This window comes from Schistocerca serialis, chromosome 10, assembly GCF_023864345.2.
Source record: "Schistocerca serialis cubense isolate TAMUIC-IGC-003099 chromosome 10, iqSchSeri2.2, whole genome shotgun sequence".
NCBI classification, from domain to species: Eukaryota; Metazoa; Arthropoda; class Insecta; order Orthoptera; family Acrididae; genus Schistocerca; species Schistocerca serialis.
In genome coordinates, this window is record NC_064647.1 from 89,607,566 (window position 1) to 89,873,825 (window position 266,260).

Below are 266,260 nucleotides of genomic sequence, written 5' to 3' on the forward strand. Positions count from 1 at the left end.
GGGGTGATGGTGAGCACTAAGGGCGAAGAGATTGTCAAAACCATAGGAGATTGTATCACAACATTACGATAAGACAGTGGACCACATATCCTAATTCATAACTGCAATTTTTATAGCAGTGTATTACACGAATTAATAGCAACCCCAGGTTCATCTGGTAATTTGTTAGATAGCCAATACATATATTACATAGTATCTCAAAGAATGCAAACATTATAAACAATCTGATGCTTGGCTGAATATGCATCACATACATAATTTCAGTAATACTCCATGAAAATAAAAAACAAGTCATTAACTATACAAAACAGTAAACAATTTCCAAACACGAGGAGAGAAAGAAAGCCTCCACCCGACTGCAAAATGATGGGCCAGACAGGTTTCACAAAGACTGTAATACTGCACCCAGAACCTAATGACTGTCAATACCAGTCATTATAAGTTAACATCTACTTTACCTGTTAGTCTTGGCATCTGCAGTCACCAGTATCAGAAACAGTGAAATGATATCTGTTTGGCCTCTGGTTCCACAATCAGATGAGGGTACCATTCCCTTCTGCCATTGATTCGTATGCCTCCTTGCCCCAACCTCACCCTTCCACCCATAGCTTTAGTTTATTTCCTGTTTACATTTTCCTTTGATCATAAAATATGTATTAATGATGAACTTTTGTTTGAATATGATCTTTTGCACTTTTATGATTCTTATTTTCATAAAGGAAAAAATCCATTACCATGGTTTACAGTTATTTTATGGTTTTATAGTAGAGTTTGTTAACAACTGTCCATCAAAATTTAACACAAGATCTCAGCACCCCTACAATCATGCTACCTAGTTGTATGTTGTGGTAGTTAATTTTGTAATGGCATAGCATTGTCAACAGAGCACCAGTGTTACAGTAGATAATATTTGATATGATATTCTGAAATAAAGTTTTTCTGTGGTACGTAAAATTGTTTGTTGTTGAATCCATATATTTGCTCTTAATATGTCATACATATTTTGTGCTTATGTGGCATCTGTGATGGTTTTTGATAGATATTCTGAAGATGGGCATTGACTAAAATGCATGAATAAGAATATTTCAATAACAATTGGACTCTTTATTATTAGCAATGTAAAACGATAATAGGAACATGTCCAGTTACTCCTATAATCGTTGTGGATCTCTTGTGTCACTTCAGTTTAAAAATTTAACCAAACAGGCCTTAGAAACTGTATATCAGTATAATTAAATATCTTGCATTTCAAAAAAATTTGTGTGTTCCATTTACAATATTTAGTCATCAGTTGCATGTTATTCTTGTTTAACATTTAGTCAAGTATCTACACCAATGCTGGTGATTTCCCCATTAAAATTTTACATTCCATCCCATTTCCTTGTGAGATTATTAAAAAAAGAAATAATTAAAATACTCCCAACTCAGAAACAATGGTACCTTGCTGTTAGAAAACCTATCTTTATTTGTTCTGTTTCATGATCCTGCCATTGTTTCAGTTTTTACCTTTTTTAATTCAATCACTTTAAAATTTTTTGCTATCTTTAGTGTATTTAAAAATACATAGTAGATGATTCACACAAGCCATTGAAATACTGACAAGGGTTTAGTTACAGCACTCTCAGAAATTCTGTGGAATGAGTTAATGCTGCGGTTAAGATCACTCTCAAAATAGTCATTTAAATTCTCACATTGCAGTTTATCACTGTATTTAGTGAGGTGGAAGGACTTTTATAAGATTCTGGTATCCAGAACATTTTTATTGACAATGTATGTGCAATATTATGCCAGTGTTTACTTAGACAAATATATTATCGACTTAACCTGAAAGTTCAGTTGTTTCTAGAATACATGAGATTTTAGAATATATTCCAATTATTAGACAAAATTTATTTCCTGTATAAATGCATCTTTATGCCAATTATACTTACTCTTTACTTTTACTTGGTTCTTTTATTTCACTGCCCCAATTAACTTCTTATATTTTATTGTTTTGACAAATGCCTGCCATGTTTGATTGATTTATTGATCCATTTTCATCTACAGCTGCACAATGTGCAAGAGATATTTTGATTTTTTTGTGCATATTAACAGTTCTACATATAATATATCTTTGTACATAATAACACACATTAATATATCAGTTAATGGTGAATACTTAAATAAATGTTATTACGCTATATACAGAGAGATAAAATACAAATGTTCTTCTGAATGAGACTACATTGGGTAAACACTCCAAAATTTAGTTTTGTAGGTATTCATTTACTGTGTAAAAGCAGTGATCAACCAAGTATGACTTCAGTTTAGATTTGAAGTGACCAATGTTTTGTATGTGTTTAATGGTATCTGGTAAGGCATTGTATAGTTTGATACTAGGATGGATAAGTCTGTTTTGAAATAACTTCGTGTTGGCACTTTGAACATGTACATCCAATTTTTGTCTTGTATCATAGCTGTGTATTGTGTGATTTTGAGTGATGAGTGGTCTTTTTGTATGTAAGTTTTGCTTTAAATAAATTATATTTTCAAGTATATATATGCAAGGAAGTGGCAGGATCATCCTTTTTTAAAACAATGGTCTACATGATTTGCGATTATCTACCCCTTCCATTATTCTTATAGTCATCAGGCCTAAGCTATTTTATCTCAGACTGGTACAGTGGGGCCTTGTGGGAAACAGGGAATTTTCAGAATGAGATTTTCACTCTGCAGCGGAGTGTGCGCTGATAGTTTCAAGTTTCAACAGGGAATTTTGTTTTCCATTTAGTTTGATGTTTGTAACACTGTGGCACTGCAATCTCAGTATCTTTCAGTCAATTTGCTCCAATGTCAAACAGGTTGGTCATGTTTACAGCCTACTGTTTCAGAGATTTCTCTCCTAGACTGAAATGGTGTTACATTCTCATAAAGAAACGAAAGTAAGTGAACAGATATGTTAATGTATGAGGATACAAAAGTACTCATTCAGTTGTTACATGAATTTATGAGGACCAGGAAGCTTACTGTTAGTAATGTTTCTACATACAAAAGCTGCTGTATCAGTGTCCACATAGCATGAAACTGGTTACAGATTGTGACACACACATCACCAACCTCATATACTTGAAACTGGCAAAAGACTGAAATTGGCCGGTAATGCAATAAAGGCATCTTGCATAATAAAATAGACAATCTACAGTGGTTCTTCAAAATGGTTTCATCACTTATAAATGTGATAGTGTAATTGGTTTTCTTCAATAACAATAATTATTATTATAATGACAAATCTTTATTCAACATCATATGTTACAAGGATCATTTTTCTGAATTCATCAGTTCATAACAAATGGCTACACATACGTACATTTTTACAACAAACTGTGATACAGTAAGGCACAGGTCTACAAGTAGGCTTGATCTGAAGGAAGATCTGTATCAGCAATATAAGGAAAAGAAAGATTACTGATCATTGTAAATATGACACGTTGAGTTACAGACAGGCCAGGCATAATGAAAAGACACTCTGCACCAAAGAATTCTTTTTAAAAAAATTAAAAAATTAAAAAAAATTGTTGTGTCTGTCTGCAATAGAATGTGTCGTCCTTATGGTGAGCAGCAGTCTACCTTTTCCTTACATTGTTGATATTCCAACTTGGAGTTTCCATTGTTTGATTTCAACTAAGATCTATTTTAGATTAATTATTTAAGAAATAACTTAAAACTGGATGATATAGCATTTACATTAAATAATGCTAAACATACATAATGAAGCCTATGCGAATTTGCCTAGTGGTTAATGTGGATTGGCGATCAACATTCTTTCTAGTTTGGTTTTACATTTTGCAGTGGGAAGTGATGTGACTGAAGTCTGTAATGAATTGACAAGCTTTAATCTTACATGTAGTAGGTTCCTCTCATAAAGTGCAGTTCAGTGGCTTATAAGACGAAACTGATCTAAGTTTCTGGTATTGTGTTTGTTCAGGTCACAGTATACATTTAGATTAAGTACTCGGGGCAACATAATCGGTTTAAAAATATACACTGATCAGCCAGAACATTATGATCACTGACCTACTATTGATATAAACCCATCCAGGCAATACCATCGTCACCTGGTGGGGAATGACTACTAGTCAGTAGTCAGATGCACACACGGTGCATTGTAGTGTCAGTGAGTGTGCTGTGTGTGCTGTCCACGTGTGGAATGGGGAAGGCACATGGTCTGTCTGAGTTTTACTAAGGGCAGATTGTGATGACCTCGAGATTCAACATGACCATTTCAGAAACTGCACGACTTGTTGGGTGTTCGAGGAGTGCTGTGGTGAGTGTCTTCAACACATGGAATACCAAATCCAGATGTCGTGGGGTGGGACAGCCAGCCCTCAGTACAGATGTCAGACGTTGTAGGCCGGGCAGACTAGAAAAACAGGCTGTGGTGGAATGAACATCAGACTTTAATGCTGGGCAGAGTGTCTGAACACACAGTGCATCGAATATGCCTAATGGTGGACGTCTGCAGCTAATGATCCGTGCATATGCCAATGTTGACAACACAACATTTGCAACTGCAACTGAAATGGGCACGTGACCATCGGCATCGGACAATGGTGCACTGGCAGAGCAATACATGTTCTGATGAATCCCAACACCTTCTTCATCATGCTGATGGGAGCAGGAACGGGGGGGGGGATGGGGGTGTGAATCTGTCGTACTCCAGGGGAACAGCTGCTTGATACCTGTACTGCAGGATGCAGACAAGCTGGTGGCAGCTCCATTATGCTCTGGGGTACATTCACATGGACATCCATGGGTCCAGCGGAGCTCGCACAAGGCACTTTAATGACCTAGGTGAATCGTACACTGGTTGCACATGTACACCCCTTCATGACAATTGTGTTTCCCGATGCCAAAGGCATTTTTCAGCAAGATAATGCGTCACAACACCAGGACTGTGACGGAGTTGTTTGAGGAACACAGTGGTGAGTTACAATTGATGTGCTGGCTACCTAGCTAGCCAAATCTGAACTTGATCGAACAGATTTGGGAAGTAAGTGAATGTGGCATCAGAGCTCATCACCCTTCTCCCTGGAATTACATTGTGGTTGATGTTATGCCTGATCAATGTCCATGTTTATACCAGTTAATATCCCAACTTTGTGGAATAGAACGCAGCATGAGAGTTTTGCACCACAAATTATTCTTACAGCCTTCTTCTGTAACTTTAAAATCTTATGAAGATTTGCTTGTGTTTGGCATCCCATACTTCTGTTCTACACTTTATACTAGAATACATTGTCATAGTATAAGCAAACCGCAAAACATGGGTATTGTTTCAGTATTTTCTCTGCATATTTATCGCAAACATATTTAAGCCAGTTCTCTTGCCGGAGAGTGAAAGTACATATCCCAGTACAGTTATTCCCAGGATTTTTATATACTATTCTTTGATTGCAATATCAGTTCCACAGCACATCTCAATTTCAAAATCTGTCTTGTGGGATTAAAATCCATTATTGCTGTTATCTTGTGCTGACAGTGAGATGATTTTCATTGAAATACTGAATTATTTCACTTTTAATACAGTTTAATTGTGTTTGTAATTGCTCTAGATCTTTATGCTTGCATGCAATGGATGTAGCATCAGCATACAGAACTGTCTTTGAATTTGGGAAGCAGTATTTTGTCATTTACATAAATCAACAAAAGAAGGCATCTAAGTACACAGCCCTGTGTACCCTGTATGACATTTTTGCTTCACATCCCTACAATGTCTGATTGATTGATTGATTGATTTCTTTATTAATCCATGTAACAATTTACATTGCGTGGATTTCGTCAGCAGAATCATATACAATACAATATACCTACAATTATACACATAAAATTAGTATTTACACACATTTTTGAGGTATCTTAAATTAGTTTTATATCCTTATGTAATTTGTAATTTTCTTATAGAACTGTACAATTCTGGATTTTATATTATAATTATTTCCTCATGTATTACAATGCATGCTACTTTAATTACACTAATTCAGATAGTCCGTTACTGTGTAATAACTTTTATTTAATAAAAAAGTTTTTAGTTTTGTTTTGAACTGTCCGATTGTGTCAATATCTTTTATTTTTTGGGGTAATTTATTATATAATTTAACGGCATTGTACAACAAGCTCTGCTGAGTTTTATTTTTTTTACATACATAATACTTTGAAAAAGAAAACTATTTGAATATTTTTACTGTTGACTCCCCAAAATATTATTCCATATGTAATAACAGAGTGGATATAACAAAAATATACAGATCTGACACACGTAGTATCACACATATCTGCAGATTTAACTCTAATCTGTGTATTAACTAAGTTTGCAGCCTGCAGTGTAACCATTTTTTTAAGCTATAAATATCCTTATTGAGCAAAGCAGATGTACTTGTCAGACTGATAAGGGCATACAAAAAGACCACTAATGTAAAACGTAATAATAAAAAGGAAGATTCCAAAGGAGTTCCTGGCAGCTAAATATAAAACTGCTTTGTTTTTGGCGATATTGCTCACCTACATCTTTCAGCCAAAAACTGAAAAAGGCTTTTAGTTTAGTGTCTTCAAGGCATAATACTGCTTCATTGAGCATCACAACAAACAAACCTGAGATAATAGAGTACTTTGATACTACCTAAGAAGAAATTGATGCACTGGATGTAATGTGCACAACTTACTTCACCCGGCAGGGGTTCCAGAAGATGGTCTCAAATACTATCATGAATATTTCTGTGGTAAATACATTCATCACTGACAGAAAATTGAAGAACCACATTTTTGCTTCACATCCCTACAATGGCAGTTGATTAGACCATATCTGAAGAGAGAGCAATCAACCCACACTTTCCACAGGAGGTAGGACTACGATTTACAAGAATTCTGAAACGTGGATCTTGTAAACCTAGAGATGATCTAGCGAAACAAGTACGATGTGACATGTGCCCCAGATCAAAGAAGAGAAAACAAAAGGTTGCTGTATAAGTTATAGCACACAAAGCAGTGACTAAGAAGTGTGTGTAACGACTGTCTTCAAAGCTATGTAGATTTGTTCAATTCCTGGTTTAAGTAATTTAGATTATTTCATTGCTGTGGTTCCTACTGTTATCCATTAATATCAGAATTTCAACAAGTACTTTGTTACTTTAAGATCTTCCACATGTTCACTGTGGGTGACACTTATAAGTGTCAACACAAGCCACTAATCATGTGCTTTTAAGTGTCAGTCATAGCAAATGTGTGAAACCAGAAAATTTTTGCAATTTATTTGAAAGTCCTAATTCAGCTTCCTTTTTCAGGCATGATTATTTTTAAATATTAAAACTGATAAGAGTTTCATTTCTAGGCCTCTCATTTTTAAATCAGGATGACGTCATCCCAGCACTGCAACAAAATGTGCGCCATACACATCACAGGTTCAATGTAATCTCTCCTCTCCCTCAAATTTCAGGCTCAGACATCTTGGGATAACAGAAAACTGCACTAAATATGCCACTGTAATGCTAAAGGTCATTTTCCATATGTCTGAGCGAAACCAGTTCTTGCCTGCCAAAGTTTATCTCATCTATGCACTGTGTCTTTCCCTTAATTTTGTGTGCATTACAATAAAGTTTGTATGGCAAGTTTTCTGAGTAAATTACCTTCTCTATAGCTACAACCACAGGCGCCGACTCCGTGGGGCCTGATGGGGCCCAAGCTCCCTCAAAAATTCGTTTGGGAGGGGTGGGGGGGTGGGGGGGGGGTGGACCTCCCCCCTTCCCGTAATTTAAGAAAATTATTAGTTATATTATGCTTTGAAAAAATTACGTTGGAATTTTTTATTTTTCTTGTGTGACGATAGTTACCTTTTAAAATACATTCAGTAATGAGTGAAAACAAATAATTATTACAGTGGTAAGCAGGTTAACTGAAAACAAGTGGTGTGAATCATGATAGTGTCACGGTGCTGCAGGCACACTTACAATTTGTTCCAGTGTGCAAACCTTTGGGTAAACATCAAAAGGACTGGAGCAGAAGCGCATGGAACCCTTCACCTCATGTCACCTTGATGCTTCGAGACATTACGACGCTGCGGCTATATAAAGCTCACCCTGCTGTCAACGTCATTCAGTGTGGATAGTTTCGTTCAGTGCATGCTGCAGATGTGTATAGTGTTCCGACTTTAGTGTCTAGTGGACTGTTTTATATGACTATATTTTATTCATTTACTTTAGTCCCTTAGTGTATTGCAATGGATAAATTTGTTACCAAAAAGGCATGCTTGGTAGTTGATGATACTGCTAGTCAACCTCCAACAATTATTGTGTTGTCAATTGCTTCATCGTTTTCAGGCGAGAACCATTCACAGCCGAAACCTGGACAATCCGGCAAGGGAAGATCATTTCAGAAGTCTTGGTTGATCAAACATACATGGCTAGAATATGAAGCATATAACAAAAAAGGTTTTTTCGAAACCTACAAAGATGCAGATGCTAAAAATCTATTACAGATTTCCTCCCAAAAAAAAAAGTGCATTTACTTCCGAAGGGTTTTCTAATTGGAAAAAAGTGTTCGGAAAAATTCAGTCTTCATGAAAATAAGTTTACACATAAAGAAGGTGTTCTGAAAGAAAATTATGTCACTAACCGAAGTGTGGCCTCCCAATTGAATAAACAGTTAGTTAGTGATATGAAGACAGGCCGTTTAGCCATTGAGACAATTTTTACTACTGTGCAGTTTCTGTGCCAACAAGGACCAGCAATTAGACGGCAAAAAGATGTAAACTCAATATTTTTTCAATGGTTGGAACTCCGAAAGAATGACATACCTGAATTTAAAGATTGGTTAGGGGTTTGGGGTATAAGTGGACGTCCCACGATATTCAAAATGAGATCATTGATCTACTAGGAAAGTCTGTGTTGAGAAAGGTATTGGCTTCAATCAAGAAGACTGAACATTTTCCTATTATAGTTGACGAAACAAGTGATTCTTCGATTCATGAACAAATGTCATTTCGCATTCACACTGTCAATGATTCCTCAATCATCAATGAAGATTTCATTGACTTATATGAGACCCCCAACACTAAATCACAAATCTGTTTGTTATTTTAAAAGACGTTTTTGCCCTTCTTGATTTGTCAGTGGATAACTTAAGTGCCTCAAATATGAGAGGTAAGTTCAAAGGACTAAAAAAAAGTTAGTTTTGAATATACAACCAAAAGCACGTTATGTGCACTGCACTGCTCACAGTTTAGACTTGGCAGTTGTAGACAGTCTCCGCCATCTTACGTCTGAGGAATATTATGGCTTTGGCCAAGGACTTAATAAACACCATAAGGGAATCCAACAAAAGGATGGAACTTTCCAGAAGCATACGCTGTGAGAGTGCCAACGACCAAGCTGGTCTATGACCCCTTTGCCCAACTCGATGGACTATGCGAGTTTCTAGTAATCTGAGAATACTGAAAAACTTTGAAGCATGTCTAAAGTTTTTGAAACGCTTTCTGCAGAGGACAAAACAAATGCAGGTTACAAATGTGCAGGCTACCTTGAGTCAATGTTAAGATTCAAGACTTATTTCTTTTTACGTCTTTATTGCCATGCAATGAACCCAGTACAGGATGTGAATGAAAAACTTCAATGCCCTCATCTAAGTATTGCTAATCTGGAAAAAAATATAAGGGGGCTTGATTTATATATTCATGACGGGCATGACAGTTTTGAACATTTTAGGGAATTGTGTTTAAAAGAAAAACCTTCACAAGTTGATGATACTTCGCTTTCTCGGAATCGAAGTATACCAAAATAAGTATGAAAACAGTAAACCAGGTCACCGCACACTTTCAAAACCCCCAAAGGAATACTACAAAGCTATTTGCACTGAAGATTGTGAAACTGTGAAATCTTGCATTACTGAGCAGTTTGCTTCAACTGGACTCACACAGGTCATTGCAATTGAACAATAGTGCTTGCTTTTAGTAAACAAAAAAAATTGGAAAAATCAACTGAGATTTTCAAAAGTGATCTAGACATTGAGAGACTGCGCTTACACTTGAATATGTTAGCTGATAGCGCTAATAAAAAACCACTGCTCTTAAAAAAGACGCATGGTGTAAGAAAGTACATTACACAAGAGCCTGCAGTTGGAGAAATGTTACGTGAAGCAATGAAGTGCATTAAGCTTCTCCAAGTAGTTCCAATCACGACAGCAACAGCAGAACTGTCATTTAGCGCCCTTACACGCCGGAAGTCATATTTCCGATCAACAATGGGACAGAAGCGATTGAACAACTTGGCTGTTCTTCATGCTCACCAAGATGTTTTGGATGAATTGGATATCCTACCAGTCATCAACAACTTCAAATTCAGTAATCCACTCAGATGTTGTCAGTAGCACTACCATGACTCGTGCATATGATGTTATTTATATATATTTGACGATGCTGGTGCTGATTCTACATTTAACATTTGACGATGCCACTATGGCTGCAGTACATTAGGACTCTGTTTTTATAAAACAGACCTGATGATGGTCATCATAGACCGAAACCTGTAATCTGTTAACAAAAAGTTTGTGACCATAGACGTAAATTAAATGAAACTTATTGTATATACGGGTCATTTTTTTATTCGCAAGTGTCGCAGCTTGTGAAAACTGGACAGGTCAGTTCACAGAAATTCCTTCTTATCCGATAGTTATAAGCAAAGAGCAAAAAATTAAGGATTTGGAAAAAGAATTGGTTATTGAGAAGAGCAAGAACGCTTTACTGAAGCAAAAAATTGCAGCTATGAAGAAAGCTAAGAAACAATGTGTACCTCTGCAAACATCTGTTCCTTCTGTTAAGAATACGAGAAGAGTAAGTAAATGAGGTCAAAACTATACTGTTACAGTGTTTCACCAAGGATAAATTCGGCGCCAGCTCGCTTTTCTTTGACTTTTCATAGATGTGAAAACTCCTGGGGCAAGTTAGATCGTGACTGGCAGACTGAATCAAGATTGTCTTGAAACTTTCGTTTCTGGAATTCGTGGCCTTCGTGCATTTTATAATAATCTAATGGCCTCCGACGTTAAAAATAGAATTAGCCTACTAATACTGACTGGCAATGCGACAAATATAACTTTGACCCTTGAGTCTTCCATTGCAGAGCGTATTGCAGAAGAAATAATGGACGTATTCGAGAAATTTATTTCTAGTGAGTTGCGCAACAAAGTAGCTGACACGTCACCTTACGATACTTCAGACAGATTTGCTTCTAGACTGCGATCTTCGTGATTCAGCGAAGTCCTATGACTACTTTAAGCGCGATGCCTTAAAATGCTTGACAGGACACATCGCATTCAGATGTAAAAACATCGACAGTTTGTTAGGAATCACAACATAACGCCGTATCGATGCAAAATTAGCAATTAAACAAGAATCGATTTGTGTACTGTCGTAACATGGGCTAGCTTCTCCATCACATGAGTGATTTTCTACACCATCACTGTATATAGTAACATCAAGATTTTCCGCAATCGAAAAAAGATAATTGATTTGTATGGGGGAACGCATTACGTTAATGAATAAAAGAGGCAAATGAGATGCAACGAAAATAACTTTTCTCTGGACTGCGTCTTCTACAGCAACTTTGAGTTAAATTTTCCGCGTCAACATTATGAAATAAGTTTCGTCATCTCTATCACAATATTCTCTAAATATGTCTGAACTAAAGTGAACGTAAAACTATAAAATAATCAGCGCAGTCTCGTTCTTAAGCAGTAAGTTTTAGTGATTAACATCTACAGTTAGCTTTACACACGGACGTGACGTAACACGTCGCTGAGCAATCAGTGCGTACTCGGGGTAATGGTGTATCTTTCTCGTGTGGAACCATGCTGCCATCTACCTGTGACGCCGAGGTGTGCTGATTGTATGGCGCTCCGAGTGGTGGCAGCACCTACACTAGCTGACTTATACGTGTCAGTTATAAGTTTCACAGGAAAATAATAAAAGGGAAAAACATCTTATCAACCATATTAATTATCTACTTACATTTTGTTAATAAAATTGCTATAAGCGCCCGCGTTTCGCAATCTTTTATGAAAAGATTACTTTCCACCCAATGACATTTGTCGTAATAATGATGGTTTATTTGACAATTCACCAAAGCACACGATTTTCTTTCAGGAGCGTTGCAATTTGTTGATTCTGAAACTGAAACAATTTTTGAAGGGCTAATTGCGTACGCGCGATTTGCCTAATTAAACTGAGAATTAATGCAGATTGTTGAAGAGTTGAGTTCGGCGCTAAATTGAAATCAATGGAAAGGAACCGATAATGATATACGGTGAGACAAATCCTAAACCACTTACCATATGACCTTTCAAATTAATGACTGATCGCATATACAAGTTCTTAACTGCCGCTCCTTTCAGCTTCGTATGACAATAAAGCTATTTTTTTTTTAAATATCAGTTCTTTCCTTGCAGCAAATTTATTTTACTCCTTCATTTTTCCTTTCTGGGCCTGTGAACTAATTCATCTTTAGTTCCAACAGAAACAGCTGTTATTGAACACTGCGGGAGTTTCACGGTATGCATTATTCATACTTTCACCCGTAGGCGTTACTTTAAATGAAGCCAGTGTGCTGCTTAAATTTAATCTACACTAATATTATAAAACGGAAAGTTGCTACTCAGCATACGGCGGAGATGCTGAGTCGCATACAGGCACAACAAAAAGACTGTTCCAAATAAAGCTTTGGGCCCACAAGGCCCTCGCCAAAAACACACACACACGACTGCAGTCTAAATTAACTGTAGCCACAATGCGAGCAGCGTGCCCAGTGCATGATGGGAGTGGTGACTGGGTGGTCAGGGGGAGGAATAGTAGGACAGGGATCTGTACCGTGCAGTGCTGCAATGGAGCACTCATTTCTGTACACATCTCAACATGTTTTTAAAGATAACAGTCTCACTTAACTTGACGATACATTTCCTTGCCCCACAGTCACCAAACCTTTTGCATGCTTAGTCAAAGAACAATCTACATGTTGCTCAGGAAAACATATTTTGCATTGGATTTCAGTGCCTTTACGCAATTTATAATTTTCTGCTACCTTGGAATATTCTGGTTTCCCAACTGATTTTTATTTAACTTCGGGTTATCATCCATATTCTGTTCTCGCCTTAGATCTTACAAACCCTCTTCATTCGACCTTCCTCATTTACTTTGATCATTGTAGCAAAAATATAAACAGCCTCTTTGAACAACAATAGTATCTCATTCTCACCTCCTTCTTCGACAATTCTAGATAGTGTTTCATCAACTACATTTTCAGATCCTTTAAGTAGTTAATGACAATATCATACTCCCGAATGTATAAAGCCCACTTAGTTATTTGTGGGTGCTTCATTTTACAAGTTTTCAAAAACGTCAATGCTCTATGATCACTATACACAATCACTTCATGAAATTTTTGCAAACCAGATATAATAACCAAAGCCTCCAGTTCTGAAATACAATAATTCCTCTCTGATTGCTGTAGAGATCTACTAACGAAAGCTTTACTTTTGTGAGGCCCCCCCTTCCCTATTCACTTGAAACAATTCTACAGAAATTCCATAATCACATGCGTCTGTCACTAAGAAAGAGATTTAGTGAAGTCTGGATGTTGAAGTATTTCATGTTACATAAAGCTTTACTCAGTTCCTCGAATGTTGTTTGACACTCTTCAGTTGACATCTTTCTTTAACAGATTTTCTTTAACAGATTTCTGAAACATAGAGCATTAAACAACTTTCCCAGTGCAAAACGACAATAACATCTGAATAGACCATATATTCCAATTCTTTTCTGTTGGTGGGAGCTTTAAATTCCCATATATCCTCAGTTTTCTCCTCACAGACATGTCCCAAAAATTTCAGTTCACTTTTTACAAAGTGTTATCCAACCTTAATTTCATCCCCTCATTCTCAATTGCACCCAAACCCTTGTCTAATAGCACATGATATTCCCCCCAGGTTACAGCCGAAATCAAAACATTGTGAACATAAACAGTTATTTTTCTCAATATTTCGTCCCCCATAACTTTTGACATAGCTCTCACAAAAGCACAATAATTTGTATTTAGTCCAAATGGTACAGACTTATTTTTATAACAATTACTGTATCTGCGAATAAAAATGTTGTATACTTCCTTTGCCAGTGGCAAATTTCAAAAGCAAACATGTCACGTCCATTGAAGTGAAGAATTTATCCCCTTTAAATTTGTGTAACAGTTCATCGAAGTTTTCAGGCCTAACACTTTCTGGAGTAACTATTTTATTTAAAAGCTTAGCATCCAACACAAATCTCACAGACCCATCTCGCTCAATAACTACAGTTAATGCGTTGTTGTACACACACACAGCATTCTCAGTAACCCACATTTAGAATTTTTTTTTTTTAATTAATCCCTTAGTGCTTCCCTATGCTTTTCTGCATTTGGCATAGTTATTTTCAAAAATTGTACATCTTCTTTCACAGGCAAATAACATTCGCAGTCCCTTACTAATCTTGGCTGATCTGAGAAAACATTTATATACTTAAGCAAAACCTCTTTTAACTGTTCCTGCTGATGTTCATTTAATCCACGTATTTCTTCTACTTTCCCTTCTATCTTGTCCTGTACAATCAGCAACACCTCTGGATCAATCCCCATTTCCACTGTGCTATATCCATTACACTATTCCATACATTCCCATTTTCTGTAGTACCTAATAGGAAAACTGTCATTCTCTTCAGCAATTAAAAACTTTCTCCTCAAAAATGGTAAAATTACATTTCTTTACTGTATTTCCAACATCATAGAAACCTGACTGAAATCTAGTTTATCATTATATTTAATGATGAAATCCATCCTTGTCAACATGCCCACACTTAATCCTTGAATTATCAGAAAGGTATGATACAACTTACGCCATTTATTTTAAGAGGCAGCATCACTTCATATTTAACAGGTTTCTTAACTTTTCCTGTGGCTACAATTATTTGAATCCCAAAACAGTGATTATTACTAATTCCTCCTTGTTTGGCAAAGCAGCTAACAAATTTTGACAAACACCACAAAGATCACTGACACTGTCAGCTAAACACTGCACTTCTCTCCCTTGTACCATTAACTTAAGTACAGATTATCATGTATTCTACCCATTATTACTGACTTCATTCTCTCAAAACTTTCCTCATGCCTAAGCATTACACAGATATTTGTAGGATTATTTTCGCTATTTATCCTCTTAGTAGCAGTAAGTCTGTCCACTAATGACAAACTAAAACACCTTGACACATCAACTTTTTCTTCCTGATACACTTCCAATCCGTTACTTAACTTATCCCCACTACGGTTGTCCTAAGCATGCATCTCTGCCCTTACTACAAACAAATTCTCATCAATCACCACCAAAATGTTTCTCTCATATAAATTCTGCAATTCTTTACCATCTGTGCTCTCCCCTTCTTCATGGAAAGATTCTTCATCTGTTACATTGCACACGTTTCCCTGTTGCTTTAAACCTGTGCCATCATCTGTACACACACATTATTGCAGTTTTCACTTCAGCTGTTCCTACTCAAAAAGTCACCTAAGACATTATTAAAAACACATATTTTGATGCTATTAGCCTCACTTGTACTGCCCACATGATTACTCCCTAATTCAGTCACTTCTTCATTGTTGTTGTTGTGGTCTTCAGTCCTGAGACTGGTTTGATGCAGCTCTCCATGCTACTCTATCCTGTGCAAGCTTCTTCATCTCCCAGTACCTACTGCAACCTACATCCTTCTGAATCTGCTTAGTGTATTGATCTCTTGGTCTCCCTCTACGATTTTTACCCTCCACGCTGCCCTCCAATGCTAAATTTGTGATCCCTTGATGCCTCAAAACATGTCCTACCAACCGATCCCTTCTTCTAGTCAAGTTGTGCCACAAACTTCTCTTCTCCCCAATCCTATTCAATACCTCCTCGTTAGTTACGTGATCTACCCACCTTATCTTCAGCATTCTTCTGTAGCACCACATTTCGAAAGCTTCTATTCTCTTCTTTTCCAAACTGGTTATCGTCCATGTTTCACTTCCATACATGGCTACACTCCATACAAATACTTTCAGAAACGACTTCCTGACGCTTAAATCTATATTCGATGTTAACAAATTTCTCTTCTTCAGAAACGATTTCCTTGCCATTGCCAGTCTACATTTTATATCCTCTCTACTTCGACCATCATCAGTTATTTTACTCCCTAAATAGCAAAACTCCTTTACTACTTTAAGTGTCTCATTTCCTAATCTAATCCCCTCAGCATCACCCGATTTAATATGACTACATTCCATTATCCTCGTTTTGCTTTTGTTGATGTTCATCTTATATCCTCCTTTCAAGACACTGTCCATTCCGTTCAACTGCTCTTCCAAGTCCTTTGCTGTCTCTGACAGAATTACAATGTCATCGGCGAACCTCAAAGTTTTTATTTCTTCTCCATGGATTTTAATACCTACTCCGAATTTTTCTTTTGTTTCCTTTACTGCTTGCTCAATATACAGATTGAATAACATCGGGGAGAGGCTACAACCCTGTCTCACTCCTTTCCCAACCACTGCTTCCCTTTCATGCCCCTCGACTCTTATAACTGCCATCTGGTTTCTGTACAAATTGTAAATAGCCTTTCGCTTCCTGTATTTTACCCCTTCCGCCTTCAGAATTTGAAAGAGAGTATTCCAGTTAACGTTGTCAAAAGCTTTCTCTAAGTCTACAAATGCTAGAAACGTAGGTTTGCCGTTCCTTAATCTTTCTTCTAAGATAAGTTGTAAGGTTAGTATTGCCTCACGTGTTCCAACATTTCTACGGAATCCAAACTGATCTTCCCCGAGGTCCGCCTCTACCAGTTTTTCCATTCGTCTGTAAAGAATTTGCGTTAGTATTTTGCAGCTGTGACTTATTAAACTGATAGTTCGGTAATTTTCACATCTGTCAACATCTGCTTTCTTTGGGATTGGAATTATTATATTCTTCTTGAAGTCTGTGGGTATTTCGCCTGTCTCATACATCTTGCTCACCAGATGGTAGAGTTTTGTCATGACTGGCTCTCCCAAGGCCATCAGTAGTTCTAATGGAATGTTGTCTACTCCCGGGGCCTTGTTTCGACTCAGGTCTTTCAGTGCTCTGTCAAACTCTTCACGCAGTATCTTATCTCCCATTTCATCTTCATCTACATCCTCTTCCATTTCCATAATATTGTCCTCAAGTACATCGCCCTTGTATAAACCCTCTATATACTCCTTCCACCTTTCTGCCTTCCCTTCTTTGCTTAGAACTGGGTTGCCATCTGAGCTCTTGATATTCATACAAGTGCTTCTCTTTCCTCCAAAGGTCTCTTTAATTTTCCTGTAGGCATTATCTATCTTACCCCTAGTGAGACAAGCCTCTACATCCTTACATTTGTCCTCTAGCCGTCCCTGCTTAGCCATTTTGCACTTCCTGTCGATCTCATTTTTGAGACGTTTGTATTCCTGTTTGCCTGCTTCATTTACTGCATTTTTATATTTTCTCCTTTCATCAATTAAATTCAATATTTCTTCTGTTACCCAAGGATTTCTATTAGCCCTCGTCTTTTTACCTACTTGATCCTCTGCTGCCTTCACTACTTCATCCCTCAGAGCTACCCATTCTTCTTCTACTGTATTTCTTTCCCCCATTCCTGTCAATTGTTCCCTTATGCTCTCCCTGAAACTCTGTACAACCTCTGGTGCTTTCAGTTTATCCAGGTCCCATTTCCTTAAATTCCCGCCTTTTTGCAGTTTCTTCAGTTTCAATCTGCAGTTCATAACCAATAGATTGTGGTCAGAATCCACATCTGACCCTGGAAATGTCTTACAATTTAAAACCTTGTTCCTAAATCTCTGTCTTACCATTATGTAATCTATCTGATACCTTTTAGTATCTCCAGGATTCTTCCAGGTATACAACCTTCTTTCATGATTCTTGAACCAAGTGTTAGCTATGATTAAGTTATGCTCTGTGCAAAATTCTACAAGGCGGCTTCCTCTTTCATTTCTTCCCCCCAATCCATATTCACCTACTATGTTTCCTTCTCTCCCTTTTCCTACTGACGAATTCCAGTCACCCATGATTATTAAATTTTCGTCTCCCTTCACTACCTGAATAATTTCTTTTATCTCGTCATACATTGCATCAATATCTTCATCATCTGCAGAGCTAGTTGGCATATAAACTTGTACTACTGTAGTAGGCATGGGCTTTGTGTCTATCTTGGCCACAATAATGCGTTCACTATGCTGTTTGTAGTAGCTAACCCGCACTCTTATTTTTTTATTCATTATTAAACCTACTCCTGCATTACCCCTATTTGATTTTGTATTTATAACCCTGTAATCACCTGACCAAAAGTCTTGTTCCTCCTGCCACCGAACTTCACTAATTCCCACTATATCTAACAACTGTAGCCTCGCCTAGTTCCTCCCTCCCCTCTCCAGGGCCCCCCTTTCCCCCCCCCCCCCTCCATCCTTCAGAGCGATTTTTCCCCTTTCCCCACCAGAGTCTCTGCACTCCCTCCATGGCTGTTTTCCTGTCACATCCTTCCCTCCCCGGCTCCCTTCAGTGCACCCTTCATTACACATCACAAAAGGATTTGCTAGCGATTTTAAAGTACCATTTCCCATCCTGCACACAGATGGGGTCTAGTTTCCCATTCTCAGTGATTCTGTGCCCTCTTACACTCGCACTCCCCTCTGTTGTCTGTTTTCAACATCACTATTGTCATATACTGGAGATTGCGATCTATTAGCACGCCCTTGCTCGGAGTTAGTTTGCCTATCTGCCATAGCATGGCGCCAGCATCTTGCCCTTCCATTAACTCGTAGCACCTCCTGAATTTGTCTCTCTATTCTTTCCAGATAACGAATAAATTTATTAATATTGTCCCTGGGAGCAGAAATTATTGACTGTCTCCACGATTTCTACATTTATGGTCGACACAGCTCACCCCCACCCTGAGATACGTTGGCCTTACTCTCGACCATCACCTCACCTGAACCCCTCATCTCCCGACCATCCAGTAGAAAGCCCATACCCGCCTCCTGAAACTGCTGTTCAGCTTGACATGGAAATTGCATCCTTCCACCATCCTCCACAAATCCCTCATCCATCCTGTCCTCTGTTATGCCAGCATTGCCTGGATCTCCACCCATCCCCCCCCCCCCCCAATCCGCTTTTATAAGGCCATCAAATCCTTGAATGCCACGTGCTCCACATTGCCTTCCATATCCACCTTCTGTCCCCCCACGACCTCATCCCCTTCCCCCACCTCCACCTTATCCTCCAACATATCTGCATCCTGTCCACAGGCATGATTTCCCCCCTCCCCTTGTATCCTCCTTCCTCTCCACTCCCCTCCCATTGCCACACCTATGTCACTGTACCCCCCCCCCCCCCCTCACAATCTCCACACCCCCATATCCTTCCTAAGGGCAATTTCCAGCACCTCTCCCTCCCTGCCATGATTTCTACCATTCCTACCAACTGTAGCCTGGCCTAGTTCCTCCCTCCCCCCTCCAGGGCCCCCCTTTCCCCACCCCTCCATCCTTCAGAGCGATTTTTCCCCTTTCCCCACCAGAGTCTCTGCACTCCCTCCATGGCTGTTTTCCTCTCACATCCTTCCCTTCCCAGCTCCCTTCAGTGCACCTTCACCCCATCTCTCCCCCCTGTAGCACCGCTCCTCCCCCCTTTCTTTCCTTCTCCCTTGTACCCCCACCACTAGCAGATCCTCCGAGTTTGTGCTTTGTCATCAGTGTGATACATCAGTATTGTGTTTGGTGCTGTTCTACAGTGATGTCAAATGCTGTGGTTTTAATCGTGTGCTTGACTTGTACATATTTTTGCTGTCCATGATTGTTCTGTGCTATGCTGTCCTGGCTGTTTTAATCATTATGAAACTTTTATGCTCCAGACATACTTCGCCTTGTGTTCTTTTAATCTTTACAGTGTGTGGATTTTTGTGTGAAATACTTTCTTAGATTTTTATCTTTATTTTTACAGTCACCCACTTTTGTATGCTCTCTTACATTATGTTCCCCATTGTTATATCTACATTCCGCCATGTTTTCTCCTCTATGTTGTTTTAAATGTCTTCCTGTTACATACTTAATGTCTCTCAATTGAAGAGCAGCGCCTATGCTGCTGCCAGGTAGCCCCTGATGGAAAATTGAAATACAATAAAGAAAAAAAGCAGTGACTTTGTTATGCTAGTTACAGGCAGCTTCCCATCTAACTTCATAATGATCTGCTCTGGCTCTCATTTGTTAGTGAGATATGATAAATTGGCAACCCACTTTAAAGAAAATCTTTTCACACTCTCCTTTCTGGAATTTAACTTTTCCCCAGCCCAAGAAATATTTTGCAGTTCCATGTGCCTTTGTTTGCCCTATGAAAAATGCATCATTAAACTTTTCCGGAGTATCGTAGCATGCAGTAACATTCATTCACTCTCCTGGTCCTAGCTTTCTCCATAAATGTTGACGAAATAAAACCGATCTTTTGCCTAACACTCCACAATCTTGGTAACACATTTCCAAAATCATTTAAAAATTCCTTTAGATGCACATGTCCAGCAGGATCAAAACGTAAGAACTGTCCATTAGTAATGTATGATACTTCAGCTGACTCTTATCAAACTACCACCCCCATTGTTAGTACTGCACCAATTTGTACATTACGTTCTACTTTAGCTGGTCTCTTGCTACGATCACGCAGCTGATCTGCTACCACCACCACCACCTGACAAGTCAAATGACTCACGTTAGTTTCTACTTCCTCCACGCTGTCAGACACAACCTTTACAGCTTTTAAACAATTTTCGTCTTCTTCATTGATTTTCCTATTAAAAATTGTATGCTCTCTTTCATATACACCTAGAACTTTTGCTATTTTATGCTGTACTTTATGGACGTTTTCTTGTATCTGACCCATTCTGTGCTTGTTTTCGTTAGCTACCTTTTGTAAAGTCTCTGTTAATTCCTTTCTTACACTATCTCAGGGTTTCTTGTGACTTTTCTCAACTTGAAAAACTTTAAATTCGACTTTTTCATCAAAGGCGTTTAATTCTTTTCGCCACATTTCCTTTAGATCAGAAGCCTCGTATTTTAACTTAACCAATTTCAACTTTGAACTGATTAAGTTTACCAGCTAAATCACAAATAATACCTGACTGCTGTTTAAGCCGACTAGCTAAACCATTTATAGCACCAGACTGATAATGAAGCTCACTGGTTAATCATTTATAGTACTGGACTGCTGATCAATTTTCCTATTAAAATTATGCTTAAGATCTCTAGCTACATTTTGTATTTGCTTCACCGATGCTAAGCATTAATGCTGTGAACATCTCCTTTACATGCTCCTGTTCAGTTTGTTTTACTTGCAACATATCAAGTTTGGCCTCTGCCTCTTTCGTCTCCTATTCATTTAGGTCACCCTGACTCATGTCAAATAAATCAGCATCACCAAATCCCTCAATCTATTATTAAAAGAGCTGGTTTCCTCTCCCCTAGTTACATCTGGTAAACCATTTTTTTCCTGTTCCTCTCCCAGTGTTGTAGATAACTGCCAAAAATTAGGAACTGAAACGTCCTTAATTTCTAATTCACCCACACATCCCCACCTTGTAGTGCTTGTCTGACTGGCATTTCCATGTAACTGAATCACGTCCTCTTCCTTTACAACTATAGAATTATCATTCCCTTCCATTTTCAACAGTCTTTTGTAACAAGAAGCAACAGAAACCTATATTTGTCAGCTGTAGTCTTGGCACGCTGAAACTGTGGGTTCGTCCTGCACCTATAGTATACCAATTCGTGGGCTCCCATCTACTGCCAACAGTGCAGCTGTTGAGATAGTGGTTGTCACTGCATCCGCTATTCCATCTGCTAACTCCACGCTGCTTCTTCTGTAGTATCTACAATGTCCTTCTTCTTCCCACCGTAGGATCACAGTTCTCCTTACGGTGTCCTGCCTTTCCACCTTGTCACACACATTCTATCCTACTTCTTGATCAATGTTCAATACTGCTCATTTTCACATTTATTCTCTACCGCAGATCTCTTCTCTACAGCTTTTTATACTTTCCCGGCTGATGCGCCATTTATGGCAGTGGTGACGAATCTCTTCTCACACACTCGCCTCCTTGAAGTTACAGAAATTGAGTTCTCATCTGGAAAAATCTATAGCAAAAACAGCTGTACACCTCGTAACCACAAGTCGCACTAATAGTTGTTCTGTCAGTAGGAGGAATAGTTAAATGAAAGTATTTATGTGCGTCAAATATCACTCTATTACTGTAAGCATGCATACACCCACTCACTATCAAGCCTTACCCTAAGCTGTACAAAGTCGGAAAAGTTCACACGCACACATCAATCATAACCATAATCAGTTTATGGTAAAGTTCACCGACAGTTTACAAACGGGTTGTTTCCTTCAGAATAGCTCGGTCAAATGCTACTATAATCATTCTCACGTAAGAAAATGTTCGCGTTTGCGAGTAAGCAACTCGCCACGCGGAATTTAGTTATTTAAAATGTGACCAAAAGTTCTGAATTTCACTCCGTGCATCAAACTGAACTCACTTCCACACTTTGCGGCACTTCTCCCACATTTTGGTACCGAAATATCACAATATTATTCATTTTCACCGGAGCACCTATCAACAGGTCTAATTACGATGAGATCCAAGCCCCGACTCTACTCATCTCTCTACGCAAAAGAAGTTTCTAGTTCTCAAAACAGCGCGAATATGGTAATTTCTGATTGGCAGAGAAACATCACAGCCAATCGGAAAGCAGTATCAAACCTATTCAGTCCCGCACATGTGTAGGTACTGAACCAATCAAAATTTCTCACTAAATTAGAACAGTAAATTACCATAAATAAATTTTGAAAACCCGCAAATATAAAATTAATTCCCCCTCAACTAAACTACTTTACCAAAATCATAATCTAATTAACCCAGTATAATAAACTGACGAAATAGTTCGTAAGAAATTCCCCAGTACGAATAATTAGCACACAAGTCATTCTCGAACATTTATCGCGAGACCAGCTACTTCAATGTATATTATAAAAACTTTATACAAATCATTATTTCACATGCACTTCTTCATTCACTCTCATAACTAAGCACAACCATAGCAGTAATTAATAAACAATTAGAAAATTAGACAAACAGAACTGCTCCTATGAACGGGAACGCGTTATGCAGATCTTGGTGCTTCTAGCGTCCATCTAGAAAAGATAACCAGAAGATGCCTAAATAAGGCGAAACGCGTCGTTGAAAAACAAAAAAACTAAAATTGCAACCAAGACTGTTTTTAACCAATACTAATAAAGGGGCCATTATTTTGACTGCAGCTCAGTGTCCGTGAGCTAGTGATATCTGCCAGATCGCATAGAAACTACTTAGACTCGGGCATCTGACGCCACTTGTCCTGTATGCACGTCTGGTAACCCCTGTTGTGATCTCAATAGGCACAATGTAAGGCGCAGCGCCTCAACCTTTACCGAAAAACTAACCACAGGAGGTGATGTAGCTTCATTTACATACAGTATTTATTACAGTGTAAGGGCTTTTCTGTGCCGTCTTTTCTTTTACAACTGCTAATTATATGTATCTAATTTCCACAGTAAATCAAACAGTTGTTAACTTGTAGGTAAGCCCAGCATCTGAAATGAACAATTACAAAATAAACAAAACATATCCGTTCGCCTTTGGCTCCAAACACATAAGTTTACTCGGTTTCAGTATGACAAGACTCGCGCATGCGCACAAAATTTTGGCTCACGTAGTTCAGCTGAATGTCCATTGTGTATACTCTATATTCTGTGTCCATACCTCGCGAACCACTGACAGAGAGTACATACCATACTACAATTTATTATGGTTTCTTCTTGTTCCGTTCACTTGCCCGCGAAAGGCAAAGGTCCCGAGTTCGAGTCTCGGTCCAGCACACAGTTTTAATCTGCCAGGATGTTTTACTGTATAATTTGTTGCTTTATTGTAGCAGAAAACTGACACTTGGCTCTGAATAATGAAAAGTGTGAAATCAACCACATGAGTACGAAAAGGAATCCGCCAAATTGCACTACTCTAATGGCTGTAAATTCAACTAAATACTTAGGTATTACAGTTACAAATAACTTAAATTGGAACGATCACATAACTTTGCGAGACTGTTATCTGAAATACTCATCTGTGATACCAACAAGGGGGAGATGAGTCAATAATTAAATCACTAAGGACTCTCATTGATATGACGGGATATGTAGCAGAATGCTAAAGTACTGTTCTGCATATGTTAGCCCAGTACTTAGCCATATCTGTAACATTTCCTTTCGGAATGGTCAGTTCCTGACAGATTAGAGTGCTTTATGAAAAAGAAGGAAGGATGATATCGACAATTTTAGACCTATTTCTGTGCCATCTCTGTTTGCTAGAGTTACTGAAAAGTCTTCATATTCAAGAATAATTGATCATTGTAATTCACATAATTTGCTGTAAAATGTAGAGTTTGGTTATAGGAAAGGTTTAACAACGGAAAAGACTTATTCTCTTTTCTCTGTGAGGCTCTGGACGGATTAAATAAATGGTTGCGAAGGTGGGGCGTCTTCTTTGATCTGACTAAAGCGTTTGATGTGTTGATCACAAAATATTACTGCATAAGTTGGTCTACTATGGAATAAGTGAAAAATTAGTTTACCTCTTACTCTAAGAACTGACAGCAGAAGATCATTTTCCGCAGGACTGAGAACAGCTGCTTTGTGCAATACCAACAGAGCGCATTTAAGTGAGGCGTGCCCCAGGGGTCTGTGCTGGTGCGCCACTGTTTCTTGTTTACGTAAATTTTTCTGTTTGCTGATGACACCAGCTTGGTAGCGAAGGATGCTGTGTGCAATAGTGACACAGTATCAAATAATGCAGTTAAGGACATAACTTAATGGCTCGTAGAAAATAAATTGATGCTAAATCACAGAAAGACTCAGCTTTTACAGTTTCTAACGCACAATTCTATAAAAATGGCGTTTTGATTAGACACAATGGACATACGAATAGTGAGAGCGAACAATTCAAATTTCTGGGGCTTCAGATGGATGGTAAACTGTCGTGGTAAGCCCATGTTCAGGATCTAAATGGTGCTTTATTACTCGTTAGACCAGTATCTCAAATAAGTGACAGTTCAACACGAAAAATAGTTTACTTTGCTTATTTTCATTCGCTTATGACGCATGGTACTACTTTTTGGGGTAACTCCTCCAATTCAAAAAGGGTATTTTTGACTCGTAAACGAACGGTTCTAACTGTAGGTGGTGTCGACCCCTGTTCACTACTCTCGGAATTCTAACTCTGGCCTCTCAATACATAATTTGTTTCACGTAATTTGTTGTTGACAATATCAGCTTATTCCAACGAGCTTAATACTAGGCTGAAATTCAATATGTTTTGGAACGCAGCTCCTTGACTCTTGCTCACAAAAGCGTGCAACATTCTGCTGCATCCATTTTCAGTAAGCTGCCAAAAGAATTCAAAAATCTTAACAGTAATCCACGCACTTTCAAGTCTAAACTGAAGACCTTCCTCACGACCTTTTATTCTGTCCAGGAACACCTGAAAAAATTAAAAATTAAGCTAATTCCTGTGTTATGTTGTAAATTATGTTTATTTAGACTTATGGGTTGTCATCTGCATATGACTGATATAAGTTTCATTTTATCTCTTATTACTCCTCTGTTATAATTTCAGGTACTGACTAGTACCATGAACATGTAGACCTGTTCCTCAATTTGGTGCTATGGAACATGATATATGAAATAAAAATAAATAAATGAAAATAAATAATGTTGTGGGGAAAACGAAGCAAATGCTTGCTGGCAACACTTAGAAAATGCAACAGGTCTACTAAAGGACTGCTTACACTGCGCTTGTCCACCTCCTTCTGGAATGTTGCTGTGTGTTGTGGGATCCGCATCACATAGGATTGACGGAGGACATCGAAAAAATTCAAAGAAGAGAAGCTCGTTTTGTGTCATCGGGGAATAGGGGGCAGGGTTCCACGGATATGATACGCGAATTGGGGTGACAGCCACTAAAACGAAGATGTCTTTTGTTGCGGTGGGTCAAATCTTGAAATTTCAATCAACAACTTTCTCCTCCAAACGAGAAAATATTTTTTGGACGTCCACATACATAGGGGGAAATCACCATAATAATAAAATAAGAGGAAATATAGCTCGCACGGGAAGACTGAACTGTTCGTTTTTCCCGTGCGCTGTTTGAGAGTGGAATGGTAGAGAAATAGCTTGAAGGTGTTTTGATGAACCCTTTGCCAGGCACTTAATTGCGAAATACAGAGTAGCCTTGTGGAAGTAGAAGAAGCACATGTACTTACTTCCAGAACACACTTCGAATGCTTGCAGGGCAGTGTTACTTAAAGTGTAATTTTCTCTCCTCAGCACATGTATCTCAGTTTCGAAATTGTCGATGATCTAATTTAACTTCCGTCGGAGATAAAACTTCTGAAGCAGACAGCGTACTTCTCTCTTTTCCACATCGGCGATCTCTTACTCATGTTAGTTATTAACAAAAGCAAATCTATTTTAGAATAGCATTATCGTTGCTGTTGTAGAAATGAAACTTTTGTAAATGCTATGAAAAGCAATCCCTGAGTAATTCCAAGCCGATAACACATCGATACGTGAAACTTCCTGGCAGATTAAAACTGTGTGCCCGACCGAGACTCGAACTCGGGACCTTTGCCTTTCGCGGGCAGCTAAAGCTGTGAGGACCGGGCGTGAGTCGTGCTTCGGTAGCTCAGATGGTAGAGTACTTGCCCGCGAAAAGCAAAGGTCCCGAGTTCGAGTCTCGGTCGGACACACAGTTTTAATCTGCCAGGAAGTTTCATATCACCGCACACTTCGCTGCAGAGTGAAAATCGCATTCTGGAAACATCGAAACGTGTTTCTACAGATAATGAATATCTGGCAGTATATGTAGGTTGTCCTTGCTGGTGCTTGCAACATCCTCGGATACATCTACATGCCAATTAGGATTTTTTTTCTAGATTATCACACACATACACACAGCCGCACACACAAGACTGCAAAAAAATGTTCAAATGTGTGTGAAATCTTATCGGACTTAACAGCTAAGGTCATCAGTCCCTAAGCTTACACACTACTTAACCTAAATTATCCTAAGGACAAACACGCACACCCATGCCCGAGGGAGGACTCGAACCTCCGCCGGGACCAGTCGCACAGTCCATGCCTGCAGCGCCCTGGACCACTCGGCTATTCCCGCGCGGCAAAAGACTGCATGATACAGTTAGAAATAAGTGTGTCATAAAATCTGTATCACACATACAAGCACACACACACAACTTACAGCTGGAATTTTCTCTTTTATTTTTAGGATTCTTCAGTTGTTATAGTTCGAAATTTTTCATAAAGGAGAAATGGGATGGAATAATTGAAAAATATGGCATTTATTATTTTTTTTACTGAAAACTGTATTAAAATATTCATAAAATACAGGGCTGTTCGAAAGGAAGCAACACGTTTCAAGCATTTATTGCTTCCAAACTACAAAAGGTACAAACGCAACTCCAACCTGCCCGAAAACAGAAAAGTTCAATTTTTTATGTATTCAGTGTGAGCGCCATGTGTTATACGACAAGTATCAAAGCGATGGCTCATTTCCGCCCACACACGAAGCAGCTGGTCTCTCGTTATCGAATTCACAGCTTCAACAATGCGATGTTGCAGACTTTCAAGTGTGTCAGGCATAGGAGGGATACAACCGCGGTCTTTTACGTAACCCCACAGACAAAAGACGCAAGGTGTGAGGTCTGGAGACTTGGCAATGAAGTTCATCATCTGCTCCTCCTCTTCCAATCCAAAGTCCTGGAATGGTCACATTTAGGTAACGTCGGATGTGCATGGCGAATTTCAATGAAAATAAGCCCTAAATTAGCGAACTACAGTTAGTGGGACTATGAAGCAAATCAGTAATGGATAGTGCGTCGTTTCTGCTAGCTGCAGGTCTCATTAAAATGATAGTCTACCGGTAATCCTGAATTAGGTGGCAAAATTTCAGCCATCTGGGAGCAAATGTGGTATTCGTACTTCTAATAAACAGAGAAGATTATCATTAACATTTCACATTTTAACAATCATCCCAGCCACGTTACGAAAATTAAAACTGAGGTCACCACGTCAACAAAATCAGCGCAACAAAATACATCAACAAACCTATAAAGCAGCACACAAATGATGCACATGTTTCTTGATGAATTGAAAGACTTCTACTTATGTTTAAAATCTAGACTTTAATAATAAAAAGGGAAGGTGCTGTTAATCAGAACTTAGGGAGAAGTTGTGATCTAAAAGACAATAGATTTATTCACCCTCAACATCACAAGACAACAAAAATGTCTAAAGAAACGTCACACAGACATTTTTATTTTACAAACGCTTTCCCTAACGTGGGGTCTATGGTGGAGAAAGTGATCAGCTGGGGATCAACACACGACATTAACCAGAACACTAATCGCTCTATCTGACTTCATACACGTGAATCTGGGGTATGGCACAACAACTACCCCACAACCAAGCATCTATACTCTACCATTTCAGAAAGAAAAATATGGTTCGAAAGAACAGGGTGCAGAGAAACATATATTGGAGCCCTACACTGTAGCAGCGAATACCTTACCCTCCTGCTGGTCGGGACGGCACTCCACGATGCGTTCGGCGACTGACTTCATGGACGGCCGCAATCTGTTACTAATGACGCGTGCCCGAAAAATGCAAGTACGTGGTCTCGCGTTCAGTTAATTCGGAACGCAGGTATTTTCCTATGAGCCTCTGAAACCACAATGGATTCCAGCGTGCAAGTGGACCCATTTGCTGGTCTGCCGAACCAATATGACTCCATGCCATGACTATGTGTGACAGAATATGTCAAATGTTTGGACGGCCTACTTAAGACAAATAAGTACACCCACCCATCACTCATTGTGTGCGTGATGCTAGAAGCAGTACCTCTGATGGTTCAGAAGGTGACTGGCACAGGCTCTAAGTGGTACACTAGCAAAGGACACAAGTCTCACCATTTAGGTAAAGACCTGCAGTTCTTTACTAGTGAAGGACCAGTACGAGAGTGAGATCTCTTCTGTTTCTGTCCGCTTCCTCCTCAGCTCGGTAGCAAACCACATTTACATCTTAGACTTCCCCCACTTTAGAACAAGCCAAGCACGAGCTGGAGCCCAGCATTCGAAGCTGGGAGAGTGTCCCTTGCTGTGCATACACCGATTTGACCGATCAAAGACTTTAAAGTTAACTGGGAGAGAAGGAAAAAAGATTCAGCTTCGCAGCCTCTTTCCCGCGCGTTTACGCCGTGTCTTTTGCTAACAGCATGACCAGGATGGAACCACACCCCTCCATAAAAAGCTTGTTATCTCCCCTGTTGCGTCCACTTCAAAGTTTCCAAAGAATGGCCATAAACTCACTAAAAGCCTCGTGCTTTGACTAACATGTTTTGTAACAGACTCTGGACGTCTGGGCGCCAGTGGCCTGTCCCACTGAAATTCGCAGAACGCTCACAATTGTTTTGTCGGCTTTCTGCCTAACAAGGGCCCATCCTCTGCTTTATAGCCGGTCTTCAATGCGCTGGCCATTGCAGCGGCGACTTCTCGGCGCTAGTCAATCTACATGGACGCGGCTGCATCCCGACCGGCGCCAACCAACGTGCCTGCACAAAGTGCCCGCGGAACTCGGTCGTCTGAAAATGCTTCCTCCCAGGTTCCGCAGAAAGAACGCGCTTCCCTCGGCCCATCGTCGCCGTACTCTTTTACTAGCTCTGACCACTATGGGACTATCTGAGGTCATCAGTCCCCTAGTGCGCCCCCAGTAGCTGAGTGGTCGCCGGCACGGTAGCTCAGCGGGTTCGGCCACAGGGCGGCGTGCTATCTGTAATAAAAAAAACTGAGTCAAATAATCAACGATCAACTTGAACGGATGTCTTGTGACGTCCGCCCAGACCAAACGCAACGAACTATATCGAATAAACTGAACGCGTGTCATCGGACGTCCGCCCTGAACAAATTCAGCGAACAATATAGAACAAAGTGTTATCAAAGGGTTAGCTGCCCTCTGTAATAAAAAAAACTGAGTTAAGGGACCAGCGACGAACTGAAACGGATGTCTTGTGACATCCGCCCCGAGCAGATGCAACGAACGGAAACGAACAAAATGAGATTAAACAAAAATAAAAAAAAAGTGGTCAGCGCAAAAAAAAAGTGGTCAGAGCGACAGACTGTCAATCCTAAGGGCCCGGATTCGATTCCCGGCTGGGTCGGATATTTTCTTCGCCCAGGGACTGGGTGTTGTGTTGTCCTAATCACCATCATTTCACCCCTATGGACGCGCAAGTCGCCGAAATGGCGTCACATCAAAAGACTTGCACTAGGCGAGCAGTCTACCCGACGGGAGGCCCTCGTCGCAAGACATTATTTATCAGTCCCCTAGAACTTAGAACTACTTGAACCTAACCAACCTAAGGACATCACACACATCCATGCCCGAGGCAGGATGTGAACCTGCAACCGTAACAGTCTCGCAGTTCCGGACTGAAGTGCCTAGAACCACTCGGCCACCGTAGCCGGCTGCTCTCTTACTGCAGTCGTTTAAATTGGCACCCTATTTCTTTGAACGCAGGTAAAGCTTACCGTTATTCCTTCCCTAGAGCACACAAGCAAGAGCATTAACTACTGCCCACCATTTTATCATGATGTATGATGTCAAATCAAAATATGGGTCACGTTCCCTAAGAACATGAAACGGCATAACATCAAATCAGAAGTGAGAGTGCCCTGCAGTCTCTCAGAATATTAGTAGGAATACCGTGTAAAGCTTGCAAGAAGAGTAAGAATCACTGCAACAAGCATAAACGTAGTGTAATAAAATCCTCTCGAAAAAAAAATTAAAACTTGAAACTGAGGTAGAAGTCCGTTAAAAAAGAAAAAAAACGTAATTTCCACTGATTCACTCCTTACACAATAGAATGATGTCTTCTTGCCATCAGTAACTTGTTTTCCAGAAACTGTGGACGATTTAAATGTGGTTACACGGCAATGGGAAGAAAAAAGAGTAATTCCCCATCACCTTTTGAGTTGATTTCCAGCTGATGACCACTCCCAGCTAGTGGATGGAATGTACCATAAAAAAAGAAGATAAGTGTTGTCATAATCAGTCATTTTTGGTAAAACACAGCAAATTCAGTTAGTATTGCAAACGTTCGAAGACATCTGAATCTGCCAATGAATTACCCAGTGCAGGTAGCCTTTCACATAAACTTTAAACTAACAGATTGATGGACCACGATCGAGACAATTAAAATTCACTGGTAACGGTACCGTATTTTAATAATTTAGTCTCCTAGACACTGAAGCCAATTAGCACACAGAAATTAGTCTGATGCACATTGATACATCAGCTTACTCTTCACTGCTGTTGTGCCATTGTTTCCTCCCGCCACTGAGCGTCGTCACAGTCTACGACCAACATGGCTTCATCATACCATCTCGTTTTTTTAAATTAATTTCATTGGCTTTTTGCAGCAAACAAATCAGCCATTCATCTTCCTACTCTTGAGCGGCCAGGCCGAGTAACTTCCTATGAAGCTGATGACATGACGTCATCAGTTGCAACTGCTGCATCAGAGTAGTGCGTTGTCACGCCTTTCAGCCAATCAGCGCAAAAGACGTTTCTCCCCGTGTCCAAAAGTTTCATAAAATGGCTGCATAATTTACGTGTGCTACACGATAGGAAGAAAATTTTAACATTTTCGTGGGCACATTTTTCAGAGGTTATTACGGGTGATAGTTTGTTCAATGACCTGCTGTGAAGCACATAAGCCATACCATTCAAAAACGAAAAATGTTTTTAGGCAGTCATTCGTTCTGGAAATTTGTGTGGGAAGATGGCTCCCCACTGACTGTGATATGATATCATCAAACTTTTTAGGAATTGTTTATTATAAAAACTGACACTGCAAAACAACATATGAGATATACAAGGCTGATAGATTACCTTTTATTCACAAAATATTAACAAAAATTTGATTACAAGATGTTATGGAACATCGATCTACACACATAGCGACAGTGCAGTTTGAGCATATTATTCTTGTACTTTTTCCTTCTTTTCTTGTACTGCACATACGATAACACCTACACTTGACAGTTTTCTCTGATAGATGTTCATCCACATTTGAAAGTCAGGAACACCACTGCTGTTTGCTCTTTTATTTTTTTTTTATGTAGGTGGACACCCATGTCGTTTCTTGATGAGAATTCTGACAGTAATTCTCTTGCTAACTGTAAACGGAATGTTAAAAGCTGCTCTCCATTTCCTATGTATGCTGCGTGCATTATAAAAACAAGAAAAAAACTCGGTGCCACTATTTTCGAGATCGCAGTTCAACTCTATAGCAGTACCTCTCTCGCTTCTCATCAGAGAGATCCACACCGCCCATTACGCTATTGTACAAACTTACGACATTTGGACAAGCTATGCTGCACATGGAATCACCTCTTACTTTTCTTGAAACTAATGGTACATCCTTAGGAGGTGTTCCGTACTGTTTTTGTGTCTTGCCACTCTGCTGCAACGACTGAACTTTCATCTGGGCCTTGAATTCGCCTCATGATAAATTGTCGTTTTTCTTCAATATTTCTGGAACACCTTTTCTGTTGACTCTGACACTACCTAAAGAGTATCATTAATAACCAGAAGTGTTTTATTTAGCGTGTACGAAGTGAAATACAGTAGAACATCGGTAAACCGTCGCCTGCTGAACTAGGAGCACGGTCGGAACGCAAAAACTGTCGGATTATCAGAGGAACACTTTTATTGACCCATAACATCACAATACAGTACAGTGCAACTTTAATTTGCAATTGGAAGTACTGTCTGAAATATTATTTTATGTTAAAACAGTAACAAAACGAAAACAAACCGTTGACACACTAAAAAATCTTACAAGGAAGTATAATGTACAGTAGTGTCTGCATTGTGAGGTGCGTGTTTACCGTACGTTAAGATATTGTTACTGTGAGTGGAAGTAACGTCTGTGCATTCCATATTAGCAGTACTGCACTGACACACAGCTGATTTGCTCTTAACTGTTTAAAACATGAGAAATCAAAGAGTAAACAATGTTTTGTTCTTAAGCAGGGCGAGAAAAATCTGTAATTTTAGTTAGCAGACGACAAACTCGATTTTGCCGCAATGTTCCTCCGTTTCCTAATCCACAAAATGTTTGTTGGGGTAGACGTACAGCTTTTCATCCCACGTATTGATGGACTCTAACAGATGCATTTTTAGCATCTGTATGTGACACTCGATCCGAAGGTTCATTGTCTTCTTCATTGTCATCGTCTTTCTCGTTCTCATTGGTTGTGCGAGTTACAGCCTCAATGATTTGGTTGTCAGTTAATTCTGCTTCTGTTGTGCAGTTAACATCAGCTGGACTGATCCCGTCATTCACATCACTGGGCTCAGCGACCGGTTGAAAAGACAGCGCCCGCACTGGCGGAATGTTACGTGATGCCACGTACTTACACGTTTGTGACTATTACAGCGCCATCTATCACAAAGTGAAAAAAGTGGTCCAACAAAAACATTCATATTTCTTCACTTACTACACGAATATGTAATAAAAAATGGGGGTTCCTATTTAAAAAATAGTTGATATCCATTTGACCTATGGCAGCGCCATCTAGCAGGCAAACCATAGCGCCATCTGGTTTCCCACTTCAAGCTAGACAAGTTTCCTTCTTTGTAGTTTTTTCGTCTGATGCTTATTTCGTGAGATATTTGGCCCGGTCACGGTCAATGGACCACACTGTATATAACTCGAAACTCTGCAGACAATGATATTTGTAAGTAGCTACATGGAACGACGTCAACTTGCCACCACATTGAGAACAGCAGACATACAATGCTCCGTCAGTTTATTATTGTTGCTAGTGCGACTGCTGGCAGTGGCGAGAATTTTCTAATTTTTCTCATTCCAGTCTACGGATGGCATCACCAGCTACATGTGAATGTCTAGTCCCTTGGCCCCTTTGGAAAGGTATCTTCCCATTGAAAATCTCATTCTGGAAATATCTTCCCATTGCCCACGGTTTGTTGTCTTTATTGTTATTTCATCCCCCTGTTCCTCATATGGCCAGGAGAGTGTGCAGTCATCACTATCGGCTATCCACTCTTCAGTCAGTTGAAAACAATAAAACATTAAATGAGACGAAAAACAAGAAATAGATAGTGGAGGTAGTTTCATTGAATTTAAAACGTTTTAAAGGTGAAAACGTGAGGCAATATTGACCTTACGACTTATCTTAGAAGAAAGATTAAGGAAAGGCAAACCTACGTTTCTAGCATTTGTAGACTTAGAGAAAGCTTTTGACAATGTTGACTGGAATACTCTCTTTCAAATTCTAAAGGTGGCAGGGGTAAAATACAGGGAGCGAAAGGCTATTTACAATTTGTACAGAAACCAGATGGCAGTTATAAGAGTTGAGGGACATGAAAGGGAAGCAGTGGTTGGGAAGGGAGTAAGACAGGGTTGTAGCCTCTCCCCGATGTTATTCAATCTGTATATTGAGCAAGCAGTAAAGGAAACAAAAGAAAAATTCGGAGTAGGTATTAAAATCCATGGAGAAGAAATAAAAACTTTGAGGTTCGCCGATGACATTGTAATTCTGTCAGAGACGGCAAAGGGCTTGGAAGAGCAGTTGAATGGAATGGACAGTGTCTTGAAAGGAGGATATAAGATGAACATCAACAAAAGCAAAACGAGGATAATGGAATGTAGTCGAATTAAGTCGGGTGATGCTGAGGGAATTAGATTAGGAAATGAGACACTTAAAGTAGTAAAGGAGTTTTGCTATTTGGGAAGCAAAATAACTGATGATGGTCGAAGTAGAGAGGATACAAAATGTAGACTGGCAATGATAAGGAAAGCGTTTCTGAAGAAGAGAAATTTGTTAACATCGAGTATAGATTTAAGTGTCAGGAAGTCATTTCTGAAAGTATTTGTATGGAGTGTAGCCATGTATGGAAGTGAAACATGGACGATAAATAGTTTGGACAAGAAGAGAACAGAAGCTTTCGAAATGTGGTGCTACAGAAGAATGCTGAAGATTAGATGGGTAGATCACATAACTAATGAGGAAGTATTGAAAAGGATTGGGGAGAAGAGAAGTTTGTGGCACAACTTGACCAGAAGAAGGGATCGGTTGGTAGGACATGTTCTGAGGCATTAGTATTGGAGGGCAGCGTGGAGGGTAAAAATCGTAGAGGGAGACCAATAGATGAATACACTAAGCAGATTCAGAAGGATGTAGGTTGCAGTAGGTACTGGGAGATGAAGAGGCTTGCACAGGATAGAGTAGCATGGAGAGCTGCATTAAACCAGTCTCAGGACTGAAGACCACAACAACAACAACAAAGGTGAAAAATAAAATGGAAGTTCTTAGATATAAGAGAAGACTTCTTGCACTAGTAGTTACAGTAATAATAAAAGGTAAAATTAAAACATGTTGCCAATACACTAATATATAAAACAAGCACTTTCCTGTCACTAGAGACTGGACGTACCTGCCGTGCGATAGGATGTCAGTTGTCGAAGGGGAAAAGGTTTGCTAGTGAAGAGGGTAGGAACATGGTGGTATAAGGATAGACGATTGGTGCATAGCAGTGATGGAGTAGGAGTGGCTGTTGGGACAGAAGGGGGGGAGGTAGAGTAGAAAGGGGAACTGGCGATACTAATAGTTGGTGCGAAAAGAGGCTGGGAAAATAAAAGAAGATGAGGGAAAAGGGGGTAATGAAATGTAGAGAGGAGAGGGAGAGGAACCCCTGACAATGTGGATTGAGTGGTGTGGTCCTTTAGCTGGTAGGATGGATAAATGTCAGGGCAGAGTTCATGATGTGGGAGGGGGAGATGGTTGAAATTTCTTGGGGAGAGCATGTGGAGGATGTGTAGGTGGAAAGCTGGTAGGATGTGTCGGTAAACGCAAGGCAGCACATGAGGATTGAAAGTAGTGGGGAGATAATAGCATTATTCGAATCTAGTTTCCGAATGGTTTAGATTGTTTGGAGATGTTGACTGTGAGTGAGGAGAGGCGGAAATTTTGTGTGTTGGTAAAGGATCGTTATGGGGGGAAGGAAATTGGGTGTGAGAAGTGACACAGAGTGCATGGCATCCCAGGATGTGAGGGGCTAATATAACTTCGTGTTGGGCAGAGGTTCCTGCAACATTTACATAACAAAAGATGGGACACATCAAGGATCTACAGGTATGGAGGTCAGTAGAGGTGTTCAATCCCCAAATTTGGCCAGTTAGTAGTTTTAGTAGTAATAGTCTATTGCGGGCTTTCTGTTGGATAGTTAACAGGTGAGGTTTCCACATTAGTTGCCAATCGATTGTTAGTCCAATATATTTTAGTGTATTAGTTAGCTGGATATGATGGTCATAAATGGTAAGATAGAAGTCATGGAGATGGAAGGTGTGGGTGGTGTGTCCCACAATTAATTCCTAGGGTTGACTTTGGGGAGCCACTGGTTACACCAGGTAGTAAGTTGATGGAGGTGGAGTTGGAGGGATCGTTGGGATTTCTATAGTGTAGGACAGAGAGCTAGTATACTGAAGAAGGAGGACTGATGGAGGTGGTTTGGGCATATTGGTTCTGTAGAGGAGAGAGAATGGAGCCTTGGGGGATGCTTGCAGGGATGGAAGGTGTGGGAGTTGCCATTGTTAATGGTGATAAAGGATGAGCAATTAGAGAGGAATGCTCACAAAAGGGTGAAAACACAGATTTTCAGTGTTACAGTGTTATTCAGTCACAGTCATATGTGAAGAAATGGGACACAGTGCGCACAGGAAATACTGGCCAAAGAACACAGTGATAGATTTAGAAAAAATCCACCTGCTCTGTGAATGCAGTATTCTTTATTTACATACCGTCATTTTCAATGCTCTGGCTTATTTCATTCCATGTAGTGACTAATAAAATACACTGCATAAGTAATTCTTGTGAAGCTGTGCCAGTAATGTGACTTGTAATGATTATTTTCAGATAAAGTTTTTCTCAGGATTATGTCCTCCTGGTAAAAATAACTGTGTGGCATGAAAATAGACTGGAAACGATGTCAGAACTAATAATTAACAGAAGCGTAGACAAAAACGGCATTAAAAACGCATTAAAATAATAGTTCCAAAGTTTTTCTTCAGATTTTATACTGAACAAGTTAAAAAGCACGTGCTCTGTGAAAACAGCCAGAAAGTAGTGACCAATTTGCTTTCACATTCCGTTTTTTTTATGATATGAAATATTTCATTCTGTGGTTGTGTATATTCTGTGCCCTCTGTGACCTACAAGGAAAGAAATCCATATTAAATAACAGCATCGTCATTTAATGCTTAAATAATGAACCCAAGGCTCAAAATTAAACAAATATCAAGCTAGTACCTGTAAAATGGAAGTATGCAATCCTATATTTATTGAAATATCTCATCATTTCAAAACTAAACTGAATTCTACATACACACTCTGCAAGTAATTAAGTTAATGTTTTTAAAATGTACATACCGTTAGTTTTCTACATCAAATCCTTACCAGTTATTTTTCCTTTCATAGATTTGCATATTGTTTTGGACAGAATATTCTTTGAACAACAACTTTATTGTCATAAAAGTATTTATTTGTTTACAGTGAGTCATTTTTATTGATAATTACAGTCCAAACAGGGTACCTACTATTTGTCTATCATACCCACAAGAAAAATGAAGCAAATATTTCTGTTGGTTTATATTTAGTACAAAATATTAATTTAATTTTCTAGAAATAAGGTTAAAACTGTTCTTGAAATGGGAGGAATATGTTTGTTCTGTTCGTGGCAACATGCCGAAACAAACATTCCATAGGAAATCGATACCTTAAGGACAGATTAAAAGGGGAAACTGCAGGTTCTTTCCAAACGAGGTGAAGAAAAAGGAGACCTTTTTGGTTTACGCTGGACGATGTACGGGATTCTGGTGAGCAAATCAAGTTATGAGATGGGTACTAAGTAGCAATAAAGTAGTTATTGTGCTAAATTCGGGGTGTCGACTGCTTATTACTGGCCCTCAGTGAGTTGTTAACTGCAGTAATGACCCCCAAAAGCGTAGATTGTTCGTTCTTTCAAGATTGAAACTTTATTTTACTACGATGAACAGCGGTCTACTGCAGCGAACTTGCTTCACTAAAAGCAATCAAACTATTAGCTATTCCATCTGCAATAAAGCAGCTGACAATGAACTTCATTCAGTCATCATTTCGTTCACAATGATTGGAACAAGATGGTCAGACTCCACTGTGATGGTTGCTACCACGCCAGTGCATAACCTTCCATTTCTTCCAACTGCCACTCATTCGTGGGAACCTGGCTTCGGCTATAATGATTTCTCTACTACACTGCTCTACAACCCGTCGTTCGTGCCTACTGCGATTAGCGCAAATCGTCCAGGGAACGAGTACCGTGCTCAAAAACTTTGCTTCTGCCCCAGTACATAAGCTCTGAAACATGCTAGTTGAGCAAACCGTTATACAGCCTCATAACGCGAATGTAGCGCACGTCAACCTTGATACCGCGCCGATTTTCACAGCACACCGGCATATTTTGTGCACCAGGTGCTTATCCTTGCCGGGCTTATGCCCAGAACCTTCGCCACACGTAATGTGCAAAACCTAACAAATTCAACAGAAGCTGAATTGCCATACAATTAAAATGGGTGTGGTGCGTAAACTTCCAACATTCCAACTGGATCAACCTCAAACTTTGTTTAATATCATAGAACTAATATTACATGGTTATGGTTTTCAAGATGATATGCTCAAGGTTGTTGCTGCTCCCAACAACTTAGGTGAACATTCACATCTCGAAAGTGACTTAATTGCTTCTCCACTATCATCAAACGAGTTTGAGACTGTTAAACTCATGTTGTTGTCACGTGTGGCCCAAGCTCTAGAGAAAAATCCGCCAGGTGCTTTATGAAGTAGTGCTGGGACATAGAAACCCATCATAACTATAGCAGCATTTGCAAAGTGCAGTTAATTTTTCGCGACCACACATTATGGAGGATTTAGATGCCAAAAACTACCGCCTTCTTTACAAGCCACGTTATTTTCTCACGAGCAGGAGTCTATTGACACCTCTCTACAGTTGGCAGATATTCATGCTATTTTGCACTTAGTGTTATGCACCAGAAGCACCGCCATCTTTCTCTCTCTATGGAGGCCACCGTCGCGTTTCAGCGGTTGTGTGGTTCCGGAAAAGTACGACCTCTCACGTACTCGAATGGAGACAGCTTGGTGGAGCGCGAGGCATCATGGGACACTGCACTGTAGCGGCCATTAGCGAGCCCACAGACGACGAATGCTGCTGACATTAGACGACGTGAACTTATTGCTTCCAAGGCCGTGACTGTGGGAGATACGCAAGTCGCTATACGGCATGCAGGTACCTCCACACGCGATTATTGGCTCCGACTTTCTATGTCATAATCAACTATCATTAGATTTGGCTACAGGAGTGCAGAGCAAAGTTATATAGGACCAACAAAAACAGGCTTCTTACAGAAAACGGACTTGATTCGATAGCACACCTCAATAGCAGAGAGGACATTCTCGTTAAGATCAGTGCTTCAAGATGTGACACCGCTACCACCAACACCAAATAGTACGAGGTAGGGCAATATAAATCCGTGTTAGCTCAAGAAAAACGGAATTAAGAAACAAATTCCATCATCATAAAGCAGAGTTGTTTCTGCCGCATCAGAGAATTTCGGAGTTTTAACAACAGGGCTAACAGCGTTTCCAGACAGACTACAGGTACTCCAGACCAACAAGTTCCGAAAATAGATGTTAGTGATGTGAGGTCTAACCAAAAGCCTACCAGGTTGACAGCTGCAAGGCGTTCGACACACAAGGCACGTTGGAGCTTCAACACCTTAAGTGGAGGCGTGCAGGGAACTCGTCACTATATTCATACTACGAATGCCCCCCCCCCTCCCCCATTTACAGCAAAAACGAGAAGACTGTGGTCGTCCCCTATATACAAGCATCAAAAAAAATTTTCCATCACCCCAGTTTCCAGAACTACTGAAGATAGACGTTGACTGTGGATATAGTATCAGAGACATAGTCCCTTTGACTGTTCAGAGATGTCACTAAACCCACCTAAATATGTAAACAACCAAGCATAAGCAGCGCCTATTAGATGGAGGGGGTCCGACAGCCGATAAGTTCCAGTCATTATATCAGGAAGGAGGTACACGGTTCGTGTTATCTGTACTTCAACCATGCCTAGACGGTCAATACTGCGGTTCGATCGCATCCGCGTTTTTACTTTGTGCCAGGAAGGGCTCTAAACAAGGGAGGTGTACAGGTGTCTCGGAGTGAACCAAAACGATGTTGTTTGGACATGGATGAGATACAGAGTGACAGGAACTGTCGATGACATGCCTCACTCAGGCCGCTCAAGGGCTACTACTGCAGTGGATGACCGCTGCCTACGGATTATGGCTCGGAGGAACCCTGACAGCAACGTCAACATGTTGAATAATGTTTTTCGTACAGCCACAGGATGTGGTGTTACAACTCAAACTGTGCACAATAGGCTGCACGATGCTCAACTTCACGACGTCATGCAGCGCGGTACAGTTGGGCCAACCAACACGCCGAATGGAACGCTCAGTATTGGCATCACGTTCTCTTCACTGATGAGTATCGCATATGCCTTCTGTGGTGTCACCGCCAGACACCACACTTTCTAGGTGGTAGTCTTTAAATCGGCCGCGGTCCGTTAGTATACGTAGGACCCGCGTGTCGGCACTATCAGTGATTGCAGACCGAGCGCCGCCACACGGCAGGTCTAGTCTAGAGAGACTCCGTAGCACCCGCCCCAGTTGTAGACTTTGCTAGCGATGGTTCATTGTCTATATACGCTCTCATTTGCAGAGACGACAGTTTAGCATAGCCTTCAGCTACATTTGCTACGACCTAGCAAGGCGCCATATTCAGTTACTATTCTGAACAGATAATGTTGTGAATCATGTACCGTCAAGAGTGACGTTCATCATTAATGGATTAAAGTTAAGTATCAAACTAATTACGTCCGCTTTCTGAATTCTAATTCCTTGTCATGTTCCAGACCTCACGTCAGTATAGTCCTTCCCTCCTCACGCCAGCCTGCGTGAGCTAAAACGCGTGCATTTTGGCCTCCACTAGTAACACGGCGTTGGCTCTTCTGCCAACACAACACCTTCAACCATACAATCGTCGGAGACGTGTTTGGAGGCAACCTGGTCAGGCTTAGACACACAGGCCTTAGCCACACTGTCCAGCTAGTGCAGCAAGGTGGAGGTTCCCTGCTGTTTTTGGTGTGGCATTATGTGGGACCTACGTATGCCGCCGGTGGTCATGGAAGGCGCCGTAACGGCTGTGCGATACGTGAATGCCATCCTCTGAGTGGTAGTGCAACCATATTTGCAGCATATTGGCTGGGCATTCGTCTTCATGGACGACAATTCGCGCCCCAATGGTGCACATCTTGTGAATGACTTCCTTCAGGATAACGACATTGGTCGACAAGAGTGACCATCATGTTCTCCAGACATGAACCCTATCGAACACCTCTGGGACAGACCTACCAACCCCTCTAAGTGGTCTACGCCGAATCGCTGTTGATGAGTTAGACAATCTGGACCAACAGTGCCTTGATGAACTTGTGGATAGCATGCCACGATGAATACAGGCATGCATCAATGCAAGAGGACGTGCTACTGGATATGAGAGGTACCAGTGTTACAGCAATCTGGACCATCACCTCTGAAGGTCTCGCTTTATGGTGGTACAACATGCAATGTGTGGTTTTCATAGGCAATAAAAAGGGCGAAAATGATGTTTATGTTGATCTCTATTCCAATTTTCTGTACAGGTTCCGGAACCGAGGTGAGTGTGAACTTTTTTTGATGTGTGTAGTACCAAGTAATAGTGGGTGGAGCTTTCCGTTAATAATTCTGCCTAGAGAGAAAGATGCTAGTGGGAAGCAGAAGTGGCGAATAGTCGCTCACTACAGGCGACTGAATGAGATCTCCCTAAATTAAAATTATCCGTTACCAAGAATAGACGAAATTCTTGATGGTCTTGGTAAGGCGAAGAACTTCTCGACCCTGGGTTTAGCGAAGAGTTATTATCAGGTTTTATTAGACGAAGAGGATAGAGAAAATACGGCTTTCAGCACTCCTTAATTGGTATTATAAGTGCAAAAGAATGCCCATGAAAACAGCTCCAAGTACGTTCCAGAGACTGGTGAACTCTGTTGTGATAGGGTGCAAGGCGATAAGCTGTTCATCTACTTGGACGACGTGGTCACATTTGGCTCCTCTTTAGAAGAACACAATGCGCGTCTGGCAGAAGTATTTGAAAAACTAAGACTCCACAATTTAAAACTACCGGAGGACATGTGTGAGTTTTTACGAAAAGAAGTATGCTACTTGAGCAATATTATATCAGCTGAGGGTTTAAGGGCCAGACTCAGAGAAGGTCAAGACGATAAAGGAGTATCCACAGCCCAGAACAACAAAGTAATTAAAGGCGTTTCAAGGCCTTGTGGGATACTAGCGACGTTTTAGAAGCACTCTGTCTTCAGGCTACAAGTGGCCAATCGGGACCATCCGACCGTCGTGTCATCCTCATCTGAGGATGCGGGTAGGAGTGGTGTGTGGTCAGCACACCGCTCTCCCGGTCGTTATGACGGTTTTCTGTAACCGGAGCCGCTACTACTCGGTCGAGTAGCTCCTCATTTGGCATCACGAGGCTGAGTGCACCCCGAAAAATGGCAACAGCGCACGGTGGTCCGGATGGTCACCCATCCAAGTGCGGGCCACGCCCGACAGCGCTTAACTTCGGTGATCTAACGGGAACCGGTGCATCCACTGCGGCAAGGCCGTTGCCACGTTTTATAAGCAACTTCAGCAAAATCGCGAAACTGCTACACGAATTATTAAAGAAAGAAGTGCCTTTCACCTGGTGTGTTGAGCAAGAGAATGCTTTTCAGTATTCGAAGGAGAAGCTGGTAAGTCAGTCTATACTACAGTATTCGGACTTTGAAAAGAACTTCATTATTACGACTGACGCTAGCCTACCAAGCATCGGAACTCTGTTGAGTCAGGGAAAAGCTGGAAGTGCCTTACATGTTGCCTATGCCTCGAGGACGCTAAACAAGGCGGAAAGAGGGTACATTACGAGTGAAAGGGAGATGTTGGTCATTTTTTGGGCCGTGAAATATTTTAGAACTTACGTATTTGGCAGAAAGTTCGTGATATTTACTGACCATAGGCCTCTAACATGGATAGGTAGTATCATTCCTTCACCCAGACTGATGAAGCTTAGGCTGAAGCTGGAAGAGTATGATTATCATGAGTGGCAAACGGAACCAAGTCGGCGACGCGGTCTCGCGAATAAGATAGGTGAGGGCGGCAGGTGCCGGAAGGCAACAATAGTCTAGGTCAGGATGCGGCGGACGCGGAAGCCGTAGTACGAGTCAGGCGAAGACAGCGGGGCTGTTGAGCACGCGAGCAGGCAGCACTCATGGCCGACAAGGACACAGGACACAAAACAGATGGGCTGAGGATTGTGGTTCATATGGTTCAAGTGGCTCTGAGGTCATCAGTCTCCTAGAACTTAGAACTACTTAAACCTAACTAACCTAAGGACATCACGCGCATCCATGCCCAGGATTCGAACCTGCGACCGTAGTGGTCGTGCGGTTCAACACTAAAGCGCCTAGAACCACTCGGCCACACCGGATGGCTGATTGTGAAAGATTATATTCGGAAGTGTGAAAACTGTATGAGTGATACAGAAAAGTGTATCAGGAAACGAGAGACGGCAGAGCCAATAATGGCGGAAGATATAAGTGAAGGCGAAAAAGCTGCTATATTAAAACAGTTTCACGATTCTCTCACTGAAGGACACCAGGGCATAGAAAAGGCCTACGAGCGAAAAAAGAAATACCTTGTGTGGAACGGTATGAAGAAAGTTGTAGAGGAAGTGTCCGAAGAACAAGTGCACTCGGAAAAACATAAAGATGCGTCTAGAAATCACGAAAACACCTGAATATGTTTTCGCAAGGTGTGATATTGATATAGTAGCTCCATTAAATCAGACGGACAGCGGAAGCATGTATATTCTAACGTTTCAAGATGCGACGACAAAGTTTATCGTAGCTGAACCGATTGACAGGCAAAATGCCGATACAGTAGCGCGCAGATTATACCGAGGTATGGGATACCGTCAGTATTGTTAAGTCATATGGGAAATAACTTCATGAGTGTGTAAATTTCTGCGTATTGAAAAGATTCAGACAACCAGCTACCACCCCCAAAGAAACGGAGCGTTAGAAAGGACGCACCGAACGTTAACGGAGATTTTGCGGCATTATGTGAATAGAGCGCAGACAAATTGGAACAGTTGGATTCCATTAGCGGTTTTTGTATATAATACGACACCGCACAGTGCGACAGGATATTGGCCACATGAGTTGTTCTTTGGAAGAAGATGTAATATTCCAGGGATGCTACAGATAGATCCGGCTGGAATGAGGTACAATTTTGACGATTATGTGGCAGAGCTAAAGGAGCGCATGCAAGAAATGTACCGGTGTGCGAGAGAGCATAAGACGCAATGTAAAATGAAGAGTAAGAATTACTGTGACAGAACGCAGAATCCCAAGGAATTTGGTCGTGGGGATAAGGTTCTGTTGTTTGATGAGAGCGTACGAAGAGGCAGATCGCGTAAGATAGATACGCAATAGCGAGGTCCGTACACAGTTGTGCGAACAAAGGGGCCTAATGTGGTAATCTGCCTGAAACGAAACAAGTATCTTACGGTTCACGCCAATAGATTGATCAGCTTTTCTAATTAAAAAAAAAAAAAAAGTGTGTGTGAAATCTTATGGGACTTAACTGCTAAGGTCATCAGTCCCTAAGCTTACACACTACTTAAGCTAAATTATCCTAAGTACAAACACACACACCCATGCCCGAGGGAGGACTCGAACCTCCGCCGGGACCAGCCGCACAGTCCATGACTGCAGCGCCCTAGACCGCTCGGATAATGCTGCGCTTTTCTAATTCCAGATGTCATCCCCGTACTGCATCACCGGCGGTACTCTCCTGCTCACAGTAATTGAGCACACTACACAAGAACCATATACGCACGTAACGAAATTCCAGACGTCACCTGGACTGAGAAATGTCGTGTGGCTAGGGCCTCCCGTCGGGGAGACCGGTCGCCTGGTGCAAGTCTTTTTAGTTGTCTCCTATTCGGCGACTTGCCCGTCGATGGGGATGAGATGATGATGAGAACAACACAACACCCACTCGCCGAGCGGAGAAAATCTCCGACCCAGTCGGGAGTCGAACCCGGGCCCCTTAGCATGGCATTCCATCGCTCTGACCACTCAGCTATCGGGTCGAACATTCGAGCTGTATTGCGATAGCATGAGTGTAGTGAAACTTTACAGTGTAACTTGGAAAGTTGCGAGTTATTTCAGCTTGATGTAACTGAAAGAAAAATTTGTGCACACCGAGGTTCTCGCGAGGCGGGCAATTACGTATTGTAAGGATAGATTAGCGCTACTGAACATGAGTGCAGCAGAGTATAAAAGTGCAGGATTTGCAACAAATTGGCACATACGAAAAACTGAAAAGGTGCAGGGACTAATTGGACAATTAGCACTGCATGAAACCCGTATACAGAAACGAGGGATCTTAAATTTTGTGGGCGAGATCAGTAAAATTTTGATCGGAACCCTAGACGAAGATGACGCTACGTACTTCAAGGCGAAGATAGACATCTTAGAAGGAGAACAGCAACAGCTGCTCAGACTTTCGAAGGAGCAAGTGACTATAGGTAAAGCTACCTTGACTAGCTTTAACCGGCACATAGTAGAATTTGAGAACAGCACTGACAAACGGTTGCAGAGAGCACTTATTTTTATCACTGTTAATGAACAACTTACGGGCATATTCAATGAGCTAGAGCGGGAATATGATATGTTAATACCAGCAATTGTTAACGCTCAGAAAGGCATTCTAGAGCCACATCTGATCAATCCAGTAGAGATCGTGAAGTATCTAGAACTGATAAAAGACGACATCAAGAATAAGCAGTTCCTTGTCGCATTTTTGGGCGACGGCGGTTATCAGTTGATCAGAATTATTGATCTGGATGTTTTCGTAGCTGGAAACGTCTTAAGTTACGTGCTGAATATCCCGCTAGTAGAAGACAATGTGTACAACCTCTAGCGAATAGTACCGTTAGCGTCAGAAGTGGACGAAACGAGGCGTTTATTTATCTATATTGCCCCTAAGAAAGAGCTACTGCTAATTGATGACGCGAAACGGCAGTATGCGAAAAAATAACGAGCAGTTACAGTGAAAAATAGTAAACCAGAGCCTCAGAATATGCAAACAGGTTTTCATTCTCTTGTTTACGTATGATCAAGAGAGATTTGAGGCGAATATGCTGTAACCAGTGCGAGAAGTTCCGAAGGATTGCGTGCAAAATTAATGGTATTGAGTGAAAGTCTATGGACACCACTAAGTAATAATGAACGGCTGTTTGTTGCCCCAATGGATGAGGGCATCACCGTCATCTATCACGAAGGAAGACGCACAGATATCGTGCACCAAGATACAGGAAAATTGAATTTTTTAGGTAAATGTCGTGGATTTACAGCTCAAACGGTGACACAATCTGAACATATAATACGAATAAATTTCCCTAGTAGTGACATTGTGCCAAACTTGAGTATGGAAATAGATTGCTGCATAGTAAACAACAAAGAAAAAATAGGTGAACTTAAGATAGATTTGCCGATACAGCCTGTAGTTAGGCAGCTAGATGACATAACTTCTCCAGGACATAAGTCTGATGAATTGCAGAGTGAAATTGAGTATAAGGAGAGAAGTGCATTCAGAACTTTCTCGTTCAGTCAGTTTTCTTTCAGGAGTTTCGCGGGTTCTGGTGTGGCGATAATGGTAATTATTTGTTGTCTATGCAAGTATTGCAAATGTTGAAATGACTATTTTAAAGTTGTATTCAAAATTATGGGAGATAACTGTTGCAGAAAAATATTTGTTAAAAACACTATCGTAAATCAGCGCCCAGATAGAGATGTAGTAAGATATCGTCCTACAAGGAGGACATCGGAAGACAGTGAAGAGATGATTTTTGATAGACCTGTACTGCATGCTAGACATGTGCGCAGTGATGTTATCTGTCAAAGAGTTAAAACGGACAAACGCTGAAAGTGTTGACATAGTGTCTATCAAAGTGTTAAACCGGAAGAAAGTCTGAAAATAAAAACAAGAAAAAGAAATTCAGTGTTTCCTTTGTCATGAAATAAAATTGTAATCATGTTAGGAAGTGTGCAATAATAAGTGTAATTGATAATGAAGCTGATCATAAAAGTGATTGTAAAATAAAAATATATGCTCATCCAACCAGAAAAGTAAATTGTAAAATGAAAATATATACTTATACTATGATAGATGATGTCGATGTCCCCTACTGTAAAGTGAAATGTATGTATAAGAATGTAACAGTGATGTAAAGTGTGAAATGTAAATGTGTTCTTTTATAGGAGAAGATTGACTTATATATATCACTGTGGAAAACTGTAAACATTTATGCATGCTATAAAACAATTGTGTATGCTTCCCATTATAAAGAATGAATAAAACATGTAAGAAACTTGAACAAAAATTTGTAGTTGCTGAGGACAGCGCTCTTAAATTTTTCCTTAAGGAGGGAGGTGTCACATGTTAAAAATACGCAACGCCTAACAGGCGATAGAACAGAAGCCAGAGCGAGTACAAGTTCTTTTGAGGATACAAAGATGGCGCCTCAGGATGGGCGTTGGCCGGAAATGTGACGTAGCATCACGAGGTATCACGTGGGGTCACATGGCGAAGCGCGTGGCGCGACTCAAGCGTTGGCGATGGCCTTATATGGCAACATACGAGGCCCGGAAGGGCGGTGGCCAGACGCCAACGTGGAAGGGGTCGGTGCTGTCTACAAAGGCGGTAGCGGGGGGACGGGGGGAGTTCAGTTCTGACAGCGGACCAGGAGGGAGCTCCGTGCAAGTCAGGCCCGGGACTTGTGTAGTTTTGCTCTGGCTCTGTTCGCACCTCAGAATTAACCTCGTAGTTCCCTCCATAGGTGTATTTACAAGTACTGGATTAGTGTGTCATTCATTCAGTTTTGCTCCAACGAGCAATTAAAGATTGCAATTATCCAAGCCCTGTTTGTTTGTTCGTATATTTCCGACCGAGTTCCATACTCCTTAAAAACATCCTGTTAGCTTTCTCCACGTAGCTAACCGGACGGACCATCCTCCCCGTTTCTTATGTCATTAGGCGTCTAGACCGCTCGCTGGACGCGCCAATATTCCCGACCAAGCTGACATTGTGCACAATCAATGCATCAAAGTCGTCACCACTGTCGATCTCCACATCCACCTCGCACCTGAGCTGTGTTTCCCAAGGACATTTCATGTTGCTGATGTCGACAAACTGGTGCTCATCATCGACTTCCTTAGACATTTCGGATTTTCGCCCTACATTCACTGCTACACCAAGCCTCTGCTGTACTAATTCCAGGCTCGTTTGGCACTGCACCTTCCGTGCTGCCTACACAAGACCCCTCCCACGCTCTGTCCCCGAGTGCTCTATGCTATCAACCCAGCTCAGCATTTCTCTAGCCGAGTTTTCACGCAAACACTCCGTCAACACTCTTCGGGCGCATAGTGCTTCGCTATGTCAACAGTTTGCCGCTGCATCAGCATGGCTGGCACAGGCTCTTCGCACAGTATGCCAGTTTTCTTACACAACTTCTTCACAACCGAGTGATGTGGCTGCTATCAAGTCTGTTCTATCTTCACCACTATCGATGTCTCAGGGCTCCAAGGTCAGTTACATTTGTCTCCCCAGTGTCTCGCACTACTCCCTCCTCGTTCTCTGACTTTGCTGCTCTTCAAGTGAGTTGCAACTACATACTCGTAGCAGCGATCTCTAATGGCATGCGCCACAGAATTAATACAAGGTCCATCCACATGTCATAAGGCGCACTGCCTTTTAACCCCCAAAAGTTATGACATGCCAAGTCAATCATCAGCAGACTAATCGACGCCACAGCCAATCGCCCATCAGACAGCAACTGGTCTTCCCTGATTCATCTTGTCCAGAAGAATGATGACCTGTTTCGTCTGTGCGCTGGTTACTGGGTCCCGACCTCTCGAACTACTCAGTCTCTCACATTCAAGACTTCGCTCAATTGCTTAACACTGTATGGGTGCTTAGTGTTCTGGACTGCTGCAAAGCTTACCGCAAATACCTATGTTCGCTAATTACATTCCAAAAACCGCACTGATCACGTCTTTAAGATTACGAAATTCCGCTTCATGCCTTATGGCCTCAAAAATGCGGCCCAAACGTGGCAGCGATTTATTGACTCTCTCTTGCATTCACATACACTTATCCTAGTGAAATTTTAAGTTTTTCATCTACCATTGATGAGTATGAACAGCACATACTAGTCAAGGCGACGCTGCACCGCAACAGCGTCGAAATCAATCATGAAAAGTCACAACTGACGTGTGACAGTGTAACCTTCCTGAGTTAGACCATTTTGTTTGACGGCATCCGACTGATGTCTGACCTTGTCGAGCTCATTCACAACCAGTCTCTACCTGCGAACTACCATAAACTGTATAGATTCCTCAGTATCAAAAATTTTACCGCCACCGCCTCCCACATGCCACCTCTCTCCACAGCCCCCTTATTGACAAAACCCTCACTGGTAACAACACCTCAGGCAGTAGGATGGTGCCATGGACAAACGACATGATCGCAACTTCGAGTCATTCGAGATCGCCCTTACCCATGCTGTCACACTGGCTCACCCAGTGGCTGAAGGTCACATCTCAGTTACCGCAGGTGTAAGTGATACATCGATTGGCACAGTACTGCAGCAGCATATTGGTGAAGCAACTGAGCCTCTTCAGTTCTTTTCTGAGAAACTTCCGCCCTTTCAGCGTACATGGTCAAAATTCAACCAAGAACTTTTTGCCATCTATAAGGCAATTAAACGCCTTCACAATGATTTCGAGAGACGCAAATTCACCATCTGTACAAACAACTGTCTGCTGGCTGACGCCATCCGTAACCCTGGAAAGGACATTCCTCCTCAAAGGCTCAGGACCTCATCTGCCAGTATTCCACAAATTTACAGTATATACGTGGGTCCAGTTACTTTGTCATGGGCTATTTGTCCGACATAAACATTATCTCGAAACCGCTCGACATGAACGAGTTGGCACACTCACAGGTAAACAATGCTGAGGTAGCTGAAATGTTGATGGACACAAAATGCTCTTTAACGCTGAAGCGTCAACTCCTCTAGGGTTCCCCACACCCATCATGCATGACATCTTGGAAAGCATGCACTGCCCAGTCGTGCCTGCCCCTCAACACCAGACGATCTGCATATTCCTGCAAGGACAGCCCCATGTGGGTATCAAAGTTACCACGAAAATAATCGCTGAATGCTTCGTTTCGCCAGGAATAAAAAACGAATGTCATGCTTAAACACACACACGCATTCCATGCCAGAGGAGTCTAGTGGGATGGCCTGCCAGCCCCCTCTTGAACAATTTAACATCCCCAAGAGTCACCTACACCGCATCCGTATTGACATTGTGGGATCAATAGTGCCTCAAGATAGTTTTCGCTGTATTCTATCATCGGCCAAGTTATGTGGTGGATTGAAGCCATTCACTTTTCCAACACTACAACTGAAATGGTGATCCATACTTTTATTAACGCCTGGATTGCCCACTTCAGTTGCCTTTCCTCAATTACAACTCACTGGGGCCGCCAATTTGAGCCCTTGCTCTTCTCAAAACTTTTCGAACTGTGCGCTGTTCACATTTTCACAACACTACATATCACCCACAGAGCAATGGTCTCATGAACAATGACACACTTCAGGTGACACAAGTACCACAGCAGTTCATGGTCAGCAACACTACTACCATGGACCATTTAGGGATATACACTGTTTACAAGAAGGATCTCCAGACGTCACACACAAACATCCAGTATGGTGAACCCTTGCCCCTGTTACTCCCCCACAGAATGATGAGCTTCTGGAACTTATTGATCACACACAGACAAATATCAAACACATCCTTATGCGACATTCTTTACCCCATATTTTTGTTCACAAAGAACGAGCTACTTGTGATTATGAGATGCTCTGTGATGACTCGGTTTGTGCATCACTTCATCCTCCTTACTCAGATCCTCAAGAATTCTTCACTCCCAGACAGAACAGCTTAGACATCATACTTAATGGCAAACGTCAGACGGTCTCGGTGAATCAATTGAAACCCAGCTGGTCACTCTCCAATGACCTTACTCAGTCCACACCTACTGTCATTCCGGACACATCCAACAATCCCTCCCCTCCTTCCACGGTCTCAGCTTTGTCTTTCAGTCATATGATGTACAATATGTGCTCTGACAGTGAGTCATTCCCCCTCGAGGTGTCCATCTTGCCCCCCAGTGTTTTGACTGACGTGTGCAACAATAGTGAAGTACTGTGTGTCGACCACCCTCCCTCCCAACGCCACTACACTCCCGACTCCCTCTGTGTTCACTGTTAATGTCACTGGTGTCAACGTTAACGACCTCTCTATTGAGATCAGGAGTGGGCAGCCTTTGTATCATCTTCTCACCATCACATTGAGACGATACTTCCACCATGCACATCCGCTTCCTGAACTCTTTCGAGCTTCCATCCAATGCCGACCTGGATCTTAGTTCAGCGAAAATTTCCTCTGACAGCTGACTGTCCATCATCGTCCCCATTCGACATCACTCTGGCCAATGACCTCCCACGCTCCTGCATGGGACATCAAGTTTGTCGATCTAAGTGGATGTGAGATTTTGTCGTCGATGGCATCGCCTGCTCTGCACCTGCCCAGTGCTCTGCAATTCCTGGGGGAAGGGGGAGACTCTATCGCGACCATCGACCAACAGAGCACTGTCGTGTATCTTTGATGTTATGATCTATGCCTCTGCCCTCTTCATCATTGTGTCTGCATGTCAATTGAATTGCGCTCCTATGTGCCATTATCGTTTTAGTCCATGAATCGTTTTTTGATTATTTCCATCCCGTACCATATCGTCGTTAGGAGTGGAATGACCGTGAATACAAGTCGGCATTATCAAGTAAAAAATCTGCAGCTCTACACAGTAGCTCAGGTGATGGTTCAAATGGCTCTGAGCACTATGGGACTTAACATCTATGGTCATCAGTCTCCTAGAACTTAGAACTACCTAAACCTAACTAACCTAAGGACATCACACAACACCCAGTCATCACAAGGCAGAGAAAATCCCTGACCCCGCCGGGAATCGAACCCGGGAACCCGGGCGTGGGAAGCGAAAACGCTACCGCACGATCACGAGATGCGGGCTGCACAGGTGAAAACGAGTCTGCTGACCACACTCTCCATGCAGACCTGATTATCATTCGGCTTCAAGTCTGTTGCTTCACGTCATCCCCTTTCCTTTATACCTATATGGTCGCGGCAGACGGATCATTTCACAGCAGGCATCGGCTGACTCATTGGACTGGCGTTACAGCGACTGCTATCGAATGTAGGGTGCTTCTTTACTGCTGGCTTAGAGTCAAGCAGGTTTCGTGAGCTGTAGAAATCTCACTGCAATTGTGCTCCCGTGATATTTTCATCCGTTCTTGGTATTTCTTGAGCAAGGTGGCCATCTTCTTATTCCAGGGGGGGTTTTTCCAGTAGGCTAATGCTCACCCACATACTGCTGTTGTAACCCAGCATGCTCTACAGATTGGCGACGTGCTGCCTTTGCCTGCTCAGTCACCAGATCTGTCTCCAATTGACAACATACCGGACATCATAAGCCGACAACTCCAGCATCATCCCCAAACAGCAATACCCAACCATGTCTTGACCTACCAAATGCAACAGGTATGGAACCCCATCCCACAAAACTGAGATCCAGCACCTGTACAACACAGTGTAAGCACGTTTGCGTGCTTGCATTCAACGCTCTGGCGGTTACACTGGTTATAAATGTACCAGCATTTCACATTTGCAATCGCTCATACGTTAACTGGTGATCTAGCAATGGTAATGACTTAAATATAATACCTAGACAACTGTAATCCCGAAATTTTATTACTCTATGTAATTATCTCTTGGTGCAGTCATTTCTTTTCCGTCAGTGTATTTCACAGGTTTTGTGAAACAGCTTTACCCTTAGCAGTTAGTATAATTGAGTAATCATTCATAATTGCTATTCAGCTAACTTTAGGCACCGTTATTATTGTTAGTTAAGGTACTGAGACGATTCGGGGTTTTTGGCGTTGGGTGCTCCTGGGGCATCGTTCGGTGTCGAAAGACACCCTTTCCATGAGTTTCAACCCTCGCAAGCAGTCGCTCAGAATCTGCAGCGCCGTGCTTCCCGCCATGGAGCTACTCTGTGGCGAGGTCCCATAGTTTTTATCAACGTAGAATTATGTATGTCGAACGAAGAAAAAAGAAAAGTCTGACGACAGAAATTTTTCAGACAAGATGTTCTTGTGAAACGACTAAGTCGTAATCTGAGCTGTAAACTGAGTCTGAGTTATAGTCTTCCCAATAACTCAGATTTAGTGCAGAGTATATAGCCTGTGCTCCTTCATAGTAAAAGTAGCTTTACTGGAAGAACAGCTTGAAAAAGGGTCATTCCATGTCAAGTGTCCTAGAATAAAAAATGGTCCCAACTCGATCATCTCAGATTCCGTTCAAAACTTGTTTTTGTATACATATGTATGTGTTAGGTCAATGTGCAAAATTTTGGCTCAAGTGCTATAGTGGTTCCAGAGCTACGGCCAACTTAGTGGACCGATACCAAGGCACAAAGTGCACAGTGTGAAGAATTGGTTAACTTTGTTATTACTTAGAGCATCTTATGTGATATCTATCACTCTGAATTTTTGTATCCTAGTACAACTTTTGTTGGTGAATGCAGCCAAAGCATTCAAATTCCTTAGGAATGACCATTATGCTACTTGGTCTGAAAGTGCCTTGCAAAATTTATCTCGAAAGATTCAAGCCCTACTTTAACCACCCTTTACTATAAGGGAAAAGCAGCTGGAACCTTGATTTTTGGGCTGCTATCCAACAAACAGGTGCTCACTATACTACACCAGTATTAGCATTTATGAGTAAATAGTTCTGATTTTATTGACCCTTGTCTCAAGTGTCAAACTGGAAATTGGAAATTTCTAGCACTTTCCAGGATCAGTTTTCTGTATTGCTATCAACTCTGATCTTCTTTTTATTGACGCCACTGAAAACATTACATTTTGTGCTACAAGAGGCTTGAAAAAGTAGAATGGTAATTTTCCATACAAGGTGTTTAAAATAGATTAAAAGAAACGTAAGCTGTTACGCTTACTGCATGTGTTATCGTGTTGGCAGCGGCTGTGCTGGAGAATGTCAAGACACTTGTGATGTGATTTGTTAGTACAAATTATTTGCACTATGATACTTTTGTTCCTCTGATGTGCAGGTACAACTGTTTCATATATGGGTTCCAGAAACTTCTGGAAATTTGATATGCAGGTACGACTGTTTTATAACAGGGCACGTGTTCCAGAAATTTCTGGATATTTGGTATGCAGGTATGATTGTTTTATGAAACAAGGCATGGATTCCAGAAACTTATACGCAGGTACAACAGTTTTATAACAAGGCACTAGAAACTTCCGGAATTTTCTGTAATGTTCTGGAATCTTCTCCAGTATTCTCATTTTATATGTTCACACTATATAAGATGTAATTTGATTTGGGTATCATTCATGTTCTATGCAAATTGTCAATCATTGTATCATTTGTAGTTATTACCAGTGAATGTTTACCTTGCATCTTGGTTCCTTCAAGCCATTGTTGAATCATTGCTGAAGCTACAACTTGTTACGGCCTCAAGTAATGGGAAATATGGACCTAGAGCAGTCCACCATTGGACAAATCAACAAGTGTGTTATTTAACTAAGTTCACCAAGGACAAACGCCTTCTAAAGTCAATTAGTGACCTCTCTGAGGAGGATCGGAATTTGCTGATCCGACGAGTTGGATTGCAGCTTGATTGTGATGCCAAAATATGTTTACATCATAAAGCAGAACAGCTGACCAGGCTTCAATATCTGCAGAAATCACGCTGCAATCCATTTCAAAATAAGAATCATGTGTTCAACAAAGGCCTGCGTCCTGTTGATGTTGCAACTGGCGACTTTTTGAAATAACCTGCAACAGTTAATGTTAAACCTGGACAGAAGCTTTGCCCTACTTGTAGAGTTGACATCAATGCAAAAAAGGCCAAGCCACTGCCATCATCAGAGTCTGATGAAGATGATGCTACAGTTGCTTCAGACAGCTTGAACTCTAGCTTGACAGCAAATGGTGTGTCACCACAAAAACATCGGCAAGTTTCAAACCGGGATTCTAGTGGATATATAAAACGAAAGATAAGGCAAGTTCAAATGATTGTGACCAACAAAATTGCTGAAATTGGTGGGCTTAAAGCAGATGATTTCATAGGACCGCAACCAGGTCAAAAAAGCCACGACTGCTCTTCATACAAAGTTCTGAGAAAATTCAGGTTTTAACTTTGGCCCCTAGTAGTTGGAGCATTAAAAAAAAAGATGGAAGAACTCAATGTGTCTGAGCGAATGGTGAAAATTGCCAGAAACCTGGAGGAAGAGAAAGGCATACTAGCGAAGCCAGATCCAAAGAGAGGAAAGGCTTTGCAAGGAGATATTAAGGAAAGTGTAGCAAAATTCTATGACAGTGACAAAGTCAGCCGAAACTACCCTGAAAAAAAGGACTTTGTTGCCATAAGGACACCAGCTGGCCCAAACGTTCATGTGCAGTAACGTCTGCTGCTTTGTAACTTGAAAGAAGCCTATCAAGGATATTGCAGACAAAATTTACCAGAAGTGGGCTTTTCCAAATTTTGTGAGCTCTGGCCAAAGTGGCTCAAGACAGGTGCTTCAGCAGGAACACACTTAGTTTGTGTTTGTACAGCTCATCAAAATGTCAAGTTGATGCTCGCAGCGACTCAAATTAAGGATGACTACAAGAGTTTGTTAGCCAAAACGGTTTACAATATGGATTCAGAAGATTGCATGTGACCAATGCCCTGGATTAGAAGTCTTGGAAAGATTTGTAGAAGCTGCATTTGAAGGGAACGACATTGATGAAGCAACTGAATACAAGGAATGGATACACACTGACCGAGATACCCTGAAGACAAAGCAGTCAACGATTGAAGAATTTATCCAAAACATTGTGACGAAAACTATGAATCTTTCACTCCATCATTACATAGCAAATCATGAAAGCAACTACCTAAAAGAAACCAAAGAAAATCTAGAATGTGGAAAGCTGGTTGTTCTGATGGATGTTAAGAAATCATTCATTTATTATGCAGGACGCTGTACAAGGCTTCCATTGGGAAAATAGTCAGGTCACATTACAGCTCTTTGTTATTTATTACAAGGCTTCGACTGGAAAGATCGAGCCTCTTAGCTTCTGCATCGTCTGTGATTGCTTGCGACATGATACAGTAGCAGTTCATATTTTCTGTTCCAAGCTAATTGATCACCTGCGAACCCACTTTCCAGTGCTGAAGCACATCAGCTATTTCAGCGATGGATCAACTGCCCAATACAAAAATTTCAAGAACTTCATGAATCTATGTCAGTACTATAATGACTTTAGTATCAGTGCAGAATGGAACTTCTTCGCCATAACCCATGGAAAGTCTCCATGTGATAGTATTGGGGGCACAACAAAGCAATTAGCAGCAAGAGCAAGTCTCCAACGATCAACTTCAGATCAGATTCTAACATCAAGTGACCTATTCAGATTTTGTGACGAAAAACTTCACAAAATCAAATTCCTTTTTGTCACAAAGGAAGGCCTTCCAAGAAAGGAGATTTGAAAATGGTTGCATGGTTGCAGGGACCAGAGAAAACCACTGCTTTAGACCAGTCGATGAAAAACGGTTACATATTAGCAGATTTTCCAATGACACAGTGTCATTTATTGCAAATGTTGATCAATCAGCATACTTCTCGAGTGTTCCAATTGACAGTATCCAATCTGGGCAATACATATCCTGCATTTGTGACAGCAAATGGTGGGTTGGAAACATCTGTGGCACATCATTCGAAGAACGAGATGCCTTAGTTTCATGCATCCACATGGTCCAACTAATTCATTCCATTGGCCCCTAAGGAAGGGTACCTGCTGGATCCCAGAGCAGCAGATAATCGCCGTTTTGCCACCTCCAAGTGCCAGTTTCGGGGGTTGAAGGTACACTTACACATCAGAGGTGCTGAAGAGCATTAAAGAGAATTTTAGAGCCATGAAAATGGTTTATGAACTCCACCAACAAATTTACGATGCTTGGTTCTTTTTGTGAACTTACTGCTTTGTTATGTTCGCAACAATGTTGTTTATTTGCTCATTTTTGTATTTCATTCATTAAAGCTATTCTGTCACGCACGCGGTATGCGCAAAAGCTAAGGTATCTTTGAAGCGCGTTTAAAAACCTTATATGGAAAATTACCATTCTACTTTTTAATGCTCCTTGTAGCAAAAAATGAGCTCTTTCTAATGGTGTGAGTTAAAAGAAGATCAGAGATGGTAGCCATATTTAAAAACAGGTCTTGAAAAATGCTGTAAATGTGCAATTTTCAATTTGACACTTGAGACAAGGGTCAATAAAATCAGAACTATATACTCATAAATGCTAATACTGGTGTAGTATAGTGAGCACCTGGTTGTTGGCTAGCAGCTCAAAAATCAAGGTTTCAGCTGCTTTTCCCTTGACCCAGAGAAGGAGGTTCCGTCTGGTATAAGCAAAAAGCAAACTTGAAGACAATGGAGATCCTCACAGTCTACTGCTGTGTTTCAGGTACTGGTATTGGAAAATAAGGTTGTCTTCGTGGTGCTTCAACTTGTAGTGCAGTCTGGAAGACGCGTGCATGTGCGGCGCGATGGAGAGAAATGGTTTTGATCTTTCCGTTCACCGCAATGTCCAGCATTCACACGCCTCTTAGTAAAACATGGTGCAGGTAGCACGCACAGTATAAGGACGATGCAATGAATATTTCGCACCGTCTATATGTAGCATTGCGTGAAAGCAACTGTCCAAATCGTGATGCACGTAACAGGCTGGCGTACCACGTGTGGAAGCTTTGTGAGCCGAATGTGAGCGATGTGATCCCTGAGACGATGCATGAAGTGAATGGTTGATTGCAGAGAATTTGCATCAATAAATGCTCCTGGGAGACGTAGTACTTCACCATAATCAATTTCCGCAAACGACGAGTTCATGTTTCGCTTGTGCGTGTTCTGCATTCCAAGAGGAACTCTCGTTAGAGTGGTCGTCCAGTTAGCACCGTGACACAAGAGCGCAGCTTTAAGGAAAAGGTACCATCGCTCGATCATGCTATTACTCGCCGTATGGTAGCTTTTGGTCTTATGATTCACATAACTGCAGAACTTTGGGAAGTGGGCAAACAAGTCACTCAAATTGTTGCTCACAGTCGGTAGTAATGAGCAGTGGGCAACCAAACCTAGATTACCTCGTCGATACGAAAGTTGAGGCTAATGTTTCTGCGCAAATATTTTCTACTGGTGCTGGTTTCATCCAGCAAGCAAACTGCTCAGTCATACTAAGCAAGTTTCTTTGGTTATTCAACAAAAGTAATGGTCCGACAATGTCAATGTGGACGAGCGCAAAACGTAAAGCTGTGGTGGAGGATTCACCGACTGCCATGTGCACTTCGCTACCTTGCCATCGCAAACATGTACGTGTGCAGTCATGGCAGTCTTTTTCTATCCAAGACCAGGCAAAATACTTCAACTCCAGGCGAAATGCAGTACAGACCCCAGGATGATACAAGTTGTGTAGGCTGTCCAAGGCTTGTGTAGGAAATGCAGGTAGCAGGAAAGGATAAGTTCTTCTCTGAGAGACATCTCAATAGAGTTTGAAATCTTCACCAGGGAAACTGACGAGCTCCAACTGTAACACGGGCGTAGCACTGTTTAGGAAACTCTGGAACTTCTGGGCATCTTCTTGTGCCTGCATGAGTTCTGTGAAATCGATATGAATTGACACACTGTTGACGTATGAGAGGTTTTCAGCAGTCGGAATCAGTTCCAGAAATATACTTCATGTCACTGCTAAATTAAGCTAAAAATTCTAGGTAGTCATACCGACAGGGTGAGCTGTTGTTGCTGTTCCTCCTGAAGGCATAATTTGGTGCTTTATGATCCGTGTAGATGGTGAATTCCCTTGGTTCTATCTGTGGCCGAAAGTACATGGCAAGAAGTTTGCAGTCATAGGCCCTGCACTTCTGACGTGATAGTGGCACTTTGTGAGAACAGTAAGCAAGCTGCTGCCATGAGCCATCTCAACGATTGTAGTAACATCGCACCGTAGCTGTCTGACCTGTGCCCAGCGCTAATTCCAAGGGTGCATCTTAACTTGGGGCGTAAGAGAAATAAATCATTCGTAATATTCTCTTTTATGGCGACGATAGCTGAACAGACTGCATTAGTCTACTGAACTAAAGTATTCCCTGTAACCTTTGGGCCAGTAAGCCCTGCAGTTAAAGGTTCCTGTAGCCCTGCTGAATACGCTTGACTGTGGCAATAGAAAAATAACATTCCTAGGAATCAACGTAATTCTGTTACACTGTTTGGCACTGGTATCTTCAGAGTGGCTTCAACCTTTTCTGATAATGTTTGGGAGCCTATAGAAGATATCTGATGGCCAAGGAGAGTAATCTCGAATTGCCTCAGCACACATTGAGCTGTGTTGAAGACCACACCATACTCCTCTAAACATTTTAACACTTCAGTAAGACACTGTTGGTGTTGCTCCTCAATGGCCGAAAATATAAGAATATCACAGAGGTAAGCAAAACAAAATCACAGCCCTTGCAGAACTGAATGAATAAATCATTACCATTTTGCAAGCCAAAGGGCGTAATTATGGCCAGGTTCATGTCTAGCGCAGTTCCGGCGTTTAGCGCGATAAAATCTCTACATGGACGCTATGCTCGACAATTCTTAGGTGTAAGGGAATCGATCATGGGCCACTTGCCGGTCGGATAATGCCTTCTTCGAGCATGGTGTTGAATTCTGCTTTAGCGATAGTCAAGTGATCGGGTGCTGAACACCTAGGTCTGTGTGATACTGGTAGACCATCAATAGTTTTTGTATGCTGCACCGTATTGTGTAGCACTGTCGAGATGGGAACTGCTGTAATAGAAGAGCCTAATTACACTCACTTGGTGCTGTGCACTGCTGTGCAGCGATGAAACCTTATAGTAGTCAGGCCGGTAACACGCAACGAGCTGAGCATTCGCCACCTCTGGCAGTAGGTGGTAATAAGCATGTAGATCAGCACCTATTATTGCTCCAACAAGTCGGCTACCATGAAGTCCCATTCGAAGAGGCAACACAGTCCCAAATCCAATTCTTTTCGCTAGATTCCTTAAAACAGAACCAGTATCCACCAAATATTTTTAGCCTGAATTCTTGTCGCTGACAAACGGGCACTGCGATGCTGACAAGAAATCGGCTGCGCCTACGACCGGCTACCTCTGCCATTCGTGAAGGAACACGCCGCAGTACAGCTTCGAGACTACTGATCTGTGTACTCAATGACTCAACCTTTGTCGCTAGAAAGTGGTTATCGACGTGCACAGCTACTGCTGTCGTTGTTGCACTGCTGCACAGCTGTGTTACTGCGCTATAATAAATGGAGCAGGAACGATGGTTTTTTCAAATCTATCCGCAATCTTTTCAAAGTCATCCAATGGCATCTCTTTTTTGGGATATTACTATGGCCTCATAGGCGGTTGCTCCAAATGGTGTGCAGCAAATTATCTGTAACAGTACCGGTATCCACCTCACTCCTCAAGGGCCAAAGTTTCTGTGACGGCTTGCAATCTCCAATATCCTCCTGCTTCAGGACTTGAAGAATTCTGTCCTCCTGCAACTCTTTGAATTAATTCTGTCTTGAACTAGTCGTAAGAATTTGACGCCAATGTCGCAATTATGACGTTCTGTACTTCCAAGGCGCAGTGATGATGTAAGTGACCCACTATTAGGGTAAATTTTGTTGAATAGGCCGTGATAAAACATAGTAAAACCTCACTTCAACTTATGCGAACCACAGCACAAGGTTATGCGGCCAGAATGGAGGTAAGCGCACGGCTAATCTTGATATAGCTGGCCCATCTGTCACCTTGTGATTTCTTGTCTAATTATGGTTGCGACATAGTTCGTGTCGGCTTACATATCACTCCAGTGTCACCACATGTCGGCTGCAGCTAGAATAGCGTGTATTTATTAAACAGAGTGATAGTGCCTGAAGTATCACGATCGTGCTCTGTGAAAAGTAGGAACTTTATTTAACATAATAGACACACTCAAAGCGTAATAACTCCGAGTAATGAACCGTTCCTGATTGAATTATCTTGTAACGGGAAAAACTCCTAACTACCAACACATAATGAAATACGGAACGAAAAAGTTAAAGATGAACTCTCACTGCTGCTGCATACAGCGTCGCTGGCTGGCGCGCAGTTAAATCTGATTGTCTAGTTGATAGGAGTTTCCCCACAACTACGAGGAACTCCACGACATGATCAAAACACAACTCAAGGGGGGCGACTTCAAAGCGAAACCAACGGGGGAGGAGAGGACAAGATAAAGATCACACTACACAACATAGAAGACTACTACACCATAAAAAAGCCCTCACAGACACTACATGTTCCCCACCACCAAGACAAGGAACCTCCCCAGACGGCTCTCTGCCCAGGCAGTCAAGACAGACCTCACTGTCCAGGGATTTGTTGTAAAAACTGTCCAGCAGATGGGCAAAAATGGGGCAGAGAGTAAGTGGCCATTATTTCAAGTCACTCTGCCGGATATACCCCAGAACAGGCGCGAGATCAAAGCTGTTCTGGCAGTCCCTGTCACCACGGGGCCGCTTTGCCGCTAGAACAAGGTGGTGCAATGCTTCAGGTATCAGGGACTGGATCACATAACAGCCCATTGCCAGATGCCCATGCGCTGCAGAAAATGCACCGAACCTCAAGGCACCAGGACATGCACAATAAAACACATGGACCTGCAGATAAGGTGTGTACTGTGTTGGAAGAACCACATGGCAGGGTACCAAGGCTGCGAGGTCCACAAAAAACATACACAGAAGGCAAAGGGTGCAAAGGCCATCCCCTCCTCCCCCCCGCCACACATATGAAAACAAGACACCACCACCCTGTCAAACCATGCAGAGAGACAAAACAGGACATCACATACAGACAAAACTTGGGTAAAACCAAGGCGTGACACACCAAAGGCAACATATGCGGAAGTGGTCTCCCAAGCAAAGAGCCACAGAAACGTCGAGAAACAGATGCAAGCCCAGTCACCACAACACCAGACCCACACGCAAGAACAACACTGTGAAAAGCACAACAACGACCAGCTCCACCAACACAGTGGAAGTCCTATGGAACATCACACTCAGTCCACCCCTTTAGATCGGTTGTTAGGCATTGTGGTCCAGACCATTAACTTGGTCATGGAAATGATGAAGGAATTCAGGGAGGCCCAGAAGCAGAACACTCAAATCCTTGTTGCCCTTCAGGCAGCAGTCCAGCAGTGGCTCCCCTCTGTGACTTCCTCAGTAGTTTCAAAACCCCATCATGGATAGAGGATCAAATATCCAAGGCCTGACAATGTGCATCTTTAACACAGACAGCATTGTTAATCAAGAGATCGAGTTCAGAAAACTCATAAAGGAGTTCTCCATCGACATATGCATGATGGGGGAAACCCACCTAAAACCGGGAATCAAAGCGACAGTTCCCAACTACGTTAGCTACCGTAAAAACAGGCCAATCCAAGGTGGAGGAGTGGCGATATACATCAAAAGAGGGATCCCCCACCACCAGGTATTCTTACCAGCTACCAATAAAATCGAAGCAGTGGCAGTGGAAGTAACCACTGCCACCAGACCCCTAACAATTGTTGCAATCTACCGACCACCACAAGACGAGATAGATGAAGGAGAAATATCTGCTCTAGAGAAAATTGAAGGCAAACTCATAATAGGAGGTGGCTTAAATGCCAAACACCCTGATTGGAATTCTAGAGTAACCTCCAGAGCAGGTGTCAAACTGCAACAACTAGGGCGCAACCACCACTTCGAAACATGGGGTCTGGTTGAGCCCACACATTTTCCAAAAAATAGAGGTAGGCCGGATGTGTTAGACGTCGCCCTCACTAGGAGGATCGCGGGGTTTGTGACCACAAGGATAATCAACAGAATGCCCTCTGACCACAATCCAGTGATTCTAGAGGTCGACGTGGGAGAATGGGTAGCATTCCCACAATACCAGACGTCTTACAAACGTACAAACTGGGAGCAATACCGAGAAACTGTCACCTCAGATATTGTTCACACTCCACCACCTACTGGCAAAACAGTAGAACAAGTGCTACAAGACCTAACAGGTGCCATCTTGCAGGCAGCGGAAGATGCCACTCCCCCACAAAGGGACGGCCCACCCCCACAAGTACAACTCCCAGAACATTTGCTAGCTCAAATCCAAGAACAGAGTGGCAAAAGAGTGGAAGATCACCAGAAATCAGGCCACCAGGAGGCTGCTGAATCGTTTACAGAGAGAGCTGAAGGCAGCGCTCAATGAACACAGAAACCAGCAATGGCAAAACCGCCTCACAACCCTCAATCTAGACGATCACACTCTATGGCAAGCAACCAAGCAATTCACCAAAAGATGCATTACGACCACGCCACTGCACAACGAGCAGGATCTGGCTTGCAGCCATGCTGAAAAGGCCAACGCCCTCGCCGACACCTTTGAGAAGCAGTTTCAAGCAGCAGAACCCCAGGGTAATGAACACGAAGAGGTAGTCCATCGTCAGCTGGCTGTCTTCCTCAATGCTGAGGAGGACCCAGAGGACGAACCCCCACTTTTCGCCCCCAAAGACGTGGCAAAAGCAATTAGGTCCCTCTCTTCAAAAAAGGTGCCAGGACACGACAGTGTCACCAACTAGCTAGTTAAAAACCTCCCGCTCTCGGCTATCGAACACCTCGCGAACGTCTTCAACGAGATTACTCATACCCGTGAGTTCCCAGCATACTGAAAACAAGCAGGAGTGGCCGCGATACACAAATCAGGGAAAGACCCTTTATTCCTGGAGCACTACAGGCCTATTAGCGTCTTGCCAACTCTCAGCAAGATCTATGATCGCCTCCTGCTTGTTCCCATACGAGACCACATCACCAATCAGCGACTTTTGCCGGATTTCCAATTCAGATTCCGACAGAAGCACTCTGCCCCACAACAGATCATGAGACTGGTGGGCGCAGCCACAGAGGGCTTCAACCACAGAGGCTACTGAAGGATAGTGCTACTTGATGTAGCCAAAGCCTTCGACTCAGTATGGCATTAAGGGCTATTATACAAGTTATACACACAGGGGTTCCCTGAGATAATAGTCAGGTTAATCCAAAGCTATCTCACGAACAGAACTTACTCTGTCAAGGTGGAAACGGCCACCTCCACCAAAAGGCGTATTCGTGCTGGGGTGCCACAGGGATCGGTCCTGGGGCCCGTTTTTTGTACAGTGTGTACTGTACCCCCCCCCCTTCCCCCTGGTGCACACCGCACAGTATCCTCATGACACAGCCTTTTACACTCGTAATGCGAATATGGACCTGGTCATTCATAGGCTACAAAGGGTTTTAGCTAACACAGAAACCTGGGCCCATCACTGCCACATCACCATCAATCCTGAAAAGACACAGGCTATGGTGATCACCCGGAGACTTGGGCCCCCTTAACGCCCCTTCCCCTTCACCTGCACCTACATGGATATCGACTCTACTGGCGCAGATCCGCCAAGTATCTCGGCGTAACCTTGGACTCGAGACCAACATGGAAACTGTTGTGGCTTGGCAAGGCAGCCAAGCCACTATGAGGAAGCCGAAAGGCACGCGTTTAAGCTCATGCAGGCTGGCGTGAGGTCTGGAACAGGACAAGGACTTTATAGTAGCAAAGAACGTACGTAGCTGCTGGAATACTTAACTTTAATCCACAATTGGTGAACAACCCCACATAGACGAGGTCCACAGGAAGTCTGTGCTAGAATGTCCATCCTATACCCAGTCCTCAACACAACCAGCTCCCTTCCCTGCTCTGTAGGGGTAAATGTCTGTCAGGCCCTTATACGGCCAGTAATGGAGTATGCGTGCCCTGTCTGGGGATACGCGGCGATGCAGGATCTGGAAAAACTCCAGAGGCTGCAGAACCACGCCCTCAGGAGGGCACTGCATCTACCCATGGGATCCCCACCGACGATCTGCGCGCTGCTGTCGAGATACCCCTCCTCAAAGAAAGATTCCAAGATCTGGCAAGGAATTTCTACGAGAGCTCTTCCAGATCTGGAAATAACCTCATCCACTCCTTAGGTCGGTATGGCACGTCCCGTGATAAGCACAAACGCCCTATGACGACCTTGATGACTAAGTCGAAGAGAAAAATCCTAAAATCTCCAAGTCCTAATACAAATCCTTAATCCTTAAAATACACAACATCTCGCCAACCTCAGGCAAGTACAAGAAACCACCAGAGCACCATCACAATACACAGACAGCCAAACATTCAAAGATAATCACACACACACACACACACACACACACGCACACACACACACACAACACACATTCTGGAGTAAAAGCCAACAGGCTACAAATTCCTCCATAGACTTCCCCAAGGAGGGGAAAGTAAAAGGTGTGAGTGTGTGTTAGAGAGAGAGAGAGAGAGAGAGAGAGAGAGAGGGAGGGAGTTGGGGAATAAAAGGTCGCCGCGACATCAGTCTGACGTTGCGATGTGTTTAACTTCATTATTCCTCGCTTATATAGTGCACAATAGCTCTGCAGTTATTTTCTGTTCACTATAATCTAACTCGCAAAATTCGGTTCCTTATTCTAGATCATCTTTCAGTTCCGAGGCTCAACTATAAGGATTTGCAAGGCCTAATGAAGTTTTGCCGTCCTGTTATTATGAAGGTCCTCAGTCACCCACCCCACAGCTAAAAATATGCGATGTATATACCATCGCTGTATTATCACAATCATTAATTGATGTTGTCGTGGTTATTATGGAATTATTGAGTCTGTGTCGTTTCACTTACCCGTTTCTTTCCCCTCACGGAATGACGTTTGACTGCATGTTGCCAAATTACTTCATTCTGGAGATACAATGGATGTCAATAACGCTGTTTCCAAATTCATTGTAACCAAGATGATTAATTTATGAAATAAAAATTATTGGATATACTTGTATATTGATATAATCAGAGATCAACACTAAAATCGCTTTTTCTCGAGGTTCATAAAAAGACTTACATTCCCTCTTTTCCCCTGACCCTCCAATGCAAATGCTACTAAGCTCTCCCACCAAGACGAAGAAAAAATATCCTCAAGTGGAGTTCCTGATTTGTATTCAGAACCAGACCAACTGTTTAGTTACAGTATGACATTCCCTCATTCTCAAAACTGCAAATTGTAATCAAATTTTACTCTTCTATTTTGGAAATATTTCTTTAGTTGATACAGCTTGTTTTTTCAACATTAACTAATACAAAGCAGCTTACAGTTATTATCTCACCTCCAAAACAATATCACACATTTCAACAATAAACTTTTCATGTTCTGAACTTTGTATAAAACCGTGTTTGTACAGAAGCGCCAATCACTATATTTCATTTAACAGAGCGTTTATAAAGCTGTCAAACTATCAGTGATGATACACATTTTCGGAATATGCAACTCATGCTTACAATGTCTATAATCATTTCTAATCGCAGAGTAGTGAAATTTCTGTCGTAAGTGAATTCGTGCTGCAGTAATATCTTTGGTGAAGCCGCCAGTAGTTGGTGTTAGAAGTGTGTAGTCTTGTCAGCTGAGTGTGTTTGTATATTCGTCTTCATGTCGAGTGATGTTATTGTCGGTTGATTGATTGGTTCAGAGCCTGACTTCAGTAAAGGATAAACTGCTATGGATTTGTAATTATTGTGCTTGGAATGGTATTTTTGTTTAGAAACATTGGTCTCCGATATGTGAATTATGTTTGAACAACTTGGAAGGTACCGTAGTATATATTACGTCGGCTATTTGTATATGTATAGGGCATTTTTTTTCGGATCCTCTTTTGACTGTCAGAATTTTTACGTAAGAAAACTTCAGATTCTAAATTAAGTGAAATTCATACTTCGCCTGGAACATTGTGAAATTGACAGTGTAATACATTTTTAGAACACAAGAAACTTCAAAATACTTGTAACTAATAATCAAAGTGATTTTTTGTGTATAATAGCAACTGTTACCACCCACTGAGTATTATAGTATGGAAAATCACTGTCGGGTTTTTTTTTTATTAATTTGTTCACTTGAGGATCTAGTATTTCATGTAACACTTTATTTACAATTCCCGGCGTTTCGTGAATAAGTTAGTTTGACACAGTTTCCTGCTGTCTTCAGCCCTTTACGTATACTTTCCATAAATGGTTAATATTTCGGATTTTGTATTTGTAAATTGGTAATGTTAAGGATGAATTCCCGGGTACCGTAAATTTGCCACACTGCAAGTAATAGTAGCCTAGCCTTGTGTTAGAATGATGTGAACACTTGGATTGTTGTGACGATTTATGTTGTGCGCTGAACTCCAGTCTGTAAAACAATATTTTAAGGGAATGTAAAAATAATGAGAGAGAAAATTACTCAGAATAATATGATTAACCCCAAATGGACACTGAGATATTGTGTGTTTGTAACTATAGGAATGCTGTTTCTTCTATCAAGTTATTGCCTGTTATACTGTCAACTAGTTTTCAAGTTTGCCATATTCCTATGGATCACCACTCATTGTGAACGCATTTACTGTTAAGTGTTAACCATGTCTCACTCGTAGTATCAGGTTACGAAAGTGACAAAAGGTGTGATATTGTTTTGGAGTTGAGATAACAACTGCAACGTACCTTGTATTAGTTAATATTGAAAAACCAAGCTGTATCAACTAAAGAAAAATTTCTAAAATAGAAGAGTAAAATTTTGATTATAATTTGCAGTTTTGAGAATGAGGGAATGTCATACTGTAACTTTGAAAAGCTCGAGGTTGGGGAATTCAGACAAACCATGTAGGACCCAGAAGCTCCATTAAACTAGACACACATCTATGGATGAAAAGCATGATCTAAAATCTGAGGCAAATCTATGTTGAAAGTGTTACAAATCTTAATTCCAAACCACTGAAGAAGAAGAAAGAGTCACGAACCACATTTTTGTGTATTTGCTCTGTTATAAACAAACTTCAAGTAGGCTACCTTCTGTTCTGTCACAAATTATTACAGAACCTAAAATGGTGGCAAATATTCGTGCTGGTTTCAGGGCCACTGGTCTGTTTCCATTTAATGTGAACAATGTAGATTACAGCAAGATAGTTGTTCGTAGTATACCAGCCTCAACCACAGTTCAGACAAATGAGGAACTTCCGAGACATTTCTCATACATAGAAAAGCAAATTGATCCTGTCCTTCTAGATGAGTTCAGAGCAACCAAGAGAAGCAATCATGAGTGGGAAGGAAATCAAGAAGCATTATTACTTTTCAAGTTCTGGAGAAAAATAGCTGATGAGGTTGAAATGCATGGTGCTAGTGGTAACACTGATGACATTCTGACAGATAGCATAGCGCCTCCCTCTGAAGATAATCAAACGGAGAATGTTTCACAAAACGCAGACAGACTTATCAAAATATTGATAATATTGACATATTTTCAACACGCAATTCAGATATTCCTTCAACACCCACCAACAGTCTTATTCCTGCAGATATATCAACAACCCCCAACAGTATTTCACTTAATTCAGGTACTCCAATATCCAACCATAGTCCATCTTCAGTGTGTATCCAAGTGACACCACCAAAATCATTAGCAACAGTTTTTGAAAGTGTTATCACTTGGCCAGAACCTAAACAACGAGGCACAAAGAGAAAGAAAGAACATACACCCACTGTTGTGACTAGTGACAAGTGGGTGGAATATCATGAACTGAAGGAAAAAGAGAAGCAGGAGAAGGATCAGGAAAAAAGGAAGAGAGAAGCTATGAAGGAATTAAAGTCCAAAGAGCAGCACTTGGCATTATCTCACGTAAAAAGGGGGAAAACAAGAAACAGACAAGAGTTAAGTGATAAGCCAACAAGGTCTTCCGAGGAACGAGAATGGACGGACAATGGAAGCAGTTTCGATGACTATGTAGAAGGAGATGAAGATGAAATACCAGAAAATGTGAAACTATCTTCGAGTGAGAATTTGAAAGTAGGGGACTTTATTTTGGTAAAATTTAGTTTAACAGGAAATAGAAGAACAAGACCTGCAATTTTTAAGTATGTATCTGTAATTTTGAAAGTGCTTTCTGACTCTGAATATGAAATTCAGTGCCTAAAAAGTTCTAATGTTCAGAAAACTTGTTTCGAATACATTGAAAATGATGTTTCGACTATAACGGGTGAAGATATTTTAGGGAAACTGCCAGATCCAGTCTTGATGCAAGAAGGACGTTCATTAAAAACAAAGTTCCCTGGTTCCATTGATACTCGTGAGAAATAAACTTGTGTGGAAATTGATTTAAGTAATTACTGGGACAATTCTTTGCCTAACAAATTTTTTTTTCTGTTCATTCAGTTTCTGTACCTTTTACCTATTTGATGTATGTTTGTTGTCTGTTGTCTTATATACTTGTATAAAGCACAAATTACTTTCTGGCACATGGATTGACAATTATTTTAGCCATAGTTTTATTATAATATGAAGTGGCCATAAGTGGGGAAACAACTGGCCATAGGTAGGGTTAACATGGCCAAAACTGGGGAAATGCGCCATTTATTTTTCAATATTTTTTTCTGCTTTTGTTAAATAACTTAGAATATTTGTTTCTACATGGTTGTAATGTGTAGACTTTGAAGCAAAAGATACGATTTTTTTAAGTAATTTGTATACTTTCTTCCTATACTAAAAATGTGGTGTATCTCGAATTGCCCTTAATGTGGCCATAACTGGGGCCTCGACCCTAGTATCTGAGAAAATCTAAGTTGTAAAATGAAATTAAATATTATTATCTTTACAGACTTATTGCAGGGTTGACCTTGGCATGAAAAGCTGCAAATGTGTGAAGAGATCAGTTGACAGTTTTCCACGATACAAAAGAAACACTAAATGGAAATCCTTATTCCAAAATCAAGGCTCCTTGTGTTTAGTTGAACCCCCCTTTCAAATTCAACCTATGATTGTAGCTATTGTGATCCTCAGTCGGAAGACTGGTTTGATGCAGCTCACCATACTAGTTTGTTCTGTACAAGTCTTCCTCTCTGAATAACTACTGCTACCTTCATCCTTTTGAACTTTCTTATGGTATTCATCTCTTGGTCTCCCTCTATAATTCCCCTCCCCCCACCCCCTCTCTTACCTGTGCTTATCTCCAGTAGTGAGTTGGTCTCTCTCGATGTTTCAGAATATGTCTTACCAACCAATCCCTCCTTTTATTAAAATTGTGAAACAAATATCTTTTCTCTCCCATTCTATTCAATACCTCCTCATCAGTTATATGATCTACCCTTTGATCTTCAGCATTTGAAAACCTTCTATGAACAGTTTATCATTCATGTTTCACATCCATACAAGGCTACACTCCAAACAAATCCCTTCAGAAAAGGCTCCCTAAAATTTATATTTGACATTAACAAATTTCTCTTTTTCAAAAATACTTTTCTTGCTGTTGCCAGTCTGCATTTTATATCCTCTGTTCTGCCACCATCTGTTATATTGTTGCCCAAAATTACAGATCAGTCCTATTTTCTCTCTCATTTCTTGATCTTATTACCCCAGCTTTACTCATTTTAATTTGACAACATTCTTTAGCCTTTGTTTTGCTTGCATAGGTATTCATATTATAACTTCTTTTCAAGACATTCTTCATTCTGTTCAGGTGCAAGCCCAAGTCTCTTGCTGCCTCTGATGGAGAATTTTTATTCCAAATCTCCTTTATTTTCTTCATGTTTGGTATATCTTGAATAAAATGACATTTTGATTGACATACTGAAATTTACCTTCTTGTCACTTATGTTGACCAGTGAAGGCAAATTCCAGATTAATTTCCTTGAAAAATTTCATTTACCAGATGGAGCTAGGCTTCATTCACAGTTGTGACTTTGTCCATGGAACTTCAGTTCGTACCTTTCCAGATTGCCTCGCCATTGTTGGAATATGTGCCATAGGAGGCATCTTGTTGAAAAGTATGTGAAAGTTTTCACAAGCTCTGAGATCAGCATTTGTGAAAATGGGTCATTTATGTTTTAAAGATTAGAAACTTGAGCATACCTGTAATCAGTGAATTTGAGCATTTCTTTCAGTAGTTAAAAAACATACTAAGTAATGTGCTTATTTCTGTAGTTATGGATATAGTAGACTTAAGTAATGTGCTTAAAAAAATCTTAGTAAGTGTACAGTAGCACGAATAATTTATGCTCCTGGCATTGATGGGTCAGTATTTCTCATAAATATGTATGGGTCGACAGAAGCGTCCGATCCAACGTGTCGGCTTTGACCCGTGACGTAAGGGTGTTGTCGTGTGTGACGTCATGACGGCGCGGAGTTTGGTTTGAGTGTGGCTGTCTCCAGTTCTGTTTTATCTTATTTTATTTACTTTTCTGATCTGTTCATTCTATCTCGTGAGATTTTTTTTAAATTTAAAAACACTTATTACTTATTTTAATTATCTGTTTCCTCGAATTTCGAATTTCTGTTTTAGTTTATTATATTTATCTTTCTGATCTGTTCGTTCTATCCCGTGAGATTTTTTTTTTTTTAAAAAGACAAAAAACACTAATCAGCTACTGAAGCATCTTTATCTTCTATGGGTTGCAGGGGCTATGACCCCTGGGGAGGTGGGTGGGTATTCATGCATGGCTGTCTTCACTTACACGTTGTAGCTACGCAAGGCATCTAAATTTGTTTATATTTAGTTTGCCCCCCACCCAAAACACCCCATTTCCCGCACTTGTCCCGTTAGTGTCATTAGGCTTCTTGTGGAAAGTGTGTGTGTTTGTTTTTGTTTCCGCCATATTTGTGACGTCATGGGTCAAAGCAGACGGGTGGGATCGGACGCTTCCGTATTTCCATATGTATAATGTAAACAGCACTAACAAATGTTTCATTGAAGAGACTACCTAAAATTTAAGGTTCTTGTACTAACTTTATGCAAAGTATATATATAAAAAAAGTCAAGCCAAGCCTGTGACACTCAGCCTGTGGACTGGCATTTGGCCAGAGAGTGTGCATAACACAGCCTTTTGTATGTCACGGCACTTGAGGAGGGGGGCAGAGGGGGTATCTCCATTGCCAGTATCAAGTACGGTACTCTATTTGCCAGACCACGGCCACCCATGTTATAGATACCATGAAAAAATATGTAAAATTTGTGGATAAAGATCATGTCAGGATTGCTAAAATCTGCATAACTCCAGCGTGCTGTTAGAGTGAGACAGCAAGTCATTTTTAGATTGTTATACAAAAAGAGATGCCTAGATTTGCAACTAAAGTGGATGTTTATTTAGTCAGTGACCGGTTTCTGGCTACGCCCATTCTTAAAGCAACCTATGTACGAAAGTCAAAATTACAATTTATCCAAACACATTGTTTAATGACTGCAAAGCATAAATGGATAGCATATCACAACCAATACATACCAATGTTTGCCAGGTAAAATGTCTATCACAATAGCAGTAAACAGAATCCATACAGTTGCATACCATCCTAACTAATGTTTGTTAACAAATTACACTAGTCAAGTCAGAAGCTACTAGAAAACCTAGGGAAGATGGTGTCCTCTTCTAGCCATGGTCAAGTTGGAAGCTACTAGGAAACCTAGGGGAGATGGTGCCCTCTTTGGGCCATGATTCTTTTATTTCGGGAAAGGTTGTTTCCATAGCAATGCATAGTCTTCAAAAACAAGCAATTCACAATCGTGAAAAACAAGCAGCGTACAAAACTATTACGTAACATATGTGCCACATACATATATTTTGTATGTGTGCTTATGTACATGCACAAAATACGATGTAATACTAAACCCTAACATACAGATCCACAGAGGGTAAGGCCTGCATGCCATAAGGCATGAAAATGTCAATACGTCATCATAGAATTATAATACAGCATTGCTATATTGTAGCCTACATAGTATTGCCATTCCGTGGCAAAGTTGCTAAACATGAGCATAGATCGCAAACAAATGTTTAAACAAAGTTTAAAAAAAACATGTCATTAAAAGACATGCACAAGCATAGTTATTTTTTACACTTTTGAATTAAAAATGGACCAGTCTGTATCATGCATAGAGAGAGATACGACAGTAAGATTACCTGCAGAATTAATTACATAAAATAAACAGTAATTATACAAACACTAGCATCCGAGTATCCAATACAATTCCCAGGGTGTGATGAAAGGGTTTGAATATGGCGGGCAAAACTCAGAAACAGAGGGGGAGGAAGGAGATAGGAAACGGTGGCAAGGGGGAGTCTAAATCGAGGATTCTAGCAAAGTAAGCTGCAATGTTTATTTCCAAATGCACAAACCACTGATAAATATACCATATAAAATATAAGCTATGCATTACCATAAATATTTTCCACAATTATACATACAAATATTTTTGGAAAAACAGTATACATACCATGAAGTAAAATGACAAAACATAATGACTGGGACTTACCTCTTTCAGGCACAAGTTGCTCTCAAGGCATATGTAGGACAAACATTCCAAACAGTATTGTGAATGCCCACAATGTTGAATGAGTAAGCACACAAATGTTTCTGGAAGGCATAGTCTTACCAAAAGTTGACTTAGTAAGAGGCACCCACACTACACCGTTAGTGATTAAAAGTAAATAATAAAATTGTGTTGTTGTTGTGGTGTGCAGTTCTGAGACTGGTTTGATGAAGCTCTCCATGCTACCCTATCCTGTGCAAGCTTCTTCATCTCCCAGTGCTTACTACAACCTACATCCAACTGAATCTGCTTAGTGTAATCATCTCTTGGTCTCCCTCTACGATTTGTACCCTCCACACTGCCCGACCAATGCTAAATTTGTGATCCCTTGATGCCTCAGAACATGTCCTACCAACCGGTCCCTTCTTCTTGTCAAGTTGTGCCACAAACTCCTCCCCAATTCTATTCAATACCTCCTCATTAGTTATGTGATCTACCCATCTAATCTTCAGCATTCTCCTGTAGCACCACATTTCGAAAGCTCCTATTCTCTTCTTGTCCAAACTACGAGGGCTATCCACAAAGTACATTATGTTTTGGAATTAAAAATAAATAAAGTATTGGAATTTTTTTTATTATATACAGATGAAAGCCACACTTAAATACTACTTTTCTACATAGTTGCCATTTAAATTAAGGCACTTATCGTAGCGATGGACGAGCTTGGAAATTCCTTCGTCGTAAAATTCGGCCGCCTGCGCCTTCAACCACGTGGTTACCTCTTCTTGAAGCTGTGCGTCGTCATCAAAACGCTGCATAGCCAACCACTTCTTCATTGACAAACTGCCTATTGGCTTCTGTCTCGGGTTCTTCGGCCGACGTTCATCTAATGATTTTTCTGACGTTTTGCCAGCACGAGTGGCTGGCATTGTCAAAGCTTCACCCTCCATTGCCGGTGGTGAACTGGAACGTCGGCCGAAGAACCCGAATGGAAGCCAATAGGCAGTTTGTCAACAAGTGGCCACGAAAGCCTTAACAATTTTGCACTTCTTCATTGCTGGGAATAAGTGGAAGTCGCTCTGTGCCAGGTCGGGACTGTACGGCGGATGAGGAAACAACTCCCACTTAAAAGATTCGAGAACTTCACGAGTGGCATTTGCCGTGTGGGCCCGGTCGTTGTCGTGAGTCAGCAAGCAAGATCTTTGAGCCCAACTTTCCCCTGCGCTTGTTTTGTATTACTCTTCTGAGGTTGTGCAGAGTTTGGCAATACCTTTGAGAGTTTATTGTAGTGCCTCTTTCCAGAAAATCCACAAAAATCACACCTTTTCTGTCCCAAAAGAAGAGGTAACCACGTGGTTGAAGGTGCAGGCGGCAGAAATTTACGACGAAGGAATTTCAAAGCTCGTCCATCACTACGATAAGTGCCTCAATTTAAATGGCTACTATGTAGAAAAGTAGTATTTAAGTGTGGCTTTCATCTGTATATAATTAAAAAAATTTCCAATACTTTATTTATTTTTAATTCCAAAACGTAATGTACTTTGTGGATAGCCCTCGTGTTTATTGTCCATGTTTCACTTCCATACATGGCTATACACCATACAAATTCTTTCAGAAACGACTACCTGACACTTAAATCTAGTCTCGATGTTAACAAATTTCTCTTCTTCAGAAACGCTTTCCTTGCCATTGTCAGTCTACATTTTATATTTTCTCTTACTTCGACCATCATCAGTTATTTTGCTCCCCAAATAGCAAAACTCCTTTACTACTTTAAGTGTTTCATTTCCTAATCTAATTCCCTCAGCATCACCCGACTTAATTCCACTACATCCCATTATCCTTGTTTTGCTTTTGTTGATGTTCATCTTATTTCCTCGTTTCAAGACACTGTCCATTCCGTTCAACTGCTCTTCCAAGTCCTTTGCTGTCTCTGGCAGAATTACAATGTCATCGGAAAACCTCAATGTCTTTATTGCTTCTCCATGGATTTTAATACCTACTCCGAATTTTTCTTTTGTTTCCTTTACTGCTTGCTCAATATACAGATTGAACAACATCAGGGAGAGGCTACAACCCTGTCTCACTCCCTTCCCAACCACTGCCTCCCTTTCATGCCCCTTGACTCTTATAACTGCCGTCTGGTTTCTGTACAAATTGTAAATAGCCTTTCGCTCCCTGTATTTTACCCCTGCCACCTTTAGAATTTGAAAGAGAGTATTCCAGTCAACATTGTCAAAAGCTTTTTTCAAAGTCTACAAATTCTAGAAACATAGGTTTGCCTTTCCTTGATCTTTCTTCTAAGATAAGTCGTAGAGTCAGTATTGCCTCGCATGTTCCAATATTTCTATGGTATCCAAACTGATCTTCCCTGAGGTCGGCTTCTACCAGTTTTTCCATTCGTCTGTAAAGAATCCGTGTTAGTATTTTACAGCTGTGACTTATTAAACTGATAGTTCGGTAATTTTCACACCTGCTTTCTTTGGGATTGGAATTATTATATTCTTCTTGAAGTCTGAGGGTATTTCACCTGTCTCATATATCTTGCGCACAAGATGGTAGAGTTTTGTCAGGACTGGCTTTCCCAAGGCTTTCAGTAGTTCTGATGGAATGTTATCTACTCCCAGGGCCTTGTTTCGACTTACATCTTTCAGTGCTCTGTCAAACTCTTCACGCACTATCGTATCTCCCATTTCATCTTCATCTACATTCTCTTCCATTTCCATAATATTGTCCTCAAGTACATCGCTCTTGTATAGACCCTCTATATACTCCTTCCATCTTTCTGCTTTCCCTTCTTTGCTTAGAAATGGGTTTCCATCTGAGCTCTTGATATTCATACTAGTGGTTCTCTTTTCTCCAAAGGTCTCTTTAATGTTCCTGTATCTATCTTACCCCTAGTGAGATAAGCCTCTACATCCTTACATTTGTCCTCTGGCCATCCCTGCTTAGCCATTTTGCACTTCGTGTCAATCTCATTTTTGAAACGTTTGTATTCCTTTTTGCCTGCTTCATTTACTGCATTTTTATATTTTCTCCTTTCATCAATTAAATTCAATATTTCTTCTGTTACCCAAGGATTTCTACTAGCCCTCGCCTTTTTACCTACTTGATTCTCTGCTGCCTTCACTACTTCATCCCTCAGAGCTGCCCATTCTTCTTCTACTGTATTTCTTTCCCCCATTCCTGTCAATTGTTCCCTTATGCTCTCCCTGAAACTCTGTACAACCTCTGGTTCTTTCAGTTTATCCAGGTCCCATCTCCTTAAATTCCCACCTTTTTGCAGTTTCTCCAGTTTTAATCTACAGTTCATAACCAATAGATTGTGGTCAGAGTCCACATCTGCCCCTGGAAATGTCTTACAATTTAAAACCCGGTTCCTAAATCTCTGTCTTCCCATTATATAATCTATCTGATACGTTCTGGTATCTCCAGGATTCTTTCACGTATACAACCTTCTTTTATGATTCTTGAACCGAGTGTTAGCTATGATTAAGTTATGCTCTGTGCAAAATTGTACCAGACGGCTTCCTTTTTCATTTCTTACCCCCAATCCATATTCACCTACTATGTTTCCTTCTCTCCCTTTTCCTACTTTCGAATTCCAGTCACCCATGACTATTACATTTTCGTCTCCCTTCACTACCTGAATAATTTCTTTTATCTCATCATACGTTTCATCAATTTCTTCATCATTTGCAGAGCTAGTTGGCGTATAAACTTGTAATACTGTAGTAGGCCTGGGCTTCGTCTCTATCTTGGCCACAATAATGTGTTCACAATGCTGTTTGTAGTAGCTTACCCGCCACTCCTATTTTTTTTATTCATTATTAAACCTACTCCTGCATTACCCCTATTTGATTTTGTATTTATAACCCTGTATTTACCTGACAAGAAGTCTTGTTCCTCCTGCCACCGAACTTCACTAATTCCCACTATATCTAACTTTAACCTGTCCATTTCCCTTTTTAAATTTTCCAAAATTATAAATAAGGAAAGACATAGGGAGCAGATGGAGGGAGGCTAAAGTGCTAAAGACATCTAGGATGAAGATCATAGCTAAGTAAGGTGCAGTTAGTATTTAGACTATACAGGATATAAATGAGCATGAATTACAATTTGAATACAATTGAATAAAATAGCACACTGTAGCAACTGGTATACAACCTAATGTGGGAGGAAGGGCATTGCTGCATAGTGACGGGTAGGAGGCAGGTGTAGTCGGTGGCGAGTGAGGGCAGAGAGAAAGGATAAGGGAGATCCTAAAGAAAGGACGGGAGAGGAGAATGAGAAACAGGAAGGCTGGGGAAATTGGGTTGCAGTTGGGGGGGGGGGGGGGGGGGGGAGGGGGGTTCCTAATGAGAAGGAAAAGTTTTGGAAAAGAGGACATATTGAAAGTGGGAACACGGGGGGGAATAGGGAGCCCATGAGGAGAGGGGAGTGGGAGACAAACATTCTAAATAATTCCAGAAAAATGGATTACAGCACATTCATGAAGAGAGTAAAGAATCTGTTAAACAGAAAATCTACTTGTTCGTTTAGAATTTTATCAGGTTCTTTTCTTTTGTTAGTAAAATTTCCAATTGTCACTGACAACCGTCTGCATCCCCCTTGTTGCACAATCCTTGTCTTATAAAGTACTATCCATACAATCGATGGAATGGTGCCCCTTTAGGAGATGCTAATTGAATGTGGCCTTATTGTTCGGGTTAAAATTCTCTTTATAACAGATGATAAAATTTTTACCTGTTTGGCCTGTGTAGTAGGTGATATACTCCCAAGGAACCAAATTCAAAATAAACTTGTAGACTTTTTGTTTAACAGATCCTTTGCTCTCTCCAGGAATGTGCTATAATCCATATTTCTGTAATTATACAGGGTATACATAAAGTCTGGGAACACTTTCAATTATTTACTTCACAATAACCAAACATTGTACAGGTATTGTACATATGTCATTTTGAAGAGAAACCCTGAAAGCTTGTTTTCATGTATACCGCCACAGCGTAGTTTGCTAATTTGCTGATAGTCAGCACTAGTTGCAAACATGCTGAGATCAGGTGCGGAGCGAGCTGTTTCATGAAATGTCCTCCCCGATCACCAGCTCTCACTCCGTGTACCTTTTTTCTGTGAGGACACATTAAAGATCTGGTGTATGTATCGCCTCTACCACGTGATGTAGCAGAGCTCCGAGAGAGAATATGGGAAATGACTGCCACAGTTTACGATGCCATGCTGGGAGTTGTATGGCAATAATTCGATTACTGTATTGACATTTGCCGCGTCACTCATGGTTTGCATATCGAATGTTTGTAAAAAAAAAAAAAAAAAAAAAAAAAAACTTCCTGAGTTTCTCTTCAAATGCAATATGTGTGACATCTGTACAGTGTTTAGTTCTTGTGCAATAAATAATTGAAAGTGTTCCCAGACTTTATGTACACCCTGAATAGAATGTTTGCCCCTCGTACATTCCCCCCAATCACCACCTGCTGCCAATCACCCTTTGCACCCAATTTCCCTTTCTAAAACTTTTCCTTCTTGTTACCCCCCATCCCCAACACGTTCCCCCCCACCCCCTGCCAGTTGCAACAGCAATTTCCTCAGCCTTCCTACTTGTCCTTTTGCTCACCTTTCCTTCCTCGCCATCTTAACTCCACATCCACGCTACAGCCCATTTCCTTAGAGCTCTTCGTTACCTTTGAAAACCTTCGGTGGATGTTGATTGTTGAATCAGTTTTCAGTAAGAAGTCATCTTCTCTAAAACGAATTGGTTTTAGAAGTGTTTGAGATGATCTAGTTTTCCAAGCGTCATTATGTTTTTAGCCTTGAGAATGGCTTATGCGCATTAGATTGTGTAGCAGTTGCTACAGTGTGCTATTTTATTCAGTTTGATGTATTCATTGTATTCAGATTGTAATTTATGCTCATTTATATCCTGTTTAGTTTTGAATACTTATAGTACCCTAATAGGCTATATCTTCATCTTAGAAATCTTTTGCACTTTAGCCTCCCCTTTCTGCTCCCTATGTCTTTCCTTATTTATAATTTTGCTATTTACTTTAATCACTTAATTATATAGCTGTGAAGTCTTATCTTTGGCAGGATTATACCTTCTTGAAAAGATTTGTGTTCGTACTCGCACAGTGTTGCGGGTATTTACAATATAATTTGAAATGTTTGTCCTGTATACAGTGAGAGCAGCCTATGCTTGGCAGTGTTAAATTCCAGCCATTATGTTCAGTCATTTTATTTTATGGTACACCGTTTTTCTAAAAATAATTTTATGTATAGGGTTAAACTTTCAAACTGCTGTAGAAATAACACCACTGGTCAGAATGATGTCAAATTGCGACAGAATATTACCGGTGAAGGGGGAAAATGTGTGACAGAAGAAAAATAAATAGTTGCAAAATGCAGCTATAGATGGTGCTGGAAGCATCATAATTTAAGAGTGGTTGACTAAAAAGACAAATGAATCGTACAACAATGTCTAAGGTGTACGTCTGACATTAAACAGATTGTATTACTCAGTGTGCATGGGTGTGTAGATGTGACACTGTTAGCTATGCAAACCCATCCACCATGGCTCGGTCATCTCACATAAAATGGAAAAAATTGGTTTTTAACTATCCTGAGGTAAAAAATCACATAAAAAACATCACTCACATCAGTTTTTAATTGTCCTGAGGCCAAAAACTGCATAAAAAGCATCAATCACATTGGTTTTTAACTGTCCTTAGGCCAAAAACTGCATAAAAAGCATCAATCAAATTGGAGTATTAAATTCCATGTGACTGGTGCAAAACATGTTCAATATGATGTCGTCCGTTCACTGCAAAAAGTTGAAATCGAGAAACAGCATGTTCCACAACTGATCGAAGTGTTTCTAGTGTCACATTCAGAATGTGTTGCGCAATGTGTGCCTTCAATGCAGCTAAGTTTGTAATCTGAACACTGAACACAACATATTTCAAATAGCCCCACAGCCAGAAGTCACACGGATTATGATCAGGTGATCGGGACGGGCATGCTGTAAGGAAATGGAGGCTGATAATTCTAGCAGTTCCGAAATGGTGCTACAGCAGCTGCTTAACTGGAGTTGCTATGTGCGGAGGTGTGCCATCTTGCATCAAAATGATCCCATCTATACATCCACGCTATTAGAGAGCTGGAATGATGTGGTTGTGCGAAATACACTCATAGAGCTTACCAGTGACGGTACAGGTAACAGGACCAGAAGCACCTGTCTCTTCGGAAAAGTATGGCTCAATGATAAATGATGCCGTAAACCTGCACCACACAGTGGCCTTTTCAGGATGAAGTGGTACTGGTTGACTTGCGTGTGAATTTTCTGTTGCCCATATTTGACAATTCTGTGTATTGACATATCCTGTCAGATGGAAGTGGGCTTTGTCTGTCCACAAAATCTTCCACAGCCAATCATTGTCCACTTCCATGCGAGCAAGGAATTCTAAAGCAAAGGTCTCTTGCTGGCATCTCAGCAGGAAGCAGTTTGCCCACATGGCTAATTTTGAATGGATAGCAAAGAAGGGTGTTTTATAGAATTTTATGCACTGTGCTCACGGGTATGTCCAATGTTTAGGCAGTTCTCTGTGCACTACACATTTGCACACTACCACTCATCTCCTCCTGCATTGCTGTCGCGATTGCTTCCACTGACATCAAATCAATTCGTTTCCTCCCTCTACCAGGTTGCACACCAAAAGAACCCGTCTTTTCGAATTTTCGAATCATTTTCTCTAGACCCATGGCAGTCATCAGTGTCCAGAACTTCTGCAGAGTGATGTGTGCACAGTCATCATTCTTGTAATACAGCTTTACAAATGCAGCATCATCATGCATTGAGACAGTTATGGCAAACGTCGCAAATGTAAAAGGAGGAAAAGCCATGTACTCAGTGTGTTTATACCAACTTTAATGGGTCGTGCGCATGACAGGTGTTTTCATTTACATATTCTGACATAACAGCACCATCTATTGATCAATTTTCACGTTATTTTTTTTTCTTATGCCTTATGTTTTCCCCCTTCTCCGATAATATTCCGTTGCAATTTGACCTCATTCTGACCAGTGGTGTTATTTCTAAAAAGTTTAACTTTAATTATGATCACCCCATATAATTGTGGAAAATGTTTTTTGTAACTCATAGCTTACATTTTAGGCTCATCAGTAATTTGCACATTTGTAAGTAAACGTTACACCTTACTTCGGTAGAATCCTCAATTTAGACTCCCTCTTATCACCTTTTCCGGCTCGGCTTTGCTGCCAACCCCCCTCCCCCCCTCCCACCACGCGCACACACCCTCTCCCCTCCGCTCCCGAGCTTTTCTTGCCCTATTCTAACCCTTTTAGCTCATCCACTTCCTTTCCATACTGCTTTCCTTTCCACCGCCTGCTTTCCTTTAAGCCCCCTTCCTATCATGGGAATTGTATTGATTGCTCAGATGTTACTGTTTTAGATAATTACTTTTTATTTCGTGTAATTACTTCTGCATGTGATCTTACTGTTGTATCTCTCTTTATGCATGACATAGACAGGTCCATTTTTAATCTAAAAGTGTAAAAAAATAACTAGGCTTGTAGATATCTTTTAATGGCATGTTTTTTAAACTTTGTTTAAACATTTGTTTGCGGTTTGCGCTCATGTTTGGCATCTTTGCCACATCTGTGCTATGGAATGGCAGCACTATGTAGGCTACAATGTAGCAATGCGGCGTTGTAATTCAATGAAGACATATTGACATTTTCATGCCTTATGGCTTGTAGATCTTACCCTCTTTGGATCTGTAAGTTGGACCTTAGTATTACATCATATTTTGTGTATGTAGATAAGCACGTTTACAAAGTGTATGTATGTACCACACACGTTACGTAATCTGTTTCATACACTGCTTGTTTTTTAAGATTGTGAATTGCTATGGAAACAATCTTTCCGAAAATAAAAGAATCACAGCCCAAAGACCCCGCCCCCCCCCCCCCCCCCCCTCTTTCCTTAGGTTACCTAGTAGCTTCCAATTTGACCAGTATAATTCGTTAACAAATGTTACTTGGGACCATACGCATATGTATGCATTTCATTTATTTCATTTACTGCTATTTTGTCAGACATTTTATAGGGCAAACATTGGTATGTAGTGTTGTGATGTGCTGTCCATTTATGCTTTGCACTCATATTTAAAGCAAACATGTGTTTGGATAAATTGTAATTTTTACTTTTATACATAGGTTGGTTTGAGAATGGGCGTAGCCCAAAACTGGTCAGCTACTAAACAAACACCCATATTAGTTGCAACTCTGACTGTCTCTTTTTTGCACCACAGTTACTAAAATTCCTTTATTGATTGATAGTTTCACCTCATTGCGCAGCCCTCTTCAGATTAAAAATATAGAAAATAGCATATAAAAGGAGAACAATAGTGAAATTAATTTTATATTTAAACTTACATAATTTGATGCATACCAGTAAAAATTATTACTTAATTCTGTCTGTCTGCCACCAGACATTACACATTGTCGTAATGTGTTGAGCTGAATCGCTCTTATTGTCATGTACACGCTGAAAAATGCATAGGTTGTGACAAAAATAAAGACATGCCAAAGCATATTTGGATAAGTGGTATGTTTTTATTTTTGATCACAATCTAGAAAATTTTTCAATGTGTGCATGACAACAAGATCTATTCAGCTCAACAGATGGTGGTGGTGGTGATGAGTAATGCCTGGTGGCTGATACACACAGAATTAAGTAATAATTTTTATTGATATGTTTCATGTAATGGAAGTTTGAATATTAAATGTATTTTGCTATTGCTCATCTCTTATATGATATTCCATGTATTTGAGATCTGTCAATTTGAGATCTGTCATTGAGCTAAAACTAGTACAGTAATCAGTAAAGGAATTTTAACAAACTTGACCTAAGTTTTTTATCCACAAATTTTGACACCACAGATCACACTATTTGACAGTGGCAGATGACATAAAGTTATGTAAATAGTTTGTTACAAAATACAAAATGCAGTGGGTAAAATTCAAGAATTGTGGAACATGAAGAATTATTAAAGAACTGCATGAGTACTTCACTGATAACTATTTAAGCAAATCATTTGAATTAAATCCACTGAACTGAAATGGATGGAGACAATAGCAATAACATCAGCGAAGATGCAGTGAATGAAGTGGTGTCAGTGAAATCTATTCAGAACTACTGAACATACAATGTAGTGAAAATGTGAGTAATGAAACTTTTTCCAGAGTTCCTGCTTCTCATGAATCATTAATTGCTGGTTGCTCCGGAAGTAGTGGAGAGATTCAGAGTGAAAATTCGTAAGACAGCAGTTTATATGCTGCAAATGTGGTTATTTATTTTAAGTATGTTGTGTGTTGTACTTATTGGTGACACAGTTTTTTGTCTCCCAGGAATGTAAGGAGGTAATTGTTACAGAAATAGTGTAGTTAGTGGTATTGTTCTGAAATGTAAATAGCTGTACCAAGTGTTTATTTAATCTAGGCTAAAGTGTACTTCCAGTAATTGGCAGTTCTTGTGTTGTGTGGTGATATTGGCAATTCACTGGCGGTGGTAGCAGGCAACCAGGTTATAGTGTACAGTAGTCAATGAGTAAGTCTGTATCTAATGACTGCTTTTGGCAGAAGATATGAATCAGTTAAGTTTGTTTTCAATATGGAGAGTGCCAAAATAACTTTTACTGGATTTTTAGGTTGGTTACTGGTTTTTGTATTTAGCTGCTGAATGGAATAAAACTATGTGCTGACAGACTGACCAGTAGTAAGGACGAGCCAATTTTTGGTTGGAAAGTGGAAATTTGCTTGTCAGTTTGTGAAACCAACGAATCTCAACATGAAAATAAGATTGCTGTAATATATGGATGTGTAGGGTAGCCCAAGATATATGTTCGTCATTGCAGTAACTCCATGTGTGTTGTATTTTCAGTTTTGCAATGATGTGATTAAATTCTGATGTAATTGATCAAAATACTACCTAATTTTATTACGAACCATAGATAATTATAAATGCACATTGTATTTTCATATTGACAACTGACTCGCAATTTGTTGTATTCAGTTCCCTCAACACATCACATCACACAAGTTGTTACTATCATTAGCATGCAAGACAACAGCCGTTGACACCATAAGCGCTCTTTTACCCTTAATGTATCTACTGATGAACAATTTTTTAGTTTGTCCGGCTATTACTGCTTTGATTTCTTGAGAGAGGAATTTCTGTTTATTACTGCAATCTTGATGTGAAAACTCATATTGCTGTAAAGAATTTGTTACTTCTTTGTAGTTTCCTGCAAGTATTTTCTGTCTCCAGCCCATTATTTCACTTGTTGTACTTGAGCTAATACTATAAAAAATTACTAATTATATATGTAAATACGTAAGTGATCGAGAATATGACTTCCTGGAGCAGAATACAGTACTAATAATTTAAAAACCACGAATATGAGTTAATTAAACTATCATAAATATATTCTGCGAAATTTAAAGTAAGCTGCATGGTAGATTTGCAGACAGTATACACTTATTCTTTAGCTTTATGCTAAGTTATTGGTCATTAATATGGGCATGCTGTTAACAGCTAACATTTTATTGATTATATACTGCAGGTCTTAAACTGCCAATATGAGACGGTATAGAGTCCAATATGGAACCTTAATACCGCAAGGGAATAAGAGGGGTGTCTGTTCACGTGGCAGGATGTTCCGGTCTCGGTCCCCGGAGCAGCTGAAGACCAAGAAGACTGGGTCATGGTATCCATGTTCATCGAATTCCAAAGGCCTCGCAGCAGGTGATGTGGAAGTAAGTGTGACTGCTTTCAAATAATTCCTGGACATAACTGAGACTTCAGCACTGTTCCATAATTCTGTCTCTAGCAGTGTTTACACATGCCCAAAACCTATCTTCACCTCTCTCTCTCTCTCTCTCTCTCTCTCTCTCTCTCTCTCTCTTCCCCTCCCCCTCCCCCTCCCCCTCCCCCTCCCCCTCCCTCCCTCCCTCCCTCCCCCTCTTCCCCCTCCCCCTTTTCCCCCCTCCCCCTCTTCCCCCCTCCCCCTCTTCCCCCCCCCCTCTCTCTCTCTCTCTCTCTCTCTCTCTCTCTCTGTGTGTGTGTGTGTGTGTGTGTGTGTGTGTGTGTGTGTGTGTGTGTGTGTGTGTGTGTGTGTGTGTCCATGCATTTATATATGACAATAAGTAACAGTGACAGATATTATTTCAAAACCAAATGTGTGCAGTTCTTCGATAAAAAATTCTCCAAATTGGCCCTCACATCTTCTATAATATTCTCAAACCTTCAACATACCGACTGTCTAAGTAAGGGCACACATTGCTGCATTGTCAATGGCAAAAATATTGATGGTCCCAAAATATTCTCAGTAATTTTCAAGACATACTGTGCTTGTGAGGTTGAATATTGATCATTTGATAATATTCACATTTCAGATGGTAACAGAGCTTCATGAACCAGGCACATTGTATAAGTGTGCACTGGTGGTTTTCAGTTTGTCTTTATTCCTTGTTCTAGATGTAGGTGGTTCACTGCTCTACTTCTTAAAATGAGCGAAGAGGTGATGCTTGAATTCATAGTGTGTCACTCACAAACAAAGTCTCTGTGCAGTTAAGTCTTCAAAGGAATACATCGATAATTTTTAAAAAAAAAAATGAAATTTCTGCTTATGTGGAATTAAAAGACATGCACACAAGACAATTTTATGTGCCTATGTGGGAGTAGCTATTATATTTATGATTGTAGGGTGGTCACTGAAGGATTCATTGTGTCATTTCTTTATTTATTTGAAAACATAATATTGTCTTGTTTAATTACATGGCAGTGTGGAGAAGTACTTACACTTCAAAAAGTACATCATATGCAATGATTAGTAAGATGTCTGTGAAACGCATGTCAGTTTCACCAGATAATTGAAGAATGTTTTAAGGTAATTACCTGAATATATTCTCCCTGGGCATAAATGTTTGCTGCATTTTCCATACCAATTTTCCTAATTGTGTTTGCTAATGTTACAGCACTAAACTTCGAGCATTTGATTGACTTACATGTTGCTAAAAATCTCCAAGTTGGCTCCTAATCTCTAGTCAAATGTGATTGCATCTCTTAGTATATTTTGCTTCATTGTTTTACATCTTATCGACAGTAATAATTCATCGCACAACGCACTACTCATCCGAAAATAGTTTATGAAATATTTTTATTTATTTATTCATACAGGGATTAACTCCCAGTGATGGGACCATGTGCAATGAAAGTATACACTGAGGGGACAAAAGTCATAGTATAGTGATATGCATATATGCAGATGGTGGTAGTATCGCATACACAAGGCATAAAAGGGGATTGCATTGGCGTAGCTGTCATTTGTACTCAGATGATTCATGTGAAGAAGTTTCCGACATGATTACGGCCACACGGTGGGAATTAACAGACTTTGAATGAGGAATGGCAGTCGGAGCTAGACGCATGGGGCACCCCATTTTAGAAATTGTTTGGGAATTCAATAGTCTGCAGTCCACAGTGTCAAGAGTGTGCCGAGAATACCAGATTTCAGGCGTTACCTCTCATCACTGACCACAGACAATTCAGTGGCCGACTGCTTTCACTTGACAAGCGAGAGCAGTGGCATTTGCGTAGAGTTGTCAGTGCTAACAGACAAGCAACATTGCCTGAAGTAACTGCAGGAATCAATTTGGAATGCATGACAAACATGTCCACAAGGACAGTGCTGCAAAATGTGGCATTAATAGGCTACGGCAGCAGATGACCGATGCCAGTGCCTTTGCTGACAGTACAGTGTTGCCTGCAGTGCCTCTCCTGGGCTGGTGACCATATCAGTTGGACCCTAGGTGGCTGGGAAATTGTGGCTTGGTCAGGTGAGTCTTGATTTCAGTTGGTGAGAGCTGATGGTAGGGTTTGAGTGTAGCACAGAGCCCATGAAGTCAAGGACCCAAGTTGTTAACAATGCACATTGCAAGCTGGTAGTGACTTCGTAATGGTGTGTGCCGTATTTACTTAGAATGGATCCAACTGAATTGATCACTGACTGGAAATGGTTGTATTGGGCTAATTGGAGACTATTTGCAGCCATTCATGGACTTCCTGTCACCACACCATACAGAATTTTTATAGGCGACAATGTACCATGACACTGTGCCACAATTGTTCATGATTGGTTTGAAGAACATTCTGGGTAGTTCGAGCTAATGATTTGGCCACCAATTGGACATTTGTGGGAAATAATCAAGAGGTCAGCTTGTGTACAAAACCCTGCACCGGCAACACTTTTGCAATTATGGACAGCTATAGATGCAGCAAGGTTCTATATTTCTGCTGGGGACTTCCTATGCCTTGATGAGTCTGTGCCACATCGAATTTGTGCACTACAACGGGTACAAGGAGGTCTGATACAATATTAAGAGATATCCCATGACTTTTGTCACTTTACTGTACACGCAAATAGTATATATAAGTATGTTTTTATGAGGATAGAACAGGTGATCAGCTAAGACCTTGCTGAAGGAACCATTTTGCCTGAAATATATAGGAGAACCACTGAAAATTTCAGTCACTGTGGCCAGACAGACCAAACTCTGTCCTCATAATATGAGGTCATTGTCTGAACAACTGCACTGTCTCATTCACTTGGTTCCTATTGTACAATGTTCTCCTAATTGTCCTCAGTTTGCACCAGATAACGTATGATATGAAACCAAGTTTATCACTGCAAACACTGTTGATGTCTGCTGATGACTCCTGTACCATGAACGTACTGCTATGCCACTTGCACTTACCCTAGTCAGTTCAAAAAACTGACTTCAGGCTGACAGACATGCAACTATCTCCCATGCATGTCTTCATGTCCTTTCTTCAGTTTGAAAAATTGAGTCAGCATACCCCCCCCCCCCCCCCCCTGCCCTCCCCCCTCCCCCATGATTAGTGATGTGGTAAGCTCAGGAGAATGACTAGATATTACTATCTTGCATGAATAGACCTTGGTACATGATTTTCTTGTAAAAGCATTACATTGTGCTCGTGTATTGTGATGTGATATGGTGATGCAGATGCCCTTTCATTACTGACCATTAGTGCAAGTCCTCTAAGTAATTTGTAATTGTGTAATATGCGTAAGTTGTGCAGTGTGTTTTTTAGCTGCATTTTTAAACAGTTGTATTTTAGTAATATTTTCCCTCTCCTTGGGCAATTTGTTATACAACTTTACTCCCTGATAGAAAATTCTATTTTTCAGTTATTTGCTTGTTTTTACATTGTAAATGTAAGCACAACTGGCTCATAATCCATGGTTATGTAAAGTACTGTAACTGAAATACTTGTGTTTTTCCCAACCTTTTGGGTCACTGGTTCTGATTTCAATCACTAAATTAACATGTGACAAGTTGTTCCTTTTTTCTCAAACAGTGGAAACTCCAGGTAGGAACTCGAGCAAGCGCACGCGCGCACGCACACACACACACACACACACACACACACACACACACACGTGTCCTCCAACTCCAGCATCTCGGACCGGAATGCAACTGGGAATGTAACTGTCACATGAGAGGAAAGCAGCAATATGGAGGGGGCAGGGAAGGGATAGTAGTGTACAAGTGGGGAGAGAGACAAACACTGTCCAGTGGGGTGTGCAGGTACTACACTGCCAACAGGTGTAGCGTCAGGAGGTTGTGGGGCTGGGAGGAGGGGAAAAAAGGAGAATAGCGGAGAAAGTCATTTGGCTGCGATGGCAGAGGGCTGCAAACAAAAAAGGTGGGAGATAAGAATGGGGAGGAGATAATAGGACAGAGGAGTTGGAAACTGTTGGGTGGACATTATGGGAACAATGTGTTACCATAGGCTGAGCCTGGGATAATTATGGGAACGGAGAACATGTTGTAAGGCTAATTCACGTCTGTGCAGTTCAGAAAAGCTGCTGGTGGAGGGAAGGATCCAGGTGGCTCGGGTAGTGAAGCAGCAATTGACATCACGTGTGTGATGTTCATCTACATGTTGTGCCACAGGTTGTTTTATTAGTTTAAATAGCATGTGGTTGCTGATTTTTATCTGTTCATTTATTATGTGTTTCTTCTCAATAGTGTCTGGTTGCTGATTTTTGTCTGTGTTCTCTATTATTGATTTTTGAATTTGTAAGTTTTCTTGTAGGTGTAGGAGATGTTTCATGTTGCTGAGTCTGACTGCTTTCATGACCTTTTCTATTGCGGTTGGGTAGTAGTTTTCTTGACGGAGGTGTCCTGCAAATTATGAATGGCTGATGCCATATTTCCATGCTCTTTTGTGTTGCTTATACCTTATCTCGAAAGTTCTGCTTGTGTGTCCTAGACATAGAGCATCACAGCTGTTACACTGGAGTTGGTAAATGAAAGATTTTTGGTAGATATCCATTTGTCTTCCCTTTTTAGACATTTCTGTAAAGAGTTGTTGCTTTGGTGTGCTATTTTTATTTCTTGTTTCTTGAGGCTGTTCCCAGTTCTGTGCGTCAGTTTATTTCTGTATGCGAGTGTGTACCAGCTTGTCTGGTAAGTTTCTGTGTTGTTCTCTCATTCTGTAGTGGCGGCAGATTTTTTTTTGGTATGTGTGCGTGTACGCATGTAGCGAGTGATGTCCATCTCTGGATTTGTGCATTTCTTTCCTTTTTTTGTATTTTTCTTTTCTCAGTTTTGTTGGTATGTCCAACTCCTTATTACAGTTGTGTTTGTTAAGTGGTACTGTGTTTAATCTTTGCGTCATATATCTGAGGGCAGATTCTTTTTGGGCCTATGGGTGGTTAGATGATTGATGTAAGATTGTGTCTGTTGCGTTGTTTTTCCTGTAAATGCCCCCCCCCCCCCCCTTAAGGGCCCACACGCGCACACACGTTTGTGCTCTCTCTCTCTCTCTCTCTCTCTCTCTCTCTCTCTCATATATATATATATATATATATATATATATATATATATATATATATATATATATATATATATATATACACCCCTCCACTTCTCTCTCTCTCTCCCCTCCCCCCCCCCCATCTTCCCTCACCCCTCCTTCCCTCCCACCCTTAAGCACCAGACTAACAGATCGATAGCAGGCTCCTCGAGCACTATCAAAACAAACAAAACACAAACACATCCCACAATAACATAACAAAACAAAATGTGCAAACTGATGATAGGACAATGCACAGAAGTATAAATGTATGAACTGGAGTGAAAGTGTGTTTCGCAAAAGCAAATGCAAATACTCAACACATACACATGGAAAATGAATAAGACTGGAGTAGACAACAACAGAAATGAGTAACAGAAAGAATAAAAACTGTTTACAGTAATAAGTAAAGCATGCGAAATGTTAATGATCAAAACAAGCAATGTCGTAAGAGAGCACTGAAGACACTTTAAAATAAAGTGAAATGCATCTGTTGTGAATGACTTTTTTTATTACAGTTGCTAAACACAGCAATTAATTTATACAGCTCCTAAAATATTTAAGCTTTCGGACGAAGTGCTTCTTCCGAAATAGAAAACACACATACATTCACAGAAGCACAACCCAAACAAACACAACCACTTTCTCTGGGCCACAGCACCCAATTATTATTATTATTATTATTATTATTATTATTATTATTGTTGTTGTAACTTGGCAAGATCATGTAATAAAATTTTCAGGTGTGTAATTATTTAAAATTCCCATCTTTTGCCTGATGATATTGATGCACAGTTGGAGTTAGTTAACATTCAGGATTCAGTGAGCTTGTGTAACTTTTCAAGTTGTTCACCAAACATGCAAAATGTTGTGGCGTAACAAGCTAGCTACGCCACACTGAGAAGGGAGCCGAAAGGCACGCGTACACACACGCCGACTGGCGTCAAGTCTGGAACAGGATAAGTATTGAATTCTAATAAGAAAAGTATGCAGCTCCTCGAATACTTATCTTTTATTTATCCTTGTGGTACATCGCTCTTGATAATACAAATAAGACTATCTTCAGATACGGTTAATGGCGCCTTGCTAGGTCGTAGCCATGAACTTAGCTGAAGGCTATTCTAACAGTCTCTCGGCAAATGAGAGGAAAGGCTTCAGTGTAGTCGCTAGCAAAGTCGTCGTACAACTGGGGCGAGTGCTCGTCCGTATCTCGAGACCTGCCTTGTGGTGGCGCTCGGTCTGCGATCACACAGTGGCGACACGCGGGTCCGACATGTACTAAATGGACCGCGGCCGATTTAAGCTACCACCTAGCAAGTGTGGTGTCTGGCGGTGACACCACATTCCTCACCCGCAAATCGGCGAACGGTCTTGTGGTAAGGCTTCCGCCCGCCGTGGGGAGGACCCCATGTTGACGTATGCGATGAGGTGGGGAGCCTAACAACAGGCGAGGCTGTGCCACCCGCACCCGGCCATTCGGTCCGAGGGGAGCTAGGAAACGCCTGAAAACCTAGTCCAGGGTGCACGTCAACATGCGGTGTATGCGCCCGTAAAGAGACAGGAGGGGCCGAAGGGTCGACCTCCATTGCGTCGGGGTACCCGACGCGCGATGACGTCATGTGGTCCGGAGCGGGCAAGAGTTCCATGGCGGAGGACGGCTGGTCACGGGAAGCGATCGGCGGCGCGTGACCCAGGGAGGCGCTTGGTGGCTGCAGCGAAGCGTCGAATGCGGGCGGCGCCGGCGGGAGAACAGGCGGCGGCGGCGTGTCGCCATGGGGCAAAATGGAAGGCATCGTCGGTAACACCTGAGCATGAGGCGAGCCTGTAGATGGGTCCCCAGGGCGCTGACCGGATGGCTCCGTCGCTGAAAGCAGACGGGGAGCGGCAGAACCCGTGCGACGACAGACGCGCAGCTGATTGAGATGCCGACGCACCTCACCAGAGGCACCTCACCAGAGGCCCCCAAAACCAAATACATCGCGCGGCCGAGGCAGCAAAGAATGCGCCCTGTGAGCCAACGCCGTGAACCTCGATAGTTGCGATAAAATACAACGTTGCCTGGAGCAAAAGCAGAAGTCTGCCGCTGCACAGGAACCTGATGCGGCGGATGCAGCAAAGACATCAAGGTTCGATGAGGACGACCGTGGAGCAACTCAGCCGGCGAGCGACCATCTCGGGGCTGAGAGCGATACGAAGACAAAAAGAGCAACAACGCGTCCTCCCAAGAATGCGACTCTTTCAACTTCAACATCTGTGATTTGAAAGTCCGGACCAAACGTTCAGCGGCACCGTTTGACTGAGGCGAAAACGGCGCGGATGTCAGATGTTGAATACCATTGGCCTGGCAGAATGACTGAAATTCTGCGGACATGAATTGTGGGCCATTGTCGGAAACAATAGTCTGCGGAAGACCTTCAATGCAAAAGATAGCAGACAACGCTTGGATGGTGGCAAAGGACGTCGTGGAAGACATCCGGACAACAAAAGGAAAATTACTGAAGGCATCTACCAGAACCAACCATCGAGCATTCCAGAATGGACCAGCAAAATTGATGTGCAAGCGTTGCCAAGGGGAAGTGGCTTTTGGCCATGCAAAGACTTTCCGCGACGGTGCGGATTGTTGTTCGGCACACGCCATGCAAGAAGAACACATATTCGTAATCGCAGCATCGATTCCGAACCAAGTACAGTGCTGACGAGCAAGTTGTTTCGTTCGCACTATACCCCAATGTCCTTGGTGAAGAAGCCGTAAAACAGAGGACTGTAACGAACGTGGGACCACGACTCTGGACTGATCATTATCAGAACGCAACAACAAAACATCACGGCGTACAAAAAGTCTCCCTATGAGCAAAAAATCGGCGAACCAACGGATCCTCGATCCGAGACTTTGACAATGGCCATTGCGTAGCAACAAAACGCAAAACGGTAGCAAGGTCCGGGTCAGCAGCTGTGGCTGTAGCTACACGACGAAAATCAATAGGAAACGATTCGACCACTTCATCTATTTCCGAATCAATGAACATGCAAGCAAGTTCGGAAGAATCGAATGCTTTATCCTCAGCAACAGGCAAACGGGACAACGCATCGGCGTTTCCGTGCTTAGCAGTGGACCGATACAAGATATCGTAGCGGTACTGCGAGAGGAAAATAGACCAGCGAATTAATTTCTGCGCTGTATGCGGAGGTACAGGCTTGTTCGGATGAAAAAGCGATGTCAAAGGCTTGTGGTCTGTGATGATGGTAAAGTGACGACCATACAAGAAATCATGGAACTTAGTAACACCAAACACGAGAGCCAAAGCTTCTTTCTCTATCTGCGAGTAATTTCTTTGCGCAGACGAGAGCAATTTGGACGCAAAGGCAATAGGGCGATCATGCGAGCCAACTTTGTGCGCAAGCACAGCACCAATCCCGAAATCCGATGCATCTACCATCAACAAAAGGGGTTTCTGGGGATCGAATGGCGTAAGGCAAATATTAGAAAGCAACGCCGATTTCAACTGGCGAACAGCGCGTTCGCATTCCGTCGTCCAGAGAAACGGAACACCTGTACGGCGTAAGCGATGAAGCGGAGCTGAAATGGAAGAGGCATTGCGCAGAAAGCGATGATAATAGTTAATTTTACCCAACACACTCTGTAGCTGCTTCACATTTTGTGGTGAAGGTAAATCTTGTATGGCACGGAGGTGCTCTGGACTCGGATGTATGCCTTGGGCATCGATGACATGGCCCAGGTATGGTAAGTCACGAGCAAAAAACAGACATTTGTCCTTCCGCAAGCGAAGACCATGTTGGCGCAAGACCTGAAATAATGTTCGTAGGTGTGCTAAATCCTCGTCTGCCGTCTTTCCGGAGATCACAATATCGTCCAGATAGTTCGCAGCAGTAGGGACCGACGCACAAACAGTTTGTAAATATTGCGGAAACAATGCAGGGGCGGATGCACACCCGAATGGCAGTCTTTTGAATTGGTACAAACCAAGATGCATGTTAACCACCAAGACGCGCTGGGATTCGGCGTCCACTGGGATTTGCAAGTACGCATCTGCGAGGTCCAACTTGGAAAAGTATTTACCCGGGCACAGTTTATCAAAAAGATCTTCCGGGCGGGGTAAGGGAAAAGTTGCAATCACGAGTTGTGGATTCAGTGTTGCCTTGAAGTCCACACAAAGTCACAGTTTTCCGGAAGGTTTTGGCAAAATTACTAAGGGTGAGGCCCAGAGAGAAGCTTGCATACGTTCAATTACACCTTGTGATTCTAAATCGTGTAATGTTCTTGCGACCTCATCACGCAATGCGTGGGGAACATTGCGCGCTCGGAAAAATTTCGGTTGCGCGTTTACTTTCAGTTCCAAATGTGCTTCATAGTTTTTAGCGCAACCAAGGCCCGGTGCAAAAATGTCTGCAAATTCTGCACACAGACGAGAAACACTGTCTGAAGGCACAGTCTGGTTCACTGATAGGACCTGATTTACTATAGACATGTTAAACAATTGAAATAAATCTAAACCAAACAAGTTCACTGCAGTAGAAGAACGAAGAACGTAAAATGACACAAGTTTTGTTTGTCCCTTGTTTGTTGCAAGAAGAGTGCACTGTCCTAACACAGGAATGAGCTGTCCTGAATAACTTTTTAACTGAACATTTGCGGCATGCAACGGAGGTTTGCCCAGTTGTTTGTACGTGTCGTGATTGAGTAATGAAACTCCAGCTCCGGTATCGAGCTGGAATGGAAAGACCTTGCCATTAAAGTCCAAATCTACAAAAAGTTTATTGTCCTGCTGACAACAAGAGCGACAGTTTTGTGCAATTTGAACAGACACTGGTACAGAACCACTTGTGAATTGACGCGATTTCCGGCGATGTCGACGCACACGTTTTGTGGGACGAACACAGTCATTGTTTGAGAAAGTGGCACTGGACGAAGCGGAATTAACTACATGAATGTCCATGGGCGAAGGTCCACGAGCCGGAGTGTCCTTGGTTCGATTCCGGCGCGAAGCAAAGGGCCTGGAATGATTAAGAGTGTCTGATCGGAGCTTTTTCTGGCAAACACTTCGAACATGTCCGTTCTTATTACAGAAAAAGCAAATAGCTTGGCATGACGGGCAATTGTCACGCGAATGTCTAGTTGCACACCGCGGGCATGATTTCAGCACTGCATTTGCTCGCTTTCGCGGGACACGTGGTTGTGCGGACGTGCGCGAAGGCTGTTTACAGTTCCTTGCAGCGCGCCCGGTGGACCGGTTAATGTTACACACGGCCGGCAAAGTTTCAAAAGATTCCTGAGCACAGTCAAGTGTGTCTTGTCTATCCAATATGTCTATCACTTGCTGAAGGGAGGGATTGACTAGTTTCAATATCTGTTCCCGTATGCGAACATCAGAAACGTTCTGTGCTATTGCATCACGCACCATAGTATCTGAATAAGGAAGGCCACAGTCACATTCAAACGCACAATCCCTAGTAAGGCCTTGCAAAGTTGCAACCCACTCCCTATTAGTTTGACCGGCCGTACGTTTTGTACGAAAGAACGTATACCTCTTTGCAACTACATTAACTGTTTCTTTGAAATAGGCATCCAATGCCGACAAAATTTCTTCGTAGGACATAGTTGCTATGTCGCGTCGGGGAAACAATTTCACTATCACACGGTAGGTGGACACACCGACACAAGAAAGCAAAAACGGCTGCCGCTCATTACCTTGAATTCTGTAGGCGGCGAGATGAAATCCAAATTGTTGGGACCATTCTGGCCAAGTTTCTTGGGTTGAATCAAAATTACGGAAGGACGGTGCAACGGCGTGTTGTGGCTGCGGTAGCGATGAAGCGGCGGCGGCCGCATCGATTTGCAGCGCACGTTGACCCTGGATGAGCTGTCCAAGGGCATCCAATAACGCCTGCGTCTGCTGATTCTGCAAGCGATAAAATTCGGACAGTACATCTGGAGATTGTGGCGAAGCCATGACACAAATAAATCAGAGCAAAGCAAGTAGAAAGAACACGATCCCATCCTCGTCGCCAATCTGTTGTGGCGTAACAAGCTAGCTACGCCACACTGAGAAGGGAGCCGAAAGGCACGCGTACACACACACCGACTGGCGTCAAGTCTGGAACAGGATAAGTATTGAATTCTAATAAGAAAAGTATGCAGCTCCTCGAATACTTATCTTTTATTTATCCTTGTGGTACATCGCTCTTGATAATACAAATAAGACTATCTTCAGATACGGTTAATGGCGCCTTGCTAGGTCGTAGCCATGAACTTAGCTGAAGGCTGTTCTAACAGTCTCTCGGCAAATGAGAGGAAAGGCTTCAGTGTAGTCGCTAGCAAAGTCGTCGTACAACTGGGGCGAGTGCTCGTCCGTATATCGAGACCTGCCTTGTGGTGGCACTCGGTCTGCGATCACACAGTGGTGACACACGGGTCCGACATGTACTAAATGGACCGCGGCCGATTTAAGCTACCATCTAGCAAGTGTGGTGTCTGGCGGTGACACCACACAAAAATTGCTGGAAAAAAAATTCTTCAGAAGACCACAGTTCCTTGCACATGCACATCTCTGACTGGCTATTGTTTTGTATCTGTGATGTGTTTTCTAACTATGCTTATTTGAAAAAGTTTGCTCAATTCAGTATGTACTTTGTACATATTAGCTTAATGTTTCAAATGGCTCTTTGTGTTCCAAAATTTTTAATGTATGTTTACTCAGCACCATACTAAATTCAAAAGATGTATGCTTGTGTGAAATGGAAGGCACTGCAGCGATATTTTTTTGTAACTAAAATTTAAAAGAACAACTCCCAATTAGAGGATGAACAATAATACAAATTTTGCAGAGCTACAGGTTACAATTTTTGTAGCTATTAAGAATGTAATTTTTGTTTCTGTTAAAAAATATGAGTTATGTCTTAACAGTAAAAGTAAAAAGAGTATTACAACCAATACGCAGGGATGCAATATTCAGCAGCTGAGTGCACAAATGAAAGTGTAGCATTGCATGCTATATTTACATTTTATTCTCATTTCTTTCCAACTATTTTGTGGAGTAAGTTTCATTGATAGGTTCATGTCTGATCGGGGATGACACCTAGACTATTAAAAAAGTAATTATGGGAAACTTCAACCTTATCAATGTACCGACTCGTAGTTTGCTCTTTATTGTTGGTATGGAACACAGTCATCTGATTTACTTGGACTATTGCACAGAAACAAAAGATGTTTTTTAAGTAAAATGTACAAGGTGTGCCAGAAACACCTGACAATTTTTAAACTATCTTTCACAGGACACATACTGTGCGGCACTGTAATACTACGTGCCATACTGTGCCCTGTTCTCTGGAGTTCAGTTAACATGGAATGCTAACCTGGGAAACAACACATTTGGCAGTAGAGGAGTTTATAAAGAGAAAATTTTCACAACTGCATGATGCAACTTTTAACACAGGTTTAGTCAACGTGATGCCCCTAGTCACAGTACTCTGTTGGTATGAGTATTGAAATGGTGTCTAGATGGAACTGTGATGGACAGAAAAAGTTTCTGGATGTCCTCGTTGCGTACATAGACCGGAAAGACTATGGACGTGATCGTCATAGTCTTTAATGATCGGGTCAGGAGCAAGCTATCGCATTTAGGTTTGAGGATACCAGCATTCTCTGTATCATGCAAGAAGATCATCACTATCGTGAGTATGAGACTTGAGTTGTCCATACGCTTACTGACAGGGAAAAGACCACAAGACATCAATTTTGCAATGGGTTCTGAAGAGCTGAAAAGCATATTGTGAACAGGTTACTGATGTCAGTTGAAGCACATTTCCACTTGACTGGGTATGTAAACAAATGGAACTGTTAATTCTGGGTTGCACATACTCCATGTGAATTGCTGGAATGTTCTATGCATAGCGCAGAAGCTATAGTATTGTGCAAAATTTTATCCATGCATATTATCAGTCTTCTTTTTTATGAGCAAGCCACACTAGCAATAAATTCTGAGTGCCACGCAGCTCTTTTGCAAACATTTCTGAATTGTGAAGTAAATTACCATTGTCACCTGTCGTTCCAGCAAGATGGGGTAACAACCCATACTGTGGGTCATCATATGGCAGTCCTGAATGAAATATTTCCAGGAATAGCCATTTCTCATGTAGTGGACATCAACTGGCTTGCTCATTCGGTCAACCTGATTATTTTTTGTGGTGTTATCTTAAACGAAGAAAGTTTATGAGCAACTCTCAACCAGTATCGATGAACTGAAAGGTTGAATTCATGAGTGCATTTGGGAGGTCCCAAATAAAATTTAGTAGTGCATTATGTTATCTCTTCTAGACAGAGTACATGAATGTGTTACTCAGAATGATGGATATTTATCATATGTTATTCTCAGGATACAGTGGTACTAATTCTCCATAAAAAAGAGAATGTATCTTTACCAAAAAATGTTTTCACTTTCCCCTGATTGTTGTTTTATTTTCAAAACCATCAGATATTTTGGCACCCCACCCCCCTCCCCCATCAGTCAACCAGCTCTGCGTGCGTGCGCACTCACACACACAAAAGTTTTGCATCACCCCAGTTCCCACAACCCCCGAAGATAGACGTTCACTGTGGATACTGTATCACACACACAGTCCCTTTGACTGTTCAGAGATGTCACTAAACCCACACAAAGATGTAAACAACCATGCATGAGCAGCGCCTATTATAAAGAGGTGTCAGACAGCCGATAGGTTCCAGTCATTCCACCGGGAAGGAGGTACACAGCTTGTGTTGTCTGTTGTTCAACCATGCCTAGACAGTCAATACCGCACTTCAATCGCGTGTGCATTGTTACTTAGTGCCAGGAAGGGCTCTCAACAAGGGAAGTGTCCAGGCATCTCGGAGTGATCTATGCTGAATCGCCGTTGAGGAGTGGGACAATCTGGACCAACAGTTCCTTGATGGATATCATGCCACGATGAATACAGGTATGCATCAATGCAAAGGACGTGCTACTGGGTGCTAGAGGTACCAGTGTGTACAGTAGTCTGGACCACCACCTCTGAAGGTCTCGCTGTATGGTGGTACAACATGCAATGTGTGGTTTTCATGAGTAATACAAAGGGCTGAAATGATGTTTATGTTGATCTCTATTCCAATTTTCTGTACAGGTTCTGGAACTCTCGGAACCGAAATGATGCAAAACTTTTTTTGATGTGTGTATATCATGTGGCACCACGGCCTGGTGCAAGTTGAGCAATTGGACACCACTTTGGTGAATTGTGTGTCCTTAAAACCAACGGTGTACATTTTTCCCCAGACAGTCATCAATCCAACTACTAGCCAAGCCCATAAACAAACATCAGTGTGCTCACTCAGCACTAAAGACTCCTCAGACATGTTATAAATAGCTGCTCTCATCCAAATTTAAATGATTAAATTTTGTTAATAATAATTAGAAACTGGTGATCAGTTTGATCCATTACGAGCTGTTTGTGGAATCCTGCGACTGTAAACAGGCGGTCGATTTATAAATAACTTTTCAGGTACCAGACACAATTTTGTGTTATTTATATTTTACATGACCTGTTTTGGGAAATGATTTCCCTTTTTTATGTATGTTTCTTCTCTGTGTACTATGCCATTTTTACATAATGTCTTCTTTTTATGTAATGTTTTTTGATATATGAGGTTCTGTTTTGTTCTGTTGACTTTACTGCAATATATAAACAAAGATGCAATTTTTAGTTGCTTATCGATCTTTATATGCAGTTAGTGGTGATATTTGGGAGAACTTGTACCCACAGTTTTCTTATTTGTGATAATAAAAATTTGTAGACTGCCAAAGATCATTGTAAATTTAATAAAAGTTCATCTGATTACACTCTTTTTTTTTCCATTATGTCAATTGCAATATAAACAGTAAAGAAAACGACTGTGTTGAAGAGAGGAAAAAATAAAAAACTGACAAATGGGACTCAATCCAGTGATTAGGGGGCTTGAACGCTAACCACTCGGTTGCCGCCGCTTCATGGTAAAAATGACCACGCACAGGTATATATTGGACGACCAAAATTATCTTGAGATTTTCTCAATAACGCTTGAGAAGTACGCGCTACTGCTCACACATTTTGTTGTCCTCATGGAGTACTACAAGTGTACAAAGTTTACAGTAAATCCGCGTTCCAAACATCATGATCCCTTGTTAGATGCGCTTGACAGAGATAATGTTATAGGTCTTCCATGAAGTAAGACATACCTTTGTATAGAGGATATTTTATCTTGACAATCAACATTTGATTGTATCCATTTTACTGTAGTACTTATTTCTGTGTGTTACTGTTGAAGCATCTGAAGAAACTCAGCGATTTACTTTCAAGTTTTTCATTTAATATTTTATCTTCATATTTTCTGTAATGTGAATATATCTCCGGTTCTTCCAACAAATCCATTTTATGCTCTTTATTTTCTTGGAGGCATCCTATATTATGTAATTATGTATGAGGCTATTGCTGATGGTGTGGGGGGGGAGTCATGTTGGCTTAAATGTGATGAGCTTACTTCGCCATTACATCTCCAGTATTGGTGGTATATAGTATCGTGTTAAGAAGCTATGATAGTTCCATGGGACAGAGACAGAGACCACACTGGCACTACTGCAGTGTATTCTGCGTATCTCTCTGCACAGAATGCATTGTGTAGCCACCCTCTCAAGAACACAACACAATAATAGAATAATTACACATTTACATGTTTCATAGTTATGTTGTGGTCATACATCAGCTGGTTATTTCTTTATCTACACCTATTGCTGTCAAGAGTAAGACAGTGCACTGGTACTTCCGGAAAGCCAATAGTCATTAGCAGTATGCATTTTATCCAATATAAGTGGTAGTGCAAAGAAACACTCAGCAATGTTTGTCAAGATATCTTATACAGCCCATGTTAATGATGCACCTCTGGTGATTTTCATTGTAATAATTAAGAAAACAAACTAATTTCTAGTTTAACAGTGGAAGATGATAAGACATTTATATCCATTAAAAACAATGATGGAGCCAATATTTAAGTCTGTAGTGTTCCTGTAATGAAACGAAGAAAATATGGACTTGTGTACGTAATGGAATTGCTTAATATGACCTACTGTTTATTTCTCAAATATAAAGGAATCTGATTATTGATTAATTGTTTCTTTCTTGAAGTCCTAAGGTTTTTGCTTTGCATATTCCAAGAACTGGATAGCAAAGTTCTTTCTTTAGCAATATGAATTTTTTTTATGAACATGACACTTCTAAACCGAACAGAGTCAGTATTTATAACATATATTTTTTGACATTACTTTTGCCTCTGTGACATACACTAAACTATGAGGGTTAAACTACACACAGGGTGTATACGAGTGACATTACTTTTGCCTCTGTGACATACACTAAACTATGAGGGTTAAACTATACAGGGTGTATACGAGCGGGAAATTGAGGAAAACCAAGGAATTTTTTCATCTGGGAGAAATCCAGGAAAAATGCAGGAATTTTTTAGAATTCCGGGACTTTCCGTTGTTTTAGTTTTCAGTTAAATTTTTGCAATTTTGACTGGTTAGAACTGATACTCTTAACAGAGAATTTTACTTTAGCCCGCTACTGCAGAATAATACTGCACAATAAAGCATAAACAAGAGAATAACACCGAAATAAAAGTTCAGTTGCAAAGAAAATGCACCATTTACAACAACAAAACACAGTGCACACATCTGTATCTGCTGACAGCAAAAGTGTCACAGACTATGCAATACTTCGTAACAACAAACTGCTCTCGATGTGTCTTTCTCGTGGGCCTCGTTTTGATGAGCGTGATGTCACAACGTTTACATTTCAAACAGGTGGTGGAAAGATATTGTGAATGGTGGTTTGAGAAGTGTGACTTTAAAAGTAAATTTCCTTTTAAGTGAGATGAATTATGTTATGTACGAGAATGTGCAGGAGTGTCATGGAGTGTTAGACTTTCATTCAAAATTAAGCACTGCGGACCAGGCCCCCCAAAAAAATTTTGAGCCCAAAAGACCAGCCGTTTATGCGATTACTTAAAATTTTACTGTCACATTTGTGTCTCGTATCTTAAAGGGTAAGACACACTAAAAAGACAAAGTTTAAAGAGTAGATTGTCGTATTTCTTTTAATTCTTTCGTACTGATAAATATTATATATGAAAGCTTAGCTTTTCTTGTAGATATATGTATGCACATCAATTCAAGCCATTTACATTTCTCATTTATGTGTTTGCACTGCTTACCATTGATGTTGATATTGGCTGACTACATCACCTGTCCTATCGCTCTGAATATTTGCTGTCATTGTCTGGCGAGATCGCTTGACATGAGCTGCAATTGGCTGACAAAAGCACGTCACAATCTAAATCTCAGTGCTTCGGAAGCTGTCATGCTGTATTTGGTGGAATTTGTGTTTATACTTTCATAATACGAAAATATGCACTGTAAATTTTATCGCACGTCCAAGATCTTTACAAAACATGTTGTTTCTTGCTGGGTTTCGTTTCCTAAAGTGCCAGGAATTTCAATGCCGATATATAAAAGTTTCACTATTCAAAGGATTGATATGCTCCACAGTGTCGAGGGAAAGCATATTGTCACTTGAAATGGGAAAAATGTACTTTCATGCAGGAAAAAGTTAATTTTGACCAGGGAAAAAGCATATTTTTAACTGAGAAATGCTGGAATTTTTTTTCCCCCTTGTCCGCATATACTGCATACAGTGACCATTATAATTATCTTTTTTAAACCATGAGTAAACCTTGAACCATTCTCTATTAAACTTGTCTTTAAATCTCAGCTTTCACTTCTTTTTCAGGACTGGCAATTCACTATTTTACTGTCTGACAATGAGACCATTTGTAAAAACGATTTGTTACGTGTAAAATGTACATTAACAACAACATGTGCTGGTTTACCAACTTTGCTTTCTTTGCGCTAAAAGCTGTATTTTTATTTCAGTTACATTTACAAGAATGCCTCTTAATTTAAACTCTAGTATAATGAACAGACTGTGTTATGTTATATTCATTTCTGATGTAATCAGGATTTTTACGTATCCTGATACAGTTAAATGGGTAGTCTTGTTATCATGAGGAAAATCAGAACAATTCTGCCTAAATCCAGATTGCTGGCAATTCTGCTCTTGTGTGTGACATTTTTAGTGATACAGTATGTTAGACAGGTCACAGAAAATTCCAGCGGCTGACATTTCTCACAAAAATTTTTCTTGTCTGTGATTGTTGGTTTAATTAATAGTATTTTCTGGAGAAAGACCCCCGTAGGGCTTAAACTTTGTCGTAGTAGGTTATTCTTTTCCGAGATACACATACCTTCTCAAGCACTACAAAGGAAGTATTGAAACATGTTAGTGATGTTTTTTTGTTTTAAATTCTATTATTTGGAAATAATTTTATTAATGTGCAGTACACAGTTCTCCATACTTTCATCATGACTACCATTAATTGTTTCATGTTAGGTGTAGAGGCAAAACTATGTCTAACAATGTATCTGTGGGGGTTTGTTCTTATGACACAATGCTTCACATTCCACCTCCAGGCTTTCGTAAGAATTATGACATTTTCTGCGATCCACAACTATTTTCTCTTGTCATGAAATGTGACAGCATTCATCTAATAGCAATGTGAATGCTAAATAGTAATAGTAGAGATAAGATGACTTTTCTGATGTCAATCTTCTGACCCATTTCCTTTTCTTTGTCAGTCTCATCGCTGAGTAGAACTTACTCCTAATGCCCTTAATTGTTACTTGAAGAATCCCAATATTTATCTTCCTCTACAGTACTTCCCCCCCCCCCCCCCCAAAAAAAAAGCAGCTTCCTGTATTACCGAGGAAGTTATTTCTTGTTGTCACTGTTGTCTTAACTAATGCCTTAGTGTCCTGTCCCTTCTTCTAACATATCTCTCCCACATATTTCCTTCTTGACTTATTCTGTGGAAAGTTGCCTCATTTTTTATCTTCCTACCAGATGTCTACATCAAAAAATAGAGTGAGGGGAAAAGACTGCCTGTACACTTCTGTGGAAGTCTTAATATCTCGTATCTCATCTTTGTGACCCTTACAAAAAATGTATATTGCCAGCAGTAGAATTGCTGTGCAGTCAGTGTCAAATGCTGGTTCTCAAAAAAAATTTCCTCAATAGTTTTATGTGAAAAGAATGTGGTCTTCCCTCCAGAGGTCCCACAAGTTCATGAAGCATCTCAGTAATACTTGCGTGCTGATCAAACCTACCACCAAACAAATCTGGCAGCCCATTTCTGAATTTCTTCGATGTCTTCCTTTTAATCCGACCTGGTGGGGATCCCAAACATTCGAGTAGTATTCAATAATAGGTCCCACTTAATGGTGCAAAATACAAGGGCATTTATAATTCATATTTTTAATAATATATAATCACTGACTCGGTTACTCACTTCTTCCCTCTTGTTCTTAGTCATAAAGGCAACTGTAAACATTTATTAATCTTTAATATCAGAAGTATCTTCCCATTCCATTATTTTAATTGGTAAATTATACATTGTAGCAGTAAAAAGTTTGAAAAGTACTTTTTTTATATAAATGCACTGCTTTGGGTAAATTCTCAGGCAAATTTCCATTTATAAATGTCCTGCACATTGGGCATTCATCTGGTCCACATCGTTTTTCCTATTACTGTTCTATAAGTACTCTCCTTTACAGATGTGAACTGTACTTTCCTAAAATGCTCCCAATGAAATGAAATTGACCTACAACAACCCTTGTGCTCATTCCATTTCATATCCATCTGCTACATTGACTTACTTGACTTAATTCCTTTGGCCCCTATGGGGGCATAGGGCATCCAGGAGAACTCGCCATCCGTCTCTGTCTTTTGCCATTTGCCTCAATTCTGCCCAGGTCTTACCAACTCTTTTTGCTTCCCCTTCCACTGTCCTCTTCCATGTACCCCTTGGTCTTCCTCTCTTCCTTGTTCCCTGGGGATTCCATTCCAATGCTTTTTTCTCTATGGCTCCATCTGGTTTTCTCAAGGTGTGCCCCAACCAGCCCCACTTTCTCTCTCGTATCTAGTCTTCTATAGGTATCTGGTTTGTTATTCGCCAGAGCTCCTCATTACATATTTTTTCTGGCCACCAGATATTCGTGATGCGTCGAAGACATCTATTTTATGAAGCTTTGTAACTGGGTTGTTATCTTTTTATCCATTTTCCAGCTTTCACTGGCGTACAGAAGGACAGCTTTCACATTTGTATTAAAAATACGGATTTTTGTTTTGTATGTGATATTTCTATTTTTCCATATTGGATACAATTGTATGAAGGCAGCATTTGCCTTTTTAATGCGGTTTTTCACGTCATCTCCAGCTCCACCATCTTCTGCCACTATACTACCCAGATACAGGAATGAGTTGACAGTCTCCACTCGTTGCTCACCTATTAACAGGGGCACCTCCATGTTCCCTGAATTTACTCTCATTTCCTTTGTTTTGCCTGTATTTATCTTGAGGCCAGCAGTCTCTGCTTCTTCTTTCAGCAAGTTTAATTTAGCTTGCATATCAGTCAGCCTTGGAGCTAATAAAACTATATCGTCTGCAAAATCCAGATCCTCCAGACGTTCGTGGATCCCCCACTGGATTCCTCGTCTCCTGCCTGCTGTGACTCTTCTCATAACAGAGTCTAGAGTGAGTAGAAAAAGTGTTGGTGACAAAATGCAACCCTGCCGGACTCCAGTTGTTACTTTTATGGGCTCTGTCATATTTCCCTTGTGGAGTACGCAGCATTCGTAGCCATCATATAGATCTTTTATGATGTTTAAGATCTTCTGTGGTATGCCATACTTCCGCAACACCTGCCAGAGCACTTTATGTTTCACGGAATCGAAGGCCTTTTGAAAATCAATGAATGCCAGGTACATGGTTGCTTGGAATTCTTTGCTTTGCTCTAAGATGATCCTAAGAGTGTTAATAAGATCAACACAGCTGCGTTGTGCCCTAAAACCGGCCTGTTCTTTACGCAGTCGCTTTTCAAGGGATTCTTTAATTCTGTTTAAAATAATTCTGGTGAGGACCTTACTGGACACTGACAACAATGTAATACCACGCCAGTTATTACAGTCTGACAAATTTCCCTTTTTTGGGAGCTTTACCACCAAGCCATTTTTCCACTCCTTTGGAGATTTCTCTTCAAGCCAAATATGCTTCAGCAAAGGATGGAGCATTTTAACAGTACTTTCAATATCGGCTTTTAAAAGCTCTAGTGCTATGTTGTCTAGGCCTGGAGCCTTTGTATTTTTTAGTGTTTTCAAGGCAATCCTAATTTCGTCCATTGTGGGGCACTGCAAATTTATATCTTGATCTTCTTCAACTTCCTCTGGAACACCTCTTACCTGTTCCTCTTGGTTGTCTTCACAATTTAAGTGCTCCTCCCATCTCTGTAGCTGTGCCTGTTGAGTTGTAAGCATCACACCATTCTTGTTCTTAACTGGTCCTTCATGTCTGAAGTTCTTCATTGACAACCGTTTGGTAATGTTTTAGAGCTCTTTCATATTTCCTTGTCTTGCTGCCTCTTCTGCTAATTTTGCTTGCTCATCTATCCATTTCCTTTTATCTCGACGTAGCAATGCTTTCACTTTTTTGTTCGCCTCCATGTATTCTTTATGCGCTTCGCTCTTCTGTGCTCTTGTCTTACAAAAATTTAACTTAAGTTTTAGTTCTTTCCTGTGGCTGATTTCATTCCATGCAGCATTGGAGATCCATTCCTTCCTTTGATGTGCCTTAAATCCTAAGATTTCTTCTCCCACATCTAAATAACTGTTCTTGATTTTTTGCCAGCATGTTTCAATTCCCTCTTCCATAACGTTTTCTTCAGAGAGGACCTGGAATCTGTTTTGTAGTTCAACGGCAAATGTTTCTTTGATCTGTTGGTCTTTTAATCTTGCCACCTCTATTTTCTTGCACCCATGATTGAGCTTGGTTCTGTTTGCCACTATCTTCAGTTTGAATTCCGCCAAAACTAGGTGGTGGTCACTTCCAACGTCTGCCCCTCTTCTATTTCTGACATCTAACAGAGAGTGTCGGAACTTGCGGCTTATGACTATGTGGTCTATTTGATTTTCGGTAACATGGTCTGGAGAAACCCACGTTATCTTATGGCAGTTACGATGTGGAAACAATGTGCCTCCAATGACTAGGTCATGTTCAGCGCATGTATCTATCAAAAGTTCACCATTTATATTCCTGATCCCCATGCCATGCATGCCCATGATATGTTCAAGCCCTTCATTTTCTGAACCAACTTTTGCGTTCAAGTCACCCATTAAAATTTTTATGTCCCTAGAATTTGTTTGTCTAAGGACTCCCTTAAGCTCTGTATAAAATGCATCTTTTAATTCTCCTTTAGCTATTTCAGTAGGTGCATAGTATTGAATTACAGTGACATATCGCACATTTGTTTTAAAGCGTGCAGTTATTATCCGTTCTGAGACTGGTTTCCACTCCAGTAAGCTCTTCTTGCTTCTTTTAGATAGTAAGAGCCCTACAGCATTCCTATGCATCGCGTCCTCACCTGTCTGACCCGCATACAGCAACACTCCACCATTTTGTGTTTGGAATTCCCCAGATTCTGGCCACCTTACTTCACTTAGTCCCAATATATCTAGTCGATAGTTCTCCATCTCTTTTTCAACCTTTCTTAGCCTCCCTGCCTCTCTCAACGTCCTTACATTCCAAAAACCGATACGGGTTTTCCTTTTCAGGCCAAAGGTCATATCCTTAAGATCCATCCGGCTGTTTCTCCTTTTAGTTTCTGTGATATGTGTTTTTTGGTGGTGCGGGTTATCAGCCCACAGCCCCCGAGTGTCCTGGTGGGGCTGCCACCTCATGGCCTGGACACCTGCCAAGGTTTTATTTCAGGGCCTTACCCCTTAGATAGCTTGTCTTCACCACGACTATAGAACGCTATCCATCCCTTCGCAGTAAGGCCTATGTGCATCAACGTTGTCCTGGTTTCCAAGGATCTTCCGCTGTCCACATTAGGGGACTGTGTCTGCTGCCACACAATCACAAGGAGGAAAAGGAAAGGAAGGGAATGTATAGGATGGGACAGAACAGAATAGGATAGGACAGGACAGGACAGGACACTAGACGGGGCGTTGTGAGACACACTTTGTCTGGATCCTCTATGGAGACCTGTCCGGCTTGGGAGGCCCTGCCGGTAGTTACACCACCGCCGGTATAGCCCTCCACTTCATTGGATCACACAAACCCCCTCGCCCACACGGACAGTGTTTCGCTAAGGCGGTGTCTCCTGAGGGGGCATCTGCTACATTACACATAGATATTTAATAAACCTGACTGTGTCAAGCAGTACATACTGTAGCTGTATTTGAATATTAAGGGATTGTTTTTGCTGTTCTTCTTCATCAACTTACATTTTTCTACATTTAGAGCAAGCTGCCATTTATCAGACCAGCTATTTATTTTGTTTACTGAAGAGACCACGCCTATTCTTCATCACCAGTTTCATCCAATTTTATGGTATATGCTTGCTTTGCTGTAAATGAAAGTGACAGAAATAGGAGTTCCAGACTGCAAAATGTTAAGAAAAAAAATCATTTTTTTGGTGCACATCAGGCAAGGCATGAGCCACTTAAGCTACCATGGTTTCCATGTAGCAGTTTGCAAAACATAAAAAGTACAGAATAGCAATCTGAAGATCATGGGATTGAGTCCATATTTTGACATTTTTTTAATTTTCGATTTTTGCATATTTTCGCTGCAAATACACTGAAATAATGCTCAGTGCATTGTATTTCTTATTTTCATAAGAAACATGAAAAGGTAAGGGAAAGGAAAATTTGAGCTAGCAAATAAATTTCCAAGAAAGGATTGTCATTTCATCATGCATGAGGATTCTACAAAAAAGATGTCCTGGAAAAGACTATGAGGCATACATGACAAAGTTCACATATAAAATTAGATCCTTTTATTATTCTATAGTTGATGATTTATGGATTCTGGGGCTGTGCTCTTTGTAAAATGGGAAGCAGTCATCATCTCAGCATCTTGCACATGTTATGAAAGACACATTTCTGCAATTGCTTGGTAGTTTTAAAGTTTCTGTTGAAAACAAATTTGGTATACATTCCTCGAAGTTCCCTCAGATGGTGCAAATTATGTGTAACACTCCTCAGAGGTTAAAATGAAAGTAATGGAACGTAAAGTCATGTACGCTTTAATTATACTCCTGTCTTGGAAAGTTATTTGCAGTCACTGTGGACACTGTAAATAAAATCCCTTCTTGGGATTTGCTGTCCCAAATTTTACTTTTTGTGTGTTTATGAAAATATTAAGAAATAAAATAATTGAGCATTTTGGTTTATTTTCAGTGTAAGTAACATAAAAATTGAAATTAAAAAAAAAATTGTCAATGCAGGGACCTGATCCCACGACCCTCAAATTACCATTCTGCTCCTCCAACTGCTGCCTGGAATCTGTGATGACATAAATGGCTGTTGTCACCTGACCTATGCCAAAAATGCTATTTTTTCCCTAAACATTTGGCCATCTGGAGCTCCCATCACTTTAATTTTTGTTCAGTCCCTGCATATACCAGTAATTTGGATGAAATCTGTCAGTAAGATCGTTGTTTACTATCATTTCTCTCTCGAAAACCAGTCTTACTATTAAACATTGTCTGGTTAAGTAAAAATCACTATTGCATCAAAATGGGCAATAAAATGTGGATAGATAAAAAAAATCTACTCACCAAGCGGCAGCAGGAGAAAGTACAAAATTTATGGTATTAAACAAGTGTTCGGAGCCAGTGGCTCCTTCTCCTCTCAGAACGGTTGAAGGAAAAGGAAGAAGCATGAAGGGAAAGAACTGATGAGGTTTAGGAAATGGCGAAAGTTATAGAAAAATCATCCAGAAGAATGCTAACTTTTTATGAAACAGCCTACTTTTGTTTCATTTCTGCGTATGTGACATTTTTGAACTTGTATGCCAATGTAATATGATAAAAACTCTGTTGCTATAAATGTTGTGTCCTACCTATGTTCCTGGAAAGTAATTTTGTGGTTAATATTTGTGCACTTTTCTCATATTTTAGGTGGATAACTCTAACACTGTGCTGGAGAAGTTGTCGACACTGTACGCAGAGCACCTCATGAGCGATGTGACTCTCGTGGTGTCAGGAGTTGAGTATCCAGCTCACAGGCTCATACTGTGTGCATCCAGTGAAGTTTTCCAGGTACGTAGTTATTGGTGAAGGTCTAGCAACTGACAATTAACGGTCAATTTTTAAACATGTCACCAAACGAACAACTGCATCAGAGTTAAAGGTGCTCTATGGTAATTTTTCAGTTAATATACTAACTTGGTTCTAATGGAAGTGGAGATAACTGCATCTACTCTCCACAAACCACTGCGAAATACGTGGCAAAAGCTAATTCCCGCTGTATCAGTTATTAGGGCTTCTTCCAGTTCCATTCATTATGGAGCACGCGAAGAATGATTTAAACTCCTGCATGCCGTAATTTTTCTGATCTTGTGTCTGTGATTGATAAGGGAACAATGCGTAGGGGTCATAGTACAGGGTGATTCAAAAAGAACATATGTATTTTGAATGCATATACTAGTGTGGCTTGGTAAGTATGGTACAGTTCCAGAAATAATGGAACATTTTTATTGTGCCTCAATGTTTGGTAAGCCTGATTATTCCAAGGATCGTATCAAGGATTTCAATTATGTACAGTGCATTGTTGAGAGCTGTCTGAATTTGCTAGTGTGTTAACTGCAGTTGAAAACATAGAAAACAGTGTTTTGTGATGTTGTTAAACATTTTCATTTGAATCGTAGGACTGCAACACAAATCAAAGCAGAATTGGATGAAGGTCACAATTACTCTGCTCCATCATTGAAGACAATTTACTTTCAGATTAATGAATTCAAACATGGGTGGACTTAAACTGTAGGCATCTTATCTGAGTGAGTGCATAATACCCTGTACGGAGAATTGGCTGTGAAGAAGCTGTGTGTGAGGTGGGTCTCAAGATTGCTCACAATTGGCCAAAAGCGTATCTGGTACATTTCATAATCACAATCAGCAAGACTTCTTGTGTTGATTTGTGACTGTTGATGAAACCTGGATCTATCATTATACACCAGACTCAAAATGACAGATAAAACAAATGGACAAAGGCTGGTGAAAGTGCACCGAAGAAGGCAAAGACCATTTTGTCAGCTGGTAATGTGAAGGGCACAGTTTTTTTGCAAGTCCCAAGGAATAATCTTGATAGATTATTTGGAAAAAGACAGAACCATTATTGATCATTGTTAGATTGTTTGAAACTTGAGTTGGCTGAGAAAGACCAATGTATGCACACAAAAACATTCTCTTTCCGCCCCACACATCAGTGATAACTATGGCAAAAGAGCACAAATTGGGCTTTGAATTGGTTCCTCATTCACCCCGTTCACCAAACTGGGGCCCAATTTACTTCATGTTCCCTAACTGGAAACTTTGGTTTACTGGGAAGAAATTTTCATCAAATGACCAAATGATAGTTGCAGTCAATGAGTATTTCACAGAACTTGACAGAACCTATTTTTCTGGTGGAATGAAAAAGCTGGAGAATTGGTGAACCAGGTGTATGTCCTGCAGAGGAGAAAAGTAGGGTGAGTTTTTTATGAAACATACATTTTTCCTTGCTATTTTATATGAGTTATCAATCTGCCTTGTATTTATTAAACTGTAAGATGTAAAAGTATGAAACTTGGAACGCATATTTACAAATCTCCCAAATTTAGGTTACAGATGTTCAGTATGTCCCCCACTAATATCACCACCTTGATTCTTGAACTCCTTCCATACTTGGGTTAGCACATCCATCGTCACTGACGTTATATTAGTACAGATCTGGTTCTTCAACTCTTCAAGGATCTGTGGTGGTGTTGGCGCATAAATGTTGCCCTTAATGAAACTCCACAGGAAGAAGTCATAGAGCACCAACAAATCTGGTAACTGTGGAGGCTAGCTGAGAAGTGCTAAGTCACTGACTGTTTGGTGACCAATCCAGCAGCTCAATAGCGTTTCATTCACGTGCCCTGTCTTGTTGAAAAACGAAGTTGTGCTCGTTCAGCCCCAGAAACAACCAGTTTTCTAACACAGCAAGATACTGCTGACCATTAACCGTGTTTCCATCAAAGAAGAATGAGCTTGAGATATTGCACAAAATGCATTGACTTTGGATGAAACTTGTACACGTTGAATGCCTGGATGTGGGTTTCTGTAGATTCGAAGTTTGAACATTGTGTTTGTTTAATTTCCCACCATGGTTCACAGTCGCTTCGTCACTGAACATGATGCAGTGTGAGAAAGTGTTATAATTGTCAGTAGCACTCAAGTTTGTCAGAAAATGCCACACGTTTGTGTTTGTCGTTATGACCTAGAGCTTGTAACAGCTGTCACTTGGGAGGCTTCATAACCAACCGACATCTCAAAACGCACGAAATTGTTGTTTTAGCCAGTCGTATCTCCCAGCTGGCACAAGAAGTTGATTTTGTAGGACTACAGTGGAAAGTGGTTTGAATTTATGTGACATTTTTGTCATTAACACTATGGCAGCCCAGACTCTTTCCTTTATGTACATATCTAGTGTCTAAAAATGGTCAATACCATCTGCAAATTTTCCATCCATTCGGAGGGTCAGTTTGGTTTTTCACCATGAAACTACTTTGCACTGTACTCTTGGAATTACTCCAAACTTGAGAAAGCACAGAGATTTCTGATGAGGAGTAGCCGTTTTGGAACCTTTGACAGTAAACAACAGAAGACAACCGGCACGTAGTGGCAATGAATAGAAACTTCACAGTGTATTTGTTTCTCCAATAACTGAACCGTGGCACAACGATCGATAGTTTTGACAGTATAATAACTGTGTAATACATGTATTCTTTTTTTAAGGCTCTGTGTATTCCAAAATTCCTCATTTAATTCTATTGCTTGGAACCTTGTAAGTAGACTTTCATGGGATAGTTTGCTTCTATCTTCAAGTGTCAAAAAGTTGAGTTTTTCCAGCTTCAGTGTGATGTTCTCCCATGGTTCAAGCAAATATATGATCGATCATTCATGCTGTTCTTTGTGTACTTTCAATACTCCCTGTTAGTCCTATTTGATACAGATCCCTTACATTTGAGCAATATTCTAGGATGGCTCACACCACTGTTTTTATAAGCAATCTCCTTTGTAGTCTACTATTTGGCTTGTATGCTGCAACAGCTGTAGTTCCGACCCTTTTCTAATTGAAATTCATGTAGATGTGGTTAGCCACTAATGTATATAAAACTATGTTCCATCTGCTTTTGCTACAAATTGATGTGCAGTGGCTTGTATATGATTTTAATTATTTTAATAAAGTCTCTGTTTACTTGAAATTCTCTTTTAGTGAATATTCACATTCAAACTTGACTCATGGTCTGTTTGGAATTGATTCATTTTGAAATTGCATTCACACCTGATTACAAAATGGTAGTCTGTGGAAATGAATTCAATCTGAAAAGCAATTAGACTTCTTTTGTAAAATCCCACAGGTTCTATTGTTTCCATTGTTTTTTGCTGGCATCCATCAAAATTAATTTACGTGACAAATCCACTGCAGCATGTCAAATGTAATTTCTTTGACTGTGATTAAAATTGGAGCATGTCAGTGCACACTAGTCGCATGGGGAATGCTCAGATAATGGCCAGAGTGGGGAGAATATAGATTGTAGACTGCCAATAACAAGTAAAGCATTTCTTAAAAAGAGAAATTTATTAACATCAAAGATAAAATGTTGGGTAATATTTTCTGAAGGTATTTGTCTGAAGTGTAGCTTTATATGGAAGTGAAATGTGAGTGAAAAGCGGTTTAGACAAGGAGACACCAGAAGATTTTGACATATGGTGCCACAGAAGAATGCTGAAAATTACTTGGGTAGATCAAATACTAGGTTAGTGCATAAGTTCGTAGCATTTTTGTTTTGCCTGTTGGTATTCTGCTATGGGTTTTTATTTGTATCAGTCTCTGTTTGCGTTTATGTGTTGTCATTTGGAGATAGTGAGTGGAGCAGTGGATACTAGAAAATGGAATGCTAAGTGGAGAAATCAGAACATCCATATCCAACTGTTTGAGTCCAGTAGAGGGGTGACAGCAGCAGACGCAGCCAGAAACACTTGTCATGTATGACAATAATGCCATTGGACAGAACACAGCAAGCAAATGGTATTCTTGTTTTAAGATGGATGGTTTTGACATTAGCGGCTCTCCACATTCAGGATGGCTTTTGGGGTTTGATGAGAATTGTTTAAACTGATTAATCCATAGTGATCGAGTCAGTGTACCCGAAAACAGACAGATGTGATGAACTGTGATTATTCCACCATTGTGCGACATTTGCATTCGTTGGGAAAGGTTCAAAAAACGAAGATCTGCACGCATATACAAAAGATAATGTTATGCATCTGGTGGAACAGCAACAAATTGTCTTCCCAAGATGTAACCGTCACTGCTGACATTTATTATCAACATCTGAGATGTCTAGCAGAAGCTGTCCAAGAACAGTGAACAGCAAGACTGCGTGAGGTGATGCTACTCTACAATAATGCCTGCCCGCACTCTGCTAGGCTGACAAAGAATGTTATGCAGGGGTGGGTTGGGAAGTCATTGTGCACCCACCTTATTGACCTGATCTTGTGCCCTAATATTTTCACCTTTTCCGCTCTCTGTCAAACAACCTTTAAGGAACTTCTCCGGATGAAAATGCATGCCGAACATGGCTTGACGTGTTCTCCACACAAAACCACTGAGTTCTACAGTTGCAGAATTGAAGAATTACCCCAGCATTGGTGGACTGTTGTAAATAGCGATGACTGAAATATCTGTTATATTTGTTAAACTTATGGAAAAATTTATGTATTGTTTGCAGGTGGGGATGTTCAGCCACCAACTAATTCTTGGTGAACCTTCAGCTGTTCTTTATTTTGCACAATTCGCTTCACTACTAGTTTTGGTCAAATGACCACAATCAAACATAAGCTGGCATAAACGGCTGGAAAGAATACCTTATAAGAGTAGTGTGCTCTTTTGAACTGCTCATAGTAGGGGGGGGGAAATTACAATAATAGTTGTGTGTAGTAGTTTTCGTGAAGAAGCAAAGTCCTCATCAACAGCTGGTGACACATGTCATTTTACCAAAACTAGTAGTGAAGCGAATTGTGCAAAATAAAGGACAGCTGAAGGTTCACCATGAATTCGAATAACTAAGGAAAAATGTTATGAACTTGTGCACCAGCCCAATAACTTTTGAAGTACTTAACCGAATGGGGGGGAAAAAAATTAATGTTTGGCACAAATTTACTAAAAAAAGGTCATTTATAGGACACATCCTGAGGTATCCAGGAATTGTCAATCTGGTAACGGAAGGAAGTGTGGAAGGTAAAAATTGTAGAGGGAGGAAAACAATAAATTAGAGTAAGAAGATTCAAGTGGAAGTAGGTTGCAATAGCTGTGCAGGGATGAAGAGGCTTTCACTGGATAGAATAGCGTGGAAAACTGCATCGAAGCAGTCTTCGGACAGAAGACCCCAACAACACCACCACCACCACCACCACCACCACCACCACCAACAACAACAACAACAACAATGATAATAATAGAGTCTGGCAACTGAGTTCATCATCATCAGTAGCAGCAGCATATTACCTTGTTGTCTTTAGTTAGTATTTAATTTACACTGTCTTTAATGATATTTGTGTATTAATGGTTTCCATTTGTTTTGCTTCATAAGGAGCGCATTCTTTCCACCCTCTTGTAATATTAGCCATGATGTTTTGTGTCATTTACTGAGTAACTAACTTTTGGTTTGGAATACCTTGTGCCCAGGTGATGCTGATGAAACGGGAGTGGAGTGAGTCGCAGGAACGTCGTGTTCGCTTGCAGGAGAGTCCGGCCTGTGCAGCAGTGTTCGCTAGCTTCATGCGTTACTTCTATACTGGCCAGATACGCATCAACCACAGTGTGGTTATGCCTATCCTTGCACTGGCTGATAAGTACAATGTCAAGGTACAGTTTCTTGCATTTTCTGAATATTCATTTCTGCACAGTTGTTGTAATAATTTTCGTTTGCGCTACGTGTGAACTAGAGATTGTGACCAGAGCTGTATTGTTAATTCCCTTTTGCACAAGGTACTTTTTCGTTTCAAACGACTGCTTGCAGCAAGTGAGTGTACTGCAGTGCCCCAAGCCTGTACCGAGACTGGGTTGTCAAGAGTTCCCGCTTGTCGAATTTCCTTGTATAGGTGCTAAAATCATGTGTTTATGCAGAGGTTGTAGTGGTACCCCCTTGTCAGTCTCCATCTGCGATTAATTAGCTGCTCTTGGCTCACTGATTTCTTCAACTTACTGTGTCTGTATGACTAGTCGAAATAATTGAAGAAAATATGGTCTCCTTTATAAGTCATCAGTGTTCTCACTGGTTTGACGCATCCCGTTCTTAATTCCTGTCTTGTGCCAGCCTCTTCATCCTGTAGTACCATTTGCAACCTACACCCACAGTTATTTGCACCATTTATCCCAATCTCTGTCTTCCTTTACAGTTTTTACCCTCTACAGTTCCCTCTAGTACCATAGAGATTATTTCCGGATGTCGTAATAGGTGTCCTATCATACCGTCCCTTCTTCTTTTCAGTATTTTCCATATATTCCTTTCCTTGCCAATTCTGTGGAGAAACTCCTCATTCCTTACCTTCTCAGTCCAACATCTTCTGCAGCACCACATCTGAAATGCTTCAGTTCTCTTTTGTTCCACTTTTCTCTCTGTCACCGTTTCACTACCGAACAATGCTCTGCTCCAGATGTACATTCTCAGAAATTTCTTCCTGAAATTAAGGTCTATGATTAACTCTACATTCAAAAAATAGCATTAGAAATTCAATATAAATAATATAATATGGCCAAGACTGTGTATTATGGTCCCTGACAGCTCACAGCACTTGCCAGTTTTCAACTGAGGATGCTAATGGCTGCAGTCGAAAACAGTAGCCGTCTACAGATTATTACGATTCTTTCACTATAGCTTATCCCTACTTTTTTCAGAATTTCAAACTAAATGCACCGTACAGTCACCAGATTAATATTACTCAACAGATCCTAGTAAACTTGTCTTGGTCAGGAATGCCTGTTTTGCCTGTGCTAGTTTGCTTTTTGTGTCCCCCGTGTTCCATCCAGCATTTGTTATTTTGTTGCCTAGATTCCTTGACTTCATCTACTTTGTGATCATGTCCTGATGTTAAGTTTCTCACTGTTCTCAGTTCTGCTACCTGTCATTACTTTCGCCTTTCATTGATTTAATTCCAATCCATATTCCTTACCCATTGGACTGTTCATTCCATTCAGCAGATCCTGTGACTCATCTTTACTTTGACAGGATAGCAATGAGATCATTGATAACCTTTCACCCTGGATTTTAATCCCCCACTTGAATCTTTCTTTTTTTGTGTCATTGCTTTTTCAGTGTATAGATTAAACAGTAGTGACAAAATACTATCCCTGTTTTACCCCCTTTTTAATCCGAGCACTCTGTTCTCGGTCTCCAACTCTTATTCTTCCCTCTTGTATCTTGTACATATTATTACGATTCTTTCACCATAGCTTACCCCTACTTTTTCCAGAATCTCAAACTACTTGCACCATACAGTCACCAGATTAATATTACTCAATGGATCCTTTGCAAGATTAACTGTGCACCTCAATCGAAGTAAAAATGCTCTGGCTTGATGAGCGTTGGTTTGGCCTTCTGTGCAGGCTCGAACAGCAATTTTGTGACTGGATCGATTCCGTAGCTGGTATAGCAACACATGATCTGTTATTTGGGTTGATCATGCAAAAGAACCAATGGACACAGGAATTGTGGTAAAAACTGCATATATTTTTAATACCTTTCAGTGCACAAGTCAGTGTTCTGTTGAATGGAGGAAAATGAGAGGAACTGTTGAATTATATATACGAGGTGTGGCTAGAAAAAAACCGGACTAGTACTGGTGAAACAATAAAACGAATGCAATAAGGCTGAAAGTCGCGTGGCCTGTCACGTGACTCTCGCTCCGCCTACTGCTCGAGTTTCATCTGCCTCCTGCACTCAGTCTGCCCGTGGTGTCTGTTTTAAGTAGTTGACGTTTTGTCTGTGCGTCAGAAAATGTTGAGTGTACAGAAAGAACAGCGTTTAACATCAAATTTTGTTTCAAACTAGGAAAATCTGCAAGTGAAACGTTTGTAATGTTACAACAAGTGTACGGCGATAATTGTTTATCGCGAACACAAGTGTTTGAGTGGTTTAAACGATTTAAAGATGACCGCGAAGACACCAGTGATGACACTCGCACTAGCAGATCGCCGTTTAACAATCAGAGCAGTGTCTGAGTTAACAGGAGTTGACTTGTTGTCTTGTCGAACAAGTTTACCGATTTTTTCAATGTTTGCATCAGTTTTTGCTGACAATGGTCTGCCAGTGCGAGTGTCATCACTGGTGTCTTCGCGGCCATCTTTAAATCGTTTAAACCACTCAAACACTTGTGTTCGCGATAAACAATCATCGCTGTACACTTGTTGTAACATTACAAACGTTTCACTTGCAGATTTTCCTAGTTTGAAACAAAATTTGATGTTAACGCGCTGTTCTTTCTGTACACTCAACATTTTCCGACGCACAGACAAAACGTCAACTACTTAAAACAGACACCACGGGCAGACTGAGTGCAGGAGGCAGATGAAACTCGAGCAGTAGGCGGAGCGAGAGTCACGTGACAGGCCACGCGACTTTCAGCCTTATTGCATTCGTTTTATTGTTTCACCAGTACTAGTCTGGTTTTTTTCTAGCCACACCTCGTATTATACAGGGGCTTAAGTCAACCGTCACTCATTTAAGGGACAATGACTGTATATGGCTATCTTTATTGACATTGTTATGGTTGATGATGCAAATGTGATTGCTGTAGTTGAGTTGATACCTGAGGTGCAGTGAGCTGGCCACAACAGCTCCGCAGGCCAGTAACATAATGCGATTTTGTAAAAGTGTTTTTGGCAATGCCTCAGTCGGGTTACAGCTCTGTAGACCGCTACTGTTTTCGCCTGCAGCCATTAGCATCCTCAGTTGAAAACTGGCAAGTGCTGTGAGCTGTAAGGGACCATGTTACACAGGCTTGGCCGCATTATATTATTTATATTGAATTTCTAATGCTATTTTTTGGATGTGTAGTTAATCATTAAAAGCTGGGAACTATTGACTTAAAAAATGTATGTAAAAGATAACTGAACTTACACACACCTTCTTAACAAAATTAACATTATTTTGATTGCATACATTACAATATTTATATTTCACAATACTAATGTATAACTGTCCAAAGATAGTCAGTGTTTGACGGTCATTCATTCATCTCAGCTCTCGTTATTTATAGGCCACTTCAGAATTTTTTCATAGAAGGAGAGATGTTCGGCAGCAGATAACGTTGGAGTTTTCAAAGGACTTAACTGGAATCTTTCCAGATGGGTCAGCTCGTTTTTCAGTCAGTGTATCATGTCGGATGCCCTGGACAAAAAAGTCTAATCAGGCCACTGATCATTGTATAAGATGTTAATCAACACTTTCTTGTGTTATCAAAAACAAAGTATCATCACCTTCCCTTATCTTTCAATACTTCGAATTTAATCAGAAATTCTTATCTTTTAGTAGTAAGCCTGCCACCGTGACTTGAAGTCTGTTATCTCATTAGCAGCAACCTCTCTAGCAAGAAATTGACCTTGTTTAGAACTTGTAAGAATGACTTCTGTGACACTATCGCGCAGTAAACAATGTGTCCTATTTGCTTAGTTTCCTTTTTATAATGCCGAAATATCTAAACAAAAGTGTCCTCTCACTGGAAAGTAACACAGAATTTTGTTGTATCTCCCACAATCAGCTAGGTATAATGGAATTCTGCCTAGAGTAGGATTCTTATTCTGAGCTGACCTGTTGTCTGGAATGGAAGGCCTCTCAGTGTAGCTGTCCACAATTGCAAAAATGCTGCAAGATTTTGGGCATGAACTGACCTCTCGATTATGTCCTATAAATTTTCAATGGGATTCATGTTGAACGATCCAGGTGGCCAAATCATACCCTCGAATTGCCCTGAACGTTCTTCAAACTAGTTGCAAATAATTATGGCACGGTGATATGGCGCATTGTCTTCCATAAAAATTCCATTGTACTTCGGTAACGTGAAGTCCATGAATGGCTGCAGATGGTATTGAAGTAGCTAAATATAACCATTTTGAGACAATGATCAGTCCAGATGGACCAGTGGACCCAGTCCATTCTATGTAAACACAGCCCATATCATTATGGAACCACCACAGTGCCTTCATGACAACTTGGGTCCATGGCTCCGTGAGGTCTGGGCCATACTCGAACCCTGTCATCAGCTCTTACCAACTGAAATCGTGGCCCATCTGACTAGGCCACAGTTTTCCAGGCTTCTAGGTCCAACCAGTACGGTCACGAGCCTAGGAGAGACACTACAGGCGATGTCGTGCTGTTAACAAAGGCACTCGCATTGGTCATCTGCTGCCATAGCCTATTAAGAACAGATTGTGCCGCACTGTACCAACGCCTACTTTTGTTGTACATCCCACATTCATTTCTACAGTTATTTCATGCAGTGTGTTGTCTGTTAGCACTGACATCTTTACACAAATGCCGCTGCCCTAGGTTGTTAAAAGAAGGCAGTCAGTCGCTGCATTACCCATGGTGAAAGGTAATGCCTGAAATTTGGTTTTCTCGACATATTCTTGTGGATCCCAGAATATAGAATTCCCTAATGATTTCCGAAATGGGATGTCCCATGTGTCTAGCTCCAACTACCATTCCGCCTTGAAGGTCTGTTTATTTCCATTGCGTGGACATAATTATGTCAGAAACCTTTTCCCATGAATCAACTGAGTACAATGACAGCTTCTCCAACGCACTGCAGTTTTATATCTCGCATATGCAATATTACTGCCATCCGTATGTGTGCATATCACTATCCCATGAGTTAAGTCATGTGAGTGAATACTGTGCTTGGATCTGTCTTTATTTTGTCCATGCAAAATATATTGACTTGGGATTTGAGTAGCATCTTCAGTGCTGCTATCTAAGCTGTATTTTGAAACCAACTCGAGTCACAACTGATGCGACTTGGGCATGAGTCATTAACTGATGTCCCTATTAAAAGAACATTGTTTTTCAGAATCCTGTAGAATGTACACTGCCTGAGCGGTACCCCTTTAATGTCAGTTTGTGCAGTTCGGTATGTAGTATCCGAAGTAACAGCAACCTCAAAATCTCCAAATTATGGAAAATTTTAAAAATAAATGATTCAACCGTGACAGGGTTTTGCTATACGATGAGAATTTACCTGCATAATGTGACAGTTTTCTGCACTGGCTGTGGCCTCGGAAGTGCACAGAACTGGCATTATGAGCAGAGACTAGTCCTACAGAGACAGCTGCACAACGCATCTGCTCTCCAATGCCGTCTGTCTAGAAGTGAGACCTTGTTTAACTGCTGGTCTTTCTGTGGCAAGAGGCCGTAAGAGATCCTCCTCAACTGACTCCTCCCATGTTGTCAACCCAGTTAGTGTTGCAGACATACTCCCTCACAGGAATGATAGAAGCATCTGTCCTTGTTAATTTTTCCAGCAAAATCAATTTTGCACAAGGTCTGATCCTGGCAGTATCTCATCTTTGGAGAGTTGGGGATAAAGCACTGGTCACACTTCCTTTCGCAGAAGGTGGCAATTACACAAAATCCTGCCCCCCTCCCCCTGCCTCCTCTGAAACAGGACATACAGCTATGTGTACCATGCTGTTCCTCTACTGTCTCTCTCACTTTCATCAGCGAGTGTTTTAAAAAGTGTATCTATAATTGCATATCATTGGCTCAGTATCCCATATTCTGTTGTGTGGTGATGAATCAAATTATTCTTTTCACTATAAGGTGTCTGCTGTGCAGTTTGACACCATTATTTGTGCCCAAAGACAATTCACATTGGATGCCAACAGAACATTGTGGAATGAAAAAAATAGTCACACTTAATAGGTGAAACATTGCTTGTATAGCCCAAAAACATTGCTTACGTAGCCCAGAATTGAACAGTGTGAGAGAGATTTCGAGGGACTGTCTGTGATAGGGAAAGGTCAGAATTTAGTAGTAGAATTTATTAATGATGAAAGCAAAATTCTTAACAGATGTTCTTTACCAAAGTTATATAGTAAATTTTTCACACAACTGAGAACCAAATACGGAAATTGTCATACAAACATTTAAAACACATCATTCATTCGCTCAAGAATAGATATACATACAAACTCATCAGACAACATTTAGAAGGCTGTACATTGCACGTTATTCTTTATATCATTGATTTCTATCTAAATACCAAATAGAATCAAAGAAGTTTAGTAGACTGTTGAAACAACTTTTATTAATAAAACTTTTTTATGTATTTACGTTCTTATTTATGCACAGTGTAGGCTTTTTCCGTAGTACAGGTATTGTAAAACCTGTAGGAAAACTCTGATACGAAAAAGATCAAGTCCTGATACAGCCTTTGCAATGTATCACAAAAACAAAGCATAAGTGTCAAGAGACAATTTTTTGAAGTACAGTACAACCCCACTTTACGTTTCAGGAATTAACATTTTCCTGTTATTTACAACCTATTTTAAGGCCCTGCGTCAAATTTCCTATGTTCATAACATTAATTTGCACCCATTTTTGCATTAATATACCTGTAATTTTTCCACAATTTATACTTTATGAAACAATGTTCACGGAGAAGGAACTGATGTAATTGACAGAAAATCATGCTGACTTTCAAGTAGTATTTATAAATGTTCAAGTGAATAAAGATATCACGATCTGTCACAACAGTTTTCAAACTGTCTATAGTGCATGTGTCGCTTTGTGATCACCATAATACCTTCGCAAGTTTTTTTGTTTAGCCACCAATACTGCTAGTTGACACTGCTGCTCTCCTTTGTGCTGCTTAAATGTTTATGATTTAACTAATGAAGCACTTGCACCAGTTATGTATTTTTCCGTGTTTGGCACAATGCATTTCAAGAATATATTCTCCTCCCACCATGAACCATGGACCTTGCCGTTGGTGGGGAGGCTTGTGTTCCTCAACAATACAGATAGCCGTACCAAACCACAACGGAGGAGTATCTGTTGAGAGGCCAGACAAACATGTGGTTCCTGAAGAGGGGCAGCAGCCTTTTCAGTAGTTGCAGGGGCAACAGTCTGGATGATTGACTGATCTGGCCCTGTAACACTAACCAAAACGGCCTTGCTGTTGTGGTACTGCGAACAGCTGAAAGCAGGGGGACACTACAGCCGTAACTTTTCCCGAGGACATGCAGATTTACTGTATGATTAAATGATGATAGCGTCCTCTTGGGTAAAATATTCCGGTGGTAAAATAGTCCCCCATTTGGATCTCCGGGCGGGGACTACTCAAGAGGACGTCGTTATCAGGAGAAAGAAAACTGTCGTTCTACAGATCGGAGCGTGGAATGTCAGATCCCTTAATCGGGCAGGTAGGTTAGAAAATTTAAAAAGGGAAATGGTTAGGTTAAAGTTAGATATAGCGGGAATTAGTGAAGTTTGGTGGCAGGAGGGACAAGACTTTTGGTCAAGTGAATACAGGGTTATAAATACAAAATCAAATAGGGGTAATGCAGGATTAGGTTTAATAATAAATAAAAAAATAGGAGTGCAGGTAAGCTACTACAAACAGCATAGTGAACGCGTTATTGTGCCCAAGGTAGACACGAAGCCCACACCTACTATAGTAGTACAAGTTTATATGCCAACTAGCTCTGCAGATGAAGAAATTGGTGAGATGTATGATGAAATAAAAGAAATTACTCCGGTAGTGCGGGCAGACAAAAATTTAATAGTCATGGGTGACTGGAATTCGACAGTAGGAAAAGGAAGAGAAGGAAACATAGTAGGTGAATATGGATTGGGGCTAAGAAATGAAAGAGGAAGCAGTCTGGTAGAATTTTGCACAGAGCATAACTTAATCATAGCTAACACTTGGTTCAAGAATCATGAAAGAAGGTTGCATACATAGAAGAATCCTGGAGATGCTAGAACGTTTCAGATAGATTATATAATGGTAAGACAGAGATTAAGGTACCAGATTTTAAATTGTAAGACATTTCCAGGGGCAGATGTGGACTCTGGTTATGAACTGTAGATTAAAACTGAAGAAACTGCAAAAAGGTGGTAATTTAAGGAGGTGGGACCTGGATAAACTGAAAGAACCAGAGGTTGTACAGAGTTTCAGGGAGAGCATAAGGGAACAATTGACAGGAATGGGGGAAAGAAATACAGTAGAAGAGGAATGGGTAGCTTTGAGGAATGAAATAGTGAAGGCAGCAGAGGATCAAGTAGGTAAAAAGACGAGGGCTAGTAGAAATCCTTGGGTAACAGAAGAGATACTGAATTTAATTGATGAAAGGAGAAAATACTGCATTTTTGTAAGTGAAGCAGGCAAAAAGGAATACAAACGTCTCAAAAATTAGATCGACAGGAAGTGCAAAATGGCTAAGCAGGGATGGCTAGAGGACAAATGTAGGGATGTAGAGGCTTTTCTCACAAGGGGTAAGATAGATACTGCCTACAAGAAAATTAAAGAGGCCTTTGGAGAAAAGAGAACCACTTGCATGAATATCAAGAGCTCAGATGGAAACCCAGTTCTAAGCAAAGAAGGGAAAGCAGAAAGGTGGAAGGAGTATATAGAGGGTCTATACAGGGGCGATGTCCTTGAGGACAGTATTATGGAAATGGAAGAGAATGTAGATGAAGATGAAATGGGAGATATGATACTGCGTGAAGAGTTTGACAGAGCACTAGAAGACCTAAGTCGAAACAAGACCCCCAGAGTAGACAACATTCCATTATAACTACTGACGGCCTTGGGAGAGCCAGTCCTGACAAAACTCTACCATCTGGTGAGCAAGATGTATGAGACAGGCGAAATCCCCTCAGACCTCAAGAAGAATATAATAATTCCAATCCCAAAGAAAGCAGGTGTTGACAGATGTGAAAATTACCGAACTATCAGTTTAATAAGTCACAGCTGCAAAATTCTAACGCGAATTCTATACAGACGAATGGAAAAACTGGTAGAAGCCGGCCTCGGGGAAGATCAGTTTGGATTCCGTAGAAATGTTGGAACACGTGAGACAATACTGACCCTATGCCTTATCTTAGAAGCTAGAATAAGGAAAGGCAAACCTACGTTTCTAGCATTTGTAGACTTAGAGAAAGCTTTTGACAATGTTGACATTCTGAAGGTGGCAGGGGTAAAATACAGGGAGCGAAATGCTATTTACAATTTGTACAGAAAGCAGATGGCAGTTACAAGAGTCGAGGGACATGAAAGGGAAGGAGTGGTTGGGAAGGGAGTGAGACAGGGTTGTAGCCTCTCCCCGATGCTATTCAATCTGTATATTGAGCAAGCAGTAAAAGAAACAAAAGAAAAGTTCAGAGTAGGTATTAAAATCCATGGAGAAGAAATAAAAACTTTGAGGTTCGCCGATGACATTGTAATTCTGTCAGAGACATCAAAGGATTTGAAAGAGCAGTTGAACGGCATGGATATTGTCTTGAAAGGAGGATATAAGATGAACATCAACAAAAGCAAAACGAGGATAATGGAATGTAGTCGAATCAAGTCGGGTGATGCTGAGGGAATTAGATTAGGAAATGGGACACTTAAAGTAGTAAAGGAGTTTTGCTATTTGGGGAGCAAAATAACTGATGATGGCCAAAGTAGAGAGGATATAAAATGTAGACTGGCAATGGCAAGGAAAGCGTTTCTGAAGAAGAGAAATTTGTTAACATTGAGTATTGATTTAATTGTCAGTAAGTCGTTTCTGCAAGTATTTGTTTGGAGTGTAGCCTTGTATGGAAGTGAAACATGGACGATAAATGGTTTGGACAAGAAGAGAATAGAAGCTTTTGAAATGTGGTGCTACAGAAGAATGCTGAAGATTAGATGGGTAGATCACATTAACTAATGAGGAGGTATTGAATAGAGTTGGGGAGAAGAGGAGTTTTTTGCAAAACTTGACGTGAAGAAGGGATTGATTGGTAGGACATGTTCTGAGGCATCAAGGTATCACCAATTTAGTACTGGAGGGCAGTGTGGAGGGTAAAAATCATAGAGGGAGACCAAGAGATGAATACACTAAGCAGATTCAGAAGGGTGTAGGCTGCAGTAGGTACTGGGAGGTGAAGAAGCTTGCACAGGATAGAGTAACATGGAGAGCTGCATCAAACGAGTCTCAGGACTGAAGACCACAACAACAACAACAACAACAACAACATTCTCATTGTCAAGTGCAGGTATTTACATAAGTATGTCTTGCGGTAATTAAGAAATAAACAGTGTATGTGTAATGGTTTGTCTCTGTACAGTTTTCTGCATAATGGAAGTGGCACAGTACCTTATAACTACAAAACGGTGACAACAGTGCAAGAGGCACAAAACAAAATACATTTGAACATCACTCAAAATGCTTATGTAAATATTTGTACCTGAGAATGAGATCACATTCTCGAAATACATTATGCTAAGCACGAAAAAATGCATAACTGATGCAGTTACGCAAGCATTATCTAAGTAATCAATGAAAAAGTTGCAGCCTTTGTAAAAATGTCGACAATGATGAATGAAATGAAATCAAACATTTCTGCTTTCCAGTTCTAGTTAAATCAGCAGCTATATACAGTGCAAAATCCAGGTAACGTATATTATCTAATAAACAAGTCCCAGGCGAATGTTTTAATGCCTATTACTTACAAACATCATTCGTAAAATACGAAAATGCAAGGGGAGTCATATACACAACTTTTATTGCTTAAAAAGTAATTTCCCACATTTTACATTCATTTTCCCGCATCTTGCACCCCCCCCCCCCCTTTTTTTAAGTCCCTTGGAAAGTGTAGAAGCGGGGTTTCAGTAGGTTATAAATGGTTAACATAAACGAGTGACACATCAATTATTTCAGGGTGGGCACCACAGCCTCACTAAATTTGAAAGGGGATGTTATTCCACATGGCTGTATTTTAAATTACATTATTCCACCCTGCTGTTTTGGACAAAGCCTATTCTCAAGTGCATCTGTTGTAACAGATTTAGCTGCATTGTTCCCATGTTATCAGAAAATCACTTGCCATGTATCTTTGTGCGTAGTGTGGTCATCAGTATCAGTGTTCATCATCTTTTAATGCCTGGCTGTAAATCACACTTACATTGTTTGCTTGATAAGTGTGATTTATAGCCTTGTATTACAAGGTTATGAACATTGACAACCATGGTATGCACAAATATGGATGGTGCTCAATTTTTTGATGAGATGAGGGCAATATATCCTCATCTGTCACCATAGAAGTACTTGACAATGGACCGTGCTCGAAACTAGCAGTGCAGAATAAAGTAATTGAAAATGTAGCCTGATGTAATAATGACCTCCTTCAGAACTGACACATTTAAAAAAAGAAAAAGAAGAAAAAAAAAGAGGTTAAATTGAAAGTTTTAAGTGAAGTGAAGTGTTCTCACAAACACCAAAATTCAGATGTCCTGTGTATGCAGGATAATAATGTATAACTCTAGGTCAGCACTTACGTGATAAAAGATCTCAAAAAATTGCCACTGATGATGTTTTATGGAGAAGGTGAAATGAAACACACATGGCATAAGAAGAAAAACCTTTTTAATTAGGTGCATTCAGGGAACACATCTCCAAGAAACTGATGGTGATGGGTTGAGAAGAGACCATAGTACAAAATCCATTTAAAATGAATGAGCATCATGGTGATGATTGGCTAACTTCCAATGTTAGATGAAGGAACCCCTCCCCCCAAATCAGTGTTTCTGTTGGTACTCTGCGATTTCAGCAAACTCATTATTTCAGAGCTCTACACTTGTTACAGTTAGTTATCATTAACAAGATTTGGATAGCATCAGGTATGTTGCTGAAGATCGTACCACTGTTTGAGAGGTATGATGAGCCTTGTATGACCCTTTCTGTGGAACACATTACTACAGAGCTTGGGAAATCACTTGGGAATTGGGATATGCACACATGGATGTGATTGGTACATTCCCCCTGTCTGGGTCATGTCATACACAGCATAGTTCTCATCTAAATGCTTGGTTAGACACTGGACTCGCATTCGGGAGGACGACGGTTCAATCCCGCGTCCGGCCATCCTCATTTAGGTTTTCCGTGATTTCCCTAAATCGCTCCAGGCAAATGCCGGGATGGTTCCTTTCAAAGGGCACGGCCGACTTCCTTCCCCGTCCTTCCCTAATCCGATGAGACCGTTGACCTCGCTGTCTGGTCTCCTTCCCCGAAAACAACCAACCAACCATCTAAATGCTTCTGGTAAGAAGTAGCCTGCAAGGCTACTTAGCAGAAGCTTTCATTCTTACCAACGCAGTACCCATCCTGTCACAGTGATAACCGATGTATTTTGAAGGCCTGACTTAGGGCAAATTCATCTGAAAGACAGACCTTCAGAATAAATATAATTACAGTTGAAACAGCTATTAGCAAAATTAAATACAGTAAAACCCCCGTTTTACACTTTCCAGTGGACTGACCCAAAAAGTGTATAATGCACAAAAGTATAAAGTACAGGAAGCAAAAGTCTTTTGTAAAATCACATTAAAAGATATTCGTGTTTTAATGTGAAACTTATTATTGATAATCATTATAAAATTATGGTGAATAAAACTTTTAACAAAATATTGGTTAAAACGCTACAATTGGCAGTATTTGTAAACAGAGAAGAGAGCAATAGGCATGAAATCTACAGTTTGTTACTGAAACAGTGCTGATGTGGTTCAGAAACGGCCTAAGTGAGGAAGAGGGTGGAAATTGTCATGTTATGGAGCATCTTGATGGGGAATGTTTGTGTGACATCAGGTTGTACCTGCCTGTATGGTTTAGCGGATTTCACACAGAAGTAATGATGATTCATGAAAGCCCATTGTAGACACATCCTCCGGGGCTCAGCATTCATTTGCTGAGTCCGGGCTTGGCAACCCTGGGGTTCCTGAGCTGGGGACTGGTAAGTGCTGCCAGTCTCCTGTTACCGTAAGCTCTGGGGTTGATCCAACAACCACTGTTTGGCACAGCAGTGGAATGTTGTGTGTTGCAGGGAATGGGGATATTGGCTTGACTGCCCAGATCATGAGGATGGTAAAAACCTGTATAAAAAAAAATTTCAATCTCAAGGTGTGCTGCGCACTGATGAGATGCATGGCTGTTGAGATGGAACAGTCATTAGCGGGCAGCCTCTGGGGAACCCGCCTCACATGAGTTGTGGAAGGGTTACTTAGGTACACACTATCTGAGTGGACCCTTGTTTCCCTAGCTGCTCATGGGACCGAAATGGAACCCTCGAAATCTTCTTCTTCTCATCCCAGTGGGAAGGGTGTACCGCCTGGGATTATTCACACCCATTCCTCTAAACAAACGAGGAAGGCTAGCCCTCCTGGTAACCTGCATCAGTTGAATTATAGTAACAGGGCTGAAGGAGTCATGGATCAAAATGTGTTTTTGGTCATTAAGAGGAAACAAGTGACATTTGAAAGTGTGTTCTCCTTCTATATCCATAAAGACTCGGAAGAACTTGCTGGGAGCCTGAAGTAAATTAAGCAGCTGTGCTCCCTACTGGTCGAGACTAACAGGGCAAAGCAGGTATAACTACTTACAAAGACCAGAAAATTGGATGAATATGATGTAACTGTTGAACTGCATAACTCCATTAACTTTAGCAAGGGTGTGGTCACAGGCCATGCCGTTATGAGTATCAACATATCCAGACTTAAACAGGAATTGGTATTACAGGGGATAGTGGACATAGAGCAAAGGATGCATAGGGATAATGGAGAAGTTGAGAAGACCACCACCTTCATGGTGACCTTTAATTCTCCAGCGTTACGTGACCACATCATGGCAGGTGTCCTCTGACTTAGTGTTAGGCCTTATGTACCTAACCCTTTGGGGTACTACAAATGCCAGCATTTTGGTCACACCATGTTGAGTTGCAGGGAAATGTAGAAAGGCAGCCCATGAAGCTGGGATTGACTGTCTGTCTCCAGCAGTCAGTGTTAACTGTTCTGGGAGCCACCCACCCTGGAGCTGAGACTGCCTTGTTTTTGCAGAGGAAAAAAAAATTCAGGAACTACAAATAACCAAGTGGATCCCCTATGCTGAAGCCAAAAAGGAATATGAGGCAACGAAACCTCCTGTCTCTACCATTTCTTATACTGCCATGGCGCAGAAACTGTTCCTAAGGTTGACGCCTCGATGCAGACATCATCCAGTGTACAACCATCCACCACCAGCATTTATACTTGCATGTGTACATGCCAAGGCAAAATGATTAAGGATAAAGCAGTCCAAGCAACCACCACAGGAAAGACCAGCAACAGTTCTGTAGTAAGTGTCAAGAAGGCACAAAACAAGCAGAGTGCCTCAAGTACCCTCTTTCCCCCTCATCCTGGAAGGGACAGGGTGCAGGGAAAGGTTCATGGTGTTTGGGTCAAAAGCTGTCCTGACTGCCATCAGACATCATTCTTTCACGGCTGACTGATGGCGAGCACATCATGGAGTTAGATGCCTTGGATCCAGGCAGCCCCTCCACTCCCCCTCACTCTACAAGTGCTTCACCTGTGCAGTGCAAAGATAGGGGTAAATTAAAACCACATGGATGAAATGGCTCCCGTTCTACAGTGGACCTTGCAGGTGTTCAGGATGCATATGGAGGAACTCCCTCTCTTATCACAGAGTAGAACACTGTGTCTGTATTTTCAGGACACTCATTTCCATCAATCGTGCATCCCTGAGCTGCGAGGCTATGTAGGCCACAAAAAGGACGACTTGAGTGGAGAGAGAGCTAGAGGGGGCATAGGCATTTTTGTCAGTACTGACTACTACTCCTCACCTTCCTCACTTACGATGACTTTACAAGCAGTTGCTGTATCAGTGCACGTTGACAGTATGTTCTTTTTCTTGCCTCCACATAATGCACTTGATGAAGAGGCCCTAATTGACCTTATTACACAGATCCCCCACCCCTTCATCCTCTGTGGTGATTTTAATGCGCACAATGTGCTTTGGGGCTCTGCAACTACCTGCCGCATGGGTAGAGCAATTGAGAGGCTTCTCATGTGATCACGCACATACTTGGTAAATGCGGGACAGAGCACTCACCCCTGCACAGCGACTGGGTCGTTATCTGCCCTTGATCTCTCGCTTTGCTCTCCAGCTCTTGTTCACACTGCTCAGAGGGAAGTGATCGATGACTTGCTTGAAAGTGATCACTTACCGACCTGGATTCACCTGCCAGATGGGGTGGAACTCGAAAAGAAACTGCTGTAATGGGTGCTCGGTAGAGCTGACTGGACACTTTATAGCCAGTTGGCACAGTTTGAACATTGTGCGAATGTCAAGGCATGGGTGGATCGTACTACCAAAATAATCCACCATGCTGCTGCAGCATCCATTCCACAGTCCACGGGTCAACAGAAGGGGCAGACTGTCCCTTGGTGGGGTGCCGAATGTTGCTCTGCAATCAGGACCAGCCATGTAACTCTGCGTAGGTTCAAGAGTCTGCCAAGGTTCAAGTGTTGTCCAACTGCAGAGAATCTAGCAGCCTTTCGGGTGGCGAAGGCAAGGTGTCGTTGAATTATTTGAGAGAGCAAGAAGAGGTCGTGGCAACAGTTCCTGAACACCCATTAATTGTTCCACCAAAAGTTCCATTGTGTGGTAGACTATCAGGAGAATTTCTATTAGAGGAGGCAAGGGCTCCAAACCAGTCCAAGAGACATTGCCCAAACTATGCCGGTGTATTTTGCCACAGTTATTGCAACAGCCAGTCAGGGTCCAGGTTTCCAGCGCCGTAGAGCAGTTGCTGAGAGGTGTAGTTTGGACTTCCGGTCCACCTCTGATGAAGATTACAACTGTCTATTTCCCATGTGGGAGCTGGATTCTGCAGTGTCTGTGGCTCATGACACATCCCCTGGTCACGGCAGGATCCATTACAGTATGCTGCGGCACATCGTAAGGTGAAACAAATATATCCTCCACGCAGTTTTTAATATCATTTGGGCGTCAGGTCACTTTCCCGGCTCGTGGTGTGAGGCAATAGCAATTCGTCTTTTAAAACCTGGGAAAGACCATACATGCCCCAGTAGTTACCGTAGTGTTGACCCCACTAGCTGCATTGGGAAGACCTTGGAACAGATGGTCAACTGCCGCCTTGTCTGGAACTTAGAATCCAGGCAACTCCTTAGTAGCTTTCAGTGTGGGTTCAGGAGGTATCGCTCCACCTTTGATAATCTTCCCCCCTGGAGATGGCTATATAACAGGCTTTCCTATGGTGGCATAACCTTCTAGGTATATTTTTTGACATCGTGAAGCCATACAATACTACTCGGACACATCTTATCCTGGAGCAGCTTCGCGAGTGGGGTTTTCGTGGTTGTCTTCCCATTTTTATTGAGTCCTTCCTCTTGCCACGATATTTTAGATACTGAGTTGGTGACATCCTGACTGATCGCTTTGAGAAGAACACTGTCCCACAAGGTAGCGTTTTAAGTGTGACTGTCTTTATCATAGCTATTAATAGCATTACGTCCATAGTGTAAAGTCCTGTCGAGTGTCCTTTGTTCGTGGATGACTTCTCCATGTTTTGGTCTTCTTCAACCCTCGTGACGACATCATGTCAGTTGCAACTAACTCTTCGATATTTGGATGAATGGGTACTGAAGAGTGGTTTTAAGTTTTCCACCGAGAAGTCTGTGTGTGTTCTTTTTAACTATTCTGGGCCTCATATTTGACTCTTAAGGTTATGCAGTTACCACATCTTATGCGTCTCATGAAACAATCACTTAACGCTTTAAGTATTTTAAAATATCTTATCCACAGTACATGGGGAGCAGCCAGGACTTGTCTGCTCCAGTTTTACAGGGCATTTGTGCAATCTTAGCTCGATTATGGGTGCACAGTGTATGGGTCTGCGAGACCCTCCGTGGTGTACCATGAAGGGATTTGGTTGGCCACTGTGACAAGTTCCATACCAAGTCTCTGTGCAGAGGCAGGTGCACTGCCACTTCACGTCAGGCGACAGCTACGTATGGTGCGCCAGGTGTATATAACTGTCCACACCCCCGCATACCATTGCTCAGCCTCCATTGGAAAGGCATTTTTGTAACCGGCAATAGGCAATGTGCCCCTATGGGATTCGTGCACAGGATTGCCTCGGCAACAGGCAATGCATATTGGATTGGTGCACAGGATTGCTTTCTAGAGATGGGTGCGGTCGGTCTTCATATTTTACATTGCTGTGGGAGCAGATTTTCACCTTGGCTTCTCTGGAGGCCCAGACTTATTGTAGACTTGACGAATTTTAAGAAAGATTGTACATCAGATTTTATATTTCAGTCTGTTTTTTAACGTTTTAAATATGCATCACAGTTTCGCAGTAGTGTACACTGATGGCTCCAAACAAGGGCATTCTGTTGGCTGCTCTGTCCTGTTCTCTGACCATTTCACCAGGATTTGCCTTCCTGAGGAGGATGCCATTTTCTCAGCGGAGCTCCACACAATCCTGAAGCACTGGAGCAGATGCGTCGTATTTGGGACAAACTGTTTCTCATTTGCTCCGATTCCCTTACTGCCTTACAATCATTAGAGAACCTGTACCCAGCTGAGAAGTCAGTCCGGCTGATATGTGATCAGCTGGACTTGCTCCAACGGCAGGGTAAGCAGGTGTTTTGTGGGATGAGGAATGGCTGGTGATGTCGGCCAATAAGCTGCGTTTGGTGAAATCAACAACCCGGCCATGGCGTTCCTCCTGCCAGTTGCTCAGGCAGGATGAAGTGACCCTGACGTGTCTTTGAATTGGGCACTGCCCTCTCACACATAGCTTTTTACTATGGCGAGAGGATCCCCCGTTTCGTGATGCTTGTGGTGTGCACATCTCTATCTGCCATATTTTAACTGAGTGAATTTTATATCGTGATGCAAGGGTAGAAGCCAGTATTGGTGAGGATCTGCCCTTTATTTTAGCTGATGATAAGACAAGGATGACTAAGGTTTCAAAGTTTTGTGATGTGTCTGGACTCTGGCCTAAACTTTTAGGCTGAAGGTTTTAGTGTGTTGCAGAGTGGCTGCCCCCCCTCCCCCAGCCAGCCACATCCATCTGCTATTTGGTTTTAGCTCCTTATACCACTTTCTTCCTGTGTCAATGTTTTACTACTCACACAATACCTTGTTCTGTGGTCCTGTGCGGGTATGCACATAGTTTTCCAACTTCTGTTACTTGTGTCGTACGTACTGTTTTGTGTATTTTATTGACACTTGTCTCAGCCTGTTTTTGTACGGGCACTAAAGACCCTACTGTCGTGCGCCCTTACAAATGTCCATTATAGAGACGACCGTCTTCAAAAGCAGTGTTTATTTGTATAAATGAGAATGAAATTATCTTCGTACATCCATAGTTGAAATGGAGGACAGTGGGGTGTCAGCTGGTATAAATTTATTTTAAAAATGAAGAAATTCCTGCAGCTGTATTTAAGGTGTCAATTTTATTTTGCCAACTAGTGTCAACATTGTAACATCATAATCTTCAGGCCCATACACTTGTTGATGTCAGCTGCATGTAGTTTACGTCAACATGTGTATGGACCTGAAGATGACGTTGTTACAATGTTGAAACTAGTTGCCAAAATAAAATCAACACCTTAAATACAGCCCGAGGAATTTCTTCATTTTTAAGATAGTAATGAAATTAAGTTAAAGCTGTTGTAATACAACACAGTGAGCTGTAGGAAGGTTGCTATTAGGGTTACTGTTATCAGATCATGATTATCATTAAGTCAGGGACTCAACATACTTCCCCAGCCTTCCAAACACTGAGAGCCTATAATACAGGCAGCCATGACCCAACACATTGACAGTGAAAATCTTGCTTACCACGCTAATGCTATGCTACATGATCAGTAACTTCACATATAGTCTGTGTTTTCTGCTTTGTTCCAAGGATGACTTTCGGTAGGAATACGATGCGGTTTTTGCAGAAATAATATTAAAATCAATGTTAAAGGTCATGATAATATCAAAGAAAACTTAAAATGTAGGAAATGTTGTAACACAGTACTGTTAATGACAGGAAAGCGTTCTGTTGAAAGAATAGGACCGACAAAAATGAAAAGTGGGAAAATGTAAAATGCGGGAATGTAAAAATGAGGTTTTACTGTATAAAAAAGTGAACAAAGCCAAGGACATTAAAGAAAAAGTATTTTGTGCCCTCCATCGAAATAAAAGATGATTCAAAAATAAAAGGGATGAATTTCTCAAATCCATACAGGAAAATGAAGGGATAGATGGAATTTTGGGAGATTTCTTGTGCAAATCAGAACACCACATGGAAATCAGTGAAATAGAACAGATCCATCTTGCTGTGTACATGCTGATTTCCTACTTGTGTACACTGAATAAGTAGGTGGTTGTGGATTTAACAAATATGTTGAACAGCTTTATGGATGTTGTGCCACAATATTCGATCAGTAAACACACAGACCTGTAGTACTGACAGTTTATAGGCTTCTAATAGTACATAAAACAACTAGAAACAGTTTTAGTAATGTATGTAGACTTTGCTGGAGGATCATAGTTTTTTTGAGGCTTTAATGTTGATTTTCTGTCAGGTAGTAATGACTGAGGGCATGTGGAGTTGTTGATGTTCAACATGGCTTATTTTCCACATTTAAATACTTTCTTACAAGGATTAAAACACATATTGCAACAGCTATTGATAAATTGTTTTCAATCCCAACAACTTGCTGTGATTTAGCTGTAAAACCATGATGGCTAGAAGTTAACAATGAATTATACTTGCTACTTAGGTACAAATCACAAAGAACAAGGGTCATATCGCAGAGTCGTAAATGATGACTTGATCAAAGTGTTTACTCAGAAATTGCATTGTGGATGCTGGGAGAAATTTATTGAACAGGCAGTGTTAATGAAAAATTAAAACCCTCTTAAACAAAAAAGGTCAAAACTGAACAGAAGAAAGGATGAGGTGTGGATAACTCCTGAGATTAAAGCATCTTGTGCTGGGGTGAGAGAGCTCTGCCTAATACAGAGGGCAAGCAGTAATCAAGATTTGAAACACAATTACCACCAGCATTGTAAAATGCTCCAGTCTGTCATTACAGAAAGCAAAACTCTTGTACTGTGCTCAAAATATAAAACACTCCAAGAGTGGGCAAAAACTGTATGACCCATTATTAAAACAAGAAACAAGCAAAAATAGTGACCCAAATGAAATTTGAGCTCTCGGAAAATAGCTCTGGGAGAAACGGTGACAGTTTCAAATTGTTGGCCACCAAATTCCGAAAGTATTTTCTGGCAGTGGCAGCAAGCATTACGTCCACTTATAAACAACCAAAGACAGACAGTGCATGCACCATCAGTGGACATTAGGTTCAAAAATACAGCCCCTTAGGAGGCTATAGAATTTATCATGTCACTGAAAGGTACTAATTGTGCTGGCTCTAATGATTGTTTATCTTTTTTTTCTGGCAGTATATTAAAATTAAGTGGTGGCTTGATAGGTTTACCATAAGCTATCTTCGTAATCAACCAATGACCGTGTTAAAGTGCCTGCTTGCAGGACAGGGAGGTGCGCTGGCACCCAGCAACACTAACTAGTGTACCAGCCAAACCGGATGTGGTTTTTACAGTTCTCGCGTCCCTCTAGATGAATACCGGGCTGGTAGCCTTGTCCTGTCTCAGGTACACACTCCAAAAACATTTTAAAAACTTTCCCTCATTTGTACATGTAAAACACTAGGCAAAGATACATAGAGAACATTGATTCCGTCCTGGCATGTGAATAGAAGACTGGATGACATTACCCATCTAGTCTCCTCAAACCTATAATCAGCAGCAGCAATGACCCTTGGCATATTTCATGGCAGACTTAAATATTCTGTGATAATGCCCGTCTACAAAACCAGATATAAGCAAACCACATCTAATTACAGAACTATTTCACACCTTCCAGTCTTCTCAGAAGTATTTGAGAAAGTGGACTGCAATAGAATATTGGTTAATTTTATTGAGCACAACTTGTTGATGGCCTCCAAGTTTGGCTTTTTTAAATTATTCTATGTAGAGAAATCAATACAAGACCAGGCAAACAAAGTGATAGCAGAGCTAAATGAGAAAGAGTTACCCTGTTGATATATTTTGTGACTTTGCTGTAGCCTTTCATCATGTGGAGTATAAAATTATACTTGAGGGAGTAAAGTATTGTGGCATTATAGCATCCTTCTTGTATGGATTGAGTTTATACCTTCACGACAGAAAGAAGAGTGCCTCACCTCATTAACAGACACTGTCACAGGCATGAAATTAACCGCAGAATGTGGGGACAGTAGTATTTATTCATACAGGGTTCATCTTACAGTGATATTGGATTTATATTGTCTCTATGGCAAAAAGACTGTTGACTGTTTTATATTTGAGCTTTCAGCGATAGCCCCCTTCAGAATGGAGACCCCCAGCACGTGCATGCACACGTGCGCACACTTGCGCACACTCGCGCGCGCGCGCGCCCACACACACACACACACACACACACACACACACACACACACACACACTTGCAAAAACAAGCACACTTCATGCCCATCCATTCCGGCCAGAATGCAGCCATGCATCGAACAGAGGCAGCAATCTGGAGTGGGATGGGTAAGGGGGAGGGATAGCAGGGTATGTGTGGGGGAGAAGAATCAGTGCTACCTGGTGGAGTGTGCAGGGACTAGATAGTGGAAGGACAAGGCAGCCAGGCAGTGTCAGGAGGTTGCGGGAAAGCGGTGGTAAGCAGAAAAAGAGAAAAAGCAGAGGTGGGGAAAAGACAGGCAGATGTGTTGAATTGACAGAGCACAGCACACAATGAGAGTGAGGGGAAAATTGGGAAGCAGTGCTCAGAAAGGGGGGAAACTGTTACTGACGGTGTGGGGGGAGAGTAGGTTAGCATAGATTGAGGCCAGGATGATTTTGTGAGAATGTGTTTTTAGGATAACTTTTATCTGCGCAGTTTCTGGATCCCACTCATCACTATTAACACCACTTCCAGTACACTTACGTGCTTCGTGTCTATGGTCTTGCCACTATTGAGCACTACCTCTCCCAATGTCTTTCAGGCTCTAAAACCCCTACATCATTCCTCATCTACTTTAGATGGCACTCTCGTATGTCAACATGTTGATGGGCCATGTAGAGGAAACCTTCCTTGCCTCCCAAAACCCCAAATTGCTGTTTCTTGTACAGGTTCATTGATGATACATTTATGATCTGGACTCAGGGCCAAGACATTATCCTCATTCCTTCACTACCTGGCCCCCCTCCACCGCATGTGTTACCTTCCTGGATGTTGACCACCTACTCTCTAATGGCCCCATCCACACCTCTGCCCACATTAAAACCACCAACAGTACCTGCATCCATCCTTTCTACAACAAAAAACCCTCTCATACAGCCTGGCCACCTGAAGATGGCATGTCTGCAATGACAATAACTCCCTTGCCCATTACGGTGAATGTCTCACGGAGGCCTTCACAGCAGGCACTATCCCCCAGAAGGAACACATTCTTCGTCGCACAACACCACCCCAGACTGGAATGACTCTACTACTTCCTTAATCAGGACTTCATTCATCATCATACCCTGCAATGAGGGATGTCCTACTCAGCATTCTTCCCATCCCTTCGTAAGTGCTGTCCCATCACCCACCCAATCTCCACAGTGTCCTAGTCTAGTCATGTACTACACTCAATCCGAACTGCTTCCCACAGGGATAACATCTGTGTCTGTGGAAGACTCAGGAGCAAGACCTGCCCAATCCACTCCCACAGCAAGTCCTGTTACAGATGCACCTGCCCCATCAGGAGCTGTGCCACCTGTGAAAGCAGTCATGTCACATACCAGCTGTGCTGTAATCAGTGCACAGTGTTTTATATTGTTATGACTACCAGACAACTGTCCACTAAAACTAATGGCCAACTGCCAAAGTGGATCATAACATACAGCTGAACATAACAGCTTGATTTCAGTGGCTGCTTTGCAACCCGGGCCATCTGGATCCTCACCTCCACCACCAGCTTTTTTGGACTGTGCAAATGCATGTTATCCTTACAACAAACAATGGAAAATCCAGGATGGAATAATTACAATATTATGAAAAGGAAATATTGCTACTCTCCATATAGTGGACATGTTGAGTTACAGACAGGCACAACAAAAAGACTACTAAACAGTAAGCTATTGGCCAGAATGCCTTCGTTTCATTTAGATAACACACACACACACACGCACGCACGCACGCGCGCGCGGCCACTGTCTCTAACTGCATAGGCTAGACCGAGAGCAATGCTTGTGGGAGCATGCAGGGACAACGTTGAGAGTGAGTAGGGGAGCTAGATGCAGATGGGAGATTAGACAGAGGGTGGCAGGAGATGTGGGGAGTGGAAAAGGAGGGAAGTAAAAAGATTGTGGGTGCGTTAGTGGAATAGAAGGCTGTTTAGTGCCGGAGTGGGAACAAGTAAGGGGATAGGTGGGTGAAGGACGATGACTAATGAAGGCTGGGGCCGGAGGGTTACGGGATCGAAGGATGTATTACAGCGAGAGTTCCCACTTGTGCACCTAAGAAAAGCTGGTGTCCGTAGAAAGGATTCAGATGGCACAGGCTGTGAGGCAGCCATTAAAATGAAAAATATGGTTTTGGGTAGCCTGCTCAGCAACTGGATGGCCCAGCTGTTTCTTGGTCACAGTTTTTTCAGTGGCCATTCGTGTGAACGAACAGTCGGTTGTTGTGCCTATTTAGGCTGCAGCACAGTGGTTGCAGTTTAGCTTGTAGGTCGCTTTACTGGTTTCGGTGGTAGTCTTGCCTTTGATGGGATAGGTGATGCTTGTGACCGGAGTGGAGTAGATATGTTGGGAGGATGTATGGGACAGATCTTGCAGCTTAAGTCTATCTCTGTAATAGATCTATATGCGAGACCTGTACCATACTTCCTCCCATCACCACCTACTCCTGTCCGGTCACAAACATCACCTATCCCATTGAAGGCAGGGCTTCCTGTGAAACCAGTCACATGATCTACGAACTAAGCTGCAACCAATGTGCTGCATTTGCATTCTACATGGGCAAAACAACTGACAAGCTGTCTGTCCGCATGAATGGGCACTGACAAACTGTGGCCAAGAAACAGCTGGACCACCCAGTTGCTGAGCACACTGCCAAATACAACATTCTTCATTTTAATGACTGCTTCACACCGTGTGCCATCTGGATCATTGCTACCAATACCAGCTTTTCTGAATTGCACAGTTGGGGAACTCTCACTGCAATATATCCTACGTTGCCGTAGCCCTCCTGTCCCCATCCTTGGTTAGTCACCCACCTATCCCCTTCCCTGTTCCATTCCTGCGATATGCAGCTTTCTATACAACCAACGCACCTACAATATTTTTTATTTTTCTCTTTTTCCGCCTCTTCTTCCCTCCCACCTGCCCCCTGTCTAACCTCCTGGCTTCACCTAGCTGTCAGGCTGCCATATGCTCTCCCCACCTCATCCCATATGCTCCCACAAACAGCATTTTACCGTCCTCAGCTTCTACCCTGATATCCCTCCCCCTCCCAGGGTCCTGCTTACCCTTGCCACCCAGACTGCTTCTCCTGTCGTGCTGCTGCTTGCAGTCTGATTTCAGCAGCCAGAGACAGTGGCTATGTGTGTGTGAGCTGCATTTGCACGGATTTGTGGTCAAATTCACAAGAAGGCCTTCTGGCCAAAGACTAACTTGTTTAGTAATCTGTTTGTTGTGCCTGTGTGCAGGTCAACATCTCCACTACACAGTGAGTAGCAGCTTTTCATAATATTGTCATTATTCCATCCTGGATTTTCCATTGTTTGTTGTAAGGATAACACACGTTGGTGCATTTCAGGAAAGCTGGTGGTAGAGGGGAGGATCCGGATGGCCCGGGCTTTGAAGCACCCATTGAAATCAAGCATGTTATGCACAGCTGCATGTTGTGCTACAGAGTGGTGATTATTTATCCTAGTGGACAGCTGGTTGGTAGGCATAACCGTATGAAAAACTGTGCAGTAATTGTAGCACTGCTGGTATATGACATGGCTGCTTTCACATGTGGCCCAGATTCTGACGGGGTAGGTATGTCTGTGACAGGACTGGAATAGGAAATACTGTGTGTGGGTGGATTGGGCAAGTCTTGCACCTGGGTTTTCCGTAGAGATATTATCCATGTGGCAAGCAGTTCATGTTGGGAGTGGCATATAGTTGGTTTGGGATGTTGTGGAGGTTGGATGGGAGATGGAGCAGCACTTCAGAAGGGATAGAAGGATCTTGAGTAGGATGTCTCTCATTTGAGGGCATGACGTTCCAGTCTAGAGTGATGCTGGGCAACGAAAGAGGTGCTCCTTTGTAGCTGGTGCTTGGGGATGATGTGAGGATTGGGGGCTGTGAAGATGTAACAAGGAAATTCTGTTTGCTGAATAGGTCTGGGAGATTGTGCCTGTCTGTGAAGGTGTTTGTGAGACATTCCGCGTAATGGGCAAGAGAGTTCTGCAGGTACATCATCCCCAGATGACCAGATTGGTTGGGAGGAATTTTTTGGTGTAGAAGAGATTGCAGCTAGCTATGAAAATTAAAGCACTGCTGGCGGATTTAGTGTGGACAGCGGTGTGGATGGAGTCATCAGAGAGGAGGTGGTCAACTTCCAGGGATGGGGCGCACTGGCTGGAGGAAGACCAGGTGAAGCGGATGGGAGGGAACATGTTGAGGTTGTGAAGGAATGAGGAAGATGTCTCAACCCAGAGACCAGACTGTGAATATGTCATCAATGAAACTGAACCAGACCGACTTTGTGGTTTTGGGAGGCTGTGAAGGTTTCCTCTAGATGGCCCATTGACATGTTGGCATAGGAGTGTGCCTACAGGTGCGCAGGGCTGTGCTACAGATTTGTTTGTATACCTTCCCTTCAAAGAGTAGTAATTTTGTATTAGAATACAATTAGTAAGGTGTATGAGGAATGAGGTAGAGAGTTTGGAGTTTATAGGATGTTGGGGGTAGTAGTGCTCAATAGGTGCAAGACCGTGGCCACGAGGTATGTCGGTGTAAAGGAAGTGGTGTAAATAGTTACTAGTAGGGCTCCAGGAGGATTAGGGGGTGCGTATGGCAGAGAGTAGGTGGAGGAAGTGGTTGGTATCTTTGGTGTGAGAGCCCATCTGGATTCATCCCTCCACTACCAGTTTTTTCTGAACTGCACAGATGGGAGTTATGTTATCAGCACATTCTCATGTAACCATCCCAGTGTCAACTTATGGTAAACTATTCTCCCAATATGCCTCCAGTTAACAGTTTCTGCCTTCTGTCGTGTCAGCGCCTCTCAATTCTCCTTACACTCATTATGTGCCACTCGTTACCAATGCACTCACCAGACTTTTCCCCTCCTCAGTGTTTCTCTTTGTCTGTTTTTGCAACCTCCCCCCACCCCACCCACCCTCTTTTCTTCCACCTAGTCTCCCAGTGCTACGCCTTGCAGCCTTGTCCTGCCATCATCTAGTCCCTGTGTACTCTTCCAGACAGCATTGACTTCTCTACCCCAAAGCCTATGCTGCTATCCCTTCTCCAGCCAACTATGAATTTCTGCTTCCATTCGGCACACATTTGGATTCTTGCCAGAGAAAGCAGTCATGTGGGCATAAGGTGTGTGTGTGTGTGTGTGTGTGTGTGTGTGTGTGTGTGTGTGTGTGTGTGTGTGTGTGTGTTCCTGTCTGCAGAAGACATTGGCTGAAAGCTCAAATGCATAACAGTCTTTTCATTGTACCTGTCTGCAGCTTATCGTGTCATCTTTACGGTGAGTAGCAATCTAATGTTTTCATAATTTACATCAAAAGCTATTCAAGTTAACTTAAGTCATAATTACTGATCATACACCATCTTCCCCAGACATTATGAGACTGATTTTTTCCTGGTGTACAGGTAATGTTCGTGCAATAACTATCGTGGCAGCTTGAACTGACAACTGTAAGCAGCAGATGTGCATTCATCCAGTCAGTTGTGAGCGGGCAGTGTTATGTAGTGGACATCTGGCCATAGTATGTCAACATTGTTGTGTCGCAGCATCTCTGAATTGTTGTTAAAGAGATTCTCCAGAATGTTTTGATAAAGAGAAAAGTGTGTGTAAAGTCTGACCATCATCAAAGAAGGACTTTTCTGACAGCTTCAGGTGGTTGCATGAACATTTGTGCACATTGTACTCATGTGGGGGGAGACTGTGTACAACATCTGAAGCTTAAAACCACCATCTTAACTTTATTGTCAGTGTTACTAGGACAGCAAAGATTATGAGTCATAATCTATAATTTAAAAAAAATATATGACTGCCAACCACTTAGGCTATAGGTGAGTGATGTGCAGTGTACAATATGTATAACAGTGCATAGAAGTTGCTAGCTTTTGAGCACCACTCTATTTCCAGTTTAAGTGTAGTATCTCCCACATCCAAGCATACGGACAATTATAAATAGTCTTCACGGGTTTTCCGCCAGATGACATTGTCTAAATTTCACAATATTTCCTCAGAGCAACTGTCAGACATCTTCAGGTGGTTCAACCTCGCTGGTGGCTAGGTGCGACTGACAGTATCCGCACATCGATGCCCTGTATATAGAACACGCGTGCAAAGAATGTGAAGGCGTGGAAATTGCGCACGTGCTATGATTTGCAGATGGCATCATACGAAAATGCCCTGTGCCAAAAATCCTGGCGCAAATTCCACAATATTTCTTCAGGGCAACTGCCCAGCATCTTCAGGTAGTTCAACATGTCGCACCTAGCCACCAGCAAGGTTGAACCACCTGAAGACAGATGCTCCAAGAAAATATTGTGGAATTTGCACATCATCATCCGACGGCAAACATGTGAAGACTATTTATAACAAATTTGCCAGGAAAGCTTGAAAAGCCACACACGGCAATTGGTCCGCAAGTATCACAACCCCAGCCAGATATCAGCTAGCTATAGCTTGGTGGTTGCCTTTCCTCGTGTTTGTTTGTTGCTTCCAAGTTTTAAAGTGAATGCTCTCCTTCCTCCCCCCTCCCCACCCACCCACTTCACCTCACCTCACCTCACACCCCACCTCTTCGTTGTGATTACATTATTGAGATGGTGTTGTTTATAAGTAACTGTATATGCCTGTTTCAGGATCTGGTGGGACTGTGCACCAGTTATATGTGCACTCACACAGCACTTGCCGCAACAAACAATCATCTTGTCTCTTGGCTGCAGTATGCCCTGAATGTGGGTCACTATCGAGTTGCACAGGTACATTTGATTTTTAGTCCATAATTGTGTCTGATTCTATCTTTTCTTCTGTTAATGTTTAGCCTGCATCTCTTCTAAGAGCTGCCTACGTTTCAGACTAGTTAATTACATTGGAAGGTGAATTCACTTGGGAAACCTGTGAAGTAACAGTTAGTGAGAATGACTTGCCAGTACTTCCTTCCAGGAGACTAATTTCCAGTTCCCAATACCATCATCAGCTACATTAAAAGTAGAATACAAAACTATTTCCATCTCTGGACATTGTTATTTCCTTCTTGATGGAGAAAAGAGGGTTGGATTCGAGGAGGGGGGGCAGGTCACTCACAAGAGGTTTTTGAAACCACTTGTACAGTGGCGTAAAGTAGGTTAGGATCCCAGGTATCATACTTTCTTTCTATTGACCTTGGTGGGCCCTCATTTGTGAGTAATGACAGAAGATTAATTCTCATAGTCCACTAGATGGCATGGTTTTTCAAAATGGTGTCACAGACGAGTATAAAATACCAAGCGGATATGCTTAATGTTGTGGATTTTGAGTTTAGTTGGGGGATAGTCTTCCCCGAAATGAGTGTGATCATTATTTAATTCTGTTGATTGTTTTTATCTACTTTTTTATATCCAGTTCCTTTAATCATCATATTAACTATTAATTAGATCTCATTTTTTCTTTCTTTTATTCTTTTTTCATTTGGAATTTTTGTCTGTGTGATCTTTAAGTTGTTTTTTATGTACCATAGTAGTTTCAGCTTTTTTACTAGTGCACATCTGCACCAGTCAAGGTATCAGCTAATACAGTTGTTGACACACATTTGAGAGTGTAGCCACTGTGGCGTAAGTGGCCTCAAAATTGCATAATGAAGACAACCTTTGAGTGGGCAGGGACTGTTAACAGTCTCCAGGCCAGTCACGAGAAGGATAGCACTTGAAATCCACACAGCGTATTTCTAAGTGGAAATGACACTGTCTTATTTGGAACCAGGTAGGAAAATCTGGAAGAATTACTGAACACTGCTATTGAAGAGAGCAGTGTCTTGGGTCTATGTTTAAACATCAGTAAGGCAAAATTGTGGTTGTCAGCAGAAACAAATATGAAATTGGGGTACTCTTGTACTCGGTAATGATAGGTCTTAAGAGTTCCAAAATATATGTATTTTGGTTGTCAAATCAATGATAGTTGGCAAATATTACAGTTCACACCTCGACTACTTTGTTGCTACATGGTCGGTATCCTAATTATGGAGTAGATTCAAATGTCTCTAAGCACTATGGGACTTAACATCTCAGGTCATCAGTCCTCTAGACTTAGAACTTCTTAAACCTAACTAACCTAAGGACATCACACACATTCATGCCCAAGGCAGGTTTCGAACTTGCGACCGTAGCAGCAGCGCGGTTCCAGAGATGTCCTGCGAAGCGTGGACATTGAAGTAACGGAATGACCAACGGTGAGTCCGGACCTAAACCCCATCGTGCACATGTGAAACATGCTTGACAGACATGTTTGTGGTAGTCCTGCTCCAACACAGACTGTCCATGAGCTCTCATGGGCTCTCATTGAAGAATGGGAATGGATACCACCAGGTGACCTTCATAGACACGTACAGAACATGCTGTATAGATATCAGACAGTTATAAATGCTCACGGAGGGCATCCACATTATTGAAGCTCTGAGAGTCCAATGAAAACATGTAGGATGATGGGATGGAGGATTGCTTCCACTTTGTTTTTGAAACCTGTTGAACTGGACATTTCAGTTCTTTTCATGTAAATGATCGAGGATGTGATGGTGTTCAATTGTGTCCCAGTATTTTCTGGTGAGGTAAGGTACACAGGTGGCAGTTGTCATTTGTGGACATTGTATTCAAGCACACGCAGCGCGACGTCTTAATGCAGTGCATGTTGTGAGGGTGGCCTGTTTAATCCACAAAGGATGAAAATATAGAGGTATAATTTGGTAACGTACCTTAATTATTGCTCAATGGGATATAGCAGATGGCCAAAGCCGTGTTCCCGTATTTCTTTAGAGTAGTGTATATGGACTATGATTCAGTACTCGTTCTTGAGCATGAGAATGATGTTGCGGAAATTTTGTACAGTTACGTCGTCATTCTACATTATGTCTGAGAACCACTGAAACAAGATTTTTTAATGATTCTCAAATTAGCATATGCTTTTCTTCTTGTTACAGATTTGTCAGAATTTTGTAAAGTGGAACATCGAACTTGTTGCTCGGTACTCTGACTTCGGCTCTTTTGAACCAGAAATCCTACAGCTTCTGCTGCAACAGAATGACATAGTAGCGCATGATGAAATGGCAGTATACAAGTAAGATTTTAATTTAGATACGGTACCATTATAAGTAGCTTAATGAATGGAGTAGAAGTAGTGGAACTAGGCAGCCAGCAAGGCACAGATGTTGGGACTGTGGACAGAAATATTTTTATACATACCATGAATCAGAAGCTAGATTGCTCCCCCCCCCCCCCCCCCCCCCCCTCTCTCTCTCTCTCTCTCTCTCTCTCTCTCTCTCTCTCTCTCTCTCAGCATCACAAGCTATGCAAGTTTCCAGGTCCAAGAGATCTGCGTCCTTCAGGCCATTCTGTATGTACTTCGTTCATTTTCTTCTCTTCAGAGGAGTGAAGCATTGGTCCAATCCAAGATTCATAGCCACAATTTTAAATATAGCACATGGCTTTCCCTGTAAATCATAGACATTTGTATTCATTAGTTTTCCCTATTCTGTTGTGTGTTATCATGAATCCTGCCAAATGTCTTTCTCAAAATTTTCCTTTCAAAGATTTTTTGTTTCAGTTTTTCTGATTGTGTTAAAATCCAAGTCTCATGAACATACATTAGAAAAAGCGTGATAAGAGTTTTATGTTCGTGGAATTTTTTTTAATTTCTTAAGATAAGTGTAGTACTTTTTATTGTACTCAGAAATGCATGATTCCACGTATTTTATTATTCTCCATTATTTATTTGTTCTTTGATATTTTTGTATGTTGTTAAATTGTTTTCAGGTTAAGTAAACTGATACTCTTATTTGCGGTACTAGGCTAGTTTTCTGTCACTCAATTGAGCATTTAGTTTTTCCACTCCCGCTCCAAGTAAGTTATTGTGTAATATTGTGTATTAATTCCTTGTTCATTTTCTCCTAATATTATTATATCATCTGCATACGCCAGTATGCTAAATCCTTGTTTTTATTATTTAATGCACATGTCTTTTTTAGTACAAAATGTTCTGGGAGTGTTGTGTTCTACGTGTTATAAAGTAACTGTACCCGTGTTCCTCTGTTATTGAAGTCTCGTTTTCAGACACAGGCCAGCTGGTTTCTAATTGTGCAAATGCAACACACACACACACACACACACACACACACACACACACACACACACACAAACACAGTCACAGTCTCTGGCAGCTGAAGCTAGGGGCTAGATAGATAAGGACAATGACTAACAAATATTGAGGCCAGGAGGGTTAAGGGAATGTAGGACATATTGCAAGGAGAGTTCCCACATGTGCAGTTCAGAAAAGCTGGTGTTGGTGGGAAGGATCAAGATGGCACAGTTTGTGAATCAGTCATTGAAATGAAGAACGTCGTGTTGGGTGGCATGCTCACTAACGGAGTGGTCCAGCTGTTTCTTGGCCACAGTTTGTCAGTGGCTATTCATGTGGACAGACAGCCTGTTGGTTGTCATGCCTACGTAAAATGCAGCACAGTGGTTGCAGCTTAGCTTATAGATCACTGGTTTCACACGTAGCCCTGTCTTCGATGGGATAGGTGATTTTTGTGACTGGAATAGAGTAAGTGATGGTGGGAGGATGTATGGGTCAGGTCTTGCATCTAGGTCTGTTACAGGAATATGAGCCATGATGCAAGGGGTTGGTAGCAGAAGTTAGGTAGGTATGGACAAGGATATTTATTACAGAGATAGACCTTGGTTAAGACATATCCTATACATCTTCCCACCACCACCTACTCCAGTCTGGTCAAAAACATAATCTATCCCATCAAAGGCAGGGCTACCTGTGAAACCAGTCATGTGATCTACAAGCTAAGCTGCAACCACTGTGTGCACTCTCCGTGTCAATGGCCACCAACAAACTGTGGCCAAAAAACAGGTGGACCACTCTGTTGCTGAGTATGCCGCCCATCACGACATTCTTCATTTCAATGACAGCTTCACCACCTGTGGCATTTCCTTCCCGTCAACACCAGCTTTCCTGAATTGCACAGGTGGGAACTCTCCCTGCAATATATCCTGTGTTCCCCTAGCCTCAACCTGTCAGTCATTGTCCTTACCCATCCAGCCCTTTCCCTGTTCCGTTTCCGACACTACACAGCCCTCTATTCCACGAGCGCACCTTCAGACTTTTAGCAGGCCTACTGTCCCTCCACCTCATCTCTGTATACTCCAATAAGCAGCACTCTACTGCCCCCACCCCTGTCCTTCTATCCCTCCCCCTCCCTACGCCAGCCTCCTCTTTAGGCCCATCACCTAGTTGACTCTCCCATCATGCACTGCTGCTCGCAGTCTGGCTGCACTGCCAGAGACCCTGGTTATTTGGGGGGGGGGGGGGGGGGGATGGTTCTGTGTGGTGTCTACTTTCGATGAAGGTTTTTTTGTTTACCAAAAGCTCATTTTCCACCAGTCTTTTTGTTGTCCGTGTCTGCGACTCAGTATCTCCACTGTATGGTGAGTAGCAACTATCTTTTCCATAAAACCACATTAATGTTTTATTTTGTTGTTTTGTTCCACTAAATAAGAGTGTAAATGTGTAACATGCCTGTAGAGGACATCAACAGGGCGTCATTTCAAAAAAGTTTAGCTCTTGATGTGAAGTACTTAAGATCTTGCACTCATTCAAGTGAGGATCATCAAAACATGCACAAAATTTCTAATTTTTTGTCATTTTTGACAAACTATTACATGGTTGTTAAGAATTTGTCTCCTTGTGACACTTTCTGCATTGATCCACTGGTAAGTGTAGCAGCCAGTTTAGAGATTGGAGGATTCTACATTTAATAAGCTGGTTGATATGATAATTCAAAGTTGAGAAATAATTTTCCATGTCAAATATTTTCCAAAGTTTGGCCATTAATTTTTCCTAAACAAAAATCTTTATGAAGACCTTCCTTTTTAAGCATGTAAACTATTTTATGCGTAGCAAAATGACAAAGTCGTATACATTGCAGTTACTTAGTTTGGGAAATATGTCAAGATAAAGGAGATTCAGAAAAATTTTGCACCAGATTTTTATCTCCTTTGAAGTCCTTTCAAAAGAGAGGTCTTTAAATTTTAATGTTTAACTTCCATTTGAAAGAGCTGATTTTTTTAATAAAAGAATGTTTAGTTCATTACTTGGGAATGTTTGGTATTAGCTGTTGAGTGACAGAGAGTTATGCCTGTCAAAATGTTTCAGGCAGTTCGAAATTCAGCTCATTGTATGGATGAAAAATAAAATTGTGTGGTTCCATGGTGGGTTTATTCCTTTTGTCCTTGAACAGTTCGTTTTAAAATACGGTGATCCAACATCAATTGTCTGAATATTTTGGCATACTAGGCAATAAAAAATAATAATCAATGCTTTCTTTGAAAATTCAATGAGGAAAACATTTGTAAAATCATGTGTGTCATATTTTATTTCATGTGAATTGTCTTCTGATTTACTACAACATACTTGATGTCATGAGAAACAGTAATGAGTAAAAGCTTGTTCTTATTTTACTTTTATCTGGTAGAAATTCTAGCAAAATGTCATGAAGTTTGCAACTCATATTTTATGGTTTAAAAATGGAATAATAACTTTTGAAATACGAAGAATTGGTGCAGACTATTTCACTTTTGTGTAAAAAGACAGTCTTTTTCCACTTGCACAGCATAGGTTGTGGGTGCATTTTATGCACTTTTAGTTCTTCTATTGCAGTGCCTATATTGACGTGTTCATGATGGCAAAATATAAGCCACTTTGGACCAATGATCATATCCATTTTATCACTTGTCCCGACCTGATTTTGTATACAGTTTGTATATTTTTTCCCTTTTTGAGGTGGCTAGCTCATTTTCTAACAGTGCCTCATGCTCTTGTGTTGTCTTTGTGTGGATGAGACAAAAGAGCTTCTGACAGAGACATCCAAAATTTAGGAAGATCCATAATGCTCTATTTCACAATCTGCTTTTCACAGCATAGAAACCAGCAACTGACAAATGAAATTCCTACATACTTCAGCAAACACTGGCGAAACACCTTTCAAGTCATATCCCTCTAACAGAGAATGAATCTGATCTTCTATTATACTTGCATATAACACAACTAATGTGCATCAAAGCTCTCCAATAAAAAAAAATGTACAAAAAGCTGCGATAGAGCAAATGAACTGCTTTGTCCGTTACAGTCTAAAGTGATGCAAGAAACACCTAATTTCCATTATCGTGCTAGTACAAATTTAAAGCAAAACTACTATGTGTCAACATGAGATTACTAATAATTGTCAGCAGTACAACATTATATACTCTTTCAAAACAGTATTACACACCAAATCACTGAAATGTCACGGTTCAACATAATTTCAAGCTACTAGAGCTGGCAGTGGTACGGTACTCTCACCTTGACAAAACACAGTTACATTTGGCATGATATGTTGGTACTGAATGGCATCTTAAATGAGAGAAGTGGGTAGTGTAGAAAATCCACAACTGTTGCAGGTCAGTTAGAAGCAATGCAAAAGACTCAGTCCGGGGGGGGGGGATCAAACCCACGCAGTCATGTGGGTTTGAGTGGAAAGGGTTAGCCACGATGAGGTTTTGAAACGTGTCAACCCCATCTCTGAGGGTCCATGTCTGGTTGCCTGTCAAGTCTGGCTGAGGGTGGATCCCTCTCCCAGTCCTGCAGTGAGTGTCCTAACTGAGGAACCCAGGCCTCTGCATGTATCTTATTGGTTCCACAGCCTGTCTGACTATACTGCAAAAACAAAACACTTATTTTACAACAGATTAAACTGGTTGTCCTCATTTTGGGCAACAGCAGCTGGAAAACTATGTGGATGATCCATCTAGGTAGTAGCAGATGCAGGAACAATGGAGCTTCACAAGAAAAACATTAGCCAGTGTCTCTGGTTCTGCAGCCACTAATGTGTCATGTTCTGTGGAGATTTATTGCTTCAATGTCTCGTTAATGCATTTCGTGGCAAATATATTTTCTAAGACTGTTGCATTGAGGAAAAGTGATAATGAAAGGAAGTGAAACTTACATTTCTTTTAATGTTCTGATGAAACAAAGAACTTCAGGGAGCTAAGAACAAAACATGATATAAATTAAGGTTGCGGACCTGAAACTGTAGGGCATGTTTTTGGCAGAATTCACATTGAATTTGTTTTTGTTTGTAAATGATTAGACATGAAAATTTGAAAGGTAGTCGCACTACGTGCCTGAAGACAGTCATAGAGCTTAGAAATTGATTGTTATAAAAGATTATTGGGTGCTTCCTGACTGGAGTGTTTGCTTTTGCAAAAACCTCAGCAGTTTTTCCCAAAATGATCTTTTTTTTTTTTTTTTTTTTTTTTTTTTTTTTTTTTTTTTTTTTTTTTTTTTTTTTTTTTTTATATACTTGCAACAAATTATTGTTTCTCTAGAGAAGCAGCAGGATTTTCCTGCTGGTGAACAGAGTGCTTCTCTGATTTAAGGTAATTTGTGAGATTATTTTCCTTTTCCCACCCAAGTTGATGATTACAGAATCACAAAATATTGATTTGGACCTGTTGTTGTCAATTGATAGCCGTCTGATAAGTATGTGACAGTGATACAGATAGAACCGACATTGCTGGTGTGCAAGAAGAATTGAAACTAACTACGTTCACACATTAGAGGAAATTCTTTTGCATGGTCGAAATACATTGACAGGTTTTGTTTTCCAGTCGCAATAGTGCAGAGTGTGAATACCGTGAATTAAATGTCAAGCACAAGTGTAAAAACCCCAGAGGGGTGGTGAGTGGTGCCATGAAACAAGCCCTGCCCCAATCTCAGAGAGCAGCAAGCCTACACATATGTCCTGTGTTTCTCTGGAAGCAGAACTGACACTCAATTGCAGGGATCGCCGATCCCTCCTGCTGTGTGAGGGTCATAATCTAACTTCGTGATGGACCAGGATTAGTCTCTTCACTAAATTCGAAAATAGGAAAACAATAAGCAACACACAATACAAAGCATTCAATACTGGTTACCATACAATTACTCGCTGAGGTTGGCAGTGTCGTAAATGAGGTAGTTCAGGGCCAAACTCTACCAGTATTTGACACAACTACAATTCAAAAGATTGGCTGTCCTGAACTGCCACGTAAATGCGTTTGTGTTATACCAACTTCTGAACTTTAGCTAGCTAACAAACATATGTGTTTCTTTGCCTTAAGATCCTGTTTCCCATGGCTGAGGCCTAAGTTGCATCACCCAATGTGTTTATTGTGGGGACCGTTGAGCCACCCACAATTGATGCAGCACCAGAGCATCAAGCGGACCAATATGTCACAGCGTTTGTCCACTTCTTATTTTGCAAACATGTTCTTCCACATACTATCTTTCCAAATTCTACTTCACCAGATGATTGGATGTATGTTCAACATTTGTATACAGAATATAAAGCTGTTTCAAACTGGCGTTGTTGTTGTTGGTGGTGGTGGTGGTGGTGGTGGTCTGTCCGAAGACTGATTCAATGCAGGTCTCCATGCTACTCTATCCTGAACAAGCCTCTTCACCTCCAAATAACTTCTGCAATACACATCCTTCAGAATCTGCTCACTGTATTCATCTCTTTGTTTTCCCTCTACATTTCTACCCAGCACACATCCCTCCAGTACTAAATTGATGATCCCTTGATATCTCAGAATGCGTCCTATCAACTGATCCCATCTCCTAGACAGGTTGCGCCGCAGGTTTCTTTTCTCCCCAATTCTGTTCAGTACAACCTCTTTAGTTATGTGATCTACCTGTCTAATCTTCAGTATTATTTTGTAGCACCACCTTTCAAAAGCTTCTATTGTCCTCTTGTCTAAACTGTTCACATCCATGTTTCACTTCATTACATGGCTACATTCCATACATATACTTTCAGGAAGAACTTCCTAACACTTAAATCTATATTCGACATTCACAAATTTCTCTTCATCAGAAACCCTTTTCCTGCCCTTGCCAGTCTAGATTTTATATCCCCACCATTTCAACTATCTTCAGTTATTTTACCGCCCAAATAACAAAACTCATCTAGTACTTTTAGTATCTCGTTTTGTAATCTAATTCCCTCAGCATCAGCTTATTTAATGTGGCTACATTCCACTATCGTTGTTTCGTCTTTATTTATGTTCATTGTATATCCTCCTTTCAAGTCACTGTCCGTTCTGTTCAACAGTTCTTCCAAGTCCTTTGCTGTCTCTGACAGAATTATGTATCATCAGCAAACCTCAAAGCCTTTATTTATCCTCTCTGAATTTTAATTCCTACTCCAAAGGTTTTATTTGATTTCCTTTAATGCTTGCTGAATGTATAGATTGAATAATGTTGGGGTTAGGCTATGACCCTTACTCAGTCCCTTCTCAACCTTTGCATCCTTTTTGTGTCCATCGACTCTGAATAACTGCTGTCTGATTTCTGTACAAGTTTTAAATAACCTTTCGCTCCCTGTAATTTACCCTGATACCTCTGGTATTTCAAAGAGAGTATTCCAGTCAAGATTGTCAAAAGATTGCTCTAAGTGTGCAAATGCTATAAACATATGTTTCCCTTTGCATGTTCCTAAATTTCTCCAGAGTCCAAACTGGTCTTTGCCGAGGTTGGCTTCTACCAGTTTTCTCATTCTCCTGTAAAGTATTTGTGTTAGTATTTTGCAACCAAGACTTGTTGAATTTATAGTTCAGTAATATTCACACTATTCAGTACCTGCTTTCTTTGGAATTGGATTTATTACATTCTTCTTGAAGTCTGAAGATATTTCACCACTCTCAAGCGTTGTGCACCCCAAGGTGGAATAGTTTTGTCATGGCTGGTTCTCCCAGGGCTGGTAGTAGTTCTGACAGAATGTTGTCTGACCCCAGGACTCTTGTTTTGACTTAGGTCTATCATACTATCTCTAATAAGATAGTTCATGTGGGTACAGTTCGCTGTGAACTAACATATACGAGATAATTTCACATTTTTGCATTTTGAGGCACAATTCACATCTATATTTGTATTTATTGCAGATGCAAATTTTTCAGGCTCATAGTTATAATTGATGCAACCATACAGTGAGCTTCGTTTTCAGATGATGTTGAGTGGAATCAACTTGTTTTTCTTCACAATCTTATTCACACATTAAACATAAAAAACTTCTCGAGGTGAATGGATACTCTTTTTCTTGCTCTTTGCATATCATTTGCAAGGTTTGCTTTGATGATGGTTACAGTGCCTTGTTTGTCTCTGGTGTGGCTATTGCCCCGGTTGCATCAGTCGTTCCTTCTGTTGGCCTCTCGGGTGATTTGTATCATCAGGGTGGTGATCTTGGGTCGTATCCTCGGTGTGGACTTTTGGTTCGTGTGCGTTTCTAGCTGGCACGCTGGTTGGTCCACAGTTTGTGGAGGGGATGCAATCCCAGTTTGTCAAGTTAACACACTGCTTTTGTGGGTGTAACAGTTAGTAGAGTCCCTCCACCCGCTGCAGTAGCTGTAAAAATATTGAGAGTATCCGCTCCACCGAATATGCTGCAACTTTCTGAGCTCTTCGTAATGTAGCTAATGTTGGGTAAGTCAAGAGATATTTTAAGTAATCAGGTTGACACGAAGTTTCGATTTTAGAATTACAGGTTTGTTGCTTCAACTGGTACACGCACAAAAACTGTTACAAAACTGGCTCTCTCATGGCTTATTTGCACTGCTTAGATATCGGTTCAATAATTAGAGGTAACATCATCCGACATTGCAGACTGAAAATTTGAAGATTGCAATCAAAATCGTGTTGGCATTCACAAACAGGATATTAAAAAATAATTTGTTGTTTTTATTTTGGAATGATAAGTATTCTTTGGTTCTTCATTTCATAGTAAAACATTACAAATACATTCACACAATCAATTTGTTTTACAAATGACCCTTATCGCGAAAGTTATTGGTGGGAAATATTCCTAACATATGTATAAGTTATTTATATAAATGCAGATGAGAAGGTAGTTCATCCTTGTGTAACATATTCTAGAATTACAAAATGAGAATTGTTTATGATTTATATTTAAGCGTTGATTAGTAGCAGTCGAACCAGAACAGAGGTATTTTTGCACACGATAAAACTGAAATGAAGTAGTGACAAAATATGAAGCAGTATAATAAATTGAGTTTTAAAATGACCAGGTAAATGAAACAAGAATGTTACAAAAACTGTATAGTTTGTAAATGTGGTAGCTTGGACTACACAATCTTGTCGTTGCGGACCAGTTGTTCAGTCAGAGTTCCTGAAGGATGTCATTGTCGATACAGGTAATGCTGACTTCACCTTTCGCTGTGCCCTCTAGCAGCCCCCCCCCCCCCCCTCCCTCCTTGTATCAGATTTAGAATGGGAGAATCGGCTTGTCCAGAAGTGAACTGCTCTCCCTGAGATCTCGTGGTCAGCAGTCAGCTGCAGTTCTTCTTCTGTGTGACAGGTGGTGTCGATTATGCCAACAAAGTGTTCCCTAGCAGCACTGCCCTGTTCGGCTTAAAAGTTTGCATGCTCAGTTTACTCTCCAGGCAGCCTCCCAAAGTCACAGTCTGCCTGTCGGACTCTTTTCTGCTTTCCTAAGTGTCTACCCTTAACCATTGTGCGCGTAAGCAAAACGACAGTTTTGCAGTTGCTGTTAAGACAGCAACACGACAATTTGCTATATTTGAGTCTTCCTGGACAGTTGTTCTCAACTTAGCAGTAGCACACTTGGTAATAGCAGTCTGCTCATTAAGGCTGCCTGAGCGGAACTGTGCCAGGGTTGCCACAAGTTCTGGAAATCAGGGAATATCAAACATGTCAGGGAAATAAGGGAAAAACATTGGAAAAAATCTTGTTTTCGTCTCAGGAGATAAAATGGTTTGTTTACTGAGATGTCGTGCGTTGTCACTGGCTGGGTGCAGCTGAGTACGTGCGTCACTTCCCTACTCCCTCATTCTTACTGCTTTCCCCTTCTTACCACTCCCCTTAGCTTGCAGTCATTGTTGCCACCACTTCCTGCCACTAGCGTAGCAGAAACGAACAAGAGTCAGGGAGGCAGGAGGAGCAGTTTGTTTGATTCTGATTCTCAGAGATTGTTGACGCAGGGGTCAGAGATGGCTGTCATGTACGCATGAGTTGTGAATGTGTGTGTGACCTTGTTTTCTGACAAAGGCTATGGCTGATAATTTCGTTGTGAGAGTGTCGTCGTCTTTTCTACGTGCCCTTCTGGGGCTCAGCGATCATCTTTATGGTGAGTTGCTACGTATCCTTGTTAGTATTGATTCTCAGAGAATTTGTGCAAGTTATCTGTTGCATGGATTGATCAACAGTGTCTCATTTCATCAACATGGTGTGTGGCATGTAAATAGGTCTCCACATGAGTGAACTTGCATGATAGGCCAAAACCGCAGGCTATTTCTGTGGGTATCTCTAACAGATCGGGCCTGCCGATCTGAAGCCCATCATTTCCCACTAATGTGCAAGCCCTGCCCATCAGATCTAGTCTCACCAATCTGCCTGCAGTCCAGGTCTGTTCGTGTGTGGCGTGATGCAGTGGATTTTCAAGGTTTATCTGAGGAGCCAGGACTGTGTTGCTCCTCGGCTGGCCAGAGGCTATGGGCAATGGATTTTAGGAATTGCGACTATATCACTGCAAGTACATTGTACAGTGCTGCATTTTATAGACATTTTATTTATTGTAGTAAATTTTGGCACTTAGAAAATAATTTATATATTAAAAAGTATGGACTAGAAGAAGAAGAAGAAGAAAACTGTGGCAGTCACTATGTACTCATATATTTGGCAAGAGAAGAATCACGCAATACCTTTATAGTAATAGACATAACACAGTGACTAATAACAGACAATAATAACAGAGTTGGTTTACACAACTCTTTCCTGCCTTCTACACTGCAGCTGCAAGGAAATACATACTTTTGTCACAAATGTATTTCATTTTCTTGAAATAAAATACCAAGAGTGGTCTTAATGCAATACATATACCATTTGTCTTGCTTTCTTCATCTAAAAACAGTTCATTACAAAAGATGTTCATGTTAGTACTTAAGATTTTTGCTCACATGGGGGAGAAATCAACCATGGGGCCTCAGCCTTTGCAGCGTCTTTACCCTGCCATGTTGCATGTCTATCATCTTGATATTCCTTTTCCCCTCCCTTGAAGAACATGTCTGGGGTGTTTTTGGGTATGTTCCACACCGTCTGTAGCTGACATAAGGACATCCTCACCACTGTTTTATGTTCCTTTTTCCTTTCTTCGTTCACCTTCTTCTATCCTTTCTCCACTTCAGTGTTTGAGGCTACTCTTTTTTCTTCTTCCTCCCTTGTGCATACCTGAAGGGCAGCCCACGCATCTGATGCATAACAGGTGAATTTGTAATGTGTAATTCCCAGCCCCGGGTCAACCTGTAAGGTTCACAGGTACAGGACAGGTCCAGGAAGGAGTGGTTTCCAGAACTGCTACCTTCCCAAACTGTTGATTGGCCCCTCTGTCAGGTTTTCGGGAGGCATGACCTTAAGTGTGAACAACCACCTAAGGTGGGTGCACCTTGTTGTGAAGGGGGCCCCCAGTCGGAAGGAGCATGCCATCGGAGACACTGGCAATCGTGGGGTATTTTCTCACAATGAGCCAATCATCTTCACAATCCATGTCTACGAGATGTAAATGGAATGAGGCTAATGATACAAAGACCCTTCCCGCTGCACCACAGTTCCTCATGGTTTTGCATACTGAAGATGGTCAGTCCTTCGCAATGGTAAATCCATTTATTATTCAGAAAGATGTTGATGCACTTGCTGGCCCTGTGAAATCCTGCTCTCGTTTATGAAATGACACTTCGTTTTTGGAGACTGCTTCTGATTTTCAAGCACAATTGCTTGCTACTTCTCCACAGCTATCCTGTTCGTGTTGAGGTCCATTGAACTCTGAATTCTTCCCACGGTGTTATTTACACTAGGCTGCTCAGCAGTCTGACCGAGGCCGAAATGCAAGTATACCTCTCTAATCAGGGTTTCATTGCCGTCCATCAAGTGATGAAAAAGGTAGATGCCTCCTTAGTGCCCACACACACTCTCTTTCTCACCTTTGATAGAGTGGTGCCTCTGTCCATGATCAAAGCAGGCTATGAGGTTCTCACAGTCCGACTGTACATTCCAGAGTCAATATGCTGCTACCGTTGTCATCGCTTCAATCACACTCGAATGTCTTGTCAACATCTGGCTAGATGTGTAACCTGTGATAGGGATGCACACTAAGGCAATTGTCCGTCTCCTCGTCCCTGCTGTATCAACTGTCATTGCACTGTTATGACTGACTGATTTGAGTGCATTTCAAGCACGCCATTCGCTTTCTCGGCTCCTGTCGGCATTTTGTCTCACTGCGCTCTCGAGCGCTCTGGCGACAGAAACCTGCAGTTTGGCTTCAGCCGAACAAAACTTTATGAGTTTTTCTACGTATCTGTAGTGTGTCGTGACCATATGTCAATGAATGGAGCTACAGTGAATTTATGAAATCGCTTCAATCATTTGTAATAGCCCTGTACAACAGCATCTGGACAGAGGGCATGTTTCCCAGATGTTGGCGTGAAGCCACTGTCATATCCGTACCTAAGCACGGTAAGGACATACACATTCCTTCTAGCTACCACCCCATCTCTTTCACCAACTGTGTTTGCAGGGTGATGGAACATATGAATCATGCCTGGCTGCTGTGGTAGCTCAAGTCTCACTGTTTACTAACAACTGCACTGTGTAGATTTTGAGCACGCCTTTCTACAGTTGACCATCTCCTCACTTTGTCCACCCATGTCATGAGTGGTGTCATTAATGGTTTTCAGCGGAAATCCCAGACTGCGGCCATGTTTTTCAATTTGGAGAAAGCCTACGACACCCGCTTGAGGACTGGTATCCTCCGTACTCGCTACATGGGGGGCTTCCATGGCTGCCCCCTCCGTTTCCTTAAGAAATTTTTAAAAGACTGGGTTTTCAAGGTACATGTGGATTCTGTCTTGTCGGGAACTTCAATCTAAAAAAATGGTGTGCCTCAGGGTCCCGTGCTGAGTGTCACTCTCCCGCCTGGCATCACCAGCTCCCTTTTTGTTGACGATTTTGCCATCTATTGCAGTTCTTCACAGACGTGCCTCATTGAGTGGTGTCTTCAGTGATGTCGAGATTGTCTTTACTCATGGACAATCGTTTTTCTGCTGACGAAACCGTTTGTATGAATTCCTGGCAGCGCAGTTGGTTTCTACCACCATCTTTACATCTTGGGGGCTCCTGCCCAAGAGGAAACTCCCTTGGTCTTCCCACATGTCTTACCTGGCAGCCCGCTATACACTGTCGCTCAATGTCCTACTTGTCCTTAATGGTACTTCCTGGGGTGCAGATCGAACCACCCTCCTCCATTTGTACTGGTCCCTAGTCCGTTCGAAACTAGACTATGGGTGCTTTGTTTATGCTTCTGCACCTCTGTCCCTCTTACGCCATCTCAAAACTATCCACCACCATGGCATCCGTTTTGCCACTGGCACCTTACACTAGCCCGTTTGAGTGTCTGCAAAGCTGCTGAACTACTGCTGTCCTACTGCTGAGTTTCTCCTCAGGAAATATGCATTCCTTTTGTCTGCCATTCGTAGCCACCCATCCTATGCCTCCTTCTTTGTGACTCCTTTGATCACCAGTATGGGGTTTATCCATCTTCTCTGTCACCTCGTGGAGTTCACTTTCGTCTCTTGCTCCGGCAGATTAACTCCATGCTCCCTGCAACCTACCCAGTGGATGTGAACTCTTCACCACCTTGGCTTCGTGCAACGGCCTGTTTTCACTTGGCCTTCATTTGCTTCCTAATGGCACTACACGAGTCTTGCTCTATCACCTTCAGTTTCACAAACTTCACATGGAATTTCACTATAGTACCTTTGTGTACAGTGGTGGCTGTCAGACTGATTGTGGTGTTAGGTGTTACTTCGTTGCCAGCCTCTGGTGGCCGAGCGGTTCTAGGCACTTCAGTCTGGAACCGCACGACTGCTGCGGTTGCAGGTTCGAATCCTGCCTCAGGCATGGATGTGTGTGATGGCCTTAGGTTAGTTAGGTTTAAGTAGTTCTAAGTTCTGGGGGACTGATGACCTGAGATGTTAAGTCCCATAGTGCTCAGAGCCATTTTGTTCCTTCGTTGTTGGTGCAGACGTTTTTCAGTATCGGCTTCCAGCACATTGCTCAATATTCACAGCAGAGCTGTTCGCCCTGTATCAGGCCACGGAGTACATCCGGTGACACAGGCTTTTCAATTGTGTCATCTGCTCAGACTCTCTCAGCGCTCTTCAAAGCCTCTGTGCACTGTACACCATCCATCCCTTAGTGCAACAAATCCAGGAAAGCTTTCACTTGCTCGCTCTTGATGGAGCCACTGTGATGTTTATGTGGGTTCCTGGTCACGTCGGTCTGACAGGAAACGAGGCTGCTGCCAAGGCTGCAGTCCTTGTACCTCAGCCCACTATTTATTACATTCCCTCTGATGATATCTATGTTGTCATCTGTCAGGAGGTGGTGTCACTATGGCATCGCCAGTGGTCCTCCATTCCAGGGAATAAGTTCTGGGTTATTAAGTCTATCCCAGCAGCTTGGACGACCTCCTCTCGACCTTCCCGCTGCAAGGAGGTCATTTTAACTATGTTGCGTGGTGGGCACTGCCTTGTTAGCCATCACTATTTGTTAAGTGGCGCTCCCTCACCACTTTATGCACATTGCACCAAGTTTTAACTGTCTACCATTTCCCGATGGAATGCCCCCCCCCCCCCTTTTTTTTTTTTTTTTTTAGTGTTTGCCGTTTGAGTTATTGGCAGTTTACCTTTTATCCATCACATGCCAATGGTCATGTAATTGTTAGTGCTTGACTTCATTCCTCTATTGCTTATTTTATAGATCTTTCTCCACATCCCTGTTTCTAGCTGTCTTCTTTTCCGTCATCGGGGATTGAGGCAGATTCATTTTTAACTCCTGTCTTTGTCTTCATGTTTCACAGTTTTGACATGGGCGTTTATGACCCGAGTTGTTTCTGCACCCTAGAACAAAACAAAACTGAAGAGAAATACGGAAGTCCTTACAGTCTTTTGTCATCTTATGTCTTTACTTACCCTTGAGATCTCAAAATTTGTTGGGAAAATTGCTACAACTTGTGTGAAAATCAGGGAAATTTCAGGGAATTTCATTTGAGGAAACTTGGGGCAACCCTGTGTGTGCAACTTTATTATCGTAATCTGTTTATGATAGTATTTGAATAGAGGTAATTTTAGTATGCATGCCATTGTTTGTAAAAGACTTTGATTTGTCTTTAGTGGCACTACTACCAATATTTTCTTTACAATAATAGATTTTGATTACATCATATTATTGGTCTTATTTTCAGATGAAAATACACTTTTCCATACAACATGATGATTAAATTTTGTTCCAAAAATCGTCTATTGTTAGGGCACAATGGTGCCTGTGCTGTTCAGTGATACAGGAAATGCAAAGCCTTTTCATTAAATACATAAGAAGAAAATTACCAAAAATGTTTTATATGTATTACAAATGGCCAGCTAATAGTATGTGGAAGAGATCTGACTCAGTGGGTGGTGAGCACCAGTAAGTGAAACTAAAGTAGTAAATTACTAAGAGGGAAGGAAATCGGCAGCCTTCAGTCTATAGTACTGAATTAAAGGAGTAAATTTTTCATTTACTTCTGAAGTAAATTTATTTACTCCATTCCTGGTGGAGAGCACCATTGAAGAGTATGCTACAATTTTAGTAACTTAAGGAGGAAATAGGGCCAAAATTTACTCGTAGGTAGAAGTAGGAGTAAAGCAAGAGAGTGAGGTGCGATCTTTGAGTCCTGTGTTTTAACTGTCAAATTCTATGGATTACCTGGACTACAAAGAATGTATGGAGATGGAGGAAGAAGTGAACATCCCAAGAATAAGGATTGTAATGGAGCGAAGGGACCCATTTGTGACATATAGCGAGAGTGATTTCAAAGAGCGGTTTTGAGTTTCATAAGGAATCTTTTGAATTGTTTGCTTGGTATGCTGGAGGTGTTACTGCAGGATAATTTTGACTCAAGAAACATGCTTTGTCTCCTAGGCTGCAACTTCTTTGTGGACTGCGAATCTTTCGCTCAGGTACTTATCAAACCATGGCAGGGTATCTCATTAATATCCATATTATATCTCATTAATATCCATCTTACTACTGCTGGAAGAGCTTTTAACAGTGTGATAAACAGTTTAATTGCATTGAAACCACTGTGTGTGTCCATGCCACAGAGCCAAGAATGTCTATCAAAGAACAAAAGGGAATTCTGTCGAACTGGTGAATTCCCAAATCTCATAGTGGCCATAGATGTGTATGTATACCCATACTTTGTGCTTCTGGGGTACAAGCAGAACTATACAGAAATCGCAAGAATTTCTTTTATCATCGGTAATGCCAATATGAAGTTTTTGAATGTGGTAAGCCGTTGACTGGGTTCCACGCATGATGAACGCATTTGGGACAATAGTTGAGTTGCTGCAGAATTTGAAAATGGGACAATATGATGGGTTGCTTATTGCAGATAGTGGATATGCTCTCTCTCCAAACATCGTATGATGCCTGTGTTCTGAGCCCACACAGGTGCCGAATGGTGCTACAATAGAGGCTATATTGCTACCAGATGTGTAATAGAGCAAGCATTCGGTGTTTGGAAGAAAAGTTTCCAAATTCTCACTAAAACAATGCAGTTTAAACCAAACAAGTGTGGGAATGCTATTGTGGCTGCTGCAGTTCTACAAAGCTTTGGAATATAGTTAGAAATGAGTTTCACCCTGATGCTGTGGAGATGACTCACCTCGAACAATATGCATTTCAGCCAGAAGCAGATGCTGCAGGCCAAGCTGTCAGAACGTCTATATACGTAATTTAATTAAAATTGTATCTAGTTTGCTACTAAAATTAGAAGTTAATGTAAAGATGTTCCTTTCTTAAATGAATAAATAAGCCACCGGATTGTCACTATTGCAGTGAAAAGTGACTCATTTTATTTATGTGTAATTTTATAGTTACATTCTTTTTTCTTTCTTACTTTTTTCTTAGGGGATTAACATTCTCATTTTATTTCTTAATTTTGTATACAAAGTCATACAATGTTTCCATTATTCCTAAATAAAGACTTCTTTTATAATATTGCAAATTCAGATAAATATTATAATATGGTATTAACAAAAATTAGTACCGATGCTGAAACGATAAACACAAACATTATGCCATACAATAAACAAGAACATATAAACCATTTGAAAAAATATGATGGAAAAAAAAGATGTTTTACACATATAAATATTTTCTTATTCATTCACAAAAAACAAATTTCTCAAGCACATTGGCTGAAGAACTGGAACCTGAAGTTTGCTCCATTACGTTGAACTTTTTCATAATTTCCATTTTCAGGTTTTGTTCTTCTTCCATGATTTCTCTTTGTCTTTCTATTAATAACATTTTTGCATTGTATTCCTCTCGTTTTAAAAGCATTTTTAAGGAATGAAGCTTGTCTGCTTATTTCAACAACTCTCGGTTCTTCACTACAACCGCATGTTCTCTGTCTGTTTTGCAAGGTGCATCTTCTGATAAGGTCTGACCAGAGAATGCAGGCCAAGGTTCATGACTGTGGGATAAAGTTCCACCTACAGCAGTTTCATTGCTACCTTCAGAGCAGTTATCATCATTGAAATTGCTTGAAAGTCTCACATTATCTCCAGATGTGTCATGTCGTTAACTCCAGCTATCCTCTCAAAAACGTGTGGGATCATATCAACAACCATTTGGCTTATATCATCGATCTTCATCTCACTTACTCCACTGCCAGTTTGAAAGTGTTCTGGATTACATGTAGCTTTCATTTTCTTTGTTTTCACTTTCATGTCCTTCCAAATTACTTTAAGCTGTTCTCGTGATCTTTGTGTAAGAGCTTCTGCGTTGTATTCAACGTGTATTTTTTCCCAAGCATCCTTTTTTTTTCCTTTTTAGCATTTTGACATCTTCCTTTTTAGATTCAATAGTAGTTATGTACTTTTTCATTATTTCAGCAAACCACTCTTTTTCATTTCCTGGTATGTTTTTTGAATGTTCCTTGGCTACCTCCATGTTGCTGCTAACTCGTAACTCAAACTGGCACTTAAATTAATACGTGTCACCAACCAACAATGGACATTGGTAGCTGTAGATAGTGGGGTTAACAATAGATTCATCCAGTAATAGAATGTTTCTTTTTCATAATACACAGATCTTATCATCAATTAGTACAGTAGCATTTAGATTTTCCAATTTTAATAATTCAATTTAATAATCCTTTCTAGCTTCTAAAATTATAGCAATCAATATTTTCAAAGCGGGAACATAATGCATGTACCAGCAGTGTGCAGAAGTGGCTTACTTCTTTAGTAAAAAGACGTTACTACTTTAGTTACAACTAAAGAAGCAAATAGAAATTGAGCTCCCCAACAGTTTCTAAAATAGTGTATTACTCTAGAAGTAATTTACTAAAGCAGTCCAGCCTAAAGAAGTAAGAATTACTACAAAAGTAATTTATACTACTTTGGTGCTCGCCACCCAAAGGATCAAATTCCACACTAAAATGGAATGGTGGGTTGTGTTCTTCATCAAAATGAGTGTGATGCAATGTCCAGTTTCATTACTACATTAAATCCTAATCTTGCTTTCTTCCTGAAATGGAGGGAAGGCTCCTCTGCTTTCCAGATTTACAATAATTTTCCGTTTTTTCGTTTCATTTTAATGTGAAGTGGTAATATGAGAATGTGTTGCAGCTGTGTCGTTCGCTGGCTGGATCTACAGGAGCAACGCCTTGCCGGCGAAGAGTCAAAGGATGCGCATATGGAGCAGCTGGTGGTGGCCTTGATGTCACATGTGCGCTTTCCTATGATGTCGCCTCGTCAGTTGGCAGAGCTCCTGCTGTCCCCCCTTACCAAGAAGCACAAGGAGTTCTTCATGGAGAGGATGGCAATTGGAATGGCTTTCCATTCAGGTCACTATCGTCATGGTCATGACTATTACTACGCTAATGGATGAAAGATCACTACCATGAGCCGCTATTCACACATGTATTTATGTACTAGCTGAGCATGTGTAGCCTGGGCATGTATTTGTTCCAATCTTCTATTAGTCCATGTCTTCCTCCCTCCCCCCCCCTTTTCCATCTCCTCCTCTACCACCCCACTGTCCATTTCTTCCCCGCCCTCCCTCTCCCTCTCCCCTCCTCCGTCTCTTCCTCTATTTCTTTCCCTGTCCTGTCTCTGTTCATCTCCTCTTCTTTCCTTTCTCTGTTGTCTGTTCTCCTTCACTGTCTTTCCATATGCTCCTTCACCCTCTTTCCATCTCTTCCACCCTCTATCTGTCTTTTCTCTTTTGTATCTCTGTCTATTTCTTGCCCCCACTTCTCTGTCCATATTCTCCTCTTCCCTTTCTCTGCCCATTTCCTGCTTCCTCTCTCTGTCCATCTCCTCATCCCCCTCTCGGTCTGTACATCAGCTTCTCCCCCTTCTCTGTCCACATTATCACCATCTCTCCAATAGCAAGTTGTTATTTCTTATCCCCACAGTATGTATTTCCAGTTAGTAAGAATGTGTGTACCAAGTTTGGCTGAAATTGATAAATCGATCCATGCATTTAGGAGGAACTTTTTACATGTGGTTTTGCCCGTGTGCGCACTTTTCACCTATGTTTAACGTATTTCACCTGTATCATTTATTGAATTTAACACTGCAGTTTTGTTTTCTTGCAGTTCAGTGTTTGTGATACCATATTTCCTTAACTATGTGTCATACAGATGTTTTTGCAAATAACATTAGTAGTGAAAAAGTAATAAATTGAAACATCATGCCAAATATGGCAATTTTACTGCATGAACAGCAAAAACGTAGTAAGTGATAAAAATATTCTTTCCATCATTTTGTGCGAGGTGTTGGCGAGAAAGTCTCATAAAAGTTTTGAAATTATGTGAAAAGTTTGTTCCAAGTCTCTTAAGTGCTTTCATTCTCCAATACTGGATGACTCAAGGATTGGTGTTCGTGCGTCGTCACCTTTATCACCCACACCCCTTTGATTTGGGGGGGGGGGGGGGGGGGGGACGGTTCTTTCCCTCACAGTGCTTCTTTCTAGACAGAAAGTGGTGTGTGCACCAAGGTTGGTAGAAACTGATCTGTGGTTTAGGAGGAAGTGTGGAACGTAACATATATACAGAGTGACAATTATTGAATTATACGGAAAAAATGTAAATTAGTTACAAACTGCAGTGTGCACACACTTGGTTCAACATGTAAACATCACTACAGATATTCAGATTTAGGTTATGACTTGTTCGATATGCCTGCCATCATTACCAATGATGTGGCGCAGATGAATAGCGAAATTCTGCATGACCTGCTGAAGTGTCAGAACATTGATCGTGTCTATGACCTCCTGAATGGTTGTTTTCAGCTCAGCGATGGTTTTGGGGTTATTGCTGTACACCTTGTCTTTAATATAGCCCCACAAAAAGAGTCGCATGTGTTCAGATCTGGAGAATGTGGCTACCAATCAAGGACCATGCCAGTGACATCTGTATACATGAGAGCCAGAATGCAGTCCCCAAAGTGCTCCTCCAGGAGATCATACATTCTCCTGCTTCAATGGGACAAGCTCCATCTTGCAAGAGCCACATCTTGTCGAAATAAGGGTCATTTCTGATAATGAGGATGAAATAATCTTCCGAATCCTTCATGTACAGTTAGGTGGTCACTGTGCCATCAAGGAATATTGCACCGATTATTCTGTGACTGGACATTCCACACCGCACGGTCACCGGTTGAGGGTTTAGAGACTTCTGGGTCGCGAAATGCCGATTCTCAGTCCCTCAAATGTGACAATTTTTCTTATTGACTAACCTATCCAAATTAGGGACTTTGTTGCTAAACCAGACCATACAGTGCATACTAACTCCTACCATGCCCCAAGGCCAACCGTGCAGTTTGAACATCCTAAAGCAAACCATTTAGAAGTTATGATGATTTTATTTCATGTAGTTCAATAAGTGTCACCCTATACATACATACATACATGCATGCATGCATCTTTATAATGTGTATGGATTATGCTGCTTTGTGCACTGTAAGCATCACATCACATAGACAGATTGCTTTTGGCAATTTCATTCTCTTGTAAATCCTTCATAGCCTCAGTGCAATCCTGCTCTCATCCATAGCAATGATCAGAGAGCTGTAAGTGGTACTGTGATGTGCCACAACCTTAGTGGATGCAGCTCTGATAATGATACCAGCCAGGGTAGTCAACGAACATCTCAGGGAGCTGATTGGTTTGTATGAGAAATGTGTTATTGGGCATAGTCCTTGTGGGCTAAATTATGATTGAGATGAATGACGCATTTTTCAGTGTTCGTATCAAAGGAAGATTCAATTAAGAAACCTAAAAAATTATGAGACAGAGTTGCTAGCCAGGACTTTATTCCAGAGGCAAAATGTTTGGTGCTGCTGGTACACGTGTTTGAAAGTAAAATTAATGACACTATTGAAATTGTTACATGGCTCATACGCCTCCTTAAAATCCTTAAAAAGTCCGTATTTCAGCTACTAAATTTGAAGGGTCCGTAAAAACTCCTTATTTTTGTCTGTCTTCCAAAAATTACTATTGTTCAACGCCTCATTTCGTGGAATAATTTACGTATACCCATTTTATTTTATTACTTCTGAAAATGACAATTTGGTATGTCAGGTCTACATAGTATGCAAGCAGCATGATGTCATTTTAAGCTACCACAGAAAAAACTATACGCACTATGTGATATCACTACAAATGTTGCAGTACTTGTTAAGAAATTTTGAGTTAAAGGACTACATCAGCGTGTACAATGACTTCTATGTAAACACAGCTCATCAGTTCTATTGCAGGTGAAGATTGCGCCGCATGCTATGAATTTTGTTTTATTAGTAAGCTGGGTTGTAAGGTTTTGGTAGTATACAGGGTGTCCCATTTATCTTGACTACCCTAAATAACTGTCTAGATGCAAATTACAAAATGTTTCAAGCTAGTGTTCTTTGGCCATCAGGGGGCCATCAATCAGTATGATTGCCTTTGTTGTAGCTTTGTCTTTTACAAGGATATGAACAGCGGTATGACTTTTTTCAATGGCACCCTGTACTTTTTATTTGGTAATTCATTTCCTCTCCTAAAGACCTATTCAAAAATGTATCACAGTGTACCATTCACTGAAACACAACATTGTTAATTACATTACACAACATTGAAGTTGACTCTCCCAGCACTTAGTGCAGGTACTCGGGATAATGGATCACATCCACGTGTTGATGTTGACAGAGAAGCAAATGTAAACATAAGTAGAATGCACACCCGTCATTCCATCAACCATCATCGGTTGAAGAGTTGTGTGAGTAGAATATACACCAACGAAGAGAAGGTAGAAATGCTACTCACCTGTGGGGAATGTAAGTTCGCAGAACAGTAATTGCAATACTGTTTTCTTATGTCTACTGCATCGACATAACGTTTGTTTTATTGTTGTTGTTGTTGTTGTTGTTGAAGGTAGGCGAAATGCTACGCAGGCAGCGGAACTGTACAGAGAGCGATAACCTGACATGAACCCACCTTCGCAGCTGACGTTTTCTCGTCTTGTTGTGACGCTTCAGGAAACGGGAAGTTTCAATCCACGACAACACAATCATCGTAGCACTCACGCAGATGAAGCTGCCGAAGTTACTGTTCTCACTTCTGTTGCTATGAATCCACATGTGAGCACACGACAACTTGAACATGAGATTGGCATTCCTAAAACCAGTGTCCACCGTATTCTTACCTGTCAGTGTTTCCATCCTTACCATGTACACCTACGTCAAGAATTGCATGGGAGTGATTTCCAGAATTGTGTACAATTGTGATTACGGGAATACATTTGTGTAGGTGACACATTTAAGTGATTAAAATTGCAGGATCACAGTTTAAAGTAAATGTGATATGTGCCATTGCTAATGTGAAATACTGTTACATTAATAATGGGTGTAACTGCCAGAATGTTGAATGCAGACGTGTATGCATTGTGTTGTACAGGTGCCAGATGTCTGTCTGTGGGATGGAGTTTCATGCATGTTGCACTTAGTCAGTACAGGGACGGCTAACACTGTTTGCAGATAGTGCTGGAGTTGCATCCAATGATGTTCCATATGTGCGTGATCAGAGACAGATTTGGTTATTAAGCAGGCCAAGGCAACATGTCAAATCTCTGTGGAGCATGTCAGGATACAATAGCAGCAGTACGTTGCAAAACACCCACTGGTGTAGTTCATGAATGGCAGCACCGGATCAAATCACCAGACTGACAAACAGATTTGCATTCAGGGTGCGTGGATAACCAAAAGAGTGCTCGTGCTGTCATACAAATCACACCCCAGACCATAATTCCATCCGTAGGTCCAGTGTATCTAACACGCAGACAGTTTGGTTGGCCCTCAACTGGCCTCCTCCTAACTAACACACGACTATCACTGGCACTGAGGCAGAACCAGCTTTCATCAGAAAACACAACAGATCTCCATCCTGCCCTCCAGTGACCTCTTGCTTGACACCACTGAAGTTTCTACTGGTCGTGGTTTGGGGTCAGTGGAATGCCCGCTACAGGACATTTGGCTCAGATCTGCTCTTGAAGTAAATGATTTATAACAGCTCGTTGTGTCACTGTGGTGCCAACTGCTGCTCAAATTACTGCTCCAGGCGCAGTACGATGCACCAGAGCCTTACACCAAACACTATGGTCTTCTCTCTCTCGTTAGTGCCACTTGGCTGTCTGGAGCCTGGTCTTGCAATCGAACATTCATGTGACCACTGCTGCCAGCAATTGTGCACAGTGGCTACGTTTCTGCCAAGTCTTTCTGCAATATCACAGAAGGAACATCCAGCAGCTTCTCATAACCCTATTGTACAACCTCATTGGAACTCAGTGAAGTGTTGATAATGGTGTCTGAGGCGTCAGATCAGAGGGGTGTTCTGAACACAATTTTGACACAAAGCAGCTCAATAGGCTGTGGAGTGGAAGGGGTAGGCTAGCAATAGAACAGTGCATCACCATTGACTAGACACTCATTTATTGAACACACAAGTCACGTATTACCCAAAAGGAACAATCAGTACAAATTACAAAATAATATTCTTTTCCTTTAAGTCACTCAAACATTGAAACAGGCAAATAGCAATCATTTAACTGAAAGCCTTTTAAGAAAGCAAGACTTGAAAATTTGAATGATGAGTTAAAATCATATTTAAATAGGCTCTGACCGAGCACGTATTTTAAAACGAAATACTTCCTTTAAGGAACCAGTGATCAAAATTAATTACGTAATCCTCAATAACCGTATTACATCCAAGACATTTAAGATTAAACAGTAATATATAACATCAGAGAGCTGCAGTCCCAAGTTTTAAGCAGCATGTTTCAGATGGACTGCACTGCAACAGTACAATACAAGTCCGTCACAGGATCTCCCCACACAGGAAGTTATTGCCGCAATCGGCAAAATATTAACGTCATTCCATGTACAGACCTAAAACAAACTAAAAGCTCTCTTAAGTTTGGTACAGTTAATTCCCTTTCAACATAACATACATCACAAGTCTAGCCCTAGGACAGCACTGACACCCTGCAATTTAGCACACGAAAAACTACAGCAATGCACTCATCACATATCCTTACAAAATCCAAAAACAGAGCGCCAGCTCCCCAATAGCGGAACATTTAACCACGCGCAGCGTGCGGGTTTGCGGGATGCTGATCTCGCCCTTAACCTCAACACCATTTCAAATACTAGTCAGCCTACAATCTTGAACCACCATACACATTCCTTCAGTTACTGCATAGAAAGCCAATGTGATAGGCAAACAGACCAGTATATGATAAAAGCTTAAGCAATTTCCTTACTAGACAACCCTTATGAATAATAGCCATAATTTAAAAAAAAAAAAAAAGCGTTAGCACACCCACAATCAAAAGACAAACAACGCCAATCATAAGGACAGTAGCACATAAGCAAGTAGCAATGGTAACTTCCGCTTAGATTGGCTATAAATCAGCGCTTGATTTAACACACCAGAGAACAGTCTTTACAACATAACCTTCAATACAATAGCAAATTACTCACAAGTGTACTCCCCCACGATTTCGATTCGCAAAGCCATAGACAAAATGTGGAGAACACATCACTTGGACCAACATAATGGTGCTCCCTCAGTTACCCCAAATAACTGACTCCCTTAGTTGCACAGCAAAGAACCAGACCTAATGAAACCACCACAGTTTTTGCCTCTAAATTGTCGCAGCACAAGTGAGACTCAATCACAAATGTAATATTACATCACCAGTTCCCGTATAGTCAGTACAAGCAGCTGATTTTCACCTGTTTATAACAGCAGGCAGCAACATCGTACGGAAAAGAGCGTAGACAAAAGCTCTTACCAATTCTCTTCTCCGAAAGAAGCCACCGCATCTCTCGGGAACCACTGGGACACCGAATGCAAAAATCGTTACTCCTTCACACAAATTACAGGACACCCACTTCCCGTTGCTTGCTATGGCGTCTTCCGTCAGAGCCAACTTGTATATCTCCATGCGATAGGTCCGGTCCCACACTCGCTGCGTCAACCCGACAACCGTCTTCCACCACGTCCCGGAGCGCACCCCCACAGCACCTCATCTCATTACTCCTCGCGTGGGCCCCAGAGGGCGCTGCTTATGGCCCAGACTGTGGCAGAAAAGATAAACCACCAGAGTGGCACTATCGATATGAGCCACCACGGCTCAGTGTCTTTGTGACCTGAAAGACATTCTTTACTAACGCTGAGTCATCACATCCAGTCTCAAAGGTAACACGCTCACAGCTCAGAGGTAACTAACACTCACAACTGTTACAGCCTGCATTTAAAGCAAACCTGATTTGCATCCTTGTAGCAGTATTACTACCGCAACTCTCATGCGAATGACACGAAATTTTGATAGACATCATGTTTTAGGTGTAGAAACATGCCTGCAAACTTTCATTTGTGTTACACAGCTTCTTCTTGGTGTTGTGATTTTATTTTTGTCAGTGTATTTGGTTAAAAACTTCAGTTTTTTTCACATCTTATGGTTTCATGTTGTAGCTTGCATTTATTTAGTGGTCATGGTTAGTATGATGTTTTGAAATTAAGAAACATGACAGCAGTTAATTCACAGAGCTTTCAATAAAAGATGTATTCGCTTTACGTACAGTGGACTTAAGGTCTTATGTTACTATACATGAAATGCAGCCCACATACCGAAATTGTTCTTACAGTTGAAGGAGTGCCAAATCTCTCTGTGGTGTGAAGTAAATAGTGTTTACATGGTGTCGAAGGTGTCCCTGCTCACTATGCCGAATTCATTTGTGCTTCTCTGTTTCTTATGCAATTCATCAGATTAATCTCATCCACAGTCTAAGTTGGCGTTATAGTTACAGTGTACTTAACATGATTAAATGAACTGACATTGTTGTCTGTGTGGCAGATTAGTGCAAGAGTAAAGCACTGGACCAGTAAAAGAAAGATTACGAGTCCTAATTCACATTTAAACTTTTTTTAAGTTTATGCGTATTTTTCTCTTAGAAAACTGTTTTCTCATAGTAATCCAGCCTTAAAATTATTGACTCTCATTTTAATTAGTATTAACTCTTTGATCAGTATAACAAACTGCATGTCTTGTTACCTTATTTCTGCTTGCTAGAATGTAAAACACAGAGTATGTAAATCATTGGTATTAGTTGCTGATTAATATATTACAAGGCAACAGAGATTTGTCTCAGCTAAAAGCATACAGAATTGGAATCTGTAAATTTTTCTGTAGCCTTTGTTGATATCAAAGGAAAACACATTTAATTTTTGAGTAATATCAACTACATGGAAGAGTTCCTGTGGCACCAAGTCGTCAGGGACTATTAATAGACATTTAATAAGGCATATTCCTACTGGTAAATTAGGTGAACTGCGTAGTAGAGTCGAAACTTTAAGAGCAATTACTCTAATAGACTAATTCTGGAAATGGAAAAGAAGCAGAATTTTGTTTAAGAGTCAGACGGATGTAGTGTGTTATGGCCTCACAGATAGGCTTTGGTTTTGCTAATGGTTTTCACAGTAAGAGCCTGCTGGTTTGGGTGTATTTTCTGGCACCATAAGGAAAGTCCAGGGTAATTTCACCTCCTCGTCCCCTTGTCCCCCACACCCTGCTGCGTCCTTTGGTTTGCCAGAACTGATACCTATAAATTTATAGCTGTTATATACGGGTGTCTGAGGAAGGGACAGGAAATCGTCTTCGAAACTGCATTTTCTGTAGTATGGTTGCTTTCAAAACCCTGCAACCTGGGGGAGAAGAAAAACAGAAAGAAAAAACACTTGTGGCTACAAACTGAGCTTTGCTCCACACTCGAAACGTACATTGGTTGTGTAACAGTTACTCTGTGCATTGCTGTAGACTGAGTTGTGTGAAACTTGTTAGACTTACTTCGATTCAAAATATTTCAGTGTCAGAAGAAAGAGAGGGAGAAGACATCCGAGGGTGCATGCTGTGCAAGAGAAGTCTTTAAGTGGTAAGGGCACCAAAATGAGAGGGCAGGCTTGTTGACCACCGCAATAACGTTGGGAAGACTTGCTGCCTATCACTAAAGTATAGAACTGTGGATGAATTAAAAATTTACAAAAACGCTATTGTGAGGATAGAGAAGTAAAAAGTTCAGAGCTGAAGAAAATCAGGCTGTACCATCTCAGCTAAACACTTCAGGAATAGAGAGAGAATTTGAGAAGCGTTTGACAAGTATGGACGATTTTCAGGCAAATGCAAATCGACATCATATTTACAATTAGTATTTGAGAAAATAACATCCAACCCTCAATAAACTGAAGGCTTCCTGAGAAGAATCAGAACATCATGGAGGCAACAAATTGTTGCTGGGAAATGTAGTTCATGGTTTAGGCTTCAGATAAATAAAAATTAAAAAAAATTGATGGAAGAAAGCTCATAACGGAGAGAGATGATATTGCTGCATGGTGGTGCTGATTTTTGAAGACAGTATCAAAAGAAAACTTTGACTGTATTAAAACTTATTTGCAGATTAAAACTGTGTGCCAGAGCAAGACTCGAACTCGGGATCTTTGCCTTCCACGGCCAAGTGCTCTTCTGACTAATCTACCCAAGCACAACTCACGGCCCATACCTGCCAGTAGCTCGTCTCCTACCTTCCAAACTTCGCAGAAGTAACTTGCAAGACTAGCTCTCGTGGAAGAGAGGATATTGTGGAGACATGGCTTAGCCAGAATGTGGAGGATGTTTACAGAATGAAATATTCACTCGGCAATGGAGTGTGAGGACAGGTTGTGAGTCATGCTTGGGTAGTTCAGTTGGTACAGCACTTGCCCATGAAAGGCAAAGGTCCCAAGTTCGATCTCCATCCAGCAGACAGTTTTAATCTGCCAGGAAGTTCCTTATCAGCGGACGCACCTCTAGTGTGAAAATTTCGTTCCAGGAACATCCCCCAAGTTGTGGCTAAGCCACGTCGTTGCAGTGTACTTTCTTTCAGGAGTGCTACTCTTGCAAGTTTTGCTGGAAAACTTTTGTGATGTTTGGAAGGTAGGAGACGTACTGGTGGAAGTAAAGCTGTGAGGATGGGTTGTGAGTCGAATTTTTGGGTAGCTCAGTCAATAGAGCATTTGCCCCCAAAAGGCAAAGGTCCTGAGTTGCAAAGGTCCTGAGTTCAAATCTCAGTCCGGTGCACAGTTGTAATCTGCCAGGAAGTTCCATATCAGTTCACACTCCGCTGCAGAGTGAAAATTTCATTCTTGTTTAACGATATTGGTAAAGGCAAGCCATTCAACAAGTACAGGCTGGACACATGATTCAGTAACTGTCACCATGCCATAACCTTCTGGAAATAGTAGTAGATTAACTCTTCTCCATGCATTTACATCTGCTGTATTCGTGAAAATCTGTATGCTGTTGTTTAGATTTAAAAGAATAGAATTGCTGAGAAATGAGCAGAGTCACATTTCATTGGTGGTTTAAAAATTCACTTTGGAGGAACTTGAGCAAGCCTTCAGTGATAGTTATAGGCAATGCTTTGTATCATTCGACTGTCCTTGCTTATGTGCATACAGTAGTCTCTAGAAAATGTTATTGATCGGCTACAGTGAAAAAACATTCCCGTACCATTGATTGTAGAAAGGGTGAATTACTGAATCTGTGGCTCGGTATAAACCACCCTTACCTCTGTACATTGGTGATAAAATGGCAAAAGAAATATGACCGCAGGGTCCTCAGACTGCCACCATACCAATGCCACTTCAATTCCTTTGGAGCCTTATGGGGCCAAGTTGGAGGTTATGTGTCATAAAGAAAGAGTTACGTTAGCAGAAGTGAAAAGATTGGTAAAGGATGCTATAAACTGAACCTTGTCATGAGACTGGCATAATGTTGTAACACACATGAAGGGAGCAGTAATGATAGCATGGGAGAATGTGTAATGAAAATGACATTGGACAGTTTCTTGTTTCATTAAATTCTAAAAGCCGTTCTAGTGACTACACAGACAAAATAGTGAAAGTGTTTCAGTTACAGATGACAAGCAGCTGTTAGTGGAATAGTGTGTTACCAGCGTGCGTGTGTGCGCGCAAGAGAGAGAGAGAGAGAGAGAGAGAGAGAGAGAGAGAGCGTATGCACACAACTGTTGATTGCATGAGCTTGTGGCATGTTGTGTACAAGCCAGTAACTCTGCTCCCAACCTCTGCCTTTTGTCAGTTACAAAGTAATTTTAAACAATTATAGTTCCCCCCCATGTTTTGTGTTGTTTTTTGCAAATTTTGGCATTTTGATGCTTATTTTACCAGCACTTTTTTCTAAGTGTTTTGTTTTAAATGGAAGTATACCTATCAGTCTAAATATCAAACAACGAACTCAGGGCACAGCCACCTAGTTGTGGTTGCTGATCACCAGTCTGACAGTTTTATTTTCGGTATTTCTTACAATTATTGACCAAATCTCAAAAGTTAAAATGTTGTCAAAGTCTACTCAGGCAGAGATATAATTTTGACATTAAGGGTTTAACAAGTGAACTTTGGATGCATCTTGAGGCAGCATAGCTCACAGCATGTAAATACGCAGTGTTTGAGAATGAGAGAACCTAACAATGTCTAACAAACTTTACACGTAATTTCAAAGATTTTTGAAACTTTTTCTCAGACAGCCCCCACAAAATGAGAAAACAAATGTTTTTTGCTTACTACAGTCAAACCCGTATTTTACGTTTTCATGCGGTCCAGACTTAAAAAACACAAAATTGATGAAAATGCAGAATAGAGGAAAATATTTAAAAAAACCCAAACTGTAGGAAAAAACACACATAATTGGTTTACGTGATTAAAAATCACAATCTTCTCCAATACATTGTATAAAATCTAAGTGAAGGAAATTAAATGTACAATACAATGTTTATACAGTAATTTGTGGCAATGAATATAATCTGTTCTTAAAAAATCACAGATGCGTAAGAGCAAGTAAAAACCAATAAAAAAATTGAAATTGGTATCTAGATACAAGGTCATCGAGCTATCTGCGATGCTATGACCACAGATTATATGTTAAAGACACGTGATTTTGAGAAATCTACCTTTGTCCTTACCCAGAAAATAGCAAAAATTGATGAACATCTCAAATTAAACCAAAAATATCACAGCAGCTAAGTAGTTAAACCATAAGCATAAATACAGACATCTGCTTAATGACAAACTTTGTCACCATTGCTGTTAGTGTTTAATGCTTTTCTTATGAGCTCCACTTCATATGCTCAATGCTGTTAAAGTGTTATTTTGGGCTTGATTAGAGAAACAAGAGACATGAAAAAATAAGTTTACTTCCCCAGTTGACATTACAAGCTTATTAGAAGTTGGCTCAGAGAATTTCTGTACGCTGTGTAAAATGTAAATTTGAAAGAAAGCTCAGGTGCTACAGTTTTGCTTCGTGCCCTCTATCACCGCTGGCAAACTTTACGATCTACAGTGTGTGGTGCAAAGTATATAGGTGAGTAGTGTATGTAGTTCTTGCAACTGTATCGTGTCGGATTTGAACACGAAAGTCCTTAAAATGTGATGTCGCAAAACCATTCTTCTATTTCCACATGACATCTGTGTCATGTCAAATCATTTGCATGAAAAGTATATTTTCAGCTCTTCACAAAATGCTTTCACCCCTACCTGCACTCTCGTCTCGAAGTAAGAACTTCGAATCGAGGTAAACATTTCTAGGAAGAAATGTAAAATTGGGGCATTTTAGCATTATCTTATGGGTTTTTCACAGGGGCTATGAATTTGTGGTGTAGAATTGCAAAAACATAAAACCTGAGAATATAAAATTGAAGTTCCACTGCATATTTTTTCTGTTCGTGCGATAAAACTTCATGTTCGAGCATAATGTTTTGTTTCTTCTTTACTATTAACTCTGTGTGCAACACATTTTGCAGGCAGTATCCACATATACCACTGACAGTACCTGCAAAATTATAGTAGTACTTCTAATTCAGGAGGTATGAAATCATAAACATTGAGATGCTTGAAAAATAAGCCTTTTTTTAAAATAAACCACAAATATCGAGACTATACTCAGCTGGTGTTTGTTAAAGAGAGCACTTGGCAACTTCCAACAAACTTTAAACATAATTTCAAACGTTTTACAAGTTTCTTTCTCTCTTATGCTTAATGTCAAATACTCATTTGTACACTAGTCAGGAATTTGAAGCTGTTTTATACACAGAATTAGATTCTTCAAAGAATCGGTAGTTTACTGGTTAGATTATTTTTATTGACAGTCAGATACTACAATGTGGTTTGCAGAGTATACAGGTGTATATGTAGCAGAATTTTCTCAAAGTTCTTGATAGGTTTATTTGTAGTTCAGTTTGTTCATATAGGATGTTCCATAGTTGTTTGTCTGATATGGCTAATATTTCTGTTTATCGTATCCCCTTTCTCTCTCCCTTGAAGAATTGTACATAGTGTTTCTCTGCCTAATGAGTGCAGAAGAGTTGCTTTCACTTTTATTACTTGTGTTTTGTGTCTTATATTTGTTTCCTATTTGTGCAGGTGCTCTTGACAGTTAGCACAGTTTGGAATTAATAATCAAAACAAAGAGAATACAGTTTCAGTTTTTGGTGGAATTATATTTTCTAAGCAAATTGAAAAAGAAGAATTGGAGCTACGGTAACAGCTCTGTGAATAACAGAGGCATTGATCTTGAACTGGAGTGTGCACCCTTGCTCTTTCCTACCTCCCCCCGCCCACCAGAAAACCACACACACACACACACACACACACACACACACACACACACTGTGCCTGTTGATTGCTCAGCATCTCTACTATTCAGCGAGTTGTTACCTCTACTACAAAAAATGTTTTTATATTCTTTCAGTACTTTCCATTACCAAATTAAAAAAGCTCTACATAAGCACAATATGCAAAACATTTCCGAGTGGATGAATATACCTCATGCACCTCATAGATGGTAGGTAGGTAGAATAACAATATTTGCATCAACTAAGCCTGTTACATGTACATCCTACAGGCCAGCAAGACAGAGTGCACGAAGTTCTGAAGATGGAGGACGGCCGCATGCTTTTCACTCCTCGGTTGTACACTGCTGACACGTGGAGTACCCCGCTCTGTGTGGACAACTTCCACGCCTTGCCTCCATACCACGCGCGCACGCTGGTCTTCTCGTCGCGAGCATCGACTGCGGAGCATGCCGGTTCGCGTACGTCGGAGTGGGTAGTGGATCTGTACCCGAAGGGAGTCTGGTTCAAGAAATGTTACCTAATCGTCTGGCAAGGCACTGTGGAAGTACCTGAGCGGGTGCTGAGGACAATTCGTGTGTCGGTAAGTTTGATGACGTTGCCGCTGTTACTGTTTCTTCATCTCGCATATTCGATGGCATCTGTTTGTGATCCACAATTGAGTTTTATTGGTAGGAAGTGAATTATTTCACACATTTGGTGAACTTGGTTTTTGGGGAAAATACAATGGTCTAAGGGCTAGTTTTGTGCCCAAATTTTCATCTTGTGTTGAGGAGACATCTTCGGAGGTTATGGAAGGTATACTGTTTTTACCTGAGTATAGGGCAAGTCAGCATTACAAGCTGTTTCACTAACATTAAGTACCTACCTAAAAGTCTACATTTTCATAAAACAAGGAGAAGTTACATAAACAAAAAGAAATTCTTTACATTAATTTTTATCTTCACTACCTTCTCTTGCTTACTAAATCTTTGATATCACTGTTTTTAATCATTACCATCATCGTCCTAATAATGCATTGAGAGATTTGTATCTTCTGAGTATGCTGCAATTTCTGAGATTGTGGTTACAGTGGAACCTGAGAACAAAGCTGTTTTTGCCAAATACATATCTGAGTTCACTTCTAAGCTGGTGTGAGAATGTTACAATGTTCCTTGCCTGCAGACGTATCATCTGCCCGCACACTCCCATTGGCTACACAGAACCAGCAGCTGACATACCTCCTCCCGTTCCCGTCATACTTCACAGTGAGCGTCAACAACATTGCTACACGTAACACATATGTACACCACTGGCACTTATCTAGACTTTTACTGTCTCCTGCAGAAAGCTGCACCGTTGATGTGTATTTGTCCAATTTTGAAATTCCGTTCAAACAGATTCAGATGAACTGCAGTTTAAACATGGTAGATGTCCATAGAAAGTCAAAGTATGCAGTATAGATTCCCTCAGTTGGCAGCACGCTCTCCACTCCCCTCCAGTACTCATCCGAGCTGGTTTCACTGGTCCTCGAAACACGAACTGCAATATTTTTTAGGGAGCAGGTCATATGTAACAGTACCAGCTAATGCATAAATAAAAGTTCACAATCCCATTTCAGCTCAGTTCTCATACTTTAGCTTCTGCCTGTATATAGATTCTTCCCACTGTAATTTATTCTGACAATACCAATTACAGTAAGTTTAATACAGTTTATCTGTTTTTTTGACATGTAAATCGGAATTAACTTTCTTTCTTCCCACTTGGTAAATCATTGCTGTATCTCATAACCAAATAAAGTTGTGACCAAGGTAATGTTTTTTGAAGGACAACATTTTGGCTTTCATTGTTACCTATACTTAAAAAGCCTCATATATGTTTGTATATGGTATCCGTACACATATTGCAAACCTGTTCAAATACAGCAGTAGTTGGTAAGATGATAGAATTTAATATTATGTCCTCTAGTGTTTCACAAACTTATCAAATTTTAAGCATAGCATTAGATTGTTGTGGTTGCTACTTCATAGTTTCTCTCACATTCCTCACACTAGTACCGTACAAGTCAGTGTCACACGATTGTACGAGCAAGGTCGATAATATATAGATAGAGTGCTTCGATAGAATGTGATGTACAGAAGTGATCAAAAATAAATTAGAAGTTACAGAAAAATTACAAAATTGTGGATCTGCAGATTTCTCTAATTTTATGTTCACAGTGTCTTCACGAGATACACATAGGAGGAGGTAATATGTCGGTTCACGGTTCTACAAATGTATGCTCTCAGAACTTTAATAGTAGACCTCCACAATAATGCAGAATGCCTCTCTGAGTGTCTACCAGTGAAAGCTGACTATGCAACTCCACGATGTTTTTGTCCTTATTAAATTAACGTGTAACGAAATGTGCTGCTCTTTTGTGGATCTTCACTATTTTCTCTTTAAATCATATCTGTTAAAGGTCCCAGACTGATGAGTAATATATGAGTATTGGTCAAACAAAGTTTTTGTAAGCTATCTCATTTGTGAGTGGACTACATTTCCAGAGGATTCTTTCGATGAATGTGTGTGGCCTCTGCCCCACCTGCAATTAGTTTTAAGTGGTCGTTCCACTTCACATCAAGGTATTTCATATATATGTGACTGCTTTCAGTGATAGTTCTGTAATCAGGTGACCATAGGATAGTGCGTCTCTCTGTCTATATGCAATATGTTACATTTGCTTATGTTGAGGGTCAACCAACTGCCAATTACTTTACCAAGCGTCAGTCCTCTGGTGGTCTTCCTGCATTTTGCTACAATTTTCTAACCTTTGCAACTTCTCTGTATACAACAGCATCTCGTGTGAAAAGTCTCTTAGGACTCCCGATGTTATGCACTAGATCGTGTAGCTGGTCTTATTCCAGACATTTGTATTTTGTCCATTGGGCACCAGTGTGAAACTGTATAGAACACCATCCACAATTTAAGGAACACCTGGGTGCCAATATCCACTGCTTTCTTGGTCTTGCGGAGGAACAAAGTGAGCTCGGTTTCACACAGTTGCTGTTTTCTGAACACACATTGATTCCTACAGAGGAGATTATCGAGAAATGTCATAATGCATGAGCATAAAACCTGTCCCAAAATTCCTCCCTAGGGCAGTGTCAGAGATATAGGACTATAGTATTGTGTGTCGATTCGATGACACGTCTTGAAAATAGGAATAATCTATGCTTCTTTCGAACCATTAGGAATGCTTCATTCCTCCAGCGACAGTTGGTAAACTGCTGCTAAAAGAGGGGCAACTTCTTTCCCTTACTCTGTGTAGAATCGTATTGGTGTCGCATCAGGTCTAGTGGCCTTTCCCCCGTTGAGCTAGCTCAGTTGCTTTACTATCCCATGGTCATTTATTTCAATATCTGTCATTTTTTAGTTCGTCTGTCAATTCAGAGAAGGAACTGCTGTATAATCTTCCTAAGTGAAACAGTTTTGGGAGAAGATGCATAGTATTTCCGACTATCCCGTGTCATCCTCCATTTCTGTGCCATTATGGTTACAAGGGTGTCTGGACAGATGGGTTTAATCCATTTACTAATTTAATACAAGACCAAAACATTTAGGCTTTTTGTCAAGGTGTAGGTAGAATTTTACTTTCAAATTCTTTTAACACTTCACAAATGGCTCTCCTTACGCTACCTTTTGTTTCATTCCAAGTTTTTGTCTGTGAGGCTTTGGCTATGTTTAAGTTTGAAGCAAAGCCCACCTTGCTTTCATAGCAGCATTGTATCACAGCTGTGGAATCACAGTGGGTCTTTCCTGTCTCTGTCTAAAGCTTATTGTATACTACAACTTAACTTTGTCCATTGATTCTCTGCATTGTCAATACTGGAGATGAATATTTCATGTTGGCCACTCAGGTAATCTGAAATAGGTTCCCTGCTCCTCTTGCTTAGTAGAAATATCTTCCTATGGTTTTTGGTTATCTAAACACTATTGGGCCAGCATTTACCTGGATGAACAGGTCCTTGCTGTTGTTGATACCTCATTGTAAACTCCCTTAGTTGTCCAAACTTTCTATTTGTATTTGCGCAATGGCCGACTCCAGACTTCTTACTGATGACGAAGATCACAATGTTCTGCCGACATGTATTATGGAGCTTGTATAACAGAACATGTGATGCTATTTTCTTTATTTGATACTGAGGCATGCAAAATATCTAATTTCAGTCCTCCTCCCATTTTTTTCTGTCAAAATTTATTTTATATGTTTGAATTTCTGTGGCATGTTTATAAGTGCTATAATCATTGGACCTTGATAGAACCATAGTGTCAGCTAATTGAATTAAATGTTCCCTGGTGTCACTGCTTGATCTGCACTTGTTGATTTATCAGTGTTGCCTAGGTGGCAATTGAAGGTGAATGGGAAATGTTGTAGTAGCCAAAAAAATTTATATTTTCATTTTTTGCTTGTAAACCACTCAGTATGCCATGGCTAATAACTTGTGATAGGTTGAAAGTAATGGGTAAGCCTCTTTATACTTCAAAATACTTCCACTAGAGTTTCTGTAAAGCCGAGGTCACACACACAACTAAAATGACACCACAGCTAGTGGCTTCCTGCAGTGGCACCACAGCCGAACGTGTGAACATCCAGTGTTCAGTACCGTCACTCATGAGACCCAGCTTTTGCCAAGCTACAAAAAGTTCAGCACAGATGTATTATGTGATGTCACTAACTTTCCCCACCACTGAACAGCATCATTTAACTGCTCCCTGATGACTGTATTTTGAAACACCAACATTCTGATGTAGTTATCGTGGAATAATTACTGCTGTACTCCATTTAATTTCAGTGTGTTTTCATTTTCTTACTGTGGAAAACATGAAACATTAGTCTGCAGGTACACTTCTGCAGCTTCTGAAACTGCAAGAGCAACAACATGATATTGCTGTTACAGTATTATGAAAAGGACAATTGCTGTGCACCTTACAATACTAGAGATGCTGAGTTACAGATAGGCACAACAAAAAGACCTGCTCACTTTCTGACAGTCTTTTTGTTGTGCCTCTCTGCGACCCGGCATCTCCACTATATGGTGAGTAGCAACTATCCTTTTCATAATATTCCATCACAGCTTTTCGATTGTTTGATATTACTGTTAATCTGTTGTGTGTGTGTGTGTGTGTGTGTGTGTGTGTGTGTGTGTGTGTGTGTGTGTGTTTTCACACACAGTATTTGCAAATGAATTATGTATCCCACAATTTTTGAAAGATTTTTGGATGAATAAATAAATAAATAAATAAACTTAATTTGCACTGCAACCAAAGAAGTGAATTGTATACATCTTGTAGTTTGAGATACCAAACACTGTATAAATTATGGATTCTATGCAGCAATTAGCTCAAGTGTGATGTAACTCCTGGCAAAGTAAAAATTTGCCATAGCAGGCAGCAGTTTTGCCTTCAAGTTTTATTTGTTTAATAAATGTATTTGTTGCCCCTACTTTATTCCTTCATGAAATCTAGTTTCTGATCTAACATTTGTGTTTCATTTTCCTTGTATTTAACTCTTGACACAATTCTGATACCATAACCTGCATTACAACATTAATATCTGCTCATATGATTTCAGTTGACACCATTGTGCAATTAGGTAGAATTTGTTGCATCTTATATGAACTGTAGCTCACAGTGTTACTACAGAACGCCATGAGCTGTGGCATCAGTGTGGTTGCAGGTATCAACCCGGATTAAATCCGTGAAAATAAAAGTCATGTGGTCTTTAGCAAAACCAGCTCTCTGCAACCGCGTTAGATATCTTCAGAGTCTTGAAAATTGTTACCCTTCAGGAGTTCTTCCATGTTCGTTCAGAAACAGATAATAGTTCAAGGGGGCTAGGTCTCGCAAGTAGGGAGGCTGGTTGACTACTTCGAAGTCCAGGGTTGTCAATTTGACAGCCACAACTTTGTACGAGTGTTGTTGCCGTGCAACAAATGAAGCCCTTTGGTCGACTTTCCTCGGTATTTGTTCTCAATTGCCTCCTTCAGTTCTAGTACCAGGTTAGCATAATATTATCAGGTTGTAGTAGATCCCTGAGATAAATAGTCCATCAAACAGAAAGCCATCTTTGTCCCAGAAAAAGAACGCTGTCACTTTTTGGCCAATTTCTAGGTGTAGAGCTCCTTTGACCTTGCCTTGATTTCACAGTCATAAATGTAAAGTCAAGTTTCGTCCTCAGTTACTAATTTTGCCAAACAGTTTCTGGATCAAAATGAGGCAAAATGGCTTTCAATGTATCAGTGTGTTCTTTCAGCTCATCACAGTTCAGACATTTAGGCACCCATTTTGCTGAAAGCTTGCGGCTAAAATTGTGTTGACAATGAAACCAACACGTTTCTAGGAGATGCCCAGTATCTGAGCTATCTTTTTGTCAAATATTAGTTGGTCCTAAAGAATCATCTCATGAACAGCTCCATGCGTTCCAGTGACAGTTGCAATTTGATGGTGACCACTGCCGGACTCGTCTTCAACAGTGAAACTGCCAGTTGTGAAGTGAGATAATTAAGTTTTCACAGTACTCTATGAAACACACTTCTCTTCCAGTGTTTGTGGACATTTCAGTGTGAATTTTATTTGCGGACTTTCCCTGGAGAAACAAAAAGTTTGTGATGGCTGCAAGCCCACTGAGGAGAAACTTGCTTGTGGCTTTGCCATGTCAACTATCACCTGCGACAGAGCAATTAGTACAAATAGTGAACACTTGTTATTTACAGTTACATGTTAAGATTTCAAACTTACAAATGAGCGCCCATGCCCTTTCTCTTTCTTTTTGTCCCCCCCCCCCCCCCCCCCCTTACTATAAGAAAACAAAGCCAGGAACTTTTCAGTACCGCCTTTGTGTCTCAGCATCTTACTATTCAGTGGTGCACTTGAATATCAGCCCTTCCAATTCTATCACAAATTTATCCACCAAGATGGATCAAAAATTTCGAAGGGAAAAATATTTGCACCAAAGTTTTCTATAATCCTTCCTTTGTGCATTACTACTGCAAGGCTACCAACACAAACATACATGGAACAACTCTTTGGACTGACTCTATAGTAACACTAGGTTGGTTAACCCTTTTACTGCTGCACATGTGCTGTCTGCATTTCATGCTAAGGCTGGCTTTTGTTATGGCTGTACTGCTTGGCAAATGCTGATGCCTGTCCTGGGAGACGGGGTTCTGACTAATATGAAATACTTATCCTATTTTTCGAAAACTATTAGGTGAAAAAATTTGGTTTTTGCACATCTTACAGTCTGATACCTTCACTTGACAAAGAACTGTGGTGCATCAAATGAAGTAAACATTGCACAAACTTTGTAAAAATTCACAGAGGTAAAAATGCATTGCGTAAACTTTACGTACGTATAGTTGATTTTAGCTCTTACATCGCAGTGAATGAAATGTAGGTAAGATATCCAAATTTTATTTAAAACAGAGAGCAGAAGGATATCTCATTTCGTTGCTCAAGTGATTGCATTTTATATCCAAAGGAAAGTGGTGCGCAACTTGCCCATTCATGTCCTTGCGCATCGCGAATTGTGTGGTCAACAATCATCACATTTCACAAACAATTCAAGATATTGAAACAAGGTTTCTTGCAAATGAAAGCATGCAATGAGGCACACATGCTTTATGATAAATACTTGAAGCTTTTTTATTCGCCGAGATAAGGAAGTAACTTATTCACAGCAGTGAAGGGACACTAGTTCAGGACACATTCAGACGTCCATAGCATTGTAGGAAAATCCAAGCAGTCTCGTATACGCGTCCACAACACTTGGGGACTGACACAACAGAATGTGTATACTTGCCCACAGCTGTGAAAGGGTTAAGGGATAGCCCCATTAGTTGGAAAACCTTTGTATTCAACAGGTTCACATAAATTTACAAGTAGGACATATAATGGCATGGGTTGCTGTGGTTTCCTCAACAGTCCTGTCTCTGGCCAAATTAATACCAAGAGTATATCACACTTGTTTCTTTGCCAGAAAACAAAAACTACAACCAGATCTGCAGGTCGTAAACGGAGACACCCCAATGACTGATAGATGCTGAAAGGTTTTGGTTCCTACTGGAAACTACTGCAAGTCACTGCCCAAGTTCTCCAGTTGAAAAGGAAACTTATTGACAAGGTGAACGTACAGTGGAAGAAATGGCAGCAGGTTATTATTATTTTATCAAGGCTTTACAAGAACAATCCTATTTTCAAGAAATCAAATCCTTTAAGAAAAACATCTCTGTACCCAAGAGATTGAAAATAGAGTTTTAGTTCTTTTTTAAAAATGGTTCAAATGGCTCTAAGCGCTATGGGACTTTACATCTGAGGTTATCAGTCCACTAGACTTAGAACAACTTAAACCTAACTAACCTAAGGACATCACACACATCCATGCCCGAGGCAGAATTCGAACCTGCGACCATAGCAGCAGTGCAGTTCTGGACTGAAGCGCCTAGAACTGCTCAGCCACAGTGGCCAACTGTTTTTTAGATGAAGACCTATTTCACCTAGATGGTCACCAGCTTCATGCCAAATTAACCATTGAAGAACATCATCCACTTACCCTTGATGAAAACCACCATTTTGTGAGGCTTTTATACTCATTCCATTTACATCATCTTGGAGTTAGAATTGTGCTTTCAGAGTTTCATTCCGCCTGCTAAGTACATGACTAGCTCTTGCGGGTTGCCAGTCAAGAAATAGAAGCTCTAATGCCAACTAGTTGTGTAATGCTGCAATACACTGCCAAGTCACTGGTGTTGATTTTGCAGGGCCATTGTATGCCAAAGTAGAAAGTACCACAACCAGCTGGTACATTGTTCACAATGGTACAACAGATTGATTTTTGTTGGTACTAGAAAGGTTTATAGATAGACACAGCATTTTACTCACCATCTACAGTGGAACTGTAGATGGCCATCTCTGCTGATAAGGTTGACCGGTATCTCGCACAACAAGGCAGAACATGGAAGTTATAGTTCTTTGTGTGGTGCTTAGTGGGAGAGAATGGTTGGCTTAACCAAAAGATGTTTCCCAAAACTATTTGGGCACAGTGTAGATAATAAAGGGCTACAGACTGTACTCATGAAAACTGACGTCACCCTCAACTCGAAACTGATCATCCAGAATGAAAAAGTGCTCTCCATAGCATCCTTCATTGTGGAGGATAGACTCAAGACATTGCCAGTGGAACCCAAGCCACCTGTTGTAACAGTCTTCACACAAGAATTCAGACTCAATCAGAAAAGAGAATAGACAGTTTACCTCAAGCGGAACACCAAAATGGAAGTTCACTGATGGTCCAAGACAGTGACCTTGTCCATCTGCAGGAAGTAGTTACCTTACAGCAAGAGTGCAGGAGCTGAAAGAAAGCAGAAATGAAGTCCCTCATGCTGCCATTCTTGTCACTGCCAATGGAAGTCACCTCAGCAAGCCTGTGCAGCTGATCGTACCCCTCTAGGCAGACTATGGTGAGAAGGGTATGGGGGTAACCAAACAGCATCTCTGATTTGTATTTGTATTTCTGGGTGTGTACTTAAAGGCATTATGTAACTACCATGATCAGTACAGGGTGTATACGACCTGGGACAACCGGGAGATCCGGGAAAAACCCGGGAATATTTTCATCTGGGAGAAAACTGGGAAAAGCCCGGGAATTATTTAGAATTCCAGGAATTTTACATTGTTTTAGTTTTCAGTTAAATTTTTGTGATTTTGACTGGTAAGAACCAATACTCTAACAAAGGATATTATTGTATCCTGCTACTGCAGAATAATACTATAGCAACAAAACTTGAATGGGAGGGGGAGGAAAAAAAATGAGAATAAACTTAAGTTGCAAAGGAAATCTGCCGCATACAACAACAAAACGGTGCTCATACAAGCGTCTGCCAACAGTTAAGTGTGTCAAAGGCTTTAGGAACACTATACAATGCTTTATAACAACAAATTGCCTCCTCTGATGAGCGTGATGTGACAACTGTTTGAATTAGATTCGTTTGAGCAGTTGCGGGCAGGCTCGTGCGCATGCGCAGTTGAGTCGCGTATGAGTAGTACCTCTCCCGCTTCTGGTTATGGAAGTGTGGCCTCTCCTGCTTCTGGTTACGGAAGTGTGGCTGGGCACCACTACTCAATATTGCTCCAGTTCGGAAATATCGTAGATCCGGGGCTGATGCACAGAGCAGTCCGAGTTGTAGTGGGGAGGTGGGTCGTCTCCATGTGACCTGTGTTTACGTTCAGTGATTTTGTTGTTTCTTCTTCATTTATTGCTCTCAAGTTAAATGATAACAAAACGGATTTTTGTGGCCGGGAGCTATCAAATGAATTAAAATACGTTCGCATAATTACGGCAGGCTAAAATATGTCAATAGTTTCAGATTTTATTTCCACCTTTGACAGTCGAGCATTAATCGCCTTAGAACAATGAAGTTATTTTTGTCGGTTTGCTAAAGAGATTTGGCTTTTATTAACCCTTTCTACTGAGGCAGTCAATGTATTTGAAATGAAGTGTTTAATTTCACACTATGGCATTATGCTATATTAAAGAACCAAACATGAGTACTGGTACTCCTAGGAAATTTACATACGGATGTGCATTTTAAGCTGAATTATGCGAAATCCCGACACTCTTGAAAGTATCCTTTGCTGTCTTGCTTCTTTTATTACATAATGTAAGATCTTTCAATATTTTACACATACGAACATGTGGGCTTCCTGCGTCATCGTAGCTGTGCAAGCGCGGTGACGCCAGTTGTCTGGCGCTTTCTTGCAACTGCTGAAACGAACCTATTTCTAACAGGTTGCGGGAAAATATTGCGAATGGTGGTTTGAAACGCGTTACATTCAAAGCAGATTTCCTTTTACGTAAGATGAACTTTGTGCGAGAATGTACGATGAACTTCTTAAATCACAAAGCATTTGACTCTCATTTAAAGATCAACTCCTTGAAGATGACCATTTAGAAGAATTTCAAGCCCAGAAGATGAGACATTTGCGTTGTTATTAAAAATTTTACTGGCACATTTGTGTGATGTGTCTTAAAGTGTAACACGCGCAAAAAGATCATCATATGTGGAAGCTTAGCTTCCCTTCCAAATAATCAATCTTCGAGACCAATATTATATGTGAACACTATGTATATTATTTTAAGCCATTAACTTATCTTATTTGTGTATTCGCGCCTCTTAAGAGTGATCTTGCTATTGGCTGACTACATCACGTATCCTATTGCTGTCATCAGCTGGCGAGATCACGTGAATGAGCTATGATGCTTACAAAAGCGCATTGCAATCTCGATTTCAATGCTTCAGAAAGTGACATGCGTTGTTTGGTGGAATTCAAATTTATACCTCCGTAATACGAAAATATGCAGCGTACATGTTGCTGCACATCAAAGGTCTTTCAAGACGTGTTTTTTTCCCCTGAGTTTCGGTTTCTAAAGTGCCGGGAAATTCTACGTCGGTATATAAAACCATAAACGTTCAAAGTATTGATGACTTTTACAGTGCCGAGGAAGAGTATACTGTCACTTAATACGAAAAAAGTGTATTTTCACCCGGGAGGAAGTGTATTTTTAACCGGGATATCTGGGAATGTTTTTTCCTTGTCCACATATACACCCTGCAGAAGAACTGTGTAAATAAAGCAGTTTGTTGACTGATGTTAAATCAGTTTCTAATTTCTTCCACAGCAGTGATTACGATTGTTGAACATGATTATAAATTATTATTCTTCGCTAAAAGAGTCCTTGACTTAATTTTTAGACTATTTTATATTCTTTGTGTTCATTGAGTTTGATATTTGTGAAATATTTGTTTGAAAACTAAGTTTCATATTTGTTGCATTTATAAGTAATTGTCACTATTAACATCTTACAAAAGTTACAATTTCTAACTAACCCTTAACAACTTTGGGAACCACTACTACCGCTCTTTGGCCCGACACTGGGCCTTACATAGATCCTTGAGAGTCAACGCTTTTTACGATGTTCTGTAATTACAATTCCTTATGATATTCAATGTGGAGAACTTGGTTCAAGCTGATATAAAAGTGGTAACAAATTCAGCACCAAATAACAACATATTTTGAATAAATTGTACTGTAAAATGCAAAGCTTTACAGTGCTAAATTTCAAAAAATGATTAGTTTCAACAGTTATTGTTGAAATATATAAATTTCATGAAAGTGCATTAAATATTTTATTTCCCTACAATACTGGCAACTCCAATGCTATAGTATTATTATTTTATATGAACGTCATTATTTCAAGTTACACTGAATATTAACAATATCTTAAATATTTACATTTTGATCATTCGATGATATCATTTTGTAAGGATTGGTCATAAATTCTGTGAAAGTATTTTCTACTGTAGATTGTACGTTGCTTCAAATGTCGTTAAAGAATGTTTAGTATAAGTTGAAAAACAAAACGCGATCATAAGTATACAAGACAGGTAACAAATATTATGGTGTACCATGTTGTTTAGTAAACAGATGTATTGTACAGCTCTGTAGAAGAATCTGTCTGTTAGTTTAAACTATGTTTCGCACTGTTTGCAGGTGACATGCCGTGACACATGTCCGACACGCGTTTTGGTTGGCGTGCTTGTGCGGGGCCAACAGGACGGGATTGAACACGTGACATCCGTCTCACAGCGTTACCACCGCTTCTTGGATGAAGAGCGCGTTCTCAATTTCGACAACCTGTTGCCTTTTGACTCTCTCAACCCTGGTGCGACAGCTCATGTTGGTACTCCTTGTCCAGTAACTAAGGTGACATCTACCAGCTCGGCTCCAAACGCGGCTTCTGCCAGTGCAGCTGCTAATGCAGCTTCTACCAGCTCGGGTTCAAATGCGGCCTCTACCAGCTCTGCCGCAAATGCTTCTTCTTCCAGGTCGGCCACAAATGCTTCTTCTAGCAGGTCGGCCGCAAATGCTGGTTCTAGCAGGTCGGCCCCAAATGCTTCTTCCAGCAGGTCAACGGCAAATGCATCTTCTAGCAGGTCGGGCGCAAATTCAGCTCCTACCGGTTCAGCCGCAAGTGCGGCTTCCACCAGTGGGGCTAAAAGAGTGCCTCTTGCCCATGGAGTTACATACCTTTACCCCTGCAACCAGCGTATCGTCTCATCACCGTACTTGATCGGCCCAGATCGCGACAATTTCAAGGTGCACATAAGTATTGCTCCTCTGTCAGACGTCAGTTGCCTTACTCCTCCACCCTTCCCAGGAGGCCGTGGATTTGCTTCATGGGCTTCTGACTCCTAGCCCGACCCGATACTCTACTGGATAAGGTCACCGTGGTGGTGCACCTTGGACCATGTGTTGGACTGTAACAGGTTAAACTGAGGGGTCTCATTATTTCTTATGAAAAAATGGGAAAGGGGGTTGGGGGGGGGGGGGGGAGACAGCAAATTGATATCCTCATGTGTGTGTGGTTTGAAATGAATGTCCCTTGCTAGACCCAATAATATTCTGGAAAAGATCACCTCAGTGGTGCACCTTGGACCATGTGTTGCACTGTAACAAATTAAACTTAGGGATCTTATTATTTCTTGTGGAGGAAAAAGGGTATGGGGTGGGAACACACAGTTATTATCCCTCACTGGTGTGCTGTTTGAAATGAATCCCTTCCAGAACAGTAATAAAGACATTAAGTGTTACTGTGAACTCCTATTAAGCTTAGTGTTTGTGAATTACATACCAGAAGGGTTAAGAAGGGAAAGAGAGTACAAATATGTGATTGCTGCTGTGTGGGAATCTTGTAACTGCATGTGAGGGGTTATTGATTTAAGAAAGAAGGCACTGTTGTAGAGAATAGTGCATCACTAATTATAGTGTAGTCCAGGGCAGATGAAATTAAAAAGTTTTGTGATTCTACAATGGTGTATTTTGACGGAATGCTACAGACATTTTGCATTCGTGTGGGGTAAAAAATAATAAATTGATGTGGTATTGCTTGTGTGTATAAACACACAGTCTGCAGCTACACTACGTGGTTACTTTTTGGTTGGTTATTTTAATGTTGTTTTTAACACAAATGTGTGTTAATTTGTGTAATGGTGTCTTACAGCAAATGTAGCACTCATTTTCCATGTCTTACATAAATCAAAAATCTGAGGAGGATTTTTCATTTGTTACAAAGTCAACACTATGCTTCTGGTAGCCATTGCTGCATTTTGTTGCGCTTATCAAAGGTTGAGCAGAAAGTCGTGCACAATCAATCATTCTTCTGTGAGATATAATCTGCTAGGACTGGAGAAATGAAGTTCTGTTCATGGCCTAGCACTGGTTCTTTTGTAATGTTGATACACTGCCATGTGGCCATTTTTCTTTCCAAGACATTAATATGTGGTTGTAAAACTTGGTTGGCCATTATTTTTCCATGCACACGAAGTAATCTTCATAATCTCAAAACTATTTCTCATGCAAATAATTGTTCCATCATCCAGGTGGATAACAATCTCATGTAGCTTGCTTATTATTGTAGGGGAGATGTGACAGCACTGCCCATCGCTCATCAGCAGTCCACAGTCATTTGTGGCAAATATTGATAGTTGGCGTTGAATGTGTTGCTGCTGCCTTGCCAAAACCTCCAAAGTCATCAAAATATTTTCCTTTGATTGACTGCATTACACACATGGACTGTCAACGGCATGCTGAGTAACCCCCAGATCTGTAGAGAAATTCAGTCTCAGCACATCAGCAGGTGCCACATTGTGTGGTGGCTTTCTCCAGCAGCAGAAAATAGATATCAGGCAAAGGTGTTTGGTGGGAATAACCAATGATTAGTAGTTGCAATATTTATTTTTGTAGTGCTTCTCGTTACAGGAGTACATTGGATTGTGCGTTACTTTCACATACCTTGGTGTATTTATTGTTCTAGCTGTCGTACCTCAGTGATTGTAGTATTGAAAATGGCCATTTACTATTGATTTTGCAAAATATTGTCTTGAACAGAAGGTAAAATAATTTCTGTAAATGAGTTTTATGTGCAGTGTATATATTTTTCTGAGATAATTTCAGCAAAATATTATTTAGTTTAACAAATGTGAATGTCAAATGTAAAGGTATTATAAAAACTGTGTTAATTTGCTTGCAGCCATAATGTTATTTATTGTTCTTTTTAAAAAAATCTTGCCAAGGATTTGTGACAGTTCGTAACTGTTTTGACATGAAGATCACAACCGGTAACTGTTCATTCTGCAAGTGGTGCAGAATGAGGCGAGCTGTTTGGTGACTCATGGACTCTCACAGACCTTCAGTCTGCGGTGAAGTGTGACCCCGTTCGTTTTGGTTATTTTCTGGGTGGCACATTCTGTTCAGAAACATAATTATTGTTGTTAAAGTGTTAGCAGTGCTTTGTGAATATATTTCTCGGGTCACATTGTTTGGTGTCATTTGTCTATACAATTTAGCAACTGGCCAAAAGGTACATTTTTTGGGCATGAAATTAATTTTAAATATATTGTGGCCATTATGAGACTATTATCAGGAATTTCTTATGGAAGCAGTTCACATAACAAGGACCAGTGTCTGTGTGGCCCTGCCCATATCCTTCGAATTTGTCCTAGATGTCTCACACCTGTTCTTCACACGATTTGGACCTTCAGTCTTGTTAGCACGGTTTTTGCTTTTTAAAATTATTGTCAGGTGTTATAATCTTGTGCTTTGTGTTAAGAGTGTAACATGATTATATCTTGTATAACTGTTAAGTTGTTTTGAGAAATGTCTCTCATCAAAGTTGGGCCTGCATATGCAGAGTTGGCTGAAGGCTACACATCGTTCAGGTGTGCCCTTACACACAAAAATATGAGGCTACCATAAAAGTAACAAAATTTTGACATCAGCAGGATGTTCACTCTCCAGAAAGTAGGGGGGAAAAAAGAGTCCTCTGTGTTGTGTTATCGGTGTATTGTATTGTCCTCCACTTTCCTTCTATTTGCTACCAGTTTGTTTGAGGACAAATTAAACACTACACTAAGAAGTCTAAAATTAATTTTCATAAGTGATTTTAGCAGAAGTTGTAGTTGCCGGGGAACATTTGTACAGATATGTCAGTAATTGTTCTACTTCTAAACAACTTACAGTCAGAATTGAGAAACTTATCCAAGCTTTTCTATTGTCATTTTGATGGCTGAATCTGTTGACCAGAGATGAATTCCTTTAGGAGTAACTTCTCCTTTTGTTCTCAACCGTAGATTCGCAAGCAGCAGTTCTTGTCCTCCATTTGTCCCAATCTTCTGCAAGTCTCTTCAGTTCAGAGTATGTTGTTAGTTTCAGATCTTGTTTTTATCTGCCTAGGTACTAAAGTTTTGATCTGCTAGGCGCATTCTTCTCAGGCATTTTTCCTTCAATTGATTTCACATTGAAGGGACAATTTATATGAGTCCAACAAACTGGTTCCTTGACAGTCCTCCCCAACGACCTTCCTCTCCCTATTTTCATTGGTCATTCTCTCTGCCCGTGAAATTTTTAGCATTCATACCTGATACAATGCATCAAAAGCCTTTACCCTTATGGCTCCCCTACTGTTGATGTCAGTGACCCATGCAGGGCTACATTCCAAACAAAAATTTTTTGCATATGATATCTTGATGTTCAGACCAACATTTTTTCATGTTATTAGCTTCTCTTTCTTGTTGAATGCTGTTTTAGCCTGTGCTATTCTGCATTTAATCTCGCTTCATAATCTACCATCTTATGCTTCTCTACTGTCATCATTATTTCTCTGCTCCAATTTCCTGGGTGTGATGTACACATCCTGTCATCGTAGAGCTCCTGTTCCAGACATCTTCCCACTGGAACCTTCTCTGATTTCACTGTATGTATTCAGCATTTTCTGGGCATTCCACAAAGTCTTTTCCCTTTGACATTTATTCTGAAATATTTCCTGGCTGGTCTTTCATCATCAATTCTTGTAATGTGTCCACATCACCGCAGTCTGTGTTTCTTAGTTTCACTTGTAATAGGGTCTTCAACCATGGCTACATTCCTCGTCACCTCACATACGATCTTGTCCTATTTAGTAGTTTGGTTCATAGTTCCTGTGAATCTCATTTGAGTCTGTAAGTGCTCTTGAAGTCTTCCCCCCCTCCCCAATAGGGTACATCCATCTAAACCATAAGTGAGAATTGGCACAAATTACATTTGGCACATATGGTCCCGTACAAGGTTTCTGATTTACATTTCCTGAAGCTGTGCTTCATAATGGGAAAACTAATTCTGATTTCATCCCATTCCAAATGTAAGTTCGAGCTTGTTACTTCCCTGTTGTTTCTAAGGTCTTGGTATAGCTTGTCTTCAGGCCAAAATTTTTAAATATACAGTTTCATTCTGTCAGCTTTTTTTACACCTCATCTTCTGTTTCGTCAGCAAATACTAGGGTATTGGATTTGTTGTCCATTTAATCTTGTCCGTTACTATTTGAACAAGAGTGGCAATAGGGCAGTTTCTTGCTGGACATCTCCTTGTCTCGGACCATTTACAATTGTGCACTGCCTGTCTGGACACAGCTGTAGCAATTTTGGTTACTTTTTCAGTTAAGTGCTTTGGCAGCTTGAGAGCTTCCAGACTTTCTCAGATCTTGTTTTGAGGAACACTATTGTAGATTTTTTCATTGTCCAAAAATGCAGTCAAAAAATTCATTTCAGGTTCCCAATACTCTTGTCAACATCTGTACTGCAAAAATGAGATCCGTGGTGCTGTGATTCTTCCTGAACCCATATTGCTCCTCCTCAAGTAGAGTTGCATCTATATTCTGAAGTCCTTTTTTTCCATCGTCTTTTCTAATAGCTTTAGGATACGTGACAGTAGTGTTATGCCCCTGAACAGTGGAGTGATGAATCACTTTGTCCAGTCTTCTGGGATTCTGTTTTCTTTCCACATTACTGAGAGCACTGTACATAGCCAATTTAAGCCTTTTATTCCAGCTGCCTTTATCATTTCCAAGCTTAGATCAACATAACCTGGTTACTTACAAATATATATGTTTTTCGTCCAGTTTCAACTTCAAACCAAGTTAGGTGGTGGTCATCATTTTACGTGTCTCTTACTGCAGGGTCAGTTGTGGATGGGTAGCCCCCATCTCTGTTCAGCAACATATGAAAATATCTCTTTTTATTTCATCTCCCATTCCGTTCTCTGTTCTTATTAAGCTTCCATTGTCTTGTTTCCAGTGCAAAGATATTTACATATTCACTTCCTTGATTCTACTACTTAGGTACTTAAACCTGGTGACTTGCTTCAGATTCTCTCCATCCAGGTGTAGTTTTGCTACTACTGGCTCTATACTTGAGGATGTTTTAAATGTTTTGACGATTTCAAATTTGACTAACACACAAGCTAATAGCAAAACGAAGTTGAACAATTTACACCAGATAGAATATTTGTCCAAGTTTACTTATGAAATGCTACATCAGACAAATTACAACCATGCACAAATATACAATATTCGAGGTGTTTCACCCAGGATTTTGAACACACATTTCATAACTGCTGAAGGAATTCTGGAAACGTTATCGTGAATTTGACCTCTTAACTGTTGTAAGCTTCTTGGTTGTTCTGAATACACTTTGCCTTCAAGTAACCCCATAGCTAAAAGCCTGGCACCAAGTTCAAACCGGTTTCCGAGGGCTGGTTGACTTTAGATTTAATGTACTGGCAGTTGCACAGAAATTTCTTACTAATTTCAATATTGTTCCACAAGCAGGAATTTGAGATGGAAGTTGAATCTTGAAATTCTTATGAGAGGCATGTTGCATGACAGATTTGCTGTAGCAAAAATAGCACTCCACCACGAATGCACTCGACCATTACGATACGATTATTTACCTGTGCATGGAATGAAACTTGACACTACGCTCTACTTATAGATGGCGCCACCATCATTGTATCTTGTTTTTAGATTAGAAGTTTGACACCTGTTGTGTTATGGTTGTAAAGCTGTTAGATTATTTCCCTGCTGTTGACATTCAACTTAATGGACATTAAACTTTCCATCATTTTAGACCAGTCTATATCATCGGAAGCCTTTTCTGAATTATTAAACTGTGGAAATTGATGTGAACAAGGTCATTGCCATGAGATATACAGTCAGACAGGTCCTAGCACAAAATCTGGAGAAACTATGTTGTGCACTGAGCTTTGCTCTGGATCGACACAGTTCCTTCACAGAGTGGCTGTGTGTCTTCATCAGTGTGCCATATCCTACCTTTCAGGGTCAGATTGCGTTGGGAATTGCTCCAGAAATCTGTAATTGTAAAGCAGAATTGCATTGCCACAGCAGCCCCATTAGATCATCATTGGTAAAAAATTCCCAGTGAGTGTGGTCTTTATTGTGCATGTTTTCACAACTTCATAAAATTGCCTGCACTGGCAATGTGACATCTGTTTGCTCAAGATGTCGGGACCAAACTGAATAGAGACGGTGATAACTTTTGATTGTTGCTGTTATTTGCGCTTAAAGATATCACTGCAGATTAACATCACAGTTGATGAGAGACAATCACAGGCACCCTATTGAATGAATAATAATTCTCTGCTACAGCAAGTTGGTTGTAGTTGTGTTGGTCTATGCATCCAGAGTTCTTGATTATGGCGATTCAAATTTTATTTGTATTGATATGCACATGCCTGAAGATGAAGTTACTGTCCTCTGAAATCAATAGCAAACAAATTAAAACAATAAACACAGCTGACTGCAAAAAATAAGAGTAAGAAAATAGCCTTTGTTCATTATAACAAAACATTGTTGTTAGTAGTTCTCAGTAATGTGGCTTTAACCAAAGCCACTATCTCACATTTAAAAGTTCCAAAAATAGTAGTAATGAGTAATTTAGGCTCAATGGAAGCCATCATCTTTTAATTAAAATTCTCATAAATATTTTTTTCAAATGTTCCTGCCACTTGAGATGTTTACAGATGTGAGATGCACTTTGTGAAACTGGAACAAAGGATAGATAGACGAACCGTGACTAACATTTCAGTTTCATTCGGTGTCATATGGTGGTTTCTGATGTTGTTTCAAGAGCTGCTGTGTAAGCAAGACAAATGTTTTCAGAGGTGCGACATAATGTTCACGAGCTGGGTAATGAGCTTACATTTCTGAAGCTTTGTGACAGCTGCACTGCACTCATTCGTTGCTGTGAGCAACGGTGATTATCATTCCAACCTTCATTCTTTTACACAGAATGAGTTACTTTACGTTCATAAATTGTTTAAGGTATTGAAACAAACTTTTCAGCAAATAATAGCACACACAGGGCACGTAATATTGTTTTATGAGAGGGAATACCCTTATCTTTTGCGTCGATCGAGATATTGTAGCAGATATTTTCATATGTGAAATCTTTCCACTTTAGGGTGTTACAACATTATTTACTGCGTTTGCAGTTCCAACACGAGGTCTTTTTCAAGTGCTGTGGAATGTTATAAGCCTCTCTCTAATATGAAGCTGTGATATGATGCGTAAGAGTAGCTGCATTTGGTGGTGCGAATGTGTCTGCCGTACCATGTGCCACGTACACATTAGAAAGCTTGCAAAATAATTATATGAATACTTACGTTTAAATTCATGTAGTAGCCATGGTAAATGGACCAAGGAAAGTTTTTGTGATCCATTTACCACACCTGCTACACGAGATTTAAACTGAAATGTTTATATCATTATTTCACCGACTTTCTAATGTGTATACCATATTGAACAACAGTAAATTCACTCTGCCATGCAACTGCTTGTGCACAGCATGTCACAGCTTTACATTGTTGAGTGGGGTTGCAACATCCCAGAATAATTGAAAATGACCACCTGTTGAAATTGCAGTGGCAGTAAATAATATTTTAACAGAATAAAGTGAAATGATTTTATTTAAAAATTTCACAGAGGCTTTCGAACCAGTCATCATCAAACTTCTAAATATTTCCTAATGAAACTATATACTTTTCTATTGACATTCAAAAACTTTTGAACACAGTGATGTAACACTTGTTAATGTCGACTTTGAAACTTCGTAAAAGTATCAGAGAAATATGCCAAAATTGAAAGGTGATGTGGCAGTAATTGGCTATTTTAGTATAAACACTGCTGTGTGGGGCTCTTGTGCAAAAAGTGCTATATCACTGTACTCCCAGAGACTCTTCTTCTTCATGTTAATCCTGTCTAGTACATGCTCTGCTACATTCAAGACTTTGGAAATTTATTTTATTAAACATTGGAGTCGGATGGGCTCCCTGTCACCCCAGTCGTCAGTTATCTGAGGGAGGAAGGCTGCGTGCACCACCTCTCTCCAAAAAATGTACCTGTCTCTGAACAATGTGAGCTTTACTATGTGTGTGATGGGATTTTAACCATTTGCCTATTGTACTTCTTGAGGTGGAAATTGGTTACCAGCCCAGCTTTTGCCTAAATGAGCTTGGGAAACTGCCTAAAAACAAAACTGCCCAGTGCACCAGCCACGATTGTTAATCCATCACACAGATTCAGTCTGGGTCTGGATCACTTCAGTGTCTCAGTAGCTACCACTGGTGCACATTATATTATATGTGCATGGTTTTCAAAAGCTTCTGAATACCATTAAAAAAAGTATGTAGTTCAATTTTAAAAAAGTATTTGCTTCAGTATCTCAGTTGACGCAGAGTATAAAACGTCCAAGAAGTTACATGCTGCTCCAGCATACACATTTTTCCAAAAACCTAGTTTCAGTATCTTGAACTAGTCAATAAAGTATTATATCTTACACTGCTCGCCCTGTATATTGCAGTGAATTTTCATACGCAGTGAATGTTTCATACCTTCACTGTAAAAACTCATATAGAAAGCAGTTCTTGTTTGGTCTGAATTCTCAAGCATCCATCTCTTTACGTCATAGTATTACATTGATCTTCCACCACTCTTAGTGTATTATTTGTAATAAACATTATAATTTACGAAGTAAGGATACAATTTAATGTAGAGTTCAAGATCTGGTACAGGTAAAACCTCTTGAAGTACATATTATTTCACCTACATTTGGTTAGGCACGATGTTGCCATCATTCGTGGATGGCTGTTTATTGACCCAAACTAGAGTCCTACACATTCTTATCCATTCATCACAAAACTGCACAAATCACTGACAATTACAGTTCATCTTCACATGTCTCTCATAGATTGTAGAGACCATCACTACTCAAAAAGTTCTCTCTCTCTTGTTGTCTTAGGATAATCTCTCTTTTTGTTAGTGTCACCTAACTCAACAAATGCAATAAAGTTGATGGAAAGATTTAATTCGCAGTGTTTATGTTTCAGATAGTTTATATCACCTGCAGATAGTCATTTTACTTGAAGGGACCGTGTTTGAATATTGACAAAACTCTGAGTTTGCGACTTCCAAATTGTAATGACATTCTTAAAATTGAATTGTTCAAAAGTTTCAATACAACAAGAAATGTTTAAAATTTATTCAATTTCATGACACTATATCGCTCCCATTCTTAGATAGGTACTCCTCAAACATACTGGTGACATTTGTATGCAAGATTGTGTACAAGTGTCAGTCTCTTCAGTAGTGCCATATTTTGATTGTAACATTTTGTACAGAACGTGAGGTGTAGATAAAGCTTTAAATGTGACCCATTAGAATTAATTGTCCGTATCTGTTTTAGATTAACGAAGGTCTTTTCTTAGACAACAAGTACTGTGTTTGTGTTTATATGTAGTAGTTTACAATCTAGTCCATTACTAGCTAGCCCTTCTTTTCTTATCAGTATGTCACTGAAGGAAGCAGCAAATGTACCTGTTCACTACTCTTACCCATTGGTTGTGGGTTTCAGCTGATATTATAAGTGAAGTCATCTGTTGCTGTTCATTGCAACTACAGTGTTAACTTGCTTTATGCCTTGTATAATGATGAACTGTTTTAACTTTACACCATATTGATAAAAAGCTTTTTTTCAGCATCACTTGCATGACTCTTCTGTTTCAGGTGCTAAATGTTTTATAGACGTGCACATTGTTTTGAGTTTAAATGAGCTTTTTTTATAATCACACATATGTATAATCAGTAAGAAAATATTTTAATCCTGCCATTGGCAGTAAATGTTTAATAAATGTTGTTTATGTGTATTGTTTGAGTTTTTTGTCACATTATGCTCATAAGCTTCCACGTTTTGCACTGATTCAATGTATTTTATACTGATATAGCAAGAAAGAGGAGCAGTGTTTCTTCATGAGCTATAAGGACCAGTCAAATGAAAACGAGACTGACAGGAAAAAAGTAAACAACTTTTTATTAACAATGTCCAGTTACATCAATGTGACCACCCATCAAAAATCCTGAATAACCACATTCTGCAGTGTGGGTTGCTGCAACACATACAGGAAGAGTGTCACTGAAGTTGTGGAAGGTACCGACAGGGATGTGGAGCCATGCCAACTCCAGTGCTGTGGCCAGCTGTGCTAAGTTTATCAGATGTAGACCCAAGCTGTGAACAGCCCAGTTGAGGAGGAGGTCCCATAGATTCTCGATTGGGTTCCTAGTGCTCCTTGAGCCAAGCACATACACTGCAAGCTGTGCGTCACACTGCATTGTCTGTCTGGTAGATGCCATCATGCTGAGAAAAAACAAGCTGCATGTAAGAGTGGTCCCCATGGATAGATGTGTACTTGTGTTGATTCATTATGCCTTCCAGAATGCTGAGATAACCCGGGGAATGTCATGAAAACTTTTCCCAGACCACAACGCTCTCTCCCGTGTGCAGGACGTTTGCTTATATGAACAGTAGTCAGTGTGGGCGCATGAATAAGATGTCTGTTGTGGAGGCGCAGACACAGTAACATTCTCTGAACAGCTGTTGAGGAGATACTGTTGGTAGCCTCTTGGTTCATCCGGCAGTCAGTTGCTCAACAGTTTTGCATTGCACTGTGTACTGGAACCGTGGTGGCATGTGAACAATTTAAAAACTTAGTTTTTTCAGAAATGCTTCCATCCATGGCCTGAAAGCCAATGATCATGCCCTTTTGGGCATCAAATAAATCGCTCCGTTTCCACATAACGATGACTGCACTATTATCCTCGTCCCCCCGACATGTTTCGTATACCCTCCGCTGTGGTGCTACCACCTATCGTCTGTGAGTAGTTACAGCACATTGTCATCAAACATATGTATGGTCTCATTAATGTGACTGGAGTGTGTATTTCATAAGTAATCGCTATAATTGTCAATACATTTGTCCTGAGGGTACACAGTGTCTTCATAGACCCACAGTTGTACCCTGTGCGAGCTAACATCCCAAAGATGTTCGAGTTCACATGCGGTTTCCCTTCATTGAAATGTCTTGGCTCAAACTCGTCGAGGGGCCCCTCCCCCGAACTTCGTTCGAAGTTCATCAATATGACCTTCATTTATACAGATGGCTCAAAGACCAATGACGGGGTCGGGTGTTCTTTTATTGTCGGGGCACAAAGTTTCAAATACCGGCTCCATGGCCATTGTTCGGTCTTCACAGCTGAGCTCTTTGCCCTCCACCAGGCTGTTCTTTACATCTGCCACCACCGACATTCTGCTTATGTCATCTGCTCCGATTCCCTGAGCGCCATCCAGAGCCTCAGTGATCCGTATCCGGTTCACCCTTTCGTGCACCGGATCCAACGCTCTCTTCAGCAGCTGGTGGACGTCAGTTCTCCGGTTAGCTTTATGTGGGTCCCTGGCCATGTCTGTATCCCTGGGAACGAAGCTGCAGATGCCACGGCCAAGGCTGCGGTCCTCCAGCCTTGGACAGCTTCTTGTTGTCTCCCTTCGTCGGATTGTAGCAGGGTAATTTGTCGGCGCATTTTATCGCTGTGGCATGCCGATTGGGCTGCACTTACAGACAACAAGCTTCGGGCCTTGAAACCTCTTCGCGCGGCTTGGACGTCCTCCTCCCGCCCTTCTCGGTGGGAGGAGGTCGTTTTGGCCCGGTTACACATTGGACACTGCCGGTTCAGCCATCACCATCTGCTGACGGCTGCGCCGGCGCCGTTCTGCCCATGTGGGCAATTGCTGATGGTCCGCCACATTTTAATGTCCTGTCCGGATTTTAACACACTGCGTCTAGATCTTAACCTGCCATGTACTCTAGATGCCATTTTAGCGGATGACCCACGAGCAGCTGCTCGCGTTCTTCGTTTTATCAATTTGACAAACCTCTCTAAGGACATTTGATGATGCTGTTTTTTAATCCTATGCCTGTCAGTCTGTCTTTTATCGTGTTTTCCCTTTTAGTTGTTGTTTTAAACTTGTGCCTCGCGGTGCATTCTTAACATAGTCAGGGTGCTAATGACCACTGAAGTTGTGCGCCCTAAAACCACAAAAAAAAAAAAAAAAAACACACCCCCTCCCCACCCCTCCACCTCTGGAGCGAGGACTCATGTTCATGGGGAGGTGTGGTCACCGGTTCTGCCACAACTTGTCAAGTGTAAAGTGTGATTAATGTTAACCTGCAACAGGAATGGAAATTTTTGAAATTCTGTAAAGACAGTAACAATGAACGGGTTTATTGTACATGATGTAGTGGAGAATTTTCTGCTGCACATAAACAAAAGGGGGATATTAAACAGCATGTGAAAACAGTTAATATAGGACTGTTGCTAATGCAACAGCTTCACTGAATGTAAGAGACTTTTTTTACGTGAGCATGGCAATAACAGTTATCTGGAGTCTACTGCTTTCCATATCACACTGCTAGACACAAACTCAGTTTCAGAACATCAGACTCCATATTTAAAATGGTTATGACCCAAAATTTTCATCTGATGAAACAAAAATTGAGGCAGTTATTGTTAACAGTACTTCACCATTTATACTTGATAAAGTGTTGCGTTCTTTGTAAAATGTGAATAGCTCAAACAGAAGTGAAGTTAAACTTTTAAATTTTGATAAAGTACCAGATGAAACTACTCAAATTTTGACACAGAGTCTTCTGCAGTCTGTGAAAAAAAATACAAAGTAAAAAAAAAAGTTTGGTCATATAAAGAGAAAAGAGACTGAAAATGTATTCAGGAAAGTTCAAAGTGATTTAGATAGATCTGTTTTATGTCTAGTTGTTCACAATTCACTACAAACAGCATGTGATTCTGTACCACTGGAAACTTAAAGCGTTCTGTGAATTTTGGTAACAGATTACAAAAACGTTGTTGTAGCAGCACAATGTTCCTTAGTTTGTTACGTACAATAAAAAGAATTTATACCATTGTTAATGGCCTAAAATCGCACTTCTTATCATTTAACAAATTCCCAAATTTATTATTTGATTTTTTGAAAATTTTGACAATTTGAAGTTTTTTGAAATTTTTACGTGTTACGCTACAATTATTTGATAATGTAGTTCTGAAATTGGAATCTGATTCCACCACAGCAACAGAAGCCCTTCAAATGCATTCTGAATTAATCTGTCAATTAAGGAAAGAAAAATCCACAAAAATGGACACAGTCTTAAACTCAAAAATGTAAGATAAAAAACTTTTAACAAAGAACTATATGTATTTTATTGTAAAACATGATTCAAAACTGTGTTCCTCAACTCCTGTATAGAGGTCGTGGGTCCTGAATGAGCGCAATATTGGCACTAAATCCACTGCTCTTCTACCTTAGATCTGAAAAATTTCTTAGCAATACATGCACTCTCTTTATTTTCTAGGGCTCGGTTTCCTGTTTCTTTTTACTTAAGTTTGTCCCCCAATACAAAGTTGCCAGGAGCCATTGCTGAGATGGCCACCTTGGCTGCATTGAAGCCATTACAAAAAAACCCGTAGACCCTTTAATAGCATGACTGAAATTTCAATAACTAAAGTAGGAATACGGAGTCAAGACATGGCACTTTCAACAAAGTTTCATTAAAAAGACGTAAGTCACTTTCCCTCTCCACAATAAATACACAAACCGAGCACTTACCTTACATCAGGATAACTAAAATCCACAAGAAATATTATAACTCTGAGGAGCGACACAGCAAACAGGTTAGACTTAATGATGTGATTTGACCCTCCAGAGAAAAGAAGTTAAAGCATTTCCCACGTGAAGCCAGCATCTTATAGCCCATAGAACCCCTGAATGGCTGCCTCGCCCAGCTATTCCCTACCCCAGTCAGATGTGGCACGTAACCACATTTTCACTAACATCTCATTTGCCAACTCATTTTTAGTGTAGTATTTGTGCTTGTGTTAGTGTATACTTTCAACCACATCATATTTCATTATTATGATACACACTATTCAACCACATCATATTTCATTATTATGATACACACTATAAAAACATATAGAAAATGAAAACAGCACCATAAACTGGGCAAACTTTTGCCCCACTTATTCTGGTTTTTCAAGATAACAGTTTATTATGTCCTTCATTTTACCTTCCAAAAATGCAAAAAAATTCTGGCATAAAAGTCATGGTTTTCTCAGTACGTTTTAACACAGTGCATAATTATTGTTTGGAAAAATAACTTTTAAAAAAAAGAAGCAAATGTTGCACCATTGTAGGCCAACTTGAGCCTATTTGCAGTTTTATTTTTTGGAAAATATTTTTTGATTGGTTTGTCAATATTGTACATAATTTCTGAATAAATATTGCAGGTTCAGTAAGATAATGTAATGCAGAAAAAAGGCAGTTAAAATCACACACTGATAATGTTAATGATTGAAAATGTTACACACAGGAGTGTAACACAAACAGGGGAAGTATATTTATGAATCAGAGAAGAATGATGTTAGTTCCAAAACAGAATAATATCATCTGGTCTAGGAACATTTATTCTCATTTTATATCTGAAAGGATTCTATCACTAGCTTCTTCAGCAATCTTGAAAAAACACCCTCGGGCAGTCCTAAATTTTTCTCCATCTGTAGTTTTGCGCAGTTCATATTGTGTACTGTATGGAACAATATCATGAGTATTTAATTGAAACTGGTGCAACTTTAACCACAAAGTAGTCCTATATAACTTATATTGCAACACCAATTGTAATTTCGAAACACTGTAATAAAGTACGGTACAGAGAAATTAAGCTTTATTGTAGGGGTAAAGTTATTTTATACTAAATTATATTAACAAACTGGTACTTCAATTTGAAAGACGAAGTAAAAATTAACAGAGAAGAGCGCAGCCAAACTGTTTCACCACGACCACAAAAGAGATCCCTTGTAATGATGCTTCCAACATGAAAGTGAAGCTGGAAACCAGTGTGACTAACTTAGACATACCATATATAGTTTCAAAGAGTATAGATCACTTGGCTGTTAAGACAGACATACAGTGCATGTATGTGATTTCCAGCATAATCTCTGGAGGAAAATATTTTATCTTTTTCCTGTAAGTGAGCCAAAGACACCGCAAAGGATCAAAGTTCGCTCAGTTTACTGTACTTTTAATTTCTTTTAAGGTATAGAAAAAAATCTGAAGGACTGATGTCTTAAAGAGGTGAAACAATAAAACCATAGAATTAGGACAGTTTGTTAAAAAGAAATGGAAATAAGTATTTTGATAGCCAGTTTTTCGGAAAATCTGACCGAACACCGTCGTACAATTAGCAACATACCAGCAAAATGGAAGCCATTAACAGCGAAACTGCCCTCTCAGAAACAACCCACGGAAACAGAAGCTCCAGATATTGACATCCAAGAAACTAGTTATTCTACGCAATGCACTCGAACCTATTCTATGAAATAATAAAAGAAGGAAATTATGGTAAAAGCAATAAATTAAAAACTTTACGAAGTCTGTTCAAAAAATTCTGGAACTGTCAACAAATTTTTGTACACTTATCCTTTACTTATTGTGCATGGTCTCCTTTAAAATACTCTCCTCCACAACTGATACAACTCTCCTAACGCCATTTCCACTTCCGGAAGCAGTCTTGGTACGGCTCATGCTAGATTGCGCGAAGCGTCGTCTGCGAATTTTCTCTTGTCTTTAGTTGCAACTCTTCGTTCTAGGCATTTTTAACTTTGGAAGAAAAAAGTTAACATGTGCTAGGTTTGCAGAATACGGAGGAAGAAACAGCACAGTGATTTCGTTTTTTAGTCATGCACTAACAGGGATAAACATGCGGGTGCGTTATCGAAATGCAAGAGCCATGAATGAATGTCTCGTCCTCATTTCAGCCCGCTTTCTTCTCAGGATTTCATGACATGATCAAACTGAAGTGTTAAAATTCTTCTGCAGCCTCTTGGACAGTTAGTCTTGGATTGGCATGCACAATTTCGTTGATATCCCTGACATGAGCGTCGTCAGTAGATGTCGATGCGCGTCCTGAACGAGGGCCATCAATCCGGCTATTTTTAATCTGTGTGAACCATCCGTAACACAGAATACGGCTTAAGCACTCATCATCGTAGGTTTTTTTGCATCATTTAGTGCGTTCCTGTGAAAGTTTTCTCGAGTTTCACACAAAATTTAATGCAGACGCGTTGCCCTGTAGCTCTGGCATCTCAACATTCCCGAATTGTGTGACACAACGTTCCACTCAATACTGCACTGAACAATAACTAAAAAACATACAACAATGAAACTTCCGGCAGTTACACATTAAAGACAGGTGTGTGCAGGGATTCCATCAACATTTCACTCCAACACCCTGTTGGCACGAAATTACGAATGCTCCGGATTTTTTTCAACAGACCTTGTGCAGTAAATATAGAATGTTGCTGATCTTCTGCCTGTGTAAACATAATATGCCTTTATCTGCAGGCAGCCATTGAAAACAGACAAATTAGCACGAAAAATAAAGTTATTCAGCCTCAATTTTTACCCTTAAGCATTGACTATTCGTAATGCCCAGATAGCAGTATGGCCCCCAATTATATCATGATTTCCGAGCAGTTTCAAAAAATTAAAATCGATAGGAGAACAGTGGTGACTTTTGTAGTATTCAACCACTTATCACTTTTCGAGAAACGCGATGAACAGAGGACGGACTAAGTTTTCTTTTATTTTCCTATTTAATTTCATATTTTGATTCCATGTATCTTGAAACTGAGACATTCAATTTTTTTTTCCATTTTTGCTCGATTTATACGTTTATTACAGCAAATAGCGTTAATGGCTACAGGACACTGTAAGGATGTAGAAGCATATATCATTAGGGGTAAGAGAGGTACTGCCTAAAGAAAAATTAGAGAGACCTTTGCAGAAAAGACACAAACCTGTAATATGAATATCAAGAGCTCAGATGGAAAACCAGTCCTAGCAAAGAAGGGAAAGTAGAAATATGGAAGGAGTATATAGAGAGTCTTTTTAAGGGAGATGTACTTGAGGGAAATATTATGAAAATGGAAGAGGATGTAGATTAAGATGAGATGGGAGACATGATACTTCGTGTAGAATTTGACAAAGCACTGAAAGACTTAAATCGTAACAAGGCCCCAGGAGTAGAGAACATTCTGTTGCAGCTACTGATAGCCTTGGGAGAGTCAGCTATGACATAACTCTTGTATCTGGTGAGTAAGATGTATGAATCAGGCGAAATACCCTCAGACTTCAAGAAGGATATAATTCCAATTCCAAAGAAAGCAGGTGCTGACAGATATAAAAATTACCTAACTATCAGTTTACTAAGTCACGGTTGCAAAATACTAACATGAATCCTTTACGCAACAATGGAAAAACTTGTAGAAGCTGGCCTTGGGGAAGATTACTTTCGATTCCGACGAAATATAGGAACATAGGCAATACTGACCCTACGACTTCTCATAGAAGATAGGTTATGGAAAGACAAACCTACGTTTACAGCATTTACAGACCTAGAGAAAGCCTTTCACAATGTTGACTGGAATATTCTCTTTCAAATTCTAAAGGAGGCAGAGGTAAAATGCAGGGAGTGGAAGGCTGTTTACAATTTGTACAGAAACCAGGTGGCAGTTACAAGAGCCGACACACACGAAAGGGAAGCAGTGGTTCTGAAGGGAGTGAGACACGTTTGTAGCCTATTGCCGATGTTATTCAGTCTATATATTGAGCAAGCAGTAAAGGAAACAAAGGAAAATTCAGAGTAGGAATTAAACTCCAGGGAGGAGAAATAAAAACTTTGTGGTTTGTAATTCTGTCGGAGACAGCGAAGGCCCTGGAAGAGCAGCTGAATGGAATGGACAGTGAAACTTACTGGCAGATTAAACTGTGTGCCGGGCCGAGACTCGAACTCGGGACCTTTGCCTTTTGCGGGCAAGTGCTCTACCAACTGAGCTACCCAAGCACGACTCACGCCCCATTCTCACAGCCTTACTTCTGCCAGTACATCGTCTCCTACCTTCCTTGGTAGAGCACTTGCCCGCGAAAGGCAAAGGTCCCGAGTTCGAGTCTCGGCCCGGCACACAGTTTTAATCTGCCAGGAAGTTTCATATCAGCACACCCTCCGCTGCAGAGTGAAAATCTCATTCTGGAATGGACAGTGTCTTGAAAGGAGGAAATAAGACGAACATCAACAAAAGCAAAACGAGGATTATGGAATGTAGTCGAATTAAACCAGGTGATGCTGAGGGAATTAGATTAGGAAATGAAACACTTACAGTAGTAGACGTATTCTGCTATTTGGAAAGCAAAATAACTGATGACTGTCGAAGTAGGGAGGATATAAAATGTAGACTGGCAATGACAAGAAAATCGTTTCTGAAGAGAGAAATTTGTTAACATTGAGTATAGATTTAAGTGTCAGTAAGTCTTTCTGAAAGTATTTGTATGGAGTGTAGCCTTGTATGGAACTGAAACATGGACCTTTAGACAAGAAGAGAGTAGAAGCTTTTGAAATACGGTACTACAGAATAATGCTGAAGATCAGATGGATAGATCATGTAACTAATGAGGAGGTACGGATACAACTGGGGAGAAAAGAAATTTGTAGTACAACCTGATTATAAGAAGGGATCAGTTGGTAGGACACATTCTGGGGAATCAATTGATCACCAAGTTAGTACTGGAAGGAGCATGGGGGATAAAAGTCGTAGAGTGAGAGCAAGAGATGAGTACAGTAAGCGGATTCAGAGGTTGTTTAGCGGTAACTGTCACCCCTAGGCTACTCGATCCGTGCTGAGGCTCGTCATCCCTTGAGCCACAAGCCTTTGATATCAGAAGACTTTACCGACAATTCACAGGAAAGGCCGAGCTCCCTGAGTCACCCCGAGTAATAAAGAGTCTTTGAGTTCCCACAGTGTGAGATCTGACAGCCTACAGACGATTTTCGTCCAACGAATTGCCGTTGGAACAGGGTCTTTTACAATAGACTGCAAAGGGTGACTGATGTAAGTTCGAGATAGCTCTCGCACTGCCACTGCCATTGTCGCTGTCGCAAAATAACAGGGCCTTAGTTGCAAGCCCCGCGGTTAGAGGAAAGAAAGAGTTAATGTTGATTTTATATCGCATTGAGTAGTTTTGGAGAGAAAAATTAAAAGAACCCTCACCACTGTAGTAATACGAATAATAACTTTCTAATTTGTTATTAATATTGCTGTAGGATAAGTGTAACGCTTAATTCATTCAGAAGCGAATGTTTCACACTCAGCGACACCTTTGTATAATTGTGGTGTATAGTATACAAGTATTGGGACATGGATGGGTTCCACTTCACATTGCTTTGTACACAAATTTATCCAAGATGGTGGCATAGAGGTTGTAATGTCGCAGTGACATCACTGTGGGAAGTTCTCATTTTGGCGCGAAAATAGGTCAATTGCACTACCTCCACTAACCTAGCCCCCTCACCTCCTCTCCTCACCCCATCCCCTCCGCTCCTCTCCCCTCCACCATCTGGAAATTTGTGGGAAAAGGACTCAATCTGTGCTGCGATGCTGGATAGGACGGATTAGACCGCCAGTGAGAGCAGCACCGCTAGTTACTGCTTCTAATAAGGCTAGTACTCCATTTGCTTGTTACATATTGTTACGAGCTTCAAACAAGAGCAACTGCTTTGGCTTCTGTGACATAGCTTGAGGCTGCTGCCAAGGTGCGTCACTGTGTTGGATCGGACGTGGGGATGCAAGGGACGTGAAGCACCACTGCTGTGGCCGCCCCTGGTACTGCCTGCACTGAGGTTGACCCCTCACCCTTGGTCAAGTGGGAGATCATTCCAATGCCTGGCAGGCAGTGAAAAACTTTCCGAGGGGCCGATCGTAGGGCCTCCCCAGTTCATTTTACGAACAGGTTTCGGGCGTTATCTGTCGCTGACGATGTCTCTGAGCCGGATGCAGTCGTCCACCCTGTTGCAGAGGAAGCTTCTCAGCCCGTAAGGTCTGGGTACTCACAAAGGGTGGGTTTGCTGGTAGTTGGGAGCTCCAACATTAGGCACGTAATGGGACCTCTTAGGAACATGGCTGGGAAGGAAGCCAGTGTGCATTCCTGGGGAAGTCATTCCGGATGTGGAAGGGTGCTTCCGGATGCCATGAAGAGTACAGGGTGCAGCCAACTGCAGGTGATGACTCATGTCGGTACCAATGACACGTGTTTCTTTGGATCGGAGCAGATTCTGTCAGGTTTCGGGCGGCTAGTGGAAATGGTAAGGACTGCCAGTCTTGCTTCCGAGATTAAGGTGGAGATAACCATCTGCAGCATCGTCGATAGAACCGACTGTGGTCCTTTGGTGCGGAGCCGAGTGGAGGGTCTGAATCAGAGGCTCAGGGGGTTCTGTGACCGTGTAGGCTGCAGATTCCTTGACTTGCGCCATCAGGTGGTGGGTTTCCGGGTTCCGCTTAATAGGTCAGGAGTCCACTACACACATGAGGCGGGTAGCGGGTGCCGTGTGGAAGGGGCTGGGCGGTTTTTTAGGTTAGAGGGTCTCAGGGAACCACAGAAGGGACATCCGTCTAAAAGTGGGCAGGTAAAACACAGTAAGGCAGTTGTAGAACCGATTGGTATTGTAGTTGTTAATTGTCGTAGCTGTGTTGGGAGAGAACCAGAGCTCCTAATAGCAAGTACTGAAGCTCAAATAGTTGTAGGTACAGAGAGCTGGATAAAGCCGGATATAAGTTCAGCCGAAATTTTTTCAAACGATCTAACAGTGTTCAGAAAGGATAGATTAAATACAGTTGGTGGTAGAGTATTTATTGCTGTCAGAAGTAGTTTGCCTTGTAGCGAAATTGAAGTACATAGTTCGTGTGAAATAGTATGGGTAGAGGTTATACCTGACAATCGGACCAAACAATTAATTGGATCGTTTTACCGACCCCCCGACTCAGAAGATTCAGTTGCTGAACAGTTCAAAGAAAACTTGAGTCTCATTTCATAGGTACTCCGCTCATACAATTATAGTCGGTGGTGACCAATCTACCCTTTATATGCTGGAAAAATTATACGTTTAAAGCCGGCGGCAGGCATAAAACGTCACCCGAAATTGTACTGAATGCTTTCTCAGAAAATTATTTTGAACAATTAGTTAATGAGCCCACTCAAAGCGTAAATGGTTACGAAAGCATACTTGACCTTTTAGCAACAAATAATCCTGGACAAATAGTGAGTATTGTGACGAATACAGGGATTAACGACCAGAAAGCAGTTGCTGCTAGGCTGAATACCGTAACACCTACAACCATCAAAAAGAAACGCAAAGTATATCTATTTAAAAAAGCTGATAAAAATTCTCTTAACGCCTTTTTAAGAGACAGTCTTCAGTCCTTCCGATCAGATCATGCAAGTGTAGAAAAGTTGTGGAATGTTTTCAAAGAGATAGTACTGGCAGCAATTGAGAGATATATACCACAAACATTAATGAGTGATGGTACTGATCCCCCATGGTACACAAAACGGGTCAGATCGCTGTTGCAGAAGCAGCGAAAAAAGCATGCCAAATTTAAAAGAACACAAAACCCCCAAGATTGGCAAAGTTTTATAGAAGTTCGAAATATGGCTTGTACTTCAATGCGAGATGCTTTTAATAATTTCCACAACGAAATTCTGTCTCAAAATCTGGCAGAAAACCCAAAGAGATTCTGGTCATACATAAAGCACACCAGTGGCAAGATGCAGTCAATACCTTCGCTGCGCGGTAACAACGGTGAAGTAACTGATGACAGTGCCACTAAAGCAGAGTTATTAAACAAAGTTTTCCGAAACTCCTTCACCAAAGAAGACGAAGTAAATAATCCTGAATTCCGATCAAGAACGACTGCCAAGATGAGAAAATAGAAGTAGATATCGTCGGAGTAACGAAGCAGCTTAAATCACTTACCAGTCAGGTTCCTCTCATTGTATGCTGATAAAATAGCTCCATATTTAAGAAATTGTATACAACCACTCGCTCACAGAAAGATCCGTACCTAAAGACTGGAAAATTGCTCAAGTCACGCCAATACCCAAAAAGGGATGTAGGAGTAATCCGCTGAATTACAGGCCTATATCACTAACGTCGATTTGCTGTAGGTTTTGGAACATATATTGTATTCGAACATTATGAAGTACCTCGAAGAAAACGATTTATTGACACATAGTCAGCACGTTTCAGAAAATATCGTTCTTGTGAAACACATCTAGCTCTTTATACTCACAAAGTAATAAGTGCTATCGACAGGGGATGCCAAATTGATTCCATATTTTTTTGATTTCCTGAAGGCTTTCGACACTGTTCACACAAGCGTCTTCTAACTGCGTGCCTAAGGAGTATCGCGTCAGTTGTGCGACTGGATTCGTGATTTCCTGTCAGAAAGGTCACAGTTCGTAGTAATAGACGGAAAGTCATCGAGTAAAACAGAAGTAATATTAGGCGTTCCCCACGGAAGTGTTATAGGCCCTCTATTGTTCCTGATCTATATCAACGACATAGGAGACAATCTGAGTAGTCGTCTTAGATTGTTTGCAGATGATGCTGTCATTTACCGTCTTGTAAAGCCATGAGATGATCAAAACGACTTAGAAATGATTTAGATATCTGTGTGGTGCGAAAAGTGTGAAGTTATTCACATGAGTACTAAAAGAAATCAGCTAAATTTCGATTACGCGATAAGTCACACAAATCTGAAGGCTGTAAATTCAACTAAATACATTATTACAATTACAAATAACTTAAATTGGAACGATCACATAGATAATATTGTGGGTAGAGCAAACCAAAGACTGCTATTCATTGGCAGAACACTTAGAAGGTGCATCTACTAAAGAGACTGCTTACACCACGCTTGTCCGCCCTATTCTGGAGTATTGCTGTGTGGTGTGGGATCCGCATCAGGTAGGACTGACAGATGACATCGAAAAAGTACAAAGAAGGGCAGTTCGTTTTGTATTATCGCGAAATAGGGGAGATAGTGTCACAGACATGATTTGTGAATCGGAGTGGCAATCATTAAAACAAAGGTGTTTTTGAAACTTCCTGACAGATTAAAACTGTGTGCCGGACCGAGACTCGAACTCGGGACCTTTGCCTTTCGTGGGCAAGCGCTCTACAAACTGAGCTACCCAAGCACGACTCACACCCCGTCCTCACAGCTTTACTTCTGCCAGTACCTCGTCTCCTACCTTCCAAACTTAACAGAAGCTCTCCAGTGCACACTCCGCTGCAGAGTGAAAATCTCATTCTGGAAAGGTGTTTTTCGTTGCGACGGGATCTTCTCATGAAATTTCAATCACCAGTTTTCTCCTCCGATTGCGAAAACATCCTGTTGGCACCCACCTACATAGCGAGAAATGGTCATCACGATAAAATAAGATAAATCAGGGCTCGCACAGAAAAATTTAAGCACTCGTTTTTCCCGCATACATTTCGAGAGTGGAACGGTAGAGAGACAGCTTGAAGATGGTTCATTGAACCCTCTGCCAGGCACTTTATTGTGAATAGCAGAGTAATCACGTAGATGTAGATGTAAGTCTTTATTCTGCAAGCTCCCCTCCCCTACCCCATCTGGAAATTGGTGGGAGAAGAACTCCATCTGTGCTGGGCTGTCAGACAGGATTGACCTAAGCTTGCATTGTGTATTCGAACAATTTGAGTTGTCATGCTCAGTATCTCTATCTGGTGTGTTCACCATGATGTTCAGAGTCCAACTGACATAGCTCGCAACACCACCACCGGAGGACGCAGTCGGCCCTCTCCTTTCCCGTGACGTAATCCAGGATGGCGGTCTGGGAAAAAATGGCGAGAAAAGGACTCAGTATGCGTGTACCTGCTAGACTGGGAGAACGGACGTAATTTTTTACTGCGTTCAATGGATAAAATTGTACTGGAGAAGGAGTTGTTGTTGTTGTTGTTGTTGTCGTCATCAGTGCAGGAACTGGTTTGATGCAGCTCTCCATGCTACTCTATCCTGTGCAAGCCTCTTCATCTTCGAGTAACTACTGCAACGTACATCCTTCTGAATCTGCTTAATGTATTCATTTCTTGGTCTTCCTCTAAGATTTTTATCCTCCATACTTCTCTCCAACACTAAATTGGTGATTCCTTGATGCTTAAGAACATGTCCTACCAACCGATCCCTTGTTCTAGTTTTCCGAAGCGCGAGAGGCAGGACGTTCACTTCGGATCTCCCACTCCGCTGGAAGTGTCTCTCTGCAGCTGGTAGAAGAGGACACGCAGCAGCCGCTGTTGCGGCCGCGTGCTTACTGTCGCATTGGAAAGACCCATGGCCTTCCTCTTCCTTCCCATGCCCGGCACACAGATACCCTTTGTCACTGAACACGAACTGCTTCAGGACTTATTACATCTGCTGTTGCGTAATATAGTCACATACATAACTTGAAGATGTCCCAGGAACTAAATATACCACTACACAAGGAAAGAGAAGGATCTTTTCAGATGATGCAAGAATATTTAAACAATTACACATTTTATTCCGAGGAGCACAACGACTGCCATACTTGAACCCAGACTCTAAAAGAAAAGATCGAGGCGCCCTTGTGAAACCTCCCAGACACATTTTGCGAGCTCTTGTGGAAAATACCCTTGTCTTTGAGCACAAGCTGCTTCAGGAGTTACTAAATCCAATTGAATATCTTCTAAATACACTTACAAAAAGATCACTGCACAGTAGTTTGTTTCAATTTTGCGATATATACCGCCACACTCGAACACGGACTCTAAAAAGATTGCGGCACACTTGTGAAACCTTCCTGAGACACTTCACCAAGCTTTTGTGGGAAACATATCCCGAAACCGATATCAGCTGCAATATTTGATCTTACACTCCGAAACGATGATGTTTGGAAGTCGAAATAAATATCTCTGTAACTCCAAACAGGACGCTCACTACTTTTCGAGTCTTAGCTGCTCGTCTGAAGGCACTGCCAGACAGAGAAAAATTTCTGAATTCTACAGCTGCCTAGTGTTCATCACTTTTCTGAAATGGTGAGTGGGCTTACTTTATATTTGCTGCCGCTGGAGTCAGGGCCATTATTTTCCTCACTTCACAAAACATACACTGGTGTTGAAGCACAGATGGGAAAATCAGAACAAGTAAACAAACAGAATTAGAAGCACTATCCTACAGACGAGAAAAGCCTCTGGAATTTTTGGTGAGATTCCAGTGTCCTACAGCTGCTGGTCTGGAGGAGCTCTAAAGCCACAGTGGTGGATGATGGACAGCATCCCTCCAGAGGTAAATGGTCTGCTTGGATGTGTCTCTGAACACTTGAAAAAAGAAGACATCACGATACTCTCAGAACTTTCCATAGATACCTTCCCACCGTCTTGTCTGAACAGTCTGTAGATCAGGGATGTGGGCAACATTCGGCCCGCAGGGCTCTAATTTTTGGCCCACAGAGCTCTTTCATATGTCACGTAAACCCCCCCCCCCCCCCCCCAATGGCACATTCCATCAAGTGTCTTTCGTATCCTATCCAATTAAAATAGGAATATCTCAGTTCATTGATTCAATTACCGTTAGATTTTAGTCAGCCCTCGCACCAACTTGAAGAAAATATAATTCGCCTTGGCAATATGAAACCAACAATCAGCTGTAGTATGGACTGTTAAATGAGATATGTTTGTTGTGCTGCACGAGTTAGACGAGTGCCAAACATAACGATTACATTCCATATTGAATTTTACTGCAATTTCACAACAGTATCAGCTGTAAAGTTATGGCCCTTTACATGTATATGTGGTGCACATTCGATCATGATAGACCTATCACCACTTCAGGTAAGTAAAGCCATCTTTTTACTATTGATCTTTGATGTTTGTCTTTAATTTTAGTAGGATTGCATTTATTTTATGTATTCAATTATGGTGAGTAGGTACACAAATCGACAGTAGTAATGGTTTCTGCCTCAGTACCTTCTTATAATTTTAGAAGAACAAGATAAGCAAACACTTAATTGTAAATATTTGTTTTTAGAGAAGATGTATAAGGATTCTACCTTACAGAAATAGAAGAGGTATCCTCCTAGTGAAACTTCATCCACCTGTATTTCTCTCTTATTTACAGTTCCGACTTGAAACGTAAAATAGTTTTAAAAGACAGTAATAACAAAAGAAGTTGAAATGGTGGTCGAAATTTTAAAGTAAAGTTGCAAGGTTGAGAGGAGCATGTGTAACATTTTATGTTTGTGATACATGACATTCAGAACCAAAATATCAATGCCCTAAAGCAGTTGAATACTACAGTCAAAAATTCTCAAGAGAATAGAGAAGTACTTATCAGATTGTTTAAATAAACAATGTATGCCTATGTCTTGTCTCGCAGCCCAGCACAGACTGAGTCCTCTTCCCACCAATTTCCAGAGTGTTATATCCACAGATTAACACCCATGTGCAAACAAAAATTTTTAATATGTGGAGCAAGTCCCCTGCTTAATTTTACAAAAAGACAAACTTTCTTCAAAAACGATAGGCTTCTTCTCCTACCAGTATTTTATAACAAGCCAAAGAATATGCCACCTTATTGAATTGAAACCTTAGCAACTGAACTGAATTTACGTTCCTTTGACGGGTTTTCTCTCGACACTTTCCGGCTGATACCGAGGAAGTAGACGGGTGCAGAGTCTGAGGTCGATGGCCGATGTAGCGAAGTGGCCTGGTCATTCTGGCTGCGTCGAAGTGTCTTCCGGGCGGCAGTCCACAGTGGGTCGAAAGACGCCTGTTTCCCTTTTTTCCGGCTATTTAACCCGGCGGCTCCAGTCTTCCTCGGCTGATTCCAGAGTAATGATTGGTGGTCGTTGGCAATCCCTGACTGGGGGATGGTGATATCATAGTGTGAACACCCGCGCTGTAAAAAGGCTCGTGCGTGGGCGTAGTTCGTGGCTGATTGAATCTTTGGCCTGAAGGCCTCTAGCGCCGGCTGGCGGAACACATCGGCACTAAGTTGCAGGCGCCGCTTAACTCTGCCGCAGTATCTGACCGTTTCATTTGCGTGGCTGTGCGCGCCACAGCACAGAGGGTGGTGGGGAGGGGGTGAGGAGAGGAAGGGGGAGAGACTTAGTTTAATGGAGTTAGTGCAATTGACCAATTTTCCTGCCAAAACTTGAAATTCCCGCCATGATGTCACTGTGTTGTTGCCACATATATGGATGCCATCTTGGATCCGCCATCTTGAATAAATTTGGCAACATTACAACGCGAGATGCCACCCCGTTTTCCCACTACCTATACATTCTACTACATGAGTGTTACACATATTTCAAACAGTTCTAATTCCGCAATTTTTGTAAGCTCGAATTATTAATACATAATTCGCGCCAGAAAACCAACTGTGATATTCTACGCCCCCGGAACGATTCAAAAGCAATTCGTTGCCGTCAAAGGCGAATTTCTTCCCGTGTTGTTAAATAGGGCTTCGCAGGTGGCGCGACTGCAGAGTGAATTCCCTGTAAATCGCTTGCAATGCGTTGCCAACCAGTGGCCAGCAACTCGGCCCCCTTGTTGCTAAGCGACATGAGTTGGGTCATGTCCTCGAACACAATTGTGTGTTGGTTTAATCTGAAGATGAACAAGCAGACTGTGAACATTAACTTCGTACGCGAAGTCGAAAAACACTCCATTTTATACAACTACATGCCCCATGCTACTGCAGGAGAGATTTGACAGAAAGCAGGTTGCGAAATGGGAAAAGAGTTCCATATTGTGTCGTGTACTGTACAGCTATTTTTTAAAATAATGGAAGCAAATGTACAAAAAACTATAAATTATACCGACAGCATTCTCTTGTGTGACTAGCAGCTTTTGTCATTCTTTAAAATTACATTGCCAAGTGGAAACGAATTAAAAGCCACCAACATTCATTACGTCTAAAGACAATTATGTTCACACAGGAATGATTTAACGACCACAGACAACCATCACCACATTCCCGGGTATATAATTCTCAAGATATTTGGGTTATCAAAATAAAAGTTGCGCTGTGTTATGGCACAAGAAATTAATTGCATCAAATCACTGTAGAACTTATAGAACTACATGTTCCATGCTACTGCAGGAGAGATTTGACAGAAAGCAGGTTGCGAAGCTATGAATTTCGAATCTCGTCTGTTACAGCTCCTTGGCTTTACATACATCCTTCAGTGTAGGCTTGTATTTCTTTGGATGTACGGATGAATCCAGATTGTTCTTTGTTTTCTTATTCGTGTGTAATAATAATAATAATAATAATAATAATATGTAGAAAAGAAGCCACTAACGCCATAGAGAAGTTACACGAAATTGCACAAAGAACTGGCCTGCAAATCTCATATGAGAAAACCCAGTACATAGAAAGAGTGCCACAAGACAAATTGCCTATTGTGACAACCCATGGGAAAATCATACAAGTACCACATTTTAAATACCTGGGAGAAATCATTCAGCCATCAGGGATCAACCTAAAGGCCAATGAGGAAAGAATAAAAAAATTACAGAAAGCATATAAACTCACGTGGAACTATTATAACAAAAAGTCCATATCCACTAACGCAAAATTGAGGCACTACAACACTGTCGTACTTCCGGAGGCACTGTATGCATCTGAAACAACACAAATAGGTGGGCAAACTAAAATCAAAGAAATAGAGAAACGAGAAAGGAAAATTCTCAGGAAAATTTTTGGCCCGATACAAGAGCAAGGAATCTGGAAGAAGAGACCAACATCAGAATTATATAAATACACAGACAAGATTACAGATACAGTAAGGAAAAGAAGAATGCAGTTCTACGGACATATCCACAGGATGAATGAAAACAGAATTTCAAAGCGAATTCTTAAAGTCATCAACTCAGGCAGGGGAAAAACAAAATGGATAAACGAAGTTGAAGAGTACCTCAGACAAGCACAAATAACAGTAAACGATGCAGAAAACAGAACTGAATTCAGGAACATCATCAAAAAACATAAATTTGACACCACAACACAGAAGAGACCAGGATGCAAATGGACAGCGGAGCGAAAGAAACAACACAGTGAACACATGAAGAAAATTTGGGCTCAGAAAAAACACAAACAATCATCATAAAGGAATTCAAGTTCAAACGCTCTCTTAAATGGGAATAATCGAAAATAAAAATAAATAATAATAGAGATCTTCCTCTGAGCTTGAATCTTTCCTCGACATGCCGAGTGTAACCAAAAGATGCGAAAAAAATACTCTCCCACCTACATACACACACACACACACACACACACACACACACACACGGCAATTGCATTTTCTCATTTCTGAGTTGCCCCGTGTGCGGGTGGAACAGCGTTGCTTGCTGGTCGGCAGCCAGTTACCGATGTACATAGATCGCCTGCCCCTTGCGTTTCTTTTCAGTCGTTGCGTGCGGTCACTGCCTTAAAGTAAGAGCGACAGATAAAATCACCGATATATTATAAATGTTTATATGCTAGCTGTTGCTGTTCATTAGCTCCCTGTCTGTATCTTGTTGACAATCGTTATTTTTGGATAATCATTGTAGCTGATAAAAATTATTGTTACACAAATATTGTAATTCATTACGAGCCACGTATATGTTGTCAACAGCATTGTCTAGTGAAACGTGCGAACAGTTTTGCAAAGAGATAAGTGGACACACTGGCGTAGTCGGGGACTTCGTATTATGTAAACCATTAAGTTGAGGAGTAGCACAAAAGTTTTTAAGACGAGTGGTAGGCCGGCAAGGGAATTAGGATTTTATCGCATTTAAAATTCTGGATTACTGAAAAGATCGTTATTATATATATCACACCCACTTAAAAAAATCTCAGGGTGAATTACGTTGCTTTAAAAAAATTGACAGTGTAAGTCAACAATAGCTCTCTGTTCCCTGGTTAATACGTCAGAAGATTTAAAAAATTACTAATTTGAATATGTTGTCTTGACATCCTTTTGTCTCCTAAAACTGAATTCAGCACAACAAACTTTTTTTTTTTTTTTTTTTTTTTTTTTTTTTTTTTTTTTTTTTTTTTTTTTTTGCAAAAGATAATGTGCTCCATCATGTTACACACGTATTTTAAAATAATGTTCACATACATATTCGATTAGCAATACACGCATAAGAAGTCGACTATAAAAAGTTAAAGATTACAAAATGGCTCTGAGCACTATGCGACTCAACTTCAGAGGTCATCAGTCACCTAGAACTTAGAACTAATTAAACCTAACTAACCTAAGGACATCACACACATCCATGCCCGAGGCAGGATTCGAACCTGCGACCGTAGCGGTCACGCGGTTCCAGATTGAAGCGCCTTTAACCGCACGGCCACACCGGCCGGCGTAAAGATTACAATTAGTGCATAATTTTAACAAAAAATAATTTTCCATGCATTTTTATATACAAAGAAAAGGACTACAAAATTGTGTCCCTACTGAAGTCCAGCTTTTTCTTGTTTCACAGCTGCAATTTCCTCCAAGATCACCTGTGTGCGCTATGGCATATAGCCTTCATACAAGTTTCTGTTCCCACAATAAATGCTATCCAAGTTCTTTTCGCAGTGCCTGAACAGCCTTTTCGCTGTCAGTAACAAGCTCCTCTAAAATTGAGGGTAGGAAAGCAAAAGCAGAAATGCTTAACTCGTGTTTTCAAACGTTCCTTCACGAAGGAAAACCCATTAGTATTGCTGTGGAGATACAGCTGAAACGATAATGAACAAAGCCCCAGGGGCCGATGGTATCCCTCTCAGGTTCTGTGCCCAATTAGCGGCTGAGTTAGTTCCTCTGTTAACTATAATCTCTCGGAGATACTTCGAACAAAGAATTGTGCCCAGTAGCTGAAAGAAAGCACAGGTCACACATATCTACAAGAAAGGAAGCAGAAGTGATCCACAAGACTGCCGTCTAATATCCTGGACCATCCATTTGTTGTAGAATGCAAGAAAATATTCTGAGCTCAAATGTAATGAGGTATCTGGATCATTTGCGATTAGATTGAGAATTTTTTGGCAGGAGAACACAGCTTGTTATCCTTGATGGAGAGCCATCGACAGCTGTACAGGGTACGGCGCGGGAAATCTCTTACTTTTAAGAAAATCATGAGACAGAAAGTAGACATCAATTCAGTTACGTTTTCTGTGCATAGAAGTACATTTGAAGTTTTATTTCATTAGGTTTTGTAAATGATGTCTTTGAAGGTGCCATCCGTTCTGCTTAATGCGTTTGAGAGTCGAAGCCGTGAGCGTCGGCTCATTTTGTCCAGCATGTCTCTATTTTGGCAATAGCAGCTTGAGTATCGAATGCCAGCACACCGAGGACCGATGGATGATCGGAATAAAGCAAGCATTGTATTCCATGTATCAAATTCTCAGTCATTATATAATTTGTATAACACTAGATGTGTATGTATCTGAGGTATCACACAGAATATACCACAACTACCAACAATCAGATAAACAGTTACTGAATAACGTGTATTGTCTTGACATGGAACACTCCAAGTAATACATTGAAGCGGCAAAGAAAAAGGTATAGGCAAGCGTATTCAAATACAGAGATATGTAAACAGGCAGAATACGGCGCTGCGGTCGGCAATGCCTATATAAAGACAACAAGTGTCTAGTGCAGTTGCTAGATCGGTTACTGCTGCTACAATGTCAGGTTGTCAAGATTAAATTGAATTTAAACGTCGTACTATAGTCGGCGCACGAGCGAGGTGGCGTTGATGGGATTTTCCCGTGCGACCATTTCACGAGTGTACTGTGAATATCAGGAATCTGGTAAAACATCAAATCTCCGACATCACTGCTGCCGGCAAAAGATCCTGCAAGAATGGGACCAACGACGACTGAAGCGAATCGTTCAGTGTGGCAGAAGTGCAACCCTTCTGCAAATTGCTGCAGATTTCAATGCTGGGCTACCGACAAGTGTCAGTGTGCGGACCATTCAACGAAACATAATCGATATGGGATTTCGGATCAGAATGCCCACACGTGTGTTCTTAGTGACTGCATGACACAAAGCCTTACGCCTCGCCTGGGCGCATCAACACAGACATTGGACTGTTGATGACTGGAAACATGTTGACTGGTCGCATGAGTCTCGTTTCAAATTTTATCGAGTGGATGGACGTGTACAGGTATGGAGACAAGCTCATGAATCGATGGACTCTGCATGTCAGCAGGAGACTGTTCAGGCTAGTGGAGGCTCTGTAACTGTGTGGGGCGTGTGCAGTTGGAGTGATATTGGACCCCTGACGCCTCTAGATACGACTCTGACAGGTGACACATACGTAAGCATCCTGTCCGATCGCCTGCATACATTTATGTCCATTCCGATGGACTTCAGCAATTCCAGCAGTACAATGCGACACCCCTCACGTCCAGAATTGCTACAGAGTGGCTCCAGGAACACTCCTCTGAGTTTAAACAGTTCTGCTGGCCACCAAACTCCCCATATATTAGTGAGCATGTCTGGGATGCCCTGCAGTGTGCTGTTCAGAAGAAATCTCTATCCCCTTGTACTCTTACAGATTTATGGACAGACGTGCAGGATTCATGGTGTCAGTTCCCCCGAGCACAACTTCAGACATTAGTCGAATCCATGCCACATAGTGTTGCGGCACTTATGCGTGTTCCCGTGGGCCCTACACGATATTAGGCAGGTGTACCAGTTTCTTTGGCTCTTCTGCGTATATCAACACACACAAACAACAAACATGGATAAAAACAAACCATTTCAGATGACAATAGCTCGAGATTCTACAAAGACCTTCTCACCTGAAATAGGTAGAAAAAGGCTATTATCAATCAACAAGCTACTCAGACTATATTACGCATCCAAATATAGTATATCACTTCCCTCTACATATTGCAAACTTATTTTCATTACACTTTCTGTATTACGTTTTTAGCCATTTGCATTATACAGGGTGTTACAAAAAGGTACGGGCAAACTTTCAGGAAACATTCCTCACGCACAAAGAAAGAAAATATGTTATGTGGACATGTGTCCGGAAACGCTTACTTTCCGTGTTAGAGCTCATTTTATTACTTCTCTTCAAATCAGACTATTCATGGAATGGAAACACGCAGCAACAGAACGTACCATCGTGACTTCAAACACTTTGTTACAGGAAATGTTCAAAATGTCCTCCGTTAGCGAGGATACATGCATCCACCCTCCGTCGCATGGAATCCCTGATGCGCTGATGCAGCCCTGGAGAATGGCGTGTTGTATCTCAGCCGTCCACAATATGAGCACGAAGAGTCTCTACCTTAGGTACCGGGGTTGTGTAGACAAGAACTTTCAAATGCCCCCATAAATGAAAGTCAAGAGACTGAAATGTGCAGGAGCTCCATCGTGCATGAACCACATGTGTTGTACTTGTAAAGGCACATGTTCTAGCAGCACATGTAGAGTATCCCGTATGAAATCATGAGAACGTGCTCCATTGAGCGTAGGTGGAAGAACATGGGGCCCAATCAAGACATCACAAACAATGCCTGCCCAAACGTTCACAGAACATCTGTGTTGATGACGTGATTGCACAATTGCGTGCGGATTCTCGTCAGCCCACACATGTTGACTGCGAAAATTTACAATTTGATCACGTTGGAATGAAGCCTCATCCGTAAAGAGAACATTTGCACTGAAATGAGGATTGGCACATTGTTGGATGAACCATTTGCAGAAGTGTACCCGTGGAGGCCAATCAGCTGCTGATAGTGCCTGCACACGCTGTACATGGTACGGAAACAACTGATTCTCCCGTAGCACTCTCCATACGGTGACGTGGTCAACGTTACCTTGTACAGCAGCAACTTCTCTGACGCTGACATTAGGGTTATCGAAGAATTGCCTCGTCCACTGCAGGTGTCCTCGTCGTTCTAGGTCTTCCCCAGTCGTGAGTCATAGGCTGGAATGTTCCGTGCTCCCTAAGACACCGATCAATTGCTTCGAACGTCGTCCTGTCGGGACACCTTCGTTCTGGAAATCTGTCTCGATACAAACGTACCGCGCCACGGCTATTGCCCCGTGCTAATCCATACATCAAATGGGCATCTGCCAACTCCGCATTTGTAAACATTGCACTGACTGCAAAGCCACGTTCGTGATGAACACTAACCTGTTGATGCTACGTACTGATGTGCTTGATGCTGTAGAGCAATGAGTCGCATGTCAACACAAGCACCGAAGTCAACATTACCTTCCTTCAATTGGGCCAACTGGCGGTGAATCGAGGAAGTACAGTACATACTGACGAAACTAAAATGAGCTCTAACATGGAAATTAAGCGTTTCCAGACACATGTCCACATAACATCTTTTCTTTATTTGTGTGTGAGGAACGTTTCCTGAAAGTTTGGCCGTACCTTTTTGTAACACCCTGTATAAATTATGTTCTCCTCAACCAGGCAGAAACAAATTATATGGAACTTTTTAACAGTTGTTAAGCTTAGAGAAATTCTTATGTATTATTTTCTTTATATTATTTAAAATCGCATTAACAACTGCATATCAATAGGATTGTAATAATTAGAAGTCTTTGTTGTTAGATTTAGAAGCATCCAACCCACCTTACATTTCAGGGCGGTGGGTTTCCCGGACTGTTAATGAATAAATAAATAAATAATGCCGAATTAGCCACATAGCAAAAGTTAGCAAATGCTACAGGCCAAGCGCACTTGGGGACCACGCGCCTGGGTGGAAAAAAAAACTATCAAGTTTGATGTTCGTATGAATGATATTCTGTCTACCGTCCTAAGGAAAGACGGTGTTGTCCAAATCTACAGCGAGCAGCAACAATGTCAGCTCATTTCTAAATGTGAGCGCTGAGAAAATGAAATGTCGTGTGGCTAGTCCTTCATTCCTTCTACGGTGTATTTACATTTCTTACAGTAATTTTGATATAAGCTGTCTACACATGAAGGTTGCTTTCTTGTTGGTGAAGTATTGTGTAACGTCGTTTAGTTCCGCGGTTCCTGCTTTTTTTTGTGCTGTTGTTTCTTTACCAGTCGCTGTGGACTAATAAGATACAACACCACCGTTTAACAAGAGTGGAAAATATTACGAGCATGTAATACAGTTTTATGTAGTGAATGCAAAATGTGGCAACAGGAAAACAAGAAGCTCTGAAGAACAAGGCAAACTTATTTGTTTTGCTTGTATGCTACCGAGGTAAAAAAAGAACGGAGGTTCTATGTGCAACTTAAATATCGATACAGATATAATCAATTATTGATGTTCTATCTGATAATAAAATGTTGTCTTATATTTATAATTCATTTACTTCCGAATATAGTAAAGATTTATTTGCCACAGAGACTCCGTGGGTATGACTGACTTTTTGAAACCACCCATAGGATGGGATGCCAGTTTTCACATCGTCCGGCCATGTACTCTGGTGGATCCTCGTTTGTGAAAGTGCGACGAAAATAATTTCCCCTTGTGACACTAAACCATTAAAAATAATATGACTCCACCCAGGTGCTTCATAGCATAATCGCTAGTGCTTATAACCTAAATGGACGTGTGTTCAGTACTTACAGAACGGTATTTTTTACATCCTCATAAAATGATTGTGTTTTTTATTAGTTTAATTTGGTTTGGAATATAATTCTTTTCTTAAATTTAATTTCTGATCGTCGAATGCCTCATTCCAATCGCTGTACGAACTTCATTATTTTGCACAAATTTAATGACTTGATTTTGTATAAAAATTTTTATTACAGTAACTTGTATTTTCTCTTGGTGCGAAATGAATTTATGTTTTAAATATTCGTGTAGCGATAACCTTCCAAGAAAACGTACACACCGTTTTGGGACCGATGCATGGAAAATATACAACGCGCAAAACTTTCTGTGAGCCTAGCCATCGTAGTTCTTTGGTAGATATCGGAACAGTTCGATAGACGTCCTGTCACTTCTTACCAGTGCTAATCTTTCCGTAATACACAGGCCAAAATTAAAGCAACAAAAGGAAATTTTGCAAGGTTGCGTTTATTCTGCCACAAAACGGTGTAAACAGGTGATAGTAAAATACAAACAGTGTAAGGAATACAGAATGGAAACGACTGCAAATTGTATAACGGTGGCCGAAAATGTTCTTCGTTTTTTCCAACTTGATGGATTTTCACACACATTACGACAACTGTTAATGTGCTCAGTATGGGGTGTGACCATATCTGGCAGCAATACAGTCCTGACAACGACGGGGCATGCTGTGAGTGATGTCATCAGTTTCATGTTGAGCCATTCTTCCTGCAGAGTTTCTCGCAGTCTGGGAGATGCTGATCTGATGCAAGCCATCTCCCTAGTGCATCCCAGACGTGCTCTATGGGATTCAAATTGGGAGAGAGAGCAGGCAACGTCAGTGTGTGCAATATCTTCTGTTTCGAGGAAAACTCCAACCAACCGTGCTCTATGAGGTGGAACATTATCGTCCATCAATAAGACGTCTGGCCCCAGCAACTCGCAACAACCACAGATGAGGGCCCAAGATGTCGTCCGTTAGCTAAAAGCAATTAAACCTTGTCGATTCACCCATACAATTTCATGAATAGAGGTTCGAGTGGTAAACATAATCCCTGCTCACACCATTAGGTATCCTCCTCGATCTCGGTCTCTTTCCGCAGTGCTTGGGTCCCGAAATCATGTTCCACGTTTCATCCAGATGCGAATCCGTCGAGAATCACTCTCCAGACTAAATTGGGACTCATCTGTGAAAACATTGGCCCACTGTTTGACCACCCACGTGGCATGTTAATGCCTAGACGTTCCCTTCTGTGAAGACACATCCGAGGTAAACGCACAGCATGTCTCTGAGAATAAGGCCACTTTGCCAAAGCCTTCTGCACACAGCTTGCCTCGATACAACACGTCCAGTGGATGCTGCGAGCTAACATGCCAGTCGCCGTGCAGTGCTAAGGGGGTAATGTGCACTCACAGCCAAATAACGGCCCTCTCTTCTGAAGTCACACGTGTCGGCCCTGCCCTGGTCTTCAGGATACAGTTTTGGTCTCTATAAACCGTCACTACATACGAGAAACAACAAAACAATTCACATTAAGTCATCGTGACAAATCAGTTTGCGACTGTCCTGCTTTCTTTCTTTCTGCGGCCCTCCACCGCAGAGAGTCTGGTAGGCATCTTCTCTGTGCCATACTGCCCCGTCTGTGACTGTGTACACAGCGATTGTGGATGTGGGGCTCAGCATCAAACACATCCTCGTTTCATAGGTGCCCTGTCGTCATCGTTAACATGCTTGTCTGTTAACCAGAATGCCATCTTCCGTGCAGAACACGATCGTACGGACATCTGGATGATAGTTTGCATGATTATATCGTGAATTAGACACAGGAAGGGGAAATAGCAGCTTGTTGCTTTCAATTTTGACACCTGTGTAGACGTGAAGGCATGCTCAATTTAATTTCAAATTCATTACTACAAATAAGTACCACACATGATCATGAGCGTCTTTGAAATGAGCTTTCACGAAATCTTGTAACTTCCGTGTGATATTAATATCATAGTAGGCAATCGTCGTTACGCAGTGTAGATTGCTAGCCCTGCCACAATTGCTTACCTCTCCCCCGCCCCCACCCCCCTCCCCCACCCCCACCCCCCTCTCACCCCAACACCCTTCACAACACACGGATAACGTAGTTCTCCTCTCCCCGTATACCCCTCTTGGCAAGGCTTACTAAAGCTTGTATAGAAAGTAAATAGAATATTTCGTCTGCTATGTTTAATCGATGGACTGGTAATGTTCAAAAATCTGAATGCATGCGACAGCATGCTTACCGGCATGTTCCAAAAGGCCGCGCATAAAAACGGGACTCTAAGGTGCACTTACTAGTGATAAAAAGGTAGAGTCAAGTGTTTTGGAGGGACCTTGGGAGAGGGAGCATTTTTATAAACAACAGGCGGATCGTCTTAGTGTTACTGCCGTAAAGTATAGGGTCAAAATATCGATGTTGTGCACTTCCTCCTGCTTAGACAACTGAAGCAAATTGGCTTGATTTTCTTTTTTTTGCGTTTGATGTGGACTACGGTGGGCCTAATGGGACTTACGGAGTCAAAAAGAGTTTTCCACTATATTTTCGCCGCCACCAGCGGACCAAAACCCAGCCGAGGATTCCAAGATGGCTATGCTCAGCAAATGGCTGAAATTTTTATGGTATGTTCCTAAGGTCCCAACCTCGAACAACCTTGACAATTTTCTTGATATCTTTCCACGTACATGCGTTCAAAGTTACACTACTCGTACACGTACAATATGCACTTAGAAATTAAATACGAGTAGATTGATTGATGACAGATATACGCGTGATTTAATGAAACTGACGGGTATACCCACGAATGAATGAATAATGTATTTGCGAAATCCATGGGCGATTCCTGAGGTAAACCCAAAAACAGCGCTTTTCACCATTTTTTCGCCGTTAGCAGTGGACTAAAACCTAACCGCGGATTCCAAGACGGCTATCCACAGCAAATTGCGGAAGTTCTTACGATGTATACCTAAGATCCCGATCTCGAGCGACGTTGAAAATTTTCTTGATAACTTTATCTGTTTCCGAGACGCATACATCACTGTCGACGTGACGTAAAACTCTGATCTTGTTTTTCAGAAGTAAAGAGGTTCAGAGTTACCTTACTTGTCCCCGAAAACGCAGTTTATAAAGTGACGTAGCATGGAGAAATATGATGTAAAGTGTCTTCGTTATCGTCAGAAGGCTTGTGGCAACTCCACGTTGTAGTACTAAGCACAAGCAAAATTTTTGTGCACGTAAAATCCGGTCTGAGGTGTAAAATTAGTTTCGGGTTACTTTAATTTCACATAAGTAAACCATCAAAATTTTATTGACACATATAATTCTTTTCCTGCTGTGGCAGGGAAAGAAAAGGAACCAACGGAAAATGCTGTTATCGGAGCACAAAAAAGGCGAATATGCTCCTCTTTATTAAATGACTGAAAAGTGGAGTGCCATCTGCCTGATTCTACCTTCCTCAGAACCTTCGAAAGTTTCGCAAAACTATTGGCATGTGAACATATTGATGATTTTTTATACTGAGAGAGGAGACAGTGGTAGCGGGAAAGGGACAGAAAAACAGTAAACACTGGAAGATAATAACCAATGGTTGTGGCATAGAACGAGTGAAGGAGACAATGGCAGTGTGAGGGAAGGAGAGAGTCACAGTGGCAGTGAAACATACTAGACAGTCGGAGAAAAGTGCTAGGAAAAGAGTGAAGGAGACAATGCCAATGGGAAAAGAAAAAAGAGAAGGAGAAAGTGGAAATGAATGAGAGCCAATAATACTGAGAGGCAGAGTATATGACAATGACAACAAGGAAAAGAGAGACAGTGACAGAAGAGACAGAGCAGTAGGGGGAATGAATATGATAGTGGCAATAACAGAGAACAAGAGGGAGACAAGGACAATGAGAAGAGGCAGTAGTAGCAAGAGAAAAAAGGAGGCTATGGTTGTGGTACAGGAGACAGTAACAGTTAGAGAGCGATAAAGATATAAAGATAATGCGCTAGCCTAAATAGGCAATTGGGAGTTGGGCATGAGAGGAGCATATTCGCCATTTTTGTGCTCCATTACAAGCGTAGTAGGACAAAGAGAGCACAGCCCCACTCTGCATTGTCGCCAAATTTATTCAAGATGGTGGAAACAAGATGGCGGCGATAGATGTGGCGACGTCACAATGACGTCATGGTGGGAAGTTCAGATTTTGGCTGGAAAATAGGTCAATTAAGCTATGTCCACTAACCTAAGAACCTCACCTCCCCTTTTTCCCCTCCATTCCCCTCCCCAAGAAACTGGTGGGAAAATTTTGATAGGTAAATTTTGGGGGGAAAATAGTTCAATAGGGCTACTTATACTAACCTAAGTCATTAAACCATCATCTCTTCCTTGGAATTAGTGGGAAAAGGACTCAGTCTGTGCTGCACTGCTGGATAGGATGGATGCAAGTCTTTATCTAACATGCATTGTTTATTTAAACAATTTGAGTTGGAGTAGGCAATATTCCATCCATTGTGTTCATCATGAGGTCAGGAGTCCAACTGACCTAGTACACAGTATCGATATTAGAGGGTACTGTCATCCCTACCCCTACCCCCTCACATGACATAATTCAAGATGGCAGGGAAAGGACTTAGTATGTGTCCAGCTGCTAGAGATGATGGAGTGTACTTTATTTATTTTCAGTGGGAAGCTGGAAAAATTTATTTAGGGATGGATTTCATGTAGTTTATTTATTACGCAGATACAAAACACTCACCCTGTCATGCTTGGGGTCACAATAAATACCCTACAGACCTGCAAATGCTCGTAAGTTACCGAAATATTACAGTACATTGATGTACAGACACGCAAACAACTCTTAAATTGTCAAAATAATGCATGTAAAAGGCTCTGCAAATACGCTCACTAATTATAAATTGTCGAAATAATGCATTGCACAGCCTACAGACATGATCACAAAATAATGCAATACCCTGACATACCGAAACGTTCACTAAGTGTAAAATTGGCAAAATAATGCATGTATATCCCTCTAAAAACTCGCTAACAACGCTTAAACAGCCAAAATAATACACTGCACAAACACTCATTGCATGTAAAAACACTTTTAAACTATCGTTAAGAAATTCGACCACAATGTATTAGCTATCTGTTCCCTACAGAGGTCCAAGGCACAATGATGACTGGATGTGTTTGGCGTGCATGCCAGTCCAACCTGCCCCATATGTGACATGCCACTGGGCTCACATGTGTTTACCTGACCGCGACTGTGGCCAGTGCACTGACGCATCACCTTCATACCTGCAAGTCCTGTGCCAGACTAACTGCTGAGCGAGATGTTTGCCTAGCGACCCACCCCCACACGTTGTCAGTGTTATACTGACATCTCATATCTATGTAAATAACAGATAAGTTCCCTCTGGAGGCACTACAGAAATCTTTTGCAGTGCTCTCGGAAACTATTTACGAAAAATCCCAGTATAACACAGGATGCATTCTTCCTAGCGATCCTAATGGGGCAGCCCATCCATTACCTGTCAATCCTTCCCAGAAATCATAAAGTGCCACAGAAACAGTTAACAGTCCATTTTGTTGTAGGGGCTTTCACGATGTCTCAGCTTATCCGCGTGGAAATTCTTGTTCTAACACAACCTGTTTACGAAAATATACCAGAACAACACTGAATGCATTCTTCCTGATTGTCCTAACAAGGTACCCCGTCCATCATGTGTTACCCTTCCTGGAAATCGTAACATCCTGCTTTCAACATACCTCTCAGAAACGGTGAATGTTCCCACATGTTTTCACCGCTAAAAGCCTTCACCACATCTGTGCATGCTTGCGAATACATCGTTAATCATAAAAGCATTCTTGTTGTTTGGATAGAGAGCACTGTCTAAGCACAAACGGGAAAATTAGAACAATTACACAAACAGCATTCGAAGCACTGTCCTACAGAAAAGAAAAATGGCTGGAATTTTCAGTGTCCTACAGCTGCTGATCTACATATATCCTAATGTCACAGTAGAGGAGGAGAGACAGCATCCCACCAGGTCTCCTTCAACTTGTCTTTGAACAGGTGACCAAAGAAGACATCGCATTAGTCTCAGAACTTTCCGTAGATGCCTTTCCCCCATCTTACTCGAAACAGTCTGTAGAGGCTCCTATGCCCAGCACAAAGGATATCTTGTAAACGAGTCAGCTGTGTACACTATTCCAACACGGCAAGGTACCGTACGGGGCTTTAATAATACTTTCCTAGCAGTATTCGGAATATCGGAAAAGAAAAACCAACTTCTCTTCGAACGTTTAAAGAAAGGAGATATAGAGTTCAGGGATGCCCGAGGCACTTCTGCAACATCACAAAAGCGAAAATATAATGCCACTGGCACACATAACATAAAAGATTATGTACGATCATTCCAAACAGAAGAAAACTAGTATTTGAGGCAGAAGTATGCACAGCAGTATCTCAATACCGATTTAAACATTAATCAGCTTTATCAAGCATTCAAGGAAAAATTTCCTGAGACTCATATCGATGGTCTATTTTATTACAGAGTCTTCAAGAGAGAATTTCCCAATCTGCATTTTAGATTGCCAAACCCGATACCTGCCGTACCTGCAATAAGGTCTCCTGCGAAATAAATGTCAGTGGTGGTGCATCAAGTTTCGTTGCAGTTGCTGCAAAAGAGCTTTGCCTCAGGAAAGCAGAAAGAGTTCTAAGACTTCTTTGTGATTCCATTACATCTAGTCAATATCCTTCTAGCACTATAGCAACTGTAGCTATCGATATGCAACAGATAATGTTCACGCCCACTTTGACACATAGTAACATGTTTTATATGCGCCAACTGTCGAAGTACGACTTGTGTACCCATGTGGGAAATTCTGCAGTCATGTGTATGTGGCACGAAGGAATTGGAGCTGTGGAGGTAATGCTATTGCATCAAATCTTTTAAAGGTTCTGTCCAATCGATTCACTCCTAAGTGCCAGCTGAAAATATGACGTCACAATTGCGCTGGTCAGAATAAGAACAAGATCGTGCTGCAGGTTCTAATGTATCTAGTAATTAGATTCTATTGAACTGAAGTTTCTGATCTCCTGGTACTTTTATACCTTGTGATCGAGATTTTGGCGTTATTGAGAAATGAATATTCTTTGCAAAAACCATGGTGCCAGAAGAACTTGGAAGAGTAGTGAGATCTTCGCGGTCACACAACCCATTTCAGGTAGTGGCAATGGCAAAATATGACTTCTTTGATGTCTCCCGTGCCTGTGATGAGTTTATGAATGCATCATCATTATACATTACTAACAAATCGTGGATCAAAGTGTCTCTGACAGAGTTATCACAAATTAAAACAAAGAAAACCTCCAATGAAATACAAGCAGGAAGGAGCATCATACAGTTTTCAAGAAGAGAACATATGAAGAATTCGAGAACATGCACACCCTCAACAATGAGACACAAGTAATACATATCAGCGACACCAAGAAAAAAGATTTATTGGCTATGTTGGATTACATAGATCCAAAATATCATCAGTTCTGCATGGACACCTATTCCTCCTAACTTTTTATTGTTGTGCATAACTATGCTTTCTATAACTTTTGTTAATATTGTTCAAAACACATAACTGAAATGATTGTACCTAAAAATTAAAAGAAATAAAGTATTTCTAAAGTCCCAGTTACATTTTCTTAACTCCTGAAAAATTTACTTTTTGGTATTTACATCATTCTCCATGCCAGCTCTTCTTTACAAAGTCAACTAAGGTGTTCCTCACATCTGGAGAACCAGCAAACGTGTCTTCCACCCATCTGTCACCTGATAGGTGTACACAGTACACACCACAATCGATGTTCTCTTAACGAAATAAATACATGGAATGCGCAGAGGCGGTTACCTGGACAGTTTACATGAGAAGGAATAACGCTCCAAGGCAAACTCACGTCCATATTGAATCTCCTCAAAGTTCCATGGACAACACACGCGATCATGAAGGCTGCCCAACACATATTCACGATTCAACCGTACAGAAGGCGACATGGTTAGGTCGGCCATATTCCTGTACCCCAACTGGCCTTTCCACTCAGACGATTCCTGCTGCAAGACAAAAACGTAAATCGTTCCCGCCACAGGCCACAGCCGCCACGCACCACGCAAGCCCAGACAGAGTCGTCCTAGGAAACTGACCACATATATATTTGAACGCTGTACTTACAGTACAGTTAAATAATACAATTGCAGCCTCAATTGGACGACATTCGACAATGTGCGAACTGTCAGAAATACCCCCTCCTGACGACTGTGGCTCTGGAAATAGAAGAATCTGTACCATTCTTACGACTCGACATAATTTTCAAGTAAAAAAAAAATAAATAAAATAAAATAAAGCATTCATTCCCTTTGCGGCTATCGTAATATTTCTCGTCAAATCCATACCTTCCCTTATGACACGACGTAGTCATTTTCTTTGCACATGACGGAACACACTCACATACTTCATAAGCCTGAGGCTCAAGGCGAAACTCTCATGCATCCCCTACTACTAAGTATAATACTTCTCTAATAACTGAATACTGGCGGTACGAAACAATACTGAGCGAAAATCAGCGATGGGTGGACATGTTTCATAAGTTTTTCTTCCGAATGGTACCACCATGTGTTATAAAGAGAAACGTAATCGTCTTACAAGCCGCCAGATGTTAAAAACATGATCACAACGGCCATGTTACTGTCACAGTCGGTCTTGGTTCTATGGGTTCTCACAGGCATCATTAATGATATCCATATAAAAAACTATATTGGCTTTATAAATCGACGTACGATATTGCTTCCAAATGAAGTGATTTTTCCGCATAAATACCGTGACACTGAATATAGACGGTGAAATCTGGAGTGTGTATTAACAGACCAAAAGTGCGGTTACACGTCACCGACGGCGTAAGCTCGTAATAAAATCACCGAATTTAGAAAGTGATTCGGCTGAGGAACGTGGTATGATGCCCATATTTGTAACCCCCTCACAGTGCCGCTAGATATTTGTCCAGTATTTGTAACGTATTCTGTTTTGATACCACATCAGAGGTTCTGCGAAATATCCTCTGGGCTACAGGTGCTGGTTGATTAAGAAGCATCGCATACAGTAGATAGTGTGGTGACTGAGGTCGTAAGTAATATACACAAGCTTTTCAGATCTGTAGTGTTACGGTTTCTGGTAGAAATGCTGTCTACGATTAGAAATCAAATTTTTCAGTCAACCACATACCTGAATTGGATCATATGAAGAAGTCTTTTAATGATTACAGCCACTCTCGAATCATATTCGTGGCACCCTCATACCTCGAAACGAGACACCTTTTTCGAACCTATCAGCAACAGTGAAATTCCAACGTGGTTTTAGATAGTCCTTATGCATCTTGCAACTGCTCCTCAGGGTCTGCACTGCCATCCCTGCAGCTTTGCACATGCGATCGTTCCTAATTAAGTAGGAACTGACCAAAGTCGGACAGATCTATATTTACCACATTCTGCTACAGTGTAGATACAGATTAAGATGAGTCAGTGCGACAGGACCGTGTTTGGACCATTCGGTGGAAATGGAAACATGTTGTCATAGCTCCAGCAACCGTGTACTACGTGTAAGGTCAGTGCAAAACGAAGTCTGCTCCTCCAAGACGAGGTAGTATAAAAGGCAATGCTAAACAACTCCTCCTCTACTTTGCGAGTACTATTGCGAATGTAGATAGATGACTGTGCAGTACATCCATTCATTGTTAATTCTCGAATATATATATCAAAGTATACCGGACAGTGATCTGCATATTTCTAGCACTTCGATCGTAGTGCGTAATTTACGATCTTTCTCGTGGATGGGAGTCACAGGGCATTCTCGCATTCTCAAGATAAAGTCTGAAAGATTTCCTCGCCTTAGAAGTGCATGTGTTTATGTTCTCTCTTACCAGTATCTTCTTGGTACTGATCCCATACACTAGATCAACACTTTAGAATTGATGATGTAGTTCATTTATGTAAAATGCTTTGAACTCCGTCCATCTGAAACTCCATTATGCATAAAACCATCTGTTTCTTGTTCTTCTTATCCGTCTGCTGTTACATCACAACACTTTCAAGTCTACAACTATACACCGACAAGGGGTGCTAACCTCCTAGACATGTGCACATCTGGAGAGATCTTGTGCACTTGGATGGGTGAGGAACAGCAGTTAAAGACTCAGTGTACTCCATTTCTTCATGAGACACAGAATGAAGTCGTCTACTTCTGGTCAGCTGCAGATTAAATTGGTGACAGAGCTGCAGGGTGGGTTGGTCAAAGATAGGGAGAGGAGATCTTTTAGTTTAGAACCTGACAAAAACCTCAAAGTCATGGCGGAAAAAACAAAATGTATGGTAATGTACAAAGCGTGTCACAGCAGAGAAAGAGAGTGTTTCAAACAATGACACAGGGTCACAAGGAGTCTCTTCTGCGACTGATGGTCTATGGGATATGATCCTCCTCCCCTCCTCCCCTACAGTACGGTTGTTGACACATTACACTGGTCTGTGCTGTATATTTAATAGATCGCTGCATATGCTCGATACCGCCACACATACAAATTTGGTTTTCAATATATCAGAAGAGAGAGCTGCTGTAAAAGTCTTACCGAGTTTTCTATCGGATGAAATTAGCGGAGCTTTTATAGTTCGTAATTATCTCCGTTGTGTTGTGTTGGCAGAAGAGCCAACACCGTGTTACTAGTGGGGGCCGAAATGCACGCATTTTAGCTCACGCAGTCTGGCGTGGGGAGGGAAGACGTGAGGTCTGGAACATGACAAGGAATTAGAATTCAGAAAGCGGACGTAATTAGTTTCATACTTAACTTTAATCCATTCATGATGAACGTCACTCTTGACGGTACATGATTCACAATATCAATATCAATAGTAACTGAATATGGCGCCTTGCTAGGTCGTAGCAAATGACGTAGCTGAAGGCTATGCTAAACTGTCGCCTCTGCAAATGAGAGCGTATGTAGTCAGTGAACCATCGCCAGCAAAGTCGGCTGTACAACTGGGGCGAGCGCTAGGGAGTCTCTTTAGACTAGACCTGCCGTGTGGCGGCGCTTGGTCTGCAAACACTGATAGTGGCGACACGCGGGTCCGACGTATACTAACGGGCCGCGGCCGATTTAAAGGCTACCGCCTAGCAAGTGTGGTGTCTGGCGGTGACACCACACGTTGAATGGTACAAAATAACGTCGATAAAATGTTGGGTTGATAGACGTGAATGGACCCTGAGGGACATTGATCTGCTTTGGACTGCAGTACCTATATGTGTTGAATGTTCCTAATTTCTCGAGAAGAAACGCCACAGGAACTGTTCGTACTGCGTTTTCTTCTACCTCGTGTTGCAGGAGCAGACTTCTTTCGACGCTGACCTTACACATCATACACGGTTGCCGGAGCTATGACAACATGTTTCCATTTTCACCGAATGGTCCAAACACTGTCCTGTCGCACTAACTCATCTTAATCTGTATCTACACTGTAGCAGAATGTGGTAAATATAGCTCTCTCCGACTCCTGGTCAGTTCCTATTTAATTAGGAACGATCGCATGTGCAAAGCTGCAGGGATGGCAGGGCAGACCCTGAGGAGCAGTTACAAGATGCATGAGGACTATCTAAAACCACGCTGGAATTTCATTGTAGCTGATAGGTTCGAAAAAGGTGTCTCGTTTCGAGGTATGATTCGAGGTATGATTCACTAGTGTCTGTAATCATTACAAGACTTCTCCATAAGATCCAATTCAGGTATGTGGTTGACTAGAAAGACTTGATTCCAAATCTTAGACAGCATTTCTAACCAGAAAGCGTAACACTACAGATCTGAAAAGCTTGTGTATATTACTTATGACCTCAATCACCACACCATCTACTGTATGCGATCGTTCTTAATCAACCAGCACCTGTAGCCCAGAGGATATACCGTAGAACCTCTGATGTGGTATCAAGACAGAATACGTTACAAATACTGGACAAATATCTAGCGACACTGAGAGGAGGTTGCAAATACGGGCATCATGCCACGTTCCTTAGCCGAATCACTTTCTAAATTCGGTGATTTTATTACGAACTTAGACCGTCGGTGACGTGTAACCGCACTTTCGGTCTGTTAATACACACTCCGCCGATCACCGTCTATATTCAGTGTCACGGTATTTATGTGGAAAAATCACTTCTTTTGGAAGCAATATCATACCTCGATTTATAAAGCCAATATAGTTTTTTATATGGATATCATTAATGATGCCTGTAAGAACCCATAGAACCAAGACCGATTGTGACAGTAACATGGCCGTTGTGATCATGTTTTTAACATCTGGCGGCTTGTTAAGACGATTACGTTTCTCTTTATAAGACATGGTGCTACCATTCGGAAGAAAAACTTATGAGACATGTCCATACATCGCTGATTTTCGCTCAGTATTGTTTCGTACCGCCAGCATTCAGTTATTAGAGAAATATTATACTTAGTAGTATGTCAAGTCGTAAGAATGGTACAGATACTTCTTTTTACAGAGCCACAGTCGTCAGGAGAGGGTATTCCCGATGTTGTTGTTGTTGTTATCTTCAGTCCTGAGACTGGTTTGATGCAGCTCTCCATGCTACCCTATCCTGTGCAAGCTTCTTCTTCTCCCACTACTTACTGCAACCTACATCCTTCTGAATCTCCTTAGTGTATCCATCTCTTGGTGTCCCTCTACGATTTTTACCCTCCACGCTGCTCTCCAATGCTAAATTTGTGATCCCTTAATGCCTCAGAACATGTCCTACCAACCGGTCCCTTCTTCATGTCAAGTTGTGCCACAAACTCCTCTTCTCCCCAATTCTATTCAATACCTCCTCATTAGTTATGTGATCTACCCATTCAATCTTCAGCATTCTTCTGTAGCACCACATTTCAAAAGCTTCTATTCTCTTCTTGTCCAAACTATTTATCGTCCATGATTCACTTTCGTACGTGGCTACACTCCGTACAAATACTTTCAGAAACGACTTCCTGACACTTAAATCTATACTCGATGTTAACAAATTTCTCTTCTTCAGAAACGCTTTTCTTGCCATTGCAGTATACATTTTATATCCTCTCTACTTCGACCATCATCAGTTATTTTACTCCCCAGGTAGCAAAACTCCTTTACTACTTTAAGTGTCTCATTTCCTAATCTAATACCCTCAGCATCAGCCAATTTAATTCGACTACATTCCATTATCCTCCATTTGCTTTTGTTGATGTTTGTCTTACATCCTCCTTTCAAGACATTGTCCATTCCGTTCAGCTGCTCTTCCAGGTCCTTTGCTGTCTCTGACAGAATTTCAATATCATCGGCGAACCTCAACGTTGTTATTTCTTCTCCATGGATTTTAATACCTACTCCGAATTTTTCATTTGTTTCCTTTACTGCTTGCTCAATATACAGACTGAAAACATCGGGGATAAGCTACAACCCTGTCTCACTCCCTTCCCAACCACTGCTTCCCTTTCATGCCCCTCGACTCTTATAACTGCCATCTGCTTTCTGTACAAATTGTAAATAGCCTTTCGTTCCCTGGATTTTACCCCTGCCACCTTTAGAATTTGAAAGAGAGTATTCCAGTCAACATTGTCAAAAGCTTTCTCTAATGCTAGAAACGTAGGTTTGCCTTTCCTTAATCTATTTTCTAAGATAAGTCGTAGGGTCAGTATTGCCTCACGTGTTCCAACATTTCTGTAGAATCCAAACTGATCTTCCCCGAGGTCGGCTTCTACCAGTTTTTCCATTCGTCTATAAAGAATTCGCGTTACTATTTTGCAGCTGTGACTTACTAAACTGATAGTTCGGTAATTTTAACATCTGTCAACACCTGCTTTCTTTGGGGTTGGTATTATTACATTCTTCTTTAAGTCTGAGGGTATTTCGCCTGTCTCATACATCTTGCTCACCAGATGGTAGAGTTTTGTCAGGACTGGCTCTCCCAAGGCCGTCAGTAGTTCCAATGGAATGTTGTCTACTCCCGGGGCCTTGTTTCGACTCAGGTCTTTCAGTGCTCTGTCAAACTATTCACGCAGTATCGTATCTCCCATTTCATCTTCATCTACATCCTCTTTCATTTCCCAAATATCGTCCTAAAGTACATCGCCCATGTACAGACCTTCTATATACTCCTTCCACCTTTCTGCTTTCCCTTCTTTGCTTAGAACTGGGTTTCCATCTGAGGTCGTGATATTCATACAAGTGGCTCTCTTTTCTCCAAAGGTCTCTTTAATTTTCCTGTAGGCAGTATCTATCTTACCCTTAGTGAGATAAGCCTCTACATTCTTACATTTGTCCTCTAGCCATCCCTGCTTAGCCATTTTGCACTTCCTGTCGATCTCAATTTTGAGACGTTTGTATTCCCTTTTGCCTGCTTCATTTACTGCGTTTTTATATTTTCTCCTTTCATCAATTAAATTCAATACTTCTTCTGTTACCCAAGGATTTCTACTAGCCCTCGTTATTTTACCAACTTGATCCTCTGCTGCCTTTACTACTTCATCCCTCAGAGCTACCCATTCTTCTTCTACTGTATTTCTTTCCCCCATTCCTGCCTTTTTTCCCTTATGCTCTCTCTGAAACTCTGAACAACCTCTGGTTTAGTCAGTTTATCCAGGTCCCATCTCCTTAAATTCCCACCTTTTTGCAGTTTCTTCAGTTTTAATCTACAGTTCATAACCAATAGATTGTGGTCATAGTCCACATCTGCCCCTGGAAATGTCTTACAATTTAAAACCTGGTTCCTAAATCTCTGTCTTACCCTTATATAATCTATCTGATACCTTCTAGTATCTCCAGGATTCTTCCAGGTATACAACCTTCTTTTGTGATTCTTGAACCAAGTGTTAGCTATGATTAAGTTATGCTCTGCGCAAAATTCTACCAGGCAGCTTCCTCTTTCATTTCTTAGCCCCAATCCATATTCACCTACTATGTTTCCTTCTCTCCCTTTTCCTACTCTCGCATTCCAGTCACCCATGACTATTAAATTTTCGTCTCCCTTCACTACCTGAATAATTTCTTTTATCTCATCATACATTACATCAATTTCTTCGTCATCTGCAGAGCTAGTTGGCATATAAACTTGTACTACTGCAGTAGGCGTGGGCTTCGTGTCTATCTTGGCCACAATAATGCGTTCACTATGCTGTTTTCAGTAGCTTACCCGTACTCCTATTTTTTTATTCATTATTGAAACTACTCCTGCATTACCCCTATTTGATTTTGTATTTATAACCCTGCATTCACCTGATCAAAAGTCTTGTTCCTTCTGCCACCAAACTTCACTAATTCCCACTATATCTAACTTCAACCTATCCATTTCCCTTTTTAAATTTTCTAACCTACCTGCCTGATTAAGGGATCTGACATTCCAAGCTCCGATCCGTAAGACGCCAGTTTTCTTTCTCCTGATAACGACGTCCTCTTGAGTAGTCCCCGCCCGGAGGTCCGAATGGGGGACTATTTTACCTCCGGAATATTTTACCCAAGAGGACGCCATCATCATTTAATTATTATTCCCGATACTTCGCTCATTGTCGAATGTCTTCCGATTGAGGCTGCAATCGTATAATTTAATTGTAAGTACAGCCTTCAGATATATATATATATATATATATATATATATATATATATATATATATATATATATATATATATATATATATGGTCGGTTTCCTGGGACGACTCTGTCTGGGGGTGCTTGGCATTCGTTGACAGTGGGTTGTGGGGGGGGCGGGGCGGGAACGATTCACGTTTCTAGTGTATGGCAGGAGCCATTCTAACGGAAAGGCCTGTTCGGGTACAGGAATATAGCTGACTTAACCGTGTCGCCCTATATACAGCTGAACAGCGAACTAATAGTACATGTTGGACAGTCTTCACGATCACGTGTCTTCTCTGTGGAACTTTGAGAAGATTCAAAATGGACGTGAGTTTGCCATAGAGCGTTATTGCCTTCCATGTAAATTGTGTAGTTGACTGGTTCTTCACATTTTCCGTTTTTATTTCATTGACAAAACATCAATTGTGGTGTGTGTTGTGTGCATCTGACAGGTGAAAGACGGGTTGAAGACACGTTTGCTGGTTCTCTAGACGCGAGAGACACCTCATTTGACTTTGTGAATTATAAGGATGATTTGGAAACTGTTATATCACCGTCATCGGTATTTGCGTTGGAATTATCAGTTTCCTCTATTATTTTCGAGTTTTGACATATAGGTCTTTACAGACGAGATAAGCTTCTCGATCTCCGTGGTTTACAGCACATTACACCTTGCTGTATATGGTTAAAGTTACAGGTTTCTACAGAAATAATTTTCAGTCTATATCTTCGGAATTATACTGTGCAAAGAATATTGCTAATGAAGCAATACTGCTGTTGTTGTTGTGGTCTTCAGCTCAGAGACTGGCTTGATGAAGCTCTCCATGCTACTCTATCCTGTGCTAGCTTCGTCATCTCCCAGTACTTACTGCAACCTACATCCTTCTGAATCTGCTTAGTGTATTCATCTATTGGCCTCCCTCTACGATTTTTACCCTCCACGCTGCCCTCCAATGCTAAATTTGTGACCCCTTGATGCCTCAGAACATGTCCTACCAACTGGTCCCTTCTTCTTGTCAAGTTGTGCCACAAACTCCTCTTCTCCCCAATTCTATTCAATACCTCCACATTAGTTATGTGATCTACCCATCTAATCTTCAGCATTCTTCTGTAGCATCACATTTCGAAAGCGTCTCTTCTCTTCTTGTCCAAACCATTTATCGTCCATGTTTCACGTCCATACAAGGCTACACTCCATACAAATACTTTCAGAAACGAATTCCTGACACTTAAATCTATATTCGACATTAACAAATTTCACTTCTTTAGAAACGCTTTCCTTGCCATTGCCAGTCTACATTTTATATCCTCTCTGCTTTGACCATCATCAGTTATTTTGCTCCCCAAATAGCAAAACTGCTTTACTACTTTAAGCGTCTCATTTCCTAATCTAATACCCTCAGCATCACCCGATTTAATTCGACTACATTCCATTATCCTCCATTTGCTTTTGTTGATATTCATCTTACATGCTCCTTTCAAGACATTATCCATTCCGTTCAGATGCTCTTCCAGGTCCTTTGCTGTCTCTGACAGAATTTCAATGTCATCGGCGAACCTCAACGTTTTTATTTCTTCTCCATGGATTTTAATACCTACTCCGAATTTTTCTTTCGTTTCCTTTCCTGCTTGCTCAATATACAGACTGAAAACATCGGGGATAGGCTACAACCCTGTCTCACTCCCTTCCCAACCACTGCTTCCCTTTCATGCCCCTCAACTCTTATAACTGCCATCTGCATTCTGTACAAATTGTAAATAGCCTTTCGTTCCCTGGATTTTACCCCTGTCACCTTTAGAATTTGAAAGAGAGTATTCCAGTCAACATTGTCAAAATCTTTCTCTAAGTCTACAAATGCTAGAAACGTAGATTTGCCTTTCCTTCATCTATTATCCAAGATAAGTCGTAGGGTCAGTATTGCCTCACGTGTTCCAACATTTCTGTGGAATCCAAACTGATCTTCCCCGCAATCGGCTCCTACCACTTTTTCCATTCGTCTGTACAGAATTCGCGTTAGTATTTTGCAGCTGTGACTTATTAAACTGATAGTTCGGTAATTTTCACATCTGTCAACTCCTGCTTTCTTTGGGATTGGAATTATTACATTCTTCTTTAAATCTGAGGGTATTTCGCCTGTCTCATACATCTTGCTCACCAGATGGTAGAGTTTTGTTAGGCCTGGCTCTCCCAAGGCTGTCAGTAGTTCAAATGGAACGTTTGCGAGGTGCCGGGGCTAGCAGTGTATTTAACACTAAATTCTTCTCGAATCTTCATACGGAAATGTTGCTCTAAGCCCCCTCTTATCTAACTCCGACTTTTGCTGTTGCAACATGGATTAAGAAGAAACGCGAACTGACTATAATCGACCCTGCAAGTGGAGTAGAAAAGAGTTTGGCACCTGCAATAATTTAATTTGATAGAAATTAATTAGATAAAGGAAAGTTTCATTAACGTAGTTGGAAATGAAAGGGTTGCTCTACCGTTTAACAGAATGAAAGTTCTGTCCAAAATAACAATTTGATTTATTATGACTAAACTCAAAATCGTAAACAAAACACATGAAACATTTACAATATATCAAATTGGATACTCAAATAAATGCTGTGAAGGCGAGGTTGTCCATAAACTAGATTGTGACATTTATGACCAATTGGTATGTGGAGCCAATTCCTTGTAACTCAAATCTTAAGAGAAACTCCCAGCCAACCCAACATTAATTGCTGCTACAGTAGTGAGAACTCAGCAATGAGCATCCAAGACAGAACCACGTAAGAAAAGATGGGAACAGGCGCACTCTGCTGAACTCTGATTATCACAGAGCAGATTCCCTAATCTGCCGGTGCTGCGGACATACATTACCAAGCTGTCTTCTTAACTGCAAGGACACGATCTGGCGTAGCAGAAACGATGGCTGGTTGCCTCGACGTCCCGTCGCGGTGATGATAATGTCACTAGTATAGCCCGAAACAAATTATCCTGGTCTGGTTGTTCCAGACTAAAGACTTCCTATCAATACATATGCACCTCTGAGGGAGACGAAGAAGGCTCGCACACAGTCACTCACGGTACAGTGATTGATTTCATCAAGTGAAGTCACACATAACTCTGATACGGTCAATTTTAGCCAAAACTGCTCAAGACGGACAACATAGGCCGCTTGTACGCAGAACGCTCAAATGCCAACTGTACTCGGAAAATTACGTTGAAGTCGAAACTTCAGCAACTTCGTCAAACAGTTACAATTAAATGAAAGTATATTAGACAGCCAACGGAAGGCAGGCTGTCCAGAGCAGCGAGAGCTCAGTCTTGTAACCTACCTCGACCGAAAGGCGAGAGACGACCCTCTCAAGAGTACCCGTTGAAGCCGAACACAGAACATTCCCGCCCCCACGACAGTGGTCATGGTTAAACGTTCGGATCAGCAAGTCGAAAACCGGCGGAAAATTCCACTCTATTGCCGACACACTACTATTCCACCAATGGAGATACTTGGCGCCAATTTCTGCGCCGATTTTGCTACGTTACAGAGCTATCCCCTGAGCCAGCCAATCACAGTTATGATTTTGCAGAAAACGCGGGAAATTGCCCGCCAAGACTGCCTCGGAACACAAGTCATTCCCACGCCTCGCTGGTAGCCCACCAGAAAGTATTTTCAGTAAGTTTCTGGAAAATAACGGAATCTCTAGCCCAGCTGCTCCGTCAGACCCCTGTGGGCATGTTGCTCCCACTCTTATGACAATGTCGGCGTCTGGAAAGCATCCACTCGACTCCATCACACCCGTCGGCTTAACCCTTTCAAGTTCAGCAGAACCCGCCTGTCACCGGACCACCCGGGTGATGAGAAACGCTGCGTGGGAAGTCCCCGTGTGAAGGAATAGCGACTTTTCACTGCATACAATTAGAGAGGAAAATCGAATTACTCAGAGTAAGATAGAAATATGACAGGGGACTCATGCCACCTCTCATGTTCTCTACTCCCGGAGCCTTGTTTCGGCATAGGTCTTTCAGTACTCTGTCAAACTCTTCAAGCAGTATCATATCTCCTTTTTCATTTTCATCTACATCCTCTTCCATTTCCATAATATTGTCCTCAAGTACATCACCCTTGTACAGACCCTCTATATAGTCCTTGCACCTTTCTGCTTTCTCTTCTTTGCTTAGAACTGGTTTCCCATCTGAGGTCGTGATATTCATACAAGTGGTTCCCTTTTCTCCAAAAGTCTCTTTAATTTTCCTGTAGGCCGTATCTTACTTATCCCTAGTGAGATATGACTCTTCATCCTTACATTTGTCCTCTAGCCATCCCTGCTTAGCCATTTTGCACTTCCTGTCGATCTCATTTTTGAGACGTTTGTGTTCCTTTTTGCTTGCTTCATTTACTGCATTTTTATATTTTCTCTTTTCATCAGTTAAATTCAATATATCTTGTGTTACCCCAGGATTTCTACTAGCCCTCGTCTTTTTACCTACTTGATCCTCTGCTGTCTCCACTATCTCAACCCTCAAAGCTACCCATTCTTCTTCTACTGTATTTCTTTCCCCCATTCCTATCAATCGTTCCCTAATGTTCTTCCTGAAACTGTCTACAACCTCCACTTCTGTCAGTTTATCCAGATCCCATCTCCTTAAATTCCCACCTTTTTGCAGTTTCTTCAGTTTTAATCTACAGTTCATAACCAACAGATTGTGGTCAGAGTCCACATCTGCCCCTGGAAATGTCTTACAATTTAAAACCTGATTCCTAAACCTCTGTCTTACCATTCTATAATCTATCTGAAACCTTCGAGTATCTCCAGGCCTCTTCCATGTATACAACTTTCTTTTATGATTCTTGAACCAAGTGTTGGCTGTGATTAAATTATGCTCTGTGCAAAATTCTACCAGGTGGCTACCTCTTTCATTTCTTACCCCCATTTCACATTCATCTCACTATGTTTCCTTCGCTTCCTTTTCCTACTATCGAATTCCAGTCACCCATGACTATTTAATTTTCGTCTCCTTTCACTATCTGAATAATTTCTTTTATCTCATCATACATTTCATCAATCTCTTTGTCATCTGCAGAGCTAGTTGTCATATAAACTTGTACTACTGTCGTAGGTGTGGGCATCGTCTCTATCTTGGCCACAATAATGCGTTCACTATGCTGTTTGTAGTAGCCTACCCACACTCCTACTTTTTTATTCATTATTATACCTACTCCTGCGTTATCCCTATTTGATTTTGTATTTATAACCCTGTATTCACCTGACCAGAAGTCTTGTTCCTCCTGCCACCGAACTTCACTAATTCCCACTATATCCAACTTTAACCTATCCATTTCCCTTTTTAAATTTTCCAACCTACCTCCCCAATTAAGGGATCTGACATTCCACGCTCCGATCCGTAGAATGCCAATTTTCTTTCTCCTGATAACATTGTCATCCTAAGTATTCCCCGCCTGGAGATCCGAATGGATGACTATTTTACCTCTGGAATATTTTACCCAAGAGGACGCTATCATCATTTAACCATACAGTAAAGCTGCATGCCATCAGGAAAAATTACGGATGTAGTTTCCCCTGGCTTTCATACGTTCGCACTACCTGCACAGAAAGGCCGTTTTGATTAGTGTTACAAGGCCAGATCAGTCAATCATCCAGACAGTTGCTCCTGCAACTACTGAAAAGGCTGCTGCCCCTCTTCAGGAATCACATGTTTGTCTCGTCTCTCAACAGATATCCCTCCATTGTGATTGAACCTACAGTACGGCTTTCTGTATCACTGAGGCACGCAAGTCTCCCCACCAACACGCAAGGTCCATGGTTCATGAGGGGGGGGGGGGGGGGCGATATTGCTATGTTATGTGCTTGATATCGAGAAGTACCACTTAAATGATATGATATTCTGGTAAACCATGTGAAAATGCATATGTTTTTGTGATCTCAGAGTCAGGAGATGGGTGTAGAAAGCAAGCAAACAAACCAGTTGGGGTCAGAAACAGTTACTCCTTTGTGCCAAGGGGACCGACCCAGCCTTTGTACAACAGTTTGGAGAGTGACCTCGGTCTGCTGAGGGTGGTCTGGTCTCATGTCAGGCCAGTGTCTGACTGTCAGCTGAGGTGGATGACCACCCAACCTGACAGGAAATATCTAGTGCTGCAAGGAGAATATACGCTGCATGTGCTTATGCTACCTGTCTTTGTGGTACATGTACTCATGTATGATGGTCGATAGCTATATGCAGGATGCAGAAGTGGTGATTTTGTATGGCACACGATACAAACTGTGTGTTTGCTACATAGATATGGTATATGCTGATATAGCCGGGTTGGAGAGCATCTTCACGCTGAAATACTCAAGCTTTCCTCGACAGTAGCAGAACAGTGTAATTGAGGAAGTATCTTTCTGTATTTCATGATCTGTAGACCACTTTTTCAAGGTTTAGCTGTCAGTGTGATACGCCAATCTGTGCAAAACAGTTTTGCTGCTGAAAGTCTCATCTGCAGAAAATGGTGGACAATGCTCCCACCAGCAGCAGTAGTTTGGCGGGTTTCCCATCGAGAAATACTAGATTTGCTCAACAATAACAGAACAGTGTAATTGAAGATCTGTCTTTCTGTATTTGACAGTCAGTTGATCTCTTTTGCAGGGTTTAGGTGTCAGTACAATATGTCGATCTGTACAACACAGTTTTGCTGCTGAAAGCCTTGTAAGCAGGAAAAAATGGTCGACAGTGCTCCCACACCAGCAGCAGCAGTTTGATGGGTAAATTCAGTAAGAGCCAATCTGAATGCTCCACTTGTTCAAAAGACATACTTTGTGCTGGGGCATAGTTGCTTATACAGAGTGGTTCAAACAAAATGGGGGCAAGGTATCTACAAAAAGTTCTGACAGTAACACAATGTCTTCTTTGTCCAAGTGTTCAGAGACAAGTTGAAGCAGACCTTCCATCTCTGGTGGGATGCTGTCCCTCATCCTCTATTGTGGCATTACGACATATGTACACCAGCAGCTGTAGGAAACCGAAAATTCCAGCCATTTTTTTCTGTAGGACAGTGCTTTGAATCCTGTTTGCGTAATTGTTCTAATTTTCCCATCTGTGCTTAGGCAGCGCTCTCTATTCAAACAACAAGAATGCTTTTATGATGATCGATGTAGCCGCAAGCATACACAGATACGGTGAAGGTTTTTAGCGGTGAAAACGTGTGGGAACGTTCACCGTTTCTGAGACATATGTTGAAAGCAGGATGTTACGATTTCCAAGAAGGCTAACACATGATGGACGGGCTCGTTAGGACCATCAGGAAGAGTGCTTTCGTTGTTTTTCTGGTATATTTTCGAAAATAGGTTGTGTTAGAACAAGAATTTCCATGCAGACATCGTGAAATGGGACTGGTAACTGATTCTGTGGCACTTCATGATTTCTGCGAAGGACTGATATGTATTGAATGGGCTGTCCCATTAGGATCGCTGGTAAGAATGCATCCTGTGTTATTCTGGGATATTTTTGTAAACAGTTTCTAAGAACATTGCAAAATATATCTGTAAAACGTCCAGAGGGAGACTTGACTGTTATTTACATAGACATGAGATGTCAGTATAACACTGCTCCTGCATGAGGGTGGGTTGCTAATCAAACATCTCACTCTGCAATTATGCCGGCACTGGACCTTCAGGTACAAAGGAAATGTGTCAGCACACCAGACATGGTGGCAGCCAGGTAAACATGTGCATGCCCAGAGGTGTCACATGTGGGGCAGGCTGGACTGGCATGTGCATCTGCAAAAAGCGCTCATCATTCTGCTTTGGACCTCTGTAGGGAAAGATAGCTGATATGCTGTGGTCGAAATTCTTAACAATAGTTCAAAAGTGTTTTTACAAGTACATGCAATGAATGTTTGTGCACTGTAATATTTCGGTTGTTAAAGTGTTGTGAGAATGTTTGTAGAGCATTACGCATGCGTTCTTTTTTTTTTCAATTTACACCTAGTCAACGTGTCGGTATATCAGTGAATTGCTTTATTATGTGATCAAGTTTATAGGCTGTGCACTGCATTATTTTGACAATTTATAATTAGTGCGTGTGTTTGCAGAGCGTTTTACATGCGTTATTTTGATAATTTACGAGTTGTTTACATGTCTGTATGTCAGTGTATTACATTATTTCGGTAATTTACGTTTGCTGATCTGTAAGCTATTTTTTGTGACCCCAAGCACATTGGAGCCAGTGTTTTGTATCAGTGTGATAAATAAACTACCTGAAATCCATCCCTAAATAAATTGTACCAGCTTAAAATAAAGTACACTCTTTCCTCTCCAACAGCCAGACACAGACTGAGTCCTTTTTCGCCATTTTCCCAGACCATCATCTTGGATTATGTCATGGGAGGGGGGAGGTGGAGGGACGGTAGTGCCCTCTGGTGGTAGTGCTGTGTACTAGGTCAGTCGAACTCCGGAGCTCATGGTGAAAACAATGGATGGAATACTGCCTGCAACAACTCGAATTGTTTAAATAAACAATCATGCAAAATAAAGACTTACATCCACCTATCCAGCAGCCCACCACAGACTGAGTCCTTTTCCTGCTAATTCCAATGAAGAGGTGGTCGTTTAATGACTTGGGTTAGTGGAGGTAGCCCTATTGACCTATTTTTCTACCTAAATTTTCCCATCAAAATTTTCCCGTTTTCTTGGTGAGGGGATGGGAGGGGTGGGGAGGGAGAGGGGAGTTGGTTGGGTTAGTGGAGGTAGCTTAATTGACCTATTTTCTCACCAAAGTTTGAATTTCCTTCCATGGTGTTATTGCCAAATCGCCACATCTATCGCCGCCATATTGGGTCCACCATCCAGAATATATCTGGCAGCAATGCAGAGTGGGGCCATGCTCTCTTTGCTCTACTACTTACAAGGGCTTAAATATTTTGGTAGATTGATAAAAATACAGTAACTATAATGACCTAAGCAATATTTTGTATGAAAAAAATAACAGGTGGAGAAAATTAAAGAGAAATAAAATTCCCCACACAATAATAGAAATGACATAGGCAGGGATTCGAAATGAAATTAAAAAATAATTATGTTTAAAACCAAATTACAAAGATAAAAATAAAGACCACGATAATTTCGATTAAGATTATTATAAAAAAATCACGCCACTGATATTGAGTCCACAGCCTGCAGTTTATGAGTGCAGAGCATTCATCACATTTTTGACATGAAATTTCTTCGAGTGTGTATAAAATTTCAAGCTCGTGACGTTTTTTACATGCACTTTACTTACAAAATGGGTTACGTAGGGGTGTCATGGGCTGTTAAATAGATCTTTTTGAGATCTACAATTTAGTATATAATTTACATTAGGGAACACAACGAATGAACTTTGCCAAAGTAAATGAAGGATATTTCACAAGAATTACATCAAAATGACAAGGTATTAAAAATGTATAATTCGAAGATTTGTACATAAAACACCATATTAGCACATGTTTATCTTAGACTGTTCACCCACATTCGCCAGTTTTGTGCTTTGTATTCACTCCACCAGCGACTTCAAACAACGAAAATGGTGACTGCTTGCAAACTATAAAATACATTGCCAGAACAGAAAAATAGCACACCTGCAAAGATGACGTAGATTTTGGTCCGATAACGGCATGTGCCACCTGGGGATAAGTAGATGTGCTGATAATGGTTTCAACATTGTCCATGGCATAGTGGCGATGGCTAGCAGAGCGCCATCTGTGTACCCTTTAACCTGCCAGCGGTTTGGCCTTATGCTAGTCGTATACGGAAGTGTAGTTCACCACATTTTATATATTTTGACTATTTTAACATTATCATCATTCATCCCCATTATGGTTGGAGGAAGGCAATGGCAAACCACCTCTGCTAGGACCTTGCGTAGTCCGCAGTGCAGGTCTCCCGCACCGTCCCCTACTCTCCTCGGAGTATGGGACCTCATCATCATCATCATCATCATCATCAACATTGAAGTTGGTGGTTTAATCAATTGTAAGTTATTACTATAGGTTAATATCATTGCATATTATTAATATACATTGACAACAATAAAATGGAATGCTATTTATTAATTATTAGTCATGTCGAAACATTCACTGTGATATACATTGCTGACATAAGTTTTATATCTCTGACAGATATTAGTGTGGTCTTAGCTTCCAAGCAGTAGAGCTGTGTACCTTTTACTGTGTAAATATTAATGCAATAAAACATTATATTCATTCTGTGCCATGATGTACCTCAATTATATTGCACCTGCAGCACACTCTCGCTACATTCACGTACAGGTTCAGTCGCACTCTGGAGTTAATGTTTTGTGTCCAGCGCTATTGTGTTGAAGGAAAAAATTAATTTTACAAAAATATTTTCATGATTCAAATTCCTCTTTACTTATATGAGTCTTGTCTCTGTTTACTCGTTTCATCTTTCCACAGGTAATAATTATCACTAACGCCGTCTTCATCGTTTTCCTCTCCTTCTTGCTCTGATGTGTTGTGATCAATGCTAATAACAGCATCTCCATCATCTCCATCATCAGAATCAGTTGGCCACTCGTCAAGTACATCACAATGAGTGCTCACGCTTGGTCCCCTTCTGGTCCATATGGATCCATCTACACTCCTGGAAATGGAAAAAAGAACACATTGACACCGGTGTGTCAGACCCACCATACTTGCTCCGGACACTGCGAGAGGGCTGTACAAGCAATAATCACACGCACGGCACAGCAGACACACCAGGAACCGCGGTGTTGGCCGTCGAATGGCGCTAGCTGCGCAGCATTTGTGCACCGCCGCCGTCAGTGTCAGCCAGTTTGCCGTGGCATACGGAGCTCCATCGCAGTCTTTAACACTGGTAGCATGCCGCGACAGCGTGGACGTGAACCGTATGTGCAGTTGACGGACTTTGAGCGAGGGCGTATAGTGGGCATGCGGGAGGCTGGGTGGACGTACCGCCGAATTGCTCAACACGTGGGGCGTGAGGTCTCCACAGTACATCGATGTTGTCGCCAGTGGTCGGCGGAAGGTGCACGTGCCCGTCGACCTGGGACCGGACCGCAGCGACGCACGGATGCACGCCAAGACCGTAGGATCCTACGCAGTGCCGTAGGGGACCGCACCGCCACTTCCCAGCAAATTAGGGACACTGTTGCTCCTGGGGTATCGGCGAGGACCATTCGCAACCGTCTCCATGAAGCTGGGCTACGGTCCCGCACACCGTTAGGCCGTCTTCCACTCACGCCCCAACATCGTGCAGCCCGCCTCCAGTGGTGTCGCGATAGGCGTGAATGGGGGGACGAATGGAGACGTGTCGTCTTCAGCGATGAGAGTCGCTTCTGCCTTGGTGCCAATGATGGTCGTATGCGTGTTTGGCGCCGTGCAGGTGAGCGCCACAATCAGGACTGCATACGACCGAGGCACACAGGGCCTACACCCGGCATCATGGTGTGGGGAGCGATCTCCTACACTGGCCGTACACCACTGGTGATCGTCGAGGGGACACTGAATAGTGCACGGTACATCCAGACCGTCATCGAACCCATCGTTCTACCATTCCTAGACCAGCAAGGGAACTTGCTGTTCCAACAGGACAATGCACGTCCGCATGTATCCCGTGCCACACAACGTGCTCTAGAAGGTGTAAGTCAACTACCCTGGCCAGCAAGATCTCCGGATCTGTCCCCCATTGAGCATGTTTGGGACTGGATGAAGCGTCGTCTCACGTGGTCTGCATGTCCAGCACGAACGCTGGTCCAACTGAGGCGCCAGGTGGAAATGGCATGGCAAGCCGTTCCACAGGACTACATCCAGCATCTCTACGATCGTCTCCATGGGAGAATAGCAGCCTGCATTGCTGCGAAAGGTGGATATACACTGTACTAGTGCCGACATTGTGCATGCTCTGTTGCCTGTGTCTATGTGCCTGTGGTTCTGTCAGTGTGATCATGTGATGTATCTGACCCCAGGAATGTGTCAATAAAGTTTCCCCTTCCTGGGACAATGAATTCACGGTGTTCTTATTTCAATTTCCAGGAGTGTATATAAATATTTGCTATTAATTATACAATGAAATATCATACCTCATGCAACACGTGCACAACATTTCAGTTAAGTAACTACCTTGACTTTTTCTTTTTACAGAACGAGAGTGGTGAACATTCTCGCATCCATAGACAAGTTTTGGGACGGCCACATAGAACAGACACATATCAAGATCGTCGTATTGCAAGGGCAGCAACTGCAGATTGTACAGCTACCACAGCACAGATAAGAGGGCTTGTGAGCCCAGACATCCCAACACGAACTGTTGCAAACCAGTTATTAAAAGTGGGACTACAGGCACACACACCTCTAGCTCATTTTCCACTTTTGCCACATCGTTGATGTGCACAGCTCGATTGGTGGTGTCAACAGATCACTTGGAAGATGGAATGGCACGCCATGGTCTTCAACAATGAAAGCAGTTTCTGCCTGCACGCAGGTGATGGTCACTTCCGCTTACGACGTAGATCTGGTAAACGCAGTGTCACAGAGTCCATTCGTCCAAGACACACTGGCCCCACTCAGGTCTGGGGTGTGATAAGCTACAACTCTCGTTCACCTTTGGTGTTTCTGGAGCGGATGCTAACAAGCAGAATGTTGTTAGCCCATTCTTTTGTCGTTTATGCAACTGGAAGGAGATGTGTTGTTACAACAGGATAATGCTCGTCCACGCACTTCCAGTGAAACTCAACGTGTTGTGCAAGATGTGCAGCAACTTCCCTGGCCAGCATGATCTCTGGACTTGTCTACAATCGAGCACATGTGGTATGTGATGGAACAAGAAGTGACTCTTGCGACTCATCAACCGACAACTCTTACAGAACTACTTGGACAAGTCGAGCAGGAGTGGCATAACATATATCACAATAGTATCCACCATCTGTATGATCGACTGTATGCCAGAATCAGCGCCTTGCTTGCCGCCTGTGGAGCATACACCTTTATCTATTATGGGTGTTTCAGCATGGGTCGATAGCTGGTACCTGAGAACTGCTTGAGCTGTTAAAGCGTAAATATAATCATTTCATGTACTCCAAATGCACCGTTGTAAAAATGATTCTTGAGTGAAGTGGAAACCTCTAAAAGGGTATACTAATTTTTTATCCAGCAGTGTATAACAGATGTTATTGATGTGTTATGTACAGTACTTGTGTTTGGGTACATGTCAACACACACATGGCTATACTAGTACATCCCAAGGAGTGACTTACTACTATGTTCCGGTGTAAAAGAAGATTAATTAATTAATTTTTGAAAGGTTTACTTTTTGGTTCTTTAAAAAATACTGACGCTTGTTTTCGTAACTTTATGTGCTTTCTTCTCATGCAGAGAACTTGATTAATATCTGTGCCCGTTAATATCTGCTTTCTTTGCAAGGAAGTTGTTCAACGAATGTAGTAGAATTCCATTTTTTAATTTATTTTCCCTTCTCTGCAAATCGAGGTAGCCAACCTGGGAAGTAGGCTTAGATGTATGGGCCGACACTACTTACTCGGAAGTGCAAAGCGTAAAGCAGAAGATGAAAAAGAAGGGAAAACCAAACTATTACATGAAAAACATGGATGTAGAGTATTTTGATTTTCAGAAAGATGTCGCTGAATCTAAAATAAACTGAAACAGAAAATATAGAAGTTGCACCTCATTGTACAGACGATGGCAGTAGGTCTGCTAAAAAATAATTATTAGGATCAGCAACTCTTACCGATGCTGCTAGATGTTCTGCAAGTGATACTGTGGTCGAACGGACAGCGAGTCCTCCCATTCAACCACATTGTCCTCCAATCAAAGACAAGTCAAACGCTTGGTATACTCTCTCGCCCTTGAATCATCTTATTCAACCAAAAGAGAAGTGGATAGCATTTACATGCTTCTAATGTCATTACATATTCTACAAGCCAGAAACGAAATGAAAGTAAATTGTACTGCAACAACATTGGTGAATGGTCGAGTAACTTTGATTGAGATTATTGGATTGCAAATGGAAATTGCGAAATGCAACATATAAACAGTAATTTTTTGACTTCAGAGAAAATATACGGTAAAGAAAATAAACCACTATTCAGTCAAAAGCTATTTTTCATATAAAGACATAAAGTAACGAATGAAACTCATGTGAAAGATTGGTTGCGTTATTCAAAATCTAAAGGAAAACTTTTCTGGTTTCTTTCCAAAGTTACGATTTCAGGCGGTTCGTCGCAGTTTACGAAAGATGGATCAGACGTCTGGAAGAACGCGAATACTTTGTTGGAAAGGCATGAGGAAAGCATTTCACGCAGGAAAGCATTAATTTCGTTGTTAGTTCGCAAAAGACTAGGATGCTTATGTCGATTCTCACTTTGTGAGTCAAACAGAGCCAAACAAAGATATTGGCGGACACTCTTAGATCGAATTATTGCAGTTATAAGCTTCAGCAGAACGAGGTCTTTCGTTTTGGTCTACTGAATTGGTAGACCATAATTAATACCCAGATTTGATATTTTTCTTGCCCATCGTATATAGATTCATGCAAATGAAGGAAAGGGACATAGTTATATCATATTCGTCCAAAAAACATATTATTTGTGAAACTAAAAGATGTAATATTATTATGTTTCATTGGATTCCACTCTAGATATACTGCACGTAGACTAACTGATCCTGATAGTGCATTATGTTCTGCTATTTGAACCAATGGACAGATTTGTGAGGTTCTTGGACGTAGAATGCCGCTTAGCACGTCGCTCAAAGCTAACAAGATTTTTAAAACGAGACTGACCTGACATCAAAGATAGTCGTGGGCAAAGCTATGAGAATGCTGGCAAAATTAATGAGAACTGCACCGATTTAGAAGCACAAATGAAAAACTACAGAAAATAAATTCCTTGATCTCTGCATTCATTATATTTGGGTTTCAAGTGCACTGCAGAATGCTCTACAGAAACTCCTTTTTCTTCGATTTCCACTTCTGGTTATCGATGAGGTCTTGTTTTAAAAACATTGAAAAAAACAAGTTCAAAAATTCCAATTTTGAAAAGATTGTCGGACACTACGTGGTCAGCCTTAATAGACACTACAAGGCATATGTAAGTGGTTTTACCACTATCAAGCAAGTTTTGAAAGAGATATCTGATGATATGGATCAGAAGGCAGAGTGTTGTAATAAGGCTTATGGAGTAGTTTCGAAGATGTATAAGTTGGAAACAGGAATGCTGGAATACTTGCAAGTGACTATCGCTTCACTGGAGTTGGCTGGTCAATACCATAACATGGGATACACACTTTATAAATCGTTAAATGGGTAGGTCCATGCAGTGCAGCCCATGTTATCAGATATTGAAGCAAAAGCCAAAGTGTTGACCAACTGTGAAGAATATAAGCAATAGACATCAGGACAACGTAAGTGAAAAAGAAGTCCGTCCATCTCAGCGACTCTACTACACTTGATGAACTCGGAAAAAATCTAACAGATGGACAATATTTTCAAACTGAGGTGTTTACTGTCATAATTGATAATACTGTCTTCATTAGCTAAACGTATGGAAACGAACATTAAGTGACTAGTAAATATTGGAACAACAAAGTTTCGGAGTTCGAAGTGCTCCTGAAAAGCAGTGAAGCTTCCATAATACTAGATACAGAAAGTTGAATTTGATATTAGTGAGAGTTTTGGAAAAATTTAATTGTACAGGGTTATTACAAAAGATTGAAGCGATTTCACAGCTCTACAATAACTTTATTATTTGAGATATTTTCACAATGCTTTGCACACACATACAAAAACTCAAAAAGTTTTTTTAGGCATTCACAAACGTTCGATATGTGCCCCTTTAGTGACTCGGCAAACATCAAGCCGATAATCAAGTTCCTCCCACACTCGGCGCAGCATGTCCCCATCAATGAGTTCGAAAGCATCGTTGATGCGAGCTCGCAGTTCTGGCACGTTTCTTGGTAGAGGAGGATTACACACTGAATCTTTCAAATAACCCCACAGAAAGAAATCGCATGGGGTTAAGTCGGGAGAGCGTGGAGGCCATGACATGAATTGCTGATCATGATCTCCACCACGACCGATCCATCGGTTTTCCAATCTCCTGTTTAAGGAATGCCGAACATCATGATGGAAGTGCGGTGGAGCACCATCCTGTTGAAAGATGAAGTCGGCGCTGTCGGTCTCCAGTTGTGGCATGAGCCAATTTTCCAGCATGTCCAGATACACGTGTCCTGTAACGTTTTTTTCGCAGAAGAAAAAGGGGCTGTAAACTTTAAACCATGAGATTGCACAAAACACGTTAACTTTTGGTGAATTGCGAATTTGCTGCACGAATGCGTGAGGATTCTCTACCGCCCAGATTCGCACATTGTGTCTGTTCACTTCACCATTAAGAAAAAATTTTGCTTCATCACTGAAAACAAGTTTCGCACTGAACGCATCCTCTTCCATGAGCTGTTGCAACCGAGCCGAAAATTCAAAGCGTTTGACTTTGTCATCGGGTGTCAGGGCTTGTAGCAATTGTAAACGGTAAGCCTTCTGCTTTAGCCTTTCCCGCAAGATTTTCCAAACCGTCGGCTGTGGTACGTTTAGCTCCCTGCTTGCTTTATTCGTCGACTTCCGCGGGCTACGCGTGAAACTTACCCGCACGCGTTCGACCGTTTCTTCGCTCACTGCAGGTCGTCCCGTTGATTTCCCCTTACAGAGGCATCCAGAAGCTTTAAACTGTGCATACCATCGCCGAATTGAATTAGCAGTTGGTGGATCTTTGTTGAACTTCGTCCTGAAGTGTCGTTGGACTGTTACGATTGACTGATGTGAGTGCATTTCAAGCACGACATACGCTTTCTCGGCTCCTGTCGCCATTTTGTCTCACTGCACTCTCGAGCGCTCTGGCGGCAGAAACCTGAAGTGCGGCTTCAGCCGAACAAAACTTTATGAGTTTTTCTACGTATCTGTAGTGTGTCGTGACCATATGTCAATGAATGGAGCTACAGTGAATTTATGAAATCGCTTCAATCATTTGTAATAGCCCTGTATATCTAAGAGTATAGGCTAATGGGAAATGAAGGTGGTGTATTTATAGCAACAGACAAGAAACTCAAACCCAGCAAGATGTGAAACTGCATGTGAGACTGTTTGGGCAAGACTCATTTCAGGGATGGGCATAAAATGATAACCGGATCCTTCTATCACCCACCAGATTCATTTCCTAACGTAACCAAAAATTTAGAGAAAACCTTAGTTCACTTCTACGTAAGTTCCCCACTCATACTGTAATCATACACTCCTGAAAATTGAAATAAGAACACCGTGAATTCATTGTCCCAGGAAGGGGAAACTTTATTTATACATTCCTGGGGTCAGATACATCACATGATCACACTGACAGAACCACAGGCACATAGACACAGGCAACAGAGCATGCACAATGTCGGCACTAGTACAGTGTATATCCACCTTTCGCAGCAATGCAGGCTGCTATTCTCCCATGGAGACGATCGTAGAGATGCTGGATGTAGTCCTGTGGAACGGCTTGCCATGCCATTTCCACCTGGCGCCTCAGTTGGACCAGCGTTCGTGCTGGACGTGCAGACCGCGTGAGACGACGCTTCATCCAGTCCCAAACATGCTCAATGGGGGACAGATCCGGAGATCTTGCTGGCCAGGGTAGTTGACTTACACCTTCTAGAGCACGTTGGGTGGCACGGGATACATGCGGACGTGCATTGTCCTGTTGGAACAGCAAGTTCCCTTGCCGGTCTAGGAATGGTAGAACGATGGGTTCGATGACGGTTTGGATGTACCGTGCACTATTCAGTGTCCCCTCGACGATCACCAGTGGTGTACGGCCAGTGTAGGAGATCGCTCCCTACACCATGATGCCGGGTGTTGGCCCTGTGTGCCTCGGTCGTATGCAGTCCTGATTGTGGCGCTCACCTGCATGGCGCCAAACACGCATACGACCATCATTGGCACCAAGGCAGAAGCGACTCTCATCGCTGAAGACGACACGTCTCCATTCGTCCCTCCATTCACGCCTGTCGCGACACCACTGGAGGCGGGCTGCACGATGTTGGGACGTGAGCGGAAGACGGCCTAGCGGTGTGCGGGACCGTAGCCCAGCTTCATGGAGACGGTTGCGAATGGTCCTGCCCGATACCCCAGGAGCAACAGTGTCCCTAATTTGCTGGGAAGTGGCGGTGCAGTCCCCTACGGCACTGCGTAGGATCCTACGGTCTTGGCGTGCATCCATGCGTCGCTGCGGTCCAGTCCCAGGTCGACGGGCACGTGCGCCTTCCGCCGACCACTGGCGACAACATCGATGTACTGTGGAGACCTCACGCCCGTCGTGTTGAGCAATTCGGCGGTACGTCCACCCGGCCTCCCGCATGCCCACTATACGCCCTCGCTCAAAGTCCATCAACTGCACATACGGTTCACGTCCATGCTGTCGCGGCATGCTACCAGTGTTAAAGACTGCGATGGAGCTCCGTATGCCACGGCAAACTGGCTGACACTGACGGCGGCGGTGCACAAATGCTGCGCAGCTAGCGCCATTCGACGGCCAACACCGCGGTTCCTGGTGTGTCCGCTGTGCCGTGCGTGTGATCATTGCTTGTACAGCCCTCTCGCAGTGTCCGGAGCAAGTATGGTGGGTCTGACACACCGGTGTCAATGTGTTCATTTGTCCATTTCCAGGAGTGTAGGTGGAGACTTTAATTATCCAACGATCAATTGGAAAAATTACAGTTTTGTTAGTGGTGGGTGTGGTAAGACATCCTGTGAAACATTACTGAATGCCTTCTCTGAAAACTACCTAAACCAGATAGTTCAGAATCCCACTCATGATGGAAGTATATTGGATCTAATGGCAAGAAATAGACCTGATCCCTTTGATGATGTTCACATTGAAACTAGTATCAGTACCCATGAGTTGTGGCAACAATGATGACCAAAGTACAAAGCACAACTAAAACAAGCAGAAAGATATAAAAGATGTTCAGTAAACTAGATAAAAAAATCAGTTGTGTCATATCTCAGTGAGGAACTTGAAACTTTCAGCATGCTCAAATTTAAAAGAACAGTTGACCATGCACCTGATCGATATGTACCCACTACAACAGTTCTGAAGCCTTCAATGAATACTATAGCAAAATATTGTCAAATGATCTTTCACTAAACCCAAAGAAATTCTGGTCATATGTAAAGGCTGTTGGTGGCACCAAAGTTAGTGTCCAGTCCCTAGCGAACTGTGGGTGGCAAACCAAAACTGAAATGCTTAACCCTGTTTTCAAATGTTCCTTTACAAAGGAAAACCCAGGAGAATTTCCCCAATTTAATCTTTGTACCACTGAAAAAATGAGTGAAATCAGGAGTAGTGACAGTGAAGTTGAAAAACAACTGAAATTGTCAAAATTGAACAAAGCTTCAGAGCCTGATAGAACCCCTATCAAATAGTATGCTGAATTTGCACTTGAGTGAGCCCCTCATCTAACTACAGTCTATCGTAGATTCCTCGAACAGAAAACTGTGCCCAGTAGTTGGAAGAAGACACAGCTCACGCCCATCGACAAGAAGGGTAGTAGAATTGATCCACAAAACTAACGTCCAATATCCTTGACATCGATTTGCTGTAGAATCCTACTTTGAACAGAATGTCCTCCATAATGCCAACCACCATGAATTCCGAAAACATCGATCATGTGAATCTCGACTCGCACTTTTCTCACATGATGTACTGAAAGCCTTAATTAAGGCAGTCAGGTAGAGTCAGTATTACTTGATTTCCGAAAAATATTTGACTCGGTACCACAACCACGCTTGTTGTTAAAACTTCGGTGATATGGGTATCAAGTGAGATTTGTGACTGAATTGAGGACTTTTTGATAGAGGGGATACAGCACGTTACACTATGTGATCAAAAGTATCTTGACACCTGGCTGAAGATGATTTACAAGTTCGTGGCACCTTCCATCGGTAATGCTGGAATTCAGTGTGGTGTTGACCCATCCTTAGCCTTGATGACAGCTTCCACTCTCGCAAGCATACCTTCAATCAGGTGCTAGAAGGTTTCTTGGGGAATGGCTGACCATTCTTCACAGTGTGCTGCACTGAGGAGGGGTATCTCGGTCGGTGAGGCCTGGCACGAAGTCGGCGTTCCATAACATCCCAATGGTGTTCTATACGATTCAGGACAGGATTCTGTGAAGGCAGTCCATTACAGGGATGTTATTGTCGTGTAACCACTCCCCCACAGGCCGTGCGTTATAAACAGGTGCTCGATAGTGTTGAAAGATGCAATCGCCATCCCTAAATTGCTTTTCAACAGTGAGAAGGAAGAAGGTGCTTAAAACCTCAGTGTAGGCCTGTGATGTGATAGTGCTATGCAAAACAACAAGGGATGCAAGCCCCCTCCATGAGAAACATGACCACACCGTAACACCACTGCATCCGAATTTTAGTGTTGGCACTACACATGCTGGCAGATGACGTTCACTGGGCATTCGCCATACCCGCACCCTGCCATCGAATCGCCACTTTGTGTACCATGATTACCTGCGCGATGTGTGGCTTATGATCAGCCGCTCGACCATGAAGTCCAAGTTTTCTCACATCCCGTCTAACTGTCATAGTACCTGCAGTGGATCCTGATGCAGTTTGGAATTCCTGTGTGATGTTCTGGATAGATGTCTGCCTATTACACATTACGACCCTCTTCAACTGTCGGCGGACTCTGTAAGTCACGAGATGAGGTCGGCATTTACGCTTTTGTGCTGTACCTGTCCCTTCACATTTCCACTTCACTATCACATCGGAAACAGTGGACTTAGGGTTGCTTAGAAGTATGGGAATCTCGCTTACAGGCATATGACACAAGTGACACCGAATCACCAGACCACGTTCGAGGTCTATGAGTTACGCTCTGCGCCCCATTGTCCCGATGTCTAATGACTGCTCAGGACGCTAATAGGGAGTACCTGGCAGTAGGTGGCTGCACAATGCACCTAATATGAAAAACTTATGTTTTCGGGGGTGTCTGGTTACTTTTGATCACATAGTGTATCTTAGATGGAGAATGATCGTCAGATATAGAAGTAACTTCAGATTTACCTCAGGGAAGTGTGTTGGGACCCTTGCTATTCGTGTTGTATATTAATGGCCTTCCAGACACTACTTTAGACTGTTTGTATATGATACAGTTATCCATAACGAAGCACTGTCTGAAAGAGGCTGCAGAAATAATCAGTCAGATCTTGATAAGATTTCAAAGAATAACGTAGATTAGTGACTTGCTTTAAGTGTGCAGGAACGTAAAATTGTGCAC

General features: G+C 41.2%; 1 protein-coding gene, 1 non-coding gene and 2 pseudogenes across 3 annotated transcripts; 2 read left to right on the top strand and 2 right to left on the bottom strand.

The window, feature by feature from the left end:
• Positions 1-43,024: 43,024 nt before the first annotated feature.
• On the bottom strand, positions 43,025-43,142 carry LOC126425594 (5S ribosomal RNA; annotated as a pseudogene).
• A 2,693-nt stretch (positions 43,143-45,835) lies between these two features.
• LOC126424564 (uncharacterized) lies at positions 45,836-46,507 on the top strand (annotated as a pseudogene).
• A 20,885-nt stretch (positions 46,508-67,392) lies between these two features.
• Positions 67,393-193,833, top strand: LOC126425213 (BTB/POZ domain-containing protein 17). 2 transcript variants are annotated; one of them, XM_050088169.1, is made up of 9 exons: positions 67,393-67,554; positions 85,979-86,081; positions 111,341-111,481; positions 117,153-117,332; positions 145,680-145,799; positions 147,989-148,125; positions 166,857-167,074; positions 180,719-181,029; positions 193,017-193,833. In XM_050088169.1, the coding sequence occupies exons 1-9, from the start codon at positions 67,535-67,537 to the stop codon at positions 193,719-193,721; spliced, it is 1,935 nt and encodes a 644-aa protein (XP_049944126.1). In that variant the 5' UTR covers positions 67,393-67,534; the 3' UTR covers positions 193,722-193,833. The 2 variants fall into 2 exon arrangements, with proteins under 2 accessions (XP_049944126.1, XP_049944125.1); XM_050088168.1 differs by having other exon boundaries at positions 67,418-67,554; positions 85,889-86,081.
• Positions 193,834-211,581: 17,748 nt separating this feature from the next.
• Trnal-caa (transfer RNA leucine (anticodon CAA)) lies at positions 211,582-211,656 on the bottom strand. The gene has a single exon. It is a non-coding gene; the product is annotated as a tRNA-Leu (tRNA).
• Positions 211,657-266,260: the final 54,604 nt, after the last annotated feature.

Coding starts and splice junctions, on each gene's coding strand:
- LOC126425213 (XM_050088168.1), top strand. CDS start 85,905: ATGAGACGGTATAGAGTCCAATATGGAACCTTAATACCGCAAGGGAAT. Junction 111,482..117,152: donor CATCCAGTGAAGTTTTCCAG/GTACGTAGTTAT, acceptor CCTTGTGCCCAG/GTGATGCTGATGAAACGGGA. Junction 148,126..166,856: donor GATGAAATGGCAGTATACAA/GTAAGATTTTAA, acceptor AATGTGTTGCAG/CTGTGTCGTTCGCTGGCTGG.